The following is a 288,358-nucleotide window of genomic DNA, read 5'->3' on the forward strand; positions in this document are numbered from 1 at the left end:
AATTTTCATCGTTCCACCCTTTTTCCATTACCTATCAATATTTTCAGAATTTATGTTATTCATAAAGCCTTCAATACTGTTTGATCAATTCTCTATACTGTAGTAGACTGCTGGGAAATAATGTTTTACCGTTACACCGGCACAAAATTGGAAAATCAATATTGGACATGGTTTTAATGAAAACATTTTTCCATACTATTTAGGAACAGCGCGCAAAAAGTATCTGCATTAAAATATAGTGCACGGCACAGTAAGGTAATCATTGCGTTCGGTGGGATTCCTTTCTGCAAGAATTTTTATCGTTTAAAAAATCTTGGCATTTTTGTCACAGGTCTTTACTTGCGCTCCACTCTTTTATTTATAGTCACTAATGTCTAAAAAAATTATTTTCTCCGTTTTAGTACATTTTAATATAAGCGTGATAAAATAGTAATAAATGAAAGAAAGATGAAAATGTTGTCACCGCATCATTCCCCTTCTACGATGCTACTCCCCACGCTGCTGCCGCGGCCCAGCCACGTGACGCGTTCCATCTCTGTCGTGCATATGTGCGGTACAAGAAGAGAGCGGGTAACTGTTTCCTCTCAATTCGTGCTTCCTCTCCTCATCTGGCGACACTAATGCAAATGTTAACGCTGCTCAGCGATCTCGATCGTTCGCGTGTTTATTCCGCGAGCTCGATAACGAGATTCACGGTCAACTGCAAAAAAATGTCCGTTGTTGCCATTTCCGCGTGCATCCACCATAAAAACGAAATGTAAATTATGTAAATTTCGATTTTTAAATATCGCTCGTCCATCATTCGGTGCAAACATTGCGCAATGTTCCGCGAATCGCGAAATATGCTCCGAATAAAGCGTCGACGCTCTATCGTGGCGTACGAAAGTAGAAAAGGTTTTCCATATATTTTACAATAAAAAAAAATACCGTTGCCGAATATTTTGCAATCTGAATTGCCGAACACGGGCTGCATTAAAGTTCAATATTTGCGAATGATGTTATTTCCAACGCGAAGCATAGATAAAAAATCGAGCGAAAATTGTTTCATCTGATATTTCAATTTCGAACTGCAAAAATTTCGACACGTACCAGCTAGAATTAGGCGCATGGTATGTATGGCTGAAATTCCACTAAAAATTGTTGAATTTTGTTTGAAGTACGTATCAAGTACATGAGCGGACTATCATTATAGCCATTTATAGCATATTATTCACAATACAAATTTTCTAAGTCAATCACAATATTCTTAACTTTATCAAATGTTCTACTTTATCCACTAATTATGAGTAATTACAGAATAAAAATAATTCTGAAACATAAAATCGCTTAAATAAAAAGAAATATACAAACTATTAAAGAAGAAAGGAATGTGAATCTTACGCAGACAAGATCTTCAGGCTGTGGAAGCAGAGGTTTACAAGATCCTCGGGAAGAAAACGGATCTTTTGCGCACCGCTGGGAGGGATTTTCAATTTCAAGATTCCCGCTGCGGTAAAATGATTTATTGCGAGGCGTTATTTCTCGGCAGAAAAATTAAGTTCGACGAGCGGCGAAATTGAGCCGCAGCAGAAATCGAATCCGCGGGCCGGGAGCGCCTCTAACTTAATATACCACCGGAAGTGAAGAGACTCCTCACACACCAGCGTGCAAAACACGAACTTTATCAGTAAGTATCTCGTAAACGGTTGAACGTCTACACCACGGGTGTCCAACTTGCAGTTTCGCGATCAAGAGCAGCTTCTGCAGTTCCCCCGAGCACGAGGCGAAGTGAGCCGCAGCTATAAGAGAGTGTCAATTTGTACGCCCCCGCTCTCTAGATTCGCACGTATCTCCGCCGCGAGACTATGCTGAAAACTATAGCCTAACATGCTGTTTTCAATGCCACACTAAAACTGAGACCACTATACTCGCTTTCTTGTCCGTCTGTTTATCTGTTCGGTACAAATTTTGTAATTGATTTTAAACTAACTTCCCGATGGGCTAGAGACTTGAAACTTTAAACATAGCTCAGAACTGGATGACAATGCAATATTAACTCAATGTTTAAAATCGATTGAAAAATTTCACACACGCAAGACTAAAAAGCAGAAAATAATTATTTAAATAAAACAAATTTTTAATATACCACGTTTTTAAGACGGACTAAAAAGTATAAAATAATTTTTCATTGAACATTTGTGAGTGCGAATTTTTAATAGCTATAAAATACTTGTAAGATTTAAGACGAAAAACGTGGAGCACGAGATAATAGTAAGGGGTGTAGAGAGTAGCTGCCGTTGAAAAAAATCAACAAGCTAATTCATCAACTGCGTAAAATTAAACTTCAATTACCCTTAAGCTTAGAAATATTAGTTACCCGACCCAATATGAAAGCTTGTTTTCTCATTTTTAATTTCTTAAAAAACTGTAAACTACAAATTTAAATTGATTTAATGTAAACTATGTATGTATGAATATGTATATGTATACTGTAATTTACTTCAGTGCAGCAGAAATAGATCTCAGTTGAGATCTGAAATGCTTAAAATAAAAAAAAAGCAGCTCATATCATTTGCTGTGCAATAAAATTATTAGTGACTTAGGTGAACTATTACGAGTATTTTTATAGCTATTAAAAATTCACAATCACAAATTTTCGGGACTATCTGTATGGGGTGAGGAATCTGTATGTTGGGCTAGGAAAAATGATTTTATACTTTTTAGTCTGTCTTAAAAACGTGATATATTAACAATTTTTTTTTATTTGATAATTTTATAACTTTTTTTATATTCAGATTAACTGTATTTTCACAATATTAATGTGTCTGAATTTTCAAGCTCCTTTTAAATAGAGCCTTATAATGTATTGAGTAATTAATCAATTCATAGAAAATGTATTACACATTAAAAAGGCGTCACATATTTTTCAACAATTTTCGACGCACTTGTCCGGCAGTGAATGAATTGTTTAATTCTCTACATTGTTTCATGGAAGGTACATAACCTATTTTTTACACAAATATATACGCGATAAAATACTGTTGCCGCAGTGACTAGATTAAATGTAGAAGTTCCATTCGTCAAGGCTAGTTACAAAGTTCGTAAAATACATAACGTTAAGTTTATATTACATCAAATTAGGTTCTCTCGTGTTTGTACAATTCTGCGTGGAATATAATATTTCGAGAGGTCTCGTCTACGCATACTTCCACCATTAAGCTAATTATGAGTCGGTGCGCTCTCTCATTCTGCGCTATCGTTGTAATTATATTTTATGCAATATTGTCGCAGCATACCCGGCCGCATAGAAATAAAACTCGGCGGCCGTTCACTCGGAAAAGCGATCCTCATTAAACAGACGTCGCTATTTAATCACGTTAAAGCAATTATGTACGTCGTGTAAACACGACATGTAGTAATAGCGAGTTAATGAAAGTTGAACTCTGTTTGTTCACGGTTACATTGCGATGATAAACTCGCGACGAGCTGCATTCCTTGGTGCCTCGTCTCTTTAGAAATACATCAAACTGTGTGCTTAGCATAATTGATAGATATATCTTAATGATAGCGTAAACATGCAGCCTGCTCAACCAGTTCCACGCACAACATCAAAGCGAACGACTACACTTGTCTTTCACAAAAATGTTTCGCCTCTTCACGCATGCATGAATTAGTTAACGGCGATTAGGTGAATGCCATGAAATCTTCGCGTCCCGAATATTAACATATTTTAGATAGCGTGAAATGCTTGGAATACACGAACGATACATTTACAATATTTAAATTTCAATTTAGAGAACGTCAGCGTAAAATGCTTGGAATATATCAATGACAGCTGTACAATATTTTATTTTCAATTTAGAGAATGGTGGTTTAAAATGTTGGGAATACGTGAATGATACGTTTACGATATTTTAATGTCAATTCAGAGAACGTCAGTGTAAAATGTTTGGAATGTATGGATGATGCATTTACAATATTTTCATTTCAATTTAGAGAACGTCAGCGTAAAATGTTTGAAATGTATCAATAACAATGTACAATATTTTAATTTCAATTTAGAGAACGTCAGCGTAAAATGTTTGAAATGTATCACTGACAATGTACAATATTTTAATTTCAATTTAGAGAACGTCAGTGTAAAGTGTTTGAAGTATCAATGACAGATGTACAATATCTAAATTTCAATTTAGAGAATGCTGGTTTAAAATGTTTGGAATACATGAATGATATGTTCACGATATTTTATTTCCAATTTAGAAAACGTCGCGTCAGTGTAAAAAGTTTTGGAATAAATTAACGATACGTTACAATATTTTAATTTCAATTTAGAGAATGACAAGTAAGTATGGAAGAATAAAGTATTTTAATTTCACGTTAGAAACGTAAAGCTCGGTTCCTTCAGTAAAACTTTCATTGAAATAAACTTGTACAAAATCTTAATACTTCGTGCACTTCACAAATCTATAAAAGGCCAGTACCGTGTCTGTGTAATTCTAAACGAATTGATTTTATTTATTGCGCGCACAGAAATCGTTCCACGTTGAAAAGAACAGCACAAAAGAGGAGTGCACGCAACGCTTCAACGGGTCGGCCAAAAAATGACAGCAACAAATATCTATCGCGAGATAATAACAGTCCGTTGCTTAATCAAAGTCGAATTCTATCGTCCGATACAAGCACGAAACATTCCGGGAGAGAAGAACGTATCAATGGTCCCGAATTACGAGACACATACAAATAACCCGACAGATTAATTGGCGCGAAACGATTCACCGCAGGTAGACAGTTAGGAGCTGACTAACAATATAAATACCTGGCTGCCAAACTAATCGCTTGTTTGATGCACCGAATGTTCGCCGTGTCGGCAAAGCCTCACCGGATCCGTTCGTAGATGCGCGCACACACGTGCATACTAATCGCTTCCACGTATAAAATGAACTGAAAGGCCAGGTTTGACACGCACCATTTCTTTTCTCGCCTTTTATAGTGATTACGGTGGCCTGGAGATTCAAGGAGCTGCTGCGTGCTTTCAAAAAATCAGGGCAACCGAAGTATCTGAGAGGAAAATTGTAAAACACCATGAAATTAAACAGGCATGTGGTTTTTGTTTCTTGGAAGTATGAAACTGGCGTTCGATTAATGATTTCTCTTATTTTTAATTATCTTTGGAGTAAAGTCATTCCTGACCAGATTCAAAAATTTATTTTTGATGAATTTCTTGACTGGTTCCGATTAAATTCGATTTTAATGCAGTTTCTATACATTAGTTCCTTAGTAATCACAAATATGCGTAATAAATATTTTATAATAGTTAATGCATATGGTTCGCAGCAAAAATCAATTTCAAACTTTCCCCCGATCGACATTTTAGGTTGTTAAACTTCGAAATGACGCTCTTCGTCTTATAATTACTATATTCTTACAATAAGTAAGTAAGTATCCCTGTAATTTGATTAACGCTGAACGAGGCGCAAGCCTCTTGGAGACTCGTGATTAATGTCAAAGTTTGGTCTTTTATCCGGGCTAATGAACGATGAAGTTTGGAAAGTAAACTAAGATTTCAAAGGTTTCTTAAAGTTCGGCCGGGTTACTTGTCGTTTTACACTGTAACTCTTATTAATAGATGCTCCATAATTTTCGTCGCGGCTTGTGATACGCAAGAACGTTCTACGTACATATTATCATATTCATATCACAGTGAAAATACAAATTTCAAGTGAACAACATGTTCCATTTTAGTTTCGAGTTTCCAAGTCCACGTAAATCATATTTGTTCTCTTTCATTTATCATCACTTTGTTCTTATTTATTGTTTTTATAAACATGACACAATTCAATCGAAATCTCCTAACTAAGACCCGTCACTACTCGTTGCATATCAGACTAGCCCACTAACTATAGCTAAGTAAATGTTTCTTATACCCAATGAGCATCTCATTAAGCGAGCCGAGTTTGCTCAGCCGGCAGCCAAAACGGTTCCCCGATCATCTTCACTTTTCCATCTACTTAGAAAAAGTCCACTCCTGTACCATCAGTATGCCGGATAGAGTAATACAATATAATGACATAGCAAACATTTTAAAACGACTTTGTTTAATCTAGGAGAACAAATTTCTATTTATAACCAACCTGAACGAATTTTAACTGGACTCAAACGAGTGTCCAATTTCTATAAGCTATACTGCATAATAATACAATAAATGTTATGAAATAGAAAACAATTTTCTAAAAGATTTACTAAGAATTCTAAATCATTACATTCATAAATTGGAATTCATTAATTCATTAATTTTTTTATGCAAAAGTGTAATTATTTGATCGAAAACAATTTTCAATGTCTAAATAAATTTCAAAATTTACCTCAGGTTCTATAAAGAATATTTTATGTTTTTTGGAACGAAGAGAGAAAAGGCAATGATTAACGGGAAGCAAATGATTACATTAGAGCACCAGAGATTTTATCAAACCGTGGGTCACGTATCGAAGTCACTAATAACAGTTCTGCTTCTGCCGGCCGACGCATGATTTTGCATTTCACAACCTGTTATGTGCATTAGACAGCGATCCTGGCTGGGAACGGGTATTATTACAGTCATTATACCCGATCATCTAACACATTAATACAATTCTGGTACACCTCAATCAATTTAACAAGATGCATTATACGGTTCCGATTACAAACCCCTGCGATATTACACGCGCACATCCTTTCCCCAAGTATCAGTGAATTGCGCGAACCACGTCGATTAATTTCAATTTCTCGTTACAAACAAATTCTTTGATTTCTCTATAAAGCTATATTGCTTTTCTCGGTAATGATTGCGGGATCAAACCAATTCTTCATTGATATCCGGTATCTCCCCTTTTCCATAGATCACGGGGAACTCATAAGCACACCCTAAGTCCGGCTTAGTGTCAGGATTAGGCGAAACGTCGCAGTTTTTGGACCCACCTTTCAATAGGACGTGTTCTTATCGGATTTTCAACTGTTATAAACGATCTTCCTGTACGGATTTATTGCCGTATATGGGCTGTGTATCATGATACGAGTACAGTTAGGCGAAAGCTAGTTTGGGCAAGACACTGAAAAGAGACATTCAGGGAAATCAGAGGTTTCGGCAGAGAAGCAGACTTTCTTAAGGTATTCCGGAATTTGGGAACTTACTATAGACATTAGCAGAAATGTATTGATGGTGGAGGCGACTAGAATCGTTTCAAGGTCTATCATTCTATGTCATTGAACTCGAATGGTAGCGACTGTTTCCTATGTGAAATTAGGAACACGAAATACCACTTCAGAAAGCATAATTATTGTAGTATATTCTAGTGTATTAAATGTATTCTAGTATATGTAAAGTATATTCGATAGTATTATATTGCACATGTATGTATGTATAAAGAGAATATACAGTGAGTGTAAAAAGTATTCGTACGCCCTTCAAAATACATAGAATAACTTTTTTATAATTGCACCAAACGACCTGATTTTAATTAATTGTTTTTATATAATCAATTAGAAGCATTGGTATACTGAATGATGTGCACAAAATATATTCTAAAAATTACAATTTAAAAGGTTGCATGCAAAAATAAAAAAGGCACTTTTTAAAACTTTTATATTCGGGCCCTGAAGAAAAATTTGAAATATATGTTTTGTAGATCTATAGTAGTTATACGCCTGCTGAAAATTTCATCGAAATCGATTAACCTACACACGAGCTACAAGCGGTTAAAAATGGTGAAAATTTGATCAGTTTCTGCTTAAAATCCACAGAATCGTACATCTTTTGATGCGTGTCGTTTTTTCCTGCATCAACCGATTTTAATAAAATTTTCAGTGTGTGCACAGTAGGAAAACTGATCACACACTTTAAACCAGAAATACTTTCTTATGAATGGACCAGATGACTTGAATTTCTTTGTAAGGCTAGAAGAATGAGTTTAGGAAATGACGTCTAAACGATATGTTGAAAAAATGCATTTGGTCGGAATTGTGAAAAACAATAGTAAACATTGAATTTTACGACTTTTTTAACTGGGTCAATAACGTTTTAAAAAATGTATTTTTTTTATTTTTGCATGTAACGTTGTAAATTATAATTATTTGGAAAATCTTTTTTGCATATCATTTCGTAAACCAATGCTTCTAATTGATTATAAAAAATCAGGTCGTTTGGTACAATTATAAGACAGTTATCCTATATTAAAGGGCGTACGTATACTTTTTACACTCACTGTACGTACCTATAGAGAGATTAGTATTACTTTTATTCATTTCCAAATCGTTTTAGAAATTGATTGACGGGATTATGTGTCATAATACGTGATTGTACATTGTGTTATAATAGTACGTCCAATTCTAAAACATCCAAGTACCACAAACTGCAAATTTACAGACCGCCCCTGCGTCATTAATAATTTCTTCGTGTCCAACATTAAATAATGAACGTCAAAGACAAACATTCTCGCTTTCCCGGTGCGTTAACTTATATTAAAGGGCGTACGTATACTTTTTACACTCATTGTACGTACCTATAGAGAAATTAGTATTACTTTTATTCATTTCCAAATCGTTTTAGAAATTGATTGACGGGATTATGTGTCATAATACGTGATTGTACATTGTGTTATAATAGTACGTCCAATTCTAAAACATCCAAGTACCACAAACTGCAAATTTACAGACCGCCCCTGCGTCATTAATAATTTCTTCGTGTCCAACATTAAATAATGAACGTCAAAGACAAACATTCTGGCTTTCCCGGTGCGTTAACTTATTTACTGTCATGATTGGACTCGAATACAACACACGTCCATCAATATTAAAAATGTGAATATAAAATATTCAATAGCCCCTCATAATAGAACCGTGTTGAACACTTCGTAAGTATATTTTTAAACGATTCCGTGCGGAAAATGTCACGAGAATATCGGTTAACAACAAACTAAATAGTACCGCCGCGGTGATAACTGATCAGATATTGATGCGCCGCGAATAACTGTCGTGACGTTTCTCGGAGGCGTATCAATCCGCGGATATAAAATCACATCGAGAAAAAAATATTACCTGGCCTGTGCATTGGATTCGAAATTGTTCGCTTGAACATATTTTCGGGCGGTCGCCAGTTTCTCGCGGAAAAAATATCGAAAACGCGTGCACATACGACTACGGATCAGAGAATGTTGATCTCCAACGAGCTTGACCTACATACGCAACTCACGGATTGGGTATATTTTTCTTTCTATTTATTTTTATGGTTTCTGCCCGACCGATATCACGGTCCTCCATGTCGTATCTCGTCCCGTCGATGCATTCACTGCCGCTTTTCTTTACTCTTTTTGCACCGCGTTGCATTTGTTCTGTCCAGGTTTTTCAAGCAGTGTGAAATACTCTTTAATACACAGCGCACGCGAAATACTATTTTTGGAAACACCGCGTCAGAGAAACCAGTACGCCCGAATCTAAGGACCCATGAATACAGGGTATCTCAAAATTCCTTCAACATCCGGAAATGGGAGGTTCCTTAGATCATTTGAAGCAACATTTTTCTTTGCAAAATGGCGTCCGCGTGTTGGCACAGTCGGTCAGTTGACAACGCGCCGGGCCGACTGTGATTGGTCTGTGTTTGTTTGTTAATAACTCCTTAACAAAGCCGCGGACGCCATGTTTGCGAAGGAAAATGTAGTTTCAAATGATCTCAAGAACCTTTCATTTCCAGATGTTGAAGGAATTTTGTAGACACCTGTATAATTGGAAACTTCACTGGACACGGACCGATCGATAGGTCCACTGCAATTTACAATTGTGCCGGTCGTTGCGCAATCGTAAAATTGGCTTATTACTACGGATCTTTCTGCAAAGTAAAAATCGTTTGCGTTAATTGAAAGACACAGGAACCAATTGGAATTTATTCTGAAAACAATCTTCTACATATACCGTGTATATTACCATGGCAAAATATATTTTTATCAAATCAGAGGCAAATGTCTGAATATGTTTAACACTATAACTATCCAGCCCTAAACAATTGATGCATGTACATTCCTCTATCATTTAGGGCCTAAGGAATTGTTTCGACGATTCCTATTATAGAAAGATGTTATTATTTCTAGTCTGTTTAGGTCGTAATCTAAGTTTACTCCAGAACCATAAACACTTTACGGTGGTCCGAACTGACAAAGCGATGCAGTTAATCCGGCTGGTTCCTTGCCGGCGAGCTTGAGGAAACAGTTTTGGAGCAGACCAAAAGCGTCCCTCCACAATGTTAATAATAACAGCGACAAAGGCATTCGGCGCGTCGGCTGCGCTTTCTGTTTCAAATGAAAAATGGTGCCGTTCTGTCTCGCAATCTTTTGTTCGACGAAATGCTGCCTAATTGAATAAGCAATACTTATTACTAGCGGATTTTTATGTAAAATAAAAATTGTTTTCATTAATTGCAAGGCGCGGAGTTACATAGCCATATCTTTTTTCAACATTTTCAATGAGTTGGAAGTAACAGAGCCAGATTAACTAACCAAGCCTTAAAATTAGCTAGTATGTGATGTCTTATCAAAATAACAAGATTTAATATATTCTGATTTTTTCTAATCCACTTCTACTTCCACCTCATCTACTTCATCCTTGTCGTAAATGCTAAATGCGAATGATGGAAATCGATTCCAATTGGGTATGGCGTCAAGAAAAATTCGCCGAGCTATAACGCTATCGATGACAAAGATGTATCGATCGCAAAGATGCAAGCGAATTCTGGGATCCACGGGAATTCGCGTCGAGGCGATGGTCTGTGTCCGTGTGACCGCGTTCAAAGCTATTGATTACAATCGGTGTACGGATCGCTCTGGGAACGAAATTCATACCATGCGCGGAAACCAGTCCTCACATGATATCTTGATCACTTCAAAAGAAAAAAGGGCGCAGCTGGTGGCAACGGGTCGAACATTGCCGACATTTTCCATGCTGCGTGAGTTTCGTTACGCACGGTGTCTCGCCCTACAACTCCAATAAAAACATTACAACTACCTGTCAAAATAACGGGTTAGCAGTTTCATCATTTCGTAATTACATTACCGAATACATTTTTAATCGAACATATACCATAATCGACTCTTACTTAGAACAGATTTGTGCTAATTCAATTACATTGTAATTAATTACATAGTAATTCAACTACGTTGTAACTGAATTACATTATTCAAAGCTTTCAATTAATTCAATTACTAAGTATTTTAATCAGATGTGTAATTGAAATAAAATATAATGAAAATACTTTGAAGAAGTGCGATATATCTTTATGTTTTTCTTTCATATACTTGTTCGCTGTCTATGCGGCGTAGTTTCTATCCCTCGTCCTCCTTCATAATACGTAACGCTATTTTATAATTGTACTCCAATTGCAATTACGAATTACATTGTAATTTAATTGAATTAAGATCTGAATTATAAATTACAATATGACTGAATTACAATGTAATTCAATTACTTTGTAATTATAATTCCTGGAGTAATTGAATTGTAATTCTGCACAACTCTGACTCAGACTGCCTTTATGCGAAACAAAAATTTTACTTAATAACTTAACGTTATTCAGATACAAATCAAAATTTGCTAAAGAAAATCCCTAAAAATAGAAAAAAAATGTAAAATGGTCACTAGTGCTTCATAGATAGTAATGGCTTCGTAATTATTTTTATTGATCTCAATTAAGAAACTGTCAGTTAAGATACACTTTTGAGCGGCAGTGTATACAATTTTGAGTACAACATACATTGTCCGAACCAAGTTTTAGAAGACTCTATAATCTCCGGGTACATGGTCAGGGACTTGCACTGATTGGCTCCTGAGCCCTCCGAATAATGTCTTCCTGTCGTGCAGTGCAGATTTTCCTCTTCCCGGGCACAATCGTTGCCATAATTGGCTCTAAAACCACAATGCCATGTTTTGCGTTAGACGCGTCTAATCTGGAATCTGCGGAACGGTCTAGAAGGTCTTCGACACAGCTATTCTTTCGTTCTTTTCTTGTTCGTTTAGGTCGCGAGGCTAACCCTGTTTACCTCGTCTCGGCTGCGGACTTTCAGACTCAACATCTCGCGAGATACCAGTAGATTACAGTGCGACAGTTTCGTCTGTACCCCGCCCCCGATAATTGCACGATAAGGTTTCGTCGAAATCGGAGATTAGAGACCCGTGGCAGCCTACACTCGTTACTACGCGATGCTGCGCCCTGATAGTTGCTGCAAGGAGCGATATAGAGTTTCATGACGCGCGACCTGATTAAACGCAAAGGTCCCGCCAAGGTTCGGAAGTCGGAATCTATGTTATACGAACTGAAAGGATACGGAGATAAAGCGACCGAAATCACGGCACATGAAGTTCCTAGCTACAACTCGATCCTCGCGAACTGATACAATGTTTACGTTTGTTAATTATATCGCTTCGCTTCCGGGGATCTTGGTGCCGAATCAGTATGCGGCGCACATTAGGGATGTCGATTTTTTTCAAAAAGATCAATTTTTAGGAACATTTAGACATATAGTTACTTTTGATGCTAGTTCGATCTCTTTATACAGTCTCCACAGTCCACACTCCACGATCGATTATTTTTAAAAATCGATTTATTTAATGAAAATAATCGGTTTTTTAAATAATCGATTAAACATCGACACCCCTAGCGCACATTATGCACTGCAAGAGGGGACGTAGTGGAAAGTTGCCTACCATAGGGAGATTCTTTTTTCATTGATCATAGTTTCTACGTAAATAGAAGATTTTAAATTTTGCATTTATTTATTAAGAAAAATGATGGATTTGTCGAAATTTTGATGTCAAGATGTCATGAAGAGCTATCTCGGAAATATTTGGATAATTATTACAGTTTAAAATGTATGACAGATACATATTTAAAGATTTATTTTATTGCGAGATATTCGAATTTTTAATTGAACTGCATTTTGAGAAGCTCGTTCTCTGTGAACGTTAAAAATTTTAAAGCGAATGTTCATATAATTAAGGAAGTTATAAGACCGAACGTAGCAAATTCATAGGATATAGGAACCATCATTTCCAAGTTTAAAGCCATTTATCTTGAAAGTACCTTTTCAAGAACGGCGTACGTCATAATTCTCGAACGAATGAGGATTTTTACTTTGACCTGAAGTAGTAGAATACTATCCTCCATGACGTGGAACTTTAGCTTCAACTTCTTATCATTGCAAAATGCTTTATAAATTATTTCGTGTGCAACTTTCACAACTTTTATTCGAATTCATAATGGCATTAATCTATAGCTTCAACAATTTTCAAAATTCTGACAATTATTTTGCTTGCTTTACCTACTTAATCTTTGTGTGATTTTTGTGACAAAATATTGTTAAATATTCTAACACATTATGTACCAATTCTCATCTCGGCGTTCTTATCTTTAGCACGTTAAGGTAACACCACCGTATGTTAAATAACTTGTGTATTACAAATATTTTTATACCACTTGCAAAGGACTTGTGAAACTTCAGCGTGCATATTGAAGATGAAAGTATACAGAATGACACATTGAATGGTATTTTACGAAAAAAGAGATCTGAAATACGCTGACAGTCATAATAGCTGTCCACCCTACCATAACCACTTCAGAGTTATGTCACTTGGCTGTTCGAAGTGGGGTGGACAGCTATTATGGCTGTCGACGTGTCTCAGACCTCTTCTGAAAACAAGCCATAATAATATTGATGCATACTAAACTGTGGATTTTATGCATTTATGATAATGATGATAACAAGAGTCGCCTTGACTTCACACTCCCCTTAAAAGAAAATAAATACAACAACGAGAGGAGAAAGATTTACTTTAAATTAGTGTACGTGACAATGCAAGATTTTGTAAAAATGCATACAAAATTCAAAGTGTTTAGGTAACACTCCTTCTAAATATTATTAAAAAGAAATGCTTTGAAGTCATTTTTTTTTAATTTATATTCTGCATAAAGACCCACATTGTACACATGTTGTGCATATGTAAATACAAAACTAAAATTCATTTCCTTTCCAACTCCAGTTTTTAAAATACAGTGGTAGATGAGATTTAAGATGTGATAAAGCAATAAATAAATCGAAATTTATTTTCCACCCTAGTGTAAATTAATTCCGGTGAATCCTCGTCGATCAAAAGCGAGCGTCGGCAAGACCTCGCTCGATTTCAAGGTAGCCCAGTTAGAAAGCGCCTCGTCACGCATCAAATTAGGCTCCTAGGACCATCGAATCATGGCAAGTGCGTGCTCCCAGCTTCCGTCATCTCGCTCTTATTGCTGTCTTAACCGCGATACAAGTTTTTTCCCCATGTCGTGACACACAATCTTTCTGTTGGAGCGTTCTTTTTAGGGGCACGTCAGGAATTCGTCCCGGTATCGACTTTCTTTTGGCGAAAAAAAGGAGGCGGAGGGATCGGAGAAAAAGGCTATAAAGGAGCGCATTTGACGCGCAAGAAATTGTGCGACGCGTCCGGCATTCCTCAAAAAAAACGATCGCTCATGATGAAAAAAGGAAATACATACGTCGACGACGAAGACAACTTGGTCGAAACTTGTCCACGGGAGTAGCGGTCCGGAGAGGCTTGGGACGGCGTGGGGGCAAAAGGGATAGGTTTATCGCCCCGCCTAAGCCCCACCTGGAGCGCTCGCGTGGCCTTCAGGTAAGGCCCGAGTCGACATAGTCGTAGCGTTCCAAAATATTCGATGCCTACGCCACTTCAACATATGACTTCTCTCTTTATTCAGCATTATTTTCTCCACGATTCTGACCCATTACAATTTTCCCGAAAAAATTTTCTTTCACGTCAGCTAGGGAACTAATGTTTCTAGCATCTCGAAAAAATTAAAGTGGTTTCATCCAATCTTAAGAAAATTGTCGTCGTTTTAAAAGTGTTCGAATATTGACAAACGAATAATAATGCGCGTCAAAATAATGAAATTGGCGTAGTGCATCGATTTGGGTCTTATCTGATGGTCACGTGAGCGTTCAAGGTGGGGAGTAGGCGGAGCAAGAAGCCTATCCCCTCTTCCCTAATCTACTCAGCGAACAGCGAGAATGCTTGTGACACAACCGTGTTAGTGTAAGTGCGCATGGACTGGTCTGACCAATCAGACTTCAAATTCAGATTCCTTCAAAGTTTCTTCTGTCCAGATCCCAACGATACACGGCGACACGTCCGAAACGAAACTGCATTCCTCCGAGTCGAACGGCCGAAGAAGAGTCAAGGAATGTTAAGGGCTTAATTATGCGGAGAGGTCCCGGGCACTCGAGCGGACGTGCTCGAAGACGTTTCCACCTATCCTCGGTACAATTCTCGGCAACGAGTGCTTAATTACGGGCCGCACGGAAATTTATTTTGCCCGCGAGTTTTTCAACCAGGTGGCATCTGGTCTTGAGTAGACCCACTCTATCTCTTTACTTAGCCGGCGCGGCGCTCGCGCCTCCTCCACTACTTCAATCGACGACGTCCCATTCAAGTATTCGAAGGAATTCCGCCGATCTTCCAATACCGGATGCGTAGCATCTCATGCATTCGATGCTGCAGCTTCCATTAATTTTTTTAAGAATTGCCGTTGCGATCGTAAATCGCTTCCGAGTAGGCGCAGAACGAATGTAACTCGTTTTTGTGTGGAATTGTTTTTGTAGAGACTGCAACTGTTTGTAGATTTTTTGTAGGGACTGCAACTGGTTTTTGATTTCTTCGAGTAGGGACATTCACAAAGAGTGTAAATTTTGTGTTAATTTTGATATATGTATAATATAGGTCGGCTAAAATGACCCTTTTATTTTTTGAAAATTCACATTTATGTTATATATTTGTTTTGTAAACAAAATCGAATTTTTAACGGTCTAGTAACTTTTAGGCTACCCCGTACATAACCGACGGAAAGTAATTTCAACGTTTAATATTAATTCGTCGTATAAATTAATATTCACTGATTGCTCCATCCAAACAGCAATAACACCATTGTTTAAAATTAATCGAATGAATGGGATCGTCGATATGCTTAATGAACGTGTACAAAATTCATTGTGTCGTATTTTTGATTGTGCATTCGCTGAGAAGCAATTTCACTGTTTAAACTAACATTCGAATTGTTATTTGTAATGAACCGAATATTTTTGTGTAATTACACGTTCATCAGCGAACGAATATTTATCGAACGGTTCGTGCAAACAGCGGTAACATAACCGTATACGTCGCCGATGGTATTCAGTAGAAAAGTTCTTACTTCGATTCAAGTTCGAAAACCAGACGCGATTCATGCATGATTTCGCGCAGAAAGTTTTGAGGAATGTTTGCTCTTAGAGAAAATATTTAAGGTAGCGAGGGTGGAACGTTACGTAGCACAGCTTTTCAATAAATAAAAGTTGAACGACATATTTCGACGAGTTTCAGAATGTTTTCGAAGAAGTGTCACTACTCTGTGAGAATTAATAGAAATAATAATTTAAGTGTGAAACATTTTATAATAATTCATTTCGTCTGACAATTCAAATTAATAAATTGTGTTTCAATTACGATCTCACCTTTTAACAACGATACCCCTGAATTATAAATGCAGAAATAAATCTTACAAAAAAGGGGAAATCAAATATTTCACAGTATCTAAGAACAGAAAACGGGTGAATGTTTACTTTGAAAAATGTATGAGAATTAAGTACTGATCTGTTGGCTCGGTTTAAAATAATTCGTGCAAAATGTAACAGTAAATGGAATTAAAAGCTGCAATATTTAGTAACTATCAACTAAATAAAGCAACGAATGCTGTGTAGAATATCTGTAAATTGAAAATATGATTTTTATCCTAATACAAGCTTTAATGAAAAAAGTTGATAATGGAATTTCTCATGAAAATATTTTTGTAATTTTAATAATTTTGAAAATCAGATACAAGTGATTTTGACTGGTCCAGAAATTCCACCCAGTGATAAATAAGTTCCAACGAGTAAAACTGAATAGATATTTTATGGAAACCGAGGGAAATTACTTAATCTTGGAAATATTGTAAACATCGAAAGAAGAAGATATTGGGTGAAAGAACAGCATCAGCTTTATCCCGTGGAAATCTTTGCGTCGAGCACGTACTTCTTCATTTTCCCGTACGTCGCCCTCTGCGGGCCATGGCAAATGCTTTCCCTATGGTGAATTTACTTCGGCGCGCTTCTACCTACCGAAGAAGACGTAATAAATGGGTAGAACGATAAATTTATCCTACTCAATTGAGTAGGAGTTATTTCGCTCGATAAGGCGAATCTGCCACGTTAACATGACTCTCGGGTTGCCGCGTCATTATCTTTTAGGAGACCCTCCGTTCCCGCGCCGTTTTATATATTTGCCAATATCTCGAAAAATATAAACCGACCGGAAAGGGGTAAATAAGCGGGCAGTTTTTTACTGGGCATTATTTAGGTCGAGAATATGATCGTTATATTACTCAGGCGAGATTACATTTATTTTCTCTCGTCACATCTTCGGAAACTTTCGAAATTTTATTGTCAGAATTTTGTAACGCTGTTTAATTAATGGAACCATAATATTTTTATAATTTGACTATTAGGTTGACAACTAAGTTCGCGACGTCCACATTTTCTCAAACACACACAGTCATTTATATATATATTTCAAACGCGAGTATTGTATATCAAATTAATCGAAAAATTCAGAGCTTTCCAATGATATACAGTTCAAAATAAAAGATCACTGAATGAGGTTATAATGAAACAATAAAAGAATTACGAAACAAAAGGTCGCGAATTTAGTTGCCAAGCTAATATACATTCAAATAAAACAATAGCTTTGCCGATTCGATCCATTCCGCTTTAAAAAACACCTCCATTGTGGAGTTCACAAACACGCGCGTGCAGTTTGAAGTTCAATATCAAATTTCTTATATGTAGAACGGAAACATTTTAGCCTGAATCTCGTAATACAATACTGACAGCAATTCGTGAAATATAACAAAGCCGGTATTTTCGAAATATTTTCCATTGTTGGTAGTTGTAGAGGACAGATGAAAGAATTATAAAAGTTTCAATCTTCTCGTGTCGAATGCAAACTTTTGTGCCAGCGTAATTACGAGTTCGGTGATGTTTCTCGGCATATGGCAACACGGTTGAATTATTAAAAATAACGAGGCAGTTTGGAGACACCCCGTTTCCGAACGACCAAGACGAGCTAAATTCTATTGATCTAGTGTGTGGCGAAATATCTGCAGCTCCTCGCTCAGACGTATCATTTTAAAAGGGGTCTTTGGTTACTAAAAGATCGTTGAATTAAAGGTAAAAATTGCTGTTTGCAAAAAGCAGTTGAAATATTGAATTTGCATAAAATATTTGAAAGTAGTCTAAGGCAACTGAAAAAATACATTTGAATATGCTTAAGTGATTAACGAGATGTAATAAAAAAACATAAGTTTTCCCGATAAAAAAATAACTGAAAAAATAACCGGACAAAAGAAATTGTTCTTCTATGATATTCCTCCTTCGATACCATTTAAATTATGCCGTAAAATTTATTTTGTTCCATTAACAATAAAGGACATATTGAAATGGCCTCCTTCAGCTGAGATACCCTGTATGTTGTATTGTAGTGTACTGTATTATATTGTATCATATTCGTATAGTATATTGTATTTTTGTCTGAAACGAGTTTCAACATAGTCGTTGCATTTTTATAAAAATTTCACAGAATAATTTTCACCTCACTTTGCAATGTAGGAACAATAATTTTTTCGCAGACTGAAAATGATAATTAACTTTGTACAAATTACGCGGTGAAATAAACAAAATAATTTTAATGAATGTCATTACCTTATTAATATAAATTAACTTCGCCTGCTAGTGGGGCGTGTTACATTTTTATTTGGGAGTGTTCATTCTCGAATTTGTCCACACGATCTCCCACGCAAGCAGTGAAAGAAAATATATTACTCTATCCCCGTTTCATTACCATGTTCCCCAAAAACCTTCGTGCACGATTGAGTACAGTTCCACGCAATTAACGAATATAACGATACCCGATACAACGAAACCAACAAGGATTACGGTGTAACGGAGTCAGCGAATGATGGTCAGGAAATGTCCACGATCTAGGGATCTCTACTCCGGCGGTCTGCGATCGTATCGCGTTTATATTATTCCCTTCAAATATATTCAAACGAATGAGAAGCTGCATCCTAATACGTCCGGACCGACACGATCGAATAGAAAACACACTTTTATCGGTACTTCCCCAATATCATTCTTTCGTGTTCAGTGCTCGATCTTATCGGTTTAACGGCTCGTTGTTATTGCAGACGATCTTCTCAGGAATCTTTCATTACAATTGTTAATAGAATCGGGGATTCTCGGCGTCGTGGGTAGAAGGGAATTAACAAAGCTTGAATTAAGTTTCATACCCTCTGTGGTCTCCTCTAGCTTTAATGAGTACTAAGAAAAACATGAATCATTTTTATGCTTGGTATAACCCGTTTTACACCCTACACAACACACCGGCAATAAAACCTGCAATAAACATGCTTGTAGTGACCCAAATATAACGTGTATTTACATAACTAACGTTACCATGTTCAATATTACGCAATAACTTATCGATATTCATAGAAAATTATCTAAACGGATTCAAGCATCAGTGACATATTTCGTTAAAAGAAACAAAGCAACAAATAATAGTCTACCATATAACGCTCACACACAAGAAAAACTTCATTTGATAGTTTAACTAGCTGTAGCTGTGCGAGTAAAAACAAATAAAACCAATGTGCAGTTACTCGAATTAATATTCGGACGCTCTAAAAAAACGATAACTTTTTTAATATTGTACTATACCATTTGAACTTTTTTGGGAAGTTAGAGCAATTAGTTTACTGCAGGATGTGAAGAGAAATTTTTATTTCGCATAAAGGTCCACAGTCTAGTAATATGTAAACCATTCAGCATTTTTCGCTGACGAGACGCGTCAAATAAAGTTCTACAGTGCGCGCGTTCCCGTAATCGAGCGTCCAGCGAAATCACAATTCAAATAATTAGGAATTCGTTTCGGCGAATTATATGTCTACCTTATATTAACGAGTTTGTGACAAGTCCGGGCGTTTGCGGGCTGGACAGTGAATAGCCGAGTAATCGTGTGCAGTTCTGGCGCGCGCCTGTGTTTGGTCGCATATTCAGGAACGGGCGAGCAAACATCGAATGCAGTGCGATACGTCAAAGCTCCGCTCGCGAGTTATAAATTCGACTCGCGAGCACCGACAAAACGGACCGCGCGCGCGGCTCCATTTGTAGATTGAATCGGTGATATTAGCGAAAAATTCATTAAACACGTTGGATTTATAGATTATATACCTATCTGCGCGTGCATTAATAGCGGGGACACGAGGCCGCGAGCGATCTCTCTGCGCTTTTGAAATCCGAGCGAGATAAAGGCCTCCTCGATCTACCGATTCCCAATTGTTTAATCTTTATTGCCAGGAAACACCTGATCGTAAATATTGTTATTTAATGGTAGACCGGACTGGACCATATTGATCAATATAAAAGATTTATCGCGCGTCTATAAAACAGATCTTACCGCCCGCCTATTATTTCCGTCAGGTGAATATTGATGCTGGCTGGCTCGATGTAATGGCCAATGGATTTTCCAGAAATTTCCCGAAAAAATATATGAGAGAGACCCGCGTATACGTATCAGGTCGTGTAAGTAACACCGGTATAGCGTGTGGTCGATAATTGAATAATAAAATACTACTTCCCGAAATAGGTGGCCTGCTAATACATAATACGTCGCCTATGATAAGCTGCAGGAATAACTTCTCTCCGAAGAGATAATGAGAGGAAACATTTCAATCATTTTTTAATGGAATAACAATGGTTTTCAAGTCTTCCATACGTATCTGAAAATAGCTTTTGTTCATCTCGCCATCTTGCAATCCTACAAATATCTGGCTGACGAGATCTGTGCAATTTTTACAATTCGAGGTGGGATTATTTTAATGAGCAGGCTAAATTTGACTGCTGCACAATCGAATTCTATAAACTCAAAGTAATTTAATCGTTGTAAAACTGTCATATTTATACCTAATTTATTAATACATTTTTTTAAAAATATTTTTGGAGATTCTTGTAGACACATTCTATTGATCCTAATGCAGCAGCTGTTCATTTAATCAATTCGCCAGAAGCTAAGCAATTGAATGACGAGTTTGATACTCTGGGTCAAAATGGACCCAGACTCCGCCGTCGGTAGGTAGGTAAAATTCTAAACGACATATTTAGATACTCTAAATATTTTGCACCTTCGAATTCTTTAAATATTTTCACAGTATTGCACTCGATCCACTCACTCATTTCCACAACTGAATAAAATCCGTAGTCTAATAACGAACTACACGAAAATCAATATCCAAATATCACGCTGCGAAATGATCGTACCGTCGAGAATTTAATTAATTCTCTATTATTTCCAATAGATATCCGACATAAGCCCTAGTCAACCTACTAAATCGCTAAGCATCCAGACGCAGCACGGTTGCACAAGAGTTGTAATTACAGGAGGAACGGACGGTGAAATGAAATTTCTGGTGAAAATTGTCACCTCATTCATCGACCGTTTTTTGTTCGATGCTGTTCTCCCCTCCTCTCCTCCGCCAAGCCGAAGTTCTCGTCGGGGCGTTTATTAAAAATTTAATATTACAACAAATCCGGCAGAGCTCGACCCTTGACTCGCTATGGGCAACGGCCGGGGATAGCAATACAGGCGTCCCGGTGAGATATTCACCGAGTATTCGGAGAAAAAGGATCTAATGAAAAAAAAGAGACAGAGAATCATAGAGGTAGAAAAGAAGGGAAAGTAAAAGAGAAAGAGTTAGAGAGATAGAGGTCAGGAGTAATCCGTTGGAAATTAACCTTAAATCATCCGAACCCCTTAATCGTGAACGAATAGAGTGACCCATGAAAAGGCCAATCGGACCCAATCGAGGGATCGTAATACCTTTTTCTGATATCTGTAGAAGAAGCGACCAGTCATGGGGGGTCACGTTCACCTTTTACCTCGAGGAGGTGGGCAAAGGTCGCCGGAATCGATTTCTCTTCCCTTTGAAATGGCCAAAGCGTCAACCTCCGAGCAGCGGCCAACCTCCCCCGAAGTTCCTCCTTCAATTTTACTGCGGCATCGGATGTTTACTCTTGGTGGCTCGCAAGAATGCACGCGGTGGTTCCGCAACCATCCCAGGCGCGAAGATGCAGCAAGGTGTCATCGTTTCTCGTTGTCGGAACGGTTACGGTGTCTCCTTAGCAAAAAAGGGTTACGTGTTTCGGTAAGAGCGTCGTTCCAGGTGAGAACGCCTCGTGTAATTACCAGCCAACGAACTGTAACTGATTGTGCTAAAACAATTAAGGAACGTGACTCGGGCCTTGAAATCTCGGAGAGGCGACTTATACGGTGGCCGTTAGCGGACGCTTGGACGATCTTATCCATTAGTGATCTTGTCCTATTAAGCTTAGATGAAACTCGAGAACACCCATGCTCTGTAGATGAACCTCCTGGACCCCATCCTCATCTAAGTACAACCGAGAGACGTTACCCGGTTCATCCGAGGAAACGAAACAATAATTAAACGAAGAAGCCTTGTCGGACGATTGAACCGAATCGGTAACCTGTGGCCCGTTACCTATATCATGTCAGCTCGTTTCATAGTTAATGGCGCGTCTCCTTCTTCTTGACCAAGTTACAATAAAACGGTTCCATTGTTTTATACACGCTTGCTCGGAAGTATGCGTACACCAGCGGAATGTTGACCGCAAGATTTTGTTACTTCTTTACTTAATATTGATGATATTGACACAAAGAATGAACAGAATTCGTACTTAGTAAAATATCCCTTAAACAAACATTCTTCTTTGGCGTGAAAATTTCTTTAGGCGCACCGCGTACTGCATTGCTGAGCAGTGAATAAGTCTAATCCGTCACGCTCCGAGGTGAAACGCTGTTCGGATAAAATCAAGGGTGCCGAGTTTTATGCGCGCAGAATTGGTCTGCTTTTTATCGAATTATTAAAACGTGAAATTATTCACTGGAGACGTTTACGACTTTCCCCAAAATTTTCCGGCTCGAACCGCAGCGCCCCGCGTGGTTCTAATCAAAGCGGATTGGAGGGAACACGGGCAGAGAAGAGAATTGAAAATATAGGTAACCGTAGCCGGGGCTCGTAAAACTTTTTCCTACTTGAACGGGGCCAATGATTGCCGGCGGTCGTTGAGCAACGTTGCGACAGGACAGAGTTTTGCGGCGAACCACACTGAGGTTCTGGACCTGTAATTCTCATCCCTCATTACGATGCCCGTCTCGTCTTGTAATACGAGGTCTCCCGACTGCGAATCGACCGGTCGGGGCCTTTACTACGTACTGGGAGAGAGAGAGAGAGAGAGAGGGGGGGGAGGGTGGAGAGGGAGTGAGCACTCGTAATCCTAAAATGAAACTTCTCGCAGTTGCTGGCACCGCGGGTTATCGTGACGCGATGCCTCGAAGCGGAAGAGATACACGCCGAGACGGCGAGACCCTAAGACCCTAAGAGGAATGTCCAACTAAATGACGTCTTGAGTACTCAGCTTTTAACCCGTTGCACTGCTGTTTCCCCACCCACGGTGCCGGACTCGGTTACGTGCCAATAGTCTCACCTCTGTGCGCAACTCCCGACGATCGCCGTCCGATTCGCCCAGCTGGATTAACTTTCCCGAACCACCGTGTCATGAATCGTCAACATAGCCAAATTCAAAATATGCACGATTTTCATACTAGAACTACCAAGGCCTACACGAGACTGCTGTATATTACCTATGATGTATAATACCGAACAATTTTGCAAGAAAATATTTCTACAACTTCAACAATTGGAAAACAATCTTAAATCCGCCATTTTGACCGACTACGTAGTTCCAGCGATAACCCGCGTCCATGAAAAATCGATGAAAGGAATATATAACAAGGTAAATTATTATTTGTCGATATCTTTTTCTTGAAATTGATTAGTTGATATTTACATCTTATGTTTTCGATGGTGTTACGCATTACAATAATAAAAGTCAGGAAGTCTATTTACGATTTTTCGGGCTTTGCCTACAAATAACAGAATAGCTTATATAACTTATTTCGGGAAAACTGTGTCAAATTGACACGAGGGTCATGTAACCCTTTGCGAAGGGTTAATGGGCTAATGGTGATCATAAATAGTCACTTCCAAACGTGAGTCCCCGCGTGAAACGCGAAACAAAATGGCAGGGTATTTAATAAGATGTCACTGACTGCAAGTGCAGTCCGAAAAAATAAAGTCTGACCGATGTTTGAGGAATGTAAGTATCCTCTCGCGTGCAACACGAAAGGAGCTCATTGTTGTCACCCGAGCAACCGGCCATGAAGAATAGCTATGAAGTATAGCTTCAAATGTCCCTGATATTAATACACGACTGGGCTCATTTGTTTCAACGACACGTTGCAGAAATTCGTGAGCGTACGGCGGTGTTGGGTTCTCTTGTTGGCCCACAAAAGACTAGTAGAACGTGATACTCGTGTAACCCGTAATAAATGACGGAGACGCCGCAAAAAGCATAATCGCCGCGTGAAGAGGCATTTATTCGCAAGGTGGTTATTTCGATTTCTTTTGTGCCTGTGGCGACCGCTCGGCGAGCAGAGATCGTGTTGATTGTTGCCCGGAGCCGTTCCACTCTGACATTTATCGTTATACGATCACCTACCGAATCGAAATGTTGCTCGACCCCTGTCCGTCACTGTAAACACGCTGTTCCCATAATTAGAGGCACGCTGATACTTGAACACTGATTCGATGTCACGATCTGATCACGTGTCAATTGTGCATAATGCGCAAATGTTGCCATGCAGGTGATTTACGCGCGACAAAGGTTCACACAAAATATCGCAGTCTCATCTTCACTTAACAATTTCTTAGCACTCTGCTTTCAAAGCACTTTGCGTTCCAAAAGACACAGAACAAGTACCGATATTGTAAAAATATTTTCATTTATTATGAATAGGCTGCGGATCTTTATGCAAAATAAAAAATTTTCGCGTCGCAATGTAAAAGACAACCTCATTAAATTTTCTTACTTTAGATAAATTCAAGGGTAAAAAACGTGTCAGACACCAACAAAGAAATTAGAGAAAGTGAACTGAAAAAATTCACACAACTTAAGGAAAGTGCAATAAAACCGTACACCCCCCCCCCCCATGTTCGAAATTAATTGGCCATACCTTTCCATTTCTAAAATGCAAATCCCTTTAAAGGCAATGCCACTGAATTAGGTGAAACCTGATTACGAGGAAACGAATCGAAAAAGATGACTACGTGCCCCGATAGACCGCATTGATTACGATTACCAGTGTAATTAAAAAGTTTCGAGGTTATCAATTCGGAATAGCAGGTACGTTAACAGATTGCCCTCGAGCTAACTTATATCGGAGCGACAACAACTACGCGGCCGCAATTTCTAACAAGTCTGCGGTCTCACAATTTGCGGTAAAGTGCTGTTCTTGTTTCATAGTTCACGGTTCTGTCGATCGATTGTCTGCACCGACACAGATCGCAGGGATCGCCGCCATACATTATTTGAAATCCCGAAATTACTTTCGCCGGGATGGCGGCATCGTGGCCCGAAACCCGCGGATCAGAGCGTCGTTACCGGATGTCCCCGGTGTTCCTGCTTAATCCGACCGTACCGAGCTTCCTGAATCTCATATAAACTTCTGGAATGACTTATGTATCGCCCGGTAATGTTTCCACGTTACGACTGACACGGCGTTCCATTGTCGGAATGCATTACCGGTGTCGTATATCATCCTCATCGAGGACATTCGAATGTATCGGCCACCGAGAAATGGTGGACAGTATCGCGTCCGGCGAAAATTTTACACGTTGCCCTGGTGCGGCGCGGCGTTTCGACGCCAAGTGGACTCGCCGAACATGTGTCAGGACGTCGTATATTTTATTGGAACACTGCTATACTTTTCGTGCGATTTTTTCGACGCGGATACACACATTCGTTTTAGCTCACCAGCGAAATTGGGCAACGTGGATGTTCAAAGAAATTTGGAATGTTAATGTCTCTTTCGCGCGTACATTTGACAGATAAATAATAGTAATTAATAGTAATAATCTTTATTCGTTCAGCCACATAGCACGGAATCGGACTCGGTTGTACAATCCTCCATTTCTCCGACTTAATCTTTATTCTATTTTAAATTGTACCTACCAATTTTTGCCATAATTGCATGAAATTCGTAGTCTACTTATTAGATATTCTAAATTGTCGAATCGATCTCTACATAGATCGCAACTTTTAAAAATTACATAAACCGATAACTACCTGACCGGATTTCATTACATTCGTCAATAGAAGCCGTTCGAATCATTATAATTTAAATGCTTCTCTGGCGAGAGTACGCTTCATTTCGGATGGTTCCTGCGAATGCGGAGCAGAGGCTCAAGACCTCAATCATATTATCTGGCAATGTCCAGAATATGATTCAGAACGAGGACACTCGTTTAAACTGCTCCTCAATCGTAAACACTATCCTCCCTACACTATTAATTTTTTTCTAAGCGTGCGAGACATTACAGCGCTAACATCTATTTTTAATTTCCTCAAAAATTGTAAAATTAGGATTTAGCGTCTAACGTTTCTATTAATTTCACTTTATATTACGTTATATACTTCATTATTTTTTTTTAAGTGCTATACACGTAATATAAAGTGTAAACATGGTTTACGGCATTAATAAATAAATAAATAAATAATAAGTAACTACTTGACCGATTGACATCAAATTTTGAAGGCGTCATAATGAAACTCGAAATATTAATTTTAATAACAGTAAAAAAAAGTCAATTAAAACCGGCGTAGTGTGACGTGACGCTAATATTATCTGCGTTCCTGGATCTCCATAAACCTTGTCACTTTCGTTAATTACGGAATTTGATTCGACGCAGTGACGCTGTCAGTATCATCCTAGTTAGATTACAGCGTTAGAGGAGCAACTGCAGCTTCGTTAGCCATCGATCGGCCAAACGCTGCTCACAGGGCGTACCGGTTTAGATCGTATCGACTCATTTTCCGGTCAATAACGATAATCATCGTCGAGGATCTAAATCGGGGACCGACAGTCCCGGCCAATATCATCGTCGAAGCATTTCCTTATTTCAGTCGGACACGTCGATCAATTTCAAGGTACCGATCGAGCATTGTGTTCGCGGGTCCGCTGCAATACATCGGTGCAACGTCATGCATCAGATAAAAGCGTAATTAAAGGGCTTGCGCATTTATACGGTCGTCGCGTTTGCTCGCGACGAGCCTCAACGTATACAGGGTGTCTCAAAATTCCTTCAACATCCGGAAATGGGAGGCTCCTGATATCATTTGAAGCGACATTTTCCTTTGCAGAAATGGCGTCCGCGGCTTTGTTAAGAAGTTATTCACGAAAAACACTGACCAATCACAGTCGGTCAGGAGCACCAACTGTTAACTGGCTCAGAAACCTCCCATTTCCGGATGTTGAAGGAGTTTTGAGACACCCTGTATGTATGTACAAATAACGGCGTCGGGATCTCGGTATCCCGGTTGGAAAACGGCTACAGGGAATGGGCACGGTTTTGATTGTGAAAGGGGGAACCGCGCGGAAATCGGCAAATTGTAAAACGTGACGCAGATTACGCACAATAGCTGCGCGCCGATCGTAATAATAAATTATCATCGACGATGGCCGACGTTAAACACCATCGATTCGGAAGCTGCCGAACCGGCTCGCGATTCCGACTCGACGCACAGTGGTCCCAAATCTGGATTTACCAGTTCAGAATCTCTGTACAACTATCTTTTTTCAATGTTTCCAGAAAGTATCTTTGGAGATGTCCAAGTGTTTGTCAATACATTCACATCATTACCGTAACTGTACATGGTTGACCGAATTTATTTTCGTTGTTAAAATGGCTGGTATAACATTCTTTTTGTACCTGAATCCAAGAAGTATCTGAATACTTGATTCTCGAAAAATTTTAACTATTTGATCTATAATAATTTTGTTAAACGAAATAATACGATAATTTTCATTTTTCAACAATCATTCATTTCTTTCCCGGATATTTGTAATGATATACGAGGTGAAAAACTAAGGACATGTTTGTAATCGAAAATTCTAAAAATTTAATCGTTTATAAGATTGTAAGGAATTTTTTCAACCGATTTCCGGCCGATTTTCGCGAATAATCGAGTAGCGAGCCCGCATAAAACTGTGCAAACGTTGAAAATTCGCGTCTCGCCCCACCCAGTCCAGCCTTCCGTTCCTTCGGCTGTGCAACTGGAAAACGTTAAAAAGAACGCGGACACAACGTCACTCTGATTATCGCGTCGGCGTATCGCGGCACCAGCATGCTTTATTTCTTGTAATCCGGCCCGTTCACCGTGAATTTCGCGCATGGAAGGTCGCCGTAATGTTTATTACGCGCGATGCTTTGTTAGTTTGGAATTGCGGCGCGCATTTGTCACGCGTGTAGCCACGGGGACGCTCGAGCGGTTAAATTAGAGGCCGCGAGATTTTGAAAACGTTATTAGGACGCTGATGAGCGCGGCCGACGAGCTGAGACATCCTCTCGGCTTGTTGCCACTGTGTTATTGGAATGTATGGCGAATATAAAGCGGCTTTTTAGCGCGGACATTTTGCTTGTTCATTAGGGTTCGACAAATTTTCAGATTATATGACATTGCGTAATGAGATTGAAACACTGTACTGCAACTCGATGCTTTATAGATAAATTATATGTAACATTTATTTCATAGTTTCATAGAATAGTTCAGAAATGAAAATTGAAACAACTTTTCTAATTTAAAAATAAAAACTCTGTTTAAAACTATTTTAACAGGATTAACAGGATTTGATCGTTTAATGAGTTCGCAGTTTTGTATTTCTTCTATTCATTTCCGTCATAAATGCACGCAACCCGCAGTCTAGTCTAATATCAAACAAACATTCGTAGATATAAGTACTTCACGAGGTGTCTGTTTAGCGTGGCCAAACCGATTAATCGTCAGCGATGCTACTAAAATATTTCGTCGGTTCAGCGAGCGCATAATCAACCGGCCATGAATCCTCGTTGGTCCTCGAAGCTTTAAATTATTGATATTCTGACGGAGAATATCCAGGCTGCACTGACCAAATAATTTTCAATAAACGAGGGATAAATTTCGGAGATTGATCGCGTTTTTTTCCTCGACATTATTAGAGCTCGTATGTTCCTCCCTGCCCACCCTCGGTGCATAAACGCGGTGCAACGGGTATGCATTCATGTATTATACGCACCGGCATAGTGATGTATGGTGGTGATAATATATATTTCGTAGCGACGTGTTAGGCGCAATGTCGATATATCCGTGTGGAATAAATCATTCTTGAAGAAGTCACCGGAGATAGTATTGCACACAGGCTTAAATCGTAACGTGAGAAAGTTTCGGCTCGCGAATCTCGATAATGTGAAATCCGCAGCTGCATGCCCTGTAAAACCTACCCCGGGCGATGCATCTCAATTATGCAATTCTCTATCAACCGACGTCTCATGTACGCGATTCTGTGGCCGCATAATGATATTACACCAAATTAACATGGATACCGAGACATTCTATCTGTCGGATCGCTCGGTGCAGTTACATGCACATCGCTAATCCAGTAACACTGTGTTGCGGATCATTAGATTGGGGACCTAAAGGCAGAATAAAAATGTTCAGCAATTCCAACAAATGGAAACAGCAGGGAACTATATATTATATAATTTTAATACATTGAAAAATGATTTAACTTATTTATCTTTATTAATTTATTGTATACATTAATTTATCTTCTCGCCCTGTCGAATATTATCTACCTGGTTTTGATGCAAATGCATCAAATCCGCAGTCTATCGATAATAATGTAGTCTTTAATGTTTCATAAATCTTGCATAAAAAAGTTTCTCATATAATAAAGCTCAGAGTGAGTGGAAAATGAATGTATTAAGGATTGTGCAGTATGTGCTGTTTAATAAAAATATATAATAGCTGAAGGCATTATTCAGCAAAAAATTCATTTTCTTCATTGATGAAGTGTGTTGATTACGATACGGTGATTTAGATAAAAGTCATTAACAAACGATAAAAGAAGAAGCTGCATTTCCTTTCAGTGTTTGAAACAAATGATTTCGGTCTCCAACGGGGTCGACGGAAAAACGTCCTGGATTTCGAAAAATCGGAAAACTTTCGTAATTCGCCGGTTTTTATCGCATTGCAAATACCGTGCATGTTTACCGTGGCGGACTGATCCTCGGAAGAATCCGCTAAAACATGAAACTTCGGCGAAAGGTTCATTCGGTATTCAACTCGTAACAACCGCGCTGCGTACCTTCTTGGTTTTTAAACGAGCGGGTTGCGTGAAACACGAACTATGGGACGAGTATGTGCGCGTGCGTGCGCGTGTGTTCGCAAAATGCTCTATTCGATCGTGTCTCTACACGGGGAATTAATGGTAATAAATAAGTTGATTAACGGTTTCAATGGTTATCCCCCGCGATGCCTGTCTTCGCAAACTCATTTTTCGAGCTCGGCCCTTCACTTTATTCTACCTCGCTTCAAGTTTGTATCCCCCAGATGGTGTAACTTACGTGCTACTGTGTTTCGACGCGACCTCCTCCAACTTTCTACTGTTCCTCAGCTCGCTAACTTCTTTCCCCGAGATAAAGATTTTTTACTTGCCCATCACCGTCTTTCTTTATTGCTTTATATTTCCGCTTCCCCGGTTAGAAGAAATTTGTTGATATCTGCCGCGTGGAGTTCCCGATGCATCCACTGGAGCAGCGGTGATGGAATTTCCTTGAAATTACAGATAACGAATAAGAATGAACCAGCTCGCGTTCGTACTGCTTCCCCGAGAATATTCGCGAAACTACTGGCAGTATAATTACGATTCACTTTTACTTATTGGTGGAGAACGTACAATACAGAATTATTCATAGCTGGTATCATTTTTACGTCCCATGATTTTTTATTAGTCAATTAAATATGCAGTATGTACTAATTAAAATCTCATTTCATGATTTATTTAAAAATTGCATTAATTTCTACACGAATAAAGTGATTAAGAATTACTACAAACGCCTACGTTGCTCTTGTATCTATCGATCAGCACAAGTTTTAATTATGCACAAAAAGACTACTTACGAATCTGTCGTTCTTTACTAGACTGCGGATTTTTATGCGGAAATAAAAATTGGCCGAGTCAATTTTAAAAAACAGAAGTTAGGAGAAAATTCACTTTCTTAACACTTCTTGACAATTTTGCATTTTGCCAATCCATGACAGATAAGTCAGCTAACTGAATGGATACTCGTTGACGCACGAAGATATACATTGACTCCCATTAATATTCGGACGCTCTAAAAAAAGCGATAATTTTTTCTAAATGTTGGACGTCCAACAAGATATACAATTTCGAAAATAAAATATTTCTATTTCAACAATTTGATCCTCAAAATAAAATATTTCTATTTTAACAATCTGAAACACGAAATGAAATTTTGCATTGTTATAATACTCTGAGAAACCGCATAAACAATACAGTTTATCTTATCGTTAAGAAACGATTTACACTCATAAATGTATTGAATTCGAAACATTATTTTCAGCAATAATATTGAAAATTGAAATTGAAAATAAAGTCAAAATACAAATATTTCCAATATTCTTCAAATAAAATATTATTTTCAAAAAGATTACTGCCTCAAATAAATTATTTTATTTTCAAAAATTACTGCATCAAATAAAATATTTTATTTTCAAAGTTGTACACACATACTTTGAGAGAGAAATAAATAGGATTATTTACTATTTACTATCTAAAATACTATTTTCCCCAGCTCTGTCCGAATATTAGTGGGAGTCACTGTAAATTAATAATATACCTCGAGTTAATATATAACAGTCGCCACAATAACTCCGGACGTATGTATTACATTTCGCCGAGGGCATTCAATATGGCAGCGATTGTAGCAATGATCTTCAAGAAGAATCACGTTATACGAAATTAATTCTTGGCAAGTCTCGGCGAATGCTGCGGTTCAAAAGAAACAACCTACCCCGTCTTTCTTTCCCTTGATCTGTGTTTTCCGAGCGTGGTAACGAGGACAAGTCGTTGCTCGTTAAGAGAAAAGCCTCGAGAGAGAAAGAGGGAGGGAGAGATAGGAGGAGGAGAGAGGGTGTAGAATCCACCTGTGAGCTTGCTATCCGTAAAATCCATAGCGAACGATTCCTTCTCTGGACCTCCTATCCTTTTCCAACTCCCGCTATCGTCCTTTTTATCTCGGCTCCCTTTCGGCCTTTTATTATGTTGATCCACCGGATGTTGTCTACTTTACAAGTATATTGCGAGCTTTTATTCTCACGGCGAAAAAGCACTCTTGCCCTCGTGCATATTCGCGACTCGAGCCTTCATTACGGATGTATACGTCGTCGATAAGATACCGTCGACTTACGCGCTCATTTCAATACGAAAGCCTTGGCGATGCGTTGGAAAAACACCCACCGCCTACAGGTGATCTCAACAATAATACAACTTTATACACCATCTGGAAACTATAGCGGCGCACCTATTTACTCCACGACGCACCTGAGACATTCTTCCAGATACGTATTCGATACTTCCCCCCGGAAATATACGCAGCCCGAGATACAAGCCTCGCCGCTTCCTCCTCATTTGTTTGCCTCGCGTGCCAAGTAAACTGCGAGAGTTGTTGCCGATTATTTTCATACGTGCACCGCATCGTAATTATTCCAATGATATAGATTTCACGTTTTACCATGTTTCTGGAAGGTGAGTGTTCAAGTGCGTGGCTGACCCGTAACACTCCTTTTGTTCGACAGTGTTTGTAATTGCGTGTATTTTATGTTTCCGATGCTGAACATTCGTACTGTGAACAGTTCATGGACAAGGCCGGATAAACGAGATTGTGGTGGAGCAAATAATGAAAATTAATGAATAAATTTATGTTTTTATCGGTTCTTCTCATGCAAGATAACAATTTGTAACTATGAAAAAGATGATTATTGAGAATCAAAGAGGAACAGCCACATCTGATCTCTTCTCTCAAGCGACGCGCGACGGTAGGTTATTAAATAGATTTGTCCCGGCTTTAAATAACTTTCGTAGATGTGATAGAATCCAACTGTTGACCCAGTGATCTATATCAGTTTTGATAAGACATTATTCCGCAGTCATCAAGCGTTACTGAAATACCTAAGACATCCTCGTCGACCTAGTCGCTTCATGTCAGTCATTTCACAATTTCATTTATTTATGGACGATGTTTGATATTACATTTTCGATTTGACTAACTTAAAAATAAAAACTGCTTCAAACTATTTTGAACATTTTTATACACTGTAAGCAAGATTTCGATTCTGAAAAAAATGGATTGATTAACAAGTTTTGGACAAGTAAAGTTTCAAATATAAACACTGTAGTACAAATAAAAATCGGAGTCGAGAGGATTATTGTGTCGAGAGAACGTAAGCGGATTCGCGAGCGCCATTGTCGCAGCGATTATGCGTGAACCGTGAAGGTGCATTAAAATTAGTGTTTATTTCGACGACCGTGAAATACGACGAGAGCTCGCAGGGAAATAAGAAAGTCGCGCTCGCAGGTTGAAAAACGTGTTCGGGCAACGATAATGGACAGTAGGGCGTGCTACGAATATCATGGACGTTCGCGTGAACTCTTCTTCGGTTCTGCGTTGCACCTGCACCAAGTCCCATGCGAAAATGCGAGCCCACGGTCGGACCACGTATTATGCAGATGACCGGCGATCCGAGAAATGAAAATGACGCGGCCCGTTCTTTCTTCAAATCTTTCTGCCCACCGGTCTTTATATTCCCTCGGAAATCAGAGAAGCAAAAACCGCGCGATTTGCATCATTCTACACAGCTGTCTCTCGAACAGTTAACTCGCGCTGCAACTGGCTAATTAATTGCCGACGGTGTTGCTAATCAATCTTTCGGTAAGCAGCTGTTATAATTAGACTTGAAATCTGTATGCATTTATGACAGAAGTAAGCATTTACGCAAGAGAAAGAGTAAGATAATTTAGATGTATCAATTGAAGTTAATAATCAGTACCAAAAAATTAATAATCAGGATATTTGTATGTTTAAATATTTATATAGTCGCGAACGAACAATTTCTAAATTGTAATGTACGATTAGATAAAGTTTATTTCCCTGTGTTAAATATAACTTATGGTGACAAGGAAATGATTTTACACAGTCAGCGAAAACAGCGGCGATTTGTCGAAAGGAAATCGCCATCGCGAAACTTGCTTGATTTCTTCCCGCTAGAGCGACTATTCGTCGCGTCAATTCGTCCGAGAACGATGAGTTAAGATGATCGATGTGGGCGCGGCATAACTGCCGGGGGCATTAAATGCTAAATTAAAAAACTTCAAGACTCGAAAATGGGGAACTCGTAAAATTCCATTAGAGCCGGTCGTTTTCAAGCTCGACTTGATTGCGGTCCAGAACTTGCAGATATTTTACAAAGAATAATGGCCGCCGACGTGTACTCATCCTCACATTTTAAATACACTATCTATCTAGCATAATTACTGTCTTCATCATCAGTATAAGCGAACATTATACTATGATAAGTATCTGAGATTCTAGCTCAGATATATGTATGTTAAAATAGATGTATTATACACATAAACATGTGTACAAACGGACATAAATATTCGACTCAACTTAACGCGTCTACAAATAAAATAAATAGGTCACGATATGGAAACACAAGCGGGAGATAAAGCTTTTTTAATCCGCTTGAAAAAACATCTATTTGTGACAAACAGATAAAGAAGTCAGTGTATATTTTCATTCATAATTTTTGGCCTTTTTTCAACGTAAATATATCGCATCGTAAAAACATTATTTTTTAAAAACTCTACGAATTATGATGTAACGTAACATTTTTCGCTTAACGCGACTAATAAATATCGCTTACGATCCTCGATAATAGCGCAATATTTGAAAAATACTATAATAAACCACTGAAAAAATTATATTTGTATTACCAACTGTATCAGTGAACATAGTACAGTATCCCGAAAAAATATTCACGAGAGTAAAATTTATTCCATATTTAATTCCATTCTGTTTACCTCAGTGTCTCGATAACCAGCATGTGTTTAACATGTAATACATCATCACACCGAATTTATTAATTTTCATCGCAAAGTTAGTGAATAATTTTCTTAATAATATAAATTACAATTAATTTGGCATTCCTAAAGTTCAAAATATTCTTACTGAAATAATTTTTCACGGACGCAATTCTAGTAAACCCTGAAGATGATCTGAATAAAGATCGAAACGTCGGAATTACTTTAGTAGTTTGTAAAATTGCTTTGTAAATCAAGTAACAAATGATCGAACCTTTCCGCCGAAACTATTAGTAATTTAATATTAATTCCATTCTGAATAAAATCGATTTTTGAAAAAATGGTGTATCCTGTTAGATCTCTCAGAGATATTCTGAACACGTTTTATTTATAAATTTGCCCGGAATACGGCAGAGAACCGTTCTTCAAAATCATTCTCACGCAACAACTCTATCACGGGTCACTATTAAGTGTGCCAACACCTACGTTCCAGTACATCACCGGTAGCATTTAGTATAAACGGTTTGCGAGCGAGACGAGGGAAAAAGTTGCGCTCTATTCCAGCGGGGACGCATTATAGCAGGCGACTATTTCGGATAATGTCCCGTGCGCTGAAACGCGTTTTTGTAAGTCCGAGCGGGGTTAATGCATCAGCTATTAGAGCTCCGAGCCGCGACAAGAGAGCAGCGCGCGCATAAATTATGCTAACATTATAAATAGAAACCGTGGTCTGCAGAGTCTTCTTCTTTTTTTGCAGCGGCAGGAATTGTACGTCAGATTTGTTGCACACTCCCTAATCTCTCGAGATTTTTTCCAGCTGGAAACCCGGGCGGCCACGAGTGTCGTCGGCGAATGAAAAACAAAATTGAACAACCGGAAAGAGGGAAACAAAATAATGGGAAAAGGGAAGCTGGCTGGAACAGAGTGGAACGGAGCGGGACAGAGTGGGACAGAGTGGAACAGAGTGGAGATCGCTTCGAGAAGAGAAGAAGAAGAAGAAGAAGCGCACGAGAGAGGATAGGCAAGAGGGAAAAAAGGACGAGGAAGGGGTGCAAGGACGAGGAGAAGCTGGAAAAGGACGAAATCTGCTTCACGGAGACGGGAAACCTTCGGCACAGTAATCGTAATAACTATTCTCCAGGCGTGTTTCACCGGGAGCGCCATCGAGCCGGCGTAAATACGAACATAAATTCCCTCATGGTCCTTCTCTGCCCTCTTTCGCGTTACATACTGACCATCCCCAGAAAGCGTTAACTGTTACGGGTCTTCCACTGTGTTTCACCCTCCTTCACTTAGCGTTACAGATCTGACCAGACCGGAACAGTGTGCCGAACGGTTTTACATTTGTCTGATCGATCTTGTCGATAACGCGTCGACAAAACGATAATAACCGCCCCGCGACTTTCCTCACCCTCTTCGAAGGATAATTATGGCTACGATTTTTCTCCTCCGATAGCTGTTGAACCGTTGCTTTTTTCCGAAGTTTGTTTGTACCTCTGAACAGGCAATGTCCTGTGTGGTTCTGATGCTATGACGCGATATCAAACTGAAACATGTTATTTCATACGATAAATTTCGTTGGCAGCGAGGTGATAAGTATCTTGAGTAAGTAGCACGTCTAGTATCGTGAGATTATGTGTACAAATAAACCGTTTTAAGGTGCTTTCGCCCATTAGGGATGCTATTTGCATCATACTTAACGCGTTTGATACCGACGCTCAGAAGAGGTAGAACGTCCGATACGTATCATAATTTGTTTTCGCACTTTTCTACCGTACTTGCAGAGTTTCACTTGTAAAATGTAGTTAGTCGAAAAACGTCAGCCTTTCCATGTAGGGTAACTGTACCGGTTACTGCGGTATCATGCTTCGATATCGTACATACTTTATTTTAATATTATTTCTAATTTGTCACGAAATAATAACATGTGTAAGCATTTTATGGAAGAATGATGTGTTCTGACTAGAAAAAAGAAATTGGTGGAAATTGGTGAAATATGTACCTAACCTACAACGTTAGGCTGGAGTGAACCTTGTTTCAACATTCCTAGTGATTTTTGTGCCGCAGATTTGAGCTCCTTCTTCACTTTAATGTACGGAATGCTGAGGGCATAATTTTTTTTTTATTGAAAAGGTAAGAGAAATTTCTTTTTATATTTTCATTGTATCGGAGCAGGTATCTTTCTCGAGAACGGAAAACCAGAATAATCGTTTCCTCCGTTGATTAATAACGAGCTGTTGATCAAATGATATGGAGTCGCCGAGTATTTTCATTCGGCAGATAAAAGCCGCCGCGGGCTTCACCGGTTACGTTTTCTTTTATTAGCCCGGAGAAAGGTATTATTGTGATACAGTACTACCCGGTACGGGAAGAAGCGGAAACCATTATTCACGCGGATATCTTTGCGGAAGTTTAGTTTGTAGGTGCAAGAGAAGAGCGTACCGCGCTGCGGCAGAAATATCGTGGTCATTAATTAAGTAATGAGAAAAAGTACGCCTGGTGAATTAGGTGCCCCGTCTTTACATGTATATATGTCTTGCCATTTTCTGAACTTGGGCATGGAAGCGCGCGCGCGCGCGCGTAATTCTTTATAGTTTTCATCCCGCTGAGAAATGCTCCCTCTCCGAGCATCGAAACGTAGATCATTCTATGCCCGCGGTAAAAATTACAGCGCTTTTTGAGGCACACGAGATGCAGGAAAGAAATTCAAATATCTAACGCTGCTGGATAAAAGCGTCCTTCTTTATCGATCAATGTTAATGTTAAAAGCTGAATCGTATAATTTATAATCACGCTGTGCGGCGTTCCCGGCTCGTTCAGATTTTATTATCGATTCATTATAGTTATTATATCATACGTTGTTCATTCGCGGATACGTTTAAATACAGTCTGCGATCAGATGATTAGAGTCACTTGCATAAATCAAAATAATTTAGATTTATAAAATTCTTATTATTTCATTATTTTATACTGTGATAACTAATATTTTTGTGAAGCAAAAATATTGTGTCTCGTTCACCGAGAAACGTCAACTCCGTGCAATCTGTCAAAGAATATCATCCGAGAAACGTATATTTCCGTTCCTGTCGATTAACAATTCACATGCGTGTTTCGCTAGTCCGCCAATGATGCCGATATTAGTCAGTTTCGCTGTTTCCCGACCTGTTTCGTGTCATCTTTAATGACACCGAAAAGAGGTCAAGCGATAAAGATCGCGATCGCCGGGTAAATAGTAAAGAAAAACAGGGGCCACAAAGCGATCAGTGGCAACGAAAATACGATGTGACTGACAGGCTTCATGGTTTATTCGACAAGTCGGTGAACACAGCGCGCGGGGAAGCCTATAACATCGTATTCAAGTTGTGCTTCGGGTTAACAGCCTGGGTGTTCGACGGTGTACCATGATGTATGATGTGGTGTCAGGTTCCAATCCCCTGGGAATGTCATGAAAGCGGGTTCTGTACTCGATGTAAAATATCGTTGATCCGGGCACGCGGACTGCACCACCGCCAGACACACTTTGAGCAGTTCACGAGGAGATTCTGAATAGCGACCACCGATTACGAGCGTTTTCGAATCCACGCTCAAGTGCCGGCTATCTCTGACAATCTGAAACGTGACTACTTGTAATGACTTTTTAATAGTTCTTCCCCGAATCGAACCCTGGCCAAGAATTATTCGTACACCGTTCGCGTGCTCCCCCGGCTTCGAACGAAATTTTTTAGTCCCGTGGGAAAACCGTCTCTACTTATAGCGCGTTATCGAACTACTGCTTTCTATCAGGTTTTTTAAAGGTGGAGTTAGAGTTTCGGACACTCTGGATTTTGATCGTGGATTGTATTCAATTATGCATTGAGACGTGGAATGTTGGGGATTCCTGCGAATGGCTCCACCTGACGCATGTTTATAAAATAATAATTATTATGTTCTTTAACTGGAACAATGTGGTACATTGTTTCGGAAATTACAACGCAAGAATAATATATTAACATCGTTAAAATGCAAACTTTTGACATATTTATTATTTTACTTATAACTAGACTGCAGATCTTTATGCAAAATAAAATTTTTACACATCAATTACGATTTATAGAAGCCAAGTAACAATTTATTTTCCTCATTAATACTTTTTATATGTTAGAAATAGTGTATCGACACTGTTCGACTCATTTAATCTATTTCGAATTACGGCTGTTCACTTTTGTCATAAATGCATAAAATCCGCACTCGAACTTTTTCATCGATTTAGACATTGTTTAAATTTATATTTGATTCATACACTTTTCAAAATTCACTTTTAGTTCATATACTATGAATTCATTTTTAAAACCTGCATAAATTGTATAGATTTATTTTTAACTCGTATAAGAACAGTATAAATCAATTCTCACGTCGTATACAATTTTTATAAATTAATTTTAAACTCTTAAACTATAAATTCATTTTTCACATTTATACAGATTGCATAGTTGAAATACAATGATTGCATGCTATTGAAAAATACAGTGATTTTCCATGTGCATAATCACTGCACAATCCTTGGAAACAAAAGAAACGAAGTTGTCGGGGGTAAAGAATAAACGGTTGCTTATCGCAGCCCTCGCAGTATCATGCGAACGGTATTGTTATTAATTTCGCATAGAGAACAGAGAGTTTCTGCGTCGAAACAAACTGTAACCTTCGAACATTATGTGCGTCGTTACAGAGCATGCTATGATTAATGTGCGCATCGAGTTTAAGTTACGGATTAAAACTTCGATCCAAAGCGAGTCGAATCCGCACGGTGAATAATCATTGTCAATTAGTGCATAACAGATCTGTTTCTCCTTTGTAAGATTAATGAGAGTAACATCAGTATATATCCGGATCCTACCTCGGAATCAATATGTTAGCGTTTGTACAGCCAGAAGCCAGCAACAGAGGTATTTCGCATAGTCATCGGAATACAAGATGAGCTGAATTTGTGTGTTAATGACTTATGCGTTGGTCGGAGAAAATACATCAATCAAATATAGGAAATATAACATTCAATGTCGGTCATGTGATTACAGTTTATTGAAATGTACAATGATGCATATTACGTACCCTGATGTGTTAAAATGGATACAAGCTGAAATGCACACTCCTGCACTTCTTTCAATTCTTTCACTTCTTGAGGCAGTGGGAATTACAGTTATGTAAATATGTAAAATAAAAAAATCTTCTCTCATTGTTGTATATATATTCAGAGGGGAAATTTAAAATTCTTCGAGGAAGTTTTAAATACAATTAGAAAGTACACAGAGTCGAAACAGGTTGATTAAAATGATAAAACTAGTTGAAAAGCAACGATGTTACCACTGCTAACATTTGCTACGATGAATTGAAAAACTCTTGGATATTATTAAAATAAAATGTACTGATTAAATTTCAATTTTGTTTACATACAGAGTATTCAAACTGTTTATAAATGAACACATATGCTTCAGTAAAATTTGCAGAAAATCTGCGTCATCATTAACAACTCTAATTTTAATTGTGACATTATTTATCTCCCGTGATCATAAAATTATTAAACAATTCACCTCTTCAAACTATAATTAAATGAAAGTAATGAAGCATGTCCGAGCAACCAATTTCTGGTAACAAGGCCACCGAATGATTCGTTTCGAGCAGTTAATCTCTCTCAGTCTTTGAATTTTAAATCACGCGCATAATCACTTCCTCCTGGAAGGAGCCAGCAATTTTCTAGGCATAATGGAAATTGAAGCGAGCCATCGAGCTCACGATTTGGAAAATTAAAAACGCAAGTGGGAGATTGAGTGGCGCGCGGTCCGATATAAATAAATTATCGATCTAGCATTATGGACACACGTGCGCCGGCGATAGACGCATAGATCGGTTCCCGGAGATTCAATCGTGGTCTCCGATTACAATTCGATCTCGACAGGCATAGGGGTTTTATAAAAATTTCGTTAAACCTGACACCGGTCGATCCGCAACGCAGGTTCGTGCGATTAGTTTCCAGTGAGCTTTATGATATTCAAAGTCGATCGAGTTTTCCCGCATTGCAACATGCCTCGGAGTTAATGGTGCATTCGATACTTGTTGCGGTGCAGCCAGAAAAGAAGCTTGAATAGAGATATTCATGTTCGTCCATATTCTTAGTGGAGAGCATATTTTCTACTACATTGGAGAAGTAAAATAAACTGCATAATCGTAATGCACTTTTCATATAATGAACGCGCGGTGGAATTGCACGCATTTATGAATTTCCGAACAATTGCGAAACGCAAGATTTAATAAAATTCATCGCAGCTTCTTTTTACGTTTAATTTGCTAAAAGCATGCAGAGAGAATCAAATAAAATTTCGTTGCATTTATTTGTACAGACGTCAATTTATCTGCAATTTAATAATAAATAAAGTAGTTCGCTAATATGTTAAATGTTCGTTGTAATTGTGACAGTAACTAGACTCTTTAAGCAATTTAACCATTTTCCTTCGTCCTATTTCTAGTTCAACAAACAATTAAAAAAAAAGAAACATTTGTGCAGTAAGTTTCTCTGTGATAAATATTTATGAATACATTTCGTGCCATCACTTTTTCATCGATTTCGTTTTAAGCTCGACATGGTGTCACAATAAATAATAGAGTATAAATCTGAAACGTGAATAGAACACGAGAGTTAACATTTACACGTAGATGTGTAATAGTAGCAGCTACGTGATCTATTCACGCTTCCATGGAATATTTTACAGCGTAATAGAATTATTTTGTACAAAATTCACTTTACGGTTCTTCTGCAAAGTATTCCATTTATACTTTAACTCTTTCATTAAATAATCCGGTGATATGATTTATTTTAAAAAATTATAAAGAGGGATGAGTACCATTTTTAATTGTTCTGTTCACAAGCGACTCGCTCCCATCTCTGCAGCGGAGATAAGGGTTGACAGTGATGAGAACGCGAGAGGAAACGAAAGCCCCATGACGCGATGGAAATGCTGATGCCAGTATAAAGGGTTTAAAAAGTGCGATTATGAGAGACGAGTAACGTATTTTTCCGTTTACGAATAAAAGCTTATTGTTTAAACGCGCGAGAGGCGCTCGCTTAAACGAACACAGTTGAAGCATTTGCTCTCGCCGAGTCGTTTGTTATTATAAAAATGTACGTAAGAAACGAGATCAAAGTTTCTATTATACTGGGATTACCTGTTGCTGTTTGCATATTTCCGCGATGGTGGGGGTAAAGAAGAAATCCTCAATTCAGAGGTAGTATCGTGGAAACTGCATTATTTGAACCCATTCTAAAAAAGATGAAACGTTTACTGTTTTAAATTGCTGTATTAATGACCACGAGACGAACCAAAAGGAAACTGAGAACTGAGAAAAATGGGTTCGTTAGGGTGTTCGACTGACCTCTGACGGGGAACAAGTAGCAACACACGTTGCGAAGAGTCGCAATCCGCTGGACGTTACGTCGCGAAAGCTTTGAAAACAACGATGCACACGTAACTAATCCGAGAATGTTCCTGAACGTTCACAGGGGATTTAGGGACGGTACCTTCGGAGATACCTACTCGATGAGGATTAGGAAGTGATTTGCAGGCGATTCCCGATAGCGACGGAAACACGAAAGCCGGAATTTATCGCGATCGCAGAGAGTTCTCGTAGTCATGAAGTTTCGAGGGGTGTTATCTCGCGCGTGCACCAGCTATGCACGAACTATCAGTTTTCATGAACATGTTTATGACGCAAATAAGCGTCCTCCCCTCTCAATCGGAAACATATGTTTCGTGATGCTCATTAACCCGGTTCTGACTGGTTCTGCGTGTTCAAAATTTGTAACGGAACCATTCAAACTTACTCACCGTTTGCCGATCGCGAAAATTTATTTTGTGTATTAAACACACCTCCTTCCGAGCGAGTTTCGACCGCGATAACGCTTATCACGAAATTACAAAGATTAAACGGGGCGGGAGGGTGGGGGTGGACGGGAGGCTTGTTCGTTCGTTTGCATCGGTTAATTTTGAATGGATCCTAAATGTCGCTGAAGCCCGGTATTTATTCAGAATAAATTTTCAATGCAATTCTGTCCTGGCCCCTACTTCATTGGATATTCGAATTCTGGAAAATCGTCTAGTTGTTTTTCTGCCAGGCGATGAATTCATTTGCATGTGGGGCCGCGCATGCACGCGAGACTGTCTACGGCCGATCAATTTCCGACCAATTCGGACCTGCTCATAATCAAGAAAGCATTTATCATTTTGTTCGCACTTATCTGTTCCACTAAACATGCAGATTTTACATTTAACATGGTTCATCCATTTATTGGATCGTTGCACAAATAATGTAATTTCGCAGTCTTACTTTTCGTATTCTAAACGCATTTAAAATTTATTGTTTTAGTTAATGGATATTTGAAGCAATGGATCCAAGGATATTGTAGTTCAGAATGGCACTTTTGGACAAAAGAACATGTTGTAAGTGTTCGATTAAAAATAAAAAAATTCAAGTTATGAGAGGAGAAAAAACATACAAGTAGCAAAAATTTATGTTCAAGATAAAATTGTGGTTAAAACAAGGGAATTGCGCAGCAACCCAGAAAAAGATTCTTATGTACCCAATTAACACTTTCCCAAAAGGCTACATTAAAAAATAAAATGTAGGAAACAATTAATTAGAGAATACTCGTTAATTATTATAATTCTCACTGGTCTAAAAAAGTAACTTGTAAATGAAATAAAAAAGACAGCTTTAATTATCATAATTAATAAGTAAAATATGTTGCACAAATTATGGTTTATGAACACCCATCTGAATATCATTTATTACATCTGAAAGCAAGATAAAGTTTTATGACACATGTAGAAAATACACACGGGCTTGGAAATTGAGACATTTGCATCGTCCAACTTAAACTAACAAGCAGATTGCAGCAGAATAGCATCCCGAGCATCAGCTCGTTAAAGAGTCTTGTACATTTTGCTGTATGATAACAGGAATTTGTTCTCAGACTCCTCGCGGCATACTAAAAGAAATTACTTACATAAATCATTTTTCTTATACGCACGTGACAGATGACTAGTGTTGAGCGGCTCTCCTCACTCGCCAGACTGTTTCAATCCGCATAATGTCCTCGTCAAGATGCCTTGAGGGCGATCCGGTCGCAAATTACAGCTATTAATTAATTCGCACGTTGTTGCGAAATGCGAGAATTATGACCGCTTTCGAGTCATAAAACGTATTAATTCCCGAACCCGTGAGCATCGGCCGAAGAGGACCATAATTGTTACGTAACACGGTAATCTTCAAGAATTCGCTGCGTCGAAATTTCACGCTAAGGCGGCACCTCCTACCGATTTCACTGATTTCTATTACATATTCCGTGTTCTACGTACTTAATCGTCCATTCAAAGTATCATCGTTATTACAACTTCCGCTTATCCCCAAACGGATTTTCTCACCCCTGTAGTCTGTTTTTTGATCGACGAGATCTGAGACACCGATAGCCGCAATAACTGTCCACCCCGCTTCTGTAACTCATATATCATTACTCGAGAGTAATTGGAGTGGAGGTGGACAGTTATTGCGGCCATCGGCGTACCTCAGGTACCCTCTTGCCCAGAACAAATTATAATAAATGCTACTACCTTTTCTTCGAGTTAAAGAAAGCAACCCTAGTGCTAGAAGCTCAAGGCTTCTTTGAAATATGTGACGTAATTTGTATTTTATGGATTCTTGATTTGCATTAATTTGTACTCGCGATCTCATCTATCAATTTTACACCTTCCCGGTCCCGAATCGAACTCGACATTGATTTTTAATATTCATGCTAAGTATGTAAGATGGGTACCAATTGATTGAAGAAATTAAAGAAAAATAACTGGGTCAACGAACTTTGTAAAATTAAACCAGACGAGTTACAGTTCATACAAAACAAAAAGACGCACCATTGTCAGCATAAAATTTTACACAGATCGACAAGATCGACATGCAAAATGTAAATGTGATAAATACGAAATACCAAAAAAGGTACTTCCAGCCTCAGCCTGCCTTACACAACAAACCCCTAACGAAATCCAAGCAAACCACCCCTTTCACATCATCATCCGTTCTCGAAAAAAGGGTTCGATAATAAAAATGAACCGTCGGGGCCCTGATGCGGGCAGAATGCGTCTCGTATTCGTTCCTTTCATTAAAACAGGAAAAGGAGAACAAGAGAGGTAGAGGGAGAGAGAAAGAGCAACGCATCCCTGTTGTCCGCGTCAGTGTCGGCTGGTCGATCCTTTGAAAATCATCCGTGCACGCAGAGCCTGCCTACACCGCAGCGATTATAGCGACTCATTAGCCGCGCCAGTAAATCATAGCGATCTCGGCGTGGCGCTGGAGAAAGCGAGAGGCAGGGGAACCTGGAAGTAGAGGAAGAAGACGAGGCAAGGTGCCTCGCCATGCTTCACCATGCCTCGCCGATGGAAAACAGGCAGAAAGCAAATGTGGACGCCACACGATCCAGCACCGAAAACGGCACGCTGCCCCCGGATAGAGACAGACATAGGCTAGCGTGTTCGGCGCCGGCCGAGCAGGGCCGAAGACGGCCGAAGCGACTCGCGGTGGTCCTTCGCGGTACTGAATGGTTCAGTACCGAGCCGCCACGGGTCAGGACTCGACGTGGCTCTGCGATACGGGGGGTTTGTTGTCGGCGAACTTGCGGTTGTAATCACGGTGCTTCGAGTGGTGTATGAATTAAAATTTGTGCCGGGAACGCATCCATCGATCACCATTCCGTCCGATCGTCGTCCACGATCGATTCGCTCGCTGACATCGATCATTCACGTGGATCGGCACGAGTAGGGGATGAACGTTCCCCCGCTAGAGCGAGAGCGTGATCGACGGGACGCATGCATCTTCCTCCGAAAAGACAGTCGGTCTGGCGAAGACAGACTCATCGGACAGTGAACGCACGTGTCTCCCACCCTCGATCGAAATCACAGTGGCGCAACCCTGCGCGAAACAATCGTTGATTCATGATAGAATCTTCGAACCATCAGAGAAGTGATCGCTGCCGGTTGTGACATCAATGCGCCAGAATTTAATTACGCATATCGCGGATGATCCTTGCATCGTCGCACGGTGCACACGCTCGCGAAACTGCGGCGCGAGTAACGAGCCGTGAGATAGGGGCAAACCGACAAGTTCATTCGGAACTAGTGGTGCAGTAAACTAGAGCCGTGTCCGGAGCGTTGCTTGCGGTCCAGACCCCGGCAATTTTCGCGAGGCGAGATTTCGAACGATCTAAACTGCGCGCTCCCCGGCATTCCCCATTCAAACCTATCGACGGAGACATCGCCGTAGCCCATAGACCAGGCGACCTGCACGAACCTCTGCAACAACAACGGCGGGGGTGTTCGCTCAACAAGGATTACACTGCCATTTTTCTAACCACCGCGTGTACTAGTGTCTTCGGATCCTCTTGTGGTCATTGATCCTCTCTAGTGCCACGTGTTTCGAAATTTTTTACCCTGGAACATCGTTGCGTGTCGGATGACTTGTGCAAACGATGCAACTTTTTCGAGCTGCTCCGTTTCCTCGAGGAGGTTCGTGGTGACCACCAGTTTGTGATTCTTTGTGATTCGGGATTAATTGGCGACCGAGAAGAGCTGGGCCCCGGAGATCGTGGTGATTAGGTGGACGATCCAGGCCGGTATCGAATCAGAGATAGAAGCTGCAGGGTCGTTTGCGGAACGATTATCATCGGGGCGTTCGAGGAGCAGTTAGAGCGATCCGGTAGCAAGTGGTCGTTGCCCGTTGGAACGAAAACGACGATAGAGTCCAGGTGGACGCAAAGCCGGCGAAACGATGCCGGCGACGGCGGCGCAATGCAGTGCGGGCTACAGCAACAACAACAACAACAAGGAGAGGGACGACTACCGGGTCTGCGACAGCAACACCGGCTGCAATTAGTGGCGGTTCGCGACGGTCTAGAGACCAGGTAACCGCTGAAAGGGCGGCGGCGGGAGGTTAGGTTTGGTCGAGGCCTGGCGTTAAGGATTCGAGAGGGTGTGTGCAGTGCGCGGAAGAGAGACAAAATGTGGTGGAGGTGCCAGTGGAGTGTCGCGACTACAACCACGGTGTTCGTGTTGGGGATTGCCACGGTGTACTCGCAGCTTCAGACATCTGATCTGGATAAGCCAAGTGAGTTATACACAATTATTATCATTTCTGTGGGATACTGAACGCAGCAACGTGGGTAATGGTCACCCGTTTTCTACGTTACGCGGAATTTTTAATGATACCCCCTGCATGGTGCTCGCCCATCGGGAGATAATGGTGAATAACCTCTCGTTAAAGGAAACTGTAATCCCCGCTGTTGTCGTTTTTTTTTCACGTATCAACGAGCTTCGATACGGGATACTTTGTACCCGAGAAACGTGTGGTTACGGAATTGAACGAGCAACGCTGCGATCTTTATTTGGTCTATCGATACCTCGTTCCTTGGGTCCATCGTTAACCCCTCGGGAATGACTGTTTCCTTCTGGACCACCAACGTCGGGCGATATTACGAACGTTACCGTAATTTGATGGGGAATTAGATTTTTTTATGGTTCCAGCGTAGCTGTTCCCGGTTTCTAGAGAGTCGGCTGTGATTGCTGCGAGCGATCCGATCTTGTGTAACAAATTTTGAAGCGCTCTTTAGAGTCTTTATGCTGAAAAGACGTTTTCTCTGAAGCGTTAACTGCCCAGACGAATTCGTACCGTCGTACCTACCTCGATCTTCGATTTCTGCACCGTGGAATTTCTACGTTTTCTTCGGAGTCAGGAGGTCTAGCCAATTTATATTGAATGTACCAGTGGCTCGGGCGGATAGGGGATGACTCTACCTGAAAAAGGAAACCGAAAATGTAGAATTTCGTCGTTTCGTATGGGGCTTAATATTTGAGAAAATTTACTTTGATGTGAAATTAGTCATTTGATTTTACACGATCCCGTAGGCTTACTGTTAATGCGTATTTGTAAGGAGATGTGGTAAGTCGTGGTCAGACACGATAGCCAATATCACTTATTCAGTAGAATACGTACCTACCTTATAGATTGCCAAGCTATAATCATTTTTCTCGAAAGAGAACTCTTGTATAAACGAATATTATTCTTTATTAATGGTTTATTTTTATTGGGTTGGCAAGAAAGTAATTTCGGTATTTTAAGGTGGAATAGAGCCCAATTTTTTATTCAAGCAATTAACTCGAATGAATAAGATATTTTCCTTTTTGTTCGATGATCTTTTGCAAAAAAGAATAAATAAGAAAATATTTTATTGATTACAGTTCATCGTTTGAATAAAGAAATTCGGTTTTATTTCACCTTAAAATACCGAAGTTACTTTCTTGCCAACCCAATACATAACATGTTCGACATGATTTTTTAAAAATTTACTGAACAACTTGTTATTCTTTCTTGAAGAAAATATATTTATGTGAAAATATAGGGAAGCAATTCTTTGTTTAAACTTGATTCGATCCATTTCGATAGCTCTGTCATTATTTTCAATGTTCCGAGGTTCGACTTTGGTGGAACTTACAATAGTACCTGTGAAATTGTGCGTCTTCTCAGTTGTCGAACGTTCGAAGCAGAAAATATGAACAGATCACGGACCGAGGATAGCGATTGGCGAGCGAGTGCGAGGACCGTTTGTTTACGTTTTTTCGCGAGAACAAATCCAGCGTGTGTGTGCGGCCGCAGGTGTTCGGTCGAGGCGTCCTAGACGCCAGTCTGTGGCCGAACTCGGCAACGGAACCTTATACAATTTTGATCCTCAATAAAGAGTATATGTTTAATTCCTCTACGAATTCGTAATACTAGCGTTTTATTCGGTAATCCAGCTCATTTTTGGTTCTAATTGAACAGTACCTAAATGTTAATCCCGTGGCTAATAGTAGCATTATTGATTATCGGAGAGTACATGAATAATACACTTAATGTACGTAAATCTCCTCGTTTATTGTAGGCAACCAGTGATCATGAAAGTGAATTTCCTTTAATTAACCTGGAACCGGGAACATAAATAGCTATACTCTTATCCTAGTATTCACTCCGTGTCTTTTTGATTTAATTTTGATTTTCTCCGTAACATTACTTCCATCCAAGTAATGGATTGTAACAAATTATTTATCAACTATGTTTCTACCTGGTGTCTGCAGTATGATACTGTCACTTCTAATGACTCTACCTTTACTTTCGCGGAATGCAACAATTTTACACATTCCACCAGATTCCACACTACGTCCTTGAGTTGATGACTCTGAGAAAAGTGCATTCGACATGCATTTATTTATGTGATTACTTGTTGGGTGGGAAAGCTGTTCGAAACAATGAAAGTTATATAATTTTCTAGAACACGTCATGCACATTATTTTCAGTGACAGGGACTACGGTGTAAAAGTCGTCATTATCATTTTAATTTTCATGTGGATTTATAAAACCAAGTGTTTGCATACTATGCTGTCAAAATGAAACCGTGCGAATAAATTTTCGATTTCGCTATTGTTAATAACAACGTTTCACGCTTCTTGTCTCCGATTCTCTTAATTTTTACATTTTTTAAACATTTCATAATATCGAACTTTTGCAATAATCACTAAAAATTCCAAAGAAATTGCGACAGATGTTTGAAGTATTCTAAACATTCATTCTACCTTAAATAAATAAAATAGCATTAATCCGTGCTGCAGTCCATTAGGTTCGACAGTAAGCTTTTCGCGGATCCTTCTGTTATATTTGCGAAACAGGAAACTGATTTCTGTTATACCATACTACCGGATTGCGTGTCAAAAAATCGCAACCATGTTTCACGCAGCACGTATGTATCTCGCCGCATAAAAGTAAGATTCATCGCGTTGCGAAACGACTTTGCGAAGTCGCATTCTCCGGCTGGAACCGCGGGTTTCTTTTATTGGAACGAATTTCGCGTTGCGTGTACCCGTTACGTTTATTCCGCGTCGGTCGTGTCGTTTTTCAATTAGCACGCCGCACATCTTACCGCGTAATGACAAGCTGGAACTCCGATATCTTCTGATAGGAACGCTCGTTGCACAATGAACGCGGACAGACGCGTGCATTTTCGTGTCGATAAGTACCATCGTTTCTTGGAAATCCGCGTCCGTCTGGTAATTGCCACTCGTACTGGAAAAGTCATGCGAGCATCCGTTCCCATTTTTCTGGAAACGGAGAAAAGTATTTCTCCTGGATAAAACCTGTCCGCGGTTTGCTACACGCTACATACTATTTTCTTGTGCAATTTTCTTTGCGTATTAACGCTTCGCTGACCGAGCTTCGAAATTAAGCGACAACGTCTCTGCGCCTGTCCATTTCTTTGCGACAAACAATATTTTTATTGCAGTAGCGACGATTTTATAGTGTCAAGTCTGAAATCGTAAAATATTCTTTCTTAATATTGTGCAGCATAATTTCTACACAATTTATACTTTGTCAACAGTTTTCCTGCATTCTAAATAATAGTTTATTATAATGGGTGACTATTACATAATTTCTATCTGCAGAAATACTTTAGAGAGATTGCAATTTGAAAACAAAATTTGGTGAAAACGAATACAAAAGTTAATACAGTAACAGTTATGTGGGTTAAGTACGAGATAACAAAAAGGTAAAATATGTATATATACACGGCGTTACTAATGGCGCTTAGCACTTCCATTTGTTCCGCTGAAATTAAGGACAGAATAATGTCCATAATATATGGATATGTACGGAGATACTGGATGGAACAAAAGAAGTGGTTTGTACTGTTCTCTTTTTTAAAACAAAATTTAATTTTTTATCTCCATTCTGTAATGTAGAAACACTGTTCCACGTAAATATATTAAGTCCGCCCTAGTTTTTGCTAAGTTGGACCTTAAACTGATGTGTTTTCAGTCTGGTACAATGTAAAAACTTAACTTTCTTGGTATCAAACTCTTGTCACAGTTATTACTGATGAATTAGTATTATGTAGGATTCTAATTTACCTTTATTCTTGGGCGACATCTATGTAGAATAGTTCATACTAACTTATACTACATTAATAAATACAAGCTAGAGAAATTTCGTTCATATTATAATAAAAATAACCAATTAACGAACCTGCCCCGTAGACGGACTTACCCCACTCCACCTTATTGAATTATATGTTGATATCAAGTTTGCAAGAGTATTTTATAGCACGTCGTTGCTTTGGCATTCAATAGCGTTGCGATATTAATAGTTTTTTAATTTTCGGTTCATTTCTGTTCAGTCGCTTCTATTGAGCAACTCCGAAGCCGGATAGGAATTTTCAATGGGAGGCAATACTAGGTCGTTTGCCGAGAGTAATAACCTCTATATTCTTTTGTCCCACGAAAATTAATATTAAAGCCCACAATCCGTATGGAGGGGCTAATAAAAATGTAGAACGAAAGTCTCCTTATCGATTATTTGAACGGTGGCGCGCGCGGAAAACCTAACCCCGAACAACTGGAATGACAGTTAAACTAGTTTAATTAAACCGCTGCTTTAAGCCCACTTTGGATTTATGGTCGAAACGACAAAGAATGAGAAATTCCTCGAGCACTGCCACTGGCCCGGAGAGTGAAAAAAAAGAAAAGAGAGAATCGGAATTTCAATAGGAAAGTTTGGCTTACCCTCCCCTTGCGGTCGGGTTATAAGTCGGAAAATACATAACCCCGGTACAAGCTCACGTAACTTCCGAAAACTTCGTTGTAAGAGTTCTCTATTTATTAAAACGGTCCTTTCATCCGCGTCCCTATTACTCACTGACCCATTTCACCTGCTACTTTTCACGAACACGTCGATGTAATATGTAGTCACGGGCATTAACCTCTTAACGTACGTATATGCCGCGACAGAGTTTGACTAACATGTTTGCGCTAATGGCGTTTCATTCTCGATTTTTGTAATACCCTTGTTATTAAGCTCGGCGATATTTACACGAGCTTGCATTTCGAAAGGTCGCTATTCGAGAAAATCGAGATTGAAAAGTTCATTCTGTTGATTAATAATGTTTGTTAAGTAAACTTGGAAATCCTGTCAGTGTTTGATGAATTTTTCTCTGCAGCAGTTATTTTCGCGTACGTGTACTCGGTGTAGGATTTGTAATTAAAGTATATAAATATTTCTGTCGTTTGTTGACACGGGAGGGAAAAATTGAATGCGAATATAAACGCTGGATTGCCTTGAGGAAATTTCATTTCCATTATGTCTGCTGCTTCGAATTGTCCAACCTCCTTTCACAGCTTTTCCATACGTCCTACAGTGGCTTGAATAGGTTGGTGTTTCCAATTAACATATTTTATATGTTTTATATCAATTTTTATAGACATGAAATTCTTTCAACATTTTCATCGTGTAAAAAAATTCTTTATTCGATCCCAATAAACATTTATTTCGAACATATATTTCTTACATTAATTGAAGATATTAATTGCCGTACTACTATCATTGAACGCTAAATATAAAATATTAAACCACCGTCACATGTAAACCAAACGTTCACAGTCGAAATTGTAAACAGCGTCGATAATAACGAAAATAAAACGAAGCGAATCAAGCGTAAATGAAAACGAACGAAGCGTGTGTCCGTCGCATTCGAAATCGGATCATTTCGGTTCCAATTGGCCGTCTCATCAACAGAAATAGTCCCGCACCGTGTCATCGAACGTTATTCCTGCACTTCAACTGATTCTGTTCAACATTTGTTTCAACAGGTGCGAGCACGGACTGAGAACCAGGAAGTTGGATAGTTTTTAATGCGTGGGCCGTGTTAATTAATACTTTTTACGCTCGTTTGCGAGAGAGAGCCTCGGGAATGTCCGTTCGAGCGATGTGTTTCGCGTAACTTGGCGATATCTCTTGTCGTTGTTTTTTTTCCGTAATTTTCGTCAGGTGTGTTGTAATCAAGGGTGGGAAAACGGCTCGCGCGTGTATTTGTTTCACACTCGCACACCGCTAGATCCACGTATACGTACACGAGGATTGCAAGGGTTCGGTATCTGCGAAACCATTTCTCTATAATGCACATTTGGGGCCTCTACGTAGTCACAATCGCTAGATAAAAGATCAATCTAGGGGAACGTATCAAAAACTTTTGCGTTTTCGAGGCGTAATTTTCATTATTCGGCAGCATGTAGCGGAGCCGCGAGAAGCAATGTGACAGCGGCAGCACTGTCGTCTGTGGAACGCCGTAATTGCTCAAATGTCCATCGTGATTATAGGTATCGCGGAGTATTAGGTCGTCAGATTAAAAACTTGGTGGAGAAGGCTTGTAGTTTCACGAGTTTTTTGCGGCAAACTGAACACAAACGCGTACCGTTAGGACAGATATCAGCTCACGTGATTCGTTTTTAAACGAGGGTTTCCACTGATTCCGTCGGAAAATGACAGGACGCGTGTGAGCTATCTAGTCCCTCGAAGACTATAAAGCAGGGACCAAAAATAACAGTTATTTTAAAATTTTCTACGATGAAAATCGTTAATAAAAACTTGATTATTATTGGAATTTAAGATAATCTACACAATATACATATAAAGAAAAAAAAATTCGAAGAACAAAATGATTAAAAAATATCTATTCTTTTTGGTTACAAGTAACATTTATTACTGTCCAAAAAATTGGATCTTCTTCGATAACTGTTATCGATGAAGAAAAACTGTTTCGATTGCTGAAGCAGTTATCGATGAGAGAAGTTTATTTCTATCGCTCATAACAGTTTTCGATGATCGAATTTCTTGTAGAAAATTTGGAAAAACTGTGGAAAAACTCATGTTTGTCACATTAAATTTTGATTGTAACAATTAATTTGATGAATAAAAAATTTATGAAATAATTGATTGTCTACCATTTGGAAGTTGTACTATTTAATAATAACTATTCCAATTTTCTTCATCAATAAGTGTTATATGAGCTATCGAAGTGAACTTCTCCCATCGATAATTGTTATGAGCGATCGAAATAAATTCCTTTCGTCGAAAACTGTTATGAGCGACCGAAATAAACTTCTCCCATCGATAACTGTTATGTGTGATCGAAATAAATTTCTCTCATTGATAATATTTACCAACAAGAGAAAAAATTTCGGTTACGTATAATGCTTATCGGTAACCAATACGATTTTAGTGGATGAAGTACTTCTTATTCCAAGACTCTTTTCTTTTTGGTTATAACAGTTAGGGTTTCTGCTATAAAGTTTTGGTGAATACTATTGACACTTGGTAAACAATAAACTTGGTGTACACTAAAAAGTGCAGTTATAGAAAAATGTCAAAGGAGAAAGTTGAATGGTTCACCAAGTACTACATCCGTAATACCATCTTTTCAGGAGTGCAACAGTGCATGTGCAACATTCTGCATAAAAAGTATTGATGTGGTAAAAAATTATTGAAGTGATCAAAAATTATTTGAAGACATCATTTGCACGTGGTCTTCGCGAAATTAATGGTGTCACACTGTGCTACAATTTTGTCCAAGATTGTACTAATCTCTTGGAAATATCTCGGCCAAAATTGATGGGCATTATGAAGTCGTAACTCGATGGTGTACGACACGATGAGCCTTTAATTTGCCCGCTGCTAATAGCTCCCGCGATGGAGTTTGTTTAATAATTACTCTCGCTTAGCTCTCTCTCTCTTTCTCTCTCACTCTCCGGGAAAAGAAAGCCTGCGTTGCTGCTCGCATCGCTTCTCGCGTCGAACGCTTTCCAGCGTGATTTTCACTTTTACCACGGGAAACGTTCATTCATCGGCTAACGCACTGGGGCCTTCATTTCAGATGGTTGTTTCCGGGAAATCGCGTGGTAGCCACCTGAACGCCGCCATTGAATGCTGGCTAATTTCGAAAGCCACACAGAGCAGAGATGCCTGTGATTTTTCCAATCTGATCGCTAGGCTGCAAGAGCTGATGCAGATTCACATTTTTATAGAGGCGTTCGGAGAGACCCGGAATTCATCCCTTTGTGTCTTGAAGGCTCCTCAAAGTACCATTTTAATTAAAAGGTTGCTGTGAAGTCGATGCGTTTCGACCCTTTTTTCGTTTCATTTATTTGACTGGGAATACTGGAATTTCGTCTGGCCTTTGTGTCTTAGTAGCACGTCAAAGTAAGCACTATTTTAATTAAAATGTTGTTGTGAACTCGATGTGTTTCGTTATTTTTGCAATTTCATTTATTGCAATTTTTGTGCACGTAGTCCGGGAATACTAACATTTAGCCCTTGTAGTTAGTACTCGAAAGTACTATTTTAATTAAAGTGTTGCCACGAGGTATGCAAATTTGTTTCAAGCGTGTTTTGAACATTTAATTTATTGCAATTTTTGTGGATGAACTGCGAGGAAACAGGATTTTCGTTCTGGTTCTTTGAGGGTACTACAAGATAGCATTTTAATTAGAAAGCTGCTGTAAAGGAAATATGCTTTTGTTAGTCCCGTATTTTATTTGAATGTTTTTTAGCGAACTCCGCGCCGCGCCGCTGGAAAATATATTGGTATACTGTTCTCATACAAATATTTCTACGGACTGAATGCATACATATTTCTCAATAATTGAATTTAAATGTACTACTGTATTATACGTTGATAACTACAAATTGTAAAAAATGTATACAAGGTATATTTGACGAAGAAGGTTCATTTTTATTCCATGAAACAACCATAATAAATTGTTCAACATTTTTAAAGAAATTTTTAAATGATTCTACAAGAAGTTTCATCTTGTAGCACTTTTGAGGGATAAAACAGTTATCGAATTAACAGTTATCACACCAATTTTAACAAACTGACCATACATCACGTCTGTCGTCACCGAAACCTTGTTCGAAAAATATTCAACCGCTGTATCTGTCGGATTTGATGAACTAGCAGAAAGTTAAACATTCCTCAGCTGTAGACGGTGGGTCCAGTTCCGAAACACACGGGTGAAAAGTTTCGGTTGTATGTCTCGAACATATTAATGGCACTGTCCTTTCCACAGGCAATAAATTTTCCTTGAACGTATTTACGCGAGCGGGATATAGCCGGTTCGTGTGTCCGAGCTGGCAAAGAGGGCGACGACACTCGAAAGTGGCAATTCTAGCAGTTCGCACCGCGAATACTGATGGTAATTAATTTTTTGCGTGTGACTCTCGGAAGCAGAAGAACCACGGAATGACCACGAAATCGGCCTAATGGCTAGCCATTTGTCATTCCACGAAGGACGGAAGGCAGCAGCGTTGAACACCGGCGAGAGAGAACCTCTCTCACGTCCTCCACGAAGACGATAATTTGCACGCGACCCCGACCACCTTCCTACACACCTTCCATCCTCGGCATACGACTTAATGGAAACATGGGTAAAGTTGTTCCACAAAAGGGAATCGGGGAAACCCGCGAAATGACAGGCTGCACCGCTCCTGACACGCAGCATCTCTTGAACGTTTTTATTTGAAGTGTCGTCGACTACGCTGAGTAAGACATTACCGTTCAGCATTCTGTGCTGCGACAAAGCTGAATTCTATTACGTCTTTTAGATTCACGGTGCTCAAAGAAGCATTTTTGATGGATTACCAATCGACTTCAGATTTTAGGCATTCATAAGAAAAATTAATACATGCAATTTAAAATTATTAATGAGGCAAATAAATAAATTACGTCCTTTGGATTCACGGTGCTCAAAGTAGTATTTCTGATGGATTATCAATCGACTGCAGATTTTATGCATTCATAACAAAAATTAATAGATGTAATTTAAAATTATTAATGAGGCAAATAAATAAATTACGTCCTTTGGATTCACGGTTCTCAAAGTAGTATTTTTGATGGATTATCAGTCGACTGTAGATTTTGTGCATTCATAAGAAAAAGTAATAGATGCAATTTAAAACAGTGAACAGATTCAAAGAATGTCATCATATTAAAATTATTAATGAGGCAGATAATTATATATACTTAGCTCCTACAGTATTTTAGTACATCTCATTTTTTTGTGGTCATAAGATGATAGAAACATTTCTCCGAGTTCTCATTTGGTTAATTCTTGAACTTATTTTAGAAAGATATGAGATTACTGACACAGTCGACCCGGTTTCTGAAAATTCTTTCAAATGCATATTTCATGGGTTAGAACCTAAGATGGGTTGCAGTAATTAATTTTTCAAATTTCTTGCATGTCAATCAATCTAAATCTATTTCATTTGATATATTACCATGAATATTACATTTTCAGTCTTGATAAAAGACAGCGTCGTCTTTATATGTATATATGACTACCAAATGTCGAGCAAAAGAACGTTACAATTTTACTAAAATTGTTAGAAAGGATGAAATTGACGAGTTCGAGATTTTTTATTTCGGACTTATTGAAATGATGAAGTACATGCATGTTTGAATGTTCATACGTTGAAGTGAATAATTTACAATTCATCGCTAGGCTAAACAGATAAAAAGTTTTATTCAAATCGTACATGGAGTAATTAATTCGTATCCTGTTATTTTCCTTGGGTTCATTATTTAAATCGTTAAGCCTGCGTGAATGTCATATTATATAGTTGACGCTGATGAGCATGCTATTAGCAAAAGATACAATCCCATGCAAATTTATTCGAATTTTATGCCGGATACGGTGCAATTCGTGGTACGAAATGAAAAGAACGACATTCATCATGCAAAAATGGGTCTATATTTTAATAATCATTTTTTCTGTGTGAGCTTCTCTTTTCGAAAAAAGTATAAATATTCAGTGGATAGGGATATATAAATATTCATGGCGCGTGTAATTCATTATACTTACAGTAGAGAGCTCAGGAGTAGACTTGCAGGTAAGGGGAATACGTCACTGGGATGTGCGATCACATGGTACAAGATATTTGACTACAGGTGGTCAAAACTTTGGGAATAATTATTCGCGTGACTATTAAAATCGGGAGCAATAAATTTATTTTGCAAATTTATTATTACGAACTATGGTTTTCAATAATAAAAAATCTCACTTACATTAGTATACAAATTACAAAAACGTCTGTTTTATATTTATTATGTAAACAAGATCTTCCGATGATAAATACAGAATTTTTTTTAAATGGATCTCGACTTTTACAGATTTATTTTACATTTCAATTCGTTAAAATGCAGATCAAATTTTGACGGTAATGTTTATTCTGTTTGTGTACAAAATTATTTATTCGAAATATCGGAGATTTGTTTCGAATACTATATGTATTTGAATTCAATGGAAACGCGTGATATTGAAACACCAAGTCTGCTACGTGTAGGTAAATCAAGTAGTATGACCCGTATGTAGTCAGACACGTTGCTAATCCTACTCTACTGTACGGGAACAGAACGATTTCTTAGGAAATCTACTTTCGCAAGAAAGAAACAAAATATTGTAAAAAGCTGTACCGACAAATGAAAAAAATGCAAAAGTTCCTAATACGAAATACCTAAGTAATAAGCAGTTTGCTAATAAGAAGTTTGCTAATAAGCAATTTGCTAATTAGGCATAGATAATATAATTAGGCAATTTCCAGGATAGTGACAATACATAAAGAAAAGGTTAACAGCTGGAATCTCTAAAAAAACCCCTGCACTGTTGCAGTTCTAAAGATTCTCTCACGATATTTTCACTATAAAGTTTCCACGACGAAGTGCACACTAATAGAGATGTAAATAAGCAACTCTACTGCTACACACGACACAAACGTATGTTACAGAAGAATCCTTTGACGAATACTTTTCCCAAAGAGTCAAAAGCAATCGTATAATAACCGCCATTAAATCCGCAAACGTTTCGGTCGGTGGGAAAAAATCGAAAATAAAAGGGGATTCGACGGTGGACGGGTGGATGTCGGCAATTCGTTTGATGTTGGTTTTTATGAAAATAGCAGACCATTCAGTAACTATAAAACACGAGAGGCTGGTAAAGTGACATGGCGTGCTCTGTTTATCGAACGGCTGTGCGTCCTGTATAGAGAGCTCTTAATTTGAATATGGTCGCGAGTGGAATGCACCATTAAAATTTTCTACCGTCACGAATTAGAGCTTTTCAGTAACACTTTATGCGGCAAGTAACAATGCCGCGCGAACGAACGTTGCTGCTGTGTCATCCGCGAAAATGATAACGCGATAACTTATTTCGATGCTCGACGATGAGTTTCTCCCGTGTTCCATAAACTATGCTTCGACTCATAATATTTTCAAAAGCCCGCATAGCCGAGCAGATCGTTTCAATTTTACCAGGGGCTTTGTACCGAAACGTGTTTAAAAAATATGCAATTTATAGCGTCTCCGTTCACCAACTTTTCATAGTCCGCATAGTTGGCAATTTCGGCCAAAAACTATCTGAAATATTTCCTCGTCGAGAAAATGAGTGATTCTTGTAATCACAGTGAGTGTAAAAAGTATTCGTACACCTTTTAAAACTTAATAACTTTTATAATTGTCTTATAATTGTACCAAACGACCTGATTTTTTATAATCAATTAGAAGCATTGGTGTACGAAATGATATGTAAAAAAGATTTTCCAAAAATTATAATTTACAAGGTTACATGCAAAAATAAAAAATTTTCATTAAGTGTTCGTATAAAAAAGTTTTAAAAAATGCCTCTCATTTTTTTTATTTTGATTTTATTGTAATTTATTATAATGTTTGGAAAATCTTTTTTGCATATCATTTCGTAAACCAATGCTTATAATCTATATAATAAAAATTGATTATAAAAAATAAGGGCGTTTGGTACTATTATAAAAAAGTTTGTCTATTTTAAAGGGCGTACGAATACTTTTTACACCCACTGTATTTGGTAGCCAATGTCGTTTAAAGATTAAGTGGCTTTTCAAATTTCTTATCATATTTAACATGTTAAAAGTGAGTGTAGGTTCTGTTTCATGCCAAAGCTAGATGTACTCTGTCTCTGTTTATGCTGACGAAAGTGGTGGCAGAAAAGATTCCTAAATATAGCGTGAGAAGGGCCTGGCCGATAAATTGTCGGCATCTGGCCAATATTTAGGTAATCGAATCCATATTAGTAGCATAAGCGTTGAATTCTGTCAAACGTTTTCGCAATTCACTGTGCGTTCGGTTCAAGTTGCTAGTGGCGTGTCGGGACATTAGTCAAATTACATAAATTATTCGCGGCGCATGTAACCGTGATTCGTCGAACATTCGTTCCCGTTTCGACGCGTTCGACGATGTCAAGAACCGTAATGTGTAACGTATTATTATAATTTATTACCGGCCGCACAATTATATCGGGGACGACTAGCGGGTTTCGTGTTCCGCATATCTCGCGGGTGTTCCGCGACCAGGCCCTGCGAAAATACGGGCTATCGCACCCGTGGGTGTCGTTCAGCAAAACTGCAATATAGGTAACAAGTGGACTCACTTCGACGTGCCAACACCGCGGGCAGGTAGCCCATCTATATGGAATTTTAACGAACTCTTCATTTTTTCTCTGCCGCCATGGAGAATCAAACGTCTGCCGTTTATTATTCGAGAGCTTTCGTTCCCGTTTCATTTCTCCGCCTATAATTTTGTAAATCATTGCTAAATTAGGGGGAAACTGTCCCTCAAGGATACATGTTCCTCCAAAAAGTATTTGAACATTCGAGCCTCTAATGATTCATTCTTTCAATGATGTTTTTGTATAATGAAGCAAGTGAAATACTGAAGACACATTTTTTAGAAATATTAAAAAAAATATCCTCGTGAATCAATCCCCCATAGATTTGAAGATGAATGGACTTTGCAAAGAAGAAACTTCAATCTTGAAATCTGCAACATTTTTGGAGACGTTCCAATGCGAAGTATTTTCGAGAAAAAATGTATCTTCAGTTTCCCTGCTATATCATGCAGAAACATCTTACAGGAAAATGATCGATGAATTTTAAAAATAGAGGCTCGAAGATTTGAAATGGATCCAGATTTATTATACGATTCTATTTTACTGGAATATAGCAGTTTGAACGTCGGCAATATTTCGAACATCGGAAATTTAGTGTGCCAGTATCTTTTCGAGTTTCACTGTATTTTTACTTTTGATACGTTCCGAAAATACACTATGCTTTCGCTGTTTGAGGAATATGTAAATATAGAACATTTTTTGGTTGTGATTCATTGCACACAACTCACGGAAGCGTATACTCATGGAATATACATAGAAGCTACATAGAGCTATATTTAACTCGTGCAATCTTTTGATCAAACACAGTGTGAGTTAAATATGACTTGCGTCGTGTTCAACGTGTTAACTATTAAGAGGCTATCCAGCCTAGATGTTCGATAAAATCGATTCTTTTTGAGACTAGAAATATAAGGGACAGAAAGTGACTTTGTGTCACTTTATAAAAATAACAATACTGTATTAATCAACTGTCGCTAATTATAGTGTACTCGTGGATAAGTAAATTGTTAGAAAAATGAATAAGTCTTTCCGAAAGTATTCGCGTTGCGCGCTACGTTCTCAGAAACTTCATCGACTTTCACATTTTCCTTGAATAAATTAGTAACTACCCTTCGGCATCGAACAAAACGGTCAACTATCCGCAGCACGCAGCCCACCTAATATCTATTCACCGCCGCTATTCGTTCCCCATTCATCACCGGTGCCTTTAATTAGCCAGCATCAGTAAGCCAATTATAATATTCACCGATATCCAGTTTGCTCACCCATAACACCGTTGTATTCGCTCCGCGAGAGCCTAACAGTATTAAACATTAATCATCCCCAGCTGTTTTAACTTCATGATCGGATCACGGCCAACAAACAAGCGTCCTCGTCGGTCCACACCGAATCCTCTTAGTCTGTGCGATTCCTAAACGAACGATATCAGTTGTCAATATTTAATACCAATCGAATCGTTCCCTAAACAAACGGAACGGTGATTCCATTCATTACTCTCGTTTATGGGGAATTGGTTCCCGAACGGTACAATCGATCCCCGTTGCCCGCAATTCGATTCGCATGGTCCTGCAGCACCCCCTCACCCCCCCCCCCCCCGCCTCTCGAATTTCAATTCACTTATTGGCCGGCCCCCGAAGTTCTGCAAAAATTTGCCTTGAAGCTGAATTCCGTGAGGTAAGTTAGATTTACTCGACGAAACTGCAAACCAGCCGACGAGTCGGATGAAGAGGAGAAGCCCGAGGAGAGGGGGATAGCTGCAGGCAGTAAAAAACCGTGGTTCCGGGCTTAATCAATAACACGATACCGCAATATATCTCGAAACGCCTGGCGGAACATTGCATTTCAATAATCAACCGTCCGGCGTACCGTGAGGATCGCGGGGAAATATCCGTAGCCCCGGTGTTCGACGTGTTTTAGCATATTAAATGCAATAACCGGCCGCCATTAGCCACAGGGATGGGGTGGGGGGCCGGTCCCCGGTTCTCCTTCGACTTTCTCCGGGCGATTTCGGGAAATTTTGCAAGTTCCCGTTAATTCGTACAGAAACTATTATCATACCGGTTCCCATTTCCCCGAGAGCACTCTACGGGAACGGTCGCTAACAATTCCGTGGCGCCCGAGTTCACGCCGCTGCCAGCAACGATGCTAGGTGCTACGGGTATGTTGGGGGTGTAGAAATAGGAGAGGTTGGGTGGGGGAGGGCAGTTGGTGTTCGCGACGATGCGATGGGGGATGGGGGGTTAAGGTGTGTGTATGTGCCAGCAGTTCGGCAGAAAGGGGTGAATTGTCTCGAGTTCGAACGATTCGACGAAATGGCTGCCGGCTACTCGTAACCATATCCGAAACAGGTTGCCCGTACCTGTTCACGTACCTCAGCTTACCGCAGATTACCGGTAATCCCTCGGGCTCGGGTAACAGTTACACGCTTTCAACGAGACAGAGAAGTTTGACCGTGCGCTATGTCGGCCCGCGGCGCACTCGAAGATAGAAAGAGAGAGAGAGAGAGAAAGTTCCACATTCGTAATGACGGCGACGCCCAAACTCACAAAGGGAAGACGGATCCATGTGAATTGACATATCAAAATTTTCGATCATTCGGAGGTTCCATAGTCTCCACTCTACGTGTAGGGGTGTAACCACACCAGGGTTGTGCTAATTCAGTTATATTGTAATTCAATTACGCAATTGAATTGCGTTGTGTTTCAATTATATGTAATTATATGTGAATTATAGTAATTCAATTATGTCGTAACTTACAATGTTACAAGGTGAGATATGATTTAAACAGATAACTTACAATCTTTGAAATAAGAATGGATATAAATGCCTTAATATTAGGTTCCGCTATAAACATGTCGATACTTAGGGGTAATTGGTCTACGACATATTTCACACATGATTAAAGAAAATTGAAATTATTAATTTTAATTATTGTTTATAAAATCACCAGTTTTAGGATGAGTTTATAAAAATTCGAATTAAATGAAAATTCATAATTGATGAATTCGAAATCACTTTGAAAAATGAGAATTAAACGAAACTTATTGCTAGACCATTTTTCCTGAAACCTGTGATTCCGCCGACTTTTCAATAATTGTATCGACAATAAATTCGCAAAATGCACGGTCCAATGGAAAATGGAGGTTCGCAACGGGAACTTGTATTTCCCGATAAAGCATTCGTAATTCCAAACCCGATAAGATTAAAATTCAACGGGGAAGCTACGCTCGAGAAGATCGCGAATCCGGTCGCCCGGAAAAACTCTGTTCAGCGGACACTTTTAACGAACCGTCATCTTCCGAATTAATCCCCGGTACGCGCCCATTCATATTTCACTGTGCAGCAACGGTTCGTGGAGGTGGTGCAGGGGAAAGGCGAGATGAAGGGGGAAGAGGGAAAAAAAGAAAAGTGTTGCATGACTGTTTAGAAAAAGGGAGGGAAACGTTCGTCAACGCCCGGCAAGTTTTTCCTTTGATAGATGAGCGGGGACGGTGGCGACGTGTAACAACAACGTCAACACGTTTCCCTCCGTGACTGGGATGAAAGAATTCCGGCCGAGACATCCATTAATTTACCATAAAACAAAGTGGGCATTGATGCACAGCGGTCAAGAATCCTCGTTAATCTGTGTCAACAGGATTAAACGCGACCGGATATCGTTAGATGAAGGAAAATAGTGACCCCCTATCCGGGGCGAGAACAATCACGCAACTAACGATGTATAACACTTTGCCCTGAAATATTGCGAAAGTTTTTGTCAAAATTCTTATTTTTTTGGTCTAAAAATATTTTATTACTAATGCACGAAGCGAGAACAATTAAATTTGAATCTTATTCAGCACAGATATGCACTTAGGGTTGCCAAATCTTCTATATTTGATATGAGCTTTCTATATTTGAACTTGATCTTTACGTACGGCATGCCGATTTTTCAAAAATCTTTGTTTGAATAAAAAAGTTTAAAATATGCTGTGTACCTCTTTTACTTGAACTTCTATATTTTGAGCCTATCTTATATATGTATACATAATTGCAGTTTTCACTACTTCTTCTATATTTGGATAAAACATTTCTGGCAACCCTTATATGCACTTGATAACTGGACTGAGATATTTATGAGGGGCAGGTATGTATCAATAAAACTAACTTGCATTTCCATTAATCAAAGAATTCTGTTCAGTCTCCGTTCAATCAACTCTGCAAATGGAAATTTGCATAAAAGGCCACTCATTACTAGACTGCGGATCTTTACGCAAAATAAAAATTATCTGGATCAATTGCAGGAAATAGAAACTACATTGAATGTTATTTCTTCCCTTAATGATTTTGATAGACCAGACATTATACATGACATCGTCAATTTATAAAATTTTTCAACAATATTCAATTTCATCTACTCAATTTTGCTATAAATGCATAGAGATCTGCAGTCTACCCATTACCCAACTACAATAAATTGGTCTGTGATATCCATCTTTCCTTGATTTTGACTTATGGCGAAGATATCAGCGTCTTTCGCAAGAATGCGTCTGCAACGGTGTCATCCCCCGCTGCGGATCTCCTTCGTCGTTCTTCCGCTAAAATCCGGCGCCACCCCCGCTCGGCCAGGGCGGTGTCGTTTCTACGACGTCTCCTTTAATGAAATTCCTTTATTATTTTAATAAAAGATATCTCGCCGTTCGAGATCGGGACTCGTCACCGGCTCATTGTGCCGTGCAGCTTCTCCCTTGCCCCCCACCCACCCTCCGACAGCACTCGATTCACTTTGCGCCGGTGTCTTTGTGAGAACGTCCGAGATTGTGCAAGTCGCCTGCGCATATTACACCCCGTAAACTTTGCCGACCGCCGCGGTAACATTTGCGCGAAACACTGTTTCGTATCTACGTCTATTTATCTCGGTGTTGTATCGATGCTCTCTCGCCCGCCGGCGAAATGAACGTGTCATCGCGCCGGGCTGGTAAGAAAGAGGTTTTGTTCGACGACCGACCAAGTTTTCGCGCCACTCCAGATAATGCAGAACCCCTAATTTCGATTTCCCGCCGATGCCCCCGCATACTTTCCGCCTCGCGTTTCATCCCTGTTGTGCTCCGGTTTAAGGGAGCTGTTCCGCGTGAAAAATTGATCAATGTTCAAGAATTTTTTCCAAATTTCCCGATGTAATTCATTTAGCTACTTTTTGGTGATCGAGAACAATTTTTTATATGGTTTTAATTACTTGTTCCTTGGTTCTATCTCGCTCACAAATGTTTAAAAATCTTGCAGGCGTGAATGATACCTCAGGATGGCCTAGAACAAAAAATCAAGATGATCCTTAATCAATTATAGATTTAGAAAATTCTTATAAATATTTGGAAAAATAGCTACAAAAGTTGTACGAACACTCGCAATGTTTCCAGAAAACGTTTCGATTCTTTTTAAGACGCCGACGAAAATATCGCGGTGGAGACTGAACGGACCAGTTATTTCGTTTTATTTTATTTGGGCTGTAAAAAAGTGGTAAAAAATATACGACGAAAGCTCGGATGATGAATTCGCTAAGTTCAATCTATTTCGCAAGCGCAGCGAAGCATCATGCGTCACTGCGATCTCATATTCGCATTTCGGAGGAAATACGGCTGCATGTATGAAGATTATGCTGAAATTGAACTTTAACTGCTCAACGAAGCCAACATAGTGAATGACACTGAGAAAGCTGACTATAATTCGCAATAAAAGAAAAATGCATTTGTTAGTAGAGAAACCGTATCTCTCAATTATGAATAAATGAAGGCGTGAATGTGTTTGGATTTACTTTTATTAGAACAAACGCATAAATTGACTAACCGTGTGAAACTAGTATACAATTTCAATAACCAAGTTTCATTTCATGGGTTTCGATCACTACTTAAAAGCAATAATGTTTCAATGATTATATTTGAAAAATATTCATTTTATACAAACTAATATCGAACCTCGGAATGAGTATTTACAAGTTTCGAAAAGATACTTATAAGTGCTTCGATGTTGACAGGAATCGAATCTTTTACAAGTAGTACTCGAATCTTGGAAATCAGAACTGCATAGTGGGTTTTAAACATTCTATTTATTAAATTCCTAACTATTTAAGAATAGTATATCATTTACAATACGTGTGGTGGTAGCCTATTTCTTTTTTTATCCATGATATTTCCTGCGTTTGCATTAAAGGACAGCATAATTGATTTTAAAAGTAAAAGAAAATGATTAGAAAACTCAAGAGAGAGAGAATTTCTGGTACGATATTCATAAAACTTTCGAATCTGTTCGACCAAGATTCGAATATATCATACTTGCAAGTATTACTTCCATTTACCAAAGTACATACTTGTAAAAGGTTCGAAACTATCTGGCATAGTTAGAAGTACTATTTATGTTTTTCGAAGTACTGATAGAGAGTTCGAATTCAATCAATCAAAGTTCGAACCTGTTTCCGAGGTACTTAATCACATCCCTAATAGTCAGCATAAAAATTTGTATTTTTGTTAACCGACTTTTTTTCTGTTCCGAGTTCGCGCCCGATTTCCGATCACGAGGAACCTCGATATGCGAACATGAGTCGCTTTGTCTTTATTTCACAGGCAGTCAAGCGTGAAAACGATCGTAAGGTTAGGTTAGAAAGAGTTTATAGCTGCACTTCACCCTTTGCCCTAGCGATGCAATTTCCCTCCTTTTCTTATCCTGTATTTTCGAACTGGACCATTTGTTTTCTCGCGAAAATCAGCAGCAATAATAATAACGTGACTGACTAACAATGAATATCTTAATCGTAAATATTCATTCATATGAAAATAAGTTGGTCCAATATAAAATAGTACGTTCGACAGATCAACGAAAGATGGAACAAAGTAGTGACACTAATCCTCGAAAGATTTCAACTGTACAGAAGCGGATTATCTCTCGTAAAGTCAACGCAGAACCATTCCCATCTAGCTATACCTGTTACCGCATTCACTTATTTATTTATACAATTCTGTATGCATGTGGTCAGACGTGAACGCAACGTTACAAACATTGTATGTAGTTATATGTAAATGCTTTTGAAAGTATACATAACAGTTTATGCATAATTCCTTCCAGAGACCTGTATACAGGAGAAATTTTACAGTGCGTAGTGATGCGAATCAAGGCACTATTAGTAATTTAGTATATGTTGCTTACAATACCAAATTGTAATTAGACAACATAGAATACTTATTTCTTTTTGTTACGATCCATTTATCAAGATTATTAAATGATAAAATTTAAATGTTTGTCAATAAGATTACTATAAAAATTTAATTTGAGGCTTTTGTAGAATTTGTTCCTAAATGAATTTGAATTGAAGCCATTTCCATGAAATGGTAAGAGGTGCAACGACAAGTTGAAAACCAGTTTCCAAATAATTGACATTCTATAAACGTGATCAAAAATAGTCTCCCAGAGCCTGGCAATTAAGTCTCGTGCTCGCATCTAAATGTCTGCTTGCGCTGGCTTCAAACTTGTGCGAAGGCGTTGATTATCTGACTGACGAGGAGGGAATTCGAATCAATGGAGGCACATCTGTACGCTTCGATTGCTTACCAACCGGGTATCGTAGTGCGTGAACGATCCAGCTAATTAATGGAACTGTTCAAGCTGCGTTTAGTGCTCCTATGTTTTCTCATGTCGGAATTGCGAATATTAATCAAAGGACTTAATTTATACAACGAACGATAATTTGTACTCATCAGTAAAATTAACCCAAAAAAACATCCTGTAAACAGGAGCCAAGTTCCTATGGCCGTAAAAAGTTGTGAGACCAAACAAAATACGGCCAAGTTCGTTAGCTTAGAAAAACCTCTTGCAGTACTGAAAAAAGCGTTTGTAAAAATTAGTTTAAAAGAACGCTATTTAATTTTTATTGAGTTACATGGAGGGCTAAATTATTCAAACTTGGCCGTTACTTTTTAAACCAATATGGCCATAAAAGGTGTTAGGTGGTAAAAACTAATTTTTACAAACGCTTTTTTCAGTATTGCAAGAGGTATTTCTGAGCTAACGAACTTGGCCGCATTTTGTTTGATCTCACAACTTTCTGCGGCCACAGGAACTTGGCTCCTGTTTCCAGAATGTTTTTGTTGGGATTTCATCAATTTTTGTTGAAATTTCATCAATTATCAAGTAGGTATCAAAGAAAAAGAATCCTTTTCTAATCAGCAAGACAAAATCCGAATTCAATGTATCGAAGATTAACACTCTGCCGGCGACGCTTAGATCCGTTTGCCCCCCGCCGCGCCACGATGCTCGGTGCAGTTTCTTTTGTTTACGTTAGAGCAATTGGTTTTTTCATTAGTATTTGTTGCAACTTCGAGGCTAATAAAACGTATACTTACGTATGTTATGCTGCTATGTTCTATCCTATGTACCTATTTCGTAATATTTATTCAGTACAACCCCTTTAAGGTGTAAAATTTCAAACTTTGATAACTATTCCTTTGAGTGTTTCTTATGGTGGACCTATGTACCAAATTTCAAGCTTGTAGGTCAATGGGAAGTACCCAAAAGGTTGATGAAAAGACTGTCAGTCAGTAAGTCAGTCAGTGACAAAAGCGGTTTTTGAGGTCCTATATCTCGGAACCTACTAATGTTGGAAGATTAATGTTTTGTCAATATTGAGACATCTGCCTCCAGTGCCGAGGTATAAGGCATATAAAAGGAGGTACATAGCTATTGTAGAGGAGCTATTGTAATGCATGTATTATAACATTATAAAAAATACACTGATCGATACATTTACTTAGAAGCGATATTAAAATCGACATTGTTCGATATCGTTTTCGCTCGAGGAGCGCTCGGTATAATTACGTACTTTTTAATTAAGCTTCTCAATCTGAAATTTCATTTGACGCAGTGGAACGTATATTTGCCGTTTTTTGTGGTACACAAATATAAAATTGATATGGAATATCAATATATGCACGTAGAAATGTTACTGGTGGATCATAATTTTTTATGAAAAATAATTCAAACAGAATGTTACTCGTCGTCAGAATGTTTTCAACAAGACGTAATTAAAATTATTGCTCGTATTTTATGTACCGCTGGTATTTCTTCACAGAATATTTTATATTATAGTACTTAATTTTTATCGAAGAAAGTTGACTATTTCAAAATATTAATTTATTATTTTCAAGTGATTAAAATGATTGAAAACTAAACTAAATTTCATCGATTCGTGCAGACAATTTTTGTTTTGCATAAAAATTCGCACTCCACTTATAAAGACTAAGCTATCTTGTCATGGAAATTGGTTTCTTCCAAGAATCTTATAATCTTACGGTTCTCGTTGTTTGCGAGATTGCTTTTCATCGTTGCTTCAAGGCGGTTCCTCCGACGAGGTGTCGAAAATTTAGGGCAATCAAGGATAATATGTGTTTGATGGTTATTGAGGTGTTGCAAGCATCGCTGGCCGGTCGATCTCGTTTCGTTATTAGATGTAAATGTGTGAGCTTGATACATGGTATTTTTAATTCGCTAATTACGGTCTGTTGAATTCGTATCAGGATTATGTATGCTGTCAATAAAAACGACATTGATCGTCGGTATCAAAAATATTTGTTCACGAGTTTCTGAAAAAATATACAGTGGGTAACGAAAGTATTCGAACGTCCTTTAAAACAGAATAACTTTTTATAATTGTACCAAACGGCCTGATTTTTTATAATCAATCAGAAGTATTAGTTTATGAAATGATGTGCAAAAAAAAGATGTTCCAAAAATTATAATTTACAAGGTTACATTCAAAAATAAAAAAGGCACTTTTTAAAACGTTTTTATTTGGGCCCTTAATGATAATGTAAAATATATGTTTTGTAGATCTATGTTAGTTATACACATGCTGAAAATTTTCGTCGAAATCGGTTGACGCAGGAAAAAACGACACGCATCGAAAGATGTACGATTCTGTGGATTTTAAGCAGAAACTGATAAAATTTTCACCATTTTGAACCGCTTGTAGCTCGTGTGTATGTTAATCGATTTCGATGAAAATTTCAGCATATGTACAACTAACATACATCTACGAAACATATATTTTAAATTTCCATTAAGGTTCTAAATAAAAAAGTTTTAAAAGTGTCTTTTTTATTTTTGCATGTAACCTTGTAAATTATAATTTTTGGAAAATCTGTTTTGCATGTCATTTCGTAAACCAATGCTTGATTATAAAAAAAATCAGGTCGTTTGGTACAATCATAAAAAAGTTATTTTGTTTTAAAAGGTGTTCGAATACTTTCGTTACCCACTGTATCTCTCTAAAACTTCGATAAAGCCCAGAATAAAAGATGAGCTTGAAAAAAATATTTCCCGGATAGATTGTAGTTTAGTAATATTTCAGCCAGTTTGAGTGGGCATTCCTATTCTATGCAGACGGCTAACTCAATTCGCGTTTCTCTTGTGTATCTATACAAACGCTAGTTACACAGTAGTTAGCATTCGTTGCACACCGGCACAAAAGGTTTCGATGCCTTCGGTGAACTGTATACGGATTATTGCACGCTTCATAATAGTCCTGTTACCCACTGATCATTGGAGGCGAGCTGTATCTGTCTAATTAATACTTGTAGTGTGATCAACGAGTCTAGTTGGTACATAGGAACAAAACAGCAGCGTGTTCTACACGCCAGAGGTGTAACTGCATCAACTATCGACTGAACGCTATTAATCTCATCCTGCCCTACATAAACGGCCCTGTCGAAATGGTCAGCAAGTGAATTTGCTTGCAATCAATGCAATTCCAAGTACAATTTGAAACATATTGCGGCACAGAAGCATTACCACTGATATATTTTATAATAAAATAGTGAAACATGTTCACCGTCTCATGTCTCAAAAACACAAAAGAGCGCAGTATCTTTCATTTCAGATTATATGTATCAAATATTTACGTCTCATATTTTCATATTTCACATTTCATCATAATATATGCGATGCTTCACCGATGAATTATCTTCCTTGATAAAACTAAAAGGATTTATACACACAGATATCGTTTAATAATATCCAATTTCCAATCATTTGAATGATATGCAAATAAATACAAGTTTCCAGAGTAAGAAAAAACTGAATAATATCAGATATTACTGTGGACATGAATAATATTAATTTAATTTTCAACGGATCAATTCGGAATTATAACAAAACAATTTTTAAGAAATTTTTAGCATTGTATTGGGTTGGCAAATAAGTTCGTTCGGTTTTTGTGATTTATTCAGTGATATAAAATATTATATTTGCCAACCCAATATTAAAATAGCAGACTAAAAATCAGAGAAAAATTTGTTCGATGCAAGGTGGTGGAATATTTAGGTTTAGATAACTTAAGTGAGTGTTATAATTGAAACTTTAGCTGAAAGAGACAGCTAATGGGATCGTAAATTTATAGAAAAGTCGGACGCGTGCAGTTAATTAGCAGCGAACGATGATTTGTAGTGACATTCGTGCAGAGGTTTACGAGGGGTGCTTGAGTCGAGGATGTGATAATGATCCCGCTTGCCAACAGCATGGTTAAGCTAGTATAATGATCCCTTAAACTGGACTAGTTCGTTCCTAATATTGTAAACACTCCGAATGACGGTATAATCCCTTTTAACGGCAAGATTACGAGCTGTAAGTGAAAGCTAGCAACATTTTACCACAATCAGAGCGCAGTTATAAAAGTTTCGAACTCTCTCGGTGGGTTATGTCGCCACTTTGCGATTTCCAACTTTGCACACTGGCGGTTCCGCAACAGATCCCAAACAATTAATGCTGTTGCTTCTCGAAATTTTCTGTCTGCATATTACTTGAAATTTACACGACCGAAACGCTTCGAACACCATCGATCTGATAACTCGTGAACTCAAGGCTTGCAAAATTTCAGTTCATATACTTCCCACAAACATTTGACAAAATGTTTGATGTCACTAGACTGGGTATGAAAATAAAAATTGTCTGCCTTAATTTCAAGCTATGAGAGCCGCATATATACATTCTCACCTTTTCTACTTGCAATTAGAAATGTAGTTTAATTATAAGTACATCACAATTTATATATATTATTATACTTTTTTTGGAAATATATATTTTGAGTGAAGAATTCGTGAGGAGTGAAATATCAGCTATGACATCTCGCAAATGTCGAAAGAATAAAAATGATATTTTCTGGTTCGTTAACAGACAGATTCGGTCGCATCATTTTTATTGATGGCGTACATAAAGACGATTGCAAGCTACGTGTGTTTTCCGGGGATCAGGACAATGGAAATGGCGATAAAGTAATACAGAGGGAACGAACACATTCCACGGAAAGTAGGAAGCTTATCAGTAGGTGTAAACAGTGTGTCTCCAACGCGAAAAGGATTCCTGTGTATCCGTCTTACTAGGTCCAATACGCGGGATCGTCAATAAAACGTTGGATCTCTTAGCTCGAAACATTCAGGGACGTTCTGATATCCTTTGTTGAAGATGAGATCACGTAAAATCGCGATGGGATCGGTTTTAAGGAGCTGGGGGCTCCCGCGGCACGGGTTGTGTTTAGATTTTTATGGAGCTTTACCGGATAATCTCGAGGCGAAATACCCCTTTCCCTGACGAATGCCCGCATAAACTGGTAAACACCGATAGCCCTTTTTAAATTGGATTCTCATTCTTAAACTCCCGCGTTGCACGGGGATTACCCCGGTTACGTCTGGGGAGCCGAGAATCAAAGTAACGCGGCTTTATTACTATCCGTAAAGGGAAAACCGATCCGGCTAAATTATCCGGAAAAGAAATTGAAAAAAAGAAAGCCCGAACACGGCGCGGATCGTTCGTCCGAAAAATCGAGACTTCGCCCAGGAATGCGGAATATAGTTTTTGTCCTGAAAATTTGAATTTCATATATAATGTTCGAAAACAATTCCCTTCTTAATTTTTCCGTCTAATTTAACCTGTAAATATCGGAAAATTTTTCTATTAAAAAAAGGTTCTAATATCAAATATTATTATCTCATAATAGAATTATCCATATTAATATTATAATTGTATAGTACATAATTTTTCTTGAAAATTAACGTTTTAATTGCAGATGAACGTGATATGGAGAAATCCTTATTGAATTTTCCCCATATCATTTTCCGTGCAAATATTAATTTCTAAAGCAATTACGTGAACATTATATTAATTATATGTGTATGTATTATGTACATAATTTTTCTCCCAAAGGAATATTTGAATTTCAGATGAAGTGAGTATGGACCCATTTAATTTTCCTATTTGATTTTACATGCAAATATCATAAGTTCATAATGAAATTACATGCACGTATTATACATATATGTATATGAGCTGCATGCACGTGAGATTGTTGATTGACCACATGGTTTTTCATTTAGAATTTAATTAGAAACGGAAAAAAATCGAGATTTATTTATCTAAATAGCTCACGGTATTAATATCATAACAGTTGTGATGCTAATTTTATCCGCAATTTGAGTGCTACAATTGTTGGTACGGTAGTCTAATCTTGCCAAGATAAAAATGCATAGTTGTAACTATAACAAATCAGTGTGAAGTAATTAAGAAGTGTGAGGGAGTGCATGCTGAATCATTGAATGTGCGTCCATTTTTTTCTTACTAAAAACATACGGTGTAGATAAGTCAGCAATTACGAATAGTAAAATGCTGAACCGTGTCATTAAATATTGCTTACGTCAGCTGGACTCGGTGAGCGGTTTTGCTAATCGAAAATGTTGGTAATTACAAAATTGGAGCAGGTAATTCTCGATTAGCTAAATTCAGGTCACGTCACTGCTTAAGCGTTCATTTACTCGCAGAGTCGAACCAATAAACTTACTAACATTAGCATTCAACTTAACATTTTTAAAAATACTGGAATTTTTACGCAAATTAGACCATTGGATTTTAAGATATAATGGTTCCCTATTTAAAAAATGTGATTTTAAGGAAATTAAATAAATAAAATTTATTCTATTCTCCAAGATATATAGCGAACTACTACAATTTTTCTGTAACACTATAAAACAAATATTCTCAGTTGCAGAAATATAAAGTGTCCGTCAATTTATTTTATTTTATTTCGTACAATTATGTATCTTATGTAGCACTTAATGATTTATAAAATTCCGAATTGAATAATGAACGAACGAAATAGCTGTCAAGAGGAATATTAAACGGGCGCTACAGATGCAATAATTGACGTTTGCGAACGGTGGTAGTTAGTTGATTATGGGTGGTATGTGATGCTGGAGCAAGCGAATGGAAGGAATTCGAGAAGGGGCACGATGCGACGGCGGAAACGAGAGGAACAAAACGTCGCGGAGCAATCACGATTCTCGTTTTTCGTGCCGCGATATCGCTCATTTATACGATTCCGAGGTCCAGTCGTAATCGCAAGCAGCTCGTTAACGCGCTGCTTGATCTGGTCGAGAGATGACTTCGCGCCGATAAAAAGCTAATAATGCCGACCTTTAATAAGCGCCGGTGCATAATTTACCCACGGGAACTCCCTTCTCTCTCTCTCTCTCTCTCTCTCTCTCTGCCTCGTTCTCTACCACCCTCTACATCTCGCTCTCTTTGCTTCACCCTCTGTTTGCTTATTTCTGACGATGACGTGTTTTTCCCTGGTCTTCGTCGTCGAAAGAGCTTTCCGATAGTCTCGGGGAGAAATTAATTAACGCGATCTAAGTGTTTGCATACTTAATTCGGAAAATTTCTCAGATGGTATATCGATAGGGGTTTGTAATTAACATTTTCCTTCCAGATAGGCTTTAAAAAGGTTTATAATATACATTGCAAATTCGCGACTTCGCGAACCGGCGCCCAGCATTACATATTTCCCTATCAAATTTCGATAACACCGTTCGCCAATGTCCATTGGATTTTTATTATTAAATATTATATTGATCTTTATGGCTAAAATTGGCATTCATTTTTTAATAATTTCACCAAGATGACAATAATATAAATATAAGTTCGTATCAAATGTCAATTACTCATTTTTGTCATAAATGTATAAAATTGGTGTTCTATTTATTGTTACACTATCGCTCCTTCCATTTATATTTTCACTGTGATGAGAGATTGGAACCTACCAATTTTCAAATTATCGATAAAAGTAATAAGGTTGAAGCAAATAATCTCCAACCCAACTGAAACGATGGTCATCATAAACATTCATGTCCGCAATAGCATAAACAAATTCGTCAGTCGGTAAATCGATATTTCAACCACGGTGACCCAAAAAATTTGCATTCCGACGCACACAACGGAGGAGAATCATTAAAATTCGAAACTCCAGAAAAGAAATTGGAAACTGTGTGTGAATGCGGCGTAATTACAATTATCCGGTTATGAATGAGTTCACGTGAGGCAACTGTATACCTTCAAACAAGCCTGCGTATGTACGTATGTATGTACAAGCTCGTTATCCGAAGTCGGAGAAACAAAATTGAAGGACTGAGATTGTGTTCCCTGCAATTCAACGATATCAACAATTGATTGTGAGCATAACGCGACCGGAAGTCGAAAAAGCAGGCCGCTGCGGTAACCCGTAATATTACGGTCCACGGCAGCGGAATGCGGTCGGGTAAATTGCGTTATTAAGACTGAAAATTGTAACATGTTTCACATTTTCTTAAAAATGCAATGTACGTGCATTGACGTAACATAAAAGAAAGAAAAGAAGATATAACATTTTATTTTCAGGGGCGGTTGTTTATAGTATTTATAAATTGCATGGTTACTTTGAAATCAGCTGGACAGATAAAATTCATGAACGATTTTTGAAAAATTTGTATCACGTAGAATAATATTTACAGAAGCAAGCTTTTGTTACAGAAACCTCATGTAAAATTGTTTTTGCCTTATCATCGTTAGAAAATATTTTTTCAGGAACGATTTCATATTCTTGTAATTCCGCAGGGTAAGTTTGATCATCAAAAGGGTTAACTATTGTGTCAGGCTGTTTATATATCGGACTTTGATTATTGGAATTACATTAGCACTTATACGAGAGCTCTTGTTGACCACGCTACTTACTCGAGTAACGAAGTGGGTAAATATGTATACATGTCATTCCCAAGTGGGACATTTAACTCGACCTGGAAGTTACCATGCTGGTTCTTAGGTATTATTCTGGGATTCCTGAAATTAGCTTCCGTCAAAGGTTACTAATAGGGCCGAGCTCGACTTCAGAGGACGCGGTCTAAAACTGCGACAGAAGTTGCGGTTTACAAGGCGAGCTGCAATCAAACAATTTAGACTTCGGTCGTCTAGGTAACACAGTTATTGGACGTGTACTCCTTTCATTAGTAACTCTTCAAGGCCTGAATTATTCTGTTGGAACTTTCTGCCCGTAATTTTTGTTCCGGACACTTGTAAATTTTTCAGTTGACAAACATTCCTAACATTGAGATAAATTTTATTCTTTATCTTTAAAGCACAGAAAAATGCTTCCAGATAACTTTAACAACAATGATTGGGATAGTTCTTATTCCTGTTTTTCTACTTATCTCATTTATACAGAATTTATTAAAAGATTGATATAATGCGGAAATTAAAAAGACTGGAAAATGCAACAATATACAGCTGGTCATAAAAGTGTTTAGAACACCTTTCAACAGGCTTTAGTCGAATCAAAAGTACAATACGTGTGCATTAAAAAGTAAAATAAATGTTCTGTTAACCTATATGTATGTATGTAGTATTAATGTAGGATTTTTGGGAAATCCGGATCGAAGGAGATAACTTGAGACGGCTGGCTTAACTTAACTTTAATAACAAGCAATAAATTAACATAAACGAAACCAGAGTTGGGCATTAATCGATTAAAATTTTAATCATGATTGATTGATTAATGTTTACGATTTAAAAAAGAAATCATCGAAAAATCGACGATTGATACAGTCGATTGATGACGTTAATCGTCAATCGTTGATTAAAAATGAAATCATCGAAAAATCGACAATTGGATCAATCGATTGATGAAGTTAATTGTCAACCGTTGATTAAATTTTTACCCAACTCTGAACGAAACAGAGATGACGATGTCCAGCACCTATCCGACGTTTGCCGAAGACACTCGAACGGATCGACCGTACTCCATCATATCATAGTCACCAGCTCCCGACTAATCTCACTAATGAATAGTGGAACTTTTCAGAAAATAATAATTATAAATTCTAGCTGGCTTCAAAATTTTACTAGTGACAGCGTTCTGAACTAATTATAAGTGCAATTATAAAGTGCAATCAGAATTTCGATGAATTTCATATATGTACTATCAAGATTCCTGCTTTGTAGTTAATACATCAAACACGTCGGGCTCCACGTAACTTTTTAAACAGGAGACCACATTCCGGATTCGAAAAATGCGGAGCTGGAAACGGTTTCAGCGGTGCACACCTCGTTATTGACAGCTCAACAAAAATATTTCACAAAACGTCCGTGGCGTGGTGCGCATGTAACACACCTTGCATTTCCATTTTTCCAAACACAGATGCGAAATATTTTTACCGCGATTGGTACACGCGAATCGTTTGCTGGCGAAATAATTTCCCGCGCGTCGCGTCGCGTCGCTTCTGTAATTCCCGCGATTGTTCCTTCAATCACGGTTGTATATTAAAAAACAAGGTATAATTGAAACGGTTCGCGCGCGTACGAGCCGGAACACACAGAACCACAAAATCGGATCATCGCGACCAGCCTGGCGTACAAAAATCGGCATAAAACAGCCGAAACGATCAGCTGCGGGATCAGCTTGTTCTGTGAGTGTGTGACGTCAATTATGGGCATCTCGTCATAATTCGGTCATTACTTATAGAAGTCCAATTTTTTTTCACTTGTTCTCCCAACGAAACGGCGAAGTGTCGAAGATCGATCTAGTGATGGGTATGATCTTTTACAATTACTATCGAATTCTAATAGCAATGTATGTTACATATGATTGTGTTAAAGATATTGCACGCCATCAGTAATGTCGTCATCTGTCGGTTGTCGGTTGCGTTGCTGTATATTCTTTATTACGTTTGTGTTCATTTGTTGTTTATTAGCTAGTCGTCTCAAATTATTTCCCGATTTCCCAAATCCTATATGCATGAATCAGAGTTGTGCTAATTCAATTACTCAATTGAATTACATTGTATTCCAATTATACAGTAATTCAATTACGTCGTAACTGAATTCCATAATTCAAACCTTTCAATTAATTCAATTACTAAGTACTTTAATCAGATGTGTAAGTGAAATACAATATAATTGAAATACAATATGATTAAAATACAGCTCTCCAAATTATAGCCCAGAACTTTGAAGAAGTGCGATATATTTCTATGTTTTTCTTTCATACACAGTGCGGCGTAGTTTCTATGTAGTTTCAATAACGCTATTTCATGTTTATGGTTAAAATTTGAAAAATGTGTAACGCAGAAGTTATTTCTGTTCAGATATTATAAATTTATGAATATTAAATTTCTTCTGTTCGAAACCTTCACATGGATTTTTCAACCTCATCTTAGCTATTATACTTTATCATTCTTTAATTTTTAATTTTGATTTAATTACAGTGTACTTATTTTATAATTGTACACAATTGCAATTACGAATTACATTGTACCTAATTTAATTGAATGAAGATCTGATTTATTAATTACAATATAACTGAATTACAACATAATTCAATTACTCCGTAATTATAATTCCTGGAGTAATTCAATTGTAATTCTGCACAAATCTGGCATGAATACATACAGTGATTTCAAAAAGTATTCCATGTGACTATTTGATTACCAAATTGCTTGAAAGTCCGGAGCAAGAATTAGATCGCTCCCGTCACTAGTTCGATCGGTCGCCGTCTCATTAAGAGGAACCGTCGGATAAATCACGATGAAAGGTAAAATCGTCCGGGGAACGGTGAGCGGTTGCGCAAAAGCCAAAGCAAAGGCAAGAATCTTTGAAGTGCCGCAAGCACCAGGTCCGAAGGAAAAAAGGTAGACCACTCGATCATCCCGGTGCCCAGGATGGATTATCTAATGTCGGATTATGACATTGGAAAATTGGGTCGTGTTAGCTCGTACGATTCGTCACTGTGTGGCCCCGGTGGTTTATGTTTGTGTACGGGTGTGCCACAGTGTAACCGTGTCCCACGAGTCTAGCCGGTAAGATCGGATAGCGGATATATTCGACGTACGCCTCCAGCGTTAACTAACACGACTGACTGTCACTCCCATGGGACACCGTGGTCAAGCATTACAGTGATAGCGCGCGATACCTTCCACCTTCGACTCGTTCATGGGGGCACCGCTCTTGGACGCCTCTCTCGAAATGTTAGCTGATACTGAGTGGACATATTTTCGGGAATTCCTGACACTAAATTACCAACCACGAGATGTCAGTGACGTCTACTACGTAATAATGAGACAATTAAATCAAATAACAGGATTTTATACATAAATTTATAGGCTGCATGCGAAATATCTTGGGAAATGTGGCTGTGACATTTACATCTTAATAAAAATCTCTACAAGCGTTTATTAAGCAAATAATCTTATCTTAATACACGATCACACATTAACACTGAGTTGTAATTACATAGCCATCAAATTACTTCCTCCGTAAGCGCTGTAATTTGTGATGGACGTTAACATTTTCATTAAAGCCGATTGTATAAATTTATAAGCCAATTTTTATTGCGGCGACGGTTAAGTGGCATGCGTTAATTAAAAATTCTGTCGTGGTCCAGGACGAAACCGGGAAATAAAACACGACAATAAGTAACGATTATTATTGCATATTTCGGGTCCGATGAATAAACGGATGTATTGTCACTGCGACATTTCTGACGAATGTAAACGTTGCTGTCCCCGTCAGCCAACCAGTCTCCCTTTGTTACTTTAATTTCAGTATCGCGGCTCATCAAATTCTCAATTATTTCGCGTTTGTAATATTACATTTAATCGGTCCTCGCCGAAATTTCACAGTAAACCGATATTGCATTACCGGTTTGCAAATCACCGGGATGTTTATAGTTTGTACAATCCCGGAACGCGTGCACGTTAAACGTAATCCAAAGATATTACGACGCTGCAATTAGCGGACAGAATTTATTGATCCGGGGATTTGTCAGTCATACCGCGGTAATGTTAAAAACTATTCGCTTTCGATCGATTGGTCGTTACACTCAGAATTCGAACGAGATAACGATCAATTCGATTTCTTCAATTGGTGGCTCGATTAATCCGACAGAAAAATAACGTTACCCTTTTAGCAATTAGTGTAGGACATTTGTTGAATACTTTGCGGATATAAATTACTTTATTTTTATTTGCTGTGTACTCTACTTTTATGAGAAAAATTAAGTAACATAAAAAAACGGAGTAAGTACTAAAAGCATCATGTGATTTTTGAATAATTAAAATTAAATAAATTTCCAACTCCGTTTCCTCTAGTTGATAAATAAAGGTTTTATGTATTTTTCATAAGGACCCACGCTATTATACTAAATACTTCACCCATTAATGTTTCTTCGTATATTTCTTTGACACGTTCAAACAAATGTTTCCTCGCTTACGAATTATTTCACGTATTATTTCTCGTCAAATAATGTTTTGCCAAGATTATAGTATCACCGGAAACGAGCAAATTGAACCACACATTATTTACTTTACCAGTACACGGTCATTAAAGACGAAATAACTTGTAGCCTCGGACAAAAAGCTAAAGCACGTCGAGCAAAATCACCGAGTGAAAACATCTCGCATGAAACGAATGCAACGCTCGTCGACAGTTAGATCAGCGGAAATCGGTTTCTTCAATAACGTAATTTACGCTACGAGGGAAAAAGATACTGTTTTTGTTTGGAATACTATTTCACCCATCGGTGGCCACGAGTGACCATTTAAATCGACGAAACAGGGTCGCTTTATTTCATTAAAAAGACTGCTGAAGTGGAAGATGGATCCTGAACGAATATTTCGGGAGAAATTTCGAAGAGAATTTGAGCGGTGCTTGACGCTTCAAAATGAGTCCAACTGGATTATTGTACGATTTTGTTTAAATATCAGCAATTTGTGACCGGTAGTACACCTCCCTCATCGAGTGTGTAATTTACTTACCGACCTTTGTAATTCCCAGCAATGTTCCACGGGGGAAGGAACCGTGTTTTCTGCTTGCGAATCGTTGACCAAGAATGCCCAGCGACCAGCAAGAATAACAACCGAAGGAAGCACCGGAGATGTCGAAGGGTTGCGACGCAAACATTACTTCGGGGAGAGCGTCTGCCGCTCGAAGATCGTTCTCAATACGACCGATCGATCTTTTTTGGCTGAGTAAACATTTGTCGATAGATATGGAACGACTTTGTACATACGTGTGCGCTGCTGCGAAAATATTTCTGCTTTCTTGACCGCGTATCCGACCGAAGTGCTTGCGGATACATCCGTAATTGTTGAAACGTGTACCTCGACGGGTCTGTTTTCCTTCTGCCGTTTTTCGAACCGAGATGTATGCGATATGTAACTTGCCCGGGGAACTAAACTGAAAGAGGGTTTTGTTGTATGTTTCGAAGCTGTTCTACCGCTCGGGAGGAATCAAATGCTTGCATTCGCTTGGCACGTGAAATCTGGATACAGGTGAAGTCATTTTAACTTGAGATATTTTATTGGACACGACAATTTTATTGTTCAAATTCTTATTTATTAATAGTGATCAAAAATGAATATGAGTGACACTGTTAACCTTATTAAAGAGAGCGTTCAACTTCAGAATCAGCTATCAACTTCACATTTTTAGAGCATCTACTATGCTAGACGCGCATTGTAGCTCAAGAGAATTTGTAATAAGAAATTGTAATTCATTCTAAGAAGGAATTCCTTACTGGTAAAGGTTTCATTGTTGCTAAACTGGACACATTTATAAAAATATTATTCGGCTACGTCTTGGAATAAATAGAACAGTCCCATATTCCTCCTTTATCCATATTGATCCTGTTAATTTTCTTTCCTCCATTGTTGCTGAACAAGATCGAGCATCTTTTGCAACAAATAAACCTTTGGTTCGAGAATTGCTCACGTGATCTACAAAGAGACAAGCACACGTCCGGCTCGATAACACAATACACTCCGGCCGATGGTATCAGTTCTAATGATATATCCGCCCGGAAAGATCGTAATCAGCTCCGAATGGCACTTAATTAAAATTCGAAGTGGAACGTGAGATCGTCGACTGTGGATCGGGCGTTCACTTTCATCAAGCTCGGAGGAGACGAAAAAGGCGAGCTTCGCATCTGACTGCAAGCATCGCGATTAGATTGCATTACCGTGCGAGGTCGCTAACATTCGTTGGAACAAATTACACCAAGATAATCGCCGGTTCGAGTGGCGGTAAGCGCGGCTGCCAGATGGACGGAGATACCGTGGAAGACGTCTGTGAGTTTATTTACGATCAATCTGATCGGCGATTCTGACCACCCTCTGTTGCTCTGAAATTGATGACACGGCAGTTTGTTCGAGTTTCTTTTTGCGCATCGCTGTTTGTAGAACGCCGGGTTTGCCTGCTGTCGGGCGAATTGGAACACACGGCGACAACGTGTCCCCCGATCAAATGTAACGTTTTTCTCTTTCCGCTATTTGTCTAATAATTCATTTGCCGCTCGGCTCCGTGTGCCGATGCTTACGTTTTACCATAAACTAGTCATGAAACGCGGTGATAAATGAAGCGGGGCCTGGCATACGTGGTCGTCAGAATCGGCTTCGTTTTCAAGCATGAACTGTAATCACTCACCTGGCTAGTATTTGGCGAACGCCGCTCGAGCTTTGTTCATTCTCGCGTCGAGCGGGAACGATAAGATCACGGCCACTTTTTTTGCTCATTCTCTCTCTCCCTCACATTCTCTCCCTGTTTTTGTAATTAGCTTAGGCGAACACCTCTGCTCGGGGCAGTTAATAATAGGCACGCGTTAGTGTAAGTCAACCACGGTTAGATCAATATCATTTCTTGTAGGTTAATGGGGCGCCGCTGCCACTGGGAATCGAACGCGTGCATACGGCCGTCTAATAACAATCGATACAGTTTCTCGTTGCGTGCCTGCCATTCCGCGCGGAAAGTGCAGCTTGTTGCAATGAACATATCAAACTTTGGAAATTCATCAAATTTTAATGGAATTTCTTAAACGGACGACGTGTGTTCCCGACGATGTGTGGTAGAGATTGTATGCTGGGAATTTTGTGCAACAAGTTCGCCAAGTCTGCTAAACGATTTCTCATTTTTCAGATGGAAGTTAAGACTTCAGTTGTAAGGAATAAATTATAATAATCGAATGCAAATTTTTTTCAAGGTGTACTGAAACGTGAGCCTTTAGCTGCAGTGACTGAGCAAATTATTAAGGCCACACAGCACGAAAAACTCATTTTTTAACTGTACGATGAATAATGTTGTCTGCAGCCAGTGTTGGGCAAATTTTATTTTAAATAATAAATGATTAATAATAAATAAACGTGTGATTTTAATTGCATGTAATAACTAAACTTTTTATTTAAATAAAAGTAATTTAAATAATTCCAAAAGTGATCTATTTATTATTTCTTATTTGCAAATAAAAGATTATTTATTATTTGTGGATCGAGGTGGAAATCAAATAAATAGTTTTTGGTCTTCTCTTATTTCTTGTATTTTGTTTATACAATGAACACGTGCGCGTTTTTTTGTCTGCTCTGCTGTAGCAACCTTTGCAGGTATACCGCCAGTGGTCGAGCCCGTCCGGAGGGCCTAGCTGCCTATAAAAAATACAATTTAATTTATTATTTGTCAATAATTGAATAATTGAACAATAATTGAAATTGTATTTGTAAATAACAATTAACTTTATTATTTTAAATAATTCATTTAGACTTGCTGGTAACTTAAATAACAAATAGCTTGTTATTTAAATTTTTATTTAAATTTTATTTGTAATTTTTAAACCGTCTATACATCATACAAAAATAATGAGAATTCAGTGGAGCTAGACTTTCATTTAAAAATTGATTGTTGGAAATGTGAAATGCAAGCGGTACTAATAAAAAATCGTGATCATTTCGTTAATAACTCCTTAACAAAGCCGTGGAGAACATATTTTCGCAAAGGAAAAGGGTACTTTAAATAACCTCAGGAGAGAGAGTCACCCTCCTCAAGGAAGTACAACATTTTTGGAACGCGCTATATGTGTCTTTTTTATAGACTGTGTTATTTCGAAATCGCGTAAAAAAAAATTGGGTGTATATTATGCGATTTCTCTTATTCTTGTGTTGGGTCACCCTTTTCTTCCCCTTTATCTCTCTCTCCCCATCTCCGTCTCTATCCGACTCTCCTTTCCTCTCTTTCGCGATCGAACTCGACGGAACTCCTTCGCAGGCAATCGCAATACGCGATCAAGAGATCCACGGTTTCTTTCCCTGAATTTTTTGCCGAACGATACCGGGAGCGGAGGTTGAAAGCGGACCGGCGTAATGGAACCGGAGATGTATCGCTCCCTCGCGAATAACGAGTTTTATATTTCTAGCCGGTCCCATGGAGTCCCGGGAAGTTCTAGTAACGAGATTGAAGCCGGCCGTAAAGGGGCGAGGGGGGAGGTGGCCGATGGCAGACACACCGGGCAGACGGGGGTAATTAGTTGCATTCGAGCTACGCTCTCGTAACCGATGTCGTTTTTAATTCGCTCGACTGCAAGCACATCGCGGCGAGCACTGCCGGCTAATAAGGTTAAGTCAAATCCCGGCAGTTTTACGATACACTGGAAAATTATACGGGAAACTTCACCCTCCCCTCTCCTCCCCTACCCGGAGTCAGACAGATGTCGTGCTAACGGCATGTAAATGACAGTCAAATTCGCCGGAGCTTTCACTGAGGTTTCACCGAGGAGACTCGACGCCACTGGTTCTGTTGAATCCGTCGGATTGACGGTGCACTCTTGCATCGATGACTTTCAGCAGCTAATTTTTCGTTTTCGCGAGTACAGTAGACGCTAACTTTTATCGGATCAAGCGATTTGAATTTTTTCGAGTGGACGAATTTTGGACAAATTTGATCTAAAAATGTAAAAACCTTGGTGAAAAATTTTTCGTAAGGTAAACAGTAGAATGAAATTCTTTCTTTGTTCTTGTGGTCAGAAAATGTGGACGCTAAATGTCAAGCACCGGAGCCATTTTGGAACTGGATTTTGGATCATACGACTTGAATGTTTTCGAGTGAACAAATTTTGGACAAGTTTGATCTAAAAATTTAAAAACCTTGGTAAAAAATTTTTCGTAAAGTAAACAGTAGAATGAAATTCTTTCTTTGTTCTTGGTCAGAAAATGTGGACGCTAAATGTCAAGCACCGGAGCCATTTTGGAACTGAAAAATACAAAAGGAATTTTTTTAAATAGCTGTAAAATATGTTAAACTATTTTTTACAAGGAAATAATTTGTTCACTTCATTGATATTTTTAGACCTGTTACTGTGGTCGTATCCCTTAAATCAAGGACGTCATTATGGTCATTATGGGTAGCTATAGGACACAGCAGGTTGCTCGTTTCGAGGAAAAAACTTGAGGCAGAGAAATCGTGGATCTGTTGATCGCGTATTGCGATTGCCTGGAAAGGAGCTCCGTTGAGTTCGATCGCGAAATAGAGTTGGATAGAGAGAAGGGGAGAGATAGGGGTTGGGGGGAGAAGAGGGTGGCACGATACAAGAATAAGAGAAATCGCGGCTGCGAGGGACGTCTATCCAGTTGGTCCTTTGTGCCCCGATCCGTATCGAGTTGTCAGCCGCGGATTCGCAGCGGGTGGTTTTCCCTCGAGCGTTCCCCTAAGAAGGAAACCGCCTCGAACGATCCTAATCGGGATTCCCCAGGACCCCTTGGCCCCCTCGCGACCGATTAATATTCGCTCCCGCGCCGCTCCAATTAATTAACCCGGCCTGCTCGTAACGTTAATCACGCGAGGCGGCTGCATCCACGGCAGACACGCATCGCAACGCCGCACCTGCCGCCTTTCATTCTTCTCGCATCGAGAAACCGAGCGTCTTTTATCTTCAAGCTCGATGGATCTCGCCTCCGTGATTTTTTTATCGACTGAAAACACCCCGGGAAAGGAGCCCAGCGTTGCATCTTTTACAGCTCGACGTTCTTCGCACCTTTGTTATCTATTTGAACCATTTACCACGGGGAAAAAACGCGAAAGTGCGGGGATGGTTCGGGATTATACAGGGTGTGCGATTTATCCGGAAACGTGTAAATATTCATGCCAACATTTATTTGACTTCGCGATGAGCTTAAAAAGATTTATTGTGATGAAGTTAAAATTTGTAAATAGAAACCTCTATTTTTTATTGCATCTTCGTGTAGCGGACATTTAGACGTTTTCGAAACACTACTTGAATATAGAATAATTATCAATATTTAAAATTTCAACTTTAGAAACCTTAAGTTATAGAAGTAAAGATAGACGTTTAAGAGAAGTTTAAGAATATTTTTACGAGTTAACATAGTGATTTGTATGTTAATCTATATATTAACATGTTCGTCTGCTAAATGTCTAACTAAATTAGACGTTCCGTGTTTGGAAAACGCGGCTTAATAATGCAGACGAATCAATTCCAGTGAACGACGTTCTCTAGAATCCATAATTACAGAAATGTATGCCCAGTTCTACGAAATATTAATTAACGTGATGACAGTGAAAAGTAGTTGCATATGGAAATGTAATTAATTTCGATCTAGACGTGTACAAGGCACAACATCGGAAAATACGTCCGACCACATAATTAGTCATTATTAGAATCGAATTCAAATGTAACCTGAGTATCATAAATAATTCAGACTGCACGAAAGAAATAGTTAATTATTTCTTCCAGTGACTTTCTAATTACTAGTTCGATATAACCGGGCGACGTATTTAGTATAAAATATGGACTTCATTTCAGGAACCTCCTAGGGTACAGCATTCTTTATACATAGTCTCTTACACAAATCGATAAATCATTAGGTTATGACTAATGTAGGCTGCTCTGCCGTTAGTTACGGGTAGACCGATTTCGTTCACGTATAGTTTATGATGGTCCTCGAAATAGAATGATATCGAAACTTTCATCTAATTTAATTACGTGAAACTTCAACATATATTTCGATAAAAGTGTGTACGAATTTTTTTAATACACTTATTCATTTACAATCTCATCTCATTATTTCCGAGCGATGTATTAGAGCTATTAAGAGAAGACATTTTGCATAAAAACCCGGGGTCTTAAAAAAACAATGTTATGATATCAGTAACAATGAAACGAAAAACTTGGAAAGGATCATTTCCAGCCGTACGACAGCTCCATCATAAAAATTGTTAAGATCAGATGCAAACTATGCGTAGTTTGCAGCAATAAAATGTTAGATTTCGCCACAATATTTTTATCGGTGCTGTAAAATTCGCGGGAAGCAAGTGGCTTAGTTTCGACATTGCTTGGTCGTTAATCTTCAAGCCCGAACGTCCTAGACTTTCAGTATCTGTGCTGGGGGGTCGTTGCCATCTTGCCGCTTGTGACGCCGAGTTCATCACCGCTCATTGTGCTTCCGTGACAACGACCTCACTCGCGAAAGAACTCGAAGAAAAAGAGGAGTCGCGAATTGTTAATAAACAGAGAACTCTGGTGCTCGCACGACTACCACGCAAGAGAGTCGTCGAACACGCTGGCTGCTCCGATTTACGTTTGACATCCGCTTTGCAGCTCGAGCAAAACCTCGGCTCCCTTTCTCCGCTAACGAAACGACGTATTAGTCGTTAATTAATGCCAAGCGCGTACGAACACATATCGCACCAGAGTTCCCGATCTGCAAATGACAAGGAGGAGCAGCTTGCGCGCGCCCGCGCTCTCACTCGCTCCCGTTGCTTCTCCGTTAAAAACAGGCATTATGTTCTCGCCTAATTAGTGTCCCGTCTGTTGAAACGTTATTGGGAGCAGCCGATAACTAGCTAGATCCTTCATTTTTTCTCTTGGTGTTACTGTTAATTGCAGAACACTCGCCGCGTGGCAGCATATAATTACTTTGTTCACGGAATCACCGGCAATTATTGGTTTCCGAAGTATATGCCGCTTGACTCGATTGAATTAATTAAAACACTCTTCGGGTCCCTCGATCGGCGAATTTGTTTAGCAACTGAAACTATTTCGCTCGCTACTCGGCCTTTGTGCACCCTGCAATTAATTCTCTTTCGTTTATTTTCTTATTGAAGTCATTATGGCCAGGGGGTGGTGGTCTGATGTACCTCGTTTGCTTCGTGATTAATTCTTTCGTGTCTTTAACGAATAGAGGCATGCTTGAACATCGTTTTGGGTGTCTGAAAAAAATATCTACATCAATTACAAGGTATCAAAATTTATTTCTTCCTTTAATCATTTTTATAAATCAACGATAATCTCATATTCCGTTTCTCTTTCAGAAAATCCGCAGTCTACTATCCTTTAATTTTATCGGATATTCTGGAAGTTATAATTTCAGAATAACCGTGTTGAAAGAAAAAGATTTGTTTTGTTTTATGTATGTATAGGGTGGGCAAAGAGTACTATTTGGCGTAGTTTCCGACAACTGAATCTGATGAAATCTTTACGTGTGAAATAACCTGAAATTTTCGAGAACGAAAAGTCACCTAAAAATTTCATCCGACACGTCAGCTTGCATAGGGGATCAGGTTCTTCGGGGCGAAGTCTCCGGCTGCGCCGGGCGAATCGTACATACAAAAGGTATATCCCAGACGTTCTCAAAACTTTGTGGAACTGCAGGTTCCAGGGAAGTGTAAACAAGATAAAGCAGCCACTTCGCTTGCGGTAAGCGGATTTGCAGTGCTCGTGAGCCGTCGCTGGACAAGAGACTGAGACGCGAAGCTTTAGCATCCCGTTGACTTAGGCCCAGCCGTTTACAGACAAGTCGAAGTAACGTATTAAGTCGTAACAGAAACTTCAGCAACAGTGTCTGATCTTGCATTTGGCCGAGCTCTGGTCAGCCAAACGGAGACAGGTCGCGGTGAACTCCTCTCTCGGGGTCAGGAGTTCATCCAGCTCGAGATTCGACGTTTTCAACTTTGGAAACTTTCCGTTCTCGCTATCCCCGGCGTCGTTCATCCGGAAACGATTACACGGCTCGGGATTATTGCAAGCTCCGTTTGCACCGTTCGCGACATTCGCAGTGATTTGAAGGATCAAGCGAGTTGATTAAGGGATAAAACTCCGGAGCTTCCTAAAGTTATCCTGTAGAAGCTATTAGTGACGGGCTGCATAAACAGACGGAACTTTCTGCGCAGATATTCGACAATCTATTTTTAGTGGACCCGTTTGTGTTACATCCGCTCAGCTCTTATTGTTAGTAAATTGCGCTGGGCACTTTAGGCGAGATGAAGATTTTCCTCCCTTCATAATTTTAATAGCTTGAAAGTAATGCAATAATAATATTCATTTCTCTGATGGTTTTACTATTTCATATTTCATACATTCGTTTGTGATAAAATTGCATAAAATCTACATCTCATCTCTCCTGTGTATTTTCCGTAATTGAGAAAACTAAGGAATATTATCTCGCTCATAAATTCTACTGATACGCAAAGTATATATATATATATACTATATACATTGAATAATTTTTCAATCATTTTCTTATAATTATAGAAAACTATGCATTTAGCTTTAAAAATAACATTTTTGTGCAATTGTAACTAAGTAAATTATATATGTAAATTACTAATTTTCAGAGAGCTATTTTTACCTGCGGTACACTTTACTTCCTCACACTATTGCTATTAAATTTCTATCAACTTTGTAAAGGTGTAATCCTGGAACGAGGTAGAGAATTGATAGCATTTCCCTTATCGCGGCTACAATCAAATCAGTTCGCAGGCACAAAGGATAGTAACATTGAAACCTGATCCCCTATTGATGCTACTTGCGTTGGAAATCGATTCATTAAAATTCGTACGAACCGTTCAATTTTTAATGAATTGATCATTATTCGCAGATTAATTATTCGCTGACAAATTAATTTGTCAGAAATACGAGTTCAATTTGAAAATTACATTTTGATCTTTTAAAGTATCAACATTATTCCTGAATACGTGCGTAAATGTAAAAACCATCTCCCTAGAACATACAATTTTTAATTCCAACAATCTCCTGTTGCTATTTCACCATAATAATTATTCCTGCAGAATGGACTGTCTGGCAATGAAAATAAAAAACTAGAAAACTCGTTAAAATTTTTACGAAAATAGTGCACTGCTTTTATTTAAATTTTGCTAATTTCGAAATAGAATTGTATTGAAATAATTCACATGAAATTAAAGTTTTGACAACATCAATTTACATTTAGACATATCTTTATAATGTGTCCGATATTTTGCTGTTTCGAAACCTGCTTTTAACTAAATTTTGAATAACATTAAATGTAGGTTTTCATAACGTCTATCTCCGGATGACGCAAGATGCATGATAATCGAGAAAAAAAAAGAATAATGTTGGAATTGGGGATTGGGCAATATCTCCGGTGGAATAATACAACGTTGTGAATCTACAATTCCACGGGTACGTTGGTTTTTGTGCAGAAAGGAAGAGAAGCCTTCAATAAATATTGGAATTACATGATACGAGCGGAATGTCGTTTGCGTATTTCTTCCAATAATCTGATGCTTTATATGGCTTATCCATGCGTGAGAGTACGTAATCTAATGTCTACAGACCGTGTAATCTCAGTGTATTAAAAACGAATTTAAATTTAAAAGCAATGCTGTATCCTAAGATATGAAATGCTGCATGTTACGGCAATAAAAAGTACACTCAAAATACGCCAGAGAATTATGATTTAAAGACTTTATTTGATGGTGGTTTAAGTTTTTCATTCCTCAAAATTATTAAAAATGTATAGCTCCAATTTATTAGAAATAAATTTCTATAAAAAATGTTACCATTCAAGAAAATTATTTGATGGTGGTTTAAGGTTTTCATTTCTCAAAATGATTAGAAATGTATAGCTCCAATTTATTAGAAATAAATTCCTATAAAAAATGCTATCATTCAAGAAAAACAAGAATATTTTTAAAATCATTTAATGTTCTCAACCAAGGAACACACGTCAGACTAAATAATACATTTATCCTAGCTGTAAGTATTTCTATGGAAGTACTAAGACATCACGTCCAACTTGTCTAGAAAATCCATAAAAGATTTACGAATCAGCCCGAGCAAAATTCATTGGATATCTGTAGGATGCAATGGGGGACAACCTTTAAGTTCGATGCTATTTAATAATGCTGGCTCCCAGAGCTAATGAGACCACAGACAAGGGACTCTGTGCTTTGAACTTTCTAACCCCGAATTTCCACTGTAACAAACGTGTACTCAATACGGTCTCTCCAAGGAGAGTTAATAAGTAATTCGCTCACTCGACACTTGGGGCTATCTAATGTAGGGATGCACTGGGCCACGATACTAGATAATTTTCCTACTGGAAGCCCTTGCACGATCGGTTTCTGCTCGCCGTTAAAAGGGGACGTGTCAGTTACGAGCTCTATTATGCCAATCCATTTAATACGATATAGCATCACTCCTTCTATATTCATATTTTTTTTCCTTGATTATAATTATTAGACTGCGGTTCTTTATGCAAAATAAAACGTGTTTGCATTGATTGCAGGACACACGAGCCAAATAGAAATTGTATTCTTCTTTTAATTATCCTATTAAGCTGAAACTAATACGTTGATGTCCTTAAATAATTTTAAAATGTCCACTGCTTTAAATTGTACGTGTCCATTTTTGTCATAAATGCAAAAAATCCGCAGTCTAATAATTATAATTCTCATTTGCCTGTCTATGTTTGCGGTCTCTTTCACGTCGTTAATTCAATTAGAATTCCAATTTCATGACACGTAATTTGTTTTGTCTCATTTTATGCAGGGTGTACTTATTTTTGCGAAAATCTTCGATTTTAGAAAATTAGAATTTAGTCGAATTTATTTATTTACAACTCTCTACATTTTCAAAATTTGTTCACTGAGTAGTTTCAGTTTATAGATTCTCTGGGAGCAGCGTATACGATCATTTCTTCAGCGTGGCTTTTATCAATTTTCCCTGGAACGCAATTTCCAAGTTTGTCGCGTCGTGCATTTAGAACCGCCTTTAAATGCAAAGCGTTAAATGTTCCGCGTTTTATACGAGCTCGGACCGTGATCCAAGTTCGTGATTTGCGAAATCCGACACGTCGCAGCGTTTCCCTGCATCTAAACTCCATTTATCGTCATTCGCGAGTAAGCTTTTCTGAATGCAAACAAGATGGTGGACGATCCCCGTGACTTACCGTGTCGTATAACTGTTCGGTGGGGCGCGAGCGTTGATGGATCGCCCGTGAAGCAATATAGAAAACCGAAGGTCGGTGCCTCTACGTATCTCTTCGTGAAAGCTCAAGCATTTCGGGAAAGTGTTTCCTGTTTACGACGGGAAGAAAAGAGGACGCTAACGCGCCTCATCTAATATTACTCGCGGAGCGCGGGCAGAAATGCCGCGCGATGCGACGGTACGTGGAAGTTTTCAGATCGCGAATCCCTCTTTTCCCAGCGAGAACGTCGCCGTGGCCTGTTTCACCTTGATGAAATAATTATGCGGTCGCGCAAGAAGCAAACTCACCGTGAAGCTGCCGTAATTTATTCGAAAAGTGAATTAGCCGAGCGTGCTACATGATAGTTTTGCAAGACACGGAATTGTTTGCCGAGTGCTTGTTCCCCACCATTTTATTTTACGACTTTCTCAAGGAACAACGAGACATTCATCTGTATTCGCGACAAGAACCCGAACCACAGACAAAGATACACGCGATCTAATTAAAATTCAACAGTATACATTTCTGAGAACATTTTTCACGATGATGATTTTCATTTTTCAAACATTTTCCAATTCATTTTTACAATTTTATAATTGATGATTTTAAACGTATTCTTGGTGGTGCTTCTTGCAGTCACGACAGTTCGGTCGATTCAAATATATGTATAACAGCTCATTCAATTTAATCTCTAGAAATCGAGTAATTCAATCAGGATTTAACCTATTCAAAACGGATTTAAAAATCTGAAATGATCAAGAGGAAAAATTAATTTTTATTTAATTCTTACTTGTTGAAATTGAAAATTTTTCTTTTGCCACGGATGAAATTTTAATGGAACTGACACACGATTTTCACTATTTCCCAATTTCAACCATGCAGTACCGCAGTCGTCTCGTTGAAAAGAGATTTACACAATACTAAATTATTTGTATGAGGAGCATGATGCAAACTAGTGAAAGAGTACGCGTAGAACGCGTGAAGCAGAAAATGTGGATCGAAAATTGTCCATACAGGTGGACGTCGAGAACACCCATAGCGAGCAAAGTGCTTTTACAATCAGAAGGAGAACGGATGCATGAAAAAATAATGATCGTGTCACAGAAAGAGAGAAAGAGAGAGAGAGAGGGAGTGAGTTCAGTCGAGATATAGAGGCGACAAGCGAAAAAAGCTTGATCCGTGCCGACTTGGGATTCCGTTCTTAATGAAATGAAAATTGGGGCCACGATTTGAGCCGGTCGATGCGTCGCCCCGCCATTAACGTTGAAATTTTTCCAATTCGCTGTTCGTTGGTTTTTACTTTGCTGCCTGGCGCGTCCATTCGTCATCCCTGTTTGAAGTTTTTATCCGACCGCCCTGTGTTAATGTACGTCGTGCATCCAACAGCGGAGCACGGCGCTATTGGATTAGTGCTTTTACTGCTTATTCCCAGAGAGCTGCGAATGTTACGTGAAAGCCGAGAAGGAACTCGACGATGACCGCCACCGAATTATGTAATGCTGCCGTTTTCTTCGTGGGAAGCAAAACGCCGTGAACATATTTATTTCAACGAGCAAAATGTTCATTCACTGAATTATGAAGAATTTTAACGATTCAGACGTTGATTGGAAGTAAACTACAAAATGTAGAAATGCTGCATTCAATTTATCTGACTTACTTGTTGATTATCGAGTACATATTTATTCAAATTAATTATCACTGTGAATATCTATCTAAAATTTGTTGTCCGTTACTGTTCTCAATATATCTAACAGGGCCGCTGATTAGTGAGTTACTTCTCTAAATTACTTATCTATGTAAAAAAGTTATTTATATAAATTGTTTGTCTAAAATTTAGATTCTACCTAAATTTAATTTTAAAAAAATCTATTTTAGATTCCGAATAGCAATCTATTGTATCTAAAATATCTTGTGATATTGTTTTATTTATTCGTATTTCTGAAGAATATTCATTTTGTCTAAATAGGTACGGTTTATTATAATCGTGCAGTATAAGTATTAATATTTTGCCACGTTAATTTGAATACGCGATGGGACTGGGGGGACATTATTTTTTTTACGTAAATTAGTTAGAATTCCCAGTTTATGGCTCTGTAAAACAGCTACGACATCTATCAGGCGAAAAATTATTCCGGAGGCATAAAAATTTCTATTCAACGTCTCTACGAAAATATTTTGAGAGGCCACTCGTTCTAGGTGCCAGCACGTGTCCTTTTTCTTTCCTTACTCAGTTTAGCGCACCTGTGTCTGCGTCTGCTCTCGTTTTTCCTCTATGACATAAAGAGTTACTATATCCATCTAGCCTGTGAATTTTATGCATTCATTAACTAGAGTGAAATGAAATTTCGTTTTTATTCGTCTCGCTCTAAGTTATTGCACAAAAATGTATATTTGCCTAATGGTCTACTGGCTAACTACATTATACATTTATTATCACTGTGTTTTATAATGCGTCAGTTTACGAACATAAAGAATGGAAATGCAGTATTTTTGGAATCGTAAGTTTGAACAATATTTTTACAGAAGCGAGCGACAATTGTTTATTCCATTCTCTGATAATGAAAAAACATATTAGAAGAGGCTGGACAAATTCTCTATATGTATTATCAAAGTTCAAATTTAATTTTGATGAAATTTTAATACTATCCCACACTAATGCTAAAACTTTCTACGAAATCATTCCAACAAAAATTTTAATTTTGTGCTCATTTTGGAGTGACTGTATTTGTTCGAATTTGTTTGAAGACTGATTTAATGCTGTTTATTCGGATCTCCGGTAAAAACCCTGTTGAACCGAGTTGGCCTTAAACCATTGTGGAACATTTTGGCCGAAACATCGGTGGATGTTCACCGAACCGTTGATGGCGATGCAACGAGCATAGTCTGCGCCGCTCGTTCGAGAAGAACGATGAACTGGTCGCGCGTGTACGCGAAGGGTGGTTAGGGGGTTGGTTAGGGGGTGGTTGGACCGTAGCAGAGCAGGGTGGAAACTGGCGTCAGCATTCGACAGCGGTAACAGCGGCGGCTTTCATCAATATTAACGGCGATTTCTGTCGCTGTAAACGGCGCCACGGCCGAACGAAACGAAAAATAATGCCCGGTATAACGTCACTTTCCCATTCTAGCCGGCAGCCATTTAGTGGCCCCTTTTCGGTCGCGCGCCGGAGCCAGCGGCTGTTAAATCATCGTTTGCATCAGATTACGCATGATTTTGGAAACACCGGCTCGATTTGTGTTACGATACAGCCGGTTCAGCTCCAGAACCGTCAGCAAACATTTTGCGGAAACTTAATTATTAGGTGGTTACATTAGTTCGTGCACCGTGGACAGATGGTTGCTAAATATATCCAACTTGTACCACAAAGATGGCAAACGAAAAATTGCCCAATCATGATGTATTATGGAAATGATGAATACTCCAAGTCAATAAACAGCAGCAATTAATACAACCCGAAAACATGTGATTCACACAATAGACATGTATCTACATTTTTCGGTCCAGGTTTTAATCCTTCGCTACATAGTGTATCATATCTGATACAGTTAACAAATCTGGTATACATTTTATAGTGAACTTAATTTTTATGGATATCGTTTACGACTATTTTTATGGGGTTTTCGCTTAATATGGTAAATATTATATGTATAATAATTTATACACGTTTATTATTGAACGTCAAAGTTTATTATCAACATTTTAAAGCCTATCTTTCTAATTTCTCTGGAATTTGTTATGTGAATTATCTTTTTATTCGATGGTAACATAAATCAGTTTAGCTGAACAAATTATTCTTCAATATTTGTCCACTTACGTGGAATATTTCAGGGGTGAAATCGTGGGTCAATCAAGTCGCAAATATTTCGTAATTTTTTATCGAAGCGCGACGATTGTTATCGCTGTGTGTCGAGATTGTATAATATTTAACTGCATAAATACGCGGTATCGGGTGGCAAAGCTGCACTGTTCGCCGGCCGGACAGGAAAGTAAAATGTGTACATTTTCTAGGATTATTCAATTTGCATACGGCTCATAAATCATCGTTTGCATCAGATTACGCGGAATTCGGAGGACGGCGCGGCGGCGTTTCAATTGAACGGACCGCCGCGAACCCATTAGCCCATTCGTGTGGGCGTGATAGGCGACGAATTTTTCGAAAATCTGATTACAAGATCCGACGTACGGTCGCCGACCGACACACGAATTATTGCGCGGTGATGGTGACCGTGCAAATCGAGGATACTCTAGAATTATTCCAGTTCGATTTCGCGAAACGGCTCCCCCTTCGTTGAAAGAAACATTCGTTCCTATCGATTATCCCCTTCCGATGCGAAATTTCCTGTTTTAATTGCCACTCTTGTTTGCTCCTTTCGTTCCCCTGTTGCTGAATTCCCGTGCTTCCATTCTACCATTTTGCAGATAATTTTTGTCATAGTTTCGGATTCGGCTTATTGCACCCTTTCGTCCAAAAATTTTAAGAATGTATTTCAAGAAAAGGACATCGAATTTCTTGCTTTTTAAGGGGAATAAGTAGTTCTCTATAAGCGTGTAGTTATTAATTTCCAAAATCTGCTTATAGAGATCCAATTAATATAATTGCATCCTTGAAAATTATTTGATCTTGTCAAAAGAGATCGTCGGATTTTAGAAAATTTGGTGCCTCCTAATAGTTGCGATTGTTTTCGTTCACAGTGGCGACAATTATTGTACAAAACTGTGCCAGCCTCGATAAGCAATGATCTTCGTGTGCATTCTGTAGGAACGCAATTTAAATATTTCCGTCCGAAGTTTGGACGAATGGCCATTCGATTAAGCGATAAAGCAATACGCCGAATTAATATTAATTAATAATTCGTTCGCGAGGGATGTGCTTTACATTAATAACGCAACTACTTCCAGCAATGGCCGCCGGAAATGTTAAATGGTGCGAATTACGGATTACGCGGTGCACATATTGAATGTTGATTTTGTAACGCTCTCAGCAATTATTCGAACCGCATTTCGCTTAGCATATTTAACGCTAAGGCAATAGTCAATTTGCACGTACCGTTAAATGAAACAATCGCGATTTTGAAAAGGTTCCGGGACAGCGGTAATTGTGATTCGTACCAATGGAAACACGTCGGAATTCCCTTCGAAATTATAACGAGCCCAACTACTCGCGAAATGCAATGAAACGATGAATCACCGGTGCTAAACGGTGCCGAACCGAAAACCTGATACACTACACTCCAAATCGATTATGTACATAAGAAAAATGTTCAAAAACTTTATTCTACACTTTTTACTTATTTTCTAATGTAGAATCACTGCATAATTTTCTTCTAGAATACTTCTGCATAATATTGAGTAAGTGATCAAGTTATTGTACAAATAAGTTTATATCAAAACTAGTAAACGAAGTTGAACGAAGTATTTTATAGATTATAAGGACAATGCGTACGTTTTTCTTACAGTGGTTCTAATAAATTTATGTCAATAAACAAAATGTTCTGCAATATTCAAGGACGTCCAAATTTTTAGTTTTTTATGCTGCAAATGGAAATTAATTCTCTGATCATCCAAGAACATAAATTGTGCTATTTGTCAACAAAATTGTTAAAGTAGTTTTAAAAATAAATTGAAAGTGGGTGCCCAGGTACCTGATTATTGACATAAGGGTTAAAATTAAAGTAAGTGTACCTAAAGCGTGCAGTTTAAAGAACAAGCAATTTATTTAGCAAAAGCTCTGGCCGGTCAGCAACCTCGCCGGCGAGCACGAGCTCCTAACTCGTCGAGTTAGGCAAGTGTCGCGTTCATCTGGAGCCCGAGGAGGCGCAGAACCTTGGGGAATCCTCGTTTTCGGGTGATTCAAAAGCTCCGTAAGGGTGTCGGGGGGATGGTTAGATGGTTAGCGCGACGCGGCATCTGTTATAAGCGCAAAACTGGATGGGAGGGTTTCGCGCACTCACTCTGTCGGCAGTAAGCCGCGCGGCTAGGAATTAATTTTCCCAGCCGGTGGCCGTCCTTGCCGCAAGTAACGTGGGTATCAGGTGGACGCATTATTTACTGTCAGCCAATTAACATGCCGTCGCGATCATGAGTGTTCACCTCGGGCCAGGCGTCGTCGTCGTCGTTGTCGCTCTAGGAAGAATCGATCGGTAAGTCTACCGGCCCGTTTTCGTATTGCACCGTAACCACGCCGGCAAAATTGCTGGCCGAGCGATAATATCGGGACTCGTGTTTCAGGCACGCTATTCCGAATCGCGGCCGCCTAGAGAAATAGCCGTGAGACCGGCTCCTAGACGCCAACAACCATCACTAATCGGAGTCGCCACGGAATCGCGGTTCCACGGATTGGGAATTCGCTCTCCTTCGTCCGCGAACACCGATCACGTTATTGTTTTCGTGTCTGCCGAAGACTCGCCGATAATCCATTTCGGCTGAGGAGTCCCTCGGGAGACGATGGTTTCTTCCTGGAGGCTCCGGATTCGTGCCTTCGATCCCCGAAGCACGAAAACGAGAACCGATTTTTGTTTTATTGCATTTTCTTTACGCAGCAGATATTCTTGTATATTCAAGTATATTTTGGTGCATTCAAGTATATTCTGGTATATTGTAGTATACATTCTTGCATATTCAAGTACAGTGAGTGTAAAAAGTATTCGTACGCCCTTTAAAATAGACTATCTTTTTTTGAATTGTACTAAACGACTTGAATTTTTATAATCAATTAGAAGCATTGGTTTACGAAATGATATGCAAAAAAGATTTTCCGAGTAATTATCATTAACAAGGTTACATGCAAAAATAAAAAATTTTCATTTAAATCAATGCTTCTAATTGATTATAAAAAATCAGGTTTTGTTTGGTACAATTATAAAAAAGTTATTCTATTTTAAAGGGCGTACGAACACTTTTTACACTCACTGTATACGTATTCTACTGTATTCAAGTATATTCTGGCACATTCTTGTACATTCTAGTATATTCAGGTATATTCTGATATATTCTTGTATATTCAAGTATATTCAGGTTATTTGAGCATATTTAAGCATTTTCGTCTTCATGAGTGTGGTTCATGAGAGACTTCAGTATACCACCAGTACCACCACCTACCATTTTTTTTTGTCCAGTGTCATCCCTCCGCCGATAGAATTGAAACGATCGCGAGTCATTTGTTTCGTTCCCCCACCATACGATCCTTCCACCGTACCTACCTTGAAGTAGACAGAATAGAATTTTCACGAAAGTGTACCGCGCTGTGTCGTTATAAAGAGCTTATAGCGGAGGACTATTATTTACAAAGTTCCAACTGGCACGATGGAATGATAAGGAGAAGCGTGTAATAGACTCGGGCTAAGGGAAAAAGTACTCCGGGGAATTGCATTTGTTGCTAGGGATTTGGATCGGGCCGTGCGATTTCCGGGAGAGTTATGATCAATTCTTTGTTCCCGGGAAATTCATGTCCCGTGGTAAATGAATTGAAGCGGTCTCTTGTGAAACGACGTAGAACTTTCTCGAATTACGTCGTGCGTTCCATACGTTGACATTTTAGAGAAAAATATTCCCGTATTGAGACTTACCTTTCCCCTTTTCTGAAATAAGATATGTACATTAGAATTTGATTTTAGAAATTTCTACTATTACATTAATATGCTCAAACATTGTTAACCTCTACACTGTTTCAAATTACTTCTACACATGCTTCTCGCGAATGCATAAAATCCAGAGTCTGGTAATGACCTCGAAGGAAATGGATGGCACCTAGAGTAACAATAAAAAGACTTTAGTATGTCAGCGAAGCTCGAGTTATGAACTCTGCCACAGTTCCAGGCGTGCACAAAACAGCACGAAGAATCAAGTTCGTGCGGCCGTTGTAGAATCAGAAATATATCTTCCGTTTTTACGACGGTACACAGTAAGTTTTGGTTCACTCATTATTCCAGCTGGAACGTGGAACACCGTTACTACTTCTACTTTGCATTCGAGAAGATCGTTTACGTTCTGATACTTTACATTTATTCCGCGGAAAGCATAAAGGCTGATGCCCTACAAGCTCTAGAGCCCCGCTACTTTACTCCCCTGCATTATGCATTCAGGAATATTATTGAACAATGGCTAAGTTATACGTAAATGAATGTTCTCTGTAACATAATAGCGAAGACGCATGTAAAGCTGGAATTCATATTTCCCGCGAAGTATAATGCCACCTCCAGTTATTAAAACGCGAATGAATTCAACGTCCCCCTCTCGTGAAACTTCCAATTATCCCTTTGTTTCTCTTTGCCGACGGACGGGAATAATATTTTCGACGACGTTGAAATTCGTTTCGCTTTAACGTATTAACGGCGTCGAAAATATAATTGTGCTGAAATTTCCAATCTTTTAAATTAGATGTATCCATTCATCGCGAAATTATATGCGCTAATTAAATTAAAAGGCGTTCTGTTTTTCACAGTGGCGGCTGTACTCCGACCGACTCATTTTTGTTAAACAGTCACGAGAAACGGAAAATTATTGAGGCACGTTTTAATAATAATTAGACTTCGGATTTTATGCATTTATGACAAAAATGAGCAGACGAAATATATACATAAATAAATATTGAGCTCTTCCAATTTTCTCTGATTTATACACGAGATATGGAGTCGGATTTGGTACGGAAAACTTGGATCGAATCTAATTGTTCCATAAGAGGCTCAAGCCCATTTGCTGACGCTCTTCTGACGCATTCTTAGTGATGTTTGAGAAGTTTTAACAAGTTAGAATCCGAGTAGGAACTCAGGAACTTGATGCTGCTCATCTCTGGTACGCGTTCCGGTTAAGCCCAGATGCGATCGTACCCATCGGGGAATCCCGGATTTATGATAGTCGATTCCGAACCTTTTCTTGTTGTGTGTTCTCCAAACATTTGCTTGTCAAATGTTCCTGTCACGTGTTCTCCAGCGCCTTCAAATTACAAGAATCCTCCTCTCGACCGTGCTATAAATCCATGCCAGAAGAACGTTAATATTGTGTTCGCGGAAGTTGTATTTTAAACAAAGTTGCTTCCGTAAGTCTGTTTCTCTTCAAAGGGAAATTTGTCTTCTTGAGGTTCTCCAATTCGACGTTGACGTTATTGGTTTTCCATTAAAATGCACTGAAGGAATACTGTTGGGATGCTTGCTGATTTTATGAATTTGTGATGAAACGACTGAGTCGGATAATAAACTGTAAAGAAATTAGGAAATTATCAAAGTTGTTAAAATAAGAAATACCTTTCTGTGAATGTTGAGGTTCATCTTCGTTTAATAAATATTTCCTGGGAGCGCAAGATGTTAGTACGGAGACAAAGATGGCCACGGTTAATTTCCTAAATTAACGAATAAGGAAAAAGTGGTTGCACCGTGCGAATTGTGAAGGGAAGATTTTTTTCCCGGAGGGAAAGGACACAGCGTCACGTCGTGTGCTCTAGGACAGAGCGCGAGTCAACTTAACGCACAGCCAAACATGAATAGTAAGCCGGTATAAATTTCGCTGAGCGTCACGTACAGGCTTCCTTGGCTTTTGCATCACGGTGTCACTCCGGCCGGGTACAACTGTAAATACTGCCCTCGACGGAGTTTGCGGGACGTATTTCTCTAACGTATCTCGGCTCAACCAATAATATCCCTCTGCTCCGAATCTGTCCGCATTAATCAGCGGGGACAGACAGTAATTCCTCGGGATATATAGTTTCGCGTTATGCACTCGAGGATGGGGGGACCCGCGAGTGTTACCGAATTGGCCCAGGCGATAAATAAAGAAAATTGGAAAACCACCACCGAGCACGGCGGCTGTGACGGATGCACAGTGGTTGGAAAGGAAACAATGAGCCGGCGACAATACCGAATTGATGAGCGAAAACATCGTCAATCGGCGAAAACCGTACAGAAAGAAACGTTGACAGTCCACTCTCGGGAACAGTGTAATTGCGGAATTTCCTCCGTCGAATGGCCGGACTGCGCCCGGAAAAATGGAAAGCTGTTCCGAGGCCGGATAAATCGAACGAAAATTGAAAAGTCAAGTGCGCTTAACGAATTGTTCACTTCTCCACGGAAAGTTATATGCCATTGTACAAACAGTTTTACGCGCCGCATATTGACTGTTCAGAATTTCCCGTTTATTCGATGAATCCCGAACACGCGCCGTCAATAGCTTTTTGTTTACCTTTTGCCAACGCCACTTTGGCAGAACCGTGTTACCGCGCCGACCAAAAGAACAAAATAGTTTTCGGGAACTAGTTGAATGTGGGCGGTGTCGTTTGTTCTATCGAGTGCTGTGCGAACGGTGCCCGAAAGCTTCTCGGTCTGCGCCAATGTTTCTTTTAAACGGTTTCGTCTCTTCTAGTTGATATTGTTTAAATTGATAACGAGATTTAAGTTAAAACAGTCTGTGATTTTTATTCCTACTGGAATTTAGTGTTGTGATATCTCGCAATCATGATTAAATTTTGTTGTTCGTTCTGTTTTTGGACCATTAATGGGAATAAATTTTCAGCAAATACTACTTACGCATAACACAATAATATGCACATAATGATTTTTCATATCAATATAATTTTACATATTTGAATAATTGTTGTCCCCCATACTTGAACCCTCCAGAAATATCTATCCCTTGAGGAAGGAGATCACCTTTGATTTTATCCCGGGTGTCTTGAAATCGAAGCAAATTTTTGACTTTATCTCGTTATAACAGATTCCTGAAAGAAAACTGAGCCATCACTCCCTGACTCGCCATATCCGAGAAAATCCCCATCAGGTGGTACAAAAAGTGATCGATTCGACGTCGAGTGACCCGTGCCGAATTACCATGAGCATGGTCGTCTGGCTGGCATATATGTAGAGAGCGGCATATCCAAGAGGATCGATGTCTATCGTCTTTAAAAGACTTGTACTGGAGGCGTGCGGATAAGCTGTTCGCCGAATCCGGGTATCAAGGCGAAACTTCGTGGTTGGCGTTAGGTAAAAGCCTGTCCGGGTCCGCGTCGTTGAGCTCCTCCTTTTCAGGACTGCTTCGGTCGAGATTAGGGGTTGTAGTTTTCAAAGTGGACACAATACACACGTCCGCGAGCGCTATCGAGGCGTGGCGAGGCGGGGCGAGGCAAGGCGAGGCAGGGAATGGAGCGTTGAATCGGTGTGCTCCGTCGATCCTCGTAAATACGATCCCGCAGCTTTCATGGAAACGCTCCACGGAGGAATCGCGATGACGACGCTGGAATCCGTGCATTTACACCGGCTTTCCATCTGGATATTATCATGCGGCGACGCGTAATGATATTAGAGGGGTGCGGGATGAAAAGTTCTTCAGGGACGGAGGGAGCTGCGTGAAAAAGGCAAGCCACGGATTAAGGACGAAGAAAACGCGAGCCTCCGATTTATATTACGGTCCTTCCCACTTCGATTATACCGTCGCAATAACTGTGCTTCGGTGAAAGTCGGAATATTGCGAGCGAGGGCGCAGAAACGTTTCGCTTGACCCCGTTTGACCCTCGAATATTGCGTTAATGAAGATGAGACCTGCCGGTAATCACGAGATTGTGTGTCGTCGCATTTATTTCGGGAACGACTTTGCGTGTCGTTTTTATTTCGGGAGCGATCTTCTGCGTCATGGTAATTGCTGGAATTCCCATAAATGTACGCACCCATAATCCATGGTGAGTCATGATGGATTGTATGCATTTACGGTAAAAATGGCGCAGGACTTTGTAAAATATAATGTATTTTTACAGGAGAAATACAAATTTATTTTTATTTTTTGATTGAGTTGCTGTGTGATCAGAAAAATTATAATTTATTAATTTTCAGTTTCTTTAAGTATGTTTAAATGTGACAAATGTCCATGAAAATCATGTCAATCAAGTACCACAAATGTGAGGAAAAAAAATGTGAAGAAATCGTCTTTAGTAATAATTATATTCTGCTGCATCTGTAGGTACTTGACTTATTTTATTGATTCCCCGATTGCAAATACTACATGTGTCCAACATTGTCTTACAAGTCACGGAAATTAATTGTATCGTATGGTTATTATTCAGCGTAAAAAGGTTACGGTTCCTACCAATATTATATACATACTAATGCATACACTAATACCTTATCGATCCAATTACCGTGAGAACCAATTCCATAGCGGATCACATTATAGCCGCTTCCGTGTAATGCAAACAATCACCATCTAAATCAATTTATTCCGATCGCTTCCTCCTTAATGTAAGAAATTATTCCGGAAACCCCCGCGCCGTTACTCAGAGAATGAATTCCATGAAAACCATGAAGAAATTACAGCTAAGTATTCTGGCGTGAGCCTCTACAGACTGTAACTGAAATAGATGGTTAAACTTCTGGTCGATAGTTCGGATGAAAAATTAGGAACGCGCTGGACACTAATGAAATTTTCTCCAGTGTTTCATATTTTCTAATTCTATTAGCTAAGCTATCTGATAAATTAAATATCCAAAAGTGTTACTATTTTATCAATTTATAAGCATGAATTTTCTAAATGATCGATAGAATGGATACAATAATTTAATTTAAAAGGATTCAAATATTCATGATATACAATCTTGAGAAGTGCTGCATTAAATAATAAATCTAGATCTAGATCTAGATCACACATATCTGATGTATTAGTATTCTCAAGAAATAGAAGCGACAATTTATAAATGCAAACGTCATGAATTAATAAAAGTTGAGTTTACTTTTAGATACTATAGGGTCTTCTATTATTAAGAGTAGTTTACTTTACACTTTAAATTTCGCGCTATTTTTTGTGCGTGAAGAGTAGAGTTGTCGCTCTTCGACACGTGGTTAGTAAAAGCGTAAAAAACATTGTAAGATTGTAAAAATCTTTTAATTGTAAGGAAACAGCGTTTTTTTCTTCGAAGTACGAAATTACAAAAAAGATATGAAGTGTTAATTTGAAGAATGAAACAAGCACGCGAGCTATTATCTCAGAATCTCTGGTGGAACTGTGAGGGACATAAGCACGAGGATTAAAAAGGCCGAGTTGCAACTTTGATGTAACCACTGGTGCAACGGCTGCCTGGTCAAAGGGTTGCCAAAATCCATCCACGCGCGACCCATTTTGCATATTTAAGACTGAGTGTTTTGTCTTCGGTACAAACAGCAAAATCAACAGCGCCGTGATCCCGGTTCTACAGGACAAAACTAGGAGAGAGCAGAGTCGTCACTGGTTGCATAGAACATATGGCGGTCGTGGAAGGGCAGTTGACTTGTGGTTACCAGCACACGGGGGATGATACACGACCGGGACGTGCGGTATTCTTGACTCCGCTTGTTCTCCTGCCACCCACCACCGAAAAAGGCATATCAAGCCCTCTTCCTCACCATCCCCCCGGGGGCAGGGTTTCACGAAAATTCAGCGTGCTCGTTGCCTCCTGTCTTGAATTCGCGCGAGAGTTTGCTCGTCCCATCCGTTTGGGAATTAAATCTACTTAGCCGGCTGTTTTCCTTACAAATTGAGGTTTCCTATGCCAAAGGCGCCGCCCGCGTTTCATCGAAATTTTATCCCCCGCGGGGAAATGGATAAATTCCTCTCGACGGAAATGAACTGTTTCTCACCGGGGCCATCCACCTTCTTTGAGTTCACTTTCTTCGGATCGCCCCGGAAGTTTGATTGCGACAAATAGAGAAACTGTTGCTCCCCCTCGTTTCTCTTGCGATTTCTTTATTTCTTTCTTTTCGTCTTGTACAAAGGGGGCGGGAAGATTAATAATTAAAAAACTGTTGAACACCTCGGTGCAAGTTTAATGTCAGATGATAAAACGAGTAACGCCGGGAACAACAGTTTCTCAGGAAACGATATTCCATGAACGACACTCGTAAATTGCTCCCTTGCATGATTTATAAACCGCAATTTATGTGGCAGAATGCGTATGTGAAGCATATTTCGGATAACATATGCGCTGCTCCTTTATTACCGTGAATAATTCGCGCAAAACAATTCCGTTTTAATTCAATGAGGGAATTCATGGCTTCCGTTTGTTGTGTAAATCTCTGCTCGCCCGCGCGAAGAACAAGGTTCTGTAATTAATAAGAAACTTGCGTACAGGAGACAACTTTTGTACTTGTTATACCACAGGCGAATCTCGCAACATCACGACTTCAAAGAACTCGGAAATTACACTGTCCAATACCAAAAATGTTTCCAATATACTGTTCGGTGGATCTTATAGAGTTTTTCGCGCTGATTCCGAATATGCCTTTAATTTTTCTCCTACGAGCACAGTTTTTGAGAAACATGACTTTGAAGAAAACATATTTTTCAACTTTAAACAAATATAGTGATGTTATTATAAAAGATATTGAATTGGTATTTACAGCAAACGATTCTGCAAACTTTCCCGAATCCAGTGATACCTGATACTAATATATTATGATTATTTAAACGTGTTTAAACAATCATTAAAGACGGAGAGACACCACTTTGGACCAAGTTTTGAGGATATTTTTCAATTTATCTCAAAAAATAAAGGTCCAGCGGAAAATCGAACTATACCACGTGATAGAGCACACTTTTATCTTGAGAAACCACCCTTTGAGACCAAGTTTGGACGTCGACGTTTCTTTCGAACCAGAAAGCAAAATATCTTCGCGCGATATGAGATTAAACATGTTTAAGCAATCATAATGTATCAATATTGGATATCACTGGATTCGGGAAAGTCTGCAGAATCTTTTGCTGTAAAGAACAATTCAATATCTTTTATAATAACATCACAATATTTGTTTAAAGTTGAAAAATACGTTTTTTTTTTCAAAGTCATGTTTCTCTAAAACTGTGCGTGTAGGAGGAAAATTAAAGGCAGATTCGGAATCAGCGCAAAAAACTCTATAAGATCCACCCATCAGTATATTGGAAACATAAAAAAAGTTGAAATTTGTTGGACGGTGTTATTTATTGTGCGGGAATATTATTTAGACAAATGTTGCACGCTTTCCTGGAGTAGATAAGTTACACAATTAATTTTGTTACTTTCCTATCAAGATTGAGGGTCTCCTCAAGCTTTTTAAATGGAATGCCCAATATTTTTTATATGAATAGAAATACGCGGTGGAATATTTTTTTCAATTACTATTTCGATACTTTTACGTACCAGTGTCGAACGTCGAGTTCTTTTTCACGCGGTTAGATGAGCATCTTCCGGACTCACGTTTCTCAGTGGTACACACGTGATCCTTGTAGAGGCCTCACATTTGAAACGCGCGTGTATGCCCGGCACGCGTGCCTCATAAATAATGGCGGCTGTTGGCGCCGGAGTTGGACCGCGACAGACGCGCGGAAAGTAGCTTCGAAAGCAACTTACGAGTTCTCTACCGAAATTGCGTTATTACTCCCAACGATCGAAGATTTTTACCCCCAGTGGTGGGCATTAGATGGGGAACGAGGCTGGATGGAGAACGTGGCGAGTGAAACACGGTGATCGAGCTTGGAAAGTATCACACTGACGTGCACATACAAATCCTAGAAAAATGTACACTGTACATTGTAATAAAATTTGACTTCTCCTCAATGTTTCTTATTTTAGATATGTCTGGGTTTGCATGATTAGTGCACAAGAATCTTGGAAAACTTTTATGCGATTGTAAAAATAACAGTACGAAAAATAAGTAGTATAGAAACAGACTATTTTCCATAAAATTTGGAACATTTTTCAGTACAGGATTTGTGAGAAATATTGCATGAATGCTGCAAATGTTTGTTTTTAATTATTTTTAAATTCACTTTTCCTCCACGTAATTACTTCCTTTTTATGAGAAGTGGTTTTACGAAAATTTCCAGGCCAAACCAATTTCAAAGGAACCTTTGTAAATATATTTTAATTAATATGCAGGGCGCAACGTGCTATTATATTTCATATTATTTGATCTCCCATTCAAAACATTGTTAGATTAAACATTTTTTCCGAGAGCACTCGCGACGTACTAAAAATTGAAGTCACGTACGGGAGCAATCTAACAGAGTATACATTTTGATAATGCAAGCGTGAAGAATTGTTTGAACCGACTAGTTACGAAAGAGGAGGAGGAAGATAGGTCGAAAGTAGCGTGGGATTATGAGTGTCCTGTAATAAACAAGCTGGAACAAATAAACGACACGGCTAGGTAGGGATATGAACAAGGATAAAAGGTGGAACACAAACAGTCTTTAAAGGAAGCAAGTGAAATTGGTGGGACAAATGAAAGGGAAGTAATGAAAAAGAGAAGCCGTTACGAGATAAATAGGTTTCCGTCAGTTGAAGAATTACGAGTGGGCTAGGTCTGCGGGGAGAAGAAATGCGAGAAAACGATCTCAAAGGTACACGAAGTATAAAAATGAACCAGAAGGTCAAAGCGTCTAAGAGGAACGCAGAATTAAATAAAGTTTATGAAATATTACAGTGCCATGGAGGAAACTAAATTCAACCCGCGGGAGGTGATCAACGGGCTAAAAAATATCGAGAGAAGCTCGAAGAAACCTGAAAAAGTTAACAAATCGTACAAAAGAAAAGCAGGAACATGTACCATTAAATAATAAATCATCATTATCACAATAAATTATTTTAAATAAATTAGATATTCGAAGTTTGAATTGTCATTTATTAAATTAGCAGTTTATTAAATGGTTACTTTCCCACAACTGTCAGTTAATAATACAAATAAATAATTTAGTTATAACTTACTCTTACCTGTTAAATGTTTTTTCGCGTTTGGTAACACTATTGGCTAAAACAGAATTGCTTTTGCGTTTTGCCAGATAGAGAAACTGTAGGATCGGGCGATCATTAAATATTTGGGTAGAAAAGGTTCGATAACGGCAGATACCCAGGCCGACATGAAAAATGCTTTAGAGGATTCGGCTTCTCCATTTTTGATTTTATCAAAATGGACTGTTGAATTTGAATGGGGTCGCGAGACCTTTGAAGATCCACTAGCCGGACGCTCAAAGCGTACAACAGCATACCGAAAAATGATTGAAATGTTCGGCGATAAGCTTCTGGAGGATTGACGATTGAAAATATGCGGACGTGGCCCGTAGGAATCTCGGAAGAACGCGCATCTTGACCGATGAATTCTGTATGAACCAACTATCCGCAGGATGAACGTGTTTCCAACTGGCCAGAGGGAACGTCGAATTTTTCAAGGCTGCCACATTTTTAAAGAGCTCCATCGATTGGGACGATTTTCTGCCTGCGAAACGACGTCGAGTTTACTGGAGAGATAATGGCGACGGTTCTACAGATAATGGAACTGTTGCTGATAAATATCCTGTGAAAGGGAAACGATTATGTACTGGCTGTCACTGCCAGGATAATTTAAACCAATTGAATAGAAATATCTGCACGGAATGATCGCGTTTAGCGGAGAGAGAAATCACTTTCCTTCGATGGAACTTGCAAACAATTATAGCAAAAATCGATTAACTGGAAAGTAAGACGATCGATGGCCTGATACTTCTTCATCATCCTCTTTCGTAAGAAGCTTTCGTGTTAAGTCACTTTGAAAACGAAAAAGCACAAAGTTCGAGTTTTATATTTTCCTTAAATAATAAATTGTGGTACAATTTCATTTCTGTCGCTGTTGGATTCCGCGAATGAAAAATAATAGAATGTTGTTTCGACTTGGTATCTTCTAAGTAGACTGCGGATTTTATGCAGTTAGGACAGCATTATTTTCGATTTATTAAAATACTTCAAAAATGAATTAAAAAAGTTTTTGTAATTGCTGCTTATTAGTAGAAAAAATTACTGCTCACGAATGTGAAGTACTACTAAATCGCAAAGATTCGCACCCTAATGGGCCAGATCATGCGAAGTCTGTGAAACGTCGGTTGGAATTAGATATTATGTCTTTCTGTCGTCAACGAAAGTTTTTCGCACTCCTCAGCTACGCGTAAAAGAACCCGGTGACGTTTTGAGTCATGAATGGTCGTCAAGCATGAATACTATTGGTTGACGTAATAATTGATGAATGGACACGCGAGTTCCGCGGGGCTACACACATCTGTGTATACATCGCACTGCCGAAACGTGCATTAATCTTTCGTTGGTACTTTGTTAAGAGGAAAAAAACTAGTTTGGAGAAGCCGACGGATCATCATTCACCTTGCCATACTGATGATTATTTACGATAACAGGCGGAGGGTCTCTGTTCGTTCGACTGTAATAAAACACGGAAAGATACCCGGGACGTAATTCCTGCGCGAGAGCGCCTCATTAATATTTAATACGGGCTAAGTGAAAGTATGAATTTCACATTAATGCAATTCCCCGTGATATATGGTCCATCGTATGCTCCACGTCCGTAACAGAAGATGATATTAATTGCTATATTTATATATGCTCGGCGTGTATCTTGCCTGTCAAAGGCCGCTGTCATCTTTCACAGCTATAATTCATGAACCGACTGATACGTTCTCTGCTCGGTTGGAAGCCTGCTGGTTTTATCACCGCGAACATTTCACAGCGTTAATGCAAACTGCCTTAGGTTAAATTGGATAGATCGCAAAGTGAATGCGTTGTCACAGGTACAAATGACTCTCGAGAATTTCACCCTTACTTTGCCTTGAAGTGTGGGAATTTGAATTTGTAGAAAATAAATAATTCAGGCTTGCTGCTATATTGGAATTTCACGAAAATTGTATTTATTTCGAATAAATATCTTAACGAGCCTTTTCAGAAAGAAAAAAAAAATTTTCTACTTCATTTTGATCTTGGTTATGCATTAGTTTATTTAGCTATCAAAAAAGAGTCCTCCAAATTTTGTTATGTGAATAAACTGATAATACTTTCGCAGACATCTCAAAACAATAAGAAGCATTTTCAAACGTTTATCTTCCGAATGAGATTTCGCGTTTAAGATGGCAGTGCTCGTGAACGGGACAGTCGCGAAAGCTTTTCATAAACGTGGAGGACAGTAAACCAGACCTTTTAAATATAATTTAAATCCAGACGCAGCGCATAATTAAAAAATACACCCGGAGCGTCGCCAGAGTTAGTTCCGAAAATAAAACGAGCCGAACGAAAGAACGGGGAAAAAAGAGCGGTGGAGAACGAAGGAAACAAACATTGTACACACGTTTTCCACGAGGAGAGCGCAAGCTTTCCTTCATGCCACACTCTCGCACACTTAGAGTGTCCTTTTCCGCTTTAAACAAACAAGATTATTCCGACATTACACGACAAAGTACCGGACTGTTACGTTCTTTCAAGTAAACTGTGCTACATATTACGCTCCGTTTTTGCAAAAAAAAAAACGAAGTCTCCTTTCTGCGCGTTCCTCACCGCCCAAATAATATTCAAAAGCGTCGTTTGATACGCTTGCGCCGCGACCGGAATACGAAAACATATTTCAGGATTAAAATGGCATTGTTCCGGCTAGTGCCATTAAATTAATTACAGGTCTTAGTTCTAGCGCCGGTTATACTGTGGACATCCAGCCGGTCGCCCTTTTAAATCCGCCGCAATAGCACGGATCCATTGACAGCCATTCCGTACAGAAACACTGTTAACGGTATTGTCAATTATTATTTAGCTCGCTAAATAGAACACGCGCAATTTCACAATGACACCTGTGTCGCGACGGCGGCGCGGCGAGTCTGAATATTGAGAGTATAGTGAAAACAATGGAGAACATGCTTCTACATTAATAAAGCTCTAATTTGCGACTCGATTACGCTGCTGCTCGACTACGTGGATGTTTGTTCATATTTTTCAAAACGCGAATATGCATTCGCCAGGAATTTTGCTTTATGCGCAGCTGTGTTGTCAACAATTTCCTGAAAATTTGGTTTGGTTGTCTTCTGTGGGTGTACAGTGGTGTTGGGAAGTAGTGACACACTAAATTGTTGGGTTCTATCTGTGATCAAAGATAATCGTACGGTGATAAACCTCGGCTCATTTTAAAGCTTGGAATAAATTGGAACGTTTTTAAAAACGTTGACAAACTTTTTGGAGCTTGGCCTTCGGGTCAATACTTCATAAAAAATGATAACAATTCAGTATTATTTGCTGACTGTACAATTAAATCTCACTATCCGCGAGAACGTTTAAGTTTGACATTTTTTTAAACAAAAGATTGACTTTCCAGTTAGAACAAAGGACACCAAGTGAAATAAATGTATTTACCGGCACGGCTGACGGCGAGCAAACAGTAGAGGACGAGAGGCGGCCAAATAGTTGATGCGATGAAACGGCGCGGGCAGGGGGGGGGAAGGGAATAACAGACGAAAAGGAAAAGTATTTTTTTCGTTTGACACCGAACACCCTGCAAAGGACTTTCAACAGTGTCGACGGGGGAGGACAGCCGGTTGCTCGTGTGACTGGTGTCCACATTTTTCCAGTTGTCTCTCGAATTTCAGTGGACGCGATAACCGCGCTGGTCGCTTATTACCGAAACGCGCAGTTTTCTTTCTGAAACAAAATTCTAGCCACGAACACCGTGCAATCGTAAACATACCGAACATTCACCGAAGCGCGGCATTTATCGCAGTGCTTGGAATTCCAGGACTTGAGAATGTTTAGAATTCCGAAACCGAGCGCGCACCCTGTGCTATACGACCGCATTCTTCGTCTCACGTGACGACCGGGAAACTATAGGCGCACCACACTTTTCTGTAGGGTCATTCTTTGCGGGGCGAATGTTTCGTTATCGCTGCTGAAAGACGTCCATACGCCGAACTTTCGCGGCCGACTGTATCCTGACCGAGAACTTTACTACTCGGAATAATATACATGCAGGATACATAAATATCTTATTCTTTTGTGGTATATCACAGATTTTCTATGCAATCTCACTGGTGTCGACGACACATGCTGCAAAGATTATATTCAAAGAAACAATATTTAAGTGAGAGTCTAGCAACATTGATTTTTTATTATTTTTCTATAAAGTACTTGCTGATGATCTACTGATTTTGGAATCTTAACAAATACCACGTGGTTAGCATAACTGTCTAACATAGCATATTTAATCAAATGACAATATTATAGTCAAAGGAGAATATTATATATTTAAAAATTGATAATTTTACTTTACTTTTTTATTTTCCTGAACCACACACACACACAAGGACTTGCTTTCTCTTGGTCTGATTACTAAAAATGTCTGAACACATTGGACAGTTTTTCTGATCTTTGAAGACGCTTGATCATTGTCAGTTTTGTTAAACATTTGATGTGAAAGCTACAAGTAAGGTACGAGGAAGATTAAGCATCGACTGGAAAACTGTCAAGCTGATTACCAGCGACAGAACTTGCAAACGTATTCCCGTTGTGAATAAGCCTGTAGGACCCCCTGACCCTGAGGTAGATGGCGGTTGGTAGAAAACGCTAAGGACCATCCTGGGAGCGCTTCGTCATCTCTGATAAGTCTTCGTGGTCCTCCAGCTCCGGCGAATCCCTCGGCTTCCGAACTCGGCAGACCCTTGGAGCTTCCTTGGTGCTCGCAGTTATCTCGGCTCCTTCCGCTACGATCAGACATCTGACATTTCGTTGGTAGAATAAAAAGAGAGAAAGAATGAAGAAGTTTAAACGGCCAAGTATGAAGATTAAAAATTCCATGGATTGATAAGGAAATTTCTCGCCCTTCAGGCCATTTTTCTTCGAGATCGGACACTTGACTCGCTACATCGCCCAGAGTCCTTAAATTACTTACAGCAATAATTAGAACTCCGGTAGAGAAATCTTATTATTACTAGATGGCTAATCTATACAAGAATTTTTATACAGGATAAACATTGATTTCAATGTACAAGACCTATACATTGTGACATTTATTTTCTTTCTTAATAATTGTAGAAAGTACAAATAATTAATAACCTATACATACATTTTTGTATAAGATTGACTGCATTGATTTCAAGGTGCAGGAGCTACGTAGAAATTGATTTTCTTTCTTAATAATTACTTAGTAATTTTCTTAATAAATTTCTTAGTAAATTTCTTAGTAAGTACAAATATATTAATAACTTGTACATAAATTTTTGTATAAAATTTGACTGCACTGATTTCAAGGTGCAGGAGCTACGTAGAAATTGATTTTCTTCCTTCATAATTACTTAGTACTTTTCTTAATAAATTTCTTAGTAAATTTCTTAGTAAGTACAAATATATTAATAACTTGTACATAAAATTTTGTATAAAATTTGACTGCACTGATTTCAAGGTGCAGGAGCTACGTAGAAATTGATTTTCTTTCTTAATAGTTACTTAGTAATTTTCTTAATAAATTTCTTAGTAAATTTCTTAGTAAGTACAAATATATTAATAACCTATAAATAAATTTTTGTATAAGATTGACTGCACTGATTTCGAGGTACAGCAGCTACGTATAAATTGATTTTCTTTCTTAATAATTGTATTATAGTAAGTACAAATATATAAATAAATTCATTCTTGCATGCCACATGTATTAAAATTGTAGGGCACGGATTTGAAACTCTGTTTTTCCATTTTTGTTAATCGCTCGTCACACCGTGCGTCGTCGAGAAAGGTGCGGGGCAAAGATCAGTGTCTGGCACCGGAAGCCGCAGAGCAGACATAAATTTCGAGACGACCCGATGCACCCGCCGCCTCGGTTATGTATCAATGGTCCTCCCCCGACCCGGAAAAGGCAGGATCTATTAATTTCGGCGTAACGGTTCGCTAACCGTCAACAGATATCCGGCGGTATCTAAAGAAGGAACCCGGGCGTCTATCTATGTATACATCGTCCCGATAAGTGTTTTCCTCCCGACGGTCCGGAAAGGGTAACCGAGTGCTAGGAATCGAGAGAAAATATGCTTTGACAGCGAGGATTTTAAAGTGAAATAAGATGGCACCCGGCATTAACATATACGTTTCCCCGGCGGAATTTTATTCGGCCATTTGCACCGGCGGGAAGTACTTTAACAGAGTGAACACCCGCAGACGTTTCGGCACACGATTTATTTTCTGGCGCAATGAGCGTGTAAAGTGTCGTAAAAATTTTAAACGCAATAGGACCTCCATCATTCCCGCCAATTGTTCTGCCCCGTTACATGAGCCCCAGCTCGCGGCCGCTTTGCCATAAAAATGTTCGATCATCCAACAAAGGATTTCTTATTTCTACCGTCGCGGAATATTCCTCTGTCTGGTTGGTATTAACCCTTTGTAGCAGAATATCGTCTCGGCGAAAATAGAAAAATTATGTTCTCCGTGGAGAAATTATTGTTCTCAAAGATCAGAAACCTTTTTCTAGATTTGACAATTGCAGTTAACTCCTCACTGTGCAATTTTCATAAAATTTGGAACGTGTAAAATTATTAACGCTTTTACTAATTTTTTTGTACCAAAATTAACCACTTAAATGATAGAAGATAGTCAAAATTGTGGAATCAATATTCAATGTATAAAAAATCGTTTCGGAGGAATTAGGATTTGTATAATTTCGACGAGAACTACTGCTCGCAATTGTGACTGACCAGTACTCACTAGTTCCACTTAAAAGTAGTACAATCGATGATGCGTCTGTCTCATTCTACGAACATAGATTCGCGGTATGCATGTCAGTAAATGATACAGGTGTAAGTAATCTACAAATTGATATCTCTCACGGTCATAATTATACTAAAATATACATACACTCAAACGGTACATACAGTAACATACAGTGTTGGAAGCTGACATGATTATGCTTTTAGCGTGCAATATATCGTTTTACTATCAACAATTCAAACTATTGTAAGCAGACTGGTGACATCTATACATTTGTGGCTTATACCACGATCAATAAACACTAAAATGTAAAGTTTCATAAAATACATTTTATGTTTCATTCACATTCATAAAAATGAAACATTTACAAAAATAAAAAGTTCGTGTTTGAACAGCATTTCCAACAAAGAAACTGATATTCTTAGGACTTATAACATATAAATAATATTATAAAGGTATAAAAATATCTCGTAGACATCGCATAACGAATTGAAGGCACTTGGTAATGAATGTTTGATTCAGTATTATGCACAACCTCGTTATCCATCTCGGTTCGATGCGAAATCATTTTGATATTAGCATCGCGTACGGTGGAACACCTTGTACATCTCGTTTGAAAAATAATTAATGCGTGCCTTGTGAAAAGGAAATCCGTCTTGAAAGGATTAATTCGCACTTCTCGATGCGAAACAGCGGAGTAACACGTCCAGCTGCAACGTGCCAAGGGATCATCAATCATGCTAATGAAAGAAACTCTGACACCGCGCTGTGCAAACTGCCTGCCGTCCCCATGCGTTTCACGTCATACGTTCGTGTGTTTAAGCTGCACCTCTGCAAGCGCAAACATTCGAGTGCCGGAGTCGGTCGAAGAAATATCATCTCGATTGTTTATTTACGGGAGAGACCCTTATTTTGCAGTCGCGGACGAACACCGGGAGAGTCGTTTGCGGCTTCGCTCGAAACAAATGAATAAATTCAAAAATACAAACAAAAAGAGGTAAACACATACAGTACATTCGGTGTTTTTCTAGTTGATATCCATACGCTTGGAAAACGTTGCGGATCGGCCCACTTTCTGTTTCATACAAATTTGAGACTGTAGGAAGTGGCCTGGCAACATTGTCAACAAAATTCACATTTCATGAAAGTAATTATTTTTAAATTATTTTTAAATTGAGTACGAAGGTCCATTGGTCGCTACGTTGCGAGAGTTAATTTTTATTTTATAACGGAACGTAATATTCAGTCATCCACACTAGCTTTCATGCATGTGACATATTTGAACCAAAAAGACAAAGGATTTCGACATTTTATGGACAATTCTCTGCAGGATTGCACAACGTTTATTGCATTGATGTTACGCAAAAATATTGGAGTTTCGTTAGTAAAACATTGTGTGTGTGAAACATATTATTGTTTCGTCCTGCTAACGCCCCTGTCAATAAATTAAAAAATTCCTCTCGATAAAAGCTGACAGGTTTGAAGATAAATAAAAAGTTATCAAAACTCTCAACTTCGGAAACAGACTTATTTGGACGTTATTACTTTATAATTACATCGAAAACATTATTGCAACATTTGTGCTTTAATAAGTAGATTGAATGCAGAATAAAAATTGTATTAATCGCAAGCCACTGAAAAAAAATTTCCGGGGGAATAATTTTCGTCACTCAACTCGTTGCAATAAATAACGTCTTTGTGTATTATGACGAATTAATGATATTCCCAATATATAATCGTCTGTATTCGCCGTTAACTGATACACAGGCTCGGAACCGGCGAAATTAATATCCATTCAAAGTGTTGAAATATTGACATTATCGATGTATATTTGTCGGATGTAATAGAATACGCTCGACATTAATTATTATTATCGGCATTGGTGTAAAGGCGGGTTATGTATCTTGAATATTTAGAGCGATCTAAAAGCCATCGGACATTGAAATTTCACTGAACCGTATCAAAATTTCATTAAAGGAGAGAATTATAATACAGCAGCGTACTCTTTCTATCGGATCGCCTAAAGGCTCGTATATAATACATCCTTGGTGCATTAATACTTCATTATCAGTTATTTATGCGATTCATTTGTATATCCCATAAACAATCGGGGAGCATATTTCAGCTCCTAAAATTACGAGTACAGAAAGGCTTTTATCCCTTGAACAGGATAGGGGGAGAAATATTCGCGGAACGAACACCATAAACTTACCGACTCTGCAATGTTTGTATTTTACGTTTTGATATTTACCATTAATAAATTATAATCCAGTTCTCTGTGTGCACTTCGTACCAAAAAATCGCGAACGCAGCCCGCAGAAGCATTTTTGCCGGCGCGTTTGTCGACCAGCGTCAGCCGGCCATCTACCTTTCCACCTCGAACCACTATTTTCTACGATGTTATTACTACCAACATTACTGCGCTATTGGGAGTACTTTAACCTCTGCCATTTTTCGATTTCGCACAGAAACGAATGAATTTTTCTCACTCCCCGGGAACGTTCCCGGCGTCGACCATTTGCCTGCTTTTTCTGTCCCCTATTTCGTTCCCCGGCGCGCGTTCCTCCTTTTTCGCGACGTCGAATTTATGGATGGAATTGAAAGAGAGTCAGCCCACACGATGCACCAGTAAACATTAATACTTCTCCTTTTTTTTCTTTTTTTTTATTAATTTGTAAGCCTCCACTACATCGGCCACGCTGTGAAATATTGAACATTCCGTCCATAGTTCTTCAAATAACAGATAATACAAATGTGTACAGTGGCCCAAATAAATGTTCACACACCTTTCGAAATTTCGATCAGATTTAAACCAGTCAGGCCAAACCCGATGCCTATTTGATATTATAATTTTTAAACAATTTTGTGCAATCGTAAAAGCATATCCAAACGATTCCGTCCTCGTTTAAAAATGAATACCGTTTCTTAAAACAGTGTAATGACAAAAGGATTGAAGAACATCGATATTTTTATGACGAATCTATTAAAACCATTAAACAAAGAAATCTCTATTCGGTTTCTGAACCTTAGAGTTCAAGAAGATTTTATTATCCTCAATCCAGCAATAATTCTTGCAAACTGGATACAGGCCAACGCCGAAGCCATAAATGCTGGGGAAGAGAAAATAAAAAACACATAAAAACAATCGTATACAATCGCGAGAACACGGCAGAACGGTCCCATCTCCCCTTTAACCACTGTTTAACGTTCGGCTTTATAAGATATTGATTCGCCTTTAGCCCGTGGAAACGCAACCTGGGGAATCTTGACGACTGTGTTTGCCAAGGTCGTATCACACGGGATGCCTACAGGATAAGGTGTGAGATAGGCTGAGATGAAGAGTGAGAGAGAGAGAGAGGGGGAGAAGGAAGAGGAAGAGAAAGAGATAGAGATACGTGGAAGGAGCAGAACGAGGACTTCATGCCTCATTCCTGAAACTTCCTGGAGATCAAACTCTCCCTTAAGTGGCAAACGTTTCGCACGTGTGCTCGTGTTGCCGATTCACCGACGGAAGCGTGTCGGGTACGAACACAGAGGGACCCTCTTTGCGAGTAACTCCGGGCTCGGGGGCTATTGTTTTCGTCTCAACTATAGAGTGGCCTACTTGGCACGGTTAGACGAGGTGGTAAATTAACAATTAAATTGTAACAGGATTTTCACTCGTCTACCCTACCGGAAATCCAATACCCGTCGCCTCTTCGGCGTCCTTAGGAGTGTCCGCGAGGACCGTGGATAATTAAACGCAACCTGTATGACCGACGTACAGGTTTCCTCTTCCGCCCCAAACCCCCGCGTTCGCGCTTCCTGTTGCCTCTCCCGTTCGCAGGCACCATCCCCGAGAACACAACAGCCCCGCCGTCTGGAAATTGGAATCCTGTAATTTATGGTGTTCACCGAGGAGAGGACAGTTGGATTAATGTCCGGCTCGTGTGCACGCCATCGCGAGGCGCTCTCGACATCGCCTCTCCTACCCCCCACCCTAGCGACCACCGCGCCGCGCCGTGTATCGTTATCTGCGAAATCCGACTTTTCGCGAGCACCGCTGCCACTGTCGATGAGATACCAAGATAACAAGACCCGCCGCGGACTAACACCTTTTTCCATTTTTACCACACTGACAACTCATTATCCGTCGTCGACGCTTTGTAATTGGCCGCGCGGTGACCGTGCTCGAGAAAATATTGGCCGAGCGCGACACCTCGTGCATTCGGAGATAAAATACAAGCGGTGCGACTTGAGGGCCCTATTCACGATCAAGCATTTTACGCAACAATGCCTATTGCGCAACATGACTGACCGTGAATGATAGTGATTGACTAATTAATACAATGTGGATTTGCGTAAATCTGGGATGCTTGATCGTGAGCAGGCCCCTTTAAGGTAAACAATTTTGTCAATCAAATGTACGGGCTGTGCCAAACTTTATCAATATATTCTATGGGTGTAAATAAAAAAAAGACTTGAACATCTTCTTCGTGTACATGTTACATGCAAAAAACTATTAGGATGAGCATAAGGTTAGCGAGGGATAGCTACTCAAGAGGGTCCCATGGAAATCACCGACACAGATTTCTCCGACACGGTTTTCGCCGACAACATTTCTCCGACTCCAGATTTGTCCGACAATAGCTTTGGCCGACAACGCCTTTAACCGACAACGAATTTGATCCACAACGACTTGAGACACAGTATGACAATATTGTATGATAATGCTGTATGATAATACATACTGTGGTCGTCTTAAGTTGTTGTGGATCAAATTCGTTGTCGGTCAAAATCGTTGTCGATCAAATTCGTTGTCGGTTAAAGGCGTTGTCGGCCAAAGCTATTGTCGGACAAATCTGGAGTCGGAGAAATGTTGTCGGCGAAAAACGTGTCGGAGAAATCTGTGTCGGTGATTTCCATGGGACCCACTCAAGGAATCTAACTCAGACCTAACCGTATTAATATGAAGATAGTTTATCTGGGAGAATGTTAAATATACATGTAAAAACACCAGTATATTAGTTCCAGCTTAATAAGATAATTAGAAGAATGAAATTTTGATTTGGCTCCTGTGTCTTCTAATTAATGCAAACATTTTTTCCACGTGATTAATGTCTTCGTATTCGCAAATACGTTTACTTTAATTCGTTTTCTTAGGTTGCAGCTTTTCCGTATTTTCCCCAGGAAACGTTTTCTCTGCTTAAGCACATCGTTCTGGTTTCTTCCGGAAGAAGAACAAATTTTATGGAAGTGTCCGAGGCGAATCGGGGGTGTTACTGTCACCTCGTTGGCAAGAAAACTGGAAGGCCAGGATTACGTCACTGTTAATTTTGGAAACTGTTTCGAAGACATAGACGTTCAAGCTCGTAACTGTTATCGGTTTTCTGCGGTGGGGCCGTTTACCACAAGCATTTACTACGAAATGAGAATTTCCGCGGACCCTGGCGCAGTCGATTCATTTAAAGTTCCGGCAAGAACCATTCGCAAAATTGTACAATCAGGATATCTATTAACGTAATGAATCATCTTGCACATTCGAACAGTAATTGCCCGTTCTCACCTTCTTCGGCTATTAATTCGTGCAATATTCTCGAAACTTGCATCGATTCCATGCTAAGGAACCAGATGCCTGGAACTGGACGATGCTGATACTAATTTCATCAAATACTCAGCTATTTGCATACCTCGTCGATGCTACCGTTACGTGCTTTCACTACCCTGAAGAAGATGCTGCACGTGTTACTTGTGTTTTAAATAATTACGTGCTTCGTACACAATTTTCAATATTTGCAATTTAGATTTTGGTACGTATTAAAACAGATGATTTTTTATGAAAATTTATACTTATTGTACACCTACGTGACTACAATAAAATAAAATTTCATTTCAATTTAAAAGGAATTAATAACAGTATTTATCAAATTCTGTTTGATGTCTTTATCACGACTAGATATTACAGTCGTTCAAGGGGTTAATATAAAATGAAGAAATGTGGTTTCGATGTGGTACGCTTCCGTGAGACTGTGTTCTATCATGCCTCAAATATCGAATGATTTCCCGACGTCATTACAAGTTATAATAGTGATCGTCCCAGGAACCATAGCTATAAGGAACTTCACCAATCTCGGAGACGAGGTGCAGGCGCTGGAAGTGCGCAAGTGATAATTGTTCTTCCAGACACGCATTCATTTTAGTAGCTGTTCCCATGGGTATCGAGCCTTCCATGGTAACCATTCCCGATCCCATTCAAGGGGCTACTAACCGAAGGTATTTACCCCTGTCCCGAGAGTACGTGGTCCCTGACACGTATATAGGGTTAATGGAATCCAGTATAAACCTATCGGTGATCATGTTAGCTTCGGAGACGTGTTCTTCCTTATTGACGGGGCAGAGAAAAAGTGACAACTATGGCATACACGTGGAACGTGTTCCACGATATCGACTTCCGTTTTCTTGTTGGCCGAACGTCGAACTTTATGGCGAAAATAAACGCACGTAATGGGACGTATGGTTGCTCCTTGCCCTTATATCATACGCTTGATTTGATCGCCTGATCAAATCCCATCGATCGTGTACCGTTTAAGAAGGATAAAACCGGAGCTAGCTGTCTACCTCGAGAAAAGATAGCAGTGATGGGACATTTTGTAGATGAGAAAGCTTTTATGACAATAATATGATTTCTTTATCTAATTACACTCCTGAGATGTAACGACTGAAAGTATCTTCGTAACTAAGATTATACTATTTTTTATCAACAAGTGAATGAGCATATCTATGGATTAAAATAAAATAGATTGGAATGTCTAAATAAAAATAGCTTTTAACCTAGATTGGAGTTTTTAGAAGAAAATAGCTTTCAGAATAGATTGGAGTTTTTAGACAAAAATAGTTTCGAAAATAGATTGGAGTTTTCAGATAAAAACTGTTTCCGAAATAGACTGTAAGGTTTTCGGAAAATACGAGTCCAATAACTGTATCGCTGTTTATTTATCGAACATATTTCCTGTCTGATATACATGTTGTTTGGTGTTAGTTGCGAAATATTTTTTTTTACTGGAAATTGCGTGTGATATTTTTGGTGGAGTGCTCGTTTTATATTCGTCGGAAAGCCCTACGACAAACAAACATTTCTCAGGCATATCAGTTTTAAACGAATCTAGGATATCAAATATGGCGAAGCTCGGCCCGAATGTAATTAGAGCCCTTCGTTATGCGCCCGCGGAAACATTTATTACGTGGCCTCGTGAAAAATGTAGTACGCAGTCACAGCCCAGCACGCTACAAAGTAACAATAATTTTTACCATACGATGTAATTAGTAATCTGCTTTTGTGCTGCTCGTCTCGTCGCTGGATTCATATAAATGGAGTTTCGCGAGGGTTGTCGGCCTCTTTCATTTTTTGTGTGTCAACGTCCATTCATACTTATTGCTGGACTGCGGATGTTTATGCGAATTTATATTTTTATTGCGGGAAACTCGGTAGAATCGTGCAGTCTATTTTAATAAATATGGCATTTGAAAAAGAAAATACACAAATTCTATGAAAATTTCTTTTCCTCAAAAATTTAGATTATTATAGATAATATTAGATATAAGGTACCGACACTTCATTTTTAAAATTAATACATTAATAATCAATAAACAAGATAGGGCAATGAGAATCGTTTTTGTGGTGTCGATATTATATTATGAATTCACTCTGTACAGAATGAGTAATGGTGATTTTCTGCTTCATGCCTTTGATTTAAAACATAACGTAACACATCATAAATATGAGATTCGAGACGGATTCGAAAAGTAATTTCTCTGTGTGTTGAAATATTCTAAAAGATTTCTTGATTAGCACGGCGCGGATTGCGACGTAACACATCGGAATAGCGTTTCCGTTGATAAAAATTGCTGGCGTAACAAGCTCGTAAATTCCCGGTGCTCGAATCCAGCGGCAATGCGTCATACGATTTCGTTCGGTCGGAATAAAACATGAGCCCCTGTGTCCTTTGACCGATATAAAGGTCCCAATTTATTTGCGTAGAAACGGAGCGCGGCGCACAGCGTGGCGAACGCGCGGCGTGGCAATCGAACGAATTCCAAGGCAAACCAACTGGTGCTGCCAGCTCCCCAGAGGATTAAGGCCCTCGAACCTAAATCAATTCCCGTTTGACAAATCTTCGGCCGATGCCGGACGACAGCGGATATTTCATTGGTAGTACAATTTCTCTGCTCGCTTTGCGCCATTGTACTTGCACCTTAGCACTGACCACGCGAATTTGCTGCCCCCCGGGGGTGCCGGCGGGACACGTCTGTAATTTACGTGTATCAGCAAAGCTCGAAAGCCCAAGTAATTGAGGTGTTCTGCCCCGGAATAGAGGTCGCCGATGCAAGTTGATTTTCAACCCATCGCTACAACGGATTCCAATCGCTTTGCCAGGAATCGTATTAAATTTCGGTTTCACGCGAAAACGATGGGGCTTCCGTTTCCCGGCGACGACGTATACTTCGCCCCGCTGCTTCCGGGAGCTCTCTAATTACGCACGAACCCACCGGCGAATTTATATTCTTACAGATCGGAAACTATAAATGTTACATACACACTTACATACGTGAATAGTTTCAACGATAGTCGCGAAATGTTTTCTTTACCCTTTGTCGTACGATTTTCTTCACAAATACAAAAATTAGAACTTCTTTGTCTTTAGCAAGCCCCTAAACGAAAATTTATGTTTAGCTATATTTCTTTTACAATCGAATTTTAATTCATCGATAGGGCTGTACAAATTTTTCGAGTCGGTATTCCAAGATTCTCTTCGGCTGAAATGCAGATCCAGCGTGGTTCCACATGCTATAAAAATTTGAAGTTGATAGCTGCAATAAATTCCGAGAACAAGTTTCCTCTGTATCGAGACAAATGACCAATCCTCTAAAATAAAACGCTGCGTGTGCTTGAATTTCGACTATAATTTGTGAATATATTGAGATTTAGAAAATACAGTGAAATTTTCTATATTTTTAAATTACGAGCATCGTATTCTTCAACTTTGTTCAACAATTACGAGCATTGTTATAAAGTAACACTGGTATTTTTTAGATCTCTAGAAATGCTTTTCCTTCCTTCAAAAAACATGCTAGAAAAATAGATTTTTCCAAGCCTCGTATAATGAAATAAAAGTTAGTATGAAAATATGAAAATTCATTATTACAATAATTCCCGTGGTGAAAGAATCCTTTTTAAAAATTATCCCTCATTCAAGGGATCACATGTCAAAAATTAGAATGGGTTTGGGCAAAAAGTTTATACAAAACGTCTAGAGTATGTTTAAATTCGGTGACTTTTCGTTCAGGAGCCAACCACGGTGTCTCCGATTAAAACGAAGTGAACCGCAACCGAGCTTTCAAATAATGAAAATTGCTCCGGTCGCAGGAAGCTTGTAGCGAAGATCACTTTCTCATCAGCATGGAATCATTTACCAAATGAAATTTCTGGCGTGAAAGATTAATGTCCTGTAATGCTCTGCTCAAGGGGTTCGTTGCTACTTGTTGTAATGAATGCAATTAATATTCAATATATTCTCCCTCGCTAATAGCATTCGGTTAATTCATTAACACATTCGATTTATTCAAGCAGCAACGTTCTTGTTGCTGCAACCTATCTCTCGTAGGTATACCTCCGTCTGTTTTTATAGTTTTCTTTATTATATTCAGTGGGATTGATGGGTTTAATAAACAGAATGAATTAGACTCGGGCACCGGTGTCTTGGTCATTCTTTATCGCTGACAATAAATTCACGGTTACTCGGTGGCAGGGGTCTTCGAAGATTCCGTGGCACTTCTCTCGCAGAAATTTACCGTTCGAATAATGGAGAAATAGTGAGATATTCCAGGGGCACTAGGTATGAAAGATGGCGGGGAAGACCGGCGTGGCCGGAGCAATGATTCGCCCGGGCAAGTATCAAGACCGAATCGAAGAGAGTTACGGGGAACTAACAAGAAAAGAACCAGGGAAAAGGGGTGAAGGCATACTGCGAGAGAGTGGTAGTGGCTTGAGCAAATATTGCGAAACGTATTACGTCTACGAACCGGTAAATTCAGTAACGAAATTTTCTCCCTCGAGTGAAAACCTTAAATTCGATTCCACGACTCTTTTACCCGCAATTTCTCGCCCTTTTCGGGTGCCAGCGTCAAGCAGATAACTCGAGAAAAATATTTACCGCGACGATTGCATACGTAATCCTGCTTATATGGTGGTCTCGGTGCACACGGCGTATAAAGCTTGTAAATAAAACACAATATCGAGCACAAGTATGCAGGTGGACAAATTTACCACGTTTTTATTATTTACCCACCAACAGAATGTTATATTCGAGCTCGATATTATTTCGCAAATAGTAAATGTTTTACTAGCTTGCTCATACTAAGATTATGAGAAGTGGATCTCTCTTTCACATGCTTCAAGTATTTTTATTGACCATAGTTAGGATTAAAAAAAAAAAACATCAACGTTTGCATAGACTGTGGGCAATACTTTGTGCAATATCTTTATAAATATCCTATGACGTAGCATAATGCTGAATAGAATTTTCCTGTATAAGAAAAATGGAGGGAAAACTTTTAACCTTTTGTAACTTGTGCTATTTTTTATGTGGAACGTGTAGTTAAATTTATAGCTAGATCTTTTGTTCCTTTTATGTACTATTTGCTTTTATAAAATGATATTACAATTTAAATATTTTACGATTAAATACTTTTTAGATCCACTGTAACTTTTAATGGAACAGTATGTAATTTCAAAATTACACGGAGCTACGAAGGGTTAATTCCAAGGGTTAGAGGAATAATTTCATTTTCATTTTCGTTTAACAGTAATACATTTTCCAATTGACGAAATGAATCCGCCACTCCAGATCCACCGAAATAAACCACTGAACTAGAAACATACATAAAGATCCTGGGTCTGATAGCAACAATAATACTCGTAAAACAGGGGATGAGAAGTAGTCGACGTAGTGGTTCGATGGTAAATGACGTAGTACACCGAGCTCGCCAAACATTTGCATTCGCGTCGATGGCGATACGGATCCGGGGTTCCTTGGAGTTAAGAGCGGGGCCATGCCCAAGATGTCCGAAATTCCGTAGCCTCCATTACACCTCATTCGTATGACATCGCCGTGAAGGCAATAAAGGTAACGAGAACTTCGGCCCCCAGTTGGAAGTTCGATCGCGGGTCGGAGCGGAACGTTCCGGGCGCAAAGTTGCTCGGTTACTCGATCTAATCTAAAAGCAGGCAGTCGAGACAGTACAGCATTACGTAGAAATGCCATTCGTGCGTCAGAGATTGGCCGGCGAAGTTGATCGAAGTTTCCTACGGTTGTCAAACGGTCACGTCGATGAAGCACCGAGTCAAGTTAATGCGGGGAGGACCCTGGAACTCAGCTAGACACGAACTTCCATTCCCGATCCCTTTCATTATTCAGCCAGCCACCCGAGACGCACACGTGCCACTAATTGCCGAATTATGTATCTTCTTTCTTTTCTCTATCCGAGCGAAAACGTCGGTCAACGATCCAGGCGACTGATCGGGAATCGAAGCAAAAAGTGTATGTTCTTTAAAAAAATATCGACTCTGGCTCAGACTATCGAACTACTCCCACTCATTTTTTTAAAAATCAATTCTTCTGTCCTCACAGTTTTGCATTTGACAGAGTCATTTTTTAGGTCAAGATCAAGATCAATCTTTTTGAGTATCAAATAAGGTTGAATTCCTTTTAGTCAATGCGCAAATACATTTTCATCTCCAGTCAATATATTCTTTAGCAAATGTGAATCTTCAATCTTCGTATTATTTTGTTAGCCATTTTGTTTGCCTAACTTCTAATCGTTGAATAAACTTGTACGTCTTAAGAACGCGTCAAACGTTCTTAAAACAAATACGTCAATATTAACACATTACCGACCGGTGATAATTGCATAATTTTGGAAAATCTATGGTATATGACTAAACACTTTTTAATAAAACCTTCAATAGCAACAGCAGTTTTCATTGTAAACTAACAAGTCACCCTCAATAACGTCATCTAATAGTTTCATTTAAGATTGCAATCTACCAACGTGGTACAAGAAAATTTCAATGCTTTCTTTTGGTATCGCACAATTATTGAAAATCCTATTAATAGGCTTCTGGTAGGTAAAGTGTTAGTGTGACAATGTGGACGGTGTATCGCAACATTTTTCAGATGGAAAGAGAAAGTTGAAATCAGTATTTTAAATAGTGTTTATTAATCACTAACCAAGGATATCTCTAATGGGAAAGAGTGAAAAATTTTTCGGTTATGAACGAGAGGGGAGACGTCAGTGAAGTTTCCGATCGATGACTGACCAGGAGAATTGAAGGTGCACAGTAACAAAGATGCAGAGAGATCACCTTCGAAGAATACGAGCTAAGGGCGGAGCTTCCATTTGTATCCCTGTGATCGTGCTGATGAGATTGGTCAATAGAATCGAGACAAGCACGGAGAAATGTTCCGGGGGATCGTGTCCTCGAAGCTCTATCGGATCCGGATAAACCGTGGAACGTGCCTCGTGGCACGAGCACGAAATAATAGAGCCGAGCTAGTTCATCGGACTGCGCGTCGTGCATACGTTCACCTTGCAAAACTTCGTCTATGAAATTCTACTGCAGACATGCTCCTTCCACTTCCACGTGTTTCTTTCAATTAATGCGAGATGCGAGGTTAGAATGAGGAACAAGGAGCCCGGGAATTCCTCCGGGACTGGGAACGTCTTTCGAAGTTCTGAACAATGATTTTATTTGATTCGATAATCGTTTCAGATATCGTGCTTACAAAAATTGAGACATCCGAGAATACATGAAAAGATTTTTCTAACGAATTTTGAAGTCCATGAAAAATATGTGTCTTGTATACGAAAAATATTGTAAAATCAACGATAAATTTATAAATCTATCGAGACTGCAGAATGGACAAGAAGTAATTCTACTTTTTTTTAAATGTGTAGTAATTGAATAGATACTAACATATTTAATGATGTAAACAATATTATGAATAATGGTACAGCAATTTTTCGTGGTGACTTGGACTCACGGACTCACCCCTCCATTGCTAAGGGTTAATAATCTGGTACTCTCTCCCTGTCCCATAATAATAGTAGCAGTTGATGAATTTAATTTGTCCCATAATAATAGCAGCAAAAGAAAATAAATATAGAAAATAAATAAATAAATTAAGAATATTGCTCCTAATTTCTTTATTTTGAGTGTTTAGATAGTTTCTGGATTTTTCAATAATTTCGTTACTGCATTTTAAACTTGTAGGTAGGACCCCTTGGCTGCTAAGCTTTGCTTTCTCTATATGCGTGAGCTTGAAATTATTGGAGCCATCGTTCTTCATTGCTTCCAGCATAACTTGTTTTTTTTTCATCTTACGTTTACAGGCCATCTGAAATAAATATCATCTGGTTTAACTGAAATAAAACAATTGATTTCGATCAGCGGACGAAATTAGAAAAATAGTTATAATTCGTAACAATTCGTTTAACCTAAAAATTGAAAGATGTGTCAAAACAACTGACAGATGTCATGAAACATCGATTTTGATTGAAGGCGTCGCAATTTTGCGCTACAACATAACTTACAGCTTCGCCAATAATCCCCGTTTAAATATTCACTTGCTGCTATCATTATGGGATAGAGGGAGTACATTAATATTCTTAAACTTCTCTCTTAAAAGCTCATTTTAGTCACGGACGCACAAAATCCGCAGTCTAATTATTAAAGACCAGGAATTCGCTGTAGCCGCGAGGGTAATAATCCTGGAAGGGGTTAATGCTCGGCAAGTTTAGTGTCGAACAACGCAGCGTTAAAATGTTGCTGCACCGGTGCGCGTCAATCTCGGCAGGGCTGATCCCGGAACTTTAAATCTGCGCATTATTGCTTGCATCGAATAAAGTAGCCGAAATTTCCATCGAGGGATCGTCGGAAGCCCTGCTTGTTCTCGGGCTATCAGCATGAGAGGAGATTACACGGGCCAGAGCCGGTCGTTCCGCTCGCGGTTCGAAAGGCGCTTCCGTTCGCGATGAAACGATCGCGTCGAGAGGAATTCCGGGAAAGTTGCCCGAGAGGAAGCCGTGAGCGTAGACGAAACTAGAAGGCTTAAGGCTCCGCCGGACTAGGTTTGTTACCGTTCCATCAGAGACGGCGCTTTTCCTTTCCTCTCGTTCTTCGATGCAAGCGTATTAAAACGAAGTTTCCGAGCGAAGAACAGGAACGCCGACTAATAGAGGAGTAAGTCAAGCCTCGCAAGTTACACACGACCGACGCGACGGTAACGAGCTATTTAGTCCTTTCCCTGTTCGTTTAACTTTTCCCACCGCTTCCTACGCCCCTTTTCTTCGTTTGTCTTCTTCTTCATCGTCTTCATTTTTATTCGAAGCCGTTCGATTTTCTTCTCTCCGTTTATGCTTTGCTTGTCTTTTTCCTTTCACCTTTCTTGATAGATTGACTTTCAGATGTCTACAGCAGCTGCTGCAAGATGTTGGTTAAATAAAAATTGTAGTACTGATGAAAATTGTAGATATTTCAATTTATTTTTAGTGTTTCTTCTTGTAAAACGTTGCCCCATAGTCTACAAATGTAATTTTTAAAGATTTAACTATCTGGTTAAATTAGCTTACTCGTCAGGAATTGTTCTTCAAAATTAGAACTAGGGTAAACCGTACAATGATGGGCACCTAAAGCCAAAATCTTAGTAAGAATCTTTTTATCTTTTTTTGTAATGTATAAACGAACTTGCTATTATTATAAGCTAATAGACATTTTTCTACAAAATCGAACAGTTTTTAGAATTATAAATCTTTTATTATAAAATATATTCATTGAATAACAATCGTAAGACAAATAGTACAGTCATTGGCACATTTGGTATAGTTATTGGCACAACACGTATCAGTTATTGGCACTGAAGAACTGAATAGGAATTATTAACTAAATAAAGATAAATAATAGAAACAGTTTATACTGCATGTAGGTTTAAATTCTGCATAATGTATAATTTACGTCTGAACTAATATCATCAGCTTAATATGTAGAAATAACTTAAGTGACAAAGATAATACTCAAAGAAAAAACAGAAAAATATTTTAAGGTTCACATGAGTCATCCGATTCAATTCTTCCTTCTGTGGTAAATCTTCCTCTTGTGTAAATTTGAAATAATTTATTTTTGTTTATTTAAGAGAAGATCTTTATATGATGTACATGGTGGAACTATCATTTCGAACACAATCTTTGGCTTCTTTCTTTCTACTGCACCCTTTTCTAAATACACAAACAGATAAAACAAATTAAAAATGCTAACAGCTTCAAGTAATGACTACGAAATTCTCGTCACATATAAGAATATGAGTGATTTGCACAAGTAGGTAAATAAATAGTACAACGATTGACTTTCTGATGTCCATTGCAATGATTGGCACCTCACTATCCTATAATGATTGGCCCCTTCAATGTACAATGATTGGCAGTGCCAAAAATTGATAATAAGACTTCTTTCAACAAATTAAAGTCATATTTCGAATTTGTTTTAATGATTCAAAGCCTTAATCTTTCGAATATTAAAAAAATCTAAAACTGTATATCTAGTAATTGGCATAGGTGCCAATTAATTAAACTTCCATACAAATAAATGAACCATTCGTTGGCACCTGAAAATTTAAGGTTATGTGTCTGATAAACAGTAAGAAGTAAACGTTAAATAGGTTATTTGATTTATAATTAATCATATACGCACTTATTATATCTGTAGTACAGTCCGAAATTAAGTTATACTGCGACAAAGTATACTTACTCGTAACGAAAATTTTAACGAAACACTATTTACACTGCACTGTACTCATCCGTCGGTCTTACTGATTGTCCTTCAGCGTTGCTAACAGTCATATATGGAACTCTGTTATGAAAACTTACAACGTTGCTTTAAAATATAAATAAGAAGCAATATAAAATGATTTTCTATACCAGGAATTCTTAATATTTGCCGTTTAAATCAGAAGTGCCAATAACAAGTGTAGTGCCAGCAATAGTACAGTTTACCCTATCACCGCTTTGTGTAATTATTGTTTGTAGAATGCTCATTCATGGAACGCTAACCATGGAACACAAAATTAATGTTTTTACACGAAGCTGAAATTTTAGGATTGTATAGAGGACAGAGTTTCTTCAATTACGCGATTTGTAACGCACTATTTGATAAATCCCCTCTCCTTTGACAATGTCACCAATCAGGTAATGCGATTACCGGGAACAGTGGACCGAATTCTGCTATTGTTTCCTTGGTTGACGTTATGCTTCTGCCATCCAGCTCCCCTCTCTTATTATCCTCCTCTTTGCTTCCATGCGGTTAGCTCCGTCATATGGTGGTAATGTCGATACTGTTATAAAGTATATGACAAAGTGAGATTGTGTGGAGGGAATAGGTTTCGCTATTTATGACAGCAATTTCAGGTATTGTACTGCATTATTTTGGAACAGTTTACCAGACGAAGGAAAAGCAATACCATCCTCAAACGGTGAAATAGTGTATTTTTACGGTGTGTCACAAACGTGTACTGACGGTATGTTCGGTCTCGTAATGTGTCAATCTTATGTTATCCACAATTTCGAAAAACGTTAAAATATTGAGGTCATTCAGGGGTCATTGTCAGTCAGAGGTCATCACAAATTTCGTTTGTCTCTGATTGCAATTTTCCCTGTAACATAAAAATGCATAAGTACATAAGAGTGTTATGCACTAATCACTACGTTGATAATTAACCAGTGGCATACAACAAAGTCCAACGAGAAAGTTCTTTTCCTTTCAGACTAAAATATACTATATTCATGATTAAATATCTGAAGTTTAATATAATTAATAGGATAAACAGCGGAGCACCGGGCGACAGTCCACAGATGTATCCCATTTCCCAAAAGAGACAGTTACACAGATGTTCGCATAAGTTGTCCACACCACTCCAATTACTCGAGACCAGTAACACATGAATTACAGTGGTAGTGCGGACAACCATAATGATTATCGGTACATCTTAGACAGTTGCTTTCAAAAAAACAGACCTTGGAACGTATCTCACTTGCCAGGTCACCTAAATTACACACCTTAGTCTTCCGGATAGAAACCATAACTTTCATTGCCTTTGTATTATATAAAAAATATACAAAACTAATGATTAGTCTGCGATTTTTTAAAAAATTTTCGAAAGGCTAGAACAGTAAAAAAAAATTAGTCGTGAGCCTAAACGACCCATACCGCGTCGATAAAAACACGGTTGCAGACGAAGGGTTAGGAAGTTAAAAAGGATTTCTCGCAAATGATGTATAAAAATTTTATTTTCCATAAAGACCCGCAGTAATGGCGTGCGACATAAGAGAGTCGCAGTGAATCGAGCATACGCATCTCTCACATCTTTCCAGGACACGGTGTACACCATAAAAGCATGCTATTATACCGACTGTTTTTTCCCGAGGGCAGGCCCCCGGAAGAGACAGTGAACGGTTCGAAAGTTTCCCCGGCAAAAAGGCCGGATGCCATCTTCTATCGACCGCAAAAATATAATATTAAGCTTCTAGCCGGCTGGTACCCGCGTCAGCCATTTCTCTCCACTTTTATCTCGGCGTCTAGTTTTTGCTGTTTTCGCGTGAGATCTCCAGTTCCGCGCTATTCTTTTACAAGTTCGCGCTTTCCGTTCCGATGAATCGCTCCTTTCTTACCCAGTCGTCTTTCTTATCCCTTCTCTCCCCTAACTCGGAGGTTGCGCCCGTTCCTTTTCTCGTCTCTCCTGTTCTCTCTCTTCCTCTCCTTCCTCTCTCTCTCTCTTTCTCTTTCTCTATTGGCATCGTTTCATTCCACGTTTGGGATTTTCTTTCCTCGACTCGGATCGATGCTCGACGCGGGTTCGATTCCGGGTAATTTTCTCCGGCGCGGAATGAGGCCACTCGACGATAGGCTCTCGTTCCGCGTCCGTTTAAAAATTTTCTTTGAAAATCGTGGCCGTGTCTCACGCGCCCGATCAAAGAGTAATCAACGAGGGGAAAAAGCCGGGGAAGGAGGATAGAAAGGCCGTTAATTAAGTAACCGGAGTTTCGAAGCGGAGCTGACGTCGAAGCATCATCCGGAGGTGAAATCCTCGATGAACCGGAGGCGGCTACTCTCTCTCTCTCCTTCTCGCTCGTTCTCTAGCCCTCACTCTCTTTCTCTTTCTTTTTGTCTTTGCAAACCGTTCGATGGTTCTCGGTTTTCGAGAGTGTGGTCTCCAAGAGAAATCCCTCTAGAAAGATTGTCTGCCGCGCACGGCGATGAAGCTGTGAATGTTTGCCTTTGAATTTCGCGCCGAGGAGGCGAAACAACTCTGTGAAAGCTTCTGTGCTCGTCCTGCATACTGCAGGAAGTTTGAATTATACATTGCATTTAAAAAATGGAGAGTTGTATATTGTATGAGTTCTGGAGAGAATGGATTTCTATTGGTGGTTTTTATTTTTGTTCCGTGTCGATGAGTTTAGAGAACTTTGTCACAGTTTCTGTGTTCTATATGCATGCTCCAGGTATTGGTGATTAACTACGACGGTGGAGCCTGGGTCGATTTCGACACAGAGCATCGAAATCGTCATTTAAGAATTCGATTCTGGGAAATTCGAAAGCTTGCATTTTATAGTGACATATAATTTGCACTGCTAGAAAGATCTAAGAATTGTGAATTTGTTTGAGTTTTCAAGTGAAAAATTGGATTTTGTTTAGCAAGTAAAATTTTCAGAGACTATAATAGACATTGGTGAAGCTAATGCTTAATTCCTTTTCTCTATTATACTTAAATATAATGTGCACATTTATTGTTTCCTGCAGGCAATGTACATAATACGCACAAAATCCTCTCCTTTCAATTTCCTGCATAAAATATGTGCAATTTTGATATTGATAGCTTCAACGAACATTTCAGATATACCCTGCATACGCAAATTTCAGTGCATTTTAATTACATTGGATTCAATCTCCTGCAAAAGCGATACTGATTAAAAATTCACTGCAATGAAAAGACTCCAAATACTTTCCGGAAAATGAGGTAGCAGAGCTATAATATTAAAAACGTTTCTGCAAACACTTTATTTATAAAACTCTGCAAATTTTGTATTCGTTTTACGAAAACCGAGAGACATATATAATATCGTGAATTATTGAATTGAACAAATTCTTGAATATGGTCGTTTTACAAAATTTTGTAGTTCTCTTGAATTTTGCAAATTCACAAACGTACATCAAAAGTTTCATGACGAGTATTAGTTGTTGAACTTATTAAAACCCTGAGGAAAACGTTGCTGATTGACACATGGGTCGATGGTAGGCTAAGAGAGATGGTCCACTTTCTCTCGTTCGATGTTAGGTGTACGACCGAACTATAAGAGGCCAACACTTACGAGTTCGTGTTTACGAAAAAGCTGCCATTCTTGCTCAACCACTCACGGGATTATGTTGTAATTTCGAAAAGACGTTTTTGGCGGTGGCCTATTTCGACAACAAAAAGTAATCTCAGTCTGGATAAAATGACGTGCATTACAGAATGCTCCTTTTCGGATAGAAGCTGGAATATGCAGCTGGAAGCCGTTACTGGTTTATTGCCACGTGATTTCAGAATTTCACGCAGGCTATATTTTCGCCACGATGTCTATAGTTTGTCGGGGATATATTCGTTCCAGTATAAACGCCGTTGCATCATCGCGCATCCCTTTCATTAAACTACGGTGCTAGAGGTTCGAACTACGACAATGACGATCCATTTTTCAGAAACCAAAAATACATTGCTTCATATTACATTACATTAAAATACAATACATTACATTACAATACAGTACATTACAATACATTTCATTACAATACACTACATTACCGTACACTAGATTACATTACAATACAGTACATTACATTACTTTCTCTAATCATTTAAATCAGTTAAAAATAAAATATTGACCTTACACAATACATTTAATTACAATTCATTACAATACAGTACATTACATTACATTACAATACAGTATGTTGAATTACATAACAATACAGTACATTACATTACTTTCTCTGATCATTTAAATCAGTTAAAAATAAAATATTGACCTTTTTTTAGCTTTTAAGCTAAACTATATTGACGCAATCTTCGTGGGCGCTCCACGCTTTTATTTATAGTCACTAATGTCTAAAAAAATTATTTTCTCCTTTTTAGTGCATTTTAATATAAGCGTGGTTTTTAAAAAGTTTTTTTTATATATTTTTTTACTGTTATAAGTTGTACTACTTCATTTTGGTTATAAAATATGTACGTAAATCCCGCGGTGTGTGATCAATATAATAATAATATGCACCATTCATACAACACTAAAATGAGACAAATGAACACCTGAATATTTTACCTTCGGCTTAGCAGTAAAAAATGTCTGCCTCGACTACGGAGTGTATACGCTTTGAACTGTTTTCCTAATTAACAAACACTCTTTTTCATAAGCAGTTTGGACAGGTTCAAGGAACGTCAGCTACAAATATAGTGTCTCGGGGGAGTCCGCTTTTTACGAACATCTGCACATGTCGGCCCGTCGAGTTTTCGTTTTAAACGCGGCCTTCGCGCTATCTGAATATTCAGACTTGCTCATTTCCGCAGCAGTTTCGTTTCATTTGCTTCGTTTTCTTATTAGTATTTGTGTACTGATATTTTCATTAGTTTTCTTGCGCTCTTGTGTGCACTTGTTATTTTTGCAAGAACTTAGTCGACCGTGGGTGGCTTAAAGACGCGGGGAAATTTCGTATAGTGATAACGGAAGGGGAGTATGTTCTTATTAGTTTACTTACTTGTTAGTACTTTTTGTTTGAATGCACCGCGAGCTTGAACTGTAACTAATTTGTGTGACAAGTTTCGTAACTGAAACGAGTTTCGTATTTACTTAACAATAATGAAAACTCTGCGTTAAAAGATTGTTACTCCAACGAGTTCATTGTTTTATAACTTCACTAAATCATTCTGTATTATACATTAACGCTCTATTTTCCGTTGACATTTCTTCTGAAATATCAGAGCTTTTCTCACATAATGCCTAAACAAGCTTTCATTAAATTTGTAAATGTGTGAGGATGCATCTGAGGTGTTATTTAATGAAAAATTTTTCCGTACGAAAAATTCGTGTTCTCTCACGTTCTCCTTACGTTCCAGAAATTGATCCTTGCGACAGAGATGAGGAATTTTTTCTAAACTGATGTAACGCTTGCACAGGGGATCAGTCTTTGCCGCATCAATCTCCGGTGTACGCCATTTTAACGCGAGCGATAATACTTTGTCCCCGAGATTTTTTTAAAACTTTACAACTTTGTAGTGAACCTCAATAGGATATCAGATAAACTTTGTTGCTCTTTTTTCGCTCTGAAGTGTGAAAACATCCCTTGAAGGTAGATACACGACATTCTCGTTTATCTTGAAGCCTGTAGTAGATGCGAACAAAAATGCTAAGTAAAAAATTTAAGCGGTATTTGAGCTCTGCAACACCGTCCAAAGAAATTACGAAAAATTTTCCTTTGTTTCTTATATATATATTTATAGAATTAATATAAATCTATGAGATATATTTTTATAATATTCATTTCTGGTCCAGATAAAAAGTTTCAAAAAGTGGTCTCTAGCATTTCCTCAGCGATTGCGACCAACCACAATTTCTTTTCAATATCTTTTCAATTTGTTTTCAAAAAATATTAGATCACTTGGTCCAATTTTAAAAAGGTTATTCCTCTTCAAAGTTTCTTTCTGTGCTATGCAGGTCTACTCTCAGAAAGAGTAACATCAAAGATTCATTGATCGCAAGTGTCGCGATTTGAAACGGCCACTGATTTATAAGAAATGTGTATGAAGCATGTTTTAAGAAGCGGCGGGAAAGCTTGTCATCCCTCGATAAGATGTGTCTTGCAGGTGGTCCAAGCATGAAAAGGAGATATTTAAAGATCGACCGGGCAGATACTATTCCGCTCCTTTTTCGCGGAGTCTTTAGCTTGAGCTTTTGATCCCGGACGTCCTTGCAGCAGGAACGAATACGTAATCGGATACTGAACCCACACTGAGTGTACTTGCGGCTAATGTCAAACAATACGTTACAAAAATAGATTGCAATTAAAATTAACCAGCCCCGGGGAAACAGTTGTTTGACAGTTTATGGATATTTTGCCGCGGATGCCAGCCAGAAGAATGGACAGCTCGTTCATTCTGCAAAGTATTGCAACGGAGGTTGGACTCGTGAATACTTCGATTATTCAGATTTCCAGCAGAGACTTAAGATCAGTACAAACATTGGACCTCTAACCTGAAAAGGAGTTCAAACGGAGTCTCACTACGATATACGTTTAATATTGTAATATTTTTAGTGAAAAATAAGGAATATTAGTCACAACAGTTAATGTGTTTTTTCCCCACCCTGTATATAAACATTCGATAGTAGAATTAGATTAACGTCTTCGAAAATATTTGATAGAGAAGAATTTTTCAAATTAGGCAAAAATTATGTTTTGTATTAGGAGAATATCATAGCAAGGTGGCACGAAAAGCCGAAGATTTTTGAAAAATCTCGAGAATTGAATTTTGTATTAGAAAAATATGATAGTGAAAGAGGTGCCACGAAATTCAGTAGTGCGCCTCCACGACAAGCCAGACTCTCGAAAATTTTTTGAAATTCAGTAGTACAACTCAGTGACAAGCCAGACAGTCGAAAATTTTTCGAAATCCTCGAGAATCTAGTCAAAACTAGATCAATCAACTAGATTCTCCTAATGCAAATATTAGTAGAATATGATATCGAAAGAGGTGGCACGAAATTTCAGTAGTACAAGTCAACGACAAGCCAAACGACCGAAAATATTTGTTTTTCAATGTTTCGTTATTTTTGCAATTCCAAATCAGTACAGTAACTCAATGACAAGTGAGTCGGGCGTACATTTTTCATAAATCAGTAGAATAACTCTACGACAACTCGGACGTTCGGGAAAAATGGTGGTTCAATAAATATATACACAGATATACTTTTTAAAATTACATTTTCTTTATTTATCCATTGTAGATTCCTACATAAAATGTTTGTATTGTACATGTACATAACTTATATTCTAAACTATATTGTTGAAGTAGAATTTAAGAGGTTCAGTTAAATTTTGCAGAAAATTCCGCTGTAAGTACGTAAAGATCCGCAGTCTAATGGTTCGAGTCCACGTGGATCCGCAGATCAGTGTGAATATATTTCTCTGTCGAATTTGAAAACTGCAAGCGTTGCTGCGAATAAAAATTCGTGTCCGTCGACAAGCCCGTGGAATCGAGATATGCAATTTCTCATTGCGGCACCGCGCTGACCTGTGGGATATATTCTCGATTTTCCATACAGCAAAAGAACGCTTGTCCCAGGAAATCCTGTAGGAACCAGAGATTCGACTTTCTTCGAAGACGCGGATAAAAGCCGAAGCGAGAGATTTCCCTACTGGAAATCATTCGAGGACTATCCTGGATTCCGACGATAGAAATCGAGCTGCCGATCCTCCCGATAGCCGGCTATATATTTGATACAAACGCTATTTGTTCTTGCCAAATTTGTTCCCCAGATACGAGCGTATCCTTCGGCCGCGGTGGAATGCAATTTCGGAGTGCATTGTTCGCCGAACAATAAGACGGTGCCGAAAGAAAATGATAGTTGCTGGCCAGGAGTAGACGATCGTTCCAATCGATCTGAAATTATTAACAGACATCAATTTTCACATGGAACATATTTTTGTGGCCGGAGAAATCTTCTCTACCATTAAGCAGAATATTTTAAAGTGAAGTTATGATTAAGTTACTAACTAATTGTAGTTACGATTATGTGTAACTTCTGAAAATTATTAACACAAAATTTGTATTTTGCAGAAAGATCTGTATCGATGCAGCTAATAACAAAACTTACTCTCTGGTGCGAGTTTAAACATAATCCGGAAATTATTCACTGCGGCATATTTTTATGAATACCAGCTTCTGCGTTCTGCCCACAAGGAAGATTTCTGCTGCGCTTTTAACTCAAATGTAAACATATCTGTCAGTGCTGGAATGTTTTTTTGAATATTACAAGTATTAAATCTGTCTACGAGGGATACTTGCGTAGATAGTGAAGTTCTACTCCGTTCTGAAAACACGAATTTACATAAACATCTGCAGCCTATTTGCCATTTCAAAGTAATGCACCGCACAAATTTCGTTTGTCCAGCTACGACTATACCGCTGATTAAATGCTCTCGTTAAGCCTTATGCACATTTGCAGATATTGTCTGCAGACAGTCTACAAACAGTCTGCATACATTGCCCGCGGATATTGTATGCTGACGGTTATGTCATGTAACCGACACAATGTCGTGTGTCCATAACTGGACTGATATTTTGATGTCCCCAGTCACGTCGTTGAGCAAGCTGGTTACCAGCCGTTTATCTGCAATATATATGTACATTTGAATTCGCTCATGGAAACATAAGAAAATATCACACATCTGAACTTCCATATAGAAATCATCGATACGTAAGAACAAACTTTCCCGAAACCAAGACACTAATTAAAACATACGAGATTCATATTTTACAAACTATCCTCCAAAAATTGAAAAAAATTTTCATCCGACATCTTTCAATCTTCTTTCTTGATGCATCGTCTGTGCACTTTGTTCACTGGAAACGCCAAGAGAAAAGAATTTCGAGGAGCAACGTAATCTAAGAACTAAATATGATATTTGAAAACAATAAAATTACCACGAACTAAAAGAATTGTCATGGCTCAAACCACCAATATTTCCAATTAAATACGCTCGGTAAAGTTCTATTTGTTTGCACGTAGCACTCAGTAGAACGATTCTGAAATCACGTGCTCTAGTCTAGCATTACCGCAGGTAACAAGACAGTCGGCAGGTCTTTTGTCGGGCGTTTCAGCGGGAATCAAAGGACAGGCAGCACGTAGTCTGCGAGTCGTCTGCAAAACTACTTGGACAGTCTATAAAAGTAGGTGGACAGTCTACGGACCTAGCTGGAGAACGCATGACTGCGGACAATGTCGGTAAAGCGTGCGAGGCTTTAGACCCTGTGAGTAGCAGACACGTTGTCCCCCACGGGTGCATTAGCTCTTGATGTTCATTTGACAATTCCGATTGTGCGGTTACGAGCGTCATTGACTTCTTGTCGCAATGCACCTGGACGTCGAGAGAAAAGCACGTCGGTGAACGAGAGAAAGGTAGGTGAGGAAATACGTTCGTGGTTAGACAGAGAAGAGGTGATCTTGGCTTAATAGGCAAGATATCCGACGCATTCGAAGGGAAAATGCCAGCCGGGTGGACCGCAGTGGAGAAATAAAACCTCGGCTACTCTACTTCGGCTTCTTCTTCTTCTTCTAGAGTTCTAGAGGGTGAAAGACAAACGCGCAGACAGATGAAAGGGCAACGGAGGGGTTGAAGTTGGCACGCGTCTGGCATACGGTACAGAGCCGTTAAAACCTGCCAGCCTAGACACCAAATACTATTCTGTACACGGTTTTACGGTTCCTTCTGTCTACCCGGTGTCCAACAGAAAAGAGTCCTGAACCCCGAGTTTGTTAGACGAATCAATAATTTAGTCATCGAAAACCTCTTGATCCCGTAAGATTTTGTCCCGAGTCAGAGCAGAGCGTTAACAGAATTTAATATTACTCGCTTTTAAATTTTATTCGAAGTCTAATTTTTGTTGAATTGAAAGAACTGGAGAATTTTAATAGAGAAGATTGCAGAATTTTATTAGAGGGAAAGAACTGAAGAATGTTAACAGAGAACACTGAAGAACTTTATTAGACTATTTTATATTATTTATATTAGGCTATGTGTGTGTGTGTGATAAGTATACTGCGGATTTTTATGCAAAATAAAAAATGTTTGCATTGATTGCAAGATACAGGAGCCAAATATCTCATTCTTCTTTTAATTATCTTACTAAGGTGAAACTAGAGTACATTGGTGGCCTTAAATCTTTTCAACATCTCCACTGTTTTAAATTGTACGTACCCATTTTTGTCACAAATGCATAAAATCCGCAGTCTAGTGATAAGTGTTTCTTTAGGCATGCCGACAAATTTTATTTGAAGACAAGTTGTACAATCACTTCAACAAAAAAATTGTAAAAAGATTGTACACAGCAGAGTTTTTTAAAACTTAGTCGTACTAGAGCATTAAAGGATTTTATTTATTCCCCGAACGTTGCCCAAGTTTTATTCCCCTTAGTTTTCCATGGTTCGGTTGGCTAATCAGAATGCGTTTACTTAGCGGTCAATACTGCGCTGCCTAAGCAAATGAGTACTCAAATAAACATCAACCAGAAAACATACATCAGCATTGGTCAGTCGCCCGACCGCTCGTAATCCTACATTCACTGCTGGTGGAACATCAGAAAACTTTTGCTAAAAGTCGTGGTTAAATCCTGGAAGCCTCGTACGTTCTGCGTTGCGAGCCGTTGGAAGCAGAATATTTGGATAATTTTCTAGGATCTGATGGTTTAAACATAGAATTAAAATTTTAATAATGCGTCTTAAATAATCAGATGCATAATGAAGCTCTCGAAATTCATAAACTGATTTACCAAAAAAACTAAATCGAGAAGATACAATTTCCTTCGCACCTTTTACAAAATTGGAATAAAAAATAGAAATCAACTAAGGTGTTGATCAATTTTTCCAAAATGCAAATATGAAAAAAGTGCTACCATTCTTTTATGTGCTTAATGTAGTTTTCTGCTTGTTCTGATACACACCCATATTTTGTTCATATTTGCATCGAGAAATACATTGAAGATAATTCATTCTGTTTTCTCTGACAAATATTATAAATTATATTATAATGTCCCAGTGCTACAAATATTACAATGTGACACACGGTATGCAGTAATTACATAATGCATTTGCCATTGTTTAATTTTATAGGATGCTACGGAACGGGTAAATACAAAGTTGACATATTTCACTAAATATGACTTCAAAACAAAGTAAAATCCAAAATTCCAGACACGTAAACACGATAGTAGATAGTACCTTTATCGTTGTTGTGACTAATCCATTAAAAATTAATACAATTTCAACTACCATTTTAAAGAACAATGATTTTTCATTTTAGAAAACCGTAATTGAAAAAAGCAAATGATTTTCTCTCGACTGGGTTCCGCCAAATTTCCATTCCAGGCTGACCATATTTGCTTTCGCGAACAAAGCGCAATTTTCTCGGTACAAGGAAGTCGAATGGAAACGAACGATGTCTCAGCCAGTGAGACAAAAATCGAGAGTTAGAGAGAGAAAGAGAGAGGCTATCGGGGTCTTCTTCCGGCCGGTGTCGCGGTCTTATTCGTTTTACCATGGCATCGGAACCGTAATTATAAACTGCGACTTTTTCGCCATCGAAACCAACAAAGTGATTCCGCCTTGGCCGTCGGACCCGACGATAACGAGCGACCCGATAATTGCGCTACGCTCGAAACGACGTAATTGCGGCCTCGGCCTGTGCTTCTTTTTTCTCAGGAGACGCTCCGCGATTCGCACTTGTGCATCCGAGATCGCGACTAATCGATAAATCAACGCACGCACTAGGACGAAACCCGGTATCAGCCCTGAAGGAATTATTTGTCCCGCGGAACATCGTTTCATCTCGAAATGATTATCGGTATAGGCCGAACACTCTGCCAAACTTGATAATACCTATCGAGGTCCGTAAATTTCGGGCTTCGTTCTCGAAACGCGAACAATGATCGCGTTGATTGCTAGGCTTAAGAGCCTTCTCGATGCTCTTATGGTTGTAGGCCTCTTGAATTTTTGTGTGATCTTATATGCTTTTTGAGCCAGTGCTCAATAAAGAACAAATTATTCATATTTTATTCTTTATAGCACCAGGCATCAGTAATTGTGAATCGAATGAATTAATTCTATCACAGTTAGTGGTGACCAATATCACAAACTGTTGATACCGTAAAACCTGTATTTAACACAGTAACCGGTATTTACACAAAGTACATATTTTATATATAATATATAAATTCATTACGGGAGGTGTAAAGAGCTTAACGTATAATTATTGCTAAAACACTGCATTATGTAATTAGTTGAGGTGGTCACCCATTAAACTAAAATGTTCCACCCATTATTAGATCAACCTAATTCATTCATCTCCCCTACACAAACTACATTATCACTATCCGTTCGACCATTTGCTAGCCATCATCAAAATATTTTTCAACAAATTTTGCACAGCATCCTAGCTCATTATTGACAAGCAATGAATATTCGACAATAATTATGCCATTCGTCACACCTACATATGTAAAAATAAAAATAAATTTTTAAAAAACCACGTTTTAAAACGGACTAAAAAGTATAAAATAATTTTTCCTAGCCCCGTACAGATAGTCCTGAAAATTTGTGATTGCGAATTTTTAATAGCTATGAAAATACTTGTAAGATTTAAAACGAAAAACGTGGGGCGCAAGATAATACATAGTAAGGAGTGCCGTTGTGAGAAAACTCGCACAACAGTTCATATCATTTGCAGCGGAATAAAATTGTTAGTGATTTAGGTGAACTATTCATGCATACATTATCTATTGCATGCGCCCCACGTTTTTCGTTTTAAATCTTACAAGTATTTTCATAGCTATTAAAAATTCACTATCACAAATTTTCAGGACTATCTGTATGGGGTTAGGAATCTGTACGGGGCTAGGAAAAATTATTTTATGCATTTTATAATTATTAGAACTTTATACGAAGTTCACTTTGATAGCTCACTTGTTAGTTCAACAGAAGCTTCAATAAAGAAACTGAACAGGATGCAGAGGTGCATTGAGAATGTCGTTGCATCGCGGTGGAACGTTAGCATTTTGCAAGGGAGCATATCTGTTGGGTCGATATCCGGCGAATTTGATCCGCGAAGCATAAATTGTGTGCAGGGTGGTCGTATTACACCGTAGCAACTTATTCTTCGGCCCGTCCTTAACGGCGTTCAAGTGATGTAAACCTTTCCGTGGACCCCCCGTATACTGCGAAAGCTGTCAGTCGTAAAAGGCAAGGGGGCAGAAGACTGTAAAAGAAAGGACGAGGTTCGATAGGTTTCATCATCGAACTTTTTTACCGGCCCATAAAAGAAAATCGGTACATCTTGGAAACAAGTGCGAGCGGCACTATAGGTTATTCGAGTGGAAATATTACGATTTATGAGAAAAGTTCGTCTCCGATCGTAGAATCAGCTCGATCGTTTTATGGCCCCTTTAATTGACCATTGTCTAGGCTGCGTTTATTGTTTACAGCTTTCTTTATGCCGCTTCGGGAACACTGTTCGCTCCTCTGCCCCCAGAAACTTTTCTAGCATAGAATTTAGTAATACTTAACTGTGTGATAAATGTCTGTTCACCTGCAGAACCCCAGCTTCTTCCTTCACTCTTCTTGCAATGTGTCTCTGAGACATACTCGATCACTATGGCTGCATATTGTTGTTCAGAGATCCTTGATATTAAAACTATCTCACTTTTACTCGATAATTTTATATACTTGCCTAATTTATCATTTTTATAGACACTCTTATCAAATATAATATGCACTATAGTTCTGTACAAAACTAAATAATCATTTTTAATATTCATTATGCAGGCGGTGCTGTCTACTTGAAACAATGCGTAAAATATTAACTCAAAGAGAATTTTCATTAATTAATACGGGTATTGAAGTACAGGCAGAATAATGCCAACATTAATTAAATGAATATATTAAATCCTACGGTTTTTACAATCCACGCCAGGCTACTATTTAGTTAATTACCATCTCTATTGTCATTCTCGGGTATTTTTACACAACAAATTAATTCGTCGATTCTACATAAATTTATTTTAAAAATAAAATTATTCCTAATGAATTAATCCTAATGGTACACATGTTTTTTATTTAGAAAATCTCAGAGGAGATTTGTATGCACACGTGCAAGCGTACATGTGTGCTTGACGTAATAAATTCCATACTTTCGAAGATAAAGAAATTATTTTTCTAAATTGGCCATTTTTTTAATATCGTATAATTTGCAAAAAACTCAGAGTTAGTCGCTCCAACAACCTAAACGAAAATTATTTTGGTCGTGCATAGTAAAGCGAAGAATTTTCATGGATAACCTTCGTTGGAACGGGAAGCAGCGTCGCAAATTCGCGTTTCATCACGGATTATGGGTGCGTTCTCACAGAACTTTTCCATAGAAGACGGAAGTTGTCGCGTCGAATTTACCCATGAGTTTCTCCGCGGCAACTTTCATGTTCCCCCCAGAAATCGACAGGGAATCCGGGATCTAAGCGGCGGCTTAATTAAATTCGGTAAAACGTCCCGTGAACGGAACACCACCACCCCGTCGTAAACGGTAAATTACGAGGCCCTGTAAAATGAACCGACTTACGTGTCGATAAGGGGAGACCTCCGGAGTAAACGTCGACACTACGTATATTTTTATTTCCCCCAAGTTCTGTCGTCGATTAATTTCTTCTTATTTCGATGCCGCACGTGTCGGTTTACGACTCCCGATTCGGAGGCTCGTGCCATGATGGCGATTGCTATACCCTTGCATCACGTGCGTGTATAGGGTGTCCCATGGAACTGGATTATTATACACCCCTGCTCAAGAAATTGTCGCGTTAATATTTCATGAATTCAGTAAGCTTGATGTCCAATTAGGGAGTCATGTTTGGGCTGTCTGAAACAAGTGCGATTTTTAGGAATTTTCTCTGAAAACATTTGCGGACTTTTTTTAACCAAACTTTTACGCTATGCGGCCATTCTTAATTATGGCATTTTTTCGATTTACGACCCACAATGTTTCGTTATACGGCCAAAGAAAGTGCTGTACTGTTAGCGACCTTCTGTTTACTCGCTCCGCGAGAATTCCAGCTAACTAGAAACTGTATTAAAAACTATATCATTTTATAAAAAATTGGAACAAATCCAATTGAATTTTTATGGGTTTGTATCAAACTAATTGATTCATTATACGGCTTTTCGCTTTACGGCCAACTTTTCCAGAACATATTTAGGCCGTAAAGCGAGGTATAGGTGTACAGTGTACAGTATAACCGCGATAGTTGCACTCTCGTGGTGGGGATTGTTGCCTAGTTACGGAAGGCACGTGACACGCGACACTAGCGACATAGTTGAAGTGGGAATTGCATGACCGTTCCGTGCAACTACCGCGGTACTACTGTGATTTTATCTAATAGACGAGGAAGAACTAAAGATCGTATTTTTAACGTGTAACAGTTTTTTTATATTTTTGTGCAAAAGTGTGCACTTCTTGGAGATGAAAATACACAGTGCCATTTCCCATGGAAATCACCGACAAAGATTTCTCCGAAACGGTTTTCACCGACAAGATTTGACCGACTCCAGATTTGACCGACAATAGCTTTGGCCGACAGCGCCTTTAACCGACAACGATTTTGACCGACAACGAATTTGATCCATAACGACTTGAGACACAGTATGATAATATTATATGATAATACATACTGCGGTCGTCTTAAGTTGTTGTGGATCAAATTCGTTGTCGGTCAAATCGTTGTCGGCCAAATTCGTTGTCGGTCAAATCTGGAGTCAGTGAAATGTTGTCGGCGAAAACCGTGTCGGAGAAATCTGTGTCAGTGATTTCCATGGGATCCCATTTAAGCACATCAGTCTGTGCCTGACCGAATAAGATACCGAAACCAATTGCTTCCGTCCCAGCACAGTCCAGCATGCTATTATAAATATCGAACAGTTATGAACAGACACAGGGGTGGCCCATGTGTTGGTATGGGGGTGAAAAGAGGGTGCATAGGCGAACTGGCTTGCGCGCGTGCGCATGTCGTAACTCATACAGGAGATTAATGTCTCCGGCGGAACTCGAGAACTGTAAAGCTTCGCTACAGAACTGTTCTGTTCTATACGAAAGCTGTTACTCGCGGTGGAAACTGACGCGGGGATCGTGATGCGACTATGGAATGTCATAAAGAGGTGCCTTAAGTATTCAGCCCACCGCCTTTTCGCGTTTCCGTGGAAATTCAGGCTTTCTTATTGATAGCCGTGCGCGACGGGGAAAAGGGGAAATCGTTTCCAGATACGTTTCTCGCGAATAAAGCGATGAATAGAGGAAAATAGGCGCCGTCCTTCATCTCGTTACCTTCCTTCCTCTTGTATCCGTGGCCCCTTTCATGGATTTTTAGATTAGAAATTTATATCCTGCCGCTTTTCCGTCCGCAACTCACCGATCCTCGTAACTCGCTGCTGCGTATCTACATAATTTCGACGTCCGCCATAAAACAACAAACTAACCAATAAACGATTTTTATGGTCTTTACGATAGCTGAACATTTCTTATTAATTTTCATGGGTGGGAAACAATACAACAGTCTTTAAATTTCTTAAAATGTTTTCACTGTTTTGCATTTGATCTACACATTTTTATTATAATACAACATATAATTTTCGTTTATTCATTACTGCTATTTTTATTTTTTAATTGCTGTAAAGAAATATTTACACACATTCATAAACTTCATAAACTTAAAATATTTATCCATTTATATAATAAATAGTTAGTTTATTGTATACATTAGATGCGTCTTAGAATTCTTCATTCAAGAAATACATTTTTCCTTGATCATAATTATTAGGACTTATGAAAAAAATGTTCTGTTAACTTAATACATTCTGAAGTATTGCAACAGCATAACAAGTATGTTATTAAATGAATAAAAACTGCAAAAGGGTGGTCATTCAATTTAGAAAAGATTCGAAGATTTTCTCCCTGGGAGAGAAACGTACTTTCGCTCAGCGAGTCTCCTTTTCATATTTCATATTTTTGGGGAGAAATATGAATTTCGCAAAGGTGCGGGATAACTTTAGGAACACTGTATACAATTCAGCCCGCGAGAATCCCGACGAATTCTGCAGCTATTCCTAAGGAAAAATGGTGTTCGTGTAATCCTTTGCGACTGAGTGAGAGGAGTCTCGCAGCCGGGCACGCCATTTCAAGTTCTCGAATCTCGAAAGAATTTGCAATGCAGTTTGAGGACGCTGGCGCGTCCGTAGGGTGCACGTCGACAGCTAACTTTAAAGTAGCATCAGTAATTATACATGGATGCATTTTGCGTGTCGATTGTAAAGGAAAAAGCACACGTCTTAACAGTAACAGATTCGCCGGCAAATCGGCTTTGAGTAGTTAGCAAAGTAAATCGCAGATATACATAATCTCATACCGGGCTTGGGGATCGTCAAAGGGAATCCATAAAGTCGCGACAACTACCTTGTATATAGGGTGTCTCTGATGTCTGCGCACCTGTGTGAGTCCCGAGCAAACCACTTCGGAACTCGATGAATGAAACCAACTACTGATTCATGCAAATCGCAGGACATTTCATAATTTATGAAGCTCCGTTTCGCCGATTTCCATTGTACAGTTGCTCGACTAAGTGTACAGAAAAGTTTTACTTTGTTATTTTATACCATGAAGAATTTTGAAAATAAAATTCACATATTACCAGAAATGTACAATTATTAGAGCCGCAGAAAAATATGTTTATTGCACAAATGGCGGATAATATTGTCTACAGTACTATTAAGTGTACGTTTGCTGTTAAATATTTATAAAAGTAAGAAGAATTTTATTTCCCAGTAAACTTGTTAATTTACAATCGGATTTAAGAATTTCATCGTCCAGTGTCTTCCATCAAGTGCGGATGAAAAATGGGAAGAAAATGGTAAAGAAAGCGATGGTTCATTAATAAATAATCTCCGGTTGCTAAAGCTCAGCTAATGAAAAAGTTTCTCGCATTCTCCGAGGTAGAAAGGGGTAAACAGATAACTAATTTCCCGGGCCAAAACCCGTCAATGGGGCCGCGGCGAGGGGGAGAAACGAGAAGACGATTAAAGCGGTTCCATAACAAATGAAACATTCACGATTGAAATTTACGGGGAACACAGGTAAGCTCGCAAGCACGGCTTTATTTACGCGAGCCGGGTGCCTACTTCCCTCTACGGTAATTACTACGGCAATTACATCGCGATTTACAGTAATTACAACTTTTACTGGCTGAGCGGAACCCGAACTGTGCCCGTCGCGGCATTCTATCCCAAGCAGAGCCACCTTTCCCTATAAAAAGGTTTTCCGAGCACCAGTAGAAACCATTAATCTACCTACTACGTTACCGAGCACAATATATCTAGACTTAACATAGAGTCGTCTTTGCCAGCCAGAGGATTTTTCTTCGGAAACCCGCCATTTTAATAGTCTCCTGCGTTTTTTCCGACCGCACAAAGGAGAATGTCCCGACGTGAGACACATAAATCGAGCCTAGCTCCTTCGCGAGTGATACATTTCTTCCCGATACGATGCTGAGACTTTTCAACGGAATCATTATTAACAGGTTGATTCCTGCAGCGCCTCGAAGGCTGCTTTCACATTCATGAAAAACACTAACCAAAATTACATTAATAAATACTACCCTCAAGATGAATCGAATAATATAGCTCAAAAGCCTCAACAAGTCATTTGAAAATTTTCTTGTTAAATAACAATCAAGATAGCTAAACCTAAATCTAACCTTCAAGATAAAATTAATATACATATATACGATTAAAACTGTGGAGGGCAACACTGCTCTAGGAAACTTTTAACAAAAAACCCCAGGATAAAACCACAGGGCCCAACCTGTCTAAAAAGAAAATCATTATTAACAGGGTGACTGTCATAATTGTTGTCTTACGTCTCAGTTTTTATTTAACACTAAAACTACCGAGCACTGAAAGCGATTAAAATGTTTTAGCTGATAAAAATGACAAGGCTCTATTTATTCAGATTTCATGGAATTTTTATTGCAATATGTGCTTGGATAAAGAAATTTATCGAATCATTTTCCATGTGAGCAACGTCATAATTTCAATAATTATAAAATTAAAAATGTAAGACCGGTCATGTTGACCGGCAGTGGTAGGTTTAGTGTTAAATAAATTTCTGTGATTTTACTCTCAATTTTTGTGGTCGTTCAACGTGTCATAATAATCTTTACAGTCACACTCCATGTACAAACATTATACAGCTCACTGTTAGTCAATATTTTGGTTACAGTGAGCCCACAGTCACACAGCACAAATTAATTCGTGTTCTTTACGATTAATTTACATACCAATTCTATTTGTTAACCAGCTATGGTGGATATTTGTGAATTATTAGTTACAAGGTGGAGCAAATGTGATGTGCATATATTTGAAAATAGTCAACAGATTCGCAAAGAAGGGGCAACAAATTATGGTAAATAGTTGATGCTGAAAAAGAAGTAATAAATAAATACCATCGCATTATTCCGAATTTAATTGTGCAAATACAGTGTCTAATGTTGGAGTTCCCCTCTGACTTCCACTCTGCGATGAAATTTATGAAATTTAATTACTGTACATAGAATAAAGAAGCAGGCTTTGAAGTTAATTGCACGGTATACCTAAAACACTCGTGTTTCATGGCAAAGAAGGCGGCCGCTCACTGAAAACGTACACTGATCGGGCGCATGGCTTTAGTTATAAGGCATCCTTCTGCTTCAATTAATTATACAAATATACGAGCCGCGTGAACCGCGCAATAAATTACTTGCACATTGAACAGAGATGAAATATTAATCTAATAATTAGTATTGAGAGCTTCCATTATAGTGAAAAACGCTTTCGCGTGTCCATTGAGTCGTGATATCCTTCTGAAATTGATCGTAACCCGTGGATACATGTAATAATAATTTTACAATTTATATGTAATGAATTCACAAAATTATACAATATACGAAGATAATTATGTGGTATGGTCGTATAGATTACTGTACCGATGGGGTTCCTTTTAATTTGATTGCACATTTTGTATTTAAAATAAATCGTCTAACATTACACCAGCCAATTAAAATGATTTTTTTGTAATAATCTACCTATTAACCATTTATTAATTCGACGACCTTTAGCGTTATACTTGAATCAGTATGATTCGTCGCTCATATTGGGATAAAAGTTTCACGCAACAGCTGGCCCGCACTGCCCAAAAATAATTGGAATACCGGGTTACAGTGTTTGAAGCGTGCACACAAATTCCGAGGAATTAGTGGGAATGGATAATGCACTTAATTAATATTATTACATCATATCTTTCCCGATTTATTGGCGAGACGAGCCAACGTCCTGTGGGCGGAATTGAAATTCTCCCAATGTGTATTCACGGTTCATTAGGTGCTTATGGATGCGGTCGATGTTTTCGCGTCACGGTTGTCCTCGAATATTACAATAATTTTGATCGGCGGGAATCGTGTAGCCGGCCACACACGAGCACAGTATTGCCGGACATTTTCCACGTCGATCGATGCTTATTTAGCCTCATCCGAACGCGTACACGCACCCGGCAAACTATGGACTTATTAGCATTAATATTTGAGGAGCATTTTATAAATAAACAACCAACATTCGATCGACCGTGGACGCCGCCGGACATTATAATGAAGTGTTTCCGACTAGTCCGCCGGTTGCGGTTCTTGCGGCCTCTTTCATGAATATTTTCTAACTTGCCATCGTAACAGTCGTTTCTCTGGAAGTTATGACGGTATTAAAAAGAATTTCAAGTCATTATAGAACGTTTCAGCTTGGTAGAAAATCTTTCAATACATTGGTTCTCACATTTAGCACAGTTGCTCGGCAAACTGCTCATAATCCGGAATTGGTTTTCTGATTCTCTTCTAAGGATCCGCGTAGCACGAATTCGCGTAGGTCGACGACTTACTGCAATTTGGAGTGCAACGACTCAATTCGAACATTTACTGTTTCCTCCGGTATCCGTCAGGAAATTGTACCCTTTTCAGTTGCTAAAAATGCTGGATTCGAACCAGAAGCACTAACAAAAATGATAAAATGCAGAAGTGCCTCGCGCGCTGCAGCAGACAATCAGATAACAATAATCCCGGAAGATTCAGGGTATTCTCGCAGGAGATAAAACCTCTCTAGCGGCACAGTAATTACATCCTTAAGATGCGGAGTCCAAGTAGCAGTTCCATCTTCCTGGCAGACACGCGAAAGCGACATTCTCGTTCGTCCTCCGGCGGGGCAGCTTCTTCATGGTCGCATTAATAGCTCGAGAAAAGATAACGAACGATATTAGGAACGGTGCCGGATAGGTTTATCTTAACAGCTCCGCTTCGTCCTGCCATTATCGCGGAATGGTCCCCCGTATGCCGAACAACCACTCCAGGAAATAATTAACACCGGAACACGATCTATCGCGGCGTAAATCTAGATTATGCGTTAGGGCGAACGCAAAGAATTAAGAGAGTCTTCTTCTCTAGAACCTTTAAAAAATCAACGTCTCTTTCTTTGCATTTCCTTAAAGCAGGCGTCTTCTTCGAAACTGGTACTACTACCGAAAAGGGGGTGTCGGAGATCAAAAATTCGGTTTTACCTTATTGTTGTGCAATAAGCTGAGGAGCCTATAAGGGTTAAGAATCCCTCGACATTATTTTTTAATCGACAGATCCTATCGCTGGTGTTGCAGGTGGGGTCGGCCGGTCTTAATTACCTCTACGTGGGACAATTTGTCTTGCCTTGCTACGTTCTAGCCGGGATTGAACGGCGGAATACGGTTCGTAATTGATGAGCTTTAAATTACGCCGGGCCAATGAGCAACAGAGTATTGCTTGCGGTTCGTGACGAGAATCCTATATCGAATAAACTCGTACCTCGAGGTGGATGCGCCGTGGATAGAAGCACGAGGACCATTCTTCCGGCGAATCCTTTCCGCCCACGCTCTCCGACACACTCGAAATTGGAGTTTCTTCCCTGACCCGCTTCGCAGCGCACCTGAGTCAAAAGCAAAATCTCTAGTTCGGTGCCAATTTGCCGCGAGTTTCGAGTTATGCTTCGAGCTTCTCCCTAGCTGCACTCCTACATGAAGTCGAGCTATATATTGGTTATACTTTGAGGAGCCACCCTTTTGAGAAGTATTGGCGAAAAGCGTTGGCAGGTGCTGCGGCTAATCGAAGTGCAGTGGCGAACTTTTATTGGCTTGCGACTTTATGTCAGGTTGCAACAAATTCGTACGCGTTTTTTATAGAAAAATTGATGTATTAAATATGTTTATTTGATGTATCGACGGTATTGTTGTATATCTTCTGATCTGTTTAGTCGAGTTTGTTATTTCGTCGTTAGTAGATTGCAGATTTTAGGCATTTACAGAACATATTCGACCTAAGAAAAACGAATATCCCCTCCACTGCGGAGCCAAGAAGCTCGAGCTGCCTCGGTTGCCGAGCAGTGTAAAGTGTGAATCACTACTAATACAATGATGAAACTTCTTTATTTTTTACGGGACTTCCATCAACTTGTTTGTGACATTTTTCTGATAAAAATGACACGGTTTAATTTGAACTTTATTAGTGGATTAATTGACGACACGTAGTTTACTCGTGTCCGTATTTACTTCTCGTAGCGAAACGTGAAATCGACCACGTCACAATTTTCCCGAGGCGTTTCCGGCTACGAAAAACGACAGAGCTCGTGGAATAAGTTGTGCGGAACATACGACGGGTATACGAATGATCGATCAGTGCTTCGATACTCGTCATTAGCTAATGGGAAGCTGAATCGCTAACACCCGATAGGAAACTAATTCCAACTTGCTCGAGAAACGGTACGGGCTGTCTCGTGTCCCAGTTAAGCGGGTGTGTAGCGTGCATCGTAATTTGTTGCTGAAGAATTCTGAACGCCCACGACGTTCCCGGTACCCACGGATCGATGCCGCGACTCGTAGGGTTCATAAATAACCTTTCTACGTGGAAAACGAATCCATCAACGGCCGCTCTCCTTAACTAGCCAATTCGAGGCTACATCAAACGCAACGAAACCTCGTCGTCTTTTTTACCCGGCACCCTCCGCTTCGAGAACTGGCAGAACCGTAAATAAGTAATCTTTCCGTTTCCGCGAATGCACAGCTGGTTCTTGAATCTCGAAGATGATCGCCTGCCGCCGCCGGCTGAACCCACGGCTCACGTTTATTTTTCCGGTTTATTCGACACGTAAATTTCACTGTCCCAATTTTTCACCGCCTTTCGTTCCGCTGCTGCGAGCCATCAGCCAATGAAATACAACCTTGCTGTTCTCTTATGACCTGACACGCTCCAACCGCACTTACCAATGCTAATTCGACGCTGACAGTTCAATCTCCGCCATCGTGCGCTCGACGAAATTTTTTCAACCTTCAAGATCAATGAATTGAACTTCTACCGCGTTTATTATTTTTTTAAAATTGTCTTAGCATGCCGCGTCACATTTTTGTTGGAACACGTTCAAGAGCACTTGGACACTTTCTTAATTGCGATCACAAGAGTAGTTAGGAATTCATTAATACAAGATCTATGAACTAGATGTGACCATTTCACTTCTTCGGATTTCTTCAAATTTTCAGGGACTTTTATTGTAGTATACAAGGAAACACATTTGTCGAATAATTTCCGAATAATCAAGGAGAAAATTACCTTCAGCATTGGAGATTACCCAGTGACAATTCGTGACCCTTCAATTTTTTAAAGAACTATATAAAACTGGCGGTTCGATGAGCGGTGGCAATTTAAAAATGAATCGGAAGAGCTGTCTATTTCGAGCTCTGACACAAGTGGCCAGATTCCGCGAGCCATGGGGTAAATAAATAAATGAGTGGTGGAGAGTTGCACGTCGGCGAGAGTCAGTGTCATAAAATATCCCTGATCCGGCGTTCTTCGCGAGCAGGTATCGCGGAAAATGTGCTAACAAGGATGACGGGTCCGTCCGAACCCCGGGACGGTTTCCACGCTAATACACTCTCCTGTCGCTGAACGCAAGTGATATAACGACGGGGACGACAAAGAAGAAGCGACTCACCCTCGGTACCTTCCATTTTCCAGCGTTTCCCCCGATCTTCTGCCTGGTTACAGGCGTATCCCTGCGCGGCTTTTGCCCTCCCCTCGATCTCGACAGAATGTATGGTACGCTCGCTTGCGGAGTTTAACCGCCATTTTTCTCGTGATAAATGAAATTGTTCCTCACTGGGCGAGCGTGGCGCTTGTCACTGCAAACGTCTCTTCAGCAGTGTGCATCTTTCGGGCCGCCGGGTCAACAAAAATTTTCATACTCCGTATTAAATAGAGTTCGCGATGGTCCCCTATGCGCACAACACCAATAAATTAAACTCTATCTATAAATTGTACTCTATCAAGGTGCTAGTCATTTGATTGTGCACTTTATGCATTTTTATATGCAAAATAAAAGTATTCTCCTTCGATTGTGGGAAGCTCAAATAAAAATTCATTTGTTCAATTAATAGTCTTTTCACGTTACAACATAACAATATTCTTAGATTTTTTATATTTTTCATCCAGTTAATTTCTTCATAAATACATAAAAATTCGCAGTCTATGATTATACGAAATGAACCTATGTTGTTTGAAAAGAAGTGGTAGAGCCCTTATAAATTACGAACATTTGCATATGGAAATCCCGCAGGAAATCAGGAAGTAAAACTTTTATAATTCTTCATTTCAGTCTTCGGTAAAAGAAATGAAGAAATTCAGAAGATACATGCTTGCTGGTTGGTGAAGATACTTGCAAGATGTTAATTGCAACTAGATAGAACCACTTCGAATTTCATAATTTTCAAACAAATTATATAAATTTCCAGTGGTCATTAAAAGTTCATTATGTTTACCATTCGATCATTAAATGAAGTCAGGTAGAAACGGTAGGTACCTTTCCCGAAGATAATGTGCTTCAACTATAACTTAATAATCGATCTCGTCGAAAGGGGGAAACAAACTATTCACCTCAAGAAATACCAGACATTTAATTAAATACATTCTCGTATCGATTCACCGTTGAAGAATGCTAACGGGACTTCGTAACACGGGAATTTTACAAGATTGTCTGCGTACAGACACAATTTATTCCGATAAATTACTTACTAATCACGAATTAATGAACTCCGCTAAAAGACCTGCTTCAACGACGAGGGGAAACTTTACTCGTTACACTTTTTTACGCTTTTTAAGCAGAGCGGCAAGTTAAACTTGACAGCGGAGTTTATAAATTTCGCGATATGCGGAACGTAATGTAGAAAGTTCTGCCACCAATAATATTCATTCAGTCTTCGAGATGAAACTTTCGCAACTGTTCGTCTCGAGATATTCGTCGGAACTGTCTTCCCAACGGATTTCCAATCCCGGGTCCGAACCACAGCGGTCCCAAATTGCGGAAATCTGGTCGAAACCTCAAAACGTACCTTGGTTAATTCGAATATCAATATTCCAAGATTTTAGGGGTCACTGATCACAAATCAATCTTCGGAATATCTTGAAATAACCTGATTGGTAAAACTTTAATTCAAGCCGTCCTTTTTGGTATGTATGATGAGTAGACCGTAGATCTTTATGCAAAATAAAAATATTCAGCATTGATTGTTAGAGGCGGAGATAAAATAAAAATTGATTTCATCCCTTACTGATTTTGTCGTATTGAAAACAACATTAGTTTTCTTAAAATTTTTTCATCCTTTACTGGTTTATATCTCACCCAGCTAATTTCTTCGTAAATGCATAAAAATCGTAGCATGTAAGCATGAGCACATGAGAGACATATTAAGTTGCGAAAATGAGGGACATTTTTGAGATTTGGACTACGTTTGGGCACCTGGAGAGCAAGCTTTGGTGGTTGGTAGTAAAAGTGTCGAAGCTTCATGGGCCAAGATGGAAATCTGTGGGATGTCGGGCTGTTGCGATTGGTCGGGGGAGCGGGAACAGTGATCGATGAGATCCTTGGGAGCGATCGGTCCTCAGGCGTTCTCCGAAGGATCGTTGATTTCGGCTGACAACGCCGACAAACACGTCACCACGGTGCCAGATAAGAGGCGACGCCGGCGTGTGGATCGGCGAGTAGCTCGTTAAAACATGATAACTCCATCTACATGTAAATCTAATAGAGTAGACAGCACCACGAGGACATCAAACCACCGTTAACCACCATCTACACCGGCAACCAGCAAGACGACGCGGCAGCGGGCACCTTAAGCTACCTAGCAAAGCCACGACCTTAACCGTCAGCGCGTACGTCACCGCTAAATTCTCCTGTAATAAGATCTAATCCCGAAGGATGTCTGCGTTTCTCCCCATTGCCAAGAGTACCTTGCCAGCGTCTGTGACAAGATTCCTGCCGGCGTGAAAGCCGACCGTTCCGCTTAGAACGAATGCGGTTAATTATGTCTACTCGTACATACAAGCATAGATGGCTTAATAGGATTTCGCGGAGCCTCGTGGCTTGCAGATCTCATCCGAGACGCCCGGGAGACCTTGCCGATAGTATTTTAACTCTTTTCATGATAATTGGCTGGCCGCTTTTAACTCGAATTTTACAGTGCTCGCGACCCTGTTGCCAAACAGCTTTCCTCATTTTCGGACGACTTTTCGCTAATTTGCACTTATAACTACGGAATTTTATGAAAAGAAACTTTGTCCCAAAAGTTAGTAATATGCTGAAGTGGCCTTGAAGATTAATCTGTAAAATTTACTAGCGAATCAAGAATTAATTTGAACACATATTTCGCCATGAAATATATTATAAATATTGGGTAATTTTATGTTTCAGTTCCAATCGCCGAAATCAGTGGTGTTCTGGGTGACAAAGTGAAGCTTCCCTGTGACATTCGTTCCTACGACAACGACGGAGTCAGCATGGTCTTATGGTACAAAGGAATAAACGGGGAACCAATCTACAGGTAAGCAAGTGCACACATTGTGCTTAGTTAATATCTACGGTAAAGGTTCGATCTAAGAAAAACCCTCGTACAGTTCAACTATTTTTCTGTGATCTCGTCGACCAGCTCCTGTCACTGCCGTTTCTCGTCGGTACACTTTTTTTAAAAAATTATTTATTTACAGGTCGCATCAACATCAAGGTCATTAGCGACCACAAGAATTATAACCTGTAAATTACTTTAGATCCTTATACTTAGAACTAATTACAAGTACATTGTGGAAAGATCAATTAGCAGCTAATGTGTATAATGATTACAGGGTATGGTACATATTGATGGATTTTAGAAATGTTATGTGACTTGGTTGATATTCTTATTAACATTGAGGCATTCACTTAATTTGCTAGGGATAGCCAAGCGACGTCTTTGGAAGGAGAAAAGCGGACAGTGCAGTATGAGATGTTCAATCGAAAGTAGGGTATTACATCGCGTACACATGGGAGAGGGATCTTTCAAAATTCTGTATAAGTGAGTTAGGTTAGTATGGCCTATATGAAGTCGTGTGAGAACTACCTGATCTCTTCTGTTAGCAACTTGGGGGCATTCATTATTTAGGAGGTCTTGTCTTACCAAGAATAGATTAGAGCGAGGGGAACTAGTCCATCTTGCATTCCATTCAACTCTAATTTCTCTTTTAATTTGTTTTATCATATCTCTGTGCAAAAAAGAGCAGTCTGTAGGCATTTCTTTAGAGGCCTCTTTGGCCGCGGCATCAGCTGTTTCGTTGCCCGATATCCCTACGTGAGAGGGATCCAAGAAAAGATGATTTCTCTGTTGTTGATTTGACCCACGATTAAGGCATTGAAGATGTGAATGATAATAGGGTCTTGCTTTTCTGGGTAGGATAGACTCTCTAGTACACTGGCGGAATCGGTGAATATTATAAAGTTGGAGTCTTGAGAAGAGATAATGGATTGAACAACTCGTAATATGGCGTAGGCTTCACAGAAAAAAAACAGAGGAGAAGTTAAGGAGTTTAAATAATTTACGACAATTTTTTAGGGAATATAACAGAACATCCACATCCCTCGTTAGATTTGAAGCCATCTGTAAAAATATGGGTATGATCAGGGTATTTTTGGGTAACCTCGTGGAAGATATTTTGGAATATAATAGGGTTAGTGAGTCGGTACATTTTTGCCACGTAAAAATATGCTAAAAGGTAACACGGCTGACAAATCGATAATCAAGTCGTCGACCGTCGCCAATCACTTTGCAAATCAGTCGCAATCGGCCGTCGTGCAGTTTATAGGGGTGAAAATGAGGATCACGGGCTGCGCAGACCCGTTGACAGCTGTGACACATCTTGAGGTTTATGACACGTCGATCGTTATTGGGTTGGGAACCAGGACACGAGACGCGAACGTGTTTGCCAAAAATAGTAGTAATAAATCAACCTCCAGATAAACTGTAATCGACAGCCTTGCCACTAGTAAAAAATCGAAAAAGTATCAAAAATGATCGTCAATCATTAGACCGCGGATCTTCATGCAAAACAAAATATTTCTGTATCGGTTGCAAGAGGCGCGAGCTAAATAGTAATTAATTTTTTGTTTAAAATGAAATAGAAATCTTTAAAAAATTGTTATTACCACGCTGTCGTTGTTGTTGTATGCGTCAAATCTTGTAATCGAATTTTCGCTTTTACTTATAGTCACTAATGTCTAAAAAAATTATTTTCTCCTTTTTGGTGCATTTTAATATAAGCGTGGTTTTTAAAAAGTTTTTGTTTTTATATAATATATATATTTTTTAATAAAAGAGTAAGGAGAAAGTAGGTATAGGATGGCTTAGGAACGTTCCGCACGTTTCTGAAAGGCTTTAAAACGCAAATCTGACCTCGCCACGCAGAATTCGCGAGTTAATAAACTTTCTGATTAACTCCGTTAACAGCATTGTCTTATGCAAGCAGTTGCTAAATTATTTCGGCCTCGTGCACCTTGCATCAGAGGCTAACAAGCCCAATGATTCCGCATACTAATACCGAAAGACTGGTGTCTGAGGAGGTATACGCGTTAAAGTAAATTTCCAGCCATCGTCTTGCGCGCGCTATAATCCCCAGTCTTCTACATCCCCTGAATTCATCAGATCCCCTGGAAACGAGCCTCGGTACAAAGGCAACGTACCGGTGCCAGCTACCATCTAAAATTTCCGCGAAACCCGATAATCCAGGAATATAAATTACTTCGTGGGAAATAAAAAGACGAGGAGAGAGCGAGCGCGTAGGTGCTGGGCGGTCCAGAAATTCCTCGCGTTATTTTCCGCGGTGATCTTCATATGCCTCCTGACTCGCCGATTCGCTTCCGCGACCCGTGAAATTTTGCATATAGAATGGTCCCTGTCCCCCGTGAACCCCCGCGTCTAAGGAATCGAGAAGGAACACCAGCCAAAGTCATGGGTTGGGAAGAGACGGTGGGTGGTCGTGAGCCCGTAGTCGACCGGTCTGCTCATATTTAAGAAATGTAATAAAGTGTAAGATATGTTCGGGGGTGGCGATGCATCGTCTCCGGATCCTGGTCTTCGCTATCATCCCTTCGCCATGGTGGCGTAGGGACAGGCTGAATCACACGGCCCGAGCATATAGGCTCTCTACTACTGCAAAGTAGTTTAATCCTCGCCACCGAGAGGCGAAACTCGAAATTTAAAGGCGGAGCTCCACTATCCTCCCTAGACTACTTGCTGATCGAACTCTAAAATAGTCATCACCGTGGATCTTTATGCAAAATAATAATTGTTTGCATTCATTCCAAGACGTAGGAACTAAACAGGGATTTATTTCTCGTACAAAAGACATTATTTATTAATGTTAATGCCGTTGAACGTACAAAATTGTTCAACAGATGTACTAAATAATTTTGATCTACTCAAAACAATAATTTGGCAGATCTATATAAAATTGTTGTCTGTTTTGAAAGCAGTTATTAGTTAAAATTTCACTGAAACAGATTTTTCACGATGTTAACAATCCACTGAAACCATTGATTATTAAATAATACTTTAAATGATGAACTGCTGGTGCAGCAGTTCAAAATCTTTATGCAGCCACTTAATATTCAAATAATTAAAACGAAATTCGCTATCAGACAATCATGTTCTCGACGTCCGAACATCCTGCATTAAATCAATGCAGCAGCAGAATAACCATAAAAATTTGGAGGAGGCCGAGCTAATGGGGTAAAACGAAAGCACGAGAAGGACTCGCAGAGAAGTAGTCTGCTCGTTGTTATCATCGGCAGAGCGTAATGCTTGATAAACGAGAATAATGTTTTTACTAATCCAACAAAACGAAAACACGGCTCTGGCTCCGAGCAGACGAGAGCGAGCGATAAGGTGTACGAGGATGTTTTCCACGTAAATTTCCTCTCTGTACATCATAAAACTTTAAACGAATTATGATATTATAATTTTGTATGCCGGACGCGGACTGGATTTACGGAGATGTTAACCATTTTTAAAGTCGCCCTCTCCTGTTCTCGTCTCGGTAGCCTCACTTCCACTTAATCTGATTTGTAATCTCATTACGCCGATTTATTCGGCTACTTGAACGCGTTTCGCTCTAACCAGTCTCCCCGCTCATTCAATTCTCTTGATTACAGGCTCGTCTCCTTCATTTCCTTGCACGACCCATCTTCCTTCGTCTTTTTCTTCCACCGAACCGCCTTCTTATCTGTGCCTTTCTCCCTCGACCTTTCTATGAAATTTTCTGTAATATTTTCGTTACTTCTAAATAGCACCCCTCGATTGCTATTAAGGGACATCGTTTCGCAGAATTGAATCCGTCCAATTCCGTTCTCTCATTTAAATCGCATGCATTATACCGAGACCCGACTCTCCCGCGTTAATAGTCGCCATTCTTAAACGGGCAAAAATTAAAGACTGCACCGTGTTTTCAAATAGAAATCATTAGAGATTCGGAACTTCGGTCACTGCAGTCTTCAAATTTCGATATCTAATTAATTTGAGATTTTACTAGATTGGACCTTGAAGCATTTAGTTTTCTTTCAGAATTCGAGTACTATTATTGGATTTCTTCACCACATTGTTAAGAATATTTTTGAATTTCATTTATAGTTTTAAACTATAACAATGAAGATATCATCAAATCACGAAAAAAGTCTGCCATTAACGTTAATTATATTTCTTGGGAAAATGTTTATTCTTCAAACATATTTCCACTACTCCAGCGAAGATATTAATAGGAATAATCAATCAGGATGTACGAGAAACGAATTAGTTGGAACGAGAAAGGCTGACCTTATTAGTAAACTGCGGACGTCTATGCAAATGCAGCGAAATTATACGACTTCGGTCGCTAATTCGTAGAGAAGAAAATTATTTAAATTTTCTTATTTAAATTTATGATAAACTCGACCGTACCGTGATTTCCTGCGCGATAATGCGCTCCCCGTCCTACTGCCATTAGAAAGTTGATTCAATTTCGAATCAAGCAATCGCGAAATTGTCTTCTGCTGCTCGGAACTTCGGCATGAACCGATCGTTGGCAAGCTTCAACTTCTTCAAGAATTTCAGGTCCACATTGAAGTCAAGGAAATGACTATTTGCGTAATCGAGCGAGAGTTCGATGGACCTTCTGGAGTTATTCATGATGCTGATCGATATCATATCCTCGAATACAGGTCAATTGCAAATGTACACACCCGAAACGATGGCTAAACTGAAAGTTGAGTGGACACAACAATTCCCGCAAATAAATGAAACAAAATTACAGAAATATGAACACACTACACAGATCCTTCTCGATCAGACAAATCAATCCCAGAGAATTCTGACGGATCCACGAACACGTCTGGCAGCATCAGCAGAATGGCCAAGCGGTCTCGTAGGATCGGCTCGCTAATAAAACCGGCAGGCTCGTGAATCACTTTGATTTCCATGCGGCCGGTGCTTGTTCAAGCTGCGATTCTTCTTTGGAAAATCTGGGCGAATGAGATGGGTGATCGATGCCTCTACGCGAGGCGGGCCGATTCGGTTCGACCGGGGTTGAATCCCGAGCTTCAGGTGCGGCGAAACTGGAAGTCGGGAAGACCGATACCCTGAAAATCGGTCGGCAACGTTATCGCTCGAGCCGTTATATCTACGGATCGTTTTATCCGACGGGATAGCTCGTGATTTTCTGGTGTGCGAGGGGAGGGGACTCCTGTGCACGGTGCACACTGTGTATAGAAGAGGTGGTTTGCAGCTGTGTGACTAGAGACGGCCCAAAGGGCGGCTAGCCCCGAGCTAGGCAGCCATACGGACGTCCGGACGGCAGCGGCACGTCACGGAAGCGCTTTCCTCGTCTGCTGGAAGTGCGAAGTGGAAGAATTAAATCGTATTTCAACGTCAATGCCGCGGAAGCAGGCAGCAGAGTGGGATAGCTTTGGGAATACTCAGTCACGAGCGGAAATCCGAACTCTCGTGCAGTCGTGGAACGCAATTTAACTTTTAGTCGCTCGTGAGGAACCGTCGGCTTCCATACTCAGTCTCCTACGGGTTCTCTCTTCTTTCACGTTCCCTATCCCTCTATCCTCCTCTTCTATCCTGCCCGCCTTGCGTCGCTGTTCTAAACCCTCCGGTTTTACTCCTCCATCCTCTTTCTATCTCCGCAAGACATCCGTCTCTACCCCACGAGAACCTTCTGTTTCCCGTTCGCCGGTCCTCGGATGCTTAATATGCAATCACGCGCGGTGCATGGCTCCCCTGGTTGCTCCCGATGCATGTATGCTTTCTCTCCTTCTCCCTTCTTCTCTCTCCCTCTGTTTGTGTGTATGTGTGTGTGTGTCTCGCCATGTGCCCTGTCGAATTACAAGTCGGCCACGCTTCTTCCCGCGCGGATCTATCGTGACGTGATTAAAAGCCTTAGATCATGCGTGCCGGAGACCCGCGTCGACGTCAAGGACTAGTCGATGGGATATCATATGGGACGCAGTAATGGGATCGTGAATCCGATATGAACTCATGAATACCAATCGATCCGATATACCTACAATTATTTGCATACGCATTAGAAGAATACCTGTTTCGTGTGATGGCCTTAAGTTTGTCGCGAATGCATCGCTTGGAAAGCTGGCTTCTTTAAGGTGGGATCTCCTTTGCGCGTCTGGACGCAGCGTTTTGTTATCCCAGCGCCTTTTGTACTCCATTTCTCATACTCCATCAGAACTGCGTCTACAACAAGAAACAATATTGTATTATCCTTTCGAGTAATATTCTAGAGTATTCTTGTCAATCGTGGCTTCCGGAATGTTGCAATTTACTGACACATGCGTATCTGCGTTCAAGCAAGCATGTACCGGGTGACGCAAATCCCTTACAATAGGATAATTACACGCGAAAACGGACACTTTTTGGAGTAAAATTTGGATTTTGTACAAATTTAAATATGTTGTAGTCCTCAATGACCTATGAACGAATCTCAGAGGATTTGTCGGTATCTTAAAAGGATTTTTCCATTAAATTGCAAGACTAGAACTGACAAACCGATAAAAATGAGTTTTTAGGAGCTTATAGTGAAAACACAAGAGTATCCACTCAAAATGTTGTTATTTGAAAAAAATGTTTTTTTCACCATTTAATTGCAATTGCTTTAAACAAATGCCGTGTTTTCATAGTGGGTCACTTTTTAAAAAATTGAAAAAAATGGGGATATAGCCTCAAGTATCTCCTTTACGGATCTCTTTTTAAAAAGATGGACATTTGAAAATTGACGAAATTAAAATTATTTGAAGTGAACGCCGCACCGCTATATACAATCTCGGATGGCCGAAGAACACAGTGGGTTGGATCGTAACATTTTACTATAACTCTTCAACCATAAGAGATATCGGGATGAAATTTCCACTAAAATTCATTAAAAATTTATTCCTGTCTACATTATTAGAGAAAAATGTGTTTTTTTTTTAACTTGCGGAACTTATTTCTTTTTAATTGTAGATTATTTTGCAGGGTATTCCATGTATGTGCTTTTTTAAAGTCTTAAAAATTTTATTAAAATTCATTAAAAAATTATTCCTACCTACTGATAATTATCGTAATAAATACATTTTTTGTAATAATTTTTTAATTAATTCTTTAAATTTTGTTTTAATTGTTGTTGTAAATCGATCGGCGCACGTGTTTGAGTTTGGGCGATGCTATTTCGCTTTTCTTTGCGAGTGAAAAACAAGGAAAGACATACTAAATCGCACCATAGGAACGTAAACTTGTACGTCCAGAGGCACAGCAGAGGACTACAACGAATGGATAACAAAGCGCTGCGTGCAGACGCGCAAAGGAGATTCCACCTTTACGGGGATTACTGCCATGAATATATGAGAGATAGAGGACAATGGAGATTAGTCTTATTAAACCATTAGCGTAATGCAATAAGGACATTAATGTTAATACAACTTCTTTCTTCTAGTATAAAATATATATTTAAAAAAAATGTGAAATTGTAAATAGAACAGAATTCGTTGATGTGAAATGTAGGCTAAAAATGAAGTATTACGCTTCAGCAGTACAATTTCCGAGGAGCGTTTGAGTGTGAGGAAAATGGTGGCTGCATAGGAAAGAATGAAAGTGGCAGGGAATTGATGACTTTAAAAGTCTGCAAATTGCGTTCCAAGTCCTCGAGAGCGTCTATTACATAAACCAGGACTTTTCTAGCACGGCTAAAATGTCCGGGCCACCAAATGTAGGAAGATATATTCCGAGTCTGCAGTTCTGGCATCGTGTTATGCTTTAACAGGGCCCTTATCAAGATTGTAGAGAGAATCGTTGAGAAGTTGATGGAGCTCAAGTAAGCATGTTCTCAAGTTTGCACGTGACATCAACTAAAGTTTACATTGCGAGACGTCCGGAAAGGGAGTTGTCAACTTCATCTGTTAGATCTTTGGGATTACAAGTGCCAGTTTCATGAAAATATACGCCACGCTCCTCCAAGAATTTCGCTATTAATGGGACGTTTTGTTGGAAACGTTTCCGCTTTCTAGAAACTTCCGCGTATCGTGCTGTGTTTATCAGATTGTATTTAAATAACGATACGATAAAAATGACACACGGTGTTAATGGATTTTATGTCTTCGCCGCGGGTACGAGCCGGCGGCTGTTAATTAACGATTTACAACATCTGTGTGTATAATTATAGAACCGATACACGGATAATTAATTTAACACGGCTTATTCGTGGTCTCCATAAATTAGACCAGTTTTTCATCGTAACTACATATTAATTATGACTGCGGCGCAATGTGCGATCAATTAGACTGGCCCGGGCACGATTACGGTGTATGAAGGAGAAGGAGAACGCACAGCAATTATGATTAATTAAATGTACTCATCGAGGCGATACACTTCTAGACAGAGAAACTCTTCTGCATTAACATATCTAACTTTAAAACACTTTTTTACCTTTTAAGATCTAATGAATAATTACAATTGATAATTACAACAAATCTCGTTTTACACGACAATCCCGCGCCTTGTATAAAGGGCGTATGGTTATCGTACCTATATTTCTAATTATTTTGGGGTCGGTAAAATAAAGTGTATAACAAATGGTTTCAGCTTCGATGTCCGGAGTGGGCGACAGTTCAGCAGCGCTCGCCTTTGGTCGTCGCCGACGGCGCTGGGACCAAGAGCTTTTTTTATCACAGCATCGAATCCCGCTCACCTCAGCATCGATGGATTGGAGCTTAAAGACGAAGGGATCTATCGGTGCCGAGTGGACTTCAAGAATTCGCCGACGAGGAAGCAAAAGATGAATCTGACTGTTATAGGTGAGCCGGTCGAATCTATTATTCATTACGTCCAATGAATTATATTCAACTTTTTCATCTACCCCCGATGACGGTGCATAAATAACGACGTTTAAATTTACACTTCGCAGAAACGGCGGGTTAATAAAAAATGTATTTCTCCGGCGAAGAGTTTTACTGAATGGAAAATAATTTTCGCGCCCTTTGTGGAGAAGCGCGGGCGCTTCACACGCTATGTTGATATTACGTGAATTATATTCAAAAAGAAGCGAATGAAACGCTAATACTTTCGGGCTGCGTCGCGCAATGACGCCGGAATCACGATCAAAAATCATGTTTCAAAGTTAATCTATTAAATTTTTATATTTATGCGAAAATGAACATTAACGACATAAACTGTAATTGGCTTTAATACAACACCGAATTCTCGTCTAAGCTCCAGCCTCACTAATTCTCATTAGTAGGTTTCATAAATCTCAAGCTTGCTCAATAAATACATCAATTTATCCTAATATGAATTATAGCATTAGCTTGAAGAAAACTCTTACGAAGTTCGCAAAGTTTGTTTATAAGTCGGCGTACATTTTGCTGAATAATTTACTACGTCTCTACAACTTCCTTAGTCTATCGTAACTTTCTTAATCCGTGAGCGTATACTCGGTAGCAAAAGTTTGTAAACACTAGCCGAATCTGTGCTACGTAAGACAAATAAATATTCTGCATATTTTGTCGAGAATTAGGAACTTCGTTGTCGAAATTGAACGGAGTTCGAAAAATGTTACAGAATAAATATGTTTTTGTCTATCGATCGTATTTATTGGTAAATCTTTAAATGTTACAGAATGTTATTTTCTGAATAAATTCGGTGATTAAACATTTTCGCGTTAAACACAGCTAGCACTTGGCTCAAGTATCGAAAAATCGTATCGCTAATGAAACGAAAATAAAAGTAAATGGACGTTCGCACCACGCGGAACGAAGTATCAGCAATTTGAGCCAGACAGTCGGCCCAGGATGGATTTCGCACCTACCGGGGGCATTCGCATCTGCAGCGCGTGCTTCCCGCGATTTTCTTGTAACTCCGGCGACACAGAAAAACAATTTCGCGCGTATCACCCTAAATCCGTCATCGTTTTTCAGTGTTATCTGTCGGTGCGCTCGCGCGTAACTGGCGGGATCGTCGCGGCGCGGCGCGGCCTGAAAAGAGTATTCAGCGACTGGTAAATCATTCACACCAGCGGAATTCAATTGGCTCTAATCAATCTTTCACGTGTAAATCACACAGCATCGGTAGTGGCTCGCGCACACATAGATCACCCTATTCTCGTCCAGCAGACAAATAATCAATCCGCATTTCCGCTGATTCAATCATGCATGCTGTTCGCACAGTGCCTCCGTCGAAGCCAGTGATACTGGACGCGACGACGAGGAATATCTCAAGGATAGAGGAGCTCTACAACGAGGGAAGTGACGTGAACCTGATTTGCGAGGTACAAGGTGGCAGGCCGCCCCCGAACCTGACGTGGTACCTCGAGAACACCGTGATAGACGAGTCCTACCACTACAAACCCGAGTCAGGCCTGACGGTTAACCGCTTGTCTTTCCCTAAAGTTGGCCGGCAACACCTCAAGGATCGGTTGATCTGTGAAGCCAGCAACACCAACTTGGTGCAGCCGCAGACGAGGCTGGTCATCCTAAACGTGAACCGTAAGTGTTCCCCATCTTTTCCCAATTTGATACCATTACAACAATGTTGCCTAACGCGAGAAGGCTTTTTTAAAATTTATCATAGATTCTATATAAATAGAAAAAAATTTCAAGACTTTGCATTTATACCTTCTAAATTTTTTATTAACACAATATAGTTACAATTTTCAATTCTGACAGCAAATACCAATCACATTTTTATTGATCCCTTGTCGTACCATTTTCTTTACAGTTACAGCGATTATCCCGAAAAATGGTGTAGAACTTGAATGCTTAAATATTGATTGCAAACGAATCAAATTTTATTTCATCTAAAAGAAAGAAAATTCATATTTGTTAGACTTTGTCAAAATCTTCAAAATACGGCAAGGGGTTAAGCAGTTGTTCAGAGTTTAATAATAACTATACCACTCCACCTGCACAGCCGCTTGATTCGTCTGAATTTCAATCGATCACTGTCAAGCACTGATACATGTAATCTTGATGTACATATGAGAGATCGTGAGAATAAATAAAGTTCAACGGTCGCGTAGCAAATTATGCGTAGGAAACATGACATCAGTATCGCAAAATAGAAAGCATTCCTGTAACACACAGAGCGTTTCTTGTAATCGCTGGTTCTCTTGGGGAGTTTCGCAATAAAATTATGCAGAAACCAGTTGCTCTCGTCTCGGATTAACGTACGGGTCACATTCTAAGCGAGGCTTACGCGCATGACTCGCGACAGACAGTTTGATTTTGTATGGTTTCAGCCGCGTGCCTAAGTATGCGCGGCATCGGCAAAGACCTGTTACGAGAGCTTGTGCGTTGGAAATTTATGTCTGGCCGGTGGCTCGCCAATATTCCCATGACAGCGTAAAATGTCCATACGGCGGAAAAGTAATTTCTGTGTGTCAATTAATGGGAATTTTACGTCCCCTCACTCGTTTGATATGTGTTTAATGATCGAACTTCTGGCGTTAATGAATCGCGGCAAAAGTAGGTAATCGAAAGGATATCCTTCTGCAGCATGAGACCGAGATTTCAATCTCGCATGTTTTACCTACTGCAGTGACCAATAAAGTTGCGGCATTCCTTAAGAATTCAGTTTTCTTTTTATATTTGGATGCATTGCAGGCGTTGTAGCAATACTAAAAATTCTTCCATTCGTTCCTCTTATTCCATTTGTTGCCGATGCAAATTTTCAAAAGCTATAAACGAGAAATTTTAGTCGGATTTAATATATTCATCCATTTCTTAGTCAGAGATGACTGTTTCACATTGAAATATTTTTGGAGGTTGATATATAGTACATTCTACCACGAAAAGTTTTTCCGTGCGACCATAAATAACAGAGATATTCCGGATGTTTCCATTTAACTGTTCCACCCAGTATAATCGTCGCACCAAGTGACATATTCTGCGCAATAATTGAAATGGATTACTTGAATCCATCAGCCTGGCTTGCCCATAAGCTGGACATTTAATGTCGTTTAGGGTTGGATAGCAACCCATGAAGTACTTCAGGCATTAGCCTATACCCCCAATTTCGAGATTCAGCCAATTTAGAATTACACCGTCACTTTTTGGTTAGCTTATATCCAGTTAGGGTGTTTAACCATTTCGCAACAGTGGCTGGATTTAATTTAATATCCTATAAAATGTGTACAAAACGCATCTACTAAATGACTGATATGTACAAAATTGGATTTCTTTATAATCTTTGCAATAAATGCAAAATAAAAATGTCTCAAACCGGCTATTCAATCGGTGTCTCAATTTTATTGTTATTTCATGCCTCACATTTAGACATTGCTGGTAAATATGAACAGTTGCACTCCAAGCAACCGAATTCAATTAGTCGACTGGGTCTGTGCGTTCAGTTAATTGTGCAATCTGCGGGTCAAAGGTAGCGACTTTCTATAAATGCGATCGCGCGAACAAATTTTCGCTCCACTTACAACTAATCTGTGGGGAAGCGTGCAAAGGGCTGGCTCACTTCGAAATAACATTCCCCCGTGCAACCGGGTCTACTCGCGCACGTCTCACGAATCGGTCGGGTCTGGGAGTTATCGTTATATCTCCCATCGCGGTTAAACAATTCTCCACGACGATTTCGCGGCCGAGGGAACGGGTCACGTAGCTGGTGAACGCCTTTTCACGTGGTCCTGACGGGACAAGGTGTTCACGCGCTGAACCTATTAGTCGTCTGCTCGGAGATCGCTCGTTGAAGATAACGGTAGCGTCTCTCGCAAGACGGATCAGTGGATCGCGTGTCCCCTGGCCACCAGTGTGCCATGTTCCTCGAGGAGTTGTTGCGTGGTTGTTCCATGTTCCAGCACCGTTGTCGGTCGATAGAAACCGACCAGGCGGACGTGTGTTGGGCTACGTGTATTCTTTGCCGGCATGTGTGTGCGCATACACGTTTGCCAGCAGCGCCAGGTACTCGAAGAATCTGCGACTGTAAGCGTGCTGGGCGTGTCTAGGTGTTTAGAAGGTGTTCGCCGTGTCGTGAGGTCGTGTAAAGACTCGCTGGGGGATGTTCGATTCGCAAGGACCCCACCGGTTCCAGCTGCAAGACAACCCCTTCGAAACCATTCACGCCGGAAACTATTCGAATCGGGCGATAACGATAATGTAAACACGCGTAAAACCATTACCGACCCGAGGCGCTATTCGAGAGGTGTTCACTCGCGGTTCGCCGACCCGCAGATACTCACGCACTGTGTTTAGGCTCGGCGCAGGATTAGGGGCTTGCGGAGCGACGTGTTCGAGCGAGAGGGCGATCATGAATTGACCGAGTTCGAATAGAAGGCACTTGCCCGTGGAAATTCATGTAAGAATAGAGTTACCATCTAGAATCTAGAAAATTGCGAACGGCATGGAAACCCCGGACTTTTCTGTCTGAAACCCGGACATTTTTAACTACTTTTTAAGTTAGATATAAGTTGGAATGGGGTAAGTCCGCCCTCGTTTTCGCAAAATTCGATGTGTATTGAAACTGATGTATTTTCAGTCTGGTATGTAAAAACTTAACGTTCTTGGTATCAAACTCTTGCCACAGTTATTACAGATGAATTAGTATTATGTAGTAGTATATATTTTGTATATTGTACAAAGTGTCAACTAGGACACACTTCCCCCGAAAATGGGGCAAGTACGTCTCTGAGAGTTAAAAATGTTTTCGAACCTTATTTCAAGTGCTACGGGCAAGAAAAGAATTATTAACAAGTCTGCTGTAAAATGCTTCTTATAGTATTAAATTATATTGTTTAGTTTTATAGTTATCCATTTTTAAACAAACATGTACTTTTATGCTGAAATATGAAAGGGGATACAGTGATATTACAACAAAGTTTATAAAACTGCTTTCGAACCTTGTTTCAAGTGCTACGGGGAAAGAAAAGAATTATTATCAAGCCTCCTACAAAATACTTTTTATTGCATTAAATATATTGTTTAGTTTTATAGTTACCCATACAGTACGGACATACCCCACCGTAATAGTACTATTATTAATACCGTAATATTTACGGGGCCAGATCATCTCAGTGTTTTTCTCAATAAATTTAAAAAAATACAATAAAAACGGTTTATTTGATGTGAACCTACATCAATATTTGTTGTACTTACCAAAAATAACAACACAGAATATATTAATAACTTGTAAACTATTGCACGTTCAGAGTAACCTCAAAGTTGTACGTGTACTTCGCACGTGACTGTTTGGACCTTTATTCTTGGGCGACATCTATGTAGAATAGTTTATACTAACTTATACTACATATAATAAATACAAGCTAGAGAAATTTCGTTCATATTATAATAAAAATAATCAATTAACGGACTTGCCCCGTAGACGGACTTACCCCACTCCACTTTAATACCATAAAGAAATATTCCGGACGAAAAATTCGGGCAAAAAATATATATTTATTACGATAATTATCAGTAGATGGGAATAATTTTTCAATGTATTATAGTGCAAATTTTATCCCGATATCTCGTATGGTTCGAGAGTTGTAATAAAATGTCACCAAATTTCCTGATCCAGTCCACTGTATATCGCGGTGCAGCATTCATTTCAACTTGCATAAAAAGGCAACATGCCTAACGAATTCCCAACAAAATGCCAACCATAAATTCTACTAGGGTATGTAAAAAGGTTATTTTGGTTTTGTTTGTTGGTAAGATTTTTCAGAGCACTCTCTCTCTTATATTTGATGGTTTTGCTTTCAGTAGAAGTATTACCTATAAAAGTAGATTTTAAGTAAGCAATTATGCGTGCACATAAGCCGTCCAATCTCTCGACGTACTAGCTAATTCCGTAGTAATTACCAGTCTTTCTGAAGTTAGCGAAGTTACTGGGGTTTCAAGTCAAAGGCGTGCACGGTAGAAGATTGACGTGACCGGAAAGTGTTGAATTGGATTTTTCTGCTACTATTTCATATACCATTTTCAATGCCCTCTGATTGTTGGAGTATTTTCAACTAGGGTTGTCCAGGCTTCTACGATAACACGTTTGGATTGGTTTGGGTCAGAAAAGTTCTAGCTGGATCGTTTCTGGATAATGACACTATTATGCTACACGCGAGTGCGGAACTTCGAGGTTTCTAGTTCCATGAGCATTACAATGTGTAACTCAATTTTGTTGCTCGAAAGCATAGGCTGCTGTAGCAATTTATGATTGGACTAATCAAGTTCCATTCTGAAAATTAATTGTGCCTTTCCTTTCTTGATAAAAACACAATCATAATCTTCAGCATAAATTGCATAAAATCCGCAGTCTGTTATTAATCGAACTGAGTGGAATCATTCTGAATAATTAATGTGTTATGTGAATATCCATCATCATTAATATGTTACGACAATATATTCCTGAACGAATAATTAGTTTACTCTACGGCAACTGCTTAGTGGTTCGAGAAAATAAGAGGGCGCCATTGGAGCTAATTAAATCTTGGATTATATTGAATTTTAGATAGAATAGCACATTATAATTCGCACAAAATCTGCTATGTGATTATATCTAACATCGCTGCGAGCAACATGGAACACGTTTGATATTCTAATCCGTTTATCAAATTCAAGAGTGACCGAGGTGTACTCAACGCAAACTAATGCAATCCGATTGATGAGTTTCGAAATTTCCCCCCCTCTCTCATTAAACCGAACAGGATTTGCGCCTGCTTGGAAATCAATTATCCTCTTCCAGTAAACTCAGCCCCGCAAAATTCTCGATTGACGAGAACGCGTGTAGGCGCGCAGGCACGACTAAAATCTGATGTTTGATTTGGTTGAAGAACGATCGGAAATATACTGGGAATCTATGTATAAGCAGGGTTTGTTCATGGTTCGCCGATTCGAGCACAGGTGCAGAGCACGTAGCTTCGCAGAAACAGCAGCGTGCTGTTGCGGATCCGCGTACAATTTCATGCGATCCCTTGGGGTCGGTTGCCTATTAATTCGTGCCAGTCCGAGCCGTGGCAAGTTTCATTCAATAAAACAAATAATAATAAGCAATCGTGTTCACGGCTCTACGAGGAACGCTGTCGATAAATTTCCGCTTAATTGCGCGCCACCCGCATTAGTTCCTCCGTTTCAATCGGCCGCTAAATGATTTTAAGCGATAGCTTGTTCAACAGTCGCTGGAACTTCGCCTTCCACCGTTCTCCTCTTCATCTTCCTCTTCCACCTCGTCTTCTTGCGGCGTAGACAACCGATCGAACACTATTTTTTTGCACGGCCCTGAAGTTCCCTGATCGAATCCAATTAAATTTTCATTCGTCTTCCGGAGAACTGAAATTCTCGACCGGATTATCCAAGAACTCGTTACAGCGACGGACTTTTATGCACTGATTCTATCCTTTAGTTACTAAATGCACTTACCTGTCCGAATTTAAGGTTGCTCGTTTAATGTTGAAATTGCATTGAAATTCTCTGCGTTTTTCTTCAGATTTGTCATTGCTAGAAATTATATTCTTGAATTCTATAGTAAATACACCAACGATCTTCTATTATAGATACTAACATGTATAACTAAAATACTATGGTTTACATACAGAAATAACCGGACATGTAGATTCGTTGATAGATCATTTTACATTCTGCGATCCTCAGTCACGCACACACACTATCTCCTCTCGGTCATACCAGAGGTCGGTACACGCATTCCGCGGCACAACATGAGCGTACTTATTTCTCTCAACATGAGAGAAACATGAATGCCAAAGTAAGCCTACAAAATATACGTAAAAATTGTAACTGCATTTTCAACATTAGAAATCACCGTGTAACTATTACATTACAAAAGCACAGAATCGGAAGGATAATTATAACATCTACAAACGGCGAAGGTCGCGTGATTTATTACGAGATAATGTTGATGAACTTCGAAATTGTTGTTGCCGCTGTTTTGCAATTAAAAACCAGTCACCGAACTTCTATGGTGTAAGTTATTTGTGGGCGAACTCGATTTGTCTCTCGAAACACGTCATAAAGTCGCCTTCATGCAGCGCACGACTACCTGGGCGTTTTATTTTACGATGGTGACAAATTCGGTTCGGTGAACGGTAATATTTTCGACACACAGGTGAACGAAATTCCGACCGTAGATGTTACACGCAGATAAGACACTGTACTAACAATAGACTAGCCAATTAAAATAACTTGCTGTTTAGCAACGGGGAAATTGATTTTTGGCGGTTTCCTTCCCATCGAGTCGACGGCCATTACGCAAGCGATTAAAATGATTCCTAACAGATTTGGAGCGACGGCATTAAATTTCCTGCGGATCAATAGCACGCGATACGATCGCAAAAGTAAAACAGGTCACGTTATAGGCATCTCGAATATATTCCACGTATCGCGCTAACGGTATCAGCCTGATTCTCCGGCGAGAAAGTTTAACAAATAATTGCCCTTTTAATACCCGACCAATTTACGCAACACATTACCAATTAAGGTTTAAAGACTGGCCATAAACACCCGTCATATAATTAATAGGTGTCGCGAATCCGGCCGGGCTGCTAATTCGCGTCCGGTTTGATGTGCACATTGCACATTCGTGTACGAGTGACATACCTATCCGCGCGCGAACGCGAATGCAAGCAGTTATCCGTGACTGTGCAGACGCTCCGGCACATTCGCTCGCAATATTTACTCGTGCTCACTGATATGCGTCGAAACTGTTCACAGAATGATAAGTGATAACAGACTCGACCAACTTTTTATCGATGCACAAATTATTTCGGTTGTCGGCGACGGATCATTTCGACGCCACTGATCCACCGAAGCCGATATCTCGTACATAATAATGCTAATGATTGCACCCTTATTGCGCGCATTAACATATGCACTGCCGAATATCAACCTCTGAAATCTCATAACGTCAAAATAATTCAACCAATGTACATAGTAGACAGTTAAAATCGCGATCGATCCTTTAACGCTTTTGTGGGGTAAACGTTACTTTACCGGACTCAAAATTGGTACCTTTCTCCTACGAATTATGATGTATTTGGCATGTAATCCAGTAGATTTGTACCCGGCGCGGATGCAGATCGAAGTTTCGATCCTCTAGCATCAATAGTTGAGGAGTTATGGTCGCTTAAAGTTGAGCATTTTTGACAGCTAAGGGCGCCGTCATATTGGTTTGTAGTGACGACCGCGAGCCGCTAACCTTGCCTCCCCCCTCGACCTAATCCTAACAAACTCAGTAAGCGGCGTGCGACCGTCACTACGAACCAATATGGCGGCGCCCTTACCTGTCAAGAAACTGGAAATATGCTCAACTTTAAGCGACCATAACTCCTCAACTATTGATCCTAGAGGTTCGAAACTTCGATCTGCATCCGCGCCGGTTACAAATCTACTGGATTACATACCAAATATATCATAATTCGTAGGAGAAAGGCACAAATTTTGAGTCCGATAAAGTAAAGAGCAGCCCTTTTGTGTTCTGCAATGTCTAACCCTTAGCACTCGAGTGATGACTAGACTGCGGATCTTTATGCAAAATAAAAATATTGTGCATCGATTGTGGGAACCAGTAGTTAAATAACTGAAATTTACTTCTTAATAGTGTTCTTACGGTGAGAACAACGTAACAATATATTCTTGGATATTTCATATTCTTCACTGTTTTATATTACATCCAGTTAATTTCTTCATAAATGCATAAAGATCCGCAGTCTAGTGATGACTCAGAGAGAGAGAGAGAGAGAGAGAGAGAGAGAGAGAGAGAGAATCACCACTAAATATTGCTGAGCCATTATTCAAAATATTGTTTGTATTATTAAGTATGTTGGTATCTGATCAGTTACTGAACATTTCAGTATTGTATGAGGTATTATATCACAATTTAATAGGTCCGGATTAATAAAAAAATATTAAAATAAATGAATAAAATATTAAAAACAGTACAATAAAAATAGAAATAGTATAATACATTAAAATAATTACAAATGAGCTATTAATAAAGATTTAATTTGAATGGTTTAAAACTTTTAATCGTCGTGCCAGCACTTAAAAATTATGGTAGCACGTCCAAACCCGCCATGAATATTTACCTCAAGGTTTCACATAGTAGTCGATATTGGTCAAGCACTCAGGTTCCACCATGTCCATTCAGGTCAACGCAGCTCGTTTTTATCGGATTTATAATTCAGGTCAGCGTAAAGTCGGTTTTGAAGGGTGCACGCGGGGGTGGTTCAATGTTCTGAAAAGAAATGCGTGCGGTTCGAAGAAAAGCTTATAAAATGCGGGATGAGGTACGTACAACGTGCGTTAACTCGGTGAACATTATAGAAAACGACAGACACGCGTGGGAACGTTGCAGCAAATCTAAATGCGTTCGCTGTGCACGCGTGTTGATTCATTACCCCGATTGTTAAATCGCATTAATGCAAACTGCCCAACGTACCATTATGAGTTTACAATTTGTTCATCACGTACGATGTTTACCGACTCGAGTTAATATTAATCCCGGGCAAATTTTACTGTAGACTCGCCGGAAAAAAACCGCACATTGTCCATAATTGCGCACGTAACTGCGGTAGACTATGGTCTGCCGGGTGCTTGAATATTTGATAATGTAGTGGACAGTTGTCGCGAGAGATGGATCCATGGAAACTGCCATTTCGTTAATGCACACAATTCAATTCAATGAAAGAACATTCGCAACGTTTTGTCCTTTTTCATGTTGTTCTCGATCTCTTGAGAATGACAATATGGAAAAAGAGATTCAAAAATTGAGTTCACGAAATGAGAAATCAATGCTCCATTCAGCAATAGTCATTACTACACAGCGGACTTTATGCATTCGTGGAAAAATTGAGTAGACGGAATTTAAAATAGTGAAGAGATTACAAAAACTTAAGGATGTCAGTATATTATTCCCAACTCTAGAAAATGTTTAAAGGATGTAAGATATTTCCATTTAACTCCTGTCTCTAATAATCAAGGCAGACAATTTTTATTTTGCATAAAAATCCGCAGTCTAGTTATTACCATGTTGAAATGTTGCATTTTTGTAGAATGATATAGAAACTTGTAGCTGAATTCACTTCAATCATTCTGCAACCGTTTATATCAAATTCTCTAATAGTCTTCATCAAATGCAATGAGCAAGATTTAAATAAAAGTACGTTTCTTTTCTCAATAATTTTGAAAAGCAGGAAATAATGTAACAGTATTTTTAAATTTATCGTAGTAACAGTTATGATTTTATGGTTTCGTTCAAGTATGGAAAATTTATATCCTGGTACACGATAAGTGAACGAAACAGAGGCATTCAGCAAATACGAGATGAATTTTCGAGACCGTGATTCGACGGTCTCCTCCATCAGATTTCTCCCTTAATTGATCGCAGATAATCCAGTCAATTTTTTTTTTGTTTCTCGAAAGGCAGGAAGGCGTGATCACGTTTGTAGCGACACGCGATGCTTCGTGCGCCAAACGATACACTCTCTCGCTCCGACTCCAGTTTTGTCGTTCTTATCGAGGTTTGATACGTGTTTCTGACATGTTTCGCACGAAACGAACTTCTGCGATTTTTGCACATAATTCCCCTGACGTCCGAGTGTAATTGAAAGTTACAATCGGCGGTCTTCAATCTGCGTTTTCTGGCAGTCATTTTGATACTTTAACGTGTCATGCTCCATTTAAAGTTCGTCAAACGTTCCCGGCCGTGCTTTCAACTGTGCCTGCGTATCAAGTCGTACTATCTACCATTCGTTCTTCCCTTTCATCTGTAAATACAATACAAAATAGATATGGCTTATCATTAGAGAAATGGTTCGACGTAATTACAAACGGTGAAAAGATTTTAAAAATTTCAAGAGAGTATATACATATTTCTTACCATTCATTAGAATCTACTGTTTTCAATTACATTGATTATTTTGTTATAAATATATAAAATCGCAGTATAATTATAATATTGAATTCAAAAGATATCCATGAACATGGTAGCTGAACTAAATAGGGGGATTTGGTTTTAATGTATGGCGTTTATGGTAGTTGCGTGCGAGGAGCATCGACATGAGCTAGCAACACGCTAGTCTAGTCTTTTGTGCATGTTAATACGACCGTTATCTAAGTTACACATACGTGACGACCATGATGTCATATTTTGCGTAAAAAAGTGCAATCACTATCAAACACGTTATTGTTTCAAGTCATAATTCATAGCACAATAATGGACCACTTTGTAAAGTATTTTTCAAATTATATAAAGAAGATTGTGCTTTCACTATATATATATTAACAAACGCGATTGCGAAAAAATACAAAACTGATCAATTTACTGTCCGAATTAAATAACTAAACGTTTAAGTATTGCACGAGATGTTACAACAATTTTTTTTTTGTCATATCCATAAAATAAATAAAATGATATAGAATGGAATTATTCCAAGTTGAAAGAAATGTTTAATTGAATTAAATTATTTATTCGTTGATGCCATGAACCTAGTTTGGTTGATATAGCATAAATTACTATAACACTTTACAAAAAAATAGAGAAGTATATAACGTAACATGTATAAAGTGGAATTATGTTGTATAAACGGTAGGCGCTAAATCCTAATCTTACATTTGTTGAGAAATTTAAAAATAAACATTAGCGTTGTAATGTCTCGTACGCTTAGAAAAAAATTAATAGTGTAGGGAGGATAGTGTTTACGATTGAGGAGCAGTTCAAACAGGTGTTCTCGTTCTGAATCATATTCTGGACATTGCCAGATAGTATGATTGAGATCCTGAGCCTCCGCTCCGCATTCGTAGGAACCATCCGAAATGAAGCATACTCTCGCCAGGGAGACATTTAAATTATAATGATTCGAACGGCTTCTGTTGACAAATGTAACAAAATCTCTCGGTAATTTCAGACCCGAAAACCAAGGTATTCTTGAATCACTAAATAAATAAATGTTTAATCGTCGTGTTAAAATTGATCCGAGTGCGAAGGGTTAAATTACTCTATTCCATGAGGCAGCTATTACTATTTCCATTTAGAAATTTACTGTGGGTCGGTAACTGTTAATGGTCGATTTTTGGAGGGCCATTGAGCAAAATCCAGCAACCCTGGTGTTAAGGTGGCATCCAGCAGTTGTTGGGAACAACCAAGATATACACAATCGCGGTAAACCCGTTTCCGTCCAATTTTAAGCTATTAGCTGGACCGCGCCGTTTGAAATCGGTCTTCTAATCGCGGCCGCTCTTTCCCGGCTGCCAGAGAATTCCGTTTAGTGTGCGAGGGATCGTCCATTTCCGGGAATGAAGATCTTTAGAAACGCGAATGCACGAGCATGTATCGCCTATGTATGTATGTATGTATGTACGTATCCGACTAGCATAAGATGAAAGGGATTGCGGAGGGGGTTAGAGCGGGTAGGGAGGGGTTGAAGGGAGGTCAAGAAGGATCAGTATATTGGTGCACAGTGTAGCGGATAGGCCACGAAACGGAACGGAGGAACCAATTTCAGAGAAGTGGCTACTGGCTAATGGCAATTAGGGGTTGTACAAGTGGCTGGTTGCGGCGGCGCATAAGCGTGCGCTGGAATTTACGAGGTAGCTTGTACGATGGGCAACGTGGTATTACAGATCGTACCAGATACTACTAGGCTTTTGTTTTCGGGCTCGATCGTTATTAAATTTTCATCGAAGGAACGACAAATGACGGCATTGGTCGCCGCGTGAAACGTCTCAAGGGAGTCTAGAATGCATTCGGAAACATCGTTCTGATGGAAATGACTCTGCTCACGTGGGAGGAACGGGTTCTACGAATATGCTAAAAAATGTAGCTGGTTTCCCGAGGAAACCGCTGTAGGAAATTCATCCTGCACCAGCGATGTAATAATTAAAAAATAACGGAGATCCTATCGGACGATAACGTATTAAGTTGTAACGTACAGTGACTCTAAAAAAGACGATAATTTTTTAATGTTGTACTATACGATTTGAACTTTTCTGAGAAGCTAGAGCAATTAGGTTTTGCAGGATGTGAACAGAAATTTTTTCAAAAAATGCAATTGTTCGGATTTGTAGAAAAAAATACCAAAAGTTGTATTTTACAACTTTTACAAAAAATGCGTTTTGTAGATCTGTGTCAATTATATGCACTGTGAAAAATCGATCGATGCGGAAGAAAATGATAGGTATTGGAAAAGATGTAAGAATCCTTACATTTATTGCAGTTAGAGGCCGAAATTTGTGAAAATCTGCAATTTTTACCATCTTTAAACGGTTGTAGCCCATTGCAACGTCGACCAATCTTGATGAAATTTTTAGAATATGTTTAATTCTCGCAGATCTATAAAACGTATTTTTTAAATTTTCAATGTATCCCCACATTAAAAAGTTGTAAAATGCAACTTTCAGTATTTTTTCTACATTTCCGATCTATTGCAATTTTTGAGAAAATTTCTTTCCACATCCTGTAGTAAACTAATTGCTCCAGCTTCCCAATAATGTTCAAAAATCCCATAATACAATATTTAAAAAGTTATCGTATTTTTACGAGCGTCCGAATATTAATTCGGGTCACTGTAAATATATTCGTTTAATACCGAGTGTAAATATGTGATCTAGTTGTATGAATTTAGTTGCGAGTCGCTGGCAAATACAATGAACACATTGAAAAATTGTCACGAATAGTCAGGTGAAACATATTGTTGGAACATTGGTAAATCCTTTCAGTGCGCTTACAATTTTAAAAAAGGAAGACAAAATCGCTGGAAGATAAAATTTGGAAGATGTGCATGCTTCTTTTCTTAAGAACGCATCGATTTAACGTCAGCGCTTATTATGTCGAGCTAACAACGTATTTTGTCCATAACAAAGTGTAATAACATACAGAAAACAATTTAGAGCAAAGTGCCGAGCATCTGTTCACGTGTATACTCGAAGCGCATGAACAATCAATCACACATTGTCGAGAATGATTGATAAATACGTGTGATCGCTCATGGGTCACATTAAACGTTCTCACGTCGTGTATAACTTGCAGCGCCTTAACCATTCCGAAATCCAACGAGTATTTTTCTCTCACACCTGTCCCGATTAATTGACTTCTAAACGGTTTATATTCTCGTGATTTCTCTGTGAACAGTCGGAATTGTTTGCATCGAGCGAAACGTAATATCCGAATTTCAGCCGTTTGTTTTTTCTTGTTTTGATTTCTATTCATTCTATTCGCCGATTGTGACTATTTCCAGTGCTATTTTTTTATTCATGAAATAACTTATCGTGCTCGTTATTTTTCCGGTTTCGGTTCGGAGGCGCGGATTTCGAGGCTTTCATGCGAAAAAATATCGGAAAACATGAGCGGTCGCGCGCACGTGGCCTACATCGGATGAAACATGAATTCTCTTGGCCCTCCGCGGGCCACGGCGAACGCAATTTTTCAAGAAATGCGATACCAAACAGACGCCGAGAATTTATAGTTCGCCGCTCGAGGATTTCTGCCGTTGCATGGAGTTTAACTTCGAACACGTAGGATCACGAGCACGGGGAAATTACCTGGATTAGCAACCATAAGGCCGCGAGATCGTGGCAGGGGTGTCGCGAATGAAAGCGAAGGTGAAATTGGCTTAAAGCGTTTTACTGCAGCTTTCAGGCATGCTTGGACTTCAAAAGCTTTATGAAGTTTTCGTTGAAAATCCAGAACCTGCTAAACTTCACTCGAATGTGTGTTTAATCTTCTCTCTGTGTATAAAATATAAATATTAAATTTTTAATTTTCATTCAGATATAGTAATATGAATAAAATTGCATTTCTCCTTGTGCATCGTAAATGGTTTCATTAATTCATTGAAATTTGAAGAATTTGGCTTGTGTTTGTTTATTAAAAAAATGGAAGAGGTTGCACTACAACATTTTTATGAAGATTGTGACATTATAATTGAAACTTTAATTGAGATTGGAATTTCGTATTCGTAAAGAAATATCGTCATCATCTTGCACATCATTGATAAATAATAAATGTCTAAACTTATTTGTGTCGATGTATTAAATCTTTTCAGAGGTGTTTAATTGCGTGATGGGTGCCAGACGTGTGAAAACGATACTTTCTTTATCGAAAATTGCTTGTAATGATGTCTTAAAAGGTTGAAGCTACAGTGACTTGCAGAAATGAATAATTAATAGCTTGTAACACTCTGTTGATCTTAGATTACGATAACATACCTTATTCTGCGTGATTAAGGCAGTCCAATATTGCACGCAATAATTGCAATCAATAGACGTTCCAAGATTTATAGCCGATGGATATGGACAGGTACCAGATATATGTATTGACCATGACAGATGTATACGTTCCAACCTATGAATTTCCGTAGGTAACGTGCAAGCGATGACATTAATAGGAAATTCAATATTCTCCATCGTTCGCCACGCAAAATTGTGTTAGAAGTAGTTAAAGTGATTGCACTTTACCAAGTCATGTTCGATAAGAAAGAACATGCATTTACTCTCTCAGCAAATCGAAAATTTGATCGAACACATTGGGTGAACAATTTAAATAATAATATTACCCCTTCCGTGCAGAAATCACTCAAACACCTCACGGTGTTTCTGTTTTATTATTTTTAGAAATAACTGCGGCAATTTATTACAGAAAATTGAAAAGTAAATTTATTATCTTTAACCTTAGCCATGGAAAAATTGAAATGTCCTGCATATTTTTACTGAAAGTACAATTTCAATAACAATTCGATAGATATAAGCGACAGTAAATAATAATTTTGTTATTCCAGTCAAGAAAATTGTTCTTAATATTTTGTGACTTGAAAATATTTAATTAATTCAATACTCACATTTTAGAAGAGAAAATAAAAAGCACTATATGTTGATGTAATCCACATTAAGTTTTCGACACGACGCGACTCCTCGTTGTTCCGTTGATCGGCGCTTGCCGCAAGCCTTCACTATACTCGTCGAGTCGTATCGAATCTCGCACGCGATTGTAGTATAAACATTGAGGAACTACCTGACAGAAATCAAGTTCAGAAAAGTCTGTAGATTTGTTAATCTCGTAGTTGGTAGGTTCTTCACATTAACACAAACGACAAATCAGTTCGACCCTGTTGCAATGGAATATAGTATTTCCTCGACGCGGGCGGGATATAACTAGGTATACATTGTAAAGAGACTTATGCAATTCAGTAAACGCTTTCTCCGAATGTTCGTTCTTCGCAAAATTAGACATTCCCGTCTCATAGACAGCCGGGAGTCCAGCCGTTTTATCCAGACGACGAAAATGGGGCGAAGCTCCAGCGGAATAATTTGCAGTTTTCACGAACTGCAGAGTAAAGAGGATAAGTTCGGAAGTGGCGGTGCTCACATAAGTTAGTTAAAGTTAAGTTGTTCAGAGGGAAAATTTGTTTTTGCAAGTGGGTGAAAGTTGGGCATATAATGCGCTCTATAACGATCTACGACAAGTTAGGAATTCTTACGAGATTTTAATACACACGCCGCTCGCCTACTCTTCGCGCCTTTATTCTTCCTCACGCGCGCCAAATTATTTTACTGCCTGTGACCCCGACGAATGGCTACGCCGCGCCGTTGCACGATACTTCTCTCACTTTGTCATTTCTACACATTCCTCGTCGTGCCGTGAGGAATCTCTGTATTCGAGCTCCCTTGAACGAGAGAACGTAGGAAACTTGGAAAATTAAATGTCTTACAAATTCTCATATCAAGACTACTCTTAATTATTATGTCGCTGCAATTGTTTACACGACTTGAATACCTTGCATTCTGAACCATACAAACTTTGCGAAGTAATTTTTTTTAGCACAATCTATATATATATATATATATATATATATATATATATATATATATATATATATATATATATATATATATAAAAAATTACTTAGTAATAAACAAACACACTATTGTAATCTTATTAAAATTTATCTACAAGAGTGATACTTTATTCATAGTTTTTGTTTGGCCCGAAAAAGTACGAAATAAATACTGTTTTTAAATTAATTTTTCCTAATCTATCTTTATTTTCTACTCGGAGGGACTATATAATAATTTACTTTATTTCCTACGTGTGTAATTTGGCACCGTGTAAAAATCGCGTTTAACCTTCGCTATGAACCGAGCATTGATTATGAAGAAAAAGAAGCGGGAGGAAGAGAGAGAAAAGTTCGGGGAACAGTTGTGTTGTTACACAAGAACAGATAATTGAGGAAGTTGCAGCTGTTGGCGGGAAGACCGTTGCCTTTCTCGCTGTTGTTTCTTATCAAACTTATACGGAACACGATCCGTTTCTTTTTCCAGTGAAGCCACTGGTCGTACATATTTTGACGAAGGAGCCTCGAGTTTCTGCTGACAAGAACTACGACGTGGAGTGCAGGACAAATGGTTCCAGGCCAGAAGCGGTAATTACATGGTGGAAGGCGAACAAACAGATTAAGAGAATGGTGCAGAACGTAAGTCCCGTCAATATGGCTAAAAGTCACTTCATTTTGTAAACGTTGTTATGACGCGATCGAAACGGGATTGCCTCGACGTTTTATTTTGCTTACACAACAAGTAGATTGCCCCTTCCAAGCTATTACAAGTTGAAACAAAATTAAATTTACGTTACCAGAGATTGAGTGTATCGGTGTGAATCATTACTAATCCAATTACAAAACTTCCTTATTTTTCATTATGTTTTTATGGGACTTTCACCAACTTATTTGTGGCATTTTTCTTATTAAAATGATCCAACTGCATCGCACTTTGAAAAAACTATCTTTCATTCAGGTATAATAAAATTTAGTAGAAAATATTGTCAGTTGTCTCGCGGACGTTCAAGCAGGGATTCTTGTTTTTAAGTGAGTCGTTTGCTAAATGATAGCGGTATTTAAAGAGTTGCCTTAAGTGGCATAACTGGACTGCAGATCTTTATGCACAGCTATCAGAAGATTTTAAAAAGCAATAAAAGCGTACGGTTCCGATCTAGTAAATGTAAAATTCTACTTCACCACACGTCTGCGCCTGTATGAGCCTATAAAAATGGGGATTTGCATGAGCATCAGCAGTCTGATCATTACAATAAGACGTCGTTCGAACGAATTTACCGTGCCGCAGCGTAATATAACGGCCGAACGCTTTTAACAAAGCGTGTCACAATTCTGTGGGCACGGGCTCGCTAAATATTGACCAAGGCTAAAAGAATATACAGGGTGTACCGTTAATGACGGTACACACGGGCATCGATTCCTCGTAAAAAAATAAATTCGAAAAATATATACCCAGCGAGAGTCACGAGGCGAACGTTGAAGCACGTTTTGTTTTGCGCAGTCGGTGATAATGCGTTGTTTAATAATTAATTAGCGCATTAACGACTGCGTGCTCGCTCTTTTATGTTCCGCTGTCATTCCTATCACACGTAACAATTAATAAATCATTTCTTTCAGTCCTGCTCGCTCGTGATCTTTTTATCGAGGTTCCGATACAATGGACTGTGCATTTTTCACTGTTTTTGTTCATTTAATGGCGCCTATTGTATACTCGGAGCTTTGTTATTTTTTTAACAGAACATTGCTTGTTTATCGGTCGAGCATATGCCTTGTTCGTTGTTAAACACAATGAACAATGTAACGAATAGACGTGTCACGTCGAGTGTATATTCACACGAAAGAACATTTCATTTTGGCTTTACAATTTATTTTTCATGGAAAAACCGTATTACTGTCTGTTTTAGCGTTGTCGTTGTTATGGTAGTTTGTATCAATTTTCTCTTCGTGGTGGTCAAACCTTGAGTGACATTTATGTTAGCTAGATAAAATTCAATGTAACCAAAGGTATTATTTATTGTCGAATTTATCGTTTCTTGAAATTCTTCTTTTCAAAAATTGTTTAATTATTATCGGTGCCGTTGAATAATGTAAATCACAGAATGTAAATCACAAAATTGAAAACCTATGAAATAGTCACAATACGTGGAGGAAATTCAAGGAAAATTCTTGAGATGGTCGGTGTACAAACTTTCCTGCGATGACGACTAGATAGTTAATTACAGCGAGCGATGCAGCGAGTTAATTGTTCCCGAGCCCAGGGCTGATTTCACGCTTTCCTCGACCCCGTTCCCATCGACCTGACACTTTCTTTTCAGCTGACGGAGGGAGCGTTCCTTGACGAATCCACAGAACAGTCCCCTCGTCCACCTCTTACACGGCGCCCGATAAATTGTGGAAGACCTAACTTTCCTTTCTGGCGATCGGGGCTTTTTCTGCTGTTATATCGGGGCGAACGGGTTTCTCCCGAGCGTGTTCAGTCGCCGGTTTACTTTGTCTTCGTAATCGCTGCGCAGCCTGAAAAACAAATCCTCCTCCTATATCTCTCCCGTAGCTCTCCTTATCTATATGCTTTTGAATCGCCTGCTGGCAAGGAAAATCCGAAAACAATGAAACTCGATTATCGGGTATCCATTAATTTTCGGGTAAAAGGAAATTTACTTGTTCGAGTCCCAGAAAATTTAGAATGTGCGGGTAATAGTTTCGTATCGTTTATTTCGGACCATTAGGACCTTTTCCGTGGCGGAAATACTGAAATCAGCCATTTCGCTGAATTTAATCTTTAGCAGTTGAGGGATCACCCAGTCACCGTATTGTTTACATTATTGAATATGTTGGTATCTAATCAATTACTCCACATTTAAGTATTGCATGAGGTATTATATCAATGTCATATCCATAACAAATTATACACTGAGAAAAAAATCCTGTCGAAACAAAAAAAATATATGTTGATTCAATAAGATGTACTATTGAATAGTGCCAATATCATATGAACTTATTTTAATATTTAATACTATTGAATTTCAATAGCAAAACTCATTTCCGCCAATCATATAAGCTTAGGATAGCTTGACATCAATGTTTTCAAAAAAATAAGATATGGCCTCAAACCAATTCCAGTATAAATCAATACATTTCTCAAATTTTTTTAACAACATATCTGATTGAAGGAAAAAGAGAAATATTACAAATAATAATGTACGGTATTGAATCGAATAATATTCTCAATCATTTCATGATAGACAATTCAAATACATCACGATTTGCTTCTAAATTTCATACTATTGAAAAGAATACATTGATATTCATCGAAGTAAAAAAAATTACAATAACACGCGTGTTATTGAAGTAACTACTTTTTTTTCTCAGTGTACATATAGAATGGAATTCTCATGTCGATGTGATATCGAAGGGAAAATTCTACGGCGCATTCCATGCAATTCGAATTCGTACATGTGTAGTTATTATCGGAACATCATTGCAATAATTTTTGCTGCAATCTAACGATGTCGAGCATCCTGAAATCTCGTGTAATCGTTCGACTCGCACAGCCGAAGGATCGTGAATTCCGTCCTCGATGAAAAGGAGGAATGATAAACAGGAAGCACCGGGAAGGTGTTATAAATAGTGAAGGCGTTGCGAAGAGAGTCGGCACCGATTTGATTTATTTTGCATTCCTCTCGGAAGGGAGGCCTGCAATTTCTGCGTGGATAACTTTCGGCCTGTGCACACATCCACCGGCGTAATCGTGACGGTAGTCCGTATACAATCTCCCGGCAGGATATATTGACGGTACTGTTGGACTGTCCGAAGAGCTTTATCGGGAAATTCGATCGCGTCCCAACGAAGCGAACCGAAAGCGGTATGCAGTGAAGCTTGGCCGATGGGGATGGTGGGACGACGCGAGGTTGTGCGGGGAGGGTTCGGTTTGAAATGAGGGAGAAAGAGGCGGGCTCAGGAAAGAGAGGCGAAAAGTGAACGACAGAGGAAGAACATCGAAAATCAAAGAGCCGCGGGACGAAGAGGGAAAAAGACGGCGGCGGCGTGGCGCGGAGGTGGGAAAGTCGAGGAGGGATTCATGATGCGACATTCATCCTGACGAACCGTTAGTTCCATTCATCGTATTCGCGATACTGATGTGGATGCGTGGTTTTTTTCTCTCTTACTCTCACCCTCTCTCCCTTGCACCCCTCCCTCGATATGTATGCCTGGTGGCGCTATCATTAAAATGACATCGCGGAAACGGAAGGTTAGAGATCGAGATAAAGAGAAACAGAAAGCCCGCGAGAGGGTGGCCAAGGGGGGGAGATATAGTCACCGAGCGAGCTCGACGCTCTACCTGGCACACCCCCTTTCTCCCCCGTCACCCTCCATTTTCCTCAATTCCGCGCCACTGCATCATAAATCTCGAAAAATCGTTAATCTCGTTCGGTCCCTTTATTTTCTCATCTCTCTTCTGTAGCAATGCGTACGACCGCCGAATTGATTTTCATATTAAACGCATGACAAATTGTTGAGGTAGTTTCGTTCGTAACTGGGAGGTAAAATCAATTCGCCCTTCTCTTTCGCTTCTCCACCTCCGCCTCTGTCGCCGCTCTTTCTCACACCAAACACGTTTGATTGAATTTTCGAGACGGTAATCTCGAAACAATTCGAATTTCGATTATTGAAATTGTAAGAGACCAACCGCTTGATAAATGCGCCATGCGCGCGGCGAGCTCGATGTCTCGCCATCGAACCTCCATTTTTCTGCGTTCTTCCAGGGAGGGGATGTTTCGCAACTTTGTGCCTGCAGCTTGTTTACGTTCAGTTGCGTCGAGTGAAGGGCACATATTCGGATTTTAACGAAAATTTGCTGAATTGTGTAGCGTTATGTTCATATTATCGTGGAAGCACGTTCTTTAATACGTTGGGTAAATTGTTCGTCTGTCAATACATCGTTAAAATTATACACATCTGTTTTAAATATCAACCTGTTTACAAAAATAGAAAAATTTGAAACCAGTGGAAATAAAACGAATTTCTTCTCTTTTTAAATCCTGTTGTATGCACTTTGCGTATTAAGATCTTCAAAATACTTTGACGTTAGTAGTGTATAAATATTTACAGTTTAGTAACATATAACGAAAAATGTCTCTAGAAAGTATATTTAATATTAGCACTTTCAGATTAGAAACTATGATTGATACTCACATTTTTCAATGCGTCCTTATTTACACATTTATTTAACTAACAATCTCCAATCACTTTATTACTGATTACTTGTCGTTAGCGGTGAAAAAATCATGAAATTGATCTTATTATCAAACGGTGAATAGATTTATGAATATTCTACCTGTTTAGCGAAGCTTAAACAATTTAGTTAATTACAGAGAGTTCAGCAAAAATTCAGTGAGTGTACTCAGCGTTTTGTTTCACGTTACTGCGACCTCTATCTGGATCTTGGAACACGTGCGTGCGTGTCGCACCCCTCGTAGTCCTCCTACGACAGTCTCATTATAGATCGTTCACCCCGTTTGTATTGTGCGCCTAATTTGTCGACGCATGCCACCCGCGTCTCCGCTGTCGAGTCATCCTATCCGGCGTTGTATACGAGAGAGAGTCGTTGACTTTCTCACTTATTTAAACAACAGCGTTCGTAATACAGATATTCAAAATTGTAATAATTATTGAAATTTATTAACAGTTCTAAAAACATGTTTTTACTAATTTCGTGGTCACATTACGACTCGAGCTGGCACACAGAAGTTCTAGACTTTACGTGTTTATAATTGTAATCTATTATCTTGCGGGTTGCGTGACAGTAAATATGTTTCGTGGTTAAATTCAACAGCGAACGGTGGTATTTGTTCTTGCACTTCGAAGAACTACAATCTTATGTATCTCGCTTGTAATTGAATTTTTCGCACAATTGAATTAAAAGTTTGTTACTGCTATTTCTTTTCTATTTATTTGAATTATTTTTCCTAAGTATACATGAAAAGTAACTATACGTTAATACTTCTAGTCGGAGTCGAATCTCTAGTAGAATCTCGACATGATTTCATGCATTTATCGCGATAAGAATTTAGTTTTATTTGACGCGTAATAAAATTCAGAATTATTATTCTTACCTTGTAATACTGTCATTATCGAAAATATGTCAAGACTGGTTTAAAAGGTACGCTCTTAATCAGTGTTATAATTTCATGGTGCTTTGAATCAAATTAAATGTGAAAGTCTGTGCATGCAGTTGGCTGTACTTTAATGAAAGTGGTATTTTAATCTACTTATATACATCGCAGAGAAAGGATTAACTGCATTTTACACATCAGCGTAGGAAATGGCATACTGCTGTGAATTACAAAAATTTAATCATCACTGAATAATCATACAGAGCTTTCCCGTAGAAAGGCATTTCAATTCAATCTGGGATAATTTGAATTCTCCGGCTGTAAACTCCATTTAGGACGTAACTAGTCATTAAACCTTTCGCTACGGTTGGTCACCGTAGTGTATATTCGCGGATGCTAGCGCCCATACGAATTCCCACTATATTGCACAACTGATGCGGTTCGGTATGCGTTACGTACTTGTTTGTCCGATACATATAAGTTGCATGTATACATTTATCCGTTGACGAAGTGTACGTAGTAACGCCGACTTGCAGATATTAACTCCTCAATATGTATAGTGAAAGTTCTTTAGTCTTCCAAACATTTTTTGAAATTGTTGGAGAGTAATTAGGAGCAACTCTTATTTACCTTTTTACATACTTATTTATTTATATATAGATAATAAACACTTACAAAATAAGAAAGAAAAATTACATGTTCGTTCTATATATCGATACATTCTATGTTCAATATTATACCGCATATAAACAAAATCTCCCAATAACGTGTGCGATCAGGAATACCAACAGAAATAAATCAGAGATAATAATTAGCATCAAGCGGTTCAAACTATTTCTTTTGAAAAAATAAGAAACTAATACCGAAGTAATAACGTCGATAAATATCATAATTTCTTTTGAATAGTTCATATGATGTATTTGTTTCTGTGGTCGATCTATTAGTCGAGGTAGTTTTCATTAGGCATTGCTGTAAGCTCTAAATGATTCTTGCGAAATATTTATTGAATAATAATTAATGTCGAGACCATATGTTATTGGCAGTACGTGTTGGAGAACAATCAGACTTTGAGCATCCTGAGCTTCGTGCCAAGTATTGTCGACGATGGCAAGTATCTAACGTGTCGAGCCGAGAACCCTGTCATTGCGAATAGTGCTTTGGAGGACAAGTGGAGACTGGACGTGCAGTATCAGCCAGTGGTGACTCTCAAGATGGGTCAGACCTTGAATCCAGATGATATCAAAGAGGGCGACGACGTATACTTTGATTGTTCGGTCAGAGCCAATCCGAAAGCGTACAAGCTCGCCTGGTTCAAGGATGTGAGTTTTCTACAGAATTTTCCTTACATAAAATGCTTGTTGAAAATACTTTTACAAGTTTGCAGATGTAGCTGTAAATGTATTTCTATCGCTGTCTTCGTTAACTTTCTACAGATTCCACTAACATCCTGTAGCTATAGACTTCTTTAACTTTCTATACATAAACAGTGTTCGTAAACATTTTCAAACAAAAGCTAGACTTTACATTAAATCTCGAAGAAACCAGTTTGTATAAAATTGACTCGAAGTGATTTGAAAGGACACTTAGGCTGATTTCCTTGTTCGAGGTCAAGCACCTGCTACCACCTGTAGATGAAAAACCTGACTCGCATTGTAAAATGGCACTGTTTGTTTCAGGGGAAAGAGTTGAAGAATAATGCGACCGCAGGCATAGTGCTAAGCGATTACTCTTTGGTTCTCCAGGGCATAACCCGGTACTCCGCTGGTGATTACACTTGTCTTGCTGCGAACAGTGAGGGGAAGACGGACAGTAATCCTGTGGCTCTTCGGATAATGTGTGAGTATGCGTACTGCATGACGCATTTATCAATTCAGTGGATTTGCGTGGCGTTACTTCTGAATATAACTGTTGCTTGTTGTACCAGTTATGTATTAGTCTTCTGTCATTTCTTTTTTAACGAAACTTATATATTATTATCACTAAACAGCGGATTTTATGCATTTACGGGAAAAATTAGTAGGTGTAATTTAAAACGGTAAAAATATTATAAAATTTAAAGATACTGTTTTATGTTATTTTCAACCTATTAAACATATTAAGACAGGAAATACATTTCTATATCATTCGAATTTGTTGTAATTCACATAAAAAAAATTTTATTTTGCACAAAGATCCGCTGTCTAATTATTTCTGTACATAGATTGTTCGTATTTAAAAACATTTTTCTCAAAAAACTAAAAAATTTAAAGTGCAATCATTCAATTGAAAGTAGAGCCGATGCTCTTTCCAACGCACTTTGTTCCGTGTCGATAGCGCAACCCGTTCCCGAGATATACGCGTTTAAAGTTTTCGCGTAAGATGAATGGGATGAGGAGCCATTCATAAATAATTTCCTGGAAATGCGTACGCACTAATAGTAGTAGTAAAAACTGACCTGCCTCAACTGATGACGCGTATGGGTAGGTCAGTAACGTCTGGCGAGAGCGAGAGCTACATACTTTGCGAATGAGACGGAGATAGTCAAATGTCAAAAAATAGCTTCGTCTTTACACGACGATATCTCGAGAACCAATTATCGTATCACGATGCAACAAACGGCATTTTAAAGCACAGGCTTCAAGCTCTCCAACAATCCAAGTTCCATTAGCATAACGTTAGCAGTCTCAAAATTACAACAATTTGAAAATTAACTAATTTCAATACGATTTCTCCGTGTGTTTTACGAATGTAAACGACTTGAGCTCAGCAAATATTCTTCATTTAAGACTAATTATCATATTTATAATTACTGGTTAAATATTTATAATAAATCTGACTATAAAATCGTCAATAAACAATTTCGTTCAAAATCTATTGTAATTACAATATTTAATTCTACATTTATGAAGTACTTATATGTAGAAAAAACTAAAATTAATATTTATAAATGTAGATTCATCTAGATAGAGTTTCTTTAAATTTTCTAAATATAAACAAGCTTCTAAAAAATGCAGTTTCTTCTTTTCTTTCGTAAATCGACCGGAATAACCAGCGAAGACCGTTTTCTTGGGACATCGGAGAGGTTAAAGTTTGGTCGCATTGATTGGTTATTCCCTCATTCGTTAATCACAAGAACAACGGAAGAGCCACGAATAGAATTGCAGTCCGGGGTTGATATTCCCGGGCCAATTCTCTAATTTGCCAGCTCTCACCTCGAGACCTCGATAATTACTTAATCGATGGCAAGTAGCAGCCGAGTGCGCGTACCGGGAATTGGGCATGAAGGGTGCTTCGCTGCTTTGCCCATGGAATCAGCAGGAATGGGCTGGAAGGGGCAGCTCCGAGGACGAGGATAGGATGGATAGTTTTCTGTAAAACATACAGCACGAGTTATTCTATTAGAATGGTTGGTACTCCTGGTGGTAGCCCGGCGTATCTGCATCTTGTAAATGACCTAAGAGGGAAGGAAGGACTCCGATGCATATTCAATGTATGTAAAGCGTAGCTGAATATTCATGTGTAGGTGAACGCAGCCTGGCAATGTGCTAAGCTGGGAGAGGGGATGTCGGAGATGCGCTAAACTAAAGGGAACCGCGAAACCATCGTAATGTTTTAACCTCCGCATTCTTCGCGCTATACTGACACTGATCCTCGCCGAGGCGCGTTCAAGAACTCCAAAGATTCCGTTCGCCTTATCCGCCAGCTGACAATGGTTTCTGATCTGAGACGAGGGAAGATGTTCGCAAAAGTAACACTTTTTTCGATCAGAATTATTCGACTGCTAAATTTTAATAACATCAATCGATTTCATTAAAACATCAAAAGAAAGAAATCTCAAATTTATTACGATTTTTATCTTCTGTGACATGTAATGGATCTCCCACTAGAAAAAAACAAGTTCAAAGTTGTAACTGCTTAAATATTCGCAGTCTATTTATTACAACTTAAATTGTAATGTAACGTGCATATCGAATCATTTTAATAGCTAATTTAGCTTGATTGCTTGAGACCCAGAAAAACTTTGTTTTATTAATTTATGGCAAGTTATTTCAGTGGTTTATGTTACAACAGCTGTGATCGAATTAAATAATATAATATTAGATCGACTTATGCTTTTAATGAATAAACTGTGTATGAATAATACATGTATAAAGTAATTTGGATTGTAGATTGTATGCATTTGTGGCACATGCAAATATTCGAGGCATTATGAAACCAAACCAACAATCTAAATTTCAGCTACATTACGCTCGGACTATACAACACTGCGAACAAAACTTAAACTATTTCTATTCATACATAACTTACAACTTGAACAACCTTTTCCTTTTCATATAATTTTCATTTACAAAAAGAGCAAAGAGATAGCCGGACCAGGCTGCCGCAACGTTGCTACGGAGCGTACGCGCAGGCGAAAAACTCAATCTAATAATAGCAACAGTTTTTAGCGAATATCTCGAAAACACCAAAAGAGAGCCCCTATTATATAAAAAGGAGAAAGTTGTTCAAAATGTCGAAATCTATAACATATTTAAATTTCATAAAAATCGGAGAGGAGTGCTTCTCTTTGTAAATAATTACTAAATATTTATCTAAAGTTACGCAGTCGCGGCACGAAAGTACAAGTCGAACGTCTTCGGACGGAGAACTATAATTAGATTGGCTACCGTAGAAAATTCTGGTGATTGACACGAGGGGTGAAAATCGCCGAGCGACACTTCGGGACGGTCCCATGTTGGCATCGAACGGGCCGCACTGCGTACTAATGAGTATTCTGACAGTGTACTGCATTTTCCAATCGACGAGATCGGTCCTCGACGTCGATGTCTGCCGGCATAAGCCCCGATATCGCTGACTTCTCGTATTACTAATTAATTCGGTAGTGCATCAAACGCATCAGATTGAAACGGAGCTGTTCCGTGATCCCTTGCTTCCGCCGTAAATCATCTCTCGTGCCATTTGGAATTTCCGTATGCTATGGCCTACTGCAAATACCGCTGTCAGGAGAATTTCCTATTAGACGATCGATAGAACGTACCGCGCGTTGAACGGTGTCAACCTTCTTCTTCCGTTTTACGACGCCGGATCGCATTAAGCCAATTTCTGCGGCACACCCTCTTCCTAGTTCACTTTCCGCAGAAATCGTGATTCCCTTGCCGCCGCCGTTTACGGAACTAATTTTGGTGTCGGGTCGAAAATTTCATTTGGACATGTGGAATGGCTAATGCGCGCCATGTAAATGTTGTGCCGCAGATGCCTCAACCCGGTCGGATTAAATAATATTTACCGATGCTATCCGGTTTACCGAAACATCTGCAGCTATTGTCTGTGAAACAATTTTTCCAATTTCTATTAAATTAATAGTTGCAATATGGAAAACGACGAATAAAATAAAATGACAGGAATTTCTTAAATAAATGATTCTAAAAATTACTATTTTATGAATATAATATTTTAATACTCTAAAATTCTCTGAATACGAACTTCCGTCGTCACTGCAAGTAGAAACAGCGAGTTATGGTCAGACGTATTTCAATACGTATGTAGTACCACAGTTGAGGCACAGCAGTAGATCAATCACCATATTAGGTTTTGCGTCACACATGGATTGATATATCGTGCTAAACATTAATAGTTATGTAAATTTCCATATTTATAAACTGGACATTAATCTTGGCACTTGCGAGTCTGTCAAATAAATTCATGAGTTTCTTTTATTCAAATGTATTGTGCATTTCAAAGCACATGTTAAATTTCGAAATAAATGCATTTTTGTACAATATAATAAAGAGAAATCTAGCTTTAGTGGGCCAGCTTCCAACGGTGACAAATTCTGACATCATGGAACACGATGATTGCAGATACCCCTGTCTGCAAGGAAGGTAGAAGCGAGGTGGTCGTGGGCGCCCTGAAGCAGGAAACCGTATCGTTAGTTTGTTCCGTGGAGAGCCATCCAGCACCGTTGACTTTCCACTGGACATTCAATAATTCCGGAGAGCTGGTGGAGGTTCCTCATTCTCGTTACTCTCACGTGCCAGCGCCCGGGACACCGTCCGTTGCCGAAAGCCTGAAAGAGTACCAACAATTCCACGGATCCAAGCTAAACTATACGCCCTCGACGGAAATGGACTACGGCACGGTGGCGTGCTGGGCGAGCAACCAGGTTGGCAAGCAACGAGCACCATGCCTGTTTCAGGTAAATGCGCTACTCTTAATTCACATGAGTGTACCATGGCCGCTGTCTTCGCTTACAACTTTCAGCATTTTCACGTGCGTCAGTGTATACAATTATTTCGGCGACACCGTACTCGCATTTTTATATTTCACTCGTTTTCAAAGCTTTGCTTGGTATTACAGCTGAAACTTGTCTCGAATTTTGTTAAAACCTATTCCGTGAAATTTTAGGGCAACATGTGCATTTCAACGAATTTGTTCAGCTATGTTTAGACGTTTCATCAAGTAGAAAATTTGTTCATCGTGTGCTGAATTTCAGACATTTTTTCAGACAGATTGTTACACGTCTTTACAGTATTATAATTTATTCTTGAATCTATTTTTACTTGAAATATTAATTGATAACATAAACATTAGTTGCTACTATATTTCACAGTCCGATTTCGAATGCAAACACGATAAATCATAACGGTAATTTTCAGCGAGGAATATGCATGAATAAATGTTTCAATTAGTATTAGCAATATTGATGGAAAGCTTGTGCAATATTCGCAGCAATAGCAGATTAATATATCTTTGTTAGTTAATACCTATCGCACGTATTGAAGGATCTGCTTTATTCAATGTTGAGGTACACATACTCGTCAGGATCATAAACAAATATTAAGTTTATGTATTAAATACCAACGAAATATTATTATTCTAATGTGTTCTTTTATCATCGTTAAAAAGAATATCTGCTTTCACTTAAGAGCTATACTTCATCAGAGCACAGCTATAAAATAAACCTCGAAGGACGCTACTTTAATAATGGCAAAAGTTTCCTTTATTAGCATCTTGCGATCTTCATTCTATGTTTCGGGCCGCGTATTTACCTTTCCATTTTCCGCACGTAACTTTTATTACAGAGAAAATGTAAAAACAAAACTCTCTGAGTTCTCGAGTGACAAGCACGTTCCGAGCATCAACACGATTTCACCATTTACACTGTGATGCCCGCGTGCCCGTGTGAGTGTGACCAACTTGAGTGATATTTTCTGAACGAACGAACCCAGGGAAATAAAACTTGATATGCGACTTCACCTCTCGTAACTGGAGGATGGTCGCGATGGTATCGTTTGTATGGAAATAACTAGAAAACGAAATTACCGTATAAACACAGAGAACTAGCAGGTTTAGTGTATACGATAAAATTAATTTGATTTTACACATTTAAATCTTCGCGGACAAAAGACTGGTTTATTTTATTGTTAAATCATAAACACTAAATTTTTAACGTTTTTAGTTCATTGCATTTTGTAATTTTATACATTTTAAAATTTTTGACACACGATGGAGTTTATAAATATTTTAAGTTTTTGCTTGTGAACCATATATAATTGGTATCTATGGTGTTGAAGTATATTATAATTTACATATTGCAATTGTTTTCTTATTCTAGCCAGAGCAAACTAAATAGTAGATCTATCTGATCCATTTCCCTTTGAAGGGATCTCACATTTATGCTAATAAGTGTTTCAGTAATGACACGTATCAGCCTCAATCAATCCCATGAATCAAGCTTCATCAATTAATTCAGTCAACACAATACTGCGTGATAGCTACATTGATGTATTCAATCTAAGCGCAGTTACATCTAGCATCAACCGTGCACAGGCAGTAATGTATACGATTAAGTATGCGATTACTTACAACTGTTCAAATTGTAGTCACACTATATTGTACACTTACAATTAATAGTGATGTATTAATCAATACAATACCTTTGATCATTTTTAAATCTGTAATTAGCCAACGTTAATACACTATTATTTTGTTTTGCATCATAAAAAACTATATAGCACACTATACTGATTAATTTTAATTAAATAATTTTCTAACCATCTGTTAAACCAATAGTTGCATTTGCAAATGGACCTAATCTTGCATCACTGTTATTACGAATATTCACATTATAAAGCAAATGGATTCATCGGATTACTGAACGGATTACAGAACGGATTACACGACGGATTTTTAAAATGTCACGGTCTCTGATGTTCTTTTTCAACTAATGAAATCCTGATACTATACAGGTGTCTCACTCAAATGAGACCCCCAGAATATCTTCTTTAATTTTGACATCTACCATTTTTGTGTAATTTGAATGGTATCGAGTGGTCAATGTTCCGTAGGGGTTGTTTTTCGAAAGATACATTCAAGTATGTATTGTGACATGACCTTTAAATGACCTTGAACTACGAAGTTAAATTTTTGATGAGTTGGTTCACGATTGAAGTTTATATTGCTTCTGAAGGATCTATTAAAAAGTCCTCCGGCTATGGAACTTCCAAAAATGATGGAATAATCCGCAGTCTAATTATAACTGAAATTGCTAAAAATCTGAAGAAACTCATGCCCGTTATTTCGATCGAGTAATGTAAAGTACTCGCGTTTAGAGGTCCGTGAGTCGGTTAATATTTTGGAGCAGCCATAGTCCGCGCCATTTGCCAAGCTGGCAACGCTAGTAATAAAGAAATGGACGCACTGCGATAGGATGTTTGACCGTAAACACTCGATTCCGCAGGTGATAGCTGCCGGCCGGCCATACGCTCTGCACAACTGCACCGTGACGGAATTGTCGGCGCCCCTGGACGCAGAGGAGCTCGGCGCGAAATCGGGCACCGGCCTGTTGGTTCGTTGCCTGGAAGGTTACGACGGTGGTCTTCCGATTTTCAGCTACCAGCTGGAAGTGGTCGCCGACGAGGACGGCAGTTCGGTTCTCCTGAACAAAACTGTGCCGGCCACCCCTAACGGGCCGACATTCGAAGTCGCTGGCCTAACCACGGGAAGAAGCTATCGACTTTTTCTCTACGCGATTAATGCGAAGGGGAGGAGCGAACCTGCCATTCTCGAGCCGGTGACCCTGAAAGGCGTCGCCATGTACACGACCGGTGAGTGCATTGACTTTCTAATATGTCTGGCATTCAACCGGCGAGTTTGACAGATGCTAAAGCGGCTTATCGATAAGAGACGCGCAGTCATTAGATGGATTTCCGTCGATATTTCCGACGTGTGTAACCCTGCCGCGCTGTTCCCTCGGTGTTAGAATTGTCACTCGCGCGTGATGAGCGTATTTGCAAAGCGAAATCCGTCGAGGTTAACATCTCCGGGTTCGACGACCCACGTATTTTGGGACTGTTATTGAACACTCGAGCTGCAAGTATGTTGGCATTAGTATTCGCAAATCGTTATTTAATTCCCTGAGTGCTACTTCTGTAAGAAGAATTGATCAATGCATCAAATCCAACCTAGTTCTTATACCTTATTCGAATGAAGCAGAATAACTTTTAACGATATGGTAGTGCTATTTCTGTGTAAGAATATTTTATGATAAATTCTTTTAACCTCCGTGCTACTTGAAACTTCATTCATTCGTTTCTGTCATCAATGCATCAAATCCAGCCAGTTTTTATCTTATTAGAGTGAAGCAGAATAATTTTTTAACATGGTAGTTGCAACTCATAGCAGAAATTCATTAAATTTCTATTATTGATATGGACAGAATCCTATGTATATTAAAGCTTTGACTGGCAATCTAGGAACATCAGAAATTTCATAAAAGTAAACATGTTTAATTGAATAAAAGTTGAAGAGTCTAAATGTACGCTAAGCACTCTTCCAACACTTTCATACACTCTGCAGAGAATATATTAATTTGACCAACATTTATTAAACTCTGCAATGCACTATGGCGGAGGTATTCTCGCGCTAATTCAGGAGGTAACTACAAGGTATCTATTCGAATGCGATATTTTGCCTTTGAGATTCGTTGCTTCGACTGGGCGCAAAGTTATTTATATTATCGAGTTTGAAGGTGTCATGAAGTTTTCTCATTACCGTCGATGATTGTTTTCGTATTATCTCGAAGGCGGAACGGAAAAAAAGCGCCCGGGAAAACTGGGACGCCTCTCAGAAAACGAAACTTCTTGCCATTGACAAAAACAGAAGAAAAGGGGAGAAGAATGTCTCTCTCTCTCTTTCCCTCCATTCTCGAAGCTATGATACCTCGTTTCTCGATCGAAGAGCGCTCTGTCCGATTAAGGAAGTAGATACTGATTGAGATGAGCAATAAATTGGAAGATATAATTGGGGGAGGAATCCAGGTCTCCATATTGAATATCGGACCTATCGGATGGAGACTCTTCTCTGATCATTATTCTTCGTTAAAGGCTATGTTGATGAATGTTATCGGAATTCTTTGTTCCTTCGCCCTGCATACAGTCACTACTAGCCCAGTTTCAATACCAGCGAAATACGACAATTCATTCGTCTGTTATTCAAATATTCTATTATACATATACGTACGATCTGATACTCGAGCAGAATACACTCTTCATTTCTTTATCGTTAGTTTCATTTTCGAATATCCAGCTGGAATCGTTCATGCTAATTCCGCGGGAATTACATCGTGTATTAAGCAGTTTCGATTTGAACTCTACATTTCTTCTCGCGAAATAAAATTCCATTGTTCTCAATCGTTCTTTGCAATTTAATCGTGACTGATCACCTCCTCTCAAATAAATTCAATAAATTGGACTTGTCCGAAGAATATGACAGTCAAGGATGTCAACCATGTATATGTAATTTGAGATCAAAAAGAATTAACACCATCAAAGATCGCACTGGCCTCGTTTAAAGCGAAGATAAAATGCAACGCCGTCGATACTCATTTAAAATTTTCCGTTCGCGTCGGCGGGTAGCTGTTCAATTTGAAATCCATCACGCAGCGCAATCAGAAAAATAATAAACAACAGCAGCCGGAGCTGCACATCGTGAAACAGAGCGGCGTCGTTAATAGTCCGGGCGACAGGTTGGCGCGAACTTAATTATCAAGCGAAAACAAAAAAGCGTCGCCCAACAGTTACAGAAATCAAATGCGAAACAAAGTGAACGGTCTCTCTCTCTCTCTCGCGGTATAAATTCGCGGGTTTCATTTCCACGGGAAATTCGTTCGTGAGAGGGGGGAGAAGAGAGAGAGAGAGAGAAACAGAAAAGAGCACACAACAGCGAGACTCTCCCCTAACAACCGGGCGACACAATGGCGAGCGGTGGCTTTTGAAAAATGATATGGCTGCCAGAAAAACGCTGAACTCCGGCTTTTGACGGTCAATTAACGCGCGCGCGTGCCTCACGGCAACTTCGACCACGCCTATTATGCCCGTGATAGGTGACACAAGGACAGTGGATATGATTGCAATTGCGCAAATAGTCCGTGCGGACGCGTCAGTACTGCAATTAGTCGGTTAACCGACCCCCAAACCCATCCCGTCACCGAACCCCCGCCCGTTCGCCCCTCCCGTGACCCCATAAGGGAACTTGGATGTGGTCGGGGCTGTTGCAAGGCCATGCACACCATCACCGAAGGAGAGAGGCCATGGGGGTCCGGAAACTGGCGGCGCGGCGGCTCGGCTTGTAATGCTGAACGCAGCGCAACGCAACCACAGGTATCGAACTCTGCGGACCTTGCAATTAACAAAACAGATTACACTCAATCAACGAACACCTATATCTCTCCCCTCTGTCCATGTGTCGTGACTGTTTCACTAGCTTTCAATACCCTTCCACGACTACCTAATCCCCGGCTACCCTCTCGCCTCGTACCAGCGGCACACCTAACATTCGGCTATGTTAAATACCAACACCTCCGGATCAAACGTCCATTCATACGTGGCCACGGTTATTTCGGACCTAGTTTCTGGCCGCGAGAGTCAATCCGACTAGCAAACGCCTTTAGTGATTCTGACAATATTGGCGCACGAGGATTTTAGTTACGGCTGGAAGAAACGTGTAAACCGGTGAGAGCAGTATACGTAGTGGGCCATAACATAAATATTATTTCCACGGTTTAGTTGTTATGGATTTCCTTTATACCATGGTTCGTACAAAAATGTAAAGCATTCAATAATCGCGCATCGAAGCTACACACAAACGTCGAAATTAAAAATCAGGAGGGAACAGATTATCCAGCTCCTAACGAGATTTTGTACAAGCACACAGAATTTTAAATAAATCGAACCGTTCGCGTGTCCCCGTAGGTTCCAGTGGTAGAGGGAGCAAATACTTAAAGCGGGATTTCCAATATTCGATATCACCGAGCCTTATTTACCATCTATTATTTCGCTTTCGAATCCGTAAAATCCCAAGAACCCGGCGGAGCACGTTCCGAAACGTCAAACCTCCAAAGCATTTGGGTGAGTATTTGTGAAAGGTTCTTTCGGTTTCTGCGGAGACCGGATCCGTAATCAGCCCCAGCCAAACGGCTCCGATGACATAATGGAAGTCATTGATAACACACGGTTGCGGGTCAACAGCGGGTTAATTCAGTTTGCCACACGATTTCCGGAGCCGATCAACCATGTACGGAGGTTGGTATCGGAACTCTGGGTCTCGCTTTTTCGTAGACTCAGTACTTCTTATCTAATTCCGGCACGTCTGACACGGCACTACAAGGCACTGGCTCTGATCTGAGCGGGGGAGCTGCAAATATTGATTTGACGACCGTCAGCTCGCAGCGCTGATTTGCCCGAATGACAGCCCGGTCTGCGGATCGTCGGAACCAATTTGCGGCCTCTTTGCTTTGTCCACGTTTGATGGAACACTATCGAGGTCAGCCCGCACCGAGAAAGACGCACCCAGAGCCAGGCCCCTTTGTGCCCGGACTTTCTTCGACGATGCGATAGACCGATCAATGCCTCTATTCCTCGCCACCGGCACTTGGAGTTTTCGTCGGAGCTTTTATCCGACACGCGTTACAAAAGTAACCGCCGTCCCGTCGATTTCGTCGTGCTCGCACTGATCCAAAAGCTGCTAATTCTTTGAGATTCGCCCGTGGGAATACATTCGCGACGGGCTTCCTTTCGATTACAGAAGGATCAAACGGATGAGAGACCCTCTTTCACGCCCTGAAACTCGATACCACCCGTTTCTCTGCGGAACTTCGGGCTCCCTGCTTTTCTCGAATTGTCGGCTAATGAGGAATATTGTGCGCACGAGAATACTGTGGAAATCGGAATTTTGGAAAATTCATTCTATCTGAGGTCGATGGCGATCCAATCTTGCTTTTGCTATTCGATTAGACTGTCCTGTACAGAGAAACAAATTTATGCTCGTTGTATTTCTGTTTTCACCGAGGATTAAATGTGCCGTTTATTTTTAAAGTTGTAAAAGTCCATTTTCGAAAAAAATGAAGCTAGCAATTTTAATATTTACATTTCCACGTTATCTTTTCATACTGAATCAAATTGTTACTAATATATTTAAAATCACAAAGATTTTGTAAAAAGGAAATTAGCTGGTTAATAGAATGATACAAATTTTTATTTTGAAAGTGGCCTAAGTCCATATGTCAGAACTAAGTACAAATGTCCTTGAACAAAAATAATTTAGTGGTTGTCCCCCAAGATTATTATAATGTTATCAAGAAGTGCCGGAAATGTAATAACTTTATTTTAAATGAAATGAAACAAGAGAATTTCATATCAACAATATTTTTGGAGGATGCATTTTTTCAAAGGGTAAAGTTATTATGAACAACAAAGTAGTTTCTAATCCCCGTAACCGTAAAACAACTCGTAGTATAAGGAGCTAAATATGCTTTTCTCTTCGATAAAGTTTTGAAACCGCAACTTAAACCACTGACTCCTTGGTCCAGAACAACGACTTCCCAAGTCGAGAAGATGATACTCAATTCCCTATCACACAACCTCCAGCAAAAACGTAAGCGTCGTAAGCTAATGCCGAACATAAACTCCGGTGTTTATCCGAAAGTCATTTCTATTAAACGATAAAAGAAGTTCGACGCGCACAGCCGTAAGAAAAAGAGTTAACGAAGGCGCAAGTTCTAAACACACAGGAATAGTATTCTATCCAGCAACGACTCGAGAAGCAACGTCTCACTGCGTAGACTGCTCGCGCCGCGTGATAATCTCATTCAATGGCATTAAAGTCTTTGGTCGGCGAGATACCTGAACACATACACATCCGGCGCTTAGGGAATCGACTCGCGAAAGACGGCTCTCGGAGAAGTAATTCCAGCGAGGGGTAAAAACAAATGGCAGAACGCACCGGTGTCGACCAGTGGGGATACACAACGGATAAGACGTCGCGGATGTCGCGATTCGAGGTAAAGGCGCAAAACGACCTGGGACGTGTTCAGAAAAGCGGAGATCCGAAACGGGTCGGGGTTCTTCTTTGGTCGGAGGAGCGGGAGCAGTGTCTGAATTCGCGGGAAGAAGACGGGTTCTCCCGGGCATCGGCGAGAACTTCCTTCTGTCGGGATAGACGGGAAGAAAAACGGTAACTCGACACGGCGTAACGCGACGGTGCAAGAAAATGAACGCGGAGAATGAAAGCGGGGCCGCCTACGGTGGAGCCGGAGAGCGCGAAGAGAATTACAGTCACTCCGCCTTTCCATTTCGCGGCGGTGGCCGTTGAATGATCACCGGCTAATCCATTAGGAAAATTAAGCACGGGCCAACGTTCCTTCTCTTTCTCTCTTTTTCCCTCCCTCTTCCCCGCCCCTCGATCCTCCGGCAACGTGTCCTCCGCGGCTCTTTGTTCGACCCAGCCGCGATTCGCGAAATAAGAAATAAGGCCGGTTTCGCCTTTTTTACGCACGCACCCTGACAACCTAGGCCTGACGAGGATAAGAAACCCGGTTCGGGAAGGGTCGACGGAAAAACTACGACCGAGGGGGAAAAGGGAGATAAGATATTTGAGATGAGGGAACGAAAAGGAGGTGATAAATAGTTATTCTTCTTCTTCTTCTGTTCTTTATCCTCTTCCCCTCCCCGCCTTCTTCTTTTTCTTCCTCTTTCCGCAGCTTTTTTCCAGTCTCGGTAGAGACTACCCGAGAAGGATTTCTGCGGAAATTCTGCGAAAACGGTGTTATGGGTTATCCATTTGTCGGGATCTAATTTTTGGAAACGAGCCTTTACCTGATTTTTTTTTAAAAAATGCTATTCTCCGAGTTACAGTAAAGTTTGAGGCATTGGAAACACGGTATACTGATCATAATAACTAGACTGCGGATTTTACATATTTACTATATTGGGAAACAATGACTTGCTAAATGAATTGGTGGCTGGAGCAACGTTGAATGTGAGATTTCCTTAAGATCTGTTAGCTTTTATTGTTCTCCCATCAAATCCTACTCTCAATTCGAAGTTGTTCCAGCCAACAATTCAATAATTAAATGAACAATAACGAACAATGTTGGATGGTACACAATATCTGATGGGAGAACAATAAAATCTATTAGACCTTAAGGGTCCCACTACTAACTTTGCTCCAGCCACCAATTCAAATATGGAAATTCATAAAATAATAATTGTTGGTAAAGTAGAAATATCTTGAAACGCGTTCACTTATCGCCACAAATGATTGGCTCCATCGATCCCATGAGTTTTATTGAAATTTCCAGCGACCGTCTGTCAGGAACGGTTCAAACTTTTTAACAATGTAATTCCTGCTATGGCACGGGAAATAATTTGTCGGACATAGTTTAAATTTTTTAAGAAAGGTCTTCAACTTCGTCGCAGCTTATTTTTAACCTCGTGCAACTTTAAATCGTTTAAAAATTAAAAAAAGTTAGTTATCCGGAAACTTGTTTTTCGAGACTGCCATCCAATTCAATTTCGCGAGAGTTCTAAATTACGCGGCGCGAGAAGTTCAAAAAGTTGTCGCTGGCGAACGCGTTTAGTTGAGAGGGAAATTCGCCCGTATGTTAAGCATATTTTAATTTTTCATTTACGCCGAACAATTTTTATTCCCGTGATACATTATACTGCATGCGTTCGTCAGACAAAAAAATATACATACATACACATTTCTAAACAGTCTTTTTTATTCGCTCCATCTCAATTACGTCTGCGAGGTGTGGTTATTCAATTTATAAATTTTTTTCTCAGCTTTACACAAAAAGCTATTTCTATAAATTATGAATAAGACAATTTATTATGTTTATTGTGATTTTGCGTAATAATTGGCTTTCAATATCGCACATTTATTTATTAAAATATTTTCTGCATTTATTGCAGTCTATATAATTCTACTTTCATGGAAATGGTTTACTGCATAGCACGCCTGTCAACAAATATATGTACGTCTTGTTTTTTTACTGAAAAAAAGTTACATACATCCAACGTGAGTTGCGCATGCCAATACGAGATAGGAACGCGTTGTTTCATTATTGTCAAACTTTATTACAATATCCATGTAAAGGTATCCTCAATGTGAAACACATTAAATAATGTACATCAATGCATAGTGCTTCCACAATTATTGATACCTAGTACATCTACAGTCAGTGTCGGGCAAATTTTATTTTAAACAATAAATAATTAAATAATAAATAAACGTGTGATTTTAATTGCAAATAATAACTAAACTTTTTATATGATTTAAATAATTCCAAAAATGACGTATTTATTATTTCTCATTTGCAAATAAAAGATTATTTATTATTTGTGGATTGAGATGGAAATCAATTAAATAGTTTTTGGTCTTCTCTTATTTCTTGTATTTTGTATATTTATACAATGAACACGTGGCGAAATTAATATCCTGATTACCCGTATGTATAATGTTTTCGTAAATACTGCTATTTTTTGTACCAATTTGCTTGGGTCTGTCGCACGTGTTGTCCATCTGTCGGAGTTGAAGTTGTCGGTGCGTGGTGGTTGTAAATAATCGGCCGACTCGGAGCTGATCCGTGCGCGTTTTTTCTCTGCTATAGCAACCTTTTTCAGGTATACCGGCAATGGTCGGGCTCGTCCGGAGGGCGGATTAATGAATGAAAATACAATTTAATTTATTATTTGTTAATACAAATAATAATTGCAAATTGTATGTGTAAATAACAATTAACTTTATTATTTTAAATAAATTCATTTAGACTTGCTCAAATAATAGATAATTATTTTTGCGTTTTATTTGAATATCCAAATAACAAATAACTTATTTAAATAAATTTATTTATTGCCCAACGCTGTCTACAGTCAGGCGAACTGGAGTAAATTATTTTAAGGGTGGTTCAGCAGGGCCAAGCCTAGGAAGCGAAGGTGTTCAATAAAGAGAGGTGCACGGGAATGGAGGGAGCAGAGTATACGGGCAAAGAGAGAAGGGTAAACGGGTAGAAAATGGAGGGAACATGGCACAGAGAGGTAGAAGGGTGCACGACAAGAGAGCAGAGGTCGACTGTCCTGCTAAAGACTCTCCTCGCGTTTGCTCATCCAAATAATAAACATAGTTACATAGAACAAGTTAAACACAATACATCTTTTCGCAAGAATTTTTCTGAAAATGAAACAGCCTGCAGTGGCTGAAGGACTAGCGGGAGAAGTGGAAAAAGAAAGTAAGGAGACAATGGTGTATACCTGTGGGGCTTGTCTCCCTCCTTGACTTGCCAGGATATCGACTTCGTCCGCAAACTTCTCGACAAGTTTCGACGTTCAGTTAGATCGACGTCACGATCGTATGCACGATGGTCGGTTGTTTGGTTCGAAGCTGGCATGCGGATGGTTTTAGAATGCAATTCTTCCGAAATTGGTTTCGGGTTTCCGCGAGATTGCTTCGATTTAGGACGAATTGTCTCGGCCGCCTTAAGGCTGGCCCACTCGTACCTCGCGCTTCCTGGCCAACCTCGAACACAGAAAAGTTCTCGGCGAGAGCTCAACGACTTCGGATCCCCGTGCAAGGACCGGCGAAGGATCCTTTGCCAGGAGCATCGTGTTGCTTTCCTATCTTCTTAGTCGGATCGGTTTCTATCTTCGTGAAAGATGGACGGGGAACAACACAGGAAGGAGCGAGCCGCTGATTAAACGGATGCGGCCAGCGATCGACGAGACTGCGACAGAATCGCGAATATACGCGGTGGCAAATAAACACTGACACATCTGAGACTGCAGCTCGTTCATTAACACCAGGGACCAAAAATAACAGTTATTCTAAAATTTTCTACGATAAAAATCATTAAAAAGAAGTTGATTATTATTGAAATTTAAGAAAATGTACACAAAATATAAAGAAAAAAATTCCAAGAACAAAATGAAATACGTGTTATTCTATGACCTTTTTTCTTTTTGGTTATAACAGTTGTGGTCCCTCTGATTAACACGTTACCTGCCGAACAGTTCCCCAAAAATTAAGATCTGGTAAAGAGAGGGGTGGCGATGTCCCCCATTTTGCATTTCCAAAATCTGTTTCGTAACTTAAATTCATTCGAGTTTTTGCTTCAAACGTAGGCAAACGAAAAAGATAATTTCATTGAATTTAATATGTATTGCAAAAGTGAGGGTAATATTCATTGGAACATTGTTTTTCGTAACATTTTCGCACCAACAGATAATAAGTAAAACAGATTCTTTCTCATATTCAATTTCGATCATAATACAAGAAACTTGTAACTCATTCACAGAATATGTCGATTACAGTTAAAAATCAATTTCGTTCAGCAGACACAGTTCACGTGCAACGAGGTAATACTCGTGAAAAATTGGCGATTTAGTGAGCCGAGAATCGCTAGGGAAACCAAACGGTAAAATGAGACGGTAAGACCGACGTCTGAAATATTCCCATTGGCGGCTCGAACATATTCAACTGGCTTAAATACGTTCCCGTGGACTGTTTGCGTAGAAATTCGCGAGCTGCGCTAGCTATCCGCCCTTCTACTAATTGTGGCAGAAACTGAAGCAAATAATGAAGGAACGACAGGAACAGGCACCGCCACGTCAACTCTTGCCAAATATTGATACACCTTGCTGCCACGTTGCAGTTACGGCGGTAAATTCGTTACAAAGACAACACACTGTGCCGGGGCTCGCCTTTTATAGCGGAAATAACCGGCTAAACACCCACGAAATTCTTGGCGCAGGCGTTGCACAGGCGACAGAATTGTTTCGCGTCGTTGCGTTCTCAGTTTTCTGCAACGAGAGTTTTATTTGTCGAATGCCTTCCGACAGTGATCCACAACGAGGGCATGCAATTAGGTTTTACACAAACGAGAGATTGATGTGCCAAATCGGTAACCAATTTTCTTTTGATGTTCGATTATGAACTATTACTTATTCGTTGATTATCTATTTTAGTACCTTCTTGGGATAAGGGTAGAAAACACATCCCTTGATATTAATATTAACCCTTTGCAGACTTCAACATTTCTTCCAACCTAGAATAATTCCTTTGTATTTTTATAGATATGAAATTGATATAGTACCTGATATAATACTCAAATGTGTAGTAATTCATTAGATACCAACATATTTAATAATGTAAACACTATTGTGAATAACGGTACTGCAATTTTTAATAGTAAAATAATTAAATTAATTTTTTCATGGAATAACGACCACACGTAACGGAGATATTTAGGTGTTTCTATTTAAATACTCCACCCTGTGTGTATCACTTATGCAACCACTTGCTACACTACTGTTTTGAATCGGTGGCCCAAGATTAATTCAGTGGGAAATAGCAATTAACCAGTACCATGACGATCGATCCTGGGATTTACAAGCCTGGGTAAACTGGAAAGACAAGCCGCCCGTTTAGATTGGTAAATGCATGTGCAAACATATTTGTAATATTAATTAAACCCCTTCGTGCTATAGTAGGCGGTTATGTGTACCATGTTACGGTTAACATTTTAATACGTTCTACCAGAGAGAAAATATTAAATTATCAACTTTGATCGATTTCTTAAAGCATCGCGAAGTTCCTGGGCTTCCAGAAAGTTATGTCCGCGAAGTAATATGTTCTTTTTATAAATTCTTCCCCGAAAAAATAAAGTTCTATTAACAAAAGTTTTAATTAGAAGATGGCATGTACTTGCGAGGTAAAAATGTACACTAAATTTTCTGTGGGGTAGCAAAATTTATATTACATAGTTAACAAGTTGCTGTAAGAATATTAATAAGTTTTTTGACGACAGTGAACATGTGTTTGTGACAGTGAAAAATGTTTAACTGCTTTGGTTCATCAATGAAATTATTTATATATTTGGTGAAACACGGATAAAACAGCCCTTCATTGTTACACCTTGATTTGTAAAAGTAAACTCCTGTAAAAATAAATTAAATTATGATCATAATTCTTTTACAAAATGTATAACTGACCTGAATGTGTATTCGGCTAAGTGCACGATGTTACTATGGATAATGAGCTTCGAAAATTAACATGATTAATCTGCAGGTCCTCTGATCGTTTCAAGATGAACAGAGTGCAACAGTAAATAGCGTAGGGCAACTGGTCGGGGATTTAAAGTGAATAGCTCCTCGTCCTTTATGAGTGCGACTCCTCGAGAATGAAATTTGAATGCACTTAAGACACTCTCCTATCGTGACGCCGTGTTGACCGTGCACTTTGTTCCGCTTGCATAAACAATCCAGTCGCAACGCAGGCGCCGAGACAAAAACGCGTGGACGATCCTTCTGCTTTCGAAAGTCGCGTAGCACGCGCACTTGAAATCATTATGCGGACCATTTCGGGAGGTGACAGGTGCCAACTGTCATCCAAGCTATCTGTCAACACTCGTGGAACGGTATTTCTGGGCTACGACGCGGCAGATGCGTTCGGAATGCGACGCGCGACGTACCGTGAATCACGATTCTACTAAAGAATAATGGAAAATTCAGGAAACACTATTCTGCAACGCGGATGCACGGAATTCTTATTTATTGTACAACAACGACTTCGAATAATATATTAACATATTGTTCTCGGGCGGTTTTTTCATCGATCCGCCCCGTAAAGCGTACAATTTTGTCAGATTCGTGCTTACAGTCGCGAAACGATTAATAATATAATTATGACTTTCCTACTACATGTCTCACAACGACTGGCGCCTAATTTTTACTGTACAGCGCGTTTTAAGAGTCTCCTGCTCTCTACCAACAGAACGCAAAAGACGCGTTGAAGCATCTCCCGCAAACAACGCGTTAAATTCTCGCGAAACAGAAATTAATAAGAAAACGAAACACTTACACAAATGCACAATGGAAATATGTTGGAGAATAGTGTGAGAAATAATTTAACCATGTCACACACAGTACCAACAATCGAAACACCGACTACTACCAGCAAAGTCACATCGATTCGGCACACGTTCCGACTGGAAAACGAAGAACCAATTTTTCCCGATTTTCTGCGGCCCGCGGCAGCGGCGACTTCGGAAGTTACAAAAGTTGCCCGGCAATTTCGCGCTCGTTGAAACCGAAATTAAAACTTTGTCTACTCGCGCCGCGCAACAATTCAAATTATCCGTTACACATGAAGCGAGACAATGGGCGAAACGATACGTTCAACCAGCGTTATGACGAGTTGAACAAAAGCGGCTACCGAAAAAAAGGGAGGGGAAAAGCGGGAGGCGGAGAGATGGAAATGTTAAAAGCACGAAACGTTCCCGATCGAATTCCCTCTCTCTCTTTCTCTATGTGAAAAACCACAACGCAAAATGTTCTACGATTCGCGGGAATTACGATTTAGATCAATCGCCGGTGTATTGTGCCAGAGGTCGCGCGAGTCGCAGAATACGCTTGGGACTTTTTCGCGCGCGGCCGCGTAATGCGCGAGTTTATCGGCAGGTGAGATTTGGGAGGGAATCGTTCGAATCGCTATATTTTTTTGTTATGCCTTGGCAATTTCGCTTTCACCATTTTCCACGGTGATCGATTAATCTCCTGTCGAGCGTGTTCCGGTGCCGAGTGAGGGGCTGCGAGAGCGGGGAGCAACCAATTTCACGGCGCAAAAAGTTTAATTGCACACGATACCGGGGACATGTCCAGGTATAAACAAGTGTCTACACATCGGCCCGGAAGAAAAACAGCCCGGGACTTAACTAATGTCTCAACTTTCCGCTGAATTCCGTCCGCGCAGACGGGACGACGCGTCGGAACGCCAAGACACAAACGGACCACACGATCATTCCGCCTTTTCCGCCGGTTTTCCGTCCCGTGTACAGAGCTCTTTTTATTTTCTATTTCGCTGTCGGTCGATTCCGCGAGCTAGAGTTTAAATTGGTCCTCTTCCTACCCACAATCAAAATCTAATCAAACTTTAACGAGTATCACGATCGCTCCCCAGACACTCGTCCAACCCGGGGATTCCAGAGGCAGCACGGTGGTCTCTGGAACAAAAGATAACGGCAGATTTACAGCGTTTTTTTTTTTTGGTTAAATTTCAACGATCCCCAGTATGGTCGAGTATGGGCGATTCCAGATGCGCAACACCTGAATTAAATTTTACCTATCGCTCCGCCTCGTACTCTTTTTCCGTTGTACTCTCGTTAGTCGGACTTGCGATTGGATTTTTCGGTCTTGCACGTCTTTAATCGGATCGATCCCATTTACTTCTTCCCACGGATCTTCTCGCTATCTTTCGACGAATGTAATCTTTATATGCGGAAATGGTGTGCAGCTTTTAGTCCAATACTGTACGTGAAAATAATATGTACATTTAGTAATGTTAGGAAGAAAATGTGTATATTTATGAGAAGTAATAGAATTTTTATTTTATATTTATAATGAGGCACATTTTGTAGTAGACGAAGAAAATTTGTCCTAATTCTGATTCTTGTTAAATAACGTTTGGAAACGAGAATTTCTATATAGAATTTGAAGAATAAAATTTCAGTTTATAATCACGGTATCATATAATTTTTAATCCAGTAATTGCAGCTTCTCATTCTCAATAAAATAGAATTAAGGTACTTACGAGTAAAACCAATGAGTTCAGAATTGCAAGTTTGGAACTTCATTAAAGAGTTACAGAAATTCGTGTCTTAAATTCTATTATTTTTCCGAAATTCGCATATGCTTATTGCAAACTTCGTAAACCCTGTACAATTTATCTAAATTGTACCTATACAGTCTAACATTCTTTTTTCAGTTTAACGAAGCATGTATAATGCATGTACGTACGCAATTGTGGAATTAGTAACGAAGTTCTCACGTACACTTCATAAATTAGGGGACTATCTTGATATTTCAAAATATTATTCCAAGCAGCTTGCAACCGCATCGGAGCGCGATATTGCCACGAACACTCATTTTTGAATGTATACAATAATGTTTGCGCAAACGTTCATACTTCCCGTTACATAAATAAATTGCACGGCTGGGAAACGTTCCTGTGCTTCTATTGCGGCGGCATTTAATTGAATTCAGCAGGAAACTGTGGTTAAATGCTCCCCATACTATGGCGGCCTCATTGGACCGCCCCATGAAATTTCTATTCATGGCTATTTCACATTTCTTCTGCATACTTGTTAAAAATACAACCCAGTCGTGCCAGCCATTAATTACACGAGGAAAATAAAATTTGCATATACATACGTGTGACAGCAGTTCGATGAACAGGAAATTTATTTTAGCGGTTCGTGCGATCTCTTTTTGTTTTTATCTGGCATTTTGTTCGTAAATTGTTGGATCACGTTACTGATCACATTTTGCAGAATTTTATGCGCAAATTGCCCTACGAATGGGGTTTCTTGTTTATAAATGAACTTCCCCAGAGCCAGAAATAAATATTTCTCGTATCTGAAACTTATAATTAGATGCAATAAGTTCGGTAATATCGGAAGAGCACACTGCTGGAGCTGCTTGTGGGTTCTTGGAGAATTAAGTCAACTTATTGAAAAATTTTTATTTCATACTACCTGACCATCCGTGGCCAGTTGGAATGATAAAGAATGAATAGACTGCGGAAAGCAGGAAGAATAATTATTATATTTGACCATTAAATAACGACTCAATTATTTAAAACATATCCAAGCATGTCGATACGTTATTTAGTAAAAAATTTTGTACATATCTACCATTGATGAAGGTTGGTTTAATTTTTCTCAATTAATTTTTCTCGAATTAATATAGGATCATATCAAACATGCTTCTATACCGATTACTATTTTCCCCAAAAAAATATTTATTGCAACGGGAAGCGTATGAATGTTCGAACAAAGGAACGCTTTTGTTTTAACATAAAACTATTAAACGCTCTGCACAGTCTCTCGCATCGTTCATCATTGTTTCCTCCAAACAATAAATTGCTTTGTATGTTGATGTTATGTTAATGACCATATACAAGTGTTATCCGAAAACGAATATACAATAGTGGAGCGATTGTAGACCGTAATTATACTACGAAATTGAACGGCAGAGAGAAAAGCATCAGATTGCGTAATACGATTCGAAAAATTACTGGAGCGCTGCATTCTACATAAATGTTCTTGCGATATTGCCGTGTTTGATTGACTGTGGGTAGTTTTAGTGCTGTTTTCCTCATTTTCATGGAAATTTCGTATTCGTCGAACCTTTTTGTTCATGAAGCACGTTTCGAAATTGCATGGAATCAACTCAATAAATTTGAGAGAAATTTTCACCGATGCAACACGCATGCGATTCTCTGCTAATGAAGTTTTCAATCATTTCTAAAATTGTTTTTACATCTTTGCGTGGCATAAAACATTTTTCAACATCAGAGCTTGCCATTCCAACAAAGATCTAGTTTAAAATGTTCGAGTTGAACTCTTTCGAAAAATAAATTCGAGCATTCAATACATATGTAGCATTCATCCATTAAAATATAGGAATAATTAAAATATTATTCGAATAATTATTAACATTGATATAATTAATAATCGATTCAAAAGGGTTCCAAACAGTGTTAAGCCTTGGGCACCGTTCAGATGATCGTTGGATTAACATTTTGTCAACTAAATTGTTGGTTGATTAACTAAATTTTACTCGACAAAGTTGATATTCAATTAAGATTCGACGTTAACAACGCTTTGCTTTTAGGTCAAACTCGCCTGAACAGTCCATGCTAGTTAAACATTTTGTGTCTGTAATTTGCAACCCGTGACATTTACATTATCCATTCAAACTCATCCGCATTAGAATACTCGAGTCCATTCTCGAGTTTATATTCTTCGATATTAGAATACTCGAGTAAATTCCTCCAACGAATTTTTTCCACAACGAAATGAATACACAGAATCAAACATCTGTTTCTCAATCGACATTAAATAATCACAATCAAATCTCGCAATTCTCAGTGACGCAGGTTGCTGTAACCTCGTCGCGGAAATGTCGACCATAAACAGCAGCATTAACATTTTCTTCGGAAGTGTCGAAAACGAATATGTATCATGTATCAAAAAACGATATTACGAAACAACACATACTCGCAGCCACGCTGAAATTATTGTTCCCTATCAGCAGGCCGCGCATCACCCAGCAAAACTATCTCGTAGCGCGAGCGTGGAACGAGCGGCCATCGATATTCAGCAAAAATTTCCATCCCAATTAATAGCTGCCGAGTAATCCGGCCGATAGCTAATAAACGAAGCAGCGCACCGAAACCAAACATCCTTATTAATGCTTGTCAAACAAACACGCTCACACAAACGTCAATTAGCGATCCGTATCAGGGATCCGTGACGGCGCGGCGCGGCGGGCGCCGACGGTCGGGTTCACGTCAAAAATCGGCATGGCGAGTGCGATCGAGAACGAACCGCGAAAACGAGGGTGAATGGGGGGATCCTGGGGGAAAGAGTAGAAGGGGGTAAAACCAGCGGAGGAAAAGCCGGGAAGGGGCGAAACCACTAGAAAAATTTGTGGAAGGGGGTAATATGAAGAGGGAAAATTGTGGAAGGGGGTAAAATCAAGAGGGAAAATTGTGGAAGGGGGTAAAACCAAGGGGTAAATATAGGAGTGAAACGGGGTGTAACCGAGGGGATATTGTAGGAGGGGGTGAAACTTGGGGGCGAAAGGGTTGGAAGGGGGTAGTGGTGGCTCGCGTTAATAATTTACAACGCTTATGCGCCGGACAAAATTTACAGCGCGTAACATCGGTGCGACTAGCTTTACCCCGATTAAAGCCCAAAGCGACTGCGGCTCCTAACGGCTGATTTACGATTCATCCCCCGCAGTGGTGCATGCATGCGCTTTCGCGCGTCTGCATTCACGCGCCCGCACGCTTCCACGTGCTCAGACAGTCAAAGTGTGCCGTCGACGGCCGGCACGACACATATTGAGAGGAGCCGATGCAAGAACGTTCATCTAATTATATACATCGGCTGAACCGTAATGGCGTCATAATTGACATAGCTTCGTTAATTATCGTCCTGCTTATTAACCTGACCTGCTTGACATCAATGTCCCCGGCTCGGCCATAGATCAATCGAACGGCCGCGCGCTCGGAAAAAGTGCACGGGAAGCGAGTTTTTCTGGAAATTCATTTTTGACATACTTTTTGTCACAGCGGACTTTATGCAGTTATGATAAAAATGAGTAGGTCTAAATTAAAACATTGAAAACATTAGATGAATTCATATTAACCCTCCTTATATACTGTGTCGAAGTCTATTTTGACCGGGAACATCCAAATTGTCATTTGAGAACTCAATTTGCGGCAGTTAAACTAACTGATTAGCTGTTTCATTAAGGATATCGGAAAGACCAATGTGTCTACACGAGATATCATCAAAAGTAAATTTTTAGAAATTATTAATTAGAGCTGTGAATGGTCCAAAGCATTACCAATTATATAGCTATAAAAATCGTCCTCTGTCCGGAGGTTAAATACCAAACATATTACGAGAGAAAATAAATTTCTATGTCACACCGGTTTGTTGCAATTCAGATGGAAAATTTTTATTTTGCATGAAGATCCGCTGTCTAATCATTTTAAATTTTATTTATTGTTTGATTTAACCCATGAAATCATCAGAGGCATTCACCTTGCTAGGACCAATCTCCCAATATTGCTCCTAAAATTCGTGCTTCTCTCGTTTCGCGTCTAGTCCTGCTCCAACGATAGTTGTCCCCAGCACAATACTATGCAAATTTAAATAGAAACAAAAACCAGCATAGTACACGGAATAATAGTATCCGTAGCAGGGTAGAGCGCGCGCGCGAGAGAGAGAGAGGGGGGGGGGGAACGCGTGCAGAACAATCCCCGTTGAATATGTTAAAAGCGGACAGCTCGGTGTACAGACAATGAAGCGAACTAATGCGCCCGTTCGGAGAATAGGACCAAAGATAACAATACCGAGTGAACAATAAATTCAGCAGCGTTGACCAATAAAATCGGGACGTCCGCGTCGCGAATAGAGAAAAGAGAGTTTGCGAGCATTGCAAGTAAACATGCGTCCCGGCACTTGCCGCAATAATCTCGAATCAGAAACAAAAGGAGGGACAGGATGAAAGGTAGGGGGTAGAAGCAGATAGGCAGCGGTATAGATGTTCCAGTTGATCAAGCATTTTGCATTGCTGTCATAACAGGCTCCACGGACGCATCGATGTTGAGCCCGTTGCTGCTGGGTCTGGCAGCAACAGCGACTCTTTTGGCCCTGGCTGTAGCTGGAATCCTGGCGGCGCTCTACCGGAAGCACTCGAACGGCCGGCCCGGAAGTCCAAAGCACGCTCCCATCGTGTGCGAGCCACCTAATGCAGGTGCAACTACCCCGATACACCCTCAGACCAAGCAGGCGGTCGATGACATCGATCCGGACATCATACCCAACGAGTATGGTGAGTCTACGAGTTTCCGATTGTTCGAAACGTGCGCCAAATTACGGCCTACGTGCACACAACAAGCGACCCCGTACCTCACGCACATCTACACACACACACACACACGTGTGAAGTTACACACACCTTGCTGGTACACACGCGTGAAGGTAATCCCACACCTGGCACACGTACGATCCTATACTTGGACGGCCACTTTTCCAGCTTTATCTCGATCAAAAGTTCCTCGAATACCGCATGCGATGCTTTAATCTCTTCTTCTTCTTCTTCTTCTTGGTCTTGTTGCAACCGGGTTTATTGGTTATTTAATTTAATTGGACGCTCTTTTTGCTGTCCTGCTACCGAATCACGCGAATCTCAGTTTTTAGGTTCTGTATAAAAGCATTTGCAGTACGAATACTAAATATTTTTTAGCGTGCTCGTTTTACTTACATTTATCATTTAAGTATTATTATTTTTACACGTTCGTTATTACTGTCACACAAGAAATACATTTTTATGCATCTCTCATTTCTTGCAATTGATACTGACAATTTTCATTTTGCATAAAGATTTCTAGTAATACTTCGTATCGATCATTCCGGTTCGTATTGGTCATTCTAAATCTGTCATTCCACAGATCCGCATCGGGATATTAAATAAACTCGCGTATTAAAAATTCTCAAGCTATTGTCCGAGTAAAAAGGCCGCTCGTGTCTAGATTTAATCGAGTAATCTCCTTAGCGAACGTGAAACTTTACATGGCTTCGTCAAATCTGTTCGCAGAGAGAAGACCCCTAACGTACACACCGATATACAAGACACCCCCGCAAAGAAGAAAGAAGGATCGCGCCACGGACGACGCGATCTCGCCTGAGAAACGACCGATCGTCCAACACGGATTGGATCTACCCTCGGACCCGATCCTAAGCGATTGTCTGCCAACGCCAACCATAAATTATCCCCAGAATCATATTCCTCAGTCGAACACTTACAACCATGTACCCACGATGGCGGACTTCAAACAAATAGCGATGGACGCTTACAACCACCGCAACAACCAAAACGTAAGTTAAATCTCTCGTCAGTTTCCGAAAAATCAGACCATTTTTGCAGTCCTCTGCTCCACGTACTTCTTGTAGTCATGAACAAATCAATTGGAAATTGTTAATATGTCTGTTCACGAATTGATACACATTACTATCGTAACACAAACTTTTTACATCATAACATGCTTGTAAAGAATACGTGTTTCAAGAACTTAAAAACGTATGAAGATAATGTAATATCGGAAACGATTTAAATAGTTCGTTGATTCTGACTCATTCGAATTCAAAGTGCAAAAATATATGATATGAATATACAATGTATAATTCCGAATACAGCAGTGCAGGATTTATATTCGGCAGTGTTTCGTATCCCGATCGTAAAAGAGATAATTGGGTGTTGGTTTTGTGATGGATTATTCTATATATTTGGATAATAAAATCATAGGATCGATGTCTGTGTAGTCGGAAATCGACAGTAATCCGTATTCGGAATATCGGGGTTTCGCAACACTCGAAATCGAGGCTGTAAATCAACTAACTCATGTTTATGTATGAAGAGCTGTTATAAGTTGCTTGTACACTTATTTCTTGCTGCGTGTGTCGATAACGCGCTTAAAAATACATATTTTGATCTCGCACTGGTATTTTCGTCGATGCTTTTTATTTAAGAGAAAGTCAATCTGTACTAAAACTTGAACCTCACACATTATTATATATGAACACACTCTGCTTCACATATTATTTAAACCTTACATTGCATTCGTAAAGATCTGTAAACAACATTTTTATAATCTTTTATTGTTAAAGCACATGAAAATTTTCGAAACTGAAATTTCACAGTTTCCGACAGCATCCAAGAGGTTTCTTAGAAAAGACAATTAAAAGAAAAATATAATATAAGACCTTCTTTCCCTCCACGGCTACTTACCAGTAAGTGACAGGTAGAGAGCCGACAGAGCAGATTAGAGCGGGCAGAGCGGGTGTATAAATCATCCCGATAATTAGCCTCGTAAACTCATTACGGTCTGTAAATTTAATCTGTCTCCTTTTTCGTGATATCGAATAGAGTCGGTATATATTTAGTTGATGCAATTTGATTAATGAGACGCAATTAACGGTTGCCTTTGCCGCAGACAGTGTGTGTGCATGCGACAGAGCTGGGCCATAGAGGGGGTAATGGTTGCGGCAGAGAGAGGATCGAGGAGCCCGGGGAAAATAGCGAATTACGGAATGAACGATCGATAAAACCGTGATACAATATTCAGCAGGAAAATCACGTTCGTTTTTTCGCCGGAGGAAGTAATACAATCGACCCCTCCGTTACTACGACTTCACCTCGTCGATCCTCTCCCTCACTCCTCTTCCTTCTTCGTCCTCCTCTCTTGCACCCTCTGCGCACCACACTTCTTCGTGGCCAACCACCCTCGCGTCGGTACATCGACAAGGTTGTTTTAAATATTCGAAGTTCCGAAGACGAAGGGAACCGGGATACGAGCCAAGGCGAGGTCGCTTTAATATGCGGCAGTCTTCCACTTTAACTTTTCCGGTTTAGCGAAGCCTTGGGTTATCTGCGCTTCCGCGAGTTTAATTACGTCGAAGTTTTCTCGATAATTCGAGAGGGCCAGTCCCGATGCGCGTAACTCTCGCCTCGAACTCGGGCTTCCGTTTTCCTTCGACGCCGCGCTAGTCGCGTTCCATTAAATGTTTGAATAATTTTAATACCGAATATCTTACTCCCTCACTCTTACATTTTGTCTCTCTTCTTCTCTAACACCGCCGCTGTAGTAGTACGAAACGTCTATTTCCTACATTTCATTTAAGAAATATTAATAAATTAAAAAAGTTTCACAATGTAAACAAAATAATTTAACATGAACTCGAATTAAAGCACTGTTTACAGAATAGCTTAAGGTACTCGGAGTTTTCATTCTTTCGATCCAAAATGGTAGCGCTATCGCTTGAGGAACCCAGTACGTTTTTTCTGGAGGTGCTCCGGGGTCTGACATGTAGCATCCGCATTTTTTGAATTGCAACGAAAAAAGAATTTCTGTCGAATCTCCATTTAAATATTTTTTTTTTTTAGAAATAGCAGACATTTAAAATCACAGCTGCAATTTTTCCTAAAAAACGTCTACTAGTCGCGTTCTATTGAACGTGTTGAATAATTTTAAGACCGAATCCCTTACCTCTCTTTCTCTTTTATTTTCTCTCACTCTTTTTCTCTGGCAGAGAGCCGCCTCCTTCTTTTCCATCGCTCTCCGTTAACTGACCCGCTCTATTCGCTTTCGATGTTTTTGTTCCGGTGTTTTTGTTTCCCGGGAATTTCGCGAGCCCACGGTATTCGATTATTCTTCCCGTCATCCTCGCGCCTACGCTCTTCCATTATTAATGTGCCCTCCGCGCTCCTCCATCCGCGAATTTGCAATATTCATAAGTATCGACGCGGTTGTAATGCTATACTATTTCGCGCGAATTTTATGCCATTATAGCGGAAATTGGAAATTATTGTTGCGAGGGACGTCCTCGTCGCGTCTAATTATTCCGTCAGTGGGTGCGATAATGAGTAAATGTCGCGATGGAAATGCCTTTTTTATGGTTTTTAAAGAATATGGATTGTTAGGGAAAAATGCATTTACGCACTATCATCCCCCCTAAACATGATGACACGGTACTCTGGAATGTATCGGACCCATACCCACTATAAAATAATCTAACAGTCTAGGACTCAAAATTGAGACCCGGTCCACCCCTTACTGGCCAAAGAATGGTGAGCACTGCGACCAGCTACTCGCACTATTCCAGTGCTCACATATCTTTGGTTCTCTCTCATACCTGTTCTGATCTTATAAGGCCTGGAGATGGCTGAACTGCAATTGCCTCTGCAAATTTTTCGAACATGAATTTATAAAAATGATTCCAACAGTTGCAAACGCATTCATTAGAATTTTCTGTAGACGTATAATACAGGATGTCTCATAATTCATGGTATCAAATTTGGTCAGGTCGATTCTATGGCTGGAAATAAGACGAAAATCAAGAACAACGAAATTGCGGTAGACACTGAACTGAATCAAGTGAAGGTTACAATGTAAACAGAACATACATAAGAACGACGTATTCAAAATCGGCCAATCAGAACCAAGTGATCTATGGACGCTAAGTCAGTACTAGGCGGTAAATTCAAATGCCAATAGAGTCTATTTCCTCACTGAACACACTAAAATGTACCATCAAAAGTGGTACTGAAAAATTCACATTCATAACATTTGCAACGAAATTGTATATATAGCTGAATCTAAATTGTGAAAATTATATAATGTATAAGGAACGGTCTTTAGTTTGTTTTTTAAACTGCTCAAATAAATCAGTGTAGGGAACCGCAGGAATATTTACAGTGTTCATTGACGTTGCCGATTTAGCTGCTCTGTTTACATTTTCATTGTCTTGAATTCCAAAATGCGATGGAATCCAAAACAATTTAATAAAACTATTATGATCATTGTTAATCAACAAATTGTATTTTCTTTTAATTTCAAGGATGTATATGGGTTAGTTGTAATATCTACTTTTCAGCTTTCCAAAGCCATGAGCGCGCTGAGGAAGTCCAAAAATATGAGAGAACTGAGATGTTGATGTTCCAGAGCAATATCAAAAGCATTCTGCGGTGTACACAGATACAGATGGGTTAATAGAGCGAACATCGGTTATTTATTAACACTAAGCCTACCAACACCGGTCAAAATGACCGATTTCAGGTTTTTTATTTTACTATTAGAAAAACAATCAAACTGATTTCATAAGAAACGATTGTATAGATATCTTTAGTAGTGCACGTATTACAATAGGAGCCGCACAAATTCTAAATAAAATCAATCTTGTCATTTTTATAAGGAAACGTATAGGTTTAGTGTTAAGGACGCGTGTACCCTACTGATATTTAAATTTAATTTTATTGAAAACGAAGCATCTCACGCAATTTCGTTATTCTTGATTTTGGTCTTATTTCCAGCCATAGAATCGACCTGACCTAATTTGTACCATGAATTATGAGACACTCTGCATATAAGGGAGCGAAAGCATGGGGGGTCAATTGTAAAGTTCAGCCACCGCGAGTTAAAAATACTAGGCTCAATTAAGGCTGAAAAGAGAGGCTCAGAAAGAGCAACTTTTTCAACCATTTCGCGTAGAACGTCCTCTAAACAGTCCCGTTCTGATACAGCCCGAAAGGACCACTTTGAAGTGCAATTGCTTGCAGGTGTACTACAGTCTGCAGAGGTCGAGCAAAGGTCTCTCGTCGATGCCGCAGAGGCCGGTGTCTTCGTCGATCTCCGCGCAGGGCAAGTTCCATCAGCCAGAAGTGGTGACGCGCTCGAATCGGATACAGGAGAGTTGTATATAAATCCGGGACACGAGATCGACAGAGAGAGAGAGAGAGAGAGAGACACACACACAAGCATACAAAGAGAAATAGACGGAGAAAGATGTTGCCCGCCAAACTCGAAGGAGCCTGTTGAAGATCCTAGTCGTTCGATGACTGCGATCCGGATGAACCCTGGGGTGATCTTGTTCGACGGTGGCCGGTGTCCGGGAAAAACGGTGTGTGTCCCGTTCGTTCTCGGCGATCGGATCGGCAAAAGTGGCGTCTTCCTGACGATCGACGCGAAATCGTTCGAACGGCTCTCCGTGGAGCGCGCCGTGCGAACTTTCACTGTACAAAACCGAGGAAAATAGTTTCGAGGCCCCATGGTGCGACGGAAACGCGCGGACCTGTATCGGGGATATCGACCCTCTGGCTTCGGCGAGCCAAATTGGACAAGCCGGATGTCGCGAGTTTAGTCGGGAAAGTTAATGAAACGTCGGCCTTTATTGAGAGAGAAAGAGACTCGACGCAGCTGAAACGCCGCGCCGCCGAAAGACGAGATATCAATTCCCGGACTCTTCGGTTTCGGGTGTGTCTTTTCTCCGGGGAGATTTTTATAATAGAGTTCGGCCACGTCCCCGAGAAACGAGGTCTCTTCGAAAAGTCACCGATGACTAACAATACGACGAAGCGATGGTGCGGTGTGGAGAAAACGTCGCCGAATAAGTGACCACGGTCAGGTACCGAGTCTACGTTTCCGTTCGCGAACGGCTCCTGCCGCGAGGACGTGTGTTTTACTGTTTATATGAGATTAGTTTTTGTACAAAGATCTATTGTAAATAGGCGAGACAAGCCTGGTCCTAGTGAGTAGTTCCACAATGTCCGAATTTCATTCGCTAAAAAGTCACGTTAAACGGGAGTGGAGAAGATTGTTTCGGTCACGTAAGATAAATACTCGATGGCGTAAGGAAATAAAGAGAATGCGTTTCATCCGTTTTACAGAAACGAGTCTGCTTCGAGATCTTCACCACCGTCACCACCTCCTCATTCTCCTCCTTCTCCCCGGTCTCCTTCTCGCTTCGTTCTTACTGTATCTTCTCCACACGATCCTCTCTATTAAGAGATGAGAAGAACGTACGAAACGAGCCGCCGAAATTTCGGTCGCACGTGAGGCGAATTCGCGGCCAGGATCGCATTGACCGACGCGCAGTTTGACTCCGCCATCTCAGACGTGAAGGAAATCTTAGTGCACCGCGTGTATCAACCACGGTGAAAGTCCCATGAAAATTTTATTCGGGCGCCAAACACACGATGACCGAGCCCGTTTCGTCGTCGATTCCCGAGGATTTCAATTTCGAACCGCGCGAACTGCGAGCGATACCACTAACCTCCATTTTTCGACGGAATCTCGCCATGGCGAATGCGATCCACCTCTGATTTTGAATTATGCACGAAAATTATCCTTCTGGTCAATCAAGACATTCGACAATTTTTTATTTTATTGATTCCACTGTTTTAATTTGAATTATATACGAGAAACTATATATCGTTTCATATCACAATAATTTTTACTTCAAAGTTTTTTTTTATTGTTAATGCACATCGATCAAATATGAATGTCGCTATTCTTCTTCGAAGGAGTAACTAAATCATTTTAACGTTGTGCTATTTTTGAGAATTCGACCATCAAAATTTTCCTAAAAATATTAATGTATCTTGAAAAATTGTATAGATCGTATCTGTCAGCAGGTTCGCATTCTTATCTACCTGTATTCGTAATACCCAACATTTTTGTTACTTAATTATTTTTATGAAGACTTATTTTGTGTACGACCTCGGTGTTTTTACTTTAGTCATGATGTGTACTATGTCTTTTTTTAATGTTTTAAAGATTGAATATATAATTTTCGATGATTTTTTTTATATACATATATAATCACTGTTATGTGTTTTTGATAATCGATCTAATATTTTTTTATGTATACAGTTTGAATACAAATTTATTTCACCACTTGTGTTACCTTTATGACGCTTTCTCTTTGGTTCTGATTTTACTATTCTTCGCGTACGCGTGTACGGCGGAGAAACGTATAAAAGAATCAATAGTCCTTTCTGGGGAGTAGAAGCGGTTGATACATTCACCAAGTTCTTATCAACAATAGTAGGACATGTTTTTGACGAAACCAGAAAATAATTCAGGTAAAAGAAATATAACAATTTTTGGAACACCGAGCATATATTCTACATATGGAAAAGTTTTGCATATAATTCTACAGCGATCATCAGCAACGAGCTCTTCAACCACTTTGTTTTACACCGAACTAGGTGAGTAAATTTTCATAGAAACAGGTGAGTATTTTGCATAAAAATCCGCAGTCTATTGAATACAGTGGTGTCTAAAGAAACATCGATCAACAAATTTTATTTTAAAAAACAGACCAATACCAATACACACACCTGTCAGTTTCTCGCTCGCTCGGCTAAACTCGATTCCCCCGAGTTTACCCGAATAGCGTTACACTTCGGAACTTTTTTCGAAGCAATTGTGTATGCGGTGCGCCTAAAGAAGTATTCGCCTCAAAACCTTACGTTTGCTTAACGTTGCTATTAAATATTGGACATTTCATATGCAGCAGCCTGAAAACGAAAACTTTTACTTTCAAGAACGTTTCTGGATCTAGTGAGAATTTATATTGCGAAGAATGTTCCATAACCCTTTCGAACCCTGGGAATGTAGTTGTTCACCTGGGCTTTTGTAGTTGTTCAGCCAGGCTCGTTCTATTTTTGCCGTTTTGTGCGAATGCTAAGGCGTCCCCGTCTTCGTTCGCTTAGCGGAAAGTCGCAGAGTCAACCTGACAGGGAAGAAAGGGTGCGTCCTATTGGACGGGTCGTAGTAATTCGAGCATTTTCAGGGAATCCCGGGGCACTACAAGCGTTTGCATATATTGTGCACCTTCGGTCTAGCTAACAGGGACTAACCGAGAACGCCAGCATACCCTATTATTCTATCTGCCAGGCGTGTCTCTGGGGCTGTTAAGACGACCTACTCTACATCCACTGGTTCGTCCACCCTTTCCTCGCGCCCCGAACTGTCAACCACGCTGCCTGTGAATACGCCATGTAATTACAATACATTCAACCATTGTAATCTGATCATTTTGTCGCGTGCTACGGCCGCGAACTCTCGTGAACCCGCCTCCATAGAAATGAAAGTTTTACGGATACATTACGGTCCCGTTTAATGCCTGGACGCCATCGGTTTCTAAAAGTGTAGCTGCCTCTTCGTACTCAGTCATTACGCCACGAATCAGTATGCTAATTCACGGTCTTACGCTTGATAATCACAAGACTGCAAAACCGAAATTCTATTTTCTCCATCGATCATTCTCATCGACGTTTCGAACACCTACGAAGTTTTCATCTTTCGTTTGGACATTTTTAAACGTACGGTGTGAATATTTTCAATTGTTCGTGAATGTACATGATGTCTTAAATGTTTTATTTTTTGAGTTCGTTAAATTGTAGGCTGCTTTTTATTGTAGTTTTACTGTGTAAAATATTTTAACGATGTCATAAAGTAAAGGAAACTATTCAAGTCCTTCCTAAAATTGTAATTGAATTTTAATTGCTTGCTACAACGAAATATGTCGGAAACATTTTAGCACGATTTCTCCAGTCCAAATTGACTGAAGTTATTAATAAATTAATAGAACGATATGGTATGAAATTGTTAGAGATGACATTTTCGTCTATCGTATAAGCTAGTATAAGGTAGGCGTCTTAATGGTGAATTGAATGCACGTTCGATTGTATTGTCTCTTTACTATGTAAGTCGAAGGAATCGGTTTCGGGTTTGTCGTTGACCCTTGACCCGGGCGTGTCATCGCCGAAGCCTGGTGGACCGAGCTTGCTCAAAATTAACGGAAGCCAGTTGATCGTGACCACTTTGGCCAAATTGGTTTGTGCAAGCGGAGCCGGCGAGTGGGTGGATAGCTAAAACGACGCCATTTCTGCGATTGGCTCGGAAAAACTTAACTGGACCGAGCACTGAACAAATTTTTATAAATTTCACCCACTCTTCGGCGTTTCTGACAAACACTTTCCCAATCAAGTAATCGTCTTCGATACTTTAATAACGTTTAAAAACGTCGTACAAGTTTCACGGTATTTATTTATCTCGTGCACGTTCACTTCACCGATCTAATTGAAGAAATATTAAAAAATATCCATCTGTATAATAAGAAAATAAGAAAACGATTAAACAGCTTCTAGATCTTTCCAAATTTTTAAACTCTTAATTGAGACCTGTGCAGAAAAATGATTAATGTTAAAAAATTTCTTTACAGTCGTGCACTTTCTATCTCGCGTTAGCTACTAATTTATTTAACTGCGAACAGGCATGTTACGCCTGTTAAATATTCAGATGTAACAGTGAAAAATCTAGAAAGCGGAATATAAAATTCATTTCGAATCGCAAAGTTCTTTAACAAATACGCGAATGTGACTCATGCATTTTAATATAACGAGGAACTTCTCTCGCGCATAGTTATTTTAATATCCGCGAAAATTTCCGCGGGGACCGATTGCGCGAATGATTTTGCTGGGTGACAAATGTTCAAACGACTTCACGCTATTTCATGAACCGTCATATTTTATACAAAATATTTCTACGCAATGTTGCAGTTATTTTAATGGAGACAAAAGAGAATCGAACCAAGTAAGTAGTGATGAATTATTTGAAATAATGTATTGGTTCGATAAATTTCTTTATATAATATAAATGAGAGAGAAAAGTGTTTCATAGAAAAGTTTATCCAGAGTCGTCCTTGAGCTGCACGTTCAGAGACCGTGACAAGCAAGTGCATAAGACACTGTAAAGTGCTCGACATCCATGGGCGGTATCATTCTGTAATAATTAACAAGCTTGCCGTATGGTCATGGAATCGTAGGTTAAACTACAGCACTTATGTACCTAAACCGCCCATTAAATCTATCCAGAAACGTGTATTATTTTAAGCACAGTCTCTCGAAATCGATATGCTTTATACAGCGACGTGTAAGTATCGGGTTTAGCCTGATTTGTATTCTTTACCTAAACGCTGTGAATAGTTCTAATCGCCCCGGGAAGACTTTTATTACTGTTTGACTTGTTGTAACTATGGCCACTGTAAATCTTCAAAATTACAGGTTGCACAAACACAGGTATACATAATTTATTATAATCCATTCATAATTTATATTTGGTTTTCCAGTTCTCTCCACTATTATTAGAAACTGCAATATTACTGGATTTATTTGCTGTGCTCATTTTCGATGCAATATTAGATTTCCTATTAATAAATTTTTGCACTATATCCTAGATTAAAACCTTCGAATTACTTGGAATCCAATCAACATCTTTTAGACGAAATCATCCTGCGGAAGTGAATAATTTTCTTATTCATTGAGTTTCTTTTTTTGCAACTCACCACCTTGCTGCATTGATTTAGGGATGATAGTGGAACAGTACTAAAATTAGTATACGAAACGAATATTAATTAGAAGCAGCTTTTTCTAGCAGACTTTTTTTTACCAAAGTGCATTTCTGACCAAACAAATTGCCGGAATATAGAATCATATTTGCATGCGAATATGAGATGAAAATTGAAAGCTGCAATTGAACATTCTGTGTGTGTGCAAAATAGTAATTTAAATATGACCGTCGTTTTTAAAAATAGTGAGGTTCTTGAACTTCATACGAGGTGAATTATAAAATTTGTACCTTGACTATTTTTCCAATAATCCGTTTGCGGATTTGTAGTATTCCGAGTAAAAATTTTGTAACAATTAGAACATTTTAATAAAATTGACAGAACGTCAGCTTGTAATACTAACGCTGTAATTGGTTCCAATTTCCAATTTGTGTGAAATATTTACAGCACGTCGCAAATCTCATTACATCTAATTGTTTATCGAATCGGTTTGTCAGCGAATGTTGCTTTAGTTTATCTGTCAAAGGGTGTTTCGATTAATTTCTCGATGCGATAGAATCAAGCCTACACGTATTTCAGTGAGTATATTTGACGTTAGCTTAGGAGACAAATATGAGACAACTGACAACATCAAAGTAAACCTCCCAGCCACACTCCCAATTGCTAGAGTTGATTGAAAGATGCAGTTCCAATTAGACTGATTCACTTTGTGTTTATCCTTGTTAAGAAGCAATCGTAATCAGCGGGACTATGGTAGTATACATAATTAATTAACTATGAGCGAATATGATTGCAAGTTAAAATTTCTGGCACACAATTTCCACACTAAAATCAAACTCCATTGTGCATAATATTCGCCTGCATTTGTTTCGCCAAAGCATAATTTTCATTTATTGAAATATTTTCAATTTTCTTCCTTTTCCACTAGGAAATAGGGTAAATTGTACTATTGCTGGCGCTGCATTAGTTATTGGCACTTTTAATTGGCACGTATAGAAAATCATTTTATATTGCTTCTTATTTATATTTCAAAGCAACGTTGTAAGTTTCCATAACAGAGTTCCACATATGACTGTTAGCAACGCTGGTACATCCAGTAAGATCGACGGATGACCACAGTGCAATGCAATTAGTGTTTTATTAACACTAGAACTACCGAGCACTATGAAAAGATTTTTACTACGATTTTGGCTTAAGATGCCAATCATTGTACAATTTACCCTAATCAAAAACCGAGAGGCTATAACACAAAAGCCGTGAAAAAATGAGACGGATAAATATCTAAGAATATTAAGTAAGAAACAATTGATAAGAACAGCTATAAAATTGCATGTGTTTCTGAGAGGTCAATGCAAGCATGCTTGGTCCGTTAGAATCGTCTCCGCCCACGCGTCCGTCAGCGTTCTACATTTCATTTGTCCCTGCATACATGAAAAGTGGTATAGGTAGGTAACAGGTTCGGATCGCTTTCAACATTAGTCACCGGCTGGGGCGGTCGGTGTAGCTACTTTGTATTCCGTGGCTTATTCAATACGTAATACGTCGAAGTTACAGTCGGTTTGTTCGCGAGCACCATCTCCGCCAATATGTCCCTAGTTTATAATAATCCTGCGGCTCGTTTCTCATTTCGCTTCGAAACCGACAGAAACAGCTTTCCGTTTTCGGAGGTCGGCAGACGTGGCACGCATGTAAAATACAGCCGCACACCGGTCAGATATGATTCAGGGACTGGCTGGAACCGCTCCGGTTTGAGAATAATCGACAGTGTCTGATGTCCGGAGTGGCACGTAAATAATCGCGGATCGATGCCTGCAAAGTGACACGTGGAAACGGTCGGTGGACGATGCGGATACGCCATGAATGTTGCAACGGAGGATATCGACCGTGTCGGGGCCCGGTACCGGTCAAAGTGAACGCCGATTGCGTGCACGCCGCCGTTTCATCGATCCTCCTACGATGGAAGTGAAATCGACAGTCGAATATCCGGCAAATATTGTCGATCACCTACTGACCGTACCGCGTTACGCCCATTCAAGATGTATCTTTTCGAAATGGTCTAGTCTGTCGCGTCCAGCGCACACCTTATTCTTCATCCCGGAAATAAAATGGCTAACGGTCATTATTTCCTGCGAGCATTCAATCGGCCACACACCAGAGATGGGCAAAAAGTTAATCAACGATAGACGACTAAATTTCTACTTCAATCGTTAATCACAATTAACAATTAATCCCCTAGTTCAGTCGTTAATTGCGGTTAACGATTACATTTCTACTTTAGTCGTTAATTATTAATCGTCAATCGGATGATTGATTAATGATTAACTGCTGAAATTGCGAAATGAAATACGGAATCAAAACTATATGAATACTGAAAAATAATGTAAACTGAACTTATAGGTGTATTGTCATTTGGTTTATAAATATACATATGTATAATACAAACTCTGTTTATGTCCTTTTATGTTTTTTTTCGATGATTTCTTTTTTTAATCGACGATTGACGATTAACTTCAACAATCGATTGAATCAATAGTCGATTTTTCGATGATTTCTTTTTTTAATCAATGATTGACGATTAACTTCATCAATCGATTGAATCAATCGTCGATTTTTCGATGATATCTTCTTTTAATCAACGATTGACGATTAACTTCATCAATCGATTGAATCAATCGTCGATTTTTCGATGATTTCTTTTTTTAATCGTACACATTAATCAATTAATCATCATTAAAACTTTAATATCGATTAATGTCCAACTCTGCCACATACACAATGACATCAGAAAATATTGACACAATATTCCGATTTTCTCTAAAGATTCTCGATATTTATCGCCATCGGCATTTATTTCAGCAACTGACTGCATAGTTTTTGCAATATAGCCTGATGGAGAGCACGCAATATTGTCACAGGAAAATTGCTTTATTTAATTTTCCAGTATGTGACAGTAGCATGAGTCGATTGTTATTTGTATTGAAATTTTAAGAATATATATAAAATACTGTGAAAACGTTCATAGAGGTAAAAAGCTCCTATCTCATGCCTGTTTTGATTAAGCATGATCTCGCTGTTTGAAACAGGACGGTTAACAAACACGAACAGTCGGTGCAGATGTAATATATTCTATTTCTGTGACTTGCTTGTCTCTCGGTTTTTACACACTGGAAATACCGAGGCTATTACTGTAACATTCCGACGTATGATTAAAAAGATTGCTGGACAGGGACCAAAAAGCAGTTTCCATCCCTAGATACATAAATTTAACTGCTCATTGTCGCAGTCGCATTTATAAACTCAAAATTATGGAGGAAATTGTGTTGTTCTATCTGCTCTCATCTGACTACAAATGTCTATACGTTCATTGTCTTTTGTGAAATACAAAGCACGGTTAAATGTAGATTTTAATTTCATAAATGTGAGACGTATACATATATAAACGTAATAATGCTGCTGAAAAATGTAAAATTGTCACTAAATATAATATTTACAAATACTTGATTAAAGAATATACTTTAAATCTAATCTGAATTTTAAGTGTTTTTCAACTTGACTTTTGTAATTAAATTTCAATTATTTCTTGTACACCCCAGCTTTCGTAATGATTTCGAGTTGTCCTTGGGAGCAGATTACAAGAATCGAGGTTCTCTCAAACAGAGGTAGCAGTACGTTCAGCCAAGAAAGTTAGTGTCCAATGTTTCCTGATGAAATATTAACTTTCATACAAAGTTTCAACCACAACAGGCATTATAACGGTTATAGAATCGCGATACCAGCTGGAACTTAACGTCACGCGTGCACTAGAAAAAGTAATACTTTACTTTCGAAACTATAATCTATGCTTAATATCTCCGAGTAAATTACAATCTAAAACCACTTTATTACACAACTTTGAAACTAAGATGGTGCCATTTCCTCGTATCTTTTGTCTCCTCGATTATCAGATTAGTAATTCGGTTTAACCAACCAATTGACCAATTTATCAACAACCATAGAAATTATCACACCACTTGGAAGTGAAACAATTTTAATAACAAAACAATTTAGTAATAAAAACAATCAGTTGATCAATTTATCTACAACCCACTGCATCACTTCGAAACAACCCAGTCTCACAAACACCCTACAGCCACACAAACCCAAACTCACCCCTCGCCTTCTGACTTTCTATAACTACATAAATTCATCTACGCAAGGCAAAAAAAATCTGAGCAAAACCTTCCGATAAAGTTTACTAAGACCTCCACCCTATTTATGCTTCTCAACTCAACGCAAGGGTTCAGCTCGCAACGAGAGAATGCAGTACGGGGATTGTGTTAAAACCGTGTTAAAAACAGGTGGAGCTCGAACGTTCTCTCGCTTCTTGAGGAACACCTTGGTAGAGCTTGCAGGTTTATTCGGAGCGTTCCCATTCCGTCGGGAAGACCTGTGTAATCCGGCCGAGCAGGTTCTCGGCTGCGGATTCGCTCGCATCGGCGTCGCTTACATCTCTCATCCACAGGAACCAGGAAGACAGAGAGAGAGAGAGGAGCCGTGGACCAGGTCGTTCCGGCTCGTTCCGTTTTTACGAGCGGCTAGGATCATTTTTTACGAGGTAGTTCCGTAGCTCTCGTTGTCCAGAATTCATCCGGCGTGCAGCGCGCAGCCACTCGTCGATCTGCCTCGTCGGCGACCGCCCTCGTCGTCGAAGAGGGTTTGCAACGAGTGGCGCTTCAAGTTTCGATTGACGACACCGGGAAGCTAACCGGGGGCTAAAGGGTGCGGGGTGGTGCCACGGAACGGAAACGAGCCATCGAAGATGACTTTCCGCGAAAAATCTCCTGCCGAAAATGCCGTGCATCCCAATGCCTCGCGGTCGCGAGGCAAGATTCGTTCCCGGGTGATTCAACGGGGTTTCGTGGATAAGGGATGGAGGTGGGGAAGAAAAGTTTAGATTGAAGTTTCCGCGTGAATGAAAAGTTAAGGACTGTCACTCGCATCGTAGCAATCTGCGGTAACAACTTCAGGTCTGACGTAGTTTCACGAGTAATTTTCCGCGATCGCGCGGTTAGGGGCGGGGGATCTTACCGTACAACTATGTATGTATTCGTTAAGAGGACTATCGGCTCTTTCCATCCCTCGCGACCTGATTATCGGGGGTCTTCGGGATTTCGTGTCCCGTTGCAACATTGTCTTACAAGGGAAGGACCCCAAGTGTACGACTTCGATTTTGATAATTTTTTGTGAGGTGATGGATCCCTAATTATGTATGCAAAATATTAGGTGTAGTTACTCAACAGTTTTAAAGATATAAACAATTACAGTTTCATACCTGTGAATCACGCAACCTGCTTACACGGCTAATAGAACTTCGAAACCGTATGAAACTTTAATTGTTAGCTCACAATTTTTGGTCCTTCAACATCAGACTTTTCCAAGTAAAAAATAGCTACGGCTTTTAACAGCCTTTCTTAAAATTCGTATATAAATAATTTTCGTCCTGTGATAAACTACTCATGTTGCACAGCGTGCGTCATCAAAGACACGCAGGATTAGTATTAAAATTAAGAAATGTTTACGTTTAAAGAATCGAAATTAACAATATTGTTATGACAGAGTAACATATTTCGTCTTAATTTGTCATGTTACACAGATATGAGATCGCAAAGCAACCACGAAATACACAAGTAGATATTTCACTCGAAGTTGATTGCACAATCTAGTGCATTAACAGCATTTAGGTCAAAATCTAAAGTTCACCGCTTCACCAGTGTTCCACGCATATATAGTCATGTGCCACTCGTGTCTCATATGTGCTTATTTCCACAGAGATGCGAACCAATCACCCTTAGTGGTAGTGAACGCAAATGAGGTTCGAGCTGCACAGATGAAGACGTGGAAGCGCTAAACTTTGGATTTTCATTATGAAGATATTGGAACACTTGACTGATGGTATACAACAATCTATGGATCATCAGCAAGATTTTCACCGAAAATTATTTTCCATAAACCCAACAAAATAAACGACTTCTATTGATTTCAAATTTATTCTTACATTCCAATTGGAATATGTTACTTTATTAAATGTAAATATCACTAAGTACAAATAACGAGAGAGATGTGAAACAAATTCAATCAGAATGTACCAATAGTTGCAAATATAGTGGGTACAAACAAGGAAACAGATTATATGTTATACAGAAGTCACAGTAGAAGAACAGTAATGATTCGCAAATATTTCTCAGTGCAAATGAGAAAGGAGATTGAAAATAAATTTACTGAAAATAAACAAATAACAACAAGTTGCAAATAAAAACAAATAAATAAAAAATAAAAACAAACAAGGAAAATCGTTTAACGTCTAAGTGGTAGTTTTAATATATAATTTAAGACTAAATAAAAAATCCAAATAATCTAATGAGGACAAAAGAATCTTGACAGAAATTCTTTTTGAGATCATAACTCCCAGTATACCAGTTAAGGGTTACAATATACATATTTAGTTGTATGTAATATAGAAAAACAAAGATTTGCAACCATTACTGCAGTATGTGGAAATAAATAAATAACCAGATTTACAAATACACTTGTAAATATGATCGTAAGAGGTAGAAGTGGCTAATTGTAAGCATAAAACGAATGAAAATTCATCGAAGCCTAAAGTTTCTCATAAATGTCACTCCAGTAGGCCGACTCCGATCAAATTTACGTTGCGGAAAACTCGGCGTGCATGCCTCGAAGCCCGAGTTTATAATAGATCTTATAGTGTGACATGATTGACGTTGTCGCGCTGGGCGTTCGTAATTTTCTAACCTTCCGGAGGGAAGGCCAGGTTAGGACTAGCCATTATTCTATGTCCCGTTTTCAACGAACGGCTGCATTTAAACTGCACTTGACTATACTTGTCGGCACTTACCAGGTCGATGCACACCCCCGGTAGATACACCGACGTTTCAGCAGCTCGTTTCGTTAACACGTACCTACCGAGGAACGGGCGAACACATTTAGACTCAAGGAATGAATCCTTGGCTCGCACTTCAGCCCAAAGACGCAAATTGCAGGAGGCACCGTCGAACGCTACAACGATTCACATGGAACAACGTCATTGTACCCTCCGAATTTCTCTCTTCGTCGGGCGTTAATTACACGTTAATTGACTCGGCGAAGACCTTTTCGTAGCTCGTTAACTTGCGGTTGCCGCGCGGCGAACATTATTTATTATAACTGATGGATCCTGCGAAATGTGTTGCACTCTCTGTTTGGAACGACACTGTCGTTCCGCAGGGATTTTCTGAATGGCGTTTATGCGACAACGCGCTTCAAATTATTATATGCTTTAAATGAAAATTGTTAGACTGAGGATCTCAGTGCAAAATAGAATTCAATACACAATGTGTCTTTTTCCTAAATACATATTATTTACACAATTTTCGAGTACCTATTCAGGATAAAGATTGCAGATAAAAAGTAGCACTAACATAATACATCCCTCGAAGTTTCAGCTTACCTGAAACATTCAAAAAATTTCCTAAATATTTCCTAAACTAGTCATTTTTCGAAGATAAAAAGCTGCATCGATTGGCAGATAAAAAAATATACGGTTTCATTTAAAAAAACTAATAACACGGGTATGTGCACCTGTCGCAACCATTTAATCTCTAGCAAAGCATTTCTCGCAGCGAATAATAATTATGACGTAAATCAAGCTAGCAATATCTGGCGAGACAGGTTGTATACGGTGTCAGAAAATATGTCGGCCAAATGTAGAGTAATACAGCATCACGCAATACTTTTGCCAGGCCAAGAATTTGTATTCGCGGGATTAGCTGGCGTGCGAGGTGAGCTACGTGAACGAAACAAATCGCCACGTTTACGACTTGCATCAGAGGCAATTCCCGATTGATGCGTGCTTCTCCCAGGTCCGACGTAGAGAAGCGGGTCGCCTCGAGCGTGCCACTAAGCGTCACCCGTCGGAAAAATTGCTCCTAATCAATCTCGAAAATTGCCACGAAAACAACGCGCGAGAGAGCACGGGGCAACCGCTCTCCGATAAAATCGCATAAAATCCCGAAGAGTGCTCGCATATATACTTATATAACGCAGACCTCCTGGCCGTTTCACCTGGGAAGAGAAAAACTCGTAACCGGTATTAACCTTTCCCGGCGTGGCCCAGTTCATATTAGTCATCGGCCGAGGAAAGAAGGAATTCATAAGAATGAAAAATTACTGGCGGAGCGGGCCTGCTCCAAGAAACGCGGGGGTAATAACTTCCGAGGAAAGTGCAAGAAAATTTTGCGTGACCGAGCGTGAAACGAAAGTAGAAATGATACGAGATGGTTCGGAACGTTTGAGAAACGCTCGTACTCTAAGATTAAAGTCAACTCGGGCTGGCTTCACGGAATTTCTCGATTGTTTTTCGGCTTCCCAGACAACAGTTCCAGTTATTGTCTAGTCGCTTTGCATCTTCCGTTTCTCCAGTTCGCTTTAGTTCGAGAGTTTACTTTTCATTTAATTCGATATCGTAAGAAAGGTACTCTACGTTTCTTCTAGAAGTGAAAATATTATTTCTATTTGACTGTATTTTGTGACAATTTTACGTCAATTTGGCCAGTGTAAAAGAACAAGATTTGAATAATTTATGAATACTCTTTCAATAATTAATTACCAAACGGTAGTAATATGATTTATGACTATATTGGATTTCTAATGCACGAACTTTTTATCACCACAAGTATCAAACCTGCACATCCGTCAGTCTTTCAGCTCTATCCAGAAACGTTCGGCGTTTCTAAATAAATTTTTTCGTTAACACCTTCAAACTTTCCACTGGAACTGACGCTCTTGACTGGATACGGACCTGAGAGTACTCTTTGCTAAATGTCGCTTCTGCTCTTGAGAGTAAAACTCGTAGAAGTCTACTCTAGTGAATGAAAGCGAGAGCTCGACTTTGGAGAGTAACTCCCACCTACACGTGCTTTTTTTCTATTTTAAACAGTCGTACTCAAGTTATTGTTATTTTCTTTTTTGAAGCAACAACCTGGTGTTCTATACACTTCAATTTTTAATTGAGCAAGTACTTTTCACGATATTGATTGTAGTACATCTACTGTATAATTGAAAAGTTTTTCCTATTACTTCAACTTGGTCAGCATGTTCACTGTGTTCAGTTGAATTCAATCCTATTCAACTCGTAATTCTTCACTTTCTAATTTCCCCTTGCAACATTTTGTACAATTCTTCGTTTGATGATTTATGCCAGGGTGCCAAGGCACTAAAGAGAGCTTTTGCGAAAACAGCGGGATCCCGGTGAAGGAATCGCGTATTCAGTGGGTTCACGTATCCCCGGAAAGTTCGTTAAGGGTGAGGCGGTATTCGGTTCGTCGGGCCGCAACGAGGCATTAATTTTCCAGGATGTTAATACGGGGGCGGCTGTTAGGGTAGTTTGGTCCGGTGGCTGTCGGAGAAAAGGGGAGCGACTTTTACTCAGGTGGACGGCCGTGTACCGAGGAGAAATCAGTGGCAAGAGGAGAGAGTTGGGCCGCGCGCGTTTGATGCTGGACGCTGTCAGCCTATGACGAACAATTTCCAGGTTGGCAGTGTTACGTCGTCGCTCCCCGTGCTCGCGCTAGTAAATAGCATTAGCAAGTCAACTAGCGCTTTGCTCTCCGGGTACTTACTTCTTGAGATTCCAGTTAATTTATACAAGTGGCACGCTGTAATGCAGTTACACAGTTACCGGGGGTTACAAGTTAGTTTTAGTTTCGACCCGACTGCCTTCTTAGCTCGGGCAAACGACGAAGAAGCCCCGGTGTCGTCGTCGTCGTCGTCGTCGTCGTCGAAAGGTGCACGACGCGACGGGAAGAAACGACGAGAGACGGTTTCGTCGAGAGCGTCGAACATCGTTGAACACCGTCACGGCTGCGTTTGGCGAAACGGTAATTTTGTAAAGACAGGGACGCGATGCCTCTCGCGTCGCGTGACGTACCAAGAGTTTCGGTTATTATGCAACAGATACAGCTAATTTCGGCGCGGCGCGATGTCGAGCTGCTGGAAACGTGCTGAGAGCAGCCGGAGACGATCCTACGTTCCGGACTGTTACCGATTCAACGTCCCGTCAGTTATTTCTGCGTTCCCTACCAACGAAATGAACGGCTTCAAGACCGACGAGGTACTGCAAAAATTTGGCAATTATTAGTGGCTCTACCAAATTATCGAAACAGCAAACCATCAACGCGTTAAACAAGCATTCAACATTTTTCAGCAGGCATTGTTACTATATGAATCACACTGTGCCATCATTTTTATTATTTTAGGCCTTCATAGGAGTTAGGATTCTTTAATGCTAATGATATAAAATATTTGATGAAATACTCTACCAAGTTCACAGAAATTAATATTATGCTAAAATTTTAGTCTTTTTCAATCACTCCTTTCTTCAATCCTTCTTGTATGTGTTGTAAGCGCATAAATATCCTCACTCACACACAGGCTATCGAAATTGTTAATCCATACGTATTACCTCGATGCCTTACCCCTGTTTCGAAATTAGCATAGTTTTGCGCGGTTCAGATCAAGCAACTCGAGGTCGGGCTTAGCCAGTTGCAGAACTTCTTTCCCTGGTCAATCATTCGGAACCATGCCCGCGCTATGCATAGCATTCTACACATATAAGAACGAGGGGTGCAAAGAGAACTCGGTCGAGGAACGCGTGGCATTGTTCCCTTCAATCAAACACTGAGGGATTCCGGGGCCGATTTTCTGGGTTTGCTACACGATCTCCGTTTCTCTCCATCTCGTCACAGAGAAAATTCTCCGATCAAATAAATTCTTGGCGCCCGGCATTGAACAAGGGAATAGATCAGTTTGAGATTTCACTTATCCCAACGGTTTAGTATTTTAAAGTTTCGAATCCTTTCCAACTACACTTTCTTCAAATTGCGGAACACACATTCTGCCCGCGAACTTTTGCACCTCGGAGAAACGAATTTGTGAAGATACTTTCTACATGGCTTTGAAACTGAACCTAATGCCTGACACAAATCCACGAAACAGTATTTGATATTTCAATTCTACATAAATTTTATATGATTAATTAAATTACAATTTTGTATATTCGTCAAATCATCAAATTCATGATATCGAAAGATTTCAAAGAGGATGCTAATCAATCTTAATTAAAATAGTTAGTTCCCCGTCGATCTAAATCAATAAACGATTACAATGTATAATATGTAATTACAGGCAATAAACGCTGATCGTCGCGGAGAAGGTTACACGCAGAGCGAAGATAAAAGACCAGGCTCCATTAATCATTTTATCGATTCGCCTCTTTACGTTAATTCGTAAGAAACTATCAATCTTGCGAGACATGACAACGAGCTTGTCGCATCCACATCGTTAATTGAATCTCCTGAGAAGTGTAACAACCAATCACCGAATTTAATCCGCCACCTGCACACGCTTGACAGCTCAATTCTTTTCCAATACTTGTGAATTCATTTCGCAACACAGATTCATTTTAGCAGTGACGAAATGTTTCGATGATTTTCATGATCGATAACTCTGTTCAACCACGTTCAATTCTATTTTAACTTGTCAGCATTTACTTACGACATTTGTAGAGTATTGTATCGTTAAATACGATGTAATTGTGACATTATAAATAAACGCAAAATAAATGTTGTAAAAACCAGACAATTTTTAGGTTGAGATATTAAATACTCTAAATTTGTATAAAACATCGTAAAGATTAAACCGAATGAATATTTGTTGTTCGAATTCGGACGCACTAAAAAAGACGATAACTTTTTTAATACTGTGCTATACGATTTGAACTTTTTTGGGAAGCTAGAGCAATTAGTTTATTACAGGATGTGAAAAGAAATTTTTTCAAAAATTGCAGTTGATCGGAAGTGTAGATAAAATACTAAAAGTTGCATTTTACAACTTTTTTATGTAGAGCTATATTGAAAATTTAAAAAATACATTTTGTAGATCTGTGTCAATTAAACATGTTCTGAAAATTTTGTCAAAATCGATCGACGTTGCAATGAGCTGCAAACACTTAAAGATGGTAAAAATTGCAGATTTCCACGATTTTCGGCCTATATCTAAGAATTCTTACATCTTTCAATGTCTTTCGTTTTTTCCTGCATCAACCGATTTCGATGAAACTTTCACAGTGTATATAATTGACACAGATCTCAGTATTGACAGTACATATATCAGCAGTCTATCTTTCTACAGTAATGTAGAAAAATTTCGCTAAAATACACACAACCTCGAAATTCCATTGACATAGCTAGTTATCCAACATCAATTGGCAACTCGTAAGAATGACAACGTTTAAGAACAAGTTCAACGTCCCGTAAACCGATCTCGAATTTCACGTTGGCGTGCGTTGAAACCTAAAAATCGATTCCACTTTCGATATCCGGAATTGAAATAGAAACGCTGAGAGTCCCGAACGTGACATGTGTAAATTTCGGCGACGCGATGGAAAGTTGCCACCCCCGTCCCCCACCCACATGAAACCGTCTGGGCAAAGAGCCGAATCAAGACCGTGGTTATCAAGGCATTCGAACGTCTTTATCTATCGTGGGAGGGTAACATGGGAGTTCGGGTGTCGCCGAAAAATGCCACGGGGCAATTCATTGTCGTCAAAGGAATCATCCCCCTTCCCGAGGGATGAAATCACGAGAAAAACTCGAGAGTCACTTACTGCGGCGAACACGTCTTATCGATTCCTTTTTTCGGGGCTATGATGGATCGATGATTAATAAACGATGCCTTTTTGTCTGGACCATTTGAGACAAATGATACTTCTGTAGTCTTGACACTCTTTCCCCGAAACATTTTCGATTTTTCCGATATTTTTTAGACGTCATTATTCGCTCGATAGATTTACGGAGTACCAAAAATTACTAATTTATATTATTTTATACAAGTAGCAAGAATGTATTTGTTCAAATTTTTTAGCAACTTTAAGATACAATATATTGAACAAATTTATTGAATACTGAATATAAAGTTTTAGTGTTAACCCCTTGCCCTACGATTTATTTTACGGTTTTGGTGATTAGAACTTTCTTTGAAGTTCGTAATTTCCTAAAAAAGGAGAAAATTTATATCTATTGTATGCCTACATGTTCTTCAATAACTATACAGTAACAAAACCAAAATAGAATTTCATCTCGGTCTAGAGGAAATTAATAACATACATAATTTATTAGACTCTGTTCAAAGTCTTCATCACGAGTCTGACACGATATTGTATGGCAAGGGGTTAATGAAGAATTTTAATTAATTTATAAAATTGTGTTGCAAGTATAAACAGTTGGAAAATGTCATGTCTACAGTTCGAAGCTTAGTACAATTTTATTAATTTTATATCTAAATGTATTTGTCTGGAATCTTCTCAGATTTGTTAAAATATTTGTATTAAAAAGATTAAAATATAGGAAATTTCTGGTGAAGTGGTACTGCACGTCATCGAAAAATTATAACTCCATGACAGACGGTCGATACTCGCTGATACGAACTTGTCGATATTATTGAGTATTTGACGTTAGACTGGCGACTTGGTTTCACCGCGATCGGTCGACTATTAATGGATAAATGACTAAATAATATCGCAATTATTTCATCCTACTTACAGCTCAATTCATACGACGGCAAATGAATGAGATGAGGACGTACATGTACAAATATGTCTGACAGAAGTCGAAACGGAATTGCGAGTCGGCACGCGACACTCTCTCATTTTAACTAAATAATTCAGACACGACATAATCAGGGACGTGTATCGAACTCGTAAATTCATTTTTACAATGGTCGCGATGGGGAGGAAATATTATTCTGGTTTGGTTGCGTGTACGTGACGAAAGAACAAAAAAGAATGTACTAGATTACATACAGAGAGGATTTGTAAGTCGATGAATTAAGAGACTGGACCTTATAAATAAATTATGAGTGTAAATTGCTGAGAGTATAAAAAGTGGTCAACTATATATTTCATTCCCGTTTATTCTGCCATTTTGTAAAACGAAAAATACAAGATAATTGCTGTTCAAATGTGTGCTAAAAATTTAAATAAAAAGAGATTTTTATTATACTTTGCCGTTTTTAATAACGAAATATGCAGGAACATAATTGCTTAAATGTATGCCATATAAATTTAGTGAAAATTAATCGATATAGAAATTTGACCAATTATTATTTTAACTAGTAAAATGCGGTATAATTATTCATACATGAAGTGGCTTCAACAATAATATTTAATAAATAAGATTCTGTGGGTGTGTGTGTATCTGGCAGCGAAAATAATAATGTAATTAGTAACACTGTCAGAAGAACTTCATCACTATCTTTTTAACGAAAGATAGATGCGATGGTAAGAGTCATGCTTCGCGATATATCCTGAATGCAGTCGCTTCAAGAATATAATAGGACGCGGCCGTTTCTTGTGGTGATTAACTCCTAATGTCTGCTGTTACCCAGTTGATTATCTCGTTAGCGGAAGTTTAAGTTTAGGGCGTTACGTTGATAACGTAGTAACTACCTACGATTATCCGGAAAGTACTCGAAGGTACTGAGATGGTAACAAGAATTTTTAAAAGTTTCACTTGGTCCCGTAATCACTCGAAAATTATTTCCCAATGCGTGACAAGCTAAAATAATTAAAGTGTATAAAAAAAATAAAATCTCCCTGCAAATTTTTAATTTCGTAAATTTTAGTGAAGGGAACACGTTATTTCTTATATATTCAACATATACAAAACTTATACATGTACAGTAATACATCTCGATCGAAACGTTGATTTTGTATGACAATTAGCAAAGTTGCTTTATAATTCGTAATAAACGATCGAACCGTTGCGCCGAAAAAACATTTAAAAATTTATTAACAGTCATATATACAATATATGTATAAATGAGTAAGTATGGATACTATTATAAAATTTTTCTAACAACTATCAGCGAGACTAAACACAATATGTGTTCACTGAGCACATTGTAAGAGGACTACATTTACTTTCCTAATGTAAACAGAGATCTTCGAAGAACGTTATTTTGCAGTGTACGCCAGTGCCATTAAAATCGCAGGAATCCGCTCGGCGTGCAGGCAGTTTGGTCAACAAGCGAAAGAACGAGCGTTAAACAAACGTAGTTGCGCGTAAATCTCGAATTGAATTCGCAAATGACTGTTGAACAGGACTCTCGCGGTAATTACATTACACCGTAATCATATTAAACGCTTTACGTATCCGCCAAGAATAGCAATGCGCCATTGTTCGATCAATAGCCCATTACGACGAAAGCAACTCTCATTTCCTGTGCGAGGAAGATAATGCGACATGGGGATAGCGAAACGACGAGAAGCCGGAACGAAGGACGCGGCCGGATACTGAGAAGGTGGAAAAGAAAAGTAATTGAAACCTGCTGATGAAGTTTACGCTTGTAACTAGAAAGATGAGGGGCTTCCTTGCCTATTAGCGATTGGTATTCCAACGAGAGAGAGAAAAGAAGGAGGAAGAGAGAGAGAGAAAGGACTGAGGAGTATCAAAAGGAGGACGAGAGGGTGGAGATGCTAGACCCGACGGAATCCGGATTCAGGAAAAGAAAATTAATTTCTTATTCACGGCACGATGCCACATCGTCGCCATTCGGTGTTTTAATAACGGCTAGAACTGCAAAGGAAACCCGCAGACCCGCTGCAAGATTGACGAAGATGCAACGCTTCCGAAACCAGCGAAAGGGTTCGGATAAAGATGCCAAATAAAATAAATATACCAAATTGCATTCTTCTCCTCAGGTTGTGGATCTAATAAAAGGTGCTACTTTGAGAAAAAGAGTCCCTGAAGATGAATTGTCTTCGTGGAATTTATTATACTCCGCACATTACGTTTAGCAGAATTGTTTGAATTTATTGGAGTAGCTTGTTGAGTTTATTTTGAGAAATTCAACTGGTTGGATGAAAAACGCTGATCCATTGAAAAAATATTTAATTCAGAAAATGTTTTGCTTTGTTCTTATCCGTAATCTTCCTGTTGTAATCCGATATTTAATTTAATCAATCCCTTTTAAATGTAGGTACCACTGCGATGCGTTTAATTAAATAATTCTCTTTTACATGTGCCAATGGTGCGTTTAATTAAATCATTCTCTTTCGAATATATCGGTAGTGTATTTCCCGGATTTTACACAGATTGAAAACGTTTTCACCGCGAGCTGAAATGAATTTCTTCCGAGGTTTTAACTTAACTAATATAGTATTAAAGTCGTGAGTGTTTTCAAAGAGAAAAATAGAACAAACGAAAGGAGATTTCATCTGAGACTCTACATTAATTTACAGTGCACTATTTTTCGAAAAATTTATTTAAAACTGTGATATTCATCACGTGTATTATAATTCACGTTGTAAATTTGAGTTTGACAAACGTTGAGTTTGAAATGTGAAATTCGGACAAGAAAATTCGGAATGCTATCAAAGAGGCTTGTAAATAAAAGCAGTGTCAACGCTATTGAAAATGGGTGATGTATCACGTGTATCAGCTCGAAACTTGGTCGAAGCGTGGAGAAACGTTTGCGGGAAGTTTCGGTTCGGCAACAGTTTTCGCATTAATTTTTCACGAAGAAATATTCGGCCAATAATGCTATCTCTCGCGGTTACACGGACGTAAAAAAGTGGCAAGCGCTGACCGTTCACGGAGATAAACGGCTGAAAGAATCGTTTTGACACGTTGACGTGGCGATACATTCGGTGACTACTTCCATTTCCGTCCGGATCTGGATTAAAATCACGATACTGTGTATTTCTCTCTCTCTCTGCGTTTCTGTTCCCCCATAGGCTATCTAAAAAATTGCTATAGGAACACTTTTCAACAGAAACGTTTCCTCGATATCAGTTTCTGCAACTCTGTATCCCCATTTTTCTGGGCCCCTGGAAATGATCACGTTGACACTTTACTTCGTAAGCGAAGCACGAACGAAAGTATGATCCCCAGGAAAAACTTCACGATATTTCTGTGTGCTGCAGACACTGCAATTCGGCAGGCAACATATTACACAATGAAGATTAGAGTCGAAGCCTGACCTGTTGAGTTACGAGTCCGTGAATGATTTATGCTAGCTGTCACCGTACGTTTATCTTGCTCAGGTTGTAAAATGCATTTCGCATTGAAAGTGCAGGTATTGCAATCTATAGTCTGCTTATCGAAAAAGAAGGAACAATTACTATTACTATAGTTGCCTGTTTCACTAGATTGTCAATCCAGAAATAAAAAAATTCTATATTAATTGTAAGAAATTAGAGTGCAATAAAAATTCTCTTCATTTCACAATTAGTGCAGAAAAATTGAAGTTTGCCAATCATTTTAGAAACGCACAGAAATTCGAGGTATTCTCCACAGAGATAGGAAGATAGATAATATTCTATCGCCGTTGATGACGAGCTGGCAAGATCGAGAGTCTTCTTCCTTTGACGTCATTTGATCGAAAGGGTTGCCCCGGGGGGCAATCCAGACCATCGTACACCCGACTCTTTTTCTAACTGGGACTCTCATAACTATTACAACTTGTTACACAGTTTAAGAAGAGTATAATCAGTTTGAAATTAACAGAAAATTATCTTTTATTTATTTATTGTTAGAGAATTTCGAAATATTGTTGGATTGTTCCCAACTAATTAGAATGATTATTCAGGTAGATAATTTTTATTTTGTTTCATCTTGAGCCGTTTCTTAGGATGATCTTCAAGTTTCCAATCTTTAGTGTTTGGAAACTAATTTAACATGCGGCGAACTTCGCCAGTAAGTGTCAGATGTTGATGTGTAGTTAATTGTACAGTAGCTTGATCCCCTAAAACGTCTCGTAAGGCTAATTGGAGCTTTCATCGTTGGTGTCGAATTTTCGGCACCGTAGAATCCGCGTGGTCATTATTGTCGGAAGTTTGATTAAGCTCTAAAAGGTAATTAGACTGGCTCTTGTATGAAATGGCTAGACAGAGGCTCGGCTGAAGTCTTGACTGAACGTATAATAGAGGCAAGAAACAATGTACTCTCTGTGTGCCGAGAGCATTATCCTTTCGTTCTCCGTGCGTCTCAGGATCCACAAGTAATCCGCTGTCCGAGGACTATGGAACATTACGTCTCTGTATTTTCTGCCCGGCTGATATCATTCTATACTCGCGCAGCATGACACACAATACGGATATAAGGTTGTCGGATCTCTTCTGGTCGGCTACAAATTACGTTGTTGCATTCGTCTCTTATGCGAAAACCAATTTCCAACGAGAAACTCTTGTTTGATCAATAATGACGAAACACGGTGTTCGTTTAATTTTTATCAACCCTTCGAAGCCATTAAATCGTGCTCGAAACGAACTCAAGATCTCGTCGAACGTTTGACAATTACACGTCCCTCTCGTTTGATCGTCGATAGCCATTACACCGAAAAAGTTGCCAATTAAACTCGTTAAAAAGTCACCCGAACCGGAATGTAGGAATGAATTGATAGCGAAAGTTCGGACAGAGTTAATTTTAACGAGCCGTGCTTGCGAACATGAAGGGTGCAACTAAAGGAAAACAAGTTAATTGCGTGGTGGAACTAAATGGTCTTCATTAATGACTTACCGGTAGACAAATTCTTGCATGATGCTTAAATCGAGTCTCGCAGTTCAAAATATTTTACGCTGATCTGGAAAAATGTTTCATCTCTATTTTTGAAGATCAAGATTGTCTGCATTGTTTTAATGAAAAATTTGATATACGGGTTATTTTTAGAATGAATCATAATTGGTTTAACATTTTTAAGAAATTGATAGTACATTTAAAAAATTGCAATATTGATATCATGTGTTATATAAAATTGTAGATCCCAACAAAAACAGCCTGTAAACAGGAGCCAAGTTCCTATGGCCGTAAAAAGTTGTGAGATCAAACAAAATACGGCCAAGTTCATTAGCTTAGAAATACCTACAACATACAAAAGGTTTTAATGATCTGTCAGTCAGTCAGTCAGTGACAAATTTAGCAATTTTTGAGGTCCCCTATATCTCGAAACCTACTAATGTTGGAAGATTAATGTTTTGTCAATATTGAGACATGATAGCATTTAACAAGTGTACGAAATTACATCTCTCCATCCGCCTCCAGTGCCGAGTTCTACGCCTCTAAAAAACGGCTAAGTTGTTTCGTATAAAAGGAGGTAGTGCGAGAACTTGGCTGGTGCACTACCGCGCATCTAGATAGCCTACAGTTGATATCTATAAAAATGATTTCAAGTAATGCTTTCTTCCGATACACATTTCAAATTGGTATACATGGATTGACAAGTTTATATAAAATTGAATTACGCGAACAAGACACGAAGAATCGTCGAGGTAAATATTTTAAGATTCTGTGAAGCCAGTAACTAATCTTGTCATAAGAGAGCCATGATTTGGTGGAAGCAATCTCCACCCCCGAAAGAGATCGGTATTCTATTCGGACTAACGCGCTATAAATTAGCCATTAGGAGCACAAATGTCTCGCAATTCCATCTCCGTTTTCTTTTGTCACTGGGGAAGTGCATCCTGCCATTAATTCTAGAAATGGAGGATATTCGTCTCATCGAAGTATTAAATCATGGCATTACGACGATTAACCCTGACTGAGGCTAAGTTATAGTTGCTCACCCCGCATTTCACAAGTTTCTGAACGCACCCCGCTTATTCGGTCTCCCCTTCTTCATCCTTTTCTGCCGCCATCTTACCAGTTATGTGTCAAAACTCTATTATATATGAAAAAGGTGACTCGATCCAAGCGCGAATTCGTGCGCATTCCACTGGAATTGATGTATTCATTATTTCCTATTTGCTGCTTATAATATTTATTATTTTCCATTCACAACTTCAGATACAGTTGCTCTGAACCGAGTTCTTACAAATTTACTTTTAACGTGGAACAAATCGTGTGAAAAAGTTATTATTCCATTTATATAAATAATTTTCTACGTGGAGAATTTCGATTTTGCACAAAGGTCCGCAGCCTGGTAATAATGCAATGATATTTTCTCGCTCGAAGCCGAATGCAAATGAAGACACAACGCATTTAGACAAGCAATAAGCATAAATAAACTCCACTTAAAAACGTCCATTTCTCATTCGAACGTACCTCGAAGACGTTAAGCTGGCAGTGGGTCTCGCCGGGGCGTGTAACAAATTTTATGAAATTATACTATCAAATTCGCTCGAACTCGTACGCGTTTCACAGCAATCGTGGGCCGCCTTCCCGGCCGTTTACGAGCGGTCATATAACCAGCGCACGCCTAATTCGCGTCATCAGTATGTATAGTGTTGCCGCGTAACAAAGGGATTTAAAACGGCCGCGCGCAATTCAGAAGTCTCGAATGAATATTCCGAGAGTATAAAGAGCGAGAGAGGGAGAGAGAGAGAGAGAGAGAGAAAGAGAGAGGGGCCCGCTGGACAAGGGGCAGAGCGAAACCGGGAACGATGTCCACGAAATTCAGGCCCGTTGGAAACTTAAGAGCCATTCATTATTTCGCGCTCAGCTCTGACCAAGGATACCCGGGGACGGGCCGTTAGGTGGAAGAGAGATAAAACGATTAGGCGAGAGCGAGAGACCGCTAGAAGGAAGCTCGCTGAATTAGGGAAAACTGTGCGGAGTACGATTACCATCCTCCAATTTACTTTCGCCCGTGTTCCAGCGGGGGGCACGGTCCTCCTAGGAGCAGTCGGATAGAGACAGAGACGTTCTCACGAAAGCAATGCACGCAGTCGCAATACGGAGTTGAATTCAACCCCGGTAATTGGAAGCTTAGCGGGGGCCGAATGTGAGCGCGCCTTCGAGAGGAGCTGGTAACCTGGTACACGCAATAATTTAAGCCGGAATTCGGAGGACAAACGCGAAAATAGTGAGAAGCGCGGCCGGCCGCGAGGGGAACACCGGCCCTCGGTTATCCGCTTAGCGCGGCTCGCTCGTGTCAAATCCCACTTTTCATCAATTTCCCAGCCGGGGCCAAGCAGTCGGTCCACCGACCGTCCGCATTCGCCACGGATTCGTCCCTTTTCTCTTTCGAAATCGACTCGATAGGCTCCCTCCCTCTCTGTTCCCCTTCCTCGCACTCTCAACTCGAACCTAAAACGCTAGAGAATAATGTGTAATTGTTATAAATCGCTAAAATTATCGCTCTCGTGGTGCAGTAATTCGAATTTCAAATTGAAATACATGAGGACAATGTATAATTATAATATATCGCTTTTGTTCGAATTATCGCACTGCTAACTGCCGTCGACGATCCTAGCATGAGCCGTTCAGGGATGATGTGCTACTGTGTAAGTTTCTCTTTGTACGAAATTATGTATTGTGGTGAGAGGACAAGAAGGGGTCCGTGGCAGCAGTGTCGCCAGATGGGAGCACAAATTGAGGGGAAAAGTTACCCTCTCTCTCTCTGCCAGTTTACCGGACCCACGCACGACGAAGACGAATTGCGGCACGTGACCGGTCCGCGGTATAGTGGGGACACAAGTTTTGCCCGGGGACCTCTTGTCATCTCACCACAGTACTTTGTCTATGAAATATGCAACAACAATTAAAGCAAACACGACCTGTCATTTGATACGAATTTCAGAACAGTTACTTTTTACTGCTACAGGAGTGTCATTCAGCTGTAAAGGATTGAAGTTCGATGCCTATATCTCCTCACTTCTTACTTCATTCATTTTGCTCCGAAATGCGTAACAGGTGGGGAACAGAATAAACTTCTGTAAAACTACCGAACAATTAGCTTTTTGTCGGCTTTTTGAAGTTTTCTCTTTAGGACGACCATTTAAAACTTGTACGTTACTTTCTGTCCCCATTCGTTTCATCTCGTCAGTGTGACTTAACGAACTGGATACGAGCCGTGTCGGCGTGGAAAGTTCCAGTCTCGAAAAACAAGTAGTCCGTCGTAGTGACAGGATCGCTGGCGCCCGGCGCCGGCCGGTTTCTAATATTAGAATCGTAAGACATCCAACCTTTTTACTGGTGGCACGCCGCGTCCGAAGCCGCGGGCGATATGACAGATTTTGCATTGTGTCTGCCGGCGCACAAAGCATCCTTAAGTCAAGCTTCCCCGGGGCGATACAATGCCAACCAACAAGCCACCTCCGTTATTCCACCTTAAAGCCCGCGCCGTAAACTACCTGGAGAACCGTTTCTCAAGCTCGCCTCCTACGCAATTTCTATATCTGAGTTCCAGCTTTGTCGGCAAAGATGTAAAGCCACGAACAACACTGGGAATTAAACGAAACGTTTGACAAACTCCGGGGCATCCGCGACTGCGGCGCTCCTGGAGGCTATGTGCGGCGACGAGTGGCTTGTGATTAATAACCGAAAGCCGGCGGAACGATGAGAAACCAGCTTGTAATGAGAGCGACGGAACTCTTGCGAGGAGGAACTGCACCGTGAAGGATTTTTGTTCTCTGCTTGCTTGTACGCTTTGACCAACGTCTGTCGTCGCGATCCTAATGTGCCGTCACAATGGAACAAATTGATGGAACGGGTAGCGAAGTGGATGGGGTGTGCCACGGAATCCTTACAATTTTGTGATGCCTCCTTCGCGACAATTTTGTTTGTCTACTTAAATTCTCCAATTTTTCTCCATTCTCTTTTGTTCTCCATTTAGACTGGTTTTCTTTTGATATAAGGCGACAATGAGGAAACTGTGTTATATTTTTCCATTGAATTATTTCTTCTAGCAGTTTTTAATATTTTTATATCACCCGTTTTACGATTAGCTACCATAACTCCGCACCGGAGTTTATTATGTCGAGTGCGGCCAGTTTCCCAAAAGGATATTCGTCATGGTATTCCTCGCGAACACGCAGAACAGTCTCATCCTGAATTACGTCGACACTAAACCGTGAATCGCATGCGAGAGTGACCCTTATCGTTAAGGACAACACCCCTGATTATCATCCTGGTGAACCTTCGGCCGGATTACTCACACCATAAAGATTTATCGGGCTCCCTTCCATTGGACTGGCTCTAGAATGGGTGTGAAATGTAATTTTAATATTTTTCTCTTTTTTCATCTTTCTTTCTTCTTATTACAAAATTGATTTCAGTTTCAAATGCATATGTGCGACAACAATACTGACCAGCGGGAGAGTTTATAATAAAATCTGGGGCGAAATAAGGTCTATGGGACCAATAAACTTTGGAAAGATTAGAGTTTTACTAGAGAATTTTTGTGTACTTGGAGCGTTTGTCACTCGATATGACTTTGCTGAAAATCTATGAGATACTGCAGAGTTCTGGGTAATAAAGTATAGTGATTTACCTCTTCATCGGAAACCTCCTCTAACTGCAATAACCCTAGAATTATTGCAACTAGAATTGTACGACCAAGATTGTATGTACTCCGTTCTATCAAATGGAAAATTGTTAGCACGAGTGAAAATAACTTGACATTTTTAGAAATTGAAATTGTCAGTCTTTTGAACGTTCAGTATACGAGCACTTGTCACATTTTTCCAATTTCGAGATAAAGTCATTGTGAATTTACCTTGATTTAGTGCTGCCCACAGTAAATTATGAAGACCGTTACGTTACCATAACTCTTTCGATTGTCATTCTCGTTTTGTAACGCGTTCCAAGTGGCTAATTCCAAGAAGGGGAGAAATAGGGCAGTAGTCAGGAAACACGCGAAAGAATGGAAAGGGGCGAGCACGTGTGTGTGGGGAAATGATTTATTTAGTGGGCGAGAAAGGTGAAGATCACGCGAAAGAAAGTTAGAGAGAACCACTGTCATTTGTACAAAATATAGAGAATTCGTCAACCTCACAGAAAATTTATTTAAAAACTAGTCAAAGATGATATTGTCCCTTCTTATAATCATACTGCGGATTTTATGAATTTATGACAACAATTAATAAAATAAAAGACATAGAATTAAAAGTGTTGTTGTATTATATTCCATTCAAAATAATTAAATAACAAAAGCTACAGTTAGGTTGATGGTTCATTGAACACATCCAGTACATTAACATTTCCACTAATATTCAAAAGGTATACTGCAGGCATTCACGTGAAAGAGAACATTGGACGTTAACAAAAATATTTCGTAATTAAATTGAGAACTAATTAATCTAAAATATACATTTAATACCCTGAATGGCTGCCGTGTACACATTACTCGACAGATATTGCAGATGTTAATAAACATTATTACGTTACATGATATTTCCACAGTAGCGCCATTTAATCATCAATAGATTGAATTGTCATGCTGTGTATTTTCGAAATTTCAATATTTTTTATAGAAATAAATCATTGGAAAATTATCTGAAAACTTAAATAAAAGAATTCCTCATTAGACAATTTGTCCCCTAACTTAAATAAGAGGAGTAGAAATAAACCACTCTGCTTCTAAAGAGGCACTAAGGAATCGTGACAAACTCCCCTCTAAAGGAATTAATAAACCTCGTGTTTCCGCTAACGAATTTCCATTTTGCCGATCTGTTATCAATTATCCAATCGCGTATTCAGTAGAAAAGAAACGGGAAGTTTGCTAATCGCGCGCGAAATACCAGTTAGTAAATCCGTCAACTCCTCGGACTCGTGTTTTCAGGAAGAATCAATTCGTTCGTGGAGACTTCCACTGCTCTGCAATCCCATCGATTGACCTTCTTAACACCCAGGTCACGTCAATCTTACTTAGAATTAGTTACGCTTTCTTGGTGTAATGCGGTTTTATTAGCATTGATAACGACCCTTGATAAGACATTAAAGATCCGCAAATATTATTAACTCTGCATTCCTCCGCATCTCCGAAACGATTCCTTGGAAAACAGACGCTCGCTTTTGATCGCTCGTAACTGCCGTGAGAAAGCGATCAACGTTAATTCGCATTCCTAAACTAATTTTGTCTGTTGTCTGCAAAATAACTGGTTTCCTTTCATAGTTTATCTAGCTTGTTATTAAAGCTGTTCCAAATTATTTCTGTTCTTCCTTTTATATTCCTTTTAAATAACTAAAAGTTATTTCTGTTTACTTATTTCTGTGCACAAAATTTAAAAAATTGTTATTGAACTTTCAGAATTATGGGACTTTTATCTTTATGGAGCTCTTAACAGAAAAAGAAAAATTCTGGCCAATTTTTATTTCCATAAAATGATCATAAATAACGCAAATGACAAGATCGTTAAATAATTTAACATATATGATCATATATTAATAACATATTAATATTAAAATATAACATCATGTTGGATAGTTTTTATAGGAAACAGTTATTCAAGAAAATATGTAACACACGATTATACATGTCTAGTAAAATAATTTGTTTGTTGTCCATTCAGACAATTCTATAAGGATGTCTTTAATGTAATCGTTTTCTTTTCGACAAGTGGCTCCCCGCAGCTTACTAAAACCATAAACCACGCAAGATCGACACGTTATTATTGTTTCGATTAATGGTTCCAGTGAAGACCGATGAATTACTGAGGGAAGGTGCGAAGTATTCGGCGCAACTGTCCAAACACACAGAAGCATTTGTTCGAGCGGAAGGATCGTCGAGCGAGCAGAACGGTGGATCATCGTGATCTTGTCTTCCGCGAATTCTATTTCCGCGCAGCACGGCGCCACGTGCTGCTCACTCGTAAGTTAACAGCCGTGGCTCTGGGGTGATTAAAATTGATCCGCCCACAACCGCGGGGGAAGTATGAAGGGTTCCGTTGTAATCGTTGTAAAGATTGCGAGGAACAGATAAGATGCCCTCGCTAAGTGTTTCGTCGGGAATTATGAGTTTACCAGCTCAATTATTCTAATTTACGCGCCTTAGGCATATTAAAATGTTTACAGGATTTTTGCGAGCTAGCCTGGTCGTAACATGAACCATACAATCCATTTAGATAAGGAATCACCGGGGCAAAAATTACTTGCGGCCAACAGAAGGTTCAAATTTTTCAATTTCTATGTCGATTTGTCTAATTAACATTCCAGCTCACCCTCTTATTTTCTGATCAAGTTGGCTAATTGTGTTCGGCCACTCTACAAGTGGCTGTTTGAGCGTGAACCTCGTTTAATATTCATTGTTGTAAAGTATTTTTGTGCAGTTGTATTTAAAAAACATTGTCTTTATCCGAAAATTCTTTTTAAATAGCCCATGAAAGAGAAGTTGATAAACTATATCTAACTTAAGAAATACAAACGAAACCTAAAAAAATTTATTAATTTAAATAATTTAAAGGAATACTTTTCAAAATGTGCTTTCTCTATTTCACATGTTCCATTCTGCAGATTCCAATGCTATGTTTTACGCAACTTGCAAACCAGTAATCAAAATAAACCGGCGAACACGAGATTAGCATTTGAAAAGAGTACGGAATACAAGCGAATAAGTGTGATGACATAGAACAGTTTGCGTTTCAATGATGCCACGTGTTAACCACGCTGAAATATGTACGTCGTGTAAGCAGGCGCGAAACTTCTGTTTAAATAGAAATTATCTGAAGTGTGGCGTTTAAAGTCGGAGTTACGGGAACGAATTATTTCCAACAGCATAATTATAAACTGCTATTATTCGATTCCAGGGTAGATACACGAAGCAATTTATACCTTTTACGTTCGTGCTGATAATAAGCTTGTCGGATCTATGTCGGCGTTTTTTTTTTATGTCACATGGAAATTACACAAAAACGTGCACTAAGTATGCATTCTAATTAATAATCTTCCGGCGTTCGTTCGTCCAAGTAAATAATTCTCTACTACTCGTAAGTCTTGAAAGGAACATTTCTGGGCTTCAGAAAAGATTTCTCAAGTCAAAAATATATCGAAAATATCAAGATTATCAAAAAGGAAATTGAACCGTAAGGATCGTCACGACTGGCACTTCGATCCACCTATAAATCCTGAAAATTAATTTGTTTTCTTGATGGATATCGAAAGAACGCTTCCGCGTGACAAATTGCGACTGGTTCATTGGTTCGAACAGTTTCAAGGTTCGAGCCGTCGCGTCGGGTCCGTTCGAACTAGTTCAATCTGTTTCAAAGCTGGAACTATATTTAGAGGCCGGGCACGAATATTTATGCGGCTGCCTGTACCTATAGATCGTGGAAAAATTACGAGCGAGAGGGAAAGCTCGTCTCGGCGGAATCGCATCAATTTCTAAACGTGAACGTCGCGTCGCGGCGGTCTGCTCGAACGAGCTCGTCTCGTCTATGTCGCGGCTGACTCCCGCGGCGACGATCTCGTCACGAGAGCGTGTATGCACGACGTTATGACGCTCGTAGAACAATGACAGCACGCGGAAAAAACAGGGAAGAGGAAGACAACTGCAGTGGATTGCTCCGATTCGAGCCTCGGTAGTGCACTGGGGCCGATTGCGAATCTGTCGGGTCGAAATTCGAATTCAGTGCAAACGAATTTCTAATTTTACTTATTCTCAACACCCTGGACCTGACATCAGTGAAGAGATAGTTGTAAACTTTAAATCCACGGTTTCAGTCACGAAAAATTTTTTATATTATACATTTTTCACAGACATTTGAATGTAGGTATGTATATTCAATTCTCCACCCGCTATATCACACAGAAATATTTTACACCAAAATCAAGCAGCTGAGGCTCGTTGTTGTACTGATTTTTTTCACACAATTTTCAATATTTCACTGAATGTTTTTTCAAATATATAAAATTCCTTTATTGCTTCACCAAATGAATTAACATCTACTTGTTCTCACATACATTCAGAACTGTATGTAATTAGGTCGAATGTAAAAAATTTGAATGTCAATTAAATATTATCATAACATCAACATGGTATATAAGCAGTTAAAAGTGGTTGTAAAGCCATTTCACGGTTCAAATTTACCGCCAAATATTGATTGATCGATGATTTGATTCGTTCTTTCCAGATGTTCACGTTACCACAGTGTCTTGTTTACCGGCACGAAATCAACACGTGTTTCACAAAACAAGTGGGTAATAGTTTTCCTCAACATAGTTTAACACATGCAGCATAATATCATAATATATAATAATTTACAGACGTAATTATTTTTTGAAAATTATCTAAATTAAGATCGAAACGTTGTTATTAATGTGGTAATTTTCAAAATTGCTTTTAAATAACAAATGATCGAACCAGTGCGCAGATAGCATAAATATATGTTTTATTAACAACTCTACGATCGATATAAGGAAATATTTATTTCACTGTACTTTCATATAAGATACCCGTCCGAACAAAATGTCCATTAGTTTCCTCAGAGAAATTCCAAAAGATCACATGTATTCTTTAGATTGTTACTCAGGCTTGACCTGTTGCGAAATTGCAACGAAACTAATTCACCAACAATATCTGTTTGTCGACCGCAAGTGTCCGTAATAAAGATTTCAAGAGAATCGAGAAGCGAGCTGTCCGCCGCGTTTATCGGACGAAATAAACTGCAAGTTTTCCAAGCGTGCCGTTTTTCCTGAAACGACGGAACGCTTTTCCTCGGTCGTAACCTCGTGTGATATATCGGAGTGTTCATACGCCATAACGTGTTTGCGCGCCTTCTCCATTGGTTTACGACCGTCGAAGACTTCGCCCTTGATTTATCGCAGCCGATACTTACGCCGGCACGTATGTGCCCGTGTACGTATACCGCGTGCTTTAATTTTTCTATCTGTTACAAGCACGATCTGGCAATTAAACTCGCCTGCCGACCCGGTTTATTTGCGACGAAATTTTCACGCGGCGCACACGTCAATTAAAACAAAAGGAAAACAGCGCGAGCCGCCCATAAAACCGTTGTCGTACAAGCGACTTTCGCGTATTAATCACTGGACTCGATAGCCATCGCTCGAAAAAGCACGAACTTCGAAACAAACGCTGCCCCACGTGACCACTCTAATAGTCACGTTCGCGTGTTATTATCGTCTTCCCTTCTGTTTTTTCATTAGACCCGACCGCGAATGAGCGGTTTTAATAAGAACGTGCGCTCCACTCTCCTTCCGCGTCCGTTTCGTTTCCACTCGTGCGGTCTCCTTGCGCCTGTACATTTGAAAATAATTGTACATTCCTAAACTGGTCAAATCAACGAATCTGATCGCTACTTGCAATCTGTGACAATGGCCAAACGACCAGTTCTTGTTTTATACAGTCGAATGATTTCTGAGAAATTAGAACATTCAGTTTACTACATGGCGACGAAAAAAATTATGACAAAATTGATCGGAGAATTGCAGAGAAGATACTAAAAGTTTCCGCTTTAAAACTACACCTTCAAAATCGACGTACGATTTTTTCTACTCGTTTTATTAAGGTTGAAGTAAAAGGTTTACAGTCAACTTCACAGTGACGTAAGGTACACAACGAGTGGTTTACACAACCGAACTCGGTCCTCATTTTCGTCCCATAAAATAGTGAAGAAAAATCGTGCATCAATTTTTAAAGGGAAGGTATCAGTCTTCAAATTAGTGGAAGATTTAGTCTCGTAAAAAATTTTTTTACAGAGGTTTCAGTTTATAGCATTTTTGAGGAAAACTGAGTTGGCTGTAGTTTCTTTCGCAGCTTCGTATCTTCAATTTTCCAATCCCGATCGCAACCACCTCTCTATTTCCCCTTCTATATTTAATCACCTCCTCATCTTCCGCCGATTCTCTTTATCGCTGACCAGATCCCCCTTTCTCCGGCGGGTCACAGCTTTCCGCGCTTCTGAAAATCTTATCTCCATCTGGCTGGATGGCGGACGTGTCTCTCTATTTTCCACCCCCGGAAATCTCTCCTCCCGAACCCCATCGGTCTCTGTTCCCCGGGGGTCGCTATCGCGTCTGCTCACGGGCTTTCCTTCGGAAAAGCATTTTCGCGTGTGACAACGCCGGTGAACGCGCGATCCATTGATAAAGATGGCGACTTCCGGCGGCCGGTGAACCGCACGCCTGCAAAAAAGCCCTCGCGTGTTTCTTCGCGCAGCACGATCCTACGGCACGGTGAAGCCGATCGTGGATCTAATAGAAGTCCGAAAATCAACTTTGACATCTTCTCTGAAATCATCTCCGTAACAACAAGTTGGAGCAATCCGTCGGAAAAGTCTCTTAAAAATACTATAGCATTATTGTTTTTCCGTTAAAATTATTTACGAAATATCCACGTCGAAAGATCTGAAATTATGTTACCGAACGTGGTTGAACATTTTCGGCATCGACAAAAGGGTTGAACGCAACATTTTACTCAGGCGACGTTTAGCGCAAATTTCCTGAAATTCCCGGCGAATTAGAAGCCGAGCGTAAAACGACCGTAAAGAAATAGCAGCGTGAGAAAAAGAGTTACCCCTCGTTTACTGACACTTATGCCCACGGACGAGCTAGCGGCTAAAAGCCAGCTATTCCTCTGTTCTTTTATAAAACACGAGCCGAGAGGGGAAAGAGATACGAGAGAGAGAGAGAGAGAGAGGGGGGGCGAGGGGGGAAAGAGCCCGTGGCACGGGCCAGTAGACACGGTGTGTCCTGAAGGTGGAAACGAAAAGGACGACGGAGAAAAAATCAGGAAATGAGATAGGGTAAATGGCGCTGGGGATCCTCCGTACAGTGGCGTGGGCAGCTAGAAATTTTCGAGTGGTACGGCCACGCGAGCACAGCGCCAGGAATGCAAATGGAAAACAAACCGTCCACCGACGGTATATCACCGGTGTCACCGGTAGTTTTAGTATATGCTGCATGCATAAGCGGTGTTTCGCGTCAGAAGTCCGACATCCGATGCGATTCTCGGTCCTCGGGCACAACTTCGCCGGTCGACCCTTTTTTCACGTCCACTTCGCCAAGATTAAAGTCGTACTTCAAACTCTGTTTGTCAGCTGCACGGATATACAATACGTCTTCTGATTATTTCTACAAACTCGAGGAACTGGGGAATCGTTAATTGGACTGCGGCGCTTACGCATTCATTGCAATCCTGAAGTCGTAGAATGGAAAATGAACGTTTGGTAAAATCTCCGTTTGCCCACTGGTTGAAGAACTTCGGGAAATTTTTATGATTAAAACGGACCTTTGTGCAAAATAAAAATTGTCTGCATCGAAAGAATAGGAACCAAACAGAAAGTTCTTTCCTTCTTTCTTCCATCGGTTGCAGGATCTAAATGAAAATTTCTTTAATAAACTGAACGCACTACAACGTGCTTAAATCGTTTCGAAATCGTACTTTAATTCGTCCTGCTATTTCACATTTCAGATTTCTGTAGCAGGCGCATAAAGTTCGCAGCCTGGTAATCACACAGGTATGATTTAAAGTAATTACACGCGTATCAGTTGTCGGTTGATTATAGTTTGAGATATTTATCCGGTGCTAAACTTTAAACTGTACGTATGAATCATAATCACGGGGGGCAATAAACAATACCAGTCTCGATTGCCTCGTTTGCAGCAGCATGCCGGATTGAAAGTTTATTAACAGAGCGCAATCGCCGCCGAATGTTTGTCATACCGGAGATCATGAAGACAAGTTACAGTGTCTCGATGGCGGGATTGCACGCAAAAACTGCGGCAAATGCCTCAATTAAGGCGCACTAAATGTACTCGATATAATCTCGTTTATTGCGAGAAAGGCAACTGCGAGGTTGCACTCGGGATGCATAAGCTGTGTGCGTCCGTATATGATGCACGGCCGACATAAATCACGTCAATCGTTTCAACGATGAAGCATCAGCTGGTGTTCATTTATTATGCACATTCATATGAAACTTTCGGCACAGCATTGTACGGTAATTTCTCGTATAGAATCCGACTGGAAAAAGACTTTCTACGTGTTTATGCTCCGAACACAGAATTTCAATTTTCGGTGAAAAGTCATTTGAACGTCAGACGTTTTTGGATTTTTCCTTTTCTGTGATCATAGATTTTCTAGTAGCTTATTAATGTCGCTATTGATAGAACCAGGTGAAATTGGAAGTCGCAAACTAATAATACGCAATATGTAAATATGTCATTATGTCATATGGCGTTCATATATGTAGAAGTGTAAAACAAAAACGGAGGTCCTATGCGCGAATGTTAGAAAAATTAGCTGATTACTAATTCCATGAATTCCATCAGCTATCAGCTTACTAAGAATATTAATATTAATATTATTATGCTTGATATTAATTAGAATCTACCTGCAACAATGCGCACCATGCTCTACGTAACCCAAGGATGTTATTGAACGTAATTTGAAGAAATTCGAATGTTAATATCATCCACAGATGAATTCGTACATTTTATACATATACATTTTCTGCCGACATTGCTATGGATGGAAATACGAGGTTGAATATGAAAAGAAAAAAATGATAGTAGTCGGAGCCTGTAATAAACATTGCTGAAAATTCTAACTCCAAATTGGAAAAAAATTTGTCATATCTGACATTCCACGCAAAATCCATCGCTCTTTGAACGTCATGTCAAAGACTTTGATGAAACCGATGTACGGTGTCATCGAGGTGAACTGCAGGGACATTGAAGTAATTGCTTTGTCAATATTGATTTTGTTTGTAAAATAAGAAACAAGGAAAAAGGATAAAATAATTGTTGTGTAGCAAAGTATTAATCAAATGTTTATGGAATGAGATACTTATTTTTTCAAAGGAATGAGTTAATCCGATTATAAAATTAAGAAGACTGACTTACAGAAACGTAATGTGATAAAAATGGCACAAAATTGCCTTAGCAATTTATCTAATTTTCGCTCTTCTCTTTTCGCTCTTGTTTGACGTGCATAGAAAAATCGAACACGTATCGAACGACGCCAAGAAAACATGGATTGAGAGACCCCCAACGACAGCATCTTGACATGCCTAGGGTAAAAAATGCTAATATAAGGGGCGGTACACACAAGAAGCCTTAATGCACCACTAACAACGTGTAAGTGTATGCCAATCATCTTTTCCTTTTTGGTTATATTCTCTTAAGGAGAATGATAGTCGAAACCCGGGTCCCCAGAAGACAGTAAACGCAAATGTTGCCAGTGATGCCAGCAATTTAGTGGTTTTAGTGCTTCAAAGGGATTGCACCTTACCTGGTTAACGTTCCTGCGATGCAGCGAGAAACTATCAAGGGGATAAACTACTTCGAAGGCTTAATGTCGACGCGAAACATCTTAATGGCTTAATCGTCGATAAACATATACAAATTAGGATAGCGAGGGCCCAGTTAAGTGGCTCAATTAAAACACACTTTCCACGATAACCCCTTCGCCATTTTCGTAGACGCGAACCGGGATGGTAATTCCGATGCGCACGTGTCGTTGGCTTCTACTACAATGACCTTATCGGATTGCGGCCTTCTTTTCCGCTTCCCAATTTGGCAACTTGCAGCTGCGTTATCCAATAAGCAGTTTAAACGGTGCCTAGGGCCTGCGACAAATTTTGGGGCTTACAAACAAATTCTGGTACCTAGTGAAATAGTTTTTCGCCAAAAAATTGTGAGCTATACAAAACGAGTTTTCAAGAGCTTATAGAAGAACACGTGCTTCCAGAAGAATTTAAATCACCTAGGAAAAATTGTAGGACTTGCAAAAGTGTCCCAGGGTTCCTTTATTAAACTCCGTAACATGTTTCGCGTCATTGCCAAATGTATACATTACTACACGAGTTACTTGTTATTCGGGAGCGGTGAGTATTTTAATGCGATTATGGTAACGTATGTCGTACAGTGATATCAACGGTATGTTGCGCCGTGGTACATGCTATTGCCTTGTTCACAGTTTGAGGGGATTGAATATGTAACGTTACCGCTGCGGCCAAAATGTCAAGAAGGAAAATTGAGATCCATCGGAATATTTGAACCGAAACTTTGCAACCTTTCCCGTTGCGTTGATTCTGCAATTAACAGTCTCGTGTTCGTTCGAAGGGTTCCACATTAATGGAACTTCATATTAATGAAAATTCATGCCTATACGACTGTCAAATGAATTATTTTAACAGCAATTACACTCACAAAAGCAAAGTGGATCTTAAATACATGGAATTGTCAGGCTATTATACAAGGTGAGTCAATAAAAATTACTGAGATATCAAGGAGACCTTGACCAAAATCAGTAGAGACTATTGGTATTTGTCACGAAATTTTCCGATCCCGACCAACGTGGGTTATGAAGAAAGCGGAGATCCAGAGAACAGTGCTGTACTAATATCGGGTCACTGTTAATCTGTTCGCAGGGTCAACACAGAAGTGCGGAGATTTCGCGATGTGGGAAAACTGCGAACTCGGTGAGCCGAGTTCGCTTGATGCTTCGCGGCGAGTGTATCGGTGGCACGTATCCCTGGCGCGGCTTGGCTCGGCTCGGCTCGGCGTGGTTTTCGGTATCTTCGTGGAAGTATGTGTATTTGCATGCAAATATTTAATTAAAGCAACGCTAGTGGCAGCGACATATGTGCCCGTCTATGGTATGTCCGTGCATCTGTGTTCGGCAGGGGCGGCTCGTCGCTGAGGAGGAGGATCGCGTACCCCGCTACTGTAAATATATGATTATGCATGAGGTTCGGTGGTGCTGAGTGCACTTTCACGGTCGTCGTACAGTCAGCCCGACGTATTAACCCTCCGCCGTATTCCGCGGCTGATGACTTATGACATTTTAACGAAACCAGCTGCGATACGCTGATTCGGCGGCTGCGGAAGTAGGTTTCAAGTAAGAGTCAATCGCGCTGCTGCTGCGGGCACTTCAATGGGCGCGATGATGCCGGAGCATGCTGGCCTATTATGCCTTTAAACGCGTCATTCGATCATCAAGACACATTAAAAAATTCTCGGCACTTTTTAAAGGTCGATACTCAAACTGGTAAAAAAGATTAACTGTTTGTTCCTGTGCCAAACGTTGACTATTAATTTGTTTGATTATAATAATGATTAGACAGCGGATCATTATGCAAAATAAAAATGTTCTACCTGAATTTCAACAAACAGGAATGAGATGGAAATTTATGTTCTTTCTTTATCTGTTTAGTTTGAAAATAATTGAACAGTATTCTTAAATTCTTCTAACGTGTATACTATTTTAAATTACAACCAACTCATTTTTGTTATAAATGCATAAAATCCGCTGTCTAATAATGATGTACTTCATTGTACTCCATTTTTAAGTATGTTTAGTAGATACTTTGGACTGAGTTCACTTGATGAATACGAAACTAATATTTAATAAATTAGCCAAATTAGATTAGAAAGATGATGGACAATGTGGGTGGTTCACTGTACACATGGTATCGCAGGTCCGAGGTGACTGACAAAATTTACGACTACATCAGAAATAGTATCGTGGGATTTCAACTTGTAGAAGCGAGCACGTGGCTCCGACACATATAATAGACTAAATTATGGCATAGCACTATAATGTAACACTTTACATTTGTATTACAGTATTATTCTTGGCGAAGGAGATATATCGTGACTATAAAATCGACAGGGAGCTGAAATACTCGTGCTTCGGGCTTTCGAATAGAAGAATTGACAGAAATACGAGGTGTAAAGACCTTGGGTCCTAAATTCTATTTCTGTCCAATGCTTTCTCCGATTCTATTAACTCTCGTGTAGCACCACGAATGAAATTTCACCGTATGTAAGTTTCCTCGTAATTCTACTACGAAGTATCCCTTCCAGTACCACTAATTTTTGAGATGATTAATTAAGCTACCAACCGCTTGTAAAAAGAATGGTATATGCTGTTTAATTAATAGAGGACTACGCGTATACGATTCCTGCCATAGAATAATAGACTATGCTTGACGCTACAAATTCCCGTGAATGTAACTCTCTGGGGACTAACCCTCGCGAATAGAAGCGACGGCTATTGAGGATTCGGTTCCGAGTCTACATTCACGAGCTCTGCTCTGCTCCTGGGAATACTTTTACAGTAACACTCTCAAGTACCATAACATCGTTAAAACAGGCCGCGCATTGTATCGCGATAAATATCAAAGAGACGCATCAAGAATGCAATTTAACAATTAGCGAGCCTCGTGAAATGAAAATGTAAATTTCGCCGCAAACGTGTCTCGTTTTGCAGGTGTTAGAAGCCCATTGCGGATAAAATCCCGACTATACCAACAGAGATATTATTAAATGTTCGTATTCCATAATCGTATCAACTGTACGGTACGTCCCCAGCCGTTTGAGCTGTTACACGTTAGTCGCCTCATTAAAATTCTGTGTGAACATTTAACAACAATCGTGTACGAAACCGTCCCGTCGGATTTCTCGTCGGAATAAAATTCACTCTTTTTTTGCTTTCCTCCGCGAAAGTGGAAGCGACGTTTGAGGAAACTAGCCGGTCGCCCGTCGCATTTTATTACTGTTTACGAGACCGCGTATTGCAGAAATGTTCAATTTCGCCAATATTAAAGGAATCGGGCGAGAGAACTCGCGGAATCACAGGAATCTCGCAAGACACGCAGTCGGCTGTTACACTGCTGCCAATAGTGTCTTTGAAGTTTCAAATCATCCCCCGACTCGTATATTTGCGAGATAGTCGCTCGAGCAGCAGTTTCATGTCCTCCTGTGAACGCATCAATGCGAAACGCAAATAACAAGCAAATTTAAAACGCGCGATACCGACCGGCATAAAGCGAAATTGGCTGTTAGAATAAATACGACGCACAGAATAGAATGGAACAACCATTTTATTTATTTTTATTTAAACAACTTGGTCATTATGCTTATGAAACTGTTGAATTATTTGTAGAACTGTACTAAGACTTGATCCAAAAATATTGTACTTCCTTGAACCGGGCGATTCCTGCGGTCATTTGCAGTAACTTTTTCCGTTGCGAAAGTGTCTCTCTGTTATCAACGAAAAACACGGACCAATCAGGGAACAGCTATTGTAGACGGATTCCGGCTCGGCCAACGCCAGCGCCCTGATCGATCCGTAGTTTTCGTTAATAACTCCCTAACGAAGCCGCGTAGAACATTTTTGCACGGAGAAAAGTTGCTTCAAATGACCTCAGCAATCACCCTTCCAAAAAGTACATTTTTTGTTCTTTGACTTACACCAGTTCCAACGCCGTAAATCCTCAACTCGTTTCTCACCATCGAATGTACACAGTTTTCTCCCGGAAAGTCCATAAAAATGACGCGTTGTTAGTACGATCTCAACAAGACGCACCTAAATCAATATCGCCCGCTTTTTCTGGGAAGTCTCATCGACGTCTCGTCCCGTATGCGTTCTACTGAATTCTGCGTATCAATACATCGAGCGAGCATGCCAGCCTGGTCAGCTCTCGTGATATACTTCGTATGATTGATCCTCTCTAGCAGGAGAACTTTCTTCTCACTCTCGCGCTGCCTTTATGCTTCGGGGCTATACGTCCGGCCATTTGCGGTCTACATCTGTTTCTCTGTTCTCGTCTCCTTCGCTGCGGTGATTTATAGGTCGTGCTTTTAACTACGATCCGCAGGATGTTCCCGGTAGGTGTGCCTGCGTGTGTTGGAAACGGTCACATCGACGCCGTTCCCGTAGCCAAGGGAATTACGACGCCACGTTTGCTCCTGGTCCTGGAGCTATCTTCAACCCCCTGTACCAGCCCCCCTCCCCACCCGGGTACAGATGCCCCGGGAACTTTTATTTCGACGTTATCGTCCCGACGTGGCCGCACACACACGCACCAACACTAGATCGTACACGCGCCGGAAGTCGCGTACCTTGCCGCGAGACCCACTCGCGTTTATCGTCCGACAGAGCCAGAATTATTGGCGCGGGTCAGATCGGTCCGGTGAGACCGAACCTCATAACCCGGATTTATTAACATCCTACACGGTGTCATTCCACCTGCTACGAGCTTCAGCTTCCGATAGCCCAGGTGATTTTCAGCCGATTGAAAGAGACGTTTTTATGGGCGCGGAGTCAGATGCTAAATCAATTTTAACCCTTAGCGTGCCAACGGTGAAACGACCGACATTTTTTAACGGAACATACCGAAACGGTACACGCCGATTTTTACGAAATTTTGGGAAAAGATAGTTCTCAGAAAAATATTGGAAACATTTTTACCGATCATCGTCCATACTGAAAGGGTGAAAACAACCCTTAACGTTAAGGGTCGAATTTATATTTATTCGAATATCCTAGAGAAACTATTAGAGTTAGAACAATAGTTCAAATGGTAAGGTGAACAGATTACAATTTTCGTTAAATGTATTTTATTATTTCTCTGATTTGTCTATGTTTAATGTTTAATGTTCGTAGGTCTCTCCTTACCTGCCATGGCAGAATTTGCGCAATGTCCACCTAAATAATGTATTCAATTTGTAGATCAACTGTTTAAGTATTAATTACATCGCATTAATTTGCGGGAGTGTAATTAATGCGAACTCGAATCTCGCAATTTGGGAAGCATGAATTGCTTTGTTGATGTTTCGTGCCCACGTATGCGGTGTGCGAAGTCAAACGTGATTTACTGTAGAAATTTGTCAACACAGGAAATGTTATAATGTTAATACTTAAACGTCTAGGTCCTGAATAGAATCGATATCGTATTTTACAATTAGACACTTTACGAAATACTTCAGAACTACTGAAAAAATATTAAAACTAAATCAAACGTAACGAAATATTAGAGATACAGAATTAATTTGAGAGAGACTACAGAATTAAGAGAGACACAGAGAGTAACTTCATTTGAAAGTGTTTGCTTCCAATTAAAACATTTCTAATTAGCGTGCTAATTGATTTCTTTGAGCAGCTAATCGTTTTGAGGGCAAGCGTAATAGGTTTGTCGTTTTAAAACTTCCTAATTAGCCGCGGGAAATAACGAGATTTTTGCTAAATTATTTTCGGTGTTTACAGCGGCAATTTTCACAGTTTCGTGTACATGCAAATCGTATGGGAGCACTCATTTCCGGTACGTTAACCATGATAAATAGTTCAAAGAGTAACGCCCCGCGAACCTATGTGGTGACGTCAGGCAACACAAGAAGGAGTTAATAACACGATTCATTGAATATTCAAGTACCCAATGATGTACGTACCCACTTCATAATTGTTTCGTCGTGTTCCGGGCAAACAATGACGGAATGCCGGCCGACAATTGCTAGTCCCGCACTTAATTACCTTAATTAGCGATACCTTTCTATGACATCGTTTAATAGTCGGTCAATCAACAAGCTCGCGAGAGGTGCTAAATTCAGAGATAAAACGTAGTTTGCGTTACGCCACGTTCAAAGCTATTGATTTCCCATCGAAGGTATTCACCGTTCTTCCTGTACAACATTATATTTTCTCATAACTGTCGTTTGTACAATTACGAAAGCGAAAAAATACCTGATTTTTAGTATGTGAAAAAGTAGCCGTAGTACATGCCTATGTACGCCTTCATAATCCAATTTTAACAAAATCCCTGACCTCGACAGCCATAAGTAATCGAAATGATTGACGTGGGTTCGAGTCGTGCAGATCATTATTAACTTCAATTGATGCTGAATATAACATGTATTTTCCCCTGATCAAAACACTGGTAAGTTTTTCTTAAAAATTGTTTGTCTAGTAAGAGAGTTCACCTATTTTAAGTTGTAGAGATACTAAAAAATATTTTATTTCTGTACGATTTAATTGGACGTAGTCATTTAAAACTTGAGAATATGAATAAAACACATCTGGCCGAGTTATAATGTAAAACAAAAATGAACTAAACCTACAGAAGAATAGCTTGTATAACTACTTCAAACCAGTCAGCTCTTGGCTCTTCTTACTCGTACTTATTCTCCTCATAAATATGTACATAAAATCCTCAATCTACTGACAACGTATACGAGCTAATTGTACTTATGGTTATCAAGAGCGTTTGCAACTTATAACACAACGAGCACGACATCAGCAATTTTTCTGAAAGAAAGGAAAAAAAAGAGTATTGTTCGGTTGGCCCACCGTAAACTACGATCTCGCGGAAAATATGCCGCAGTCAGCGGATTCGCACAATAACGTGTACGAAGCGCGTGTACGCAGCTTTTGCGGGAACAAGGAAGGACGAGCGGTGAAGGGGAGGGCGTTACGTTTCAAGAACGAGGCCGATATTCGCGAAAGTATAAAACCTCGGCTCGGGACTTCGACGCCGCTTTCCATGCAAATGGTACCCTTACGTCGCGCAGAGGCTGTCTGTGACCTCCTTCGATCGGCTTACCAATTCAGCCGGCGTGCCGTGAAGGGTCGGTGCATGGCGGCGCGCGGCGTCCTCGAGACTGTGCCCGATTCGGCTCCGGAAGAGTCCCGAGCGCCGATGGATTCATGCAAATTCGATAATGCCGGCAAATCGTTCGCCGGATAAGTTTTATGCGGAGCGGACGGCGAGACGGCGCGCGGCGTGCCGTTGTGCGTTCAGGCCTGAGGCGGCCCGTGGCGGCCCGATTCACGAACAATGATCCGAGCCCGGAAATTCAAAAATTATAAAACTTTCGGGAAAATGTGGGTATATGACTGCGGATTTGCATGCAAAACAGAAATGAAATGCATCGACTGCAAATACTAAACCAAATGGAAAGATGATGAATTTTGATGAAATTTTCAGAATGTATACCCACATGGAATTTACTCAGATCAACAAAACGTATTCTTTAAACTTTCAACGTAGGCCCACCCGAGAAAGTTGTAGAGAGCAACTTTTAGTATTGTGTATCTGTAATTCCGACCAGTTTCAGGTTTTTCAACATTTCTTTTTCACATCATGCAATAAACTAGTTGTTCTATCTTCTCAAGAAAATCCAAGTCGAATGATCCAATATTAAAAAAGTTATTTGCATGTTATTTAAGATCTGATATTTAAGATCTGAATGTTATTCAGATTCTGTGCAATTTTCATTACATTATGGTCTTGGATAAAGCAATATATCGTACAGAGTTGGGCAAAAATTTAATCAACGATTGACGATTAACTTCATCATTCGATTGAATCAGTCTCCGATTTTTCGATGATTTCTTTTTTTAATTAACGATTGACGATTAACTTCATCAATTGATTGAATTAGATATTTCATTGAATCAAACGTCGATTTTTCGATGATTACCTTTTTTAATCGTACACATTAATCAATCAATCTTGATCAAAATTTTAATCGATTATTGCCCAACTCTGATATCGTAACAGTTTCCATGTAAGCAACTTCATAATTTCGATGATTGTAAAATGAAAAATATGAAACCGGTCATTTGTGTCCGACAGTGTCAAAACTTAAGATCTGCATATAAGTAAGAACAGGGTGTGGTAATCCAGGTGTTAAAATATTCAGAAATATTGAAAAAGATTTTTATGTTGCTCACAATGCGCAAGGCGTCGCGGATACTTATGGCGGACGGTGTACGTATTTCTTACGACTTATCGGAGTTTCGCCGGCTCGTTCCACGGAGTTTGTTGCGCCCGGGGGTTATGAAAGTGTTACGCGGAGAAACGGCCGATTAAATACAAACTTGCATCCGAATAGTTGGTCCCCGGCGTCGACGCACTTACAGGCCAGTAGTCCGCAGATTTTCCGCGAGCCGAGAGATACGAGGACCTCTCGGCGAGAACGTTCCGAGCCCCGGAGATAAAACTAGTTGCTTAGTTTAACTTGATTTGCGACGAGCAGTTACACGTCCGCCCCTTTTGCCGCTTTGCTAACTTTCGCAGGCGACACCGGCAACTACCAGTCACAGCCCCCACACCCCAAGATATAACGGTAGGCCGGCTTTAGCTTTTTACGGGCACAATAAACATCGGAATCTGCTCTACTTCTTGGTCGAGCGTGGACAGCTTCTGGCTTATCACATTAAACGCGCCGCCCGCTAATATAAGGTGGAATTATTTCAACCAACCTCGGACGAAAAGTAACGCCCGCGATTTTAGAAGTTACGCAGAAGTACCGGAGCGCCCTCGGCTACGAGAAACAAGAGTTATGCGAGAAATTTGCTGTTTTAATCCTTTTAGGACGAGTCGCGATGTTGGCAACGTCAGAACCGTGTATCTACCTCCTGCAGTTGGCGTACGATTTAATTGTTTAAACATCAACAGAACGGATACAAATTTTTCAGTTTTTCTTTCGGGATTTATGCGGGGTCCTGGAGTAAATTATTGTAATATTCGCTTTCTATAATAAAAGTATTTTTTGTTTGGTACAAAAACAGTTCGAAAAAGGATATAAAAAAATTAAGGACGTTATATCTCGTCGCAAAGCATGATTATCGAGTAATAAATCCTTAGTTCGATTTGACTGATGATGAAGAATTATCGCAATGTGTAATGTACTCGTGATTAATTCGGTGATCCAACGTCCGGCCGACGTGTTACTCCCGTCATAAAGAGGCTGGGAAAAAATGCTGTCGAGCAATTAATCAAGAATGATATTAGGTAAACAAACGTGACGTGTATCGGCCTGGAAAATTCCTCGGCTCGGCCGGGCCGGTCGGTCCGATTTTCTGAATTAATTAAAGTTCCTTTCGGGGAGGGCGTGACAACGATGCCGTCGACCATGACGCGAATAGATGATAATCAGTCACCGGGGCGTGTTGTAAAGTGGCAGAGAACCGCCTCGGTATCGGGAGGTGGAGAGGGGTGGGAAGGGGTGCGAGAAAAGTTGGACTTTATGAATCACGAAGCACACCCTCGGCACCTCTCATCCAAGATCGGCTTCCCGGGGTCTTCTTCGTGGCTTAAAGAGACGACTGGACCGTCTGCTGGTGCTCGCCGATTATACGAATCATTAGTCACTGTCCCCCGCAGGGGTGACTTACTCGAATTTAAAATTAATGGCGCCGGTTTTGCGATATACTCGCGCGAGGCCCCCGATTTTTGCTGCACTTACATCCGCGAGGTCGTTCGGAACTCGATGAATAGAGAACAAAAGGGGGCCGAAAGTGGTAGAGAGACGTCGTCGGTCGGGGAACGAGAAGAAAACCCCGAACGAGAATTAGACGCGCCGGAAGTTGGAACGAGAGAAAATTTCGGGGCTGTGAGGAGGGGGCAGTAAATGAAGAAGATGGTGGCCCGAACAAAGGACGGAAAGAGATATAAACCGAGGAGAACGAGAAAGGCAGAATTGCGCGGAGAAAGAAGGGACCGGTCGAATAAAAGCCTGAAAGAAGAGGACAAGGATGGTTAGGAGTGCGTCATAAAGGGACAACGGAAGAGGAAAGAACAGAGCTGGGCTCTGCTCGCCGTGAGTCGCCAGTTTATGACCGATGCCGGTATAAAAAGCAGAAAATTTTTATTAATAATACCGGTGACGCGAGCGGACCGCTGACCGGACCGTACGGATTCCGAGACAATTAAATTAACGTGGAGGGTAGATCCGACACCTAACGTCGCCACAGATATTTCACGTGACTAATGATCAACGTGTGAATATTTACCTTGACGAATCCGGGACACTGTCAAAAATAAAACGGGAACTAGCTGGTGCAAATGGGTCGGCAAGACAACCTTGTCAAAACCAGATGTAATTTTTGGTTTTGACCGAGCCATTAATTATCTACACTGTCGGCGAAACACTCTTGTCCAGTTTAACAATTTTGAGTGATTTGTGGATTGTGGAAAATACAGCGAATTTTCGCTTTTTTTCATTATCGAAGTTGCAAAAAGCGGGATCAGTGAAGCGCGGAAAAACGATTCCATCTGGCCATTAGTCTGCATATATTTTTTAACGTTGACTTGACATGTTGCTACCGTCACCGGTTATTACTTTCGATCCATATCCGAATGGGAACATACCGAGCTCTTGCAAAAAATATGTTCAGTTCCGAAATTGTTATTCGTGCAACGACCTAAAACTCCGCGTCAAACGGGTTTCAAATCCTCGAACACTTTTTACGATTAAACAGCGCGGTTAATTTCGATATCAAACAAGTAATGCAAAGGCAGCGACGTAAAGTACGGAATGGAAGAAGGTGCGCCTTAAAAGGCGTTTGGAGTTTCTTTGATAGCGCGCCCGCATAACTAACTTCGCATTTTCCTTTTTATAAGGTATTTCCGCGCGAGTGATCCGCGATTCATGATATCGTTTCGGGAAACGCTTTTAGGAAATGTAACAATTAAATTTTTATTTTTTTTCTGGAAGATCGTTCCAGCTTTCTTTGAATGTAGTCCGTCGCGGAAGTTACACGCCATTAAATACGGTGATGGAGATGTTAAAACGGTTTGGAGTGCAACTGGGACATCTAGACTTAGAAATTTGTTCTCCAAGGAAAATTCTGTGGATTGCTTTAAATAAATCAATTTGTTCTCGAATAAGTAATAATCATTGATTGAATGTTGAATTAAATATAAAAACTTAAAATTAATTCAAATTTAAGGCAAAAATTTCGACTAAAAGATCAATTTGAATTTCTTGCGAATTTAATTAACGAATTTATCGCATCATATCGATTCGCGGTGCGAATAAATAACGCGCACAGTTAATTCTCGTAAAGGATCGGGGAACGTGCCATTTCCCTGTCAAAAACAATGCCAAGAGCAGCGGCAATAATTACCCCATTTAGGAAACCCCTTAGTCGTATTCTCACTGACAGCACCATAAAAACAAACAAAGGACAACCATTCTTCGAGCCTGACCGTTTTGCAACCGAGGTTTCCGCAATTTTCCCGTTTCTTATTGTCTCACGGGCCGGGAGCTGTGCCTTCATCGGTCGCCAAGCGCGATTACGCGGCACCCTTAAACGAGCCAGCAAATAATTTAAAATCCACCACGGTTTTTGCTGTGCGGCCGGGTAAAAAATTTAAACGATCCGACCGCGGAACAAAGACCTAGCTCGGCGAGGAATTTATTAATGAAACAGCCGCTGTTTTTGCTCTTGAATGAATATCAAACGCTCAATGGTGACGTCACCGTTAGTTTTTCCACAATACATTACACCTACAGTTCTTAACGTTTTGTTACACATGACAAAATTTGCTTCAGATGTCAATATTTTTCATCGCAGGTAAACGACCTTCAACGACCTTGAATGATCTTGAGGCGTAGGTCACTATACGCGCTGTAAAACGCCCTATTACACATAGTACAGATAGTACAAAGAAAAAATATGTATATTATTCTAATTTAAAAACAGAGTTGACTTTCATATGTCCTGTATAAGTCCACCTCAGGACGAGTCCATTCTTTTTTTTAATTATTTATTTACAGGTCGCATCAACATCAAGGTCATTAGCGACCACAAGAATTATAACATGTAAATTACAAATTTAGATCCTTATACCTAGAACTAATTACAAGTACATTGTGGAAAGATCAATTAGCAGCTATTATATATACTGATTACAAGGTGTGGTACATATTGATGGATTTTAGAAATGTTATGAGTTGGCTGATATTCTTATTAACATTGAGGCATTTGCTTAATTTGCTAGGTATAGCCAAGCGACGTCTTTGGTAGGAGAAAAGGGCTATAGCGCGTCGATCTGGCCCACTGTGCGGCGCAGCGTTGGCCGGCAGTGGAATGAGTAGGCACTGGACTTCGATTAGATAGGCGACCCAGGACTTCGATTGAAGAATTACCGTAGCTCCTAGTCCATATAACAGACACAGAACATTATTATTTTGCATTAACCATTAAAAATTCGCAGTTTACTCGTTAATCACTCACTAATTTTCAAAGCCCCTTATTTGTAGACTTCATACTTAGGCTTTAAAAACAACAAAGATATTTGAGGTGGCAACGTTAGCTGACTCGCCTTGTATACTTAATGGTGTAGCTGTGAAAGCCTCTTACGCTTCGGCTAGCTTTTTTCGCTTCGAGTAGACCGTAGAAGGTGTTTGAATACAGATACCGTGCCTCTTCCCCTGATACTGAAATTTTCATTGTTCGATACACTACGATCAACTTCCAGCGTTCATTAATGGATAGCGGATTTTATGCATTTATGACAAAATTCAGTAGGTGTAATTTAAATAAGTAAAAAATACTGTTACATTATTTTCAATCTATTAAACATATTAAGAAGGAAAATCAACTTCGACTTCGCTCCAGTTTGCTTCACTGCCAGCTGCAACAGTGATAAAGCTGTCCAATTAAAAGATGCCATTGTGAAATGACGCTTCAGATTTCTTTTGGACATGTCGTTTGATAATCGAACGCTAGAAAAATGGTAGTTTGTTAATACCACAGGAAATTGATTATACAAAGTAGCATTGCTTTTTGAAAGGAAAAAAATTTTTATCCGTGTTTCCAGAGACTATTGTTGCCCGAGAATGATTCTCATTTAGACATGAAATCAATATGGCGAAGGTCAGGAGCTAAATTATTCGGAATGGTCGGGAAGCTCGAAAATACGGGGGTTTTCCGGCTTTGTTTCCACTTGTGAGTGGCAGCTCGGTAAAACTTGATCTTTGTTTAGAAACTCGACTCAGCGGTGGAAAGTACAGCATTATTCAGAATGTTTGAAAGCAACTTTCCGAGTTACACCGTTGATACATTTTTATTCGTTGGCCGCGCGGTATCGTCTAACTCAAAACGAGGAAATTGGGTTCATAATTCTGTTAAAAAGTTGCTCGAGTACTGTATGCGCACTGCAATTTATTCTCTTTCGAACTTTTAGGTCAGTAGTTAATTCCGACTACCCTGTATGCTTCGCTGAACGCACAAGCTTAATCTTCCCAGCAAAATGCTTCGCCAACTGAAAGATTTAAATCGCTTCTGAATTATTATAATACACGGGGAGTTTACGTTACGCGGTCATCCAACTCAAAAATGCTGAAATATTTCGGGCCCGAGACTGCAAAATTCAACTTTTGTAAAATTAAGGAAATGTTAGTTCGACTGCTCTATTTCAAAATAATTTTTTCGGGATCATGTACATACATTTTACATTAGATGTAGCTATTGTAATGTAAATTGGCGAACTCGATTAAGTTTATTTGAAATTATCTTTTATAATGAATATTTTTAGATTCTTTTATTAAGAAATATTAACACACTAAGTGCGTTGCATTAAAAGTACCATAATAATATAAAAATATTAATGCATAAAAGAGAATGAATTGATATTAATCCCAATAAGGAAATCAATAATGGCCTTACAAAAGCAGTTTGAAAAACATTTGAAGTAAAGTGAGTACATAAAGGAAAATCAATTTATATTAGCGCCAATCAGAAGATCAATGTTCGTCTTAAAATATCACTTTGAAGAATATGTAAAGGAATCTACTAATTAATAATCCTAACAGATCATGGAATATCTATTAGGAAATCGTAACACTCTCTGTACAGTTTTACTGACAGGGAACTTTGAACACAATGAAAATGATGGGAGAATCTTTTTGTTTTGACGAATTTGTGGCCGATGAAATTGAGTCGGCACCGATAAATTGCTCGCGATAAATACCGGTTTGCCAGATGCATCAAAGCGCGGTATAAACGGCGAGCATCGAGCACGAAAATGCAGGTTGCGTTATTCTTCCGCACAGGAAGACACGCGCTCACAGAAATTCCGTGCATCGAGTATTCATTGAAACAGTTACGCCTCGCGGTTCGCGAGCGTGTGCCCCGAACTTTGTGTGTACGTACTTATCAGCACGTCCGTGACATACCTTTCTCTGCTTACACATCGCAGTCATGTTTCCCCTGGAACTTTAAACACGCAGCCCCAGCCACGTACAGATAGAATGGTCCGAGATTAGAACCGGGTCGTTATTGCGAATTGCCACATAGTTGAAATTGTAGGAAACGCAGGAATTAGGGCATATGCATTGTGCGGGAAAAATATGGAACTTGCTACTCTAATTAACGGAAACCGAAAACATCGTTGCCACAAAGCTTCGCGGGCGCCCTGCCTCCCGCGAAGTTTCCGCGAGAGAACTGCGAAGTTGCAACTGGGAACAACATGATACAAAATTCCGCGAACGAAACTGATCTCGACAATGCAGATCAAAATGTTCTCGTTTAAGGATAAACGTGAAAGATTCGAATATTCTACTTTCGCGATGCATCATTCTTAAGATGGCTCGAAAATACTCTAAATTAGTATTCCTCCAAAAATACCGAAAACATTTTTTTCATGACTGTCCCATAGCTTCTCCTTTACAACGACCCCCTAAAATTTGATGCACGATTTTTCTACACTTTTATGGGACAAAAACGAGGAACATGTTGGGGCGTGTATCGCCATCGAGCGTATATTACCATAAAATTCACGGTACACCTTCCATTCGAAGCTCAATAAAACGAGTCAAAAAAAGGTACATCAAGTTTTAGGGAGTCGTTCCGAAGGGGGAGCTACAATCACCAAATCTGTGGTAGATTCAGTCGTGAAAAATTGTTCAACGCTTTTAGAGGCGTTTCAATCTGTACCATTCTTGGGAACGAACGTGTCTTCGGTTTAACACCTATCATACCATGAAAAAACACAAGGAAATAAAGATCTTGTGTTACAACATGATTGCAGATTTTATATGCGAGGGTTAAACTCTAGTAGAATCCATCTGGAGGTTAAGTTTTGATAAATCAGCTGCAGAGGTGGTGGTAGATATTGTTACCACCATAAGAAAATGCACCCTTAAAGCTCAATTTAGGCCAAGAATCGCGCGGGTTTCAGTCTGCAGGTACCTGACACCTTTATGCAACTCTGACGAAGAGGGTCGAGGCCGCAGCAGGGGTTGCCGCGCTCCGGCCAGGTTTAATAAACACGTAAGTCTCCGAGGGGTTGCAGGCCCATGCAACGCTGTTCCATGGGGGCGGGGGGTCGGCGGGTGAAGCATCGTTAGCTCCGGCTCGGAGGTATTCAACGCCGCGAAATAGTTTATACCGACTTCTCTTCAGCCCCTAGTGCTAGCTGCCGACACGTATTTAAGTGTCACGACTCCGGGGATGATGCCGCTTGAAGAACACCTACGGAGGAAAAGAAAAGACGCCACCCCGGTCCGGCGTAATTCAGCGTTTTGCTGCTGATTACGGTGACGCGGCCGTTTGTTTGTTCTCGCAGACTTTGCGGAACGTCAAAGAACCCGGAAACCCGACGCGGACGTGATCCACCTGCAGCGGATGTTTATGCAATTTTCGGCCGCGAAGGACCGGACATCGACCGTTCTGTATTTAAAAATGTTCTCTATCTAAATAACAACAAATAATTTTACATTTCTAAGTTGGTGATATATCAGGTCATTAAGTATGTATATGAAACTTGACAAACGTGTTTGAAATTTGTATTTTATTTGTCAAGTTTCATACTTAATGACCTGATACATTTTAAAAAATTGACAATTTTAGGTAATTGTCAAATAGCTCTCCTCTGAAATTTCCTTTTTTTGACTTATGTCACTTTTCTTATAGAAAGTCTTTTCTAAAGACTCATACAGATACAAAAATAGTAATCATACAGATACACACATTCATATGATCATCTGCAATCTAGTGATTCACCCTACTGATTTGCGCAATGGTTAAAACTTAGTTAATAATTCATCTAAACCGCTCATTTCGCTGGGTGGAAATCGCCGAAGAAGCTAATCGTAGTAAAAGGTCAGTGACCTTGCGAAATTGGTACTTTGGACTCACTGCTTCCACTTACGAAAAATTTGGGATCTATGAAAAAATTTGATGGACCGTAAAAACGGGATAAGATCCTAGAAAAGGTAGCCCAGGCACTTTAGCTTTCCGTGAACGCTACTGGAAGCTTAAACGTTCAGGTAACATGGTGAGAAAGTCGAAAACTCGAAAGTGTTTAGAGCCTGTGAACACCATACTGCAGACATCTAAAAATAAATTAATCTAGAAAAATAAGTTCTTAAATAAATGCACTACTGTTCACAGTGAGACCTCGGCTAGCCTTCCGATCAATTCTGCAGACCGGAAACTCAACAGTTCAGGTAAAATTGGCGGCGTTGAAAGTCATTTGATCATGCAAATTATTGTCGTTTCACAGTGGCTGGTTCTTCTGCTATTTCGACGGTGGAACCGTTGCGGTACTATCGAAAGAGGTTGCATCCAATAGAGAGCAGAATCCCGATTGCCTTTCGCTTTATCGAACCTCTCTTACTGACAGTTTCCGGTAGCTGGAGGCCGCAGTGCGAGGGCAGAAAAGTAAACAGACAAAATCAGAGGGATGTTTCTGGAGGGATGGGATGGGACAGAATGGGCTAAGGAGATATGTAAGTCTTACTAAGCTGATTACATGGAATGTACGTGACGGGTGTGACCGTTCCATCGAAAGTAAGTCATGCGGTACCGCAGGAATTCTAATGGCTTCTCAATTTCTTGATACAGGAACTCGATACTGGGACGCCACTGCTATCAATTTATCTACGCATCTTTCTAAGAAGCCGTTCATACGATTCGCTTGCGAGCAGACTGTGGTCTGAGATAGGCAATGTTGGGCAATAAATAAATTTATTTATTTGTTATTTGGATATTCAAATAAAAAGCAAAAATAACTATGTGTTATTTGAGCAAGTCTAAATGAATTATTTAAAATAATACAATTAATTGTTATTTACAAATACAATTTCAATTATTATTTATATTGACAAATAATAAATCAAATGGTATTTTTTTATAGGCAGCAAGGCCCTCCGGACGGGCACGACCACTGGCGGTATACCTGGAAAGGTTACTATAGCAGACAAAAAACGCGCACGTGTTCATTGTAGGTATATACAAAATACAAGAAATAAGAGAAGACCAAAAACTATTTATTTGATTTCCACCTCGATCCAAATAATAAATAATCTTTTATTTTCAAATAAGAAATAGTAAACAGATCACTTTTGTGGAATTATTTAAATTACTTTTATTTCAATAAAAGGTTTAGTTATTATTTGCAATTAAAATCACACGTTTATTTATTATTTAAAATAAAATTTGCCCAACACTGGTCAGATAGGACACTTATGCGATGCGAAATTTTTGCTATCCAAATTCACTCTCTTCGCCATGTACAAGTTGAACATGTAATTAATTATTAAGTTATCCTGCACGCTGTTGACACTGCTACTCCGAAGCAGCATTCTCCTGCAATCGCCATACTTCATTATTTCAATGAAAATGTCCGTATATTATTTGGATTCTACACTTTTAAGAAATACAATTTAAAAATATGATTTTTTGGACCAGTCACACGAGAATCCCTTCGTAAGAACCTTCTTATTCAGCTTAATAATAAAAACGGCAGCGGACAAAAGTGGACCGACCGGCGCTCAAAAATGATTTGCAAGCTGCACTAGACGATCCGCAGTAGCGGCGTATTACACGATGCTGGTATTAATAGAGGGCCATTAACTTCTCCATAGATCACGGGCTTGTTAAAGCAAAGTATCGCGATAAATTCGTTCGGTCTCTCGAGACGCGATTACGCGGGTTGTTCGGCAGCCGAAGTCGGTCGCAAGATAGTACTCTCTCCGGCCCGGCGTATAAACGTAGAAGTCTTGAAATATCCCCGAGTGTGTTTGCCGAATGACCCATCCGAGATTTCCTCGTTGGCCGTCGCGTCGCTCTGGGGCCCTACTGTTCCCTTTTGAATTTCGAAATGGAATTGTGCGGGGAGCAGATAACCGGATGGAAGGATATTGAATCGAGCGGGAGTCATGTCTACGCATTTACCGAGATCAGCGGGCCAAAAGAGGAGGGCCGAGAGAAGAGAGAAAACGTTTTCTGTCTTACGGCAGGAAAATGTTTTGATTCCGCGATGTCGACAGATTTTTCTTTCCGCGCGTCCCCTCTCGAGACGCGAGCAAATAACCTTAAGATTCCGAGATGCAATATGTGAGTTTCAACCGTCGTCGTCGTCGTCTGCGCGCGCTTTTTATGGCTCCGCAGCGACGAGATATTGCCTGGACTTTTAGGGGATCCAACGAGTTGCGATCTTTTTGTTTAACGCGCGTAAAGAACGCCGCGCGCTCCGAGAAAAATGGATTTCTTGTACGTTCCGCTGCGAGGATCGTTTTTTTCAGAGCTGCGACGAATTGCTTACGGATGGAACCGTCCCGGAAACTGTTACGCACTCGCCGGGAGCTTTCTCGAGCTCCTGTTCGCCCCGATAATCGTTTCGGCAAACACGATATCGGTGTTGGTGATATAATTCAATGGGAAGTGAAGTTCTGTTGGCACAAGACGCTGCGTGAATCACACTGGGCAGAAATTTATGATGGTGCAGCTGGGAAAATGTATTTTGATCGAGCTAGTCAAGCTATCAATTACTTAGACATCTTTCTGAAAACTGAAAAGAATTTAATAATATTGTTACATTATTTGAAATACATTTTTTCATCTAACATTTTTATTTTGCATGAAGATGCGCAGTGTAATAATGAATGATCGAATGGGACCAGATTCGACCAAGACGCCAGTCTCGGTACACCGTTTATTTTTTACCCACTTTGTCTAGACATCGTTGAGCAATTCCATTTAAAAAAGGGCCAATTTAGCCGGTTTGAAGCGACACTTACGTTTATGAGAAAATTAAAGCCTCTCGGTACGACACGGAGGAACAGTGAACTACCGTCGGGATCGCTACGGGCTTCGTCGCTACTTAAGGTAATTAAACGTGCAGTGTCGCGTAATGGTTCGACTTTAATTATGCTGACAACGAACGCGTCCTTTTGATCAGTTCTCGTTTCGGTGCGAGGCTCCTCAAGGAAGCGAACGAATCCGTAGCCAAACGAGTGGCCATTTACATTTGACTTGCTTCCGACATTTTTCTTTCGTTCTTCTTTCTTCTCCTTTCTTTCTTTTTTTTTTTTTATTCGGCCGCCTTCGATCCGAACCAACCAGCTCGAGACTTGTTTGATCAACGAATCGACTCGCTGATTCGTGTTACTTTCCGATATCTCCTGTTTAAGTTGCCGGCAAATTTAAATAAAACTCGGCTCCGGTTCGCGATCCAGTTATGATAAGGCGAAAGTGTTTGATAGGCCATTCTGGAACCATTTTCTCAAATTTGTTGCTTGCTCACGGTGGTAATTTCATGTAATTTTCAACGCGATCGTAAACGTATCGTGGCCGTGACAGAATTTAGCAACGTGTATGGACTCATTAATCTTTAGCATTCCCTGAATAATGTAATTTAGTCACTGTTCGATGACGTTCGTTTCTGTAGGATTTAACAATTTTTGGAACAGATATTTATATTTTATTATTCTTATTGAAGAAAAACGTGAGATTGGAGATTTCATTGAATCCCAATATCTCTTATATTATTTTTGAAATATGTGAAAATGGCACACCAAGTCGCTAAACTGAAATATCTCCTCAATAATTTAACACAGTGTTTCATGATGTGGATTTAAATATTATACGGCTCATAAATATTCTATAAAACGGTGACAAAAATTGATAAAGTTTGTATGCTGCAGTCGAGGTTTACATAATTCGTAGCACGCGGTTCAAAGTATTGGAAATCATGCGACGAATCCGGTGGTGTTCCCTAGCTGGCTTGTCCCCATAGTATTTGCTCCTTTTCTACGTTCACGCTTGACTGGACTCGATCTGATAATTATAAAATGGCTATCCTCCCTGGTTATAAGATAGCTGTCGCATAGTACGTGTAATATGCTCCGCCGGAGAAAGGTTTAGTTTCTTATTATATAGTATAGCCAGATTGCATAACTTCTGAACTGAACGAATCCTTGCAGCGAATGCTGTTCGCAGACTTCAAGCGAACAATTATTTCGTCGCAGAGAACGTTCCTCCAGAAATCTTGTAACGATCGTGATAAAACAAAATGTCCAATGAAACAGTTATAGGTCCCTGCGAAACGGCGGAGTGTACAACTTTAGGTGGAATCGTTTTAAAGGTACGCCCGCGAGTCCCATCGTGTAACGTCGATGGCGTAACAACGCTGAAACGAGTCTTACAAATTCAGTTACTCGTTTTGATGGCGGAGAGCCGCGATCCGGTGTCTAGATGTGAAACGTAAAAAGGACCTTAACCCCTGGCCGCAGGGTGGATGTAGACGTATAGAACTCCGGATGGCTCATTTCGGGGAACTAAGATCGACAAGAGTGGTGCCTGTCGAGGGTTTCTGATGCCCGGGTCAGCGGAATGCGACTGAAAAGACGCTTTAAGGCAGCCTTACGAGCTCCTCGCTCGAATATATTGCGTCACCGAGCACATTATTACAACCATATGTTCCTTAACCCTGCATTATTCATGCGGGACGTAATAAACCCCGGAAGATCTGGTTTAATTAAATTCACTTTTAACTGTGCCGTTTTATACAAAGTACTTTATTGATCAGAAACTTGGTCTGTTTCTACACCTTGCGAAAAATGCAGTTTTTCATTAAATATTAAACTCGTGTGGACATGTGTGGTGAGAATGAGAAAAATACACATAATGAATAAGAGACAAAAATATATTAAGTGAATTTGATTGTGGGGAATATGAAGAAATGAGTGTGCACGAAGGAGCGATTGTGTTTGAAAAGTTGTCTGTCGTTGATTGATCATCGTTTTGGCTGCTCTTTACTTTACCGGACTCGAAATTTGTGCCTCCTTCTACGAATTATGATGTATTTGGTATGTGATCCAGTAAATTTGTACCCGGCGCGGATGCAGATCGAAATTTCGAACCTCTAGGATCAATAGTTGGGGACCTATGGTCGCTTAAAGTTGAGCATATTTCCAGTTTCTTGACAGGTAAGGACGCCACCATATTGGTTTGTAGTGACGGTGGCACGCAACTTACTTAGTTGGTTAGGATTAGGTCGAGGGGAGGGCGTCAAGGGAAGCGGCTCGCTGTCGTCACTACAATCCAATATGGCGGCGCCCTTACCTGTCAAAAATGCTCAACTTTAAGGGACCATAGCTCTTCAACTATTGATCCTAGAAGATGGAAACTTCAATCTGCTTCGAGAAAGGTACTAATTTTGATTCCGGTAAAGTAAAGTTTACCCATCGTTTTATCTAACATTTGATAAATAAATGAAAATAATTTAAAAAATGTTCAACGATAAGAAAATTGTTCACGGATGGGAATAAACGAAAGGAAATAAGATATCGAGGAGTCGGATTAAAACAGAAGGAATGCTCCGGCACGAAGAATAGTGACATTTTATTCGATAAACGTGTCGGCAACTGTGAGTTGAAAGAATCCTTCCGCTCGAGAAGTTTAATTAAGGAGATGACCCAAAGCGGTCGTAAGATCAGACCGAGTGGTAGCATAGTTGGCAAAAGCTAAACTCCGACGTTATCTTCGCGAACGATCGTTAACCGGGACGAACGGTCGCGTGACTATCAAATGTCCAACTTCAACTGGAATCGCCGGAATTGCCAAGAAAACCACTTCGGGAGTCAAGAGGAGCACTTGTGGCTTGCGATTTGCGGAACCACGAAGACTGTCTTCCGTTGACGAATAAAAGATGCAATAAAGCAATGTTATATCTATTCTCAGATTATATAATGTTTCGGATTCGTGATCGTGCAATTCGCTCCGTTCGGACAACAAATCACTTGCCGTCCGCCGTTGTTGCTATTATTCGCCGGCTAATTGCGAATCGTTAGACATTTATACCGAACTAAAATCTCCAAGAACTTGTAAAATGCAAATTTTATTGAAATAAATTACGCCAAATTACATTTTTACTTCTTTAAGTGCTTCGGCGGGAACCTTAATCTGCTGGAAGTTCCGCAGTTCATTCGCGAGTTAGCAATTAGAAAAACTTGAGGTTTGATACTGTGTGGTCTTAAAGTTAATCTTTATTTATTTGTAATATTTCTTTAGAATTCATTTTCAGAAGTGAGACAGAAACACACATAATGTTTCCAAAAACTATTTGTTAGCACAATAGTTACTGTATACTGTAAAATTAAAGGATGAAATACAAATTTTGAAGGTAATTTTGACTAAATGAGAATTGTCTTGAATTTGCCAGTCGGATGATACGAATCAGAGGAGTTGGTGAACAGTAGACGAAACGAAGAGAGTGTAAAATAGTGCGAATATGTGGCGAACATCGGAAGGGTTAAGTGCAGTGCTCTCGTTTGAAGTTACGAGTAGTGTTCCATCGGGAGCCGTCTCTCAGAGTGCATTATTCACAGGATTCGGAAATTAACGACACGGCTGAGACTGTTCATCGTTCGGGAGTCCCTTTTCGTGAAGCACGGTCAAACTTTTATCATCCCTAAAAGCAAGTAAAATCCAATAAAAAGCTGCGCCATAGCGTTTCCGTCCCTTTTGTCCTAGCATCAAGCTTCGCGTATCTTCCTTTCATGAAATATTACCGTCCACACGAGGCTACCCATACACAGGGTCCCTCCTTTTAACGGCACCTCGACTGTGACAGGGTCTCTGTATCTTGATACGATAGTCGTAGCCAGTTCGGGTGGTTCTTCACGTAAACCTGTCGCAAATCGTTGGCAACCGGTCCCGACAAGCTACTGCATTTTGTAGGTCAACGCTAGTTTCACCGTGAGGGCGGTTGACAGTTCCCTGAACGGAGGGGGCAGGAATGAGCGGCAAAGTGTGAGATAGTCGAGAGCCAACGCGGGTTGTACGTGTCGCGAACAATAGCCCTGAGGGTACACGGCAACCTGATGTCACTTCCTGCGTCGGTGAAACTGCCCTAATTGTCCTCAACTGTACTCACGGACCGCCCACGCCATCCTGGCTGACGCTCACGTTGCGAAGCTTTTCGTTTCTTTGCACGTTATATTTTGGCACGCAGAGCTCGACCCGCTACGAGCATCGTAAAACAACGATTACGCTAATTAATCCTGATAAATAACCGCGCCAATTCGTTAGAACGTTTAACGAGCATGCGAACGGGAACATGCACCGAGAACATTAAACACAATGATTGCCTCCATAACCAATTTGCAGAATTTTCCTTCACGATCGTACGATGACAAATATTACATTGTTTAAATTGCAAAAGATCATTTACCGAGGTCTGTCCTTAAGATTGGTAGTCGGAGAACGTTTTTCATTTCGCCATATTTTTATTTATAACGAAAATAACGTTGTTAGTTTCACAGCAATGTTGAAAAACCTATACCGAAGCGTCAGACGAATTTGATTTTTAGTGGCACGTGAGAAAAGCAATTTTTGACAGGCTTTGTATCTGAATCAGAGTAGGGCAATAATCAACTAATATTTAAAAATGACTAATAGTCTTTTTGAATGTTAGTCATAGCAAAATAGTCATTAGTTAAAACTTTTTGATTAGTAAGTGATAAGTTAAGAATATTAATGTATGTTAATCGCACAATAATGACTGATGACTAAAGATTGATGACTGATCATCAACTACTAATTCACTAATAAGCAATAGCTAACGATTACTTAGAGCTGTGACTAATTATTTGCCATTTAGTTATCATTAACTAATCAAAAAGTTTTGACTAATGACTATTTTGCTACTGACTAACATTCAAAAAGACTGCTTGTCATTTTTAAATATTAGTTGATTATTGCCCTACTCTGATCTGAATATGCATAAATTTTTATATTATGTTTAATAGCATTTACGAACACTATATTAGAAGTATATTATTATTTTTAGTCTTCATTAATATGATCTAAATAGAAAATGATAGACAATAACAATAGTAGAAGTACAGACAACAGAGCACAATTATAAGCGTTGCTGCAAGTAGAAGCAGACAGCAATAGTCAGACATACGGTAATAACCTAAAGAGATCGATCCAAATTTATAATGAATGAAATCGATTTCCCATAACGTCAGAAAAAATTA

The 288,358-nt window shown here is 39.4% G+C and overlaps 1 protein-coding gene across 1 annotated transcript; it reads left to right on the forward strand.

The window, feature by feature from the left end:
• The first annotated feature begins 45,701 nt into the window (after positions 1–45,701).
• LOC143213748 (neural cell adhesion molecule 2) lies at positions 45,702–233,222 on the forward strand. Its single transcript, XM_076433882.1, has 12 exons — positions 45,702–47,409; positions 159,211–159,340; positions 167,927–168,138; positions 169,507–169,824; positions 186,601–186,752; positions 193,267–193,542; positions 193,900–194,059; positions 198,064–198,398; positions 200,943–201,309; positions 219,697–219,945; positions 220,711–220,991; positions 225,229–233,222. Exons 1-12 carry the CDS (start codon positions 47,304–47,306, stop codon positions 225,370–225,372), a joined length of 2,730 nt encoding a protein of 909 aa, XP_076289997.1. The 5' UTR covers positions 45,702–47,303; the 3' UTR covers positions 225,373–233,222.
• Positions 233,223–288,358: the final 55,136 nt, after the last annotated feature.

Source organism: Lasioglossum baleicum, chromosome 11 (assembly GCF_051020765.1).
Source record: "Lasioglossum baleicum chromosome 11, iyLasBale1, whole genome shotgun sequence".
Classification (NCBI taxonomy): Eukaryota; Metazoa; Arthropoda; class Insecta; order Hymenoptera; family Halictidae; genus Lasioglossum; species Lasioglossum baleicum.

Excerpts from the sequence above, each read along its gene's own strand:
- LOC143213748 (XM_076433882.1), top strand. The coding sequence starts at position 47,304 with ATGTGGTGGAGGTGCCAGTGGAGTGTCGCGACTACAACCACGGTGTTC. Across the intron at positions 159,341-167,926 it reads AACGGGGAACCAATCTACAG|CTTCGATGTCCGGAGTGGGC; the intron begins GTAAGCAAGTGC and ends AAATGGTTTCAG. Across the intron at positions 219,946-220,710 it reads CATCATACCCAACGAGTATG|AGAGAAGACCCCTAACGTAC; the intron begins GTGAGTCTACGA and ends ATCTGTTCGCAG.